The sequence below is a fragment of the Prinia subflava genome, chromosome Z, assembly GCF_021018805.1.
Source record: "Prinia subflava isolate CZ2003 ecotype Zambia chromosome Z, Cam_Psub_1.2, whole genome shotgun sequence".
Lineage (NCBI taxonomy): Eukaryota > Metazoa > Chordata > Aves > Passeriformes > Cisticolidae > Prinia > Prinia subflava.
The window spans coordinates 100,391,690-100,674,737 of NC_086283.1; the positions used below are offsets into that span (position 1 = coordinate 100,391,690).

The window sequence follows — 283,048 nt, forward strand, 5'->3', positions numbered from 1 at the left end:
AGTAGATATTTACACATGGGATCTGAAATGCCATTCTACAGATTTTGTTGGGGTAGATGCAAGGATGAGCCTTAGGGACTGAGAGGGAGCAAATCTCCTCCAATTATGGGAAGCCATGGATCAAAGGATGGAAAAATTAACCCCTTCATCCTGAGATTTACCACTCCACCCTTGGGGTGGCTGACTATGAAATTTTGCTTCTCCCCCTCGTTTTGCTTTTCCACCTACAGTTTTGTGCATGTGAGGGGGAAAAAAACAATGGTCCCCTGAAAACCCTCAGGAGCCCAGCTCTTTGCACTGATCCACGCTCAGCACTGCACCTGCACTGCTCACACCCACCAGTGGGTTACAAATGGTGCTCTCTGCTCTCAGAGGGATGCACAAGAGGGGTGGCAGAGCCTGTGTCAAAGTCCAGGACATCTCTCTGGCCACCCTGGAGGGTTTGGAGACCAGACAGGGGGATCTGGGATCTGTCCAAGGGGCTCAGCCAGCCTCCCACAGAGCCCAGGAGGACACTGCCTCTGATCCCTGGCCATGGGAGTGAATGCCCACATTGTATGAAGAATCACAAGCTGAGAGAATTCAAAATAAGTAGTAGTTAGTTTATCACAGAATGTAAATGTAGAATTTAGGATTTTTAGTATATGGGCTTGAAGAGACAAGATGGAGGAATTGGGGAGTGGTCCTGTCCTCCTTGTTCTTGTTCTTTTCCCCCATTTTCTGTTGAGTTGGATCACAAGGATTGGTTTAGAGTAGAAATGACATGTTAACATAGGTAGTAAGTATTGGTAAGATTTTGTAAATAAAAAGTTTGTTGTGGACAGTGACTGGATCAGAGAATGGTACAAAGGGTCTGGGACCCTCTGACCCGCCCCAGTCCTGCCGCGTGTCCTGCTCTGCTGGGGATGCCTGGCAGAGCTGAGAAAGAACTGAGAGATAATGAAGAATAAACAACCTTGGAAACACGGACTGGCAGACTCAGCTTGTTGTCTCTGGCTCCGGTGTGAGACCTTTTGGGCAAGGGAAGCTCAAAATCCTGATTACCTCAGGGAACAGCAACCCCGAGGAGAATCTCAGGGAACAGCAACCCTGAGAAGGCTGCACACCTCTTCAGCCTGCAAGCTGAGGATGCTGTTGAACACCACATGAGCTGCAACTGAGAGTGTGAAGAGAATGCCTGTCCCACAAAAGCCCAGAAGCTGTGTGCTCTCCTCCTTGGGCTGTCCTCGTGCACAAACACACTGCTGCTGCTTCATCTGAGACAACAGGCTCCACTTTTATCTTTATCACACAAATGGGCTCAACCTGGACCCAGCAGTATCCCACAGATAGTGAGAAGGATTGTGCAGGTCTGCAACTTAACAGCTCCATTCAAAAAATGCTAAGACTGTGCTTAACTAGCTGCTAGAATGCCCTCATGAGGACTGTGGCAATTAGGAATTAATCTCAGTTTGAAACACGAAAATGTTTTCCACCAATGCATCAAATCCTGAATGTAAACTAGTCAATAGGTAGAGAGATCTATTTTGATGGCCCCTCTGTTCCTGTTTGCCCTTCTCAAGATGTAGCTAGCACAGAAGAAAACCACGGATCCAGGAATCAGCCAAGTCATTCCTCTTACAGAAATTCAAATTTCTGTCCCTCCAGTGTAAAAAAATGAGAGGAGGAAGCACATAATCTTGGATCTTGATCCCAAATCACATAAGGATATTAGGAATTATACTGTAAAATCATTGGGACTGGAAACATATGAGCATTATCTGCTGTAGACCTGACTGACTAATAATCTTTCTTTACCTGAGATGACATATTATATTAATAATATAGCTTTGTTGATAAACAAAGTGATAAAAAAATATGTCCATGTACTGAAATAACAGGGAAAATTATGTTTGTGCATATAGAGTAAAGCAGACATACGTTGCAATTCATATCTCAACACTGTTACTGCCCAGAGAAATGTATTTAATCCAGCTCTGGTGCACATGACAGGCATTCTGCAGCTGTCAGTGATGTTATGTACTGTGAACTCCAAACAACCATTGTAGAACTTTGCTCATTAGAAGAAGTAAAATATGTACCTGAATCTTAACTGAAGTATTAATAATAAAAATGGATTACATGCTTCTTCTTTGCTGAGCAATTAATCCAGGGAGGAAACTGATTTCAGGTTTTGCCTTACTGACTGAGAGGCAGAACAGGTATTTGCATGCAGTGTCTCTGACCTGAGAGAAAATGTCAGAAACTTTATAAGTTTTATAAGGAGAAATAAAAGGTTTGGGGTTTTTTGTTTTGTTTTGGTTTTGCTTAAACTATAAAGAAAAACTCTATTGTCTGTGTAATTTCTTAGAAAAAGAAGAATCTTAGAAAAATTAAATATAATTTATTGAATTAGAAGTCTACATAATTATCAATTTCTCTACACTTGAACACGATCTATCTTTTGAACGTGTATCATTGAGGTTTTGTTGATGGGGCTGTTAATGAAAACCCTGACTCTGTGTAATGGGCATACATTTAGATGATGCAGTTTAATTTTAGATGATGGAGTTTAATTTTATGGCAAGCTTTGGATCTAGGCTGCTTGAACTGCTTAGCTGTTATGTGTGCAGAAAATGTATGAAACATTTCACTTTTCCCTGTGTGGAATTCTGGGCCTCTCTCTGCTTCTCAGCCACTGGCTACGTGTACCAGACAAGCTCTGTGCACATCCCAGTGCTGGCAGCCTGATTTCATAAAATCAAGGAATTATTTGGGGTAGCAGATCCAAAGAAAGATTAAAGACTGTCTGGTTCCAGTCCCCCTACCATACACAGGGACACCTTCCACCACCTCTGCCTTGAACATTTCCAAGGATGGGGCACCTGCAACCTTTCTGGGCAACTTGCCCTCACAGTAAGAAATTTTTTCCTAGTAATCTAATCTACATCCACCCTCTTTCAGCTTGAAGCCTTTTTCCTACCACTACATGCCTTTATAAAAAGCTCCTCTCCAGCTTTCTTCTACATGCATTTCTTCAGCCTCTCCTTTGAAGAGCCCTCTTGTCTAGGGAAAAGGTTTGAGACAGTGTGTTCTACCCAGGAATCGTGTTGAATCAGGACAAAGAGCATCCTAACTGTACAGTTTCAATGGGAATGCGCCCTCAAGCCTTGAAAGTCACCTTGGCAAAGCTTCAAAAGAGAGAAATACAAACCCCCAAAACTGGCATAACAAAAGCTGATTTAAAGGATTTCCTACTGCTCCCCATGAGATCTAAATTCTGCTGAATTCAGTAGTGACTCTTCCTGTTGTGAAAGGCATTTTGGATTTTTTGTAAGCTTAACCCCAAATGTGGTTCAAAACCTCAAATCAGAACCATTTTACCCAGGGTCAGGCTGTGTGTGGCAACTTTCCTTCTGTTCACAACTGAAGGAGCAAAACCACTGAAAGCAGGAGGGAAAAGCATATTTCCAGTGTTCACTGCCTCCCAAACAAGTGAGATGGAGCTGGCAGATTATGGTGGGGCCGTTCATCTAGTGGCCACTGCCTCACATGCCATCTGCAAGCTGGCTGCTGTATCCATGGCAATGGGCAGCTCAGCTCCTAACTTTTCAACATGCAGAAAAGGAAATCACTTTGTTTCATACCCGACGCAATGGCTGGCTGGTTGGACATTCACAGCTAATTAACAATAAGCTTTAGGTCAGGTGTTTCCTGGCAGCTAATGGCCACCTGTGCTAAAAGCTGTAGGTCGCTGCAGTGATTCATTAAGTGATAGAAAATGGTCTTTATATCAGCCATTGTGGCATCAATGCAAAAGTTTTTTTTCAAGTGCAGTCAGCTTTACGACACTAATGCCACTTCCAAGTGAAAACAGGAGTTGCCTGGCAAGTAGAGAAATGCAGGGTACAGGGCCAAAATGGTACTTGCAGAGAAAAGACCAACTTGTGTGAACTGCCAAATGCCAGTGAAAGGAACAAATAGCATTATTTTTCTCGACAGAATGCACTGCATGCTTTTCAATCTGGACTTTTCCTGAGGAGCCAGGGGAAGAGGAAAGCACAGTGCCCCACTATCATCATGTATTTGGGATGCCTGAAACAACGATGTGACTCTAAATCTCCTTGGAGGGCATATAGCAACGTTTGTTAGAAGACACACCCTTTTCATACACTGTTCCATTATAATTGGACATGATTGGTCATTCAGACCAACACCTTCTAAAAGATGTTTATACATCTTTGCAAGTAAACGAGCTGAAGGAACAGCAGGTGCAGAGATTAGAAATTGTTTTGAATATCTTCTCCCAGCTTGTCCTGGGTTGAAAAATGTAACCACAAATGTGTATTCTATTTTCATCTGTTGAAGTCGGTTGGGAGATATTGTTCTTTATCTCTTGTAACTCTAGGGGGGGAAGAGGGCGGATGCCTTCTGTTAATGGGACACCTGATAACACCAGATAAGGCAGGGCCTCCTTATCTCTTCCTCCACCCATCCTCCTCCCAGGGACATCCCCTGTGAATGGGCCATTGAAGGCTCTCACAGGACTGATAACATCACCTCATCCCATTGGGAGATGCTCCACCCAGCGGGAGGAGCCAAAGCCTTTCCGCCAGGATAAAACAGCAATCCCAGACACCAAGGGAGCTGTTCCCACTGGATTCCCAGAGGATGACTGGACCCTTTCTTGAGGATCATCTCTGCTCCAACAGAGCCACATCTGTCACTCTGGGAGGACTCACTGTGGGCTGCTTCCAACACCCTGAGCAACAGGGTGTCAGGTTTGCAGTCTGACTCTGTCAGTGGTCCTTTGTACTATTGCATTTGTCTTATTTTATTTTTATTTTATTTTTATTTTATTTTTATTTTATTTTTATCTTTCTTGTTGTTTATTGTCTTTCTATTAAATTGTATTTGTGACTTGGAGTCTCACTGGTTTTGCTTTCAAACCAGCACACAGCTCCTCAAGAGCAAATGCCTGGGAAAATCTATCTGACTTGCTTTCCCACAGGCTCTGCTGCTGCCAGATGCCAAAAAACTTCTCTTTGACCAGGCTGTCAGCATCCACACCCCACTTCAACACTTAATACATTGATTCCACTTCTACAAAACTATGGATAAAGTATGTTTCCTACCAGGATGTGAGAAGCCATAAATAAGCAAAAGCCCTCCCTACAGGCAGTGTATGATGTTGGTGAGAGCACACGTATGAATTTCTACTCAGATGACATTAAAATGACAAGGGTCACGTAAGTATTTACAGCTGCCTGAACCACGTTTCTGGCTGTACCACTTGCAGTGATAACATTTCATAAGAGTCCCAAGCTTGGTACACATCAAAAGGAATCTATTTTCAAGTTTTACTTCATGCCTCTTCGCTCTCCCATGCAATCTGTAAATAGCAATTGATTTTGATATGGATGAGAATTTGTAATAAAGAAGTGCAGCAAGATGTCCTTTCTTCTTCAAACACCTTTCTTCTGCCTTGGTGAGGAAAATGTTGCACTTAAACTGAGCTGTATACTTAACAGAGGCACAGAGTGGTGGAACTTCTAAGCTCTGACTAACCAGAAGGTTAGAAAAGAGGGTCATAACCACCTCTCCAGCAATTTTTAGATCTGTGCGTTGATGGTTGCTATTGAATTCAGAAGCTACTTATGCCTCAAGACCCATACAATGTGGACCAGATACTGGAAAGGACATACTTCCTGAGACCTCTACAGCTGTTTGTTTGACAATTAGCAGTTGCACAGCTGGCAGAACATCCAGGAGTAGCCACTGACTCTGGCTCGTGTCTGTGTCACCTGAGCTGAGTGCTGGAGGAGACTCCCTCAATTAGGACAGCCAATGATTTTCAGCTGCATCTTCCAAAGAGCCACCCAGGTTTTCATGTCCTTGTGTCTCCAGGAGGAGGCAGCAGGGCACAGCTGGGCAGATGTGCTGCACAAAAGAAATAGAAAGGCAATTCACTTATTTCTCGTTTGCCTGGTTCTGCTTCTCCTCAAAGAAAATCCACAGAGATTCTTTTCCACATTATTGTATTCCAAATAAGAGATAGTGTTGATTATTTACTAAGCTAATAAGTAGCTAGTGTCCTCAGGCAACCACTGAAGGGCACGGAATTCAATGGGAATTTTATCCCTAACACCATCAGCCTAGGATGCTACCACTGGGCCCTACCTGCATAGCATAATATTCATAATTTACATGCACATGTGAAAGGAAGAAGGACCAGCAAGAGTAAGAGTCATAAAGGATGGAGAAAACAATCATATCAGCACTACTACTTGACCTCAGGCCTCTTCTCTAGTTCTAATAACTACAGACTCTAATAACTTCTTTATAATTCGAATAAATGCATGAATTTTCACTTGAATTTGAACCAAAGGCAATATAGCAGGCAGAACTCTCCCTCCCTGAGAGTTTTTGGAGCAAAGGAGGGGTCTTTATTTTTGTATGCAGAATGGCAGGTTTGAAAAATGAAGAGGGATGGTCATGGGAGGAAAAAAGGGAACAGACTAATGAGGTAGCCACACTGGCTGATGGAAAACAGCAGGTAATTCGAGAAGAATTTCATTACACAGGGCAAACTAAAAGATTGAGCTTGAAAAGAGAAGCTAATAAAATGACAGTGATGAAAGAATTAGAAAATAAATAAATTAAAAGGCAGAGGTAGATGGAATTAAATATTGCTTTCATCACCTAGTGCAAAATGTGTATTAATGTTTCAATAAGGGGACAAAGGGTGAAAAACATCATACCACAATTTTAAATTAATCAGGGTTCTCTTGCAACAAATTCACATGCATATATATATGTATATAAACCTTGTGTATGTAACAAATACGTGGAAATTCACACCCACTGCAGAAATTCCTGTCAGATTTACCCACTTCTGCAGAATTGCTTCAGTCTGTCTTGTCCTTACTAACAGTGTCTCTAATGCTCTGTTTCTGAGGTGAAAATGGAAAGGTGAACAGCATGTGAATCATAATGTCTTTCAAAGTCTGCTGATGGCCTGAAGAAACACTGGAAAGGTACAAACCAGCTGAGTTCTGACATCTGAAGTTAACAGTCTGCATCTTATTAGAAATAAGTACAATATAAAATTAAATATAATACCCCATTATTATGAGATTTACTGAACGCATAATTAAAGTACCAAAGAATTTCTCTATCTGCCACAGTGCTTTGGAAACTCCAGAAGACTCTTTATGAGGACAGAACAGGCTGCAGGTGGAATGGATTTGATACCTGGCTGCTTACCAGACAAAGGCTGGCAATTTTTGTTATTGTGCAATGCAATGCCTCTGTGTAGACACACCCTCTGAAAACTGTGATCTTGAGAGGATGGAGACACACATTACTGCAAACTCACCCTCCTTGTGTCCTCCACAACACCAGACACTTTTTCAGGGAGACTTTAAAATACAGAGAAAACCTACTCTCACATGACATCTGGTTTTGTTTCCTTCACAAAAATAAGGGGTTTAAAAGGTCATCTAATGGAGGCATATGTCATCCCACTGACAAAATGATTGAAGCAAATTATAACAGTTATTATGAAAGTATGAGGTGAAGAAGTGCCAGTCTTGTGTAAAAGACTTATGTGCAAGTTATTCAAAGGGGAAATTTTGACTGAAAAAGGAACTATGGAAGGAACATAAATTCTCAGAAGTGTTTAGTGGTAACTGGATTTTATGTACCTCTTAACTAAACAAAGCTCAGGCTATGTAAAAGTTCTTCTCATGAACATCCTACAAATGAACTTATCCAAGCAGAAGAAAAGGAATGCACCCACAAAAAAGTAATTCTTGCAATTGAGACATTTGGGTTTATTCTATGTGAAGACAGATGTGGTTGGGCCATCTGTGCTGTACAAATAAAAATCAATCATAAAGTGCATGAATCCTACAGCACCTTTAAAAAATAAAGGATTTTTTTTTTTCCTTTGGAGAGTGAAACTGGCCTCAAGCTGTATTACCTAATGAGTATCATGCACTACCTAATGGGCAAGATTGTGAATGAAAATCTGAAAATCCTTCAAGTCACTGTGCAGTGCTTCTAGTAGTAAGAACATCCTTCTTTTCTCATGTCACTGATGATAGCATCAATTTCACAAAGAAAAGTAAGTAATGAGTCATTTTGAGCAGCAGGTAATGACAGCACTGGCCTTTATTCTCACTTGTGCCAAAACTCCCCTCACACCAGCCTGGGAGACTAGAGGGTCCTAAAAGCAGCACTTCACCAGGTGTTGAGCAACCTTGATGAACATGAAAATAAAACCCATTACTTGAGAGAGGGTATAATAAAGTGTCTGGATGCCAATAACCATCACAGAGGTGCCCCACTCACTGGGAGACAGAAAGAGACTCATCAAAGTAACTAGGAAGGAAAATTATTCCATTAGCTGCAGAAATCAGGGAAAACCACTTCCAAGAAAGGCAGCACTCTGTATTTGGAGGGAAGGAGAGCCTCTCTCCCTTTCTGCAGTTAGTTTTGCAGACAGTAAAAGGTTTAGGAAAAAAAAAAAAAAAGAAAGAATAAAGGAAAGAATAGGTCTTTCTGAAGCTTGAGCACTGGTCATCTGAAGGATCTACTAACTCTGCAAGATAGTGCATAGAGCAGAGAAGTGCAGCTAAAGATGACTGGAGAGACAGGAGAGGAGAAGATTAAAGAAGCAAGATAAAAGCTGAGAAAATATTACTAGAGTAAAGCTAGTGGGGAGAAGGAATCAAACGTGAAAGGGAGAAAAATGAAAAATAAAAAAGCCAAACCTGTAAATAAATAATCCTACAGACTTAAACCAGATGCCTCTAATAGGAGTTTGGGCTACAATGCAGTACAAATCTGAGCCTAAGAGAAAACAAAACAAGACAGATGGGAATACTTTCTCTTTCAATTCCTCCTTAGTTACATGTCCTGATTTTACTTCTAAAAAGGGAAAATCTCTGGCTGAGGAAAAGCCTTAAACGTTTCTTGATGTTGCCACTTATTTTCTCATCTCACATTCCCAATATCTGTTTTCACCTATTGTTATTTTCTCTATCATCAAGCAGCTGCATTGAGTGCATCACCTGGGTACAGCTGGATTTGGGGCGTGGCACTGGGGAGAAAAGGGTGGTAGTAACACCCAAAATCCACAGGGATCTCAGAAGAATATTTCCCATATTAAAGGCACACAGGCATCCTGCACCTCTTGCATTGAAACATTTTGGTTATACCTTATGCCCAGAGCACAAGGGCAGTAATCCTGGCCAATTTCAGGAATGCTTTACTAACCTGAAGCTCTGCTGTTCCCTGCAGTCTCCACTGAACCGAGTCTGGCTCTGGTGATGCCTCAGCACCCTGCTCCACTGCTTGGCTCTGCCTACAGAGGGGAAAGTTAGCTCAGTCCTGCGGGTTCCTCCAGGATGAATGTTCCCAGCCTCTCTCTGAGAAATGGTCCACATCTGACCTTGGAAAGTGCAGCACTCTTCTCTTCTCCTGTGCTGATTTCCTATCTCTGCGGGTGGCCCAAGGCCATGTGTTTTTATTCTGTGAGTGATATTCCTCACCCTTGCAAAGGACAAGCATTTAACATTCCATCTGCCTACGGTCTTCTCATGGTCCACCATGCTCCTGCAATACCACATCTCCCATCATGTTTTAGCTGCTTTTCCCTCACATTCAGTGAAGCACTGAATCTAAAAGTGATGTCGAAAATCTTGATACAAAATGGAGGGATAGAAAAGGCTGCAAGCTAAAGGGGAATTCTACATTTCTGAAATGGTAGAAGCTATTGTTTTGCATAATGCCTACCCAGTGGATGCAGCAGATGGAGGAAGGGAAAGCAGGTTACATGCCTACAGTGTAAGTGTACTGACAAGCTTTGCTCTGCCAGCTACCTAAATGACTTGCCATGCCTCTGTTGGAGTGGTGAAATTGCAGTTTAGACTGTGATTTATGAGTGCTTTTCATGTCAGAAGAGTGTGCTGAAGCACAAGTCTATCTGCAGGTACCAGCTCTTGGGTTATAAAATAATTATTTTGTAAAAGGCAGAATATTTACCATTTGGATACAGAAAACAAAAAGTAAGCCTTGATCGGAATGTCCTAGTAAGAAGCACCTTGAAAAATCACATTATTTGTATAATCATGTTATCTGCCACTCTGTGACTTTAAAACAAAGAAAATTCAAATAAAAATGTCTCTGCTTTATTTGCTTCCAAATTCATTTCACCAGTTGCTATTTCTCAGCTTTCACACCAGCACTTATGAGACTGGGGTGTCTTAATTTTGTTGATGCATACTTCAGATCAGATCTAGGAACTTAGGAAACTCAACTTAGGTGTTGAGTTACTGCAAACACATGCCCCTTAAGGAGAGTCCTGGGAGTGCTGAACCTGAACAGTCAGAAGTCAGTCCTGCTTTCAGTTCCACTAGGAATCCACGGCTGGATTTGAAGAAATAACATTTTTGAAATCTGTGGAGCTTACTACCAAAGCCAGATTTTTCTGTAAAATATGCATGATCCATGGATTTGTACCTGTTTCACTGCAGGCCATACATAAAGTTTGTACCTCAAATAATGCAGAAAAAATGTATATTGAAGTACAGCCTATTTGTAAAAGGAGCAAGACAGAGGTTGCTGCTGTGGTTCTACATTTTTACATAAATGGGGTCACATTAAAAAAAATACACAGTATTTCATAACAGAAATCAATAATTACTTTAACGAACTTCTTAATTTCAAAGACAGATAAAAGATTAGTGCGAGACAAAACTGTGTGAAATAGGCTGAGATTCAGAGTTTACAGTACAGTGGCCTAAAATACACTAATATACTAATATACACTAATATACTAAAATACTGTTGGTTTGTACCTGACAGAGTTTGTAGCTATGCATATAAAACAAACCCAGTTTAAAGCTGTGAAGCTCTAACTAGCCAAGAGCCAAAGCTGTTTTACAATGGTCTTGCTAAATATTTTCTAAAAAACACCCCGCCCATTCCAAATCTAGACAAGTCTATATATGGCTAACTTCAACAAGAAGAAAATTATTTTATCCCTGCTTCTCAGGAACCTCATGTTTTTTCCAGTGTCCTGTGCCATAACCAAACCTACCCTCTCTCCTAGGCTGTGCCCCCTATCCTTGCTGACCACCTATCTCGGTTTGGAAGGACAGGTATCTGTCAGGGAAAACTGGAGTTTCCCTTGGAATGGAGAATGTAAAACCCCCTCCCTCCAAATTATTATGATCTTGCAATTAGGAGCTTTCAGGCAAAAATATGGGAATAGGAATAACAGTTCTTTACTAGGAATATTAAAAATGCAAGTGCAGTAATAAAAAACAAACAAACAAACAAACAACAAGCAAGCAAAAAACCAAAAATCCTAGAAAACCCTGACAGAGTAGGAATACAACCTGACACCCTGTGGCCAGGGTGTTGGAAGCAGTCCAAATAAATCCTCCTGGAGTGACAGATGTGGTTCTGTTGGAGCAGAGATGATCCTGCAGACAGGTTCAGTGGTGGTGAGATGAGTCCGGTCTTCCTCTGAGGATCCAGTGGAAAAGAGGAATGTCTGGGGTCCCTGTGTCCCCATTTTTATCTGGTAGGGAATGGTTGGGTCCTCCCCACTGGGTGTTCCATCTCCCAATGGATGATGGAATGTGTCAGTCACTGGTGAGCCTCAATGGCCCATGAACAGAAGATATCCCCGAGGGTGGGCAGTGGTGACAGAGATCACAAACACTGCCCCACCTGGTTTAACAGCTGGGCTGTGATCAGAAGGCATCCACCCTCCTCCCCCTGGAGTTACAAGATATAAAGGAAAAAGAAACCATCCCCCAACTGCTTTGTACAGATGAAATAAAATACACATTATTTTTTGGTTACATAACCCACAACACCACCACAATGCACTAATACACAGGAGTGCCCCATCCCCATCCACATCATGGTAGTGCAGGCAGAGGGATGCAGCTGCAGGGCCTGGCTCCAACCTCTGCTGTCACATCTGCTGTTTATGGCCCAGAACAAGGACTTGCAAACTCCATGATAAGGCTCCTTGTCTGAATTGTTAAGATTTTTGTGCTTCCCATAGTGAAAACAGCTGAATAGGTAAATGGGCTTTTCATCCCATGCCAAAACATGCACATCAGCATGTTCATACAGGACCTGTGTGAAGGAGCAGGGAGAGGAAGGTTGCTGCAACTTGTCCCAGTAAATTTCAGTTGTTCTGGTGCATTTTGGACACAGCAAAAACACTTGTATGTCTTTCACCTGCACTTAAAGTAATCTGCTGTTCATTTCAGTTATACAGTGTTTTTGTGAGATTAGTTGAACAATTACAAAGAAATCTGTGCTTGCCTGGAGCCGAAATCACCCCCTAGCACTGAAATGGGGGTTTGGCAGGTGCCACTGCCTGCTCCACCACTGTGTGCCCACGAGGGCCTCCCCACAGCAGCATGACTCAAGGGCTCTGTGCCTTCCCACCTGCTTGCTCACAGCCACCATTTCCCCCCCTGTTTCCAGATCTCAGCTGCCAACCCACATTGCCTGACAGCAAACGTGACAAATTGCCACCACTGACAAGGGGCTCAGGCACTTCATCAAGGGTGGAAAGGCACAGTGGCCTCTCCCCTGCCTTTTGTATTTCCCTCACATTACCACTGCCTGCACTGATCCTTTCCATGTCTGCCCTTTCATCTGCATCACTGTCAGCCTTCGTTGACATGGCACCAGCCACATCCCTCGTGCAGCCAGCTCACCAGGTGAGTAACCTTTCCTCTCAAGCTGTCCCTGCCAGGCATTTTAAATTCTAATTAAGTGTGGCTTCAGCAGTTTTCCCACCTGTGAGGGAATGCTATCAAGTGCTGTGGCATCAGGAGGTAGGTAGACAGTTACAGAGAAGAAACTCATCCTAATTCTGATCTCTTAAAAACACTGCTCCTGTTTTCACTCTGAGTCACGTTTAGCTCCTAAGAGTGTGTTTTTAAGATGTCCCCATGAATAAAAAAACCCCAAACAAACAACCCAGAACCTCTGGGATGAAACCATCCTGATTTTGCAATCCTTCAGCTGCTGTACTGCCACTGCAAGTCAGTAGGTCACACTTCTTTATTTCCACACAGCAACTCAGCAGCAACAGCAGAGACAAAACAAGCTTTTCTCCTCACTTGATTTCTGAGGTCAAATACCTGCCAAGCACTTGACCACAGATCTTTAGCTTGTGTCTACAGCCTCCAGGACCCTGAGCTGACTTCCTCCAGCTTTTAGCTGGGACTGCAGCAGCTCAGCTGGCACAGGCAGCACAGGCAGTGTGCACCCATTTCACTGAGTCCACCTGCACAATAAACTCATGTTGGACCTCCAGCTCTTTATAGGCCTTGGGGCAAAAGTAATCCACTGAGAAACTGGTTTGTTTTTGCAGAAATATGTAACAGTTCTTTTCTCATTTTTGCTGCATTTCCTAAATAATGTGTTTTCATTTAGGGACACGTATAGAAACGCTACATATTGAAGGTACTTCTGGAAAACAGGAGACCTAGAAGAGACATTTTGAAAGGCACATCAGCCTGCCAAATGTATGAAGATGAACTGTGACAGAGTAAACATTTTAAAAGGGATTTTAAATAGTTTCAAAGTCAGTGGAGCATACTGCAAAAATCAGCTCTCTAGCTTTATAAGTACGCAGTTCTCCATCACCTGCACCCTGGCTTGCACAAAGCATGGGTCAGTTTTTCCCTGAATGAAGCTAAATTAGAAGTTGCACACCAAGAGCAACTAAGGCACTTCTGCCCCAAATCAGTCCAGGAGATCCGAGTAGAGAAAGTCCAAAGCAAGAACTCCACCACCCTGAAATGTACACACTGTGTATGTGCGTCCTTGGCACCAGCTGTTTCATTTTGTGGAACCTCTCTTGGAGCAGTAGAAGCAGTCTGCAGCATCATAGAATGCAAATGTAGCTTACTGCAACCTATTCCATTATTCTGGAAGCTGAGAGTACAAACTGAGCAGTGCAGGAGCAACCCTTGGCATCTGCTTTCCATGTGGGAAGATGCAGATTCCTCCCCATTAATATTGCTACTACATTTACTAGAATAGCATGTAGAGGCCCTTAATTTGGATTAGGCCACTATTATAGGTGCTGCTTGGACTTAATAAAGTAGTCCCTACCTCAAATAATGAAGAAAAAATGTATACTGAGGTACAGGCTATTTGTAAAAGGAGCAAGACAGAGGTTGCTGCTGTGGTTATACACTTTTACATAAATGGGGTCACAAGTGAAAAATTCCTTTGGTCTCATTCTCACCTAGATTCATGTTTACCACTAAACTGCAAATCTGGCAGAGTTAGCTGATCTCAGCTGAAGCCAGCCCTGAGAATGCAAAAATGCTGGAGGTCAGGAGCCAGGTGGGATGGAAAACTGGGCAGGGAAACCTCTTCCAGCCTCTCTCTGCCAGCTGCTGTTTCTGAAAGCCTCTGCCAGGAGACCTATGCCTTTCCTAGCTCTAAATCCACCCCTGACAGCAACTGAATGTCTTTGATTTGTATGAATAAATTGCAAAATGTCCTGTGATTACAGCTTCATAATATTCTGGAAGCAGATGGCAGGCACAGATGACACTGACAGTAGTTGTAAGTGCAAATTGGAGGTGGCAGAGAGGAGTGAGGAAAGACAGAGTTAGTTTAGGAAAACTATGAAAGAAGAAGAGCTATTACTTTGAAGATGCAACCAAATAATGAAAGCAGGCAGAGAGGATTCAATTGCCACTAGGAGAGAAATACAGAGCTCTGCTTCTTGAACTAGTACAGCATGTGCTTAAACGTCTTACTAAAAAGAGAAGAGAGGGAGAGAGAGAGAGAAAGACAATATATTTAACTTCCCTTGACAATTAGGACCAAAACTGTGCTCTCCCAGGAAATAAACAGCAGTATAGATTTTGGAAACTAGCACTCATCACCTGGATAAACACACACCATTAACCCTAGCTCCTCCCTTACTTCTGGACCAGATGAGAAAGCTCACTAGTCTGAGATAAAGCTCTTTTCCCAGTCATCTTAGGAAACAAAGTATTTATCTGCCAATCACAGCAAAGTTTTAAAAATCATTATACCCTCACTGAAAACCTTGAAGTGATTTTATTTTTATTAAGATGCAAGTGGGAATGAGAAACCAGCCACAGTACTAAATGAAGTTCTTACAGTGTCTCTTCAGAATACATTCACTCTCACTCCAGGCAGCAAGGACAGATTATTTTCTTCCTTCTACAGTCTAAAGAATTTAGCAATAGAGAGGAAATCTCCTGGAAGATACTCAGTGCATCTTCTTTCCTCTCCTCACCATCTCCTCTTCCAGTTTTTTTTTAAACATAGCGTGCATCAAAGTAAAAACTGACATGCGGTTTCCTGAAGCTCTCCTATGTTTTTTTGATTCTGGAAATTTCATTTTCTACCTTATGATGATTATATGAGTGAGGATAAAATGCTTGCTTTGAGGCTCACCTTAGACAGAGATGTAATAAACACTGTAACTTTCCCCTGCAATGGAACAAATTCTTCTGTAGATGGACAAGAAGGGACTGTGTGGATTAAATTCTATCTGAGCACCTAAATATACATAAAGATGCTATATGGTGAGTATATAGTGGAAAGGGAGAAAAAGAGAAGAGGCATTGGTGGCTTTTCAGCCAGTGAAATCCTCTCTTTTGCTTTAAATGCAGTCCATCCTAGTTTCTCAGTCCCCCTGAGCTGCAGCTGTCCATATGCACATGCACACACATAAAATCCCAATTATTAACAAATAATTCATCACATTTTGCAGTTTTTCCTTGGCTGATTGCCAAGTTTGAGTCAGCACAAAGACTGAATTACACCTGCCTTGTACCAAAGGGTTTGTTCTTCCAGGTGCACAAAACAAGACAGAGATGATTTCAACCATGCCATGCTGTGCTGGATTACTTGTTTGCCTTTCCTCTTTGCAGGATGCTGTTGTTCAGAAGGGACACCACTGAGGCTGATAAATTCACCTTACTTCCAGCTGCTAAGCAGGAAAAACACAGCTCTGTGTTGCCCTGATTTTCCTTTCAGGAGTTTATAAAATACCAAAGTGCATCTATACCTAAAAAGGAGGTGGTCATCTGCTCAACACCCCGGTCTTAGACACTAATCTTTCACACCAGGATTACACACCAACCTTGCACACCAATCCCTGAAAGATCCTGCTCAACTTTGTCTATCAACAACATCCAGTGCTTTGTCCGTTTTTTAAAAATGTCTTTTTAAAACATATTTTTAATTACTTTGGTGTCTTGACGTGCAGGTATATCCCCAGTGTATGAATGGCCTTCCTCTGCCCCATCAGAGGGGGGAGGAATTAATCCCAGAGATGCTGTGGCAGAGGCTGGGGGAGAGCACAGTGAGGTCTGGGAAGTGGCTGGGTCCAGCCCACTCCTCTCCTGGCTGTGGCTGGGACCAGGACATTCCTTTCCTGTGCAGAGCCACTCATCATCCTCTGTCATGCTTTTTCCTTGCTCTGTCTTGCCCAGTTAGCCCAAAACAAAAACATCACTGGGCCACTGACAGAGAGCAGACACCTGGAGAATGGTTCCTCCATACTGCAAATGTGCAGAAGATCAGAGCAGATCAACCCCTGAGAGCAGAGGGCAAGTTTAAGGACAGGGTAGAGCGAGGCTAGGCAGGGTGGTGTCATGGAAAAGTAAGCTTGGTAAGGTTCTCTTTCAAGGCTGTGTGAACTAGAATTCATGACAGGCTCATTCTTAGCACCAGGGGCTGAAGTGCACACTGCTGGATTCACTGCCACAGGTCTGAGGGGCATCTGTGCATGCATTATCTCAGTAACATGGGGACAATTACGGGCTATCTGCCCACATTGTCCATTTCACGTGATCTTTTGGGAATTTAGTGACACTACCTGAGCATCTTTGTAGGAGATATGTAGCACTTGCATGGTACAGGCTTGCTGGTCTGCAAGACTGGATCACCTCAAGGTGCTGTTCAGCTTGGCTGACATTCACTGCAACCTGTGCTTTGGCACTGTGTGTGACCCATCTTGGCATTTTGCCTGTATCTTTGAAGGATTTAGGTTATGGTGGATTGATTTTATTCCTGTAGTTTATACCCAAGCTTTGACCTTTGGCTGTTGGCAGACTGATCCCTTCCCAACAGCTTTGTTCATCCAGCATTTAGACTTACATCATGGCAGTGAAGGTTAAAGAACCTTTCTTACAGAGATGCCTACAAATAGCAATATCCTAAAAGAACGAAATATCCTGAAAGAACTTCAATCGACCCCAAATGCAGCCAAGTCTTCCACATAGCAAAACCTACTTCCATCAGAGATGACAACAGCCCTACCTGGTGAAAAAGCTCTTTGTTTCACCTACACTAGCTTTACTAGCTTCTCTAGCATACTCAGTCACATCTTGACAGTGGTGGGAAGGAAGAGATAAAGCCCATTTCAAAATGGGTGTATTTGTATGATTTTAGAAGCTGCAGAGCAGGCAGATTTAACAAATGTTGCCCCGCTGAAATGTTGGGAAAACACTGTCCAGACTGTCAGAGCCCAGGGTTTATTTGAATGTGGATCATCCCCTTTATCAACCACCCTAGGAATGCAGTATCACCTTGCAGAAACTGGCACTGTCACCTACACTGATTATTGCAGGGTATTGGAATTGGGGTTTCTATTTGGACAGTAGAAACACAGAGAAACTGAAACACAGAGAAAAAGAGATTGTTTCTGGGTGACCAAGAGCTGTTCAATGCAATTTAGAGAAAGCATTGAGTGTACTGGACCTTTGCCACAGAGGCTTAGGTTGCTTCTGAAACACCACAGTTCGATTTGTCTGGGAAATAAAAGGTTCTCATTTTACTTCAAAATAATTGGACTGCAACTGCTAGTGGTTCAGGAGCTGTTTTACACACAGCTCAGTGGTCTTTGACACAGCTGAGCTGTCCATGGGTGAAGAATAGGATGGTTAGTTACAGAAGGTCATCTTATTAGCCCTCCCATCAATAAATTCCACTGACACAAGTCATCCTTAGCCTGCGCACATTTAGATTTTCTACATCCTTATTTCAGTTAGGAGCATTATTTTCCTGCAGTACAAATACTATGTAAATGTGTTTTCCATAGCATATAGCCTGATAGCTAATTGGGCTGAAGCTGCTTAATGAAGTTTTAAATATAAGTGCTGCCTTTTTGTTGCCTAACAAAGCCTTGTGAATAGAAGAACTCTCCAAGCACGAACATGGCCATAGACCAGGCAGTCCTGAGGAGAGCTGTCAGCCTAACACTTAAGGGTATCCAGACCTCAGTCTAGTTCCTGTTTTAAAAGTGTGTCTCTCCATTTCCTGTTACACTGACTTCTGAATCTCTCTCAAGGTGTGGAAAGACATTCAAGAGTTTATAATTCAGCCAACATGAATTTTGTAATGTCCTCAGCTGCCTATTTCTTTGCTTTCAATGACAACTTCATCTGTGATCTCTAAAGCTCTTTGCTTTTCAGAACTGCATTTGTGCTCTTTCACAAACACTTTGTTTGCAGCCTGTTATGAGTAAACAAGGGGAGAAGAAGAGAAATTAACTGTGGAAAGTAATCTTCTGGCTTTTTCATCCTGCCTCAACGTGTGTCTCCTCTACCTACATGCAGCAGCCTGGATTTCTCACAGTTTATTTCAGGTATGTATGCTGGCCTTCTATTCATACCTAAATCAGCTTCATTGGTGTAGTGTTAGAACCTACATACTTGGTTTATTAGGAAAGTTTCTTTCTAAAAACTTCAGTATTAAAATCCCACACGACATTGCCCAGGTGACAGGGAAAAATCTCATGCTGGTTAGTCTAATTGTCCACTAATAACAGACATATCCTCTTTACTATAACATACTACTAGATTTATGATGGAAATTGTCTAAAAAGCCTCTTTCTCTCCATTTTTTCTCTTTATAACAGCATTACCACTTTTTTTTTTTTTTTTTTCATGTAAACCCTATATATTGTATAAGGCAATGGTAGACAAAGAGAAAGGAAATAATGACTATTTTGTACTTCATTCATTAGAAGAGTACTGCATTGAAAGTAGAATGGAAACTCTTATTTGAAGTTTAATTTTTGTCAGGAATAAATGAATAAACAAGACAAATTTTTAATGAGAAGAAGATGGCAGGTGGTTCACCATACACATATTTTGCTGTCTATCAAAACTGCATTCAGAGTCTTTATAAAAAGTTATGGAATTTTAGGGCTCCATCTAAGATATCAAATAATGTTTCTGCTTGTCAGCAAGATGAATCATTCAATGTATCTTCCTACCCTCAAGCATATTATATGTTCCCAATATGCATATGAGCACACACCCCTGTGTGCTTTGGACTGCTTGGTTTAGGTTAATTTCTTAATTTTCCAATTCTTAATAGAATACCAGCTTAGACTAATTTACTATGCTTTCTGGTGGCACCATATAATTTTATGACAGAAGGAGTTCTTACACATAATAATGCAGTTGTGAGGTTCTCAGCTGCTCTTCTTATGTAGTGCTCCTGTGTTTAACACTCAGAATAAATTCACAAGGTTCTACATCAAGACAAGAAAACCACAAAAATCTGGTCTAAGCTGAGCAGAGTCAGGTTCACCAATTTTAGCAAGTTCCTAGACAGACCAGACCTTAGCTTGGAACTAAATCACTTCAATGGCATAAGTATATTCCAAAAAACAGGTGGATAAAACAAGTATATTAACATATTCTGCATACAGATATGTGATTTTTGTGTTGTTATTTTGAGCCCCACAAAGCCAAACCCACACTAAAAAACATATTGGATGGAAATTACATAAATGCAAATCAATAGCATAGCCCTGATCTTTTTATATAGAAATCCAAGTTAATTTTTAAAAATAGGGGGAATCGATCATTAAGGATATTTTGCAGTGCCAATTTCTGTCTTGTCACAAGCTCTTGGTGAAGTCACTGCTAACAAATCTCTGAAAACACACCTTCTATACCCAAGAAGCCATGCCAACAAATTAGCACCCCTGAAGTATGGTCATTTCAGGAACTCTGTTTGGACTGTGCAGCTGCCCAAAATTATCAACAGGGACCATGGGAAAACAGAGAATGCTCTCAGCTTATTCATTTGAAAGTGAGCTGTATTCTGGTAAACCAAAAAATTAACAGTTCACTTCAGATGTCTGTCTGTGAAGAGAAATTTAATGTCAACACTTCAAAATGTCTGATTGAAGCCATATTAAAATTGGTCCTGAAGACAAAGTGACAGTAATTAAAAAAGAAGAAAAAGGGCAAGAGATGTCATTTGCTTGTTCCTTGCATGTTAGGAACTTCCATGCCTTTTTATTTCAAATTCAGAACAAATCATATCTTGGGCTGCAGGTTAGTTATTTCCACTGCCACCCTACTCCTAAAATGGCATGATCTCTCAGGGACACTCTACACAAACCAACTTTGTAGAAGTTTTCAAAACACTTTCACCGTTGTGGGTCCCTTCCAACTCACTCTATCCTATAATTCTCTGATTAACACCAGGCAAGGTGGCTCCACCCACACATGGTTCCTGAAATAAGTGAATAATCACCAGGTGATTATTCACCAGGTGAATCAAGGTGCTCCTTGCTAAAGTGTTCTTTATGAATTAAGTCCTTGTCTGTCATTGTGAATGTGAATGATGCTGTTTACAGTGATGGAAGAGAAAAAAGCCCTTATCCCAAACATTTTTGCCCTCTGACTCTCATTTTCTCATTTAGCAAAATCTCAATAGCTTGCCCAGGTAGCTTGGCACAGGGAAGGGCACTCAGCATACTCATTGCCATGCAAAGCATGATGAGCAGTGATGGTCACCACCAGATTGGCAATTATTTCTCTATTCTGTCATTTCAATATGCTTCTGAGGTTGCACAGAAAGCTCTGTGTCTCGGCCATATTTATGGGTATCTTCAGCTGTTTGCAGTTATTGTGTAGTTCTGATTAATACTTCCTCCTCTGTGACACAGAAGGAGCTGCATTCTAATACCATCTTCATTTTTTCTATACTCATACTTTTGTATTAAAAAAACCCAACTTATAAATCAAGGGAGTAGTGTTGGAGGTCCATAAAATGTGAGATCATGAAAATGTCATCACTATACATTTTATTTTCCTGTCTGTTCTTCCTGAATCTTCCAAATGTTGTTAGCTGATTTATGGCTGCATTATTCACTTGGGATACCTTATTCTTAAGAGGTATTCTGGCCAGGAGCTCCAGCTCCATTATCATGGTTTAGGTTGTGTTTGGAATGGTTATTTCAGCTTCTCTCTTCATAGGCAAGCTTATGTCCAATCCTTAGTGCCTGTGGTAGTCTTAGAGCAGGTATTGAGCATTGTCAATCATGTTTTTGCCATATCTGGCAAAATTACTGTATGTTAGTCACACTATTTCTAGGTACTTTATATTCTTCAATGACCTATGCTATTTTTCTTTGACCAGAGTAGGCATTATTAGACCTCATAGAAGATTTTGGCAATAAAGATCACATTGTGCAATTGATATCAATCTAGTTCTGTGTGAATGGAACTAGATGGCATGGATCAGCTTGTCCTGAAAAAGCTGGAGCAGTTATCACCTGGGTTTTTATTTTCTTTTATAATAAAACTTGTATCATTTAATTACAGCTAGTGAATTTCAGTCTCCCCTTAACGGCAAGTTAGGCCAGTCCTACATAGGCCCTCTCCTTTTGAATTAGAGCCTGCAATCCATACAAGCATCAGTTGTATTGTTATAACAGGTTTATAACCCATAAACCAGGCTGAATGCTCACTTCAGCCTGCAAGAAATAATGACATTTATAACTATGCATTTCAGGAATGAAGTAATTTATTTTTCTCTTGTTCTATGGCACTTATGTCAATAATAGCCTACAGGACTTAACACTGCCATCTGCATGTCCTTTATAGGCTGAATCCAGATCAATTCCAACAGTTCTGTGATACCTCTGTGGCTAAGATAAAGATCTTAGCCACAGAGGTGGCATCTTTTTAGATGTATGCTATTGTGTAGTTCAGTGTAGTAACTCACCTTCTTTAACAGGAATTGCCATGGGTTTATTACAATTTATCTGAAGGTTATAAAGTGGTAAATTGTTCTTTGTCCAGCAGTTGAGGAGTGTGTGTGTAATACAGAAATTTAGAAATTTCTAAATTTCTGTAACAACTGTTGGTGGAGGGGAGAATGAAGGGAACAATTGAATAAGACTGAAGGCCTCCGTCCACCTCTTGAAGAGCATTGCCAAAGCATGATGAGTGATTCTTCCAAATTGTGATAGCTGAGATAAATATTCCAGCTTACATCTAACATCTGAAATGGGGGGCCAAATAAATAGATGGATAAGTAAGGACATGGACACCATAGCAGAAAGGAACGGAAATATAATGGTGCCAGAGCCAACAGAGGTTGCAGACAATTAAGCCAGAATAGAAATAAGAAAACTATTAAAAGTCTCCAAATGGGGAAAAAAAGATTCATTCTGATGTTTAGTATAAGTGTAAGTGTTCTTTGTTTACAAATGCAGTGCTACCTAAGCTATTATCTTCAGACAATTTAAGCTTTCATTTGTAATCTGTACTGTAATAATGTATCTGTACTAATACTATCTTGTATTTTGGGATAACTCATGAAACAATTTATTATGCACCACTATAACAGAAGTATTTAGTATGCATGTATTTTCTTTTCTCATTGTGAATATGATAAAGTTAATCCAGTCCTTTCTTCATGAACTGCTGTAATGCTCAAATCAGAAGTACAATACATTCTCAAGCATAAGTGTGCTGATAGAAAATGTACCATTTCAAAGTTAGTTCAACAGAATATGTCACCTGGTGGGGGGTGCAAATGCATAAGAAACCATGACAAAGGCATTTGTCACATCATCAGATTCATGTTTGATCCAGTGCATGACATTCTGAAATGCAAGAAGTACACTGTAACAAAGAATCACCCTGTGTAATATGTAACAGAAAAGACACCTTAAGAAAATATTTGTATTATTACAATACAAAAGAAAAAGTATCTTATTATGCATATAAGGACTTCCAATCCTACCAACATTTCACAATGCATGGTGCAATAATGACTAAGAAGGGAAAAGCAGTGATTAAAACAAAAATCAAAAGACAGTGGCCAGGCAACATTCAAATGCAAAAGATGGGAGAAGAATGTGCAGAGAGAATGGGCTTCACCCACCCTGGAAGGAGATGGACAGCAGACATGAGGAGGGCTGGCTCACAGCAAACATTCACTTTCCAGGAAAAATACTGTTGGGCAACCTGAAAACCCTCAAGACTGCAAAACACTCACACCATTTTCTGGAAGACTAAAGCTTTGTACAGCTCTGTGTGGACTTAGCCTTGGTATGAACATGTCCAGCTCCCCAGAACATGTAAAGGAAACAGTTCACCTGAGTTAACTCATGATGCAGGCTCACATTTTTTCCCTTCAGTATTGTGGAGGTCAGTCTAATACAGGATCTTTGCACTGCCTTACTAAAGAACTGCATTTGCTGAACATGCCTGGGCAAAAAGCACAATGAGGTCTATGCTTAATTCATAGTATGGATGTAATTTAGCTCAAACTGCATGATGCTACATGCTTTTCAGTCACAGTCTTCAGTGCCTGAAACCAGTTATTCTTCAATTACACCTGAAGCAAAGATGAGAACAAGTGCATTTCATCTTGTTCTTTCAGTGGTACTATCTCTGCAGGGAGAAGGAAGGACCTTCTTCATATTGGTGCAATAGTCAAAAGTATACAACACTGCTTGGAAGCCCTCAAGAAATCCAACAGGCATTGGCCCCCTTTCCTAGTGATTCAAATTCCTTCACTAGACTCCCTCATACTCTTAAAAATCAGTCATCAGGCTAACCTTGTCCATAAACACCTGCTGAAATACCCAAACTCCATATAAAATACTGCCATTATCCACATCTGTTTCATGAACCCTAACAATAAACAAACAAACAAACAAATAGCCTGGAAAGCCATGTTTTCTTCTGTCATGACGTTCACAAACACAGCAAGGGGAAAAGTATTTATTTTTTAAGATGACGTATAGTTATTGCCACCTCAGCTCCTATTGCATCATTGGTTTAGCAGCTTTCTTCACAGTTATTAGAATCAGCAATAGAATATTCAGCTCAAATGAACTCAGGCTTTAAGCCTGAGAGTGCTTGGAAATGTAAGCACATACTTACAGTTAAACACATGCTTATGTCTTGTCACATTGCCACATTCATCACTTCTGTAAGCAGGTGTGCCTTCATTAAAATAAAATGGATTTGCTCTCAACAGAGTGGATTTGAAAGCTGCTCTTACGAGTTTTCATATCAGCATTGATTTCTAGCTCAAGCTGTTTTACCAAGAGTGACTGGTAAAAGCATATGTCAGCTGAGTGGGCGTGGACAAAAAGTATAAGCCAGTAAACAGAAAGATGTGATTTTATTGATGCACATGCCACTGTGACAGAGAAATGAGACCAAAGCTGAAAAGATCTTGCTAACATCTCCATATCTTGTAGATACTAGAGGAGATTGAACCTAAGTTTGGCAGTCGAGCTCAGCTGACACAGGAAGATATAGATGCATCTTTCAGGCTAGAGGCCATAGATAATTTTTTATTTTCATAAATCAAGACAGAAAACTCTAACTTTACCACAAGTTTGGGATGATGTTCAATTCTGAATCTATGATTAAAAATCAGAGCAGGATCTGCTGAACAACACCCAGCTCGGTTCTGATTGCTTTTGCATATTCTGATCTTGAATCCAATCAAAAACTCATGCAGCATCACTTGTTTATACTATAATTCATTTACATGTCATGTAACTACCCCAAGGCTATGTTTACCACTGTCTGGTAAGTGTCCAGGTAATCCTAATTCATCACACGAAGGTAATCACTCATACTAACAGATCTGTGTTTGTTGCTCCAAAAAGATATTTCCATGCCCACTATCTGTAGTGTTTAGTAAATGACTCATATTTATTGCTTCTTGATAGCACCAAAATGTTTATTTTACATACATACATATATGCCAATGTTATCTGCATTCAAATGTCAAAAGGCTTGACAGGATATTGGCTAGAGAACATTAAATCATGTTAAAAAGACTAAGGTGATGGCTCAGCTTTCCCAAGTTGGAAATCGTCACATTTTAGCATTTTCTGGGACAGTGCACCCAAGGTAATGTATTAGTGGCAGTGTAACACTAATGTTAGCAATTACTGAGATGTGCTTATTATACAGTGCTATACTCAGGCAGTGTTGCAATGCAGATGTCACTGGCTTCTCCACAGAACTGGAAATAAACAGATAAATTACAGCACTTGCTCAAGTTCAGCATTCAAGTTTTCCATTAAGCTATAAAGATTTTTTTTTCTTTCTTTAAAGCCAAACTAGTTTTTTCTATTGTTATTGGTACATGATTCTTCTGTCCAGGAGGTAGAAAATACTGAAAGCTTTAACAATGTTAATGACTTGGTACCTTTTCAAATGTAACTCCTTTTTCATACACTTGTGTTATGGACCCAGGGAGAGATTTGAACAAGCCCTGCCTTAGGCTCAGAATGTTCAGAGCAGCTCTGCTTAGGTGACCTGCACCTAAATTGCTCTGGCTCACAAGTTCTCATGAATGGCAGATAGGGTCAATTATAAAATGGTTCATTTATTATAGAGATAGGAGATTAACAGAAAATAAGGCCTTAAACAGAGTTACTTACTACACAGAATAAAACAAAATAACTACTAATAGATTACATAAAACATTACACATCATAAAGGTACCTATATAACAGCTAGCGAAGAAATATTATAGGTTAGAAGTCAATGTAACTTACCACTAAATGGATGATGGGTACACAGAGACCTTTCAGTGAACCTTCTAACTCAAGACAGGCATCCCAAACCTTGTAGAGATCCCCACAAATTTCCAGGGAAAGTGCAGAAGATGTCTGCTTTGTGAAAGTTTGGTGTAGCTTTTACAGTTTGTAAAGTGAAGTGTCTGTCAGTCAGAAATTCAAGCTTATCTTCCTACAATCTTGCTTTCAAGGCAAGATGTTTGTTGCCAGCTGGGAATGTCACCTCCGTGGTGCCGAAATAACTTGCTACAAGACAAGCTGTCCTGATTGAGTTATTTCAGCAATTAGCAAATGCATATGAGGGGGAAGATGCCCTGAGCTACTGCATTAGCTGGTAGGTGACAGATAGGTTCTCTTAGGGCAGGGGGGCATCCTGCCACCACCATGTGTTAAAAAATGTTGTCATTATGGAGATACCAGTCACAATTCAAATGAGACTCTCTTCTGGGGTGAACAGAGTGATGGCTACATGCAAACTGGATCAGGAAGCACCTGTATAAAAGCAGTTCTATAGGCACACAATGTAAAATTTGCCAGTTATTAAAATTGTTTTATCTAAATATTATAGGATTCATCTGTGTATTCTCCCTCTCAGAAGCCTCAATGCCTCTTTTCTGTTTTTGGGCCTTACACAACAAATATTTAAGCCATTAGCAACTTCATGCATATGAGTGAAAATCAGGTCCTGTGTGAGTTCTGCCTGGCATGTGCAGATGACTACTACTTTAGGATGTGTTGTGGGTTAACACTGGTCAACATGTCAGCCCCACACAGCCACTTTATCACTCCCCCATTGTCAGACAAGGAGAGAATAGCAAGAACAAAAGCAAGAAAATTCAGGGGTTGAGACAAAATTAGTTTTAAATGGGAAGGAACAAGAAAGAAGGAAGAAAGCAACATTAAACCAGAATAAAACAAAAGGAAGTGATGCCAAGAAGCCACTCACCTGCCACAGGCACACTGATACTGACACCTGGTTTAGTGCCCAAGCAATCTCTACATTCAAAGAAACCTCATTCAAAGAAACCCTCCCCACCCATGGTATTCTGTGGCATGGGATATCATTTTGGTCAGTTTGGGTCAACTGTCCTCATTACATCCTCTCCCAATATCTCATGCTCCCCCAACCTTGTTTTTGCTGAGGCAGAGTTGGGAAAAGAGAAAGCCCCAATGCCATACAAGCCATGCCACGACACTGTGCCATCTTTACTGCTTTAGTCACAAATCCAGAACAGAGCAGCCCCTGGAAGAAAATTAACTCCATCCCAGCCAGGCCCTGTATAATGTTTATCTTTGTGTCTGTGTTCCCTGTATTGAATCTCAACAAGTACAGCACTTGACCCTGCATTCAGATAATGCAGAGCAGAGATGCACTGGCTGCAAGGATAACACACTAGAGCTGCTCTTTATTGGAGGATCAATGGGAAGTGAACTTACAAATACATTTTCTAGTTCCTTAATCAGCTTTTTATGGGCATGGAACCTCTCTCTTGAGATTTACTTTTTCAGCAGCTAAACCAGGCAAGTATTTTGACTACTTGATATTCAAGGTCACGATTTTGCAGTTTTCCTCACAGTTCCAGCTTTCTCTTAGGAGAAAGAAATGCCAGCTTTCCATGAAACATGAAATCCACAAATCGGCAGTAAAACTTTCAGGCTGGAAAGAACACAATGTTTTGAAACAAGCAAGCAAAGTGCTATTAGCAGTCTTCATCTTTCTTGATAGGAGCCTTCTCATGGTGGCTGCTGTTTAAAGGCTGTCTCATCAGACACCACCACTGACAAAGAAGACAAAACAAGGACTGGAGTGACTCAGAGGCCCTGCCTCACTCCACATGGTGCTCTCTAGAAAATGTGAGGAGTTTCTCTGCCTGTTCAATGCTCCCTTCTTCCATGGACTTCAAAGTACAAAACTCTACAAAAAGCTTTAATTCTGTTAATTCATGGGTTTTAAACACACACCTAAGGAGTTGCCCTGAAAACTGATATTTATACGAGTTATGCTAAACTATTGTGGTCACCTAAGCATCACACAGACACTTGCTCCCTTCCTCACTCTCAGAAAATTCATGGGTCAAGGTAAGAACAGTTTAACAATGGAAAAGTGGAAGAAGATACAGAGGGAAAAAAACAAGAGCTCATGATACAGGGACAATCACTAACCACCTGCCATGCTAGACTGATGCCCCATCAGTTCCCAAGCAATAGATATCTAACCTACCTAACTCTACTCTTCCCTCTCTTTTATTTCTGAACATGTCAGTGCAGGGCATGGAAAAATATCTTTGGTCATGTGCCCAGATGTGTCCTCTCCCTCCCTCTCACACACTCAAATCTCTTCACTGGGGGTAAGAGTGAGCAGAGAATGCTTTCATGCTGCACAAACGCTGTTCAGCAGCATCTGAAATGTTCGTCTGTTATCAGCACCACAGGAGTTGTTATGGTGAAAATTACCTTCATCCCAGTCAGATCTAGTAGACCTAGACCTTCAGATCAGTAACTGGCAGACAATCCTAACTCTGACCTATCTGGCAAACCCATGAGTCCTTTCAGTCTAGCCTTTGGCATGCCCCTTGCTTTTCACTGTTACATTACATTTTCAGAAGAAAGACAAATGCCTCTCTAACTTTCTTGTAGTGGCTGCAAGACAAATTGCTTTTGCAATGAACAGAGGTAAATTGCTTGAAATTAATTTTTCTAATATACCCTGGTCCTGCTTCCCTGGACAGTATTTCATGTTTGCAATGGAAGCTCTCTATAGGAATTTACCTGTAGTGTAGCCATGTCCAACTTCTACATCTTAATAAAACAGTAAAATTAGATTGCCTTCCTGTCTTCAATTCACTGATCATAGCTATGACAAATAGGTTTAACTTGTACAGTTGAGTTCTATCCAAAAGCTTCTAAGTAATTTGTACTTGATGGGATTATTGCACTGTCACTGAAATAGTAATTTCAGTGAGGGTAACAGTGGGACAAATGCCTTTGGAGTCACTGGAGTTGCAGAAGATCGCATCAGGCTTAGTGCAGCCTCTAATGTTTACTGGAACCAGTAAAGGCTCAGTAGTTCTGGGCAATGGGATGGCTCGGGGGCTTGGGTTGCTATCTGTCTGCTTGTAAAGTGACAGTTGCCATGGTATCAGAGCATCTCTGGAAAGACAGCTTGATCCTGCAGGCCTACAAACAGCATCCAGCCTAACCGAGCTCTTAGAAGTACTACTATGCCAGAGCTGATCAACAGCATGTATGCACTGGCTCAAGAATAAAAAATGAGTTAATTTGAACTTGGGTTCTCTGGAAGTTGAGCTGTGATTTTGAACTTCCTGAAACTGCAGAAGACTAAGAAACCTGGTTCCTTGTTTGCTGAGCAAGTCCGAGTGCATTAAAAAAAAAAAAAAAGCTGGACTGGCAGCTGTATTTAAGAATGAAAATTATCACAAATGCTCTCTTTTGAGCAGTACACATTCAGGTGTGTGCTAAAAACACAGTCACAGCACTGGATCCCCTTTAGAGCTGCAGGCACAGGATAACTTATTGAAAAACCCCTGAGCAGGCTCAGGCATGACCTGAAAAGCAGTCCTCAGACCAGTCAAGCCAGCTGCAGCCTGGGCACAGACACACACCTAGAGCAGCTTACGATGAAAACTCAGGTGCCCACAGGCTTGAACAGGTCTGTGTACAAACTGGACATACACCAGTCTGCCACACAGTGGGGCTACACACAGGGGCTGGAGAGCAGCTTGTCAGAAAACGTGCTGGAGGTCTGAATGGAAACAAGCTCACACGAGCCAGATGTGTGCCCCGGAGGAAAAAAAAAAGGCAAGAGGTTTCCTGGGTTGCTTTAGGAAGAGCACCACCAGTAAACCAAATGATGGGGATCTTTTCTCCCTGCTCAGCACTGCTGATGCACGTGCAGATGCTGGGTGCAGGTCTGGGCACAAACACAGTGCACTGGAGCACCTTTTACAGAACGAGAGGCTGAGAGAGCTGGAACTGCTCCACCTGAAGAAGAGAAGTCCCAGGAGGGTCTTATAAATGTGTATAAACACCCAACAGAAGAGAATAAATAAAACTGAGTCAGACTCTTCCCAGTAATATCCAGTGAATGAAGAGGAAGCAGTAAGCACAAATCAAACTAAGACATTCCATTTAACTACAAGGAAAAAAAAATTACTGTGAGGGTGATCAAACACAAGAACAGGTTTTCCAGAGAGCATGGTAGTCTCTGTACCTAGATATTCAAACCCAGCAGACACAGCACTGAGCAACCTGCTGTACCTGACTCTGCTATAAATGTCCACCAGCCCCAGTGGCTAAAGTTCTGTTGTCCTCATGATTCCATGTCTCCACTTAGTTTCCTCTTAGTTTCCAGGCACCTAAATTCTTCCGTGTTAAATGACTTAACAATTCTGTCCTAACTGCCAGCCTGCAAAACAAGGGTGATAACTGCTCATTTTCCAAAAATTATAGAGAAAGCAAAAATGCTAGTTAATATCATGTTTACCCAAACCTGTGAGTAAAATTTTACAATGGAGTGAAATTAAAATTATTCAGGCATTTGCAAAAGTTAAGAAAATACCTGCTCAGCATACAAAACTAAGTGTAGTACACAGTTATACCATGTCCCATGAGAGAGATGCAGGAAGTTGGATATACTTTCTGAAAGGAAGGTTTGCAACAGAAAAAGTCGAGCAGTAGCTGAAGCAAATTCTCATTTTTCAGCATTACAAGAAAAAGAACATCTTGCAAATCTGAAGACTATGGAAAACATTGTTACAGCAGTAGCGAAGAACTTGTAGTGAAGGAAAAATGGGTGAGTTTCATCTAAATTTACCTAACACATTTCAATTAACCAAAACTAATGAACATATTTTCCCTATAGAGAGTAGGGAATTACTAGTTAGTACGTTAATTTCATTTTCAGTGGGTACAGGTTAAACTTTCAAAAAAGTTTAACAAGTCTGGCATCTGTATCACTTCTTCCAAAAATCTTAGACATCTTGTGAAACATCTCTGAGATAAACATCTACAAAGATTGTTTTTCTCTGTTGAGGAAGCTTCATTTCAGCATGATGCACACTCAATTTTCAGCACTTGCCAGTATTTTACCTTAGAGCTTGTTTATACATGCACCTGCCTCCAGGCACCACCCAATCTGTTATAAACAATGGAAATAAGATGGAAGTCTGCCTGTTTTCATCTACTCAGTTTGCCAGCTCACTTTAAATCACTCTGCAGGAGGGAAACCTTAAACAACAATGAAATTGGGAACACCTGAGTTTTGGTCAGCTTTGAATCTCCCCAAGAGCTTCTAAAGAAACTGTGCTTTTAAGTCCAAGTATCACCTTTGTGACTGAAGGTAAAATGAGTTATTTTTTGTCAGCATCTACGAATGGATCACTTATGGAAACATTATAAAAAATATAACTAGAGCTCCAACATAAGGACACAGACCAGTTGAAGCAGGTCCAGAAGGCTACAAATATGATCAGAGGGATGGAACACAGCTCCTATGAGGACATGTTGAGAGAGCTGGACTGACTCAGAATCTGGGAGACTTTAAAGCAGTCTTCCAGAGTGTGTAAGGGAACTCTAGAAGAAAGCTGGAGAGGGACTTCTTACAAGGGCTTCTAGTGGCAGGACAAGGGGGAATGGCTTCAAGCTAAGATATTAGAAATAAATTCTTTCCTGGGAGTGTGGTGAGACACAGAAACAGGTTCCACAGAGAAGCTGTAGATGCTCCATCTCTGGAAGTGTTCAAGGCCAGGCTGGATGGAGCTCTAAGCAGCCTTGGAGCTGGTCTAGTGGAAGGTGTCCCTGCCCATGGCAATGAGTCTAGAAGGATCTTTAAGGTCTCTTCTAACACAAATCGTTCTATGATTCCAATATTTACTGGTGAGCACTGTTAGTGTTGCCAAGAAAATTCTCCCTCTGAGAAAGACTGTAAGATTAGGCCCCATATTTCTGTAATTAGAAGTTTGCACTTTTAAAAATGTTGACCTTGAATTCCATTATTAAGAAGCTTGCCTTACTTGCTTATTTAAGCATTGTTTGTTGTTGAGTACATGGTCACACATTCAACAGCTTTCTCACAAAAAGAAAATGAGCCTCATTATACTCAGCACAATATTCCTTCCTTTCTTTTATTTCCAGATGGTTTTTCATGCTCTGGCCTCCAGGGTTCTGCAGAATTAGGAATACACTTTATAAATACAGCACATCTCTGTGCTGTGCTAAAGCAAGCCTTGGTACTGAAGCATTCAGACACTTGGGGAAACAAGCTGGCAAGACACACTAGAAGAGCTTTCAACTACATTTAGCAGAGAAAGAGGATGCTCTACTGGCTTATCAAAAAGGAACTGGGAACAATAGCACTTTAGGGGACAGCAGAGAAATATCTGGAAATCATCCCAAAAGAATTAGAGAGTGCTCTTCCCAGAAGATGAGGAGGTGGATAGCCCTGCTGAAGTGCCTCTACACCAATTCATGCATCACAGGTAACAGGCCAGATGAGTTGGAAACCATGGTGAAATTAGAAAACTAATTGCTTTCACAGAACGATGGGACATGAGTTACATGAGTGGAGCACTGCAGTTGAGGGCTACAAGCTTTTCAGAAGAGACAGGCAGGGGAGGAGGGGTGGGGGTGTTGTTCTCCATGTTAAGAAAAAGTCAGACTGATACAGGAAACATCATGCTCACAAGCTCTCCTCCTGATGGAGGATTTCAACCACCTGGTCATCTGCTGGGAAATGAACACAGCAAGCAATCCAGGACACCTCTGGTACAGGTATTAGACAAATTAACCAGAGGTCAGACATTACCTGGACCTGGTACTCAGCAATGCAGGGGATGAGCACATCAAAGGAGTTAAGGTCAGGGGCAGCCTTGGCTGTAACAACCTCCCTGGTTGAGTTCATCATCTCAAGGAGTTTGGGCCTGGCAAGGAGCAAAATCAAGACCCTGAACTTTGCAAGAGTGGAATTCTAGCTGTTGGAAAAAAATGGTGAATTAGGTCCACCAGGTCACCTGCCTTAAGGATAGAGGGACTGATCAGAGCTCTCTTAGAGCACAAAAGATCTTTATCTCAGTGTGCAGGAAATCACAGAAGGCAGGCTGGAAACTAGTATGGCTGAGCGAATATCTGCTCATCAAACTGAGGAGAAAGAAAGAATGTACAGCCCATGGAAGCAGGGACAGGTCACAAAAGAAAGGCCAAGTAGAGTGTATCCATCCTAGTGAGAAGGGTGAACTGGTGGTAACTGGAAGGCTGAGGTACTCATGGAGTTCTTTGTCTCAGTCTTCAATGGCAGTCAGGCTTCCCGCTTCTCTCAAGTCCCTGGTCCTTTCTGTGGGTGTTGACAGAGCAAAGTCCCTCACCCTGTAAGCAAAGAATAGGTCTGGAATTACTTAGCGAAGCTGAACAGCCACAAGTCCATGGGATCTGATGAGATGCACTTCTGGGTCCTGAGGAAAGTGGCTGATGTTGCTAAGCCATTCTCCATCATATTTGAAAAGTCCTGGCAGACAGGTGAAGAGACTGGGAAAAGGGAATCATCACTTCAATTTCTAAAAATGGGAGAAAGGAAGATCCATAGAACTACAGACCAGTGAGCCTCACTTACATGTTTGGGAAGATTATGGAGTAAATCTTCCTTGTAAATATACTGAGGCACAGACGAGACAAGGACGTGATCTGAGGCAGCCAGCAAATTTTACTGAGAGCAAATCATGCCTGACCAACCTGGTGGTCTTCTATGATGCAGTGACAGCAATGATTGAGAGGGAAGACCAACAGATGTCTCCTGTCTATCTCCTTCTGTAAGGCCTCTATGGTCCTTAACGATATAATTACCTCCCAACTGGGAAGACACGGATTTGACAGATACACTGTTCAGTGAATAAGGAATTTGCTGGATGGGCACAGCCACAGAGTTGTGGTCCATGGCTCTATGTCCATGTCTCCATGGCTCCATGTCCATGGCTCTATGTCCATGGTCCATGGCTCCATGTCTCCTCCAGGTGGAGGCTGGTGAGGAGTGGGGTTTCTCAGGGCAGACAGAGGTCTGGGGACTGGTGCTCTTCAAAATCTTCATCAATGACATCACCAGTGACATGGAGTGCACCCTCAGCAGGTTTAGAGATGAGACTAAGCTGAGACTTTGGAAGGGCAGGATCCTATCCAGAGGGACCTGGACAAGCTCAAACAGCAGCTCATGGCAATCTCATGAGGATCAACAAGTGCAGGTGTGAAGTGCTGCCCCATGGCCAGGGCAGTCCCAGAAGTGAGAACAGACTGGGAGAAGAACTCATTGAGAGCAGCCCTGTGGAGAAGGGCTGGGGTTCTCCTGGAAGAGAAGCTGGACTGACCCAGCAGTGTGTGCTCACGTCTAATCCTGTCCTGGGCTGCACCACAGGGGGGCAGCCAGCAGGGCCAGGGAGGGGATTCTGCCCTTTAAAAATGTGTCCTTGTGAGAACCCACCAGAGTGCTGTACGAGCTCAGAAAAGACAGGTGCCTGTTGGAGCAGATTCAGAGGAGAGCCATGAAGCTGATCAGACAGCTAGAGCACTTCTGTGAAGCCAAGCTGAAAGACCTGGGCTTGTTCATCCTGGAGAAAAGGCTCTGGGGAGACCTCATTGTAGTTTCCCAGTACTTTAAGGGGGCTTATAATAAAGAGGGAGAGAGACTTTTTATATGGGCAGATAGTGACAGGACAAGGGATAACCATTTTAAACTGAATGAGGGCATGTTTAGATTAGCTATTAGGAAGAGATTCTTTACTGGAAGAGTTTGTAAGTGATGCTACCACCAACTGTACTACTTAGACACAAAGTGCTCATTTTGTATCTTGTCAGATGTTAAGAATTGGTAGGGGATTTTTGCTCAGTTTTCATCCTCATTTTTAAACCAACAGCTGTTAAAGTAAAGTCTATTAATTTCTCAGAAAAGAAACTAACCCACAGAGGAATACTTTCTCTGTACCTCTGTAGGCAGTTGAAACTATGGGGGTGGAAGACTCAGTCTCATAAAATTGTTTTGTTGTCTTTTTTTTCACAGACTTCTTCAGAGCAACTTGTATTCAGATGGTGCTCAATGTCACTAACACCCAAAGCCTTTGCAAATCAGTGTTCCTTGCTGGAATCATACTAGGGTACATTTCCAGTCAGAAAACTAAGCAGGAAAAAAAGACATGCCCCAGCTAAGTAAACCTCCTTTTCCTTTGCAATGGCAGATGCATCAGAAAAAGCTAAAAGACACAGATGATCAAAAGATATTAAGAATGTTAAATTCTTCCCTTCTGTCGCAATGCCTAAGAAAATGTTAGAGCAAAAATGCTAAGAAATTACTGAAATTAGGGAAAATCAGCCCAATCACATTCTAATTATATCTGGAGGTGTAGTTATACCTGGAAGCTGAAAAATATTTTTCTCTAAAAACATCTTTGTTCTAAAAGCTTTCTAAAAATCTTTGAGAAGCACATGGCACAACACATACCCAGCCTTTTACAGGCTATATTTTTGCAGGAATAAAAATCCATCTTTTGGGAAAAAACAATGGAATTATAGTTTCTGGGCAAAATATGAAATTGCTATGGGCAAACCACTTGCACTAGCTGTGAAGCAATACCAGTATTTACATTAAAGAGCTACTTGCAAGCCATTGTGGAAAAGCAGCAATACACTTTCCACCCCTTCAATGGCACTCAGAGACCAGATCACCAAAACTCTGAAGGAATAACTTCCACCTGCAAGCAAAGCTGATGTAAGTTAAAGACAGAATACAAAAGGATACACAGCTAAGTATATATATTAAATATATAAATCCAGTTCCTGCAGGGTTCAAAAAGTTATACAAGCTCTTCCTAAATTTCAGATGCATCTTTGACTTTCACCTTGCATTTAAAGCATGCCTTTCATTTTTCTTACTTCAAACCATGGTGAAGGTTAAAACAAACAGATTTTGGTACTTCTTTTAAAGTCCACTTAGTCTCAATATTTGCAGCATATTATCTAGGAATCTCTGAACTACAGGAAGTTACAGGAATGACTAAGTGACTGGATTGAAAAACTATCAAAGGATTAAATAATTTAAACATGCAGGATAGAATAAAAACATTTAAAGTTGATTCTTTTGTGCTAATATTGTTATTGACATCATATCATAACAAGACTGATACAAATTCCTAAATGAGACTATAAAATATCTAGGCAACTTAAAGAATACTGTGTCCTGATCCAAGCTATATAGAGATGCTTTCTATATTAGCGTAATTTAAGAAAAAAATGAGAATGAAGCAGCTCTTCCAATAATTTTCCCAAGAAATCATGAGAACTTTCTCTAGCAATTTCACATGCATTGTCTGTGGTCTGTAAGCTAGAAAATGGAATGTTCTTACTTAGAAAGAGGATCTCACCTTCTCTGTCACTTCTATGAACTAGAAAGATGAGGCTGAAGTATCAATGTCTTTACTCTTATTCTTAGAGAAATTGTGGGACTGTACAAGCAATAAATGAAAGGAAAATCCTACTAACAACTAGGCTCTCCTTTCAGGGAACAGCAGGCATTGCCAAAAAAATATTTGTTCAGATGGTGCTAAATTCCATTTTTTCTAAGAGGTCAAGTACACTTTTATCCTTAGAGAAAAACAGACTTTTTTAATGCATTCCTGATATATACACTTCATATTCATCCACTATCATTCTGCACAGCAGAATTGAGAGAAACATTTTCATTAGGGGTTTCAGGATCTTTTATTACATACGATCCAAGGAACTTTTCTGCATGAGTGCACACATGTCATGTGTGATAAATCACTCTGCAAGAGATTAGAGAGACCCCACCACTACCATGTCAGTCACAAGCCCTGGTCATGGTCATGCCAAAGTGTCTTCTCATTTCCTAAGAGTTACAAATATGTCTTCATTACTCCTGGCTGCAATTCATGCACCAGGGGGATCTTCTCAATGAGCAGCATGTAAGAGGGATGTTAATAAGAGGCTAAAGGGTCTTTCTCAAAACACTTGCCTGAAATCAGACCATTTGAGAATTACAGTCCTATGTAATCAATACACATCTTCACAAGTGTGCTTTGTGTTAACAAATGTTGGCCATTTACTGCAGCCTCAACTTTGAAATTATTATTTTTATTCAGAAACAGCTGGAGTGGAATCTGGTTTGGACCAACCCAGTGCAGGACAGGGTTCACCTCCAACATAGCAGCTGCCAGATAGGAGAGCAGGGACTGCTGAGAGGGAAGCACAGATGTGTGCTGCACATGGTCATCTCATGACTCCTTCTCCCAGCCAAAAGGAGAAGGCTATAGTTGCAGGAGCAGATTTTTTCTTTAAGACGTGATAAAGAAAAGCTAATCAAGCTTGAAGGGAAAAAACCCCTTCACAATTACATCCTGGTTTTCACTCACATTTCCTAGTAATGCATACAACAATGAGCAGATCACTCTTCCAAGAAGGACCACTGTAGGGAGTGGACCAATAAAGAAGCTGCCATGGTAAGAAGTGGACTGGCTGCATTTATAGCATACTGAAGTTTATACTAGCAGCTTAATGCAAATTTCTGTCCCAAATGGTTGTACTAAAACAAATTTTACTAGGAAGGTATGAAGCATAACTGAGCTCCAGCTGCTGCTAAGGGAAACAAAATTTACTTCTACAAGAAATGCAAGTACAAGAATGAAAAACAAAGAATAATTATATTTATTTTTCCAAAAACAATAGCATTAAGGTATTTTATAAACTTATTACAGCAAGACATCTCACATTCTGAAATTTCTTCAACTTTGGAACTGAGTTGCAAAAACTTACAGATACTTCCTAATCTTAAACATAAGTATTTGCTGAATAACATGTTATTGACTTTCATTACAGAGTATCATACAAGCCTGTTGACTGCCTTAATAGAAATCTATTCCTACTGAAGCATCTTACAAATTAGGAGGGAATGACCTCATCCAGCAGTATTAAAAACTGGGATCTGAATGTAGTATATTTTATACTTAAATTAGTTTTTAAAAAGCTCAGCTGGCTGTGTGAATTAGCTAATCACACACCTGCTCTGTTTAGGTTTCAAGCTGGAAATCGGTAAACATGACTAGTTCTAAATTCAGCAGGCAAAACTGCTGAAGTACAGGGACAGTCCTGTGAGAGCAGCAGCTCAACAGGGGCTTGTCTGAGGCTGTAACACTGCTTCCACTTGCAAATTTGGATGGCTGGGGTAATACACAACAAAAGAAATCAAACTGCAACAGAAATACCTGGAAATAAGAATTTCAAGTATCTTATTGATGTAAACTGTTGATCTCAGATGACAGTTCTGTTTCTATGTTTTAATACACAGTATCTGTCTTAGTTATGTCTAAGACCATAACTAACTGGAAGGAGAATTTTCTTTGCTTTTTTTCTTTTTTGTGAGGTGATTTTTCAGACTTGACAATGCTTATCAGCCTCAAGTCAAAGACATCCTATAAATTCACACTTTAAAAAATTTAGCAAAATCCCCCAATACTTTCGAGTGCAACAGTCAGAAAACCAACATAGCACACCTTACTGTTAGATCAGGCCTCCAGGTATCTGCAAATGCAAATATGAGACATTGCTTCCTTTCCCTCAGTTCAGTGGGACTTCTCAAACACTTCCAAAAATCATACTGATATTCAAGTGGGCAAAGAATTTCAAGGCCTTATTCCTCTTTAGTGAAAGGCAGTAACTGCAATGTGTATTATTGTACTGATTCATATTAACTCTTGTGATACCTAGACACATGGAATTGGCTATTTGCCTTAGTTTTATGTTTGCTGGTCAGTCAACCAAAAAAATCAAAAAAAACCCCAAACCAAAACGAGCAGAAAAACCCAACCCACCAACCAACCAAAAACCAAAAAAACCCAACTTTCCATGGGGCAAATGTTCAAAAAATGAAACAATTTGGAACAGACTCACTATAAACAAATAATAAATTAAACACAACTTGAAAGCAGGTGAAGGGTTCTTCATGCATATTTTCTTTTCCTTTTTTCAGAAGAAAAACTACTTTCAGAATGAATAGTCTAGTGAAACAACTAAAAAAAATCTTTGCAGAAAACTTTTTTCTTTTTTTTTACTCACCAGAGTTTCACGACCATTTTCAAAAGAAAATATTTCAAGAAGGTAGTTTTCTGTAGGTTTGTTGCAATTTTTTACAAAAACATGTTCTAAAGCATAGTTAAAGCTTGTTGGTACTCACCAGCAAATTAAGCAACCTTGTAAACATGTAAAACACTACAAGAAAGAAGACTAAGTATAAGGATGTTTGTTACTATAGGCTTTCACTTGAAACATGAGGGGATTTAAACCTTTTTCTCTTCATTAGATCTGAAGAGCATGTTGCTTTTCAAATGGATCTGCAGATGAGTGCACCACCACTAAAAATTCCTGTCTGGGGATAGACAAGCTATGATAGACAAGCTGACTTAGAAAGATTGTGTTAATTTTATGCTCTTGGATGAGTAAGAGACATTTCAAGTGTTAAAGTAGAGTACCCATTAAGACCACAGCTAGGACATGATTAATTTTCCCCTTGCTGTCACCTGTGCTAGTCTGTCACCTTTCCCTCTGACCTGTTTCTCTTCTCATTTCCTCAGCACTCTGTGGACCAAATTTGTATTGGTGACATCAGTGATGCTGAGATCAGAAATTGGCTCCTTGCCTCTATTTTTCCCTTGCCATCCCTTTAATTTGCCTTTCCCTGTGCCTCTCTTCAAAGATGCTTTGCTGCAGCTCTCAGTGCTTTGCAGGTATCCTTGACTACAGCTGACATTCCCATTCTCTGGCCAGCTGGAGCAGGTCTGGATGTAATCCAGATCTAAAGCAGGTGGCTAATCAGCAAACGAGCAACTTGTTGGCACACAACAGAAGTGACTCAGTCACTACTGGGTCTCCTCTTTTCAGTCTTAAATTTGGCCAAAAAGTAGTTGTGGGTGATGCATCTTGAAGAAAGTGAATTGTGAGTCATATTGCAAAAAAATCCCGTAACTCCTCAAGCACAAAATGGCTCTTTTGGAAGTGAACAGTCACAGATACCCAGCCAGCATCCACCTACAAGGCAAACCAGCAAGGCCCAGTACTGCAGCACACTTACAGTGTGCTTTTTGGAGATGGCACCAAAATAACTTTGTAACGCAAAACTCTATCATTGGATGGATAGCCGAACTTCTATGGTATTAAAGAAAACTGCAAAGTATTTTAGCAAATCTTTAAAGATATTAATTGCACAACGATGTAACTGTTGTATGTGATTTGTAGTCTATAACCCATCTAGCTTAGGTTCTAGGAGCAAATAAAGCTCCCATGTGCACAGTGATTTGAATATGTTTACAAAGCCCTGCTTGTATTTGAAATCAAAGTACATCCTCCTACAAACACTTCCACTTTGTGAAGTTACTCAGCAAATTGTTTCAACAGTAAGTCACTATTTATTTTCACCATCTATTCTTGGATGACTTGTTTTCTAAAGAATTTTTTCTAAGAGAACCCAAATTTAAAACTGTAAGTATTTAAACCTACCTGTTAAAATTCTTGTTGACCATAGCTGTTTTACAGAATACCTTCAAAAATCCCTTTCCCTCCCATCAAATAATTAATGCTAATTATTGAGCTGAAAGAGGAAATTCACTCTGTCAACACAGATTCAACATCTTTGCCACCCAGACCACTGGTTAAAGAGTTGCCCTCTCTGTGCTGTCCTTATATCTGCCACTAATTTATTCTTTCTTTCAGGGAAATTGCATACTGTCTTTAAGCTTTCAAAGTGGGGATTATCTAGCTTGCAAGAATTTAGGTGTTTGGCCAAATTACATTTTCACCACAAGAATATAATTCCCCACAGCATAACTGTAGATGTAAGGAAACACTGGGGGAGAAAATACACCACCATGTCATATTTAGCTAGAAATTCTATCATCATGTGTTAACATGGCTCATATGCCAGGAGTACACAGTGAGAAGGTCAGTGTAAGGGATCTGAACAGGAGTATCAATACAGTCTACTCAGTTTTGCTTCCAATGCAATTTAATGCAGTTTTCTTTAAGCCAAGGTACAAAAAACCCCCAGTGAAAGCAGCATTTGTCATGAAAAGAAAATATGGTAGCTATGTGCAGCATAGTTCCATAATGTCTTGGCAGCAATTCACTTGCTGTTTTCTGAGTTAAAAATAAAAGAATTTCCAAAGAGGGACAAACTCAAATCACACATGTACATTTTCAGAAACAAAGTAGGAAAGGTTCCATCTATGACATTTCTAGTCCCATCTGCACTAACATCTTTGCCAATTCTTGAAACCAGTGCTTTGATTTTGAAGAGGGCTTCTGGCAAAGCATGACCATTAAATAAAAACTTTAATATAACTGCGCCTCCATTCTTAAACTGATGTGCAGGTTGTATGGTTTGTTGCACAGCTTGTGGTAACTATCACAATCACAGTCCTTTTAACAACAGATTTTCTACTCACAAGTGTCTACTAATAGCCAGGCTGTTTCTTGAATAAAATTACACAACAATGTAATCCTTGAAATGAATAAACTATGCCTGAAAAAAAGCACTTTCATAATGACTGAAATTTGAGGTCTCTGAAGGCGGATGGCCTTAACCCTCAATTCAGCCTCTCCACAATTGCAGAAGCATTAACCCACTTGTTTCTTAAATTGGTGTAACAATCCTTTAACCATAATGAAAAATAACAGCGTACATGAGCCATGGTAGCACGGCAAAAATGTTACTTGTTTACAATCTCTACTAAGTCTCCTTTATCCCTAAGATCATACTCTAACCAGCTACAATAATAATAGCTTCTGTGTGAAGTTGCTTATACAGGGTGTTCCAAGCACACCTATCAGATGAAACAAAGCACAGAAGTTAGTTTTGAAGTTATATGCCAGCTACCAGAAAAACCTGCAGCTGCCATGAGGAACTAACCACCAGGAACCTTCATTTCACATTCCTTGGTCTGGACTTTTTCCCATAAATTACTTTTAACTTGGTTTGTTTCTTATTCCATTATGAATTTTCTCTCACTCTTACCTTCTCGTGCTTTCTCAGTTCCTCTCTCATGTAAGAAAAAAGACATTTTTCTTCTAGGCAGACTATGTATTCCAGCAAGGAACACAGATGCAAGTAATCAGGTTGCATGTATAGTAAAAGGTAGATTTGCAAAAAACAAATAAACAAACAAAACCAGGGACAAAACCCCCACAAAACAAATAAAAACCCCAATCCACTCTAACGCACAGGAATTAGGTATAGAAATGGGTATGGAGAAGGAGCAATATTTTGGGGGGGATCCGCCATTCCTCACAGTGGCCAAAATTTTGCATGTTTAATGGGAAGCAAGGAACAGCAATGGAGGCATCACTGATGTTGATAATGGAACCTCATCTCTAGATTTGCCAGAGTAACACAGTTTCACATCCTGTCAATGTTATTCTCTGTGGATGCTGGCTATCTAGCAGTGAAACCCACAGTCTCCAGTGTATTTGGGTTACTCTTCAATAGTCCACAAGTCTCTGATAACTGGGTTGGAATGACAACTTGCTGCTATTGCCCTTACTCATGCATACGTTCCAACTCCTTCATTTAAAAACTGTATCTTGTGACAAAGACAGGTTTTGCAGTCAATGTCCCACGCAGCAAGACTAGTTAGAAGTCTGTCCAACTAGCCATTCAGTTTCTAAGTGGACAATTTCTATTTAACTTTTGGGATGGTTTGGTTGGGATGGTTTCTGAATTTAGCATTCTGTTAGTGCATTTAGGGTTAACCTTCCAGTTTGGATCTGCCCTGTGCAAGGATTTGTGCCACACCTTTCTCTGAGGGGTTCTTCTGGAAAGTCCTCCCTCTGTGCAGTGGCTTCAGAAACAGACATGCCTGAGCAATGTCTATTTACATTGCTCTGAACATAGCTCTTTCCTAGGTTCTAAAATTGGCCTGTTCAGAGTCTCACAAGTGAAAAAAAATTGCTTTTGGCCCCAGCAAAGTAGGAAGCAACTTAGAAGAGCAGACTACCTACTTTATTTGGGATAAGACAGCAATAATCAGTTGTTTCAGCAACCTATACAACCTGCAGAGTCAGTTTTACTCCCTACTTGCATAACTTTGGCTTCTGAGGAAAGGGTTAGAGGGATGCAGGGCAGCAGCAGAAGCAAACAGGATTAACAAAAGTAACAAGATTTTTTCTTCTCCTGGTTGCCCTAAGCCATGGCAGAAGTTGCAAGCTTAGTCTCTTGCAAGTCCTCCTGAACAGGCAGGGCAATGGCTGACTGCAGTGGGAGTGATGTGGGAAGAATTGCAGAAAGAGGGAAGAGACTCTCATCCATTCATTCTCTAATGATGAGAATAACTCTCATCATTACTTCAATTTTCCTGTTACAAGAACCATTATCACCTCTTGTACAAACAAGACTATTTATGATAATAAATTTCAATTAATTAATTAACAATAATGCTGCTAATAATTTTCTAATGAAAGAAAAATAGCTTGGTTGTGGTACCAGTGGTGCAGGATAATGAATGCTTTGCAAAAGACTTCTATGTGTTTCATACCTGTTTCAGTCCTTACACAACTGCATCTCCAAACCAAATTGTTGCTAGCTTGGGGGTTATTTTGTCATTATATCCCTTACATTTAGTGCTATATTAGCTTATTTTTATAACTGATTATATTTGTTTCCTTGTCCCTGGGGTTTTCCTACACAGCACTCCAGTACTTGTTTCCAGTTAACTTTTAAATGTCGCTTTATTTGGTTGCAGAGGGGGATGGTTGTCTTATTACTCTTCTCAGTCTGCTTCCATCTATCCACTCACAAATTTGTTTTCTTCCTTGTTAATTATTCTTAATGCATCCAGTCTGAGCAGAGGTTCAGTAGTTCACCAGCAGAATGCAGGTCCTCTGCATTTTTTGAAAAACTCCTGAGAAAGTTTAATACAATTATGCAGCTGTGCTGCTTACACCACACATACTAACAGTTATGAACCTAAATGTCATGAACTAAATGTACACTTGTACCCAGGCATACCACACTGATTGCCTGCTTTGCCTGACAATTTGTTCACAATACTGGGCCTGGTGAAAAGGCAGATAGCAATCAGGGGCAAAAGGTGCACAGCCATTGTCCTTAACATTATTGTTAGCACACATTAGCATGCATGAAGGCAATAGTGAAGCAGAGGATCGTACCCCTGACACACTCAAAAATCCATTTGCCCTGCTAAATAGGAAGTAAATACAATGGCCCGATAAATAATACAGGAAACAATTGACAGTATTATAAGCATTATGGACAATATAATAACAACAACATATCAACCTAGTTTCATCACTCAGAATATTAATATCAAGCCCTTTGTAACTAAGGACTGTATGTTTGCCTAGCTCATTGGCTTCCCTGGAGTAGAATCGCTCTGCTTTCCAAAGCTTCCAATCAGAGATGAGCCATTTAAATGCATCCCTTTACAATTACTGAAATTAGCAAGTGCACTAGAGTTCAACCCCTTTTAGAGAAACACCTCTCCAGTACAAATCCACAGTTGCAGTCTGGCTTATTTTCCTTGATATTTTCACTTTTTTATCCTGAACAAATTAACTCTGAGGTATTAAACTCATTTACTTTCTTCCAGATACTAATATGTTAAGAATTAGTTGCACCTTTCTCCTCATTGTTCAATATTAATATACTTCAAGTACTCTTATGTCATTTAAGACACTTTATAACACCTCTACCACTAGGTAGGTTACAAGTGATGACAACTTCTTGCCAGATTCCCACTCTCTGCTGCAGGGATTAACCTGACAGTTATTTTGCTCTATTTTGTTATTGCTCTGAGCAAGTCATTCTATACAAATTTTATGGTGGAAAAAGTCCTCATTAATTTTGCAGAAAAGTTCCAGATATTTTCAGTAATCTGTAAGTTTTCAGAAATTCAGAATGGCTGGTTAACTACGTGTGTTTTATACACTCTAGAGGAAGTAAAAAGAGGAAAATAATTTCTGTTTTGTGACAGTTGACAACAGAAATATGTGAAAACCATTGATAAGTTCTGTGTAACAGGCTTCTAACTTCTCTGAGTATCCTCTTATCAGAAACAGGTTATTGTAACACTGTTCAAAAGTAGTATCCAATTCTGCTTCTTTAGTTACAAAAAGCATTAAAATTAGAGTTTATAACCCTATTAAGAATTTTTCATTAAAATATAATTCTGATTATATTTTCTATTTTAGGAAAAGAATTGAAAAACATGAGGCTAGATACATCTATATTTGAGACAGAGGCTTTCAGACTGATAAAGGCTTTTAAAAATAAAATAAATTTTAAACAAAGGTGGACTGGAGCAGGAGCACGTCTCACATCTACACTGTATTTCACCTGAGTATTAAAGAGTGCATGGCAAAGGACACAGGACTGATAAGCATTGGAGCAAACTTCTGCAGCAGTTACACATTATTAACACACACAGACCATTCTGCCTTCTTCCAGCCAGGACAATGGAGTGTCCCATGATGAAAAGCCTCTTCAGCAGGCTGTATTTTCTCTTCATGGAAAGCACAGGGTGACTGCATGGTGGCTTCAGAAGCAGTGCCGTGCCCACACCTCAGCTATCACAGGTTAAGCTGGAACAGCACCATCTAACTTAGACCTGGTAGTTCAATCTCCACAAACATTTAAGAATCTAACAGGACAACTGCGGGAGCATGTTTTATGATTTATGGGAGAGGAAGCCTACCCAAGGGGTAGTGTCCCATTAAAATATTTTACTTCAAACTGCTAAAATTTCTGCCAGAGCTGTGGTAAGAGAAGCACTGTTTGAGCTTAGTAGACCCTTGAAGAGTTTAGTAATTTTTCAGAGGAGGTTTCTGGCATAGCTGTTGAAAATAATTTGTGCTGAGCCTTCTGCATTTATGCCCAAGTCTCCAAAAGTATAAAGAATTTCCAAGGTATGAAGACAGTATGTAATTACAGCAGTTCTGAGGACTTTCTTTGCCAGAGGCTATCTCCTAGCTGTCTCAGCTAACTTACCATTTATTCCACAAGACAAACTGGACAGTAAGGATCATTGTCACTATCCTACCCAGAGCTGTCAAGTACATGATTGCGAGTTAACTCAAGTACAGCTAGATTAAAACATCATATATTAAAGCAATGCTTTGTAACTATTCTTAAGTTTAACATATACGGGTCACTGAACAAGATGGCAAAGGCCAAACAGCCTCCAGCTCTCAGACAGCAGGCAAAGTTTCTGCAACAAAACTCTTGCAAGCTAAGCAGCAGAATTTACATGCAATAAAGTAGGAAACATGTAAAAAGGCTGAACAACTCATTGGGATTTCTAAAAGGAACACAGCTATCTTCTTAACACAGAAATGTTCATGGCTAAGCTAGACTATGTGAACTTACAATTTCATTTTTACAATTATTAATCTCTTGTATGATATCCTGTTTATGACTGGATGATTTTTGTCTGGAATCACCTGTTTTGTTGGATTAAAAGCTGCCTTCACCTATCACATTTCTTGTGAAGAATGAAGTTTTCTGTAGCATGTCAAAAATGCAGCCTGAAGCAGCATTACTTTGCTAAAATGCAATGGCTTGGCTCGTGTCACAGAATGATAGAATGGCCTGGGTTGAAACGAGACTTAAAAATTATCACCTTTCAACTCCTGCCATGGGCAGCATCACCCTTCACTACACTAGGTTGCTTAGAGTCCCATCCAAACTCACCTTGAACACTTCCATGGATGGAAAATTGACAGCTACTGTGGGCAACCTCTTCTAATGCCTCACTAGCCTCACAAGAAAGAATTTTTTCCTAGTATCTAATGTAAACCTCCTGCCTTTCAGTTGGAAACCATTCCCCCCTATCCTGTCACTACCTGTCCTGGTAAAAAGTCTCTCTACACTTTTCCTGGAGATTCCCTTCAGGTACTGGAAGGCTGCAATGAGGTCACTTCAAAGCCTTCTCTTCTCCAGGCTGAACAAACCCAATTCTCTCAGCCCTTCCTAACAGGAGAGGTAGAGCTCCATCCCCCCATCATTTTGGTGGCCTCCTCTGGAGAGCTCCAACAGTTCCCTGTCCTTCCCGTGCTGGACCCCAGAGCTGATGCAGCCCCCACTGCAGGTGGGGTCTCACCAGAGCAGAGGAGAAGAGCTTCTGCCTGCTGGCCACACTACTTTGCATACAGTCCAGGAAACCTTTGCCTTTCTGGCCTGTGTATACACATATCTGGGTCATGTCCAGCACACCCAATTTACCTTACCAGTCAAAATTAACCCAATTTATCTGAATCTCTGTGTTAAAAGTGGTGATATAAATTGCTGTGTCAGCAGATCGCTAGAAACAGTGACTAATGTAAACAACAGTTGCAGAAATTGAATGGCCTATCCTGTACACCATCCCATGATAAAGAATTTATTTTGACTTCAAGATCAGTTGTTCAAAGCTAAACAGAAGCAAACTATTCTTATACCCTAACCAGTGTGAGTACTAAATTAGAAAAAGTCTGCATATTGACAAGACCAGATGAAAACAAAACTCCACATCTTAAATTGCATACCTTCCTTCTTGAGTAGCTGTATTTCATGTTCGTGCACCTGATTTAGAAAGGAAGAAGTATAAATAGAAAATAAAAATATCTCCAGAGTCCTACTTACCTACAGCAGTTTGCAATGAGCTCATAGGGGAGCACAGACAGAACACCCTTAAGGCTTTATCTTGTCATTATTCTGCAAGCTGAGTAGCAGCAGAGATGGCTCCAATATATCCAGGTGTTTGATAGCCTCTAGAAAAACTTCCTGATCCCAAATCTGCTACTTGCCTTTGGTGCTCTGATCAAATTGAGTAACTGAGCAGATAGCAGTCACTCACCTGGGAAAACTCTGTTAGGGTACACAACAAAATTGCCCTTGCACACTGAGAACATATTTAACAAAATACTGAAACAATTCTCTCTTAGCAAACCATTTCCCTCCCCGTTTTACTGTTGTTTTTCCTTATCATCATACTCACCAGGTTGATTTTTGACAAAATACATTTTCAAGATAAGAAGGCTAATGAGACATTCCAGGGTTTGTCTCAAACGTTACACATTTCGGTAGGAGAGAATCTTAAAATATTCTGCTACTTCAAGCAGTGCACTGATTTATAAAATTTACCATTATGTTCTAATGTATTCAGCTGCTATGATCTGGAAACAGATACCAGGCTGAGAAGTTGCACACATATTCTACTGCTCAAAAATTAAAAAAAAAAAATTTAAAAAAAAAAAGTATATATATATATATAACTTGTGCCTTGCTTGTGGATTCACAATCTTGTAATCTGAAAATTAAGCACACATGAAACAGGACCCATAAAAATACTGTGAAAACAAACAGAAAAATCTCTACATTTTCTCTTCAGAGAATGAGAATTAGAGTTTCTTTTCCTGTCTGTGCCATTTTTTTTTTCCTGGTTTCCAGGACAAGAATATCCCCTTTCATATGACGAAGTTAAGTACGACAAAACCCAGATATTTAGAAAGGATGAAAGTCATGTTAACAGCAGTTAGAAACTTTTTGCCAAATTCAGCTTTACTTAGATTCAACTGTATCAAACATACTTGCATCCAGGCAAAACCAAAGTCTGAAGTTCAAGAAGAGAAGAAAGTCATAATTGGTTCTCAAACACTTAAACAGTGAGCAGTAGCCTATAAAATTAGTGGTTTTTACATAGTGTAATTCCACCTTGTAGTCATTTTGCATAACGCTGGCATAAAAAGTGCTGATGAAGGAAAAAAAATCTGGAAGAAAACATAAAGCAAATGAAAAAATAAGTAACTGTAAAAAAGGAAGGAGAAAAGTACAAAGATAAACACTTGTGAGAAAAAAGAGAGGAACACAATTCAAATTTTATTGGAGGAAAGAAAAGTGAAGGAGAAAAAGAACAAGTTATGGGAAATTCTACTAATCAAACCGTGTAGCTGTGTGTACCTGGTGTGTAGCTGTGACTTACACAGAATTTTCAGGGCAAGCCATGTTTTTCAAAGGTCCACAATATTCACTGCCTAAACTGATTTCCTTTCTAACCTAACAGCATATTCCAAATTAGAACATCTATTACATCTATGTAATATATGCCATTCTTTGAATAGTGGCTTGAGTTTTACTTGAATAAAAAACCCATTGTCCTCCATCCTTGTTCTTCTCTTGGATTAAACTGAATCATCTTAGTCCTTGTAACCATATAAGCAAAGAAATTATTTTTCCCAATGTAGTACATTCAAAGTACATTCTTTATCTATTCTGACACGGCCCTGTAATTAACATGACTCTAAAAAGGGACACCAGAATGAGTTAATAACAACAGATTTTACTTGCACCCTGTACTTAAGGGGCAAACTCACAGAATGTTTAAAGATGGGTAAATTCACATTTGCCATAGGAGCACTATTAACAACAGGAAAAACAGCAAAACAGATTCTCTAAAAATCAGGCTTCAGTTCAAAATTCTGGGTTTACTCCACTAAACAAAAGAAGTTTGACCACTTCCAGCAGGCTGTGTGACAGGCCAGGAAGAGCCAGAACTGGGAAACAAATCATCTTACTACAGGCACACAAGAAGATAAAGGGATGCCAGAACAACAACAGGTCAACACTCTGGAATGAATGCTTAATAACTAAGGACACTTCAGAGTACCAGAGAAATCCATTCTGGGCATGGTTATCTTCAACAGTCTTTTAAATTGCTTCACTAATGAGTATGTTTACAAAATCTGCAGCTGACACAAAGCCAGAGGGATTTGGTGAGCAACACAGAAGAGAGGACTGGAACTGAAATGGATGTTGAGAAATTGCAGAAGCTCAGAAACTATTAAGATAAAATTAAAAAAAATCAAGTGTATTGTGTTATTATTGTAAAAACATACACACAAAGCTGGGACTATTTTCTTGGGAAGTAAAATGGCAAAAAGAACAAAGGGAGAAAGACATAACACAGTGTGCTTGTCTTCTCCTGCAAAATATTGTATCAAACTAAACTCGTGAACTTTGGAGATTACGTAATAGGAACAGTAATGCATTATCTCTGCAAGCCAGCTCACCTTCCTCACACACCACCTTTATTCAGGAATGTATTCAGAAAGGCTCTTTCGACTGAAGATTGTCATTACACTCTATTTAGCCTTGAAAAGATCTCACTTGTATATTGTCTTTTCAACATCATGCTCACAAAAACACCTTAAGAGTATAGAGCAAGTGAAGCTACTTTGAAAGAGGCTCTATGTTTTAAATCTGTGAATATAGAGAGATGAGCATGTGTCCAGAAAAAAAAAGGCTAAAGGGAAAGGGGCATGAGTACCAAGTACATTCATAAAAACTGTATTTGAATGTAAGTTTTACTTCTAAATTAAATAGTAATTAACTTTTCCACAAGAGAAGGAAAAGCCTGAATCAGCTCCAGTTGACTTTGTTGTCATTCATACCAGGCTGAGCTACACTCCACATACAATGAAATATGGTACAGTCAGTACAGTCCTAATACCTGCCACAGAAAAACAGATGGTTAAAGAGTTAAATCCCTCCAGGATTCACCTGCTTCAGGGACAGTACTGTTCCCCTTCAGCTGACAGGCCAGCAGAAGACCACTGGATGTCACTGGCCTCCTCGCTCAAGCACGATCCCCTAGGACATGGTAGTCAGAATTTTGTCTAGACTGCTTTTGAGTACTGCAGGGAAGGAGACTCCACAACTGCTCTGGGCAGCCTGCTCCAGTGCTCAATTAGTAGAGTATTTCTGCCTCATCAGGTGGATGTTTCTATGTTCCAGTTACTGCCCATTACTCAGCATTACGAAGAAAGCTTGGCTCCATCCTTGTGACGTCCACCCATCAGATATCCAGATAGTTACACATACTGATGTGATCCTCAGTCTTCTCTTCTCCAGACAGAATAGGCCTTGTCCCTCAGCCTTTTCACATAACTGTGATGCTCTAGCCTTCACCTATGCTGCCCTACACTGGACATGCTCCAGGAACTACATGCCTCTCTTGTCCTGAGAAGCCTAGAATATATGACATATTGTTGAATTCCAGACAGCTCCTCTCTGCCCACCTCTTCAACCTGTTGAAGTCCTTCAGAAAGGCTGCACAGCTCTCTGGGGTATCAGCCACTCCTTCCAGCTTTGCTCTGTCAGTAAACTTGCTGAGGAGGCATCTGCCCCTTCATCCAGGTCACTGATGAACAAGTTAAACAATACTTGGACCAGTGCTGAACCCTTGGGGACACCACCAGAGACAGGCCTCCAATGAGACCCTGTGCCACGGATTACAACCCTCAGAGATGTGCAGTTCAAGCTCAGGAAATACGGGCTGCAGGAGTGGACAGTGAGGCTGTAGTGAGAACTGGCACCCCACTGTCCACTCATACGCCCCACACTTCCTGAGCTTGCATCTGAGAATAACACCAGAGACAATGTCAAAACCCTTGCTCCAGGTAAATATCCACTGCTCTTCCCTCTCATCTACCCAAGTACTTGTCTCAGCATGGAGGGCAATAGATTGGTTAAGCATGCTGACTACTCCTTACCATGTTTGTGTGTAGAGGTAGCCTCAGGATGAAATGTTTCATTACCTTTTCAGGGATTAAGATGAGACTGACTGGCCTGTAACTCCCTGGGATCTCCCTCTTGACTCCTTTAGAGACCAGGGCTTGCTTTCCTCCAGCATTGTGGCACCTCTCCTGACTGCCATGACCTTTCAAAGGTCTGAGAGGGCCTTGCAATGCCTGCTAGTTCCTCCAGCACTCAGAGGTGTGAAGGAACCCATCAGAGCCCATGGGCTTGTGGATGGCAAGTTCACTTCTTTATGATTTCCCTAGACACACGAAAGAACACTTTTCTCCTGTTTTGGTTTTTATCCAGAAGCCTGAGCATAAAGCCATCTTTTGGAATGTTCTGGCTTTAGCTCTTTTTCACTGGCCACCCAGGCTAAAGCAGATGGACTCTGCCAAGAACTGGCTGAAATACTAAAAAATAATCTTTTCTGCCATTCTGTTGCAGTGAGTACAGTTGTCTTGGGCAGACAATTAGTGGCAAACACAAAAATAGCACCACTAACTGTTACAGCAGGGGTTTCAAGGTGGTAATGATGAGGTTGCTGTAAACATCTGCAACTCCCTGATGGTAATGACCTCCTTTTGGTAGAAGTGTCCTTGCAAGAGTACCACTGAGTACCACATCAGTTTCTAAACAGACTTATTATGTTGGTAACATTCCTCAAATAAACAAGCTTTAGTTCCACAATAATATATCTAGCTTGTCAAAGACATACCTCTTTTTGTAGTTTTTGTAAACTTACCTAGTTTGAAAATTTTTCATGCTATTTTACAGTTAATGGTTGCATCCAAACCATTAACTCCAGTTAAGGACCCTCACCTTTTCTTCCTTTCTCTATGTTAGATAAATTAATAGGGGGAACACAAATTTATCCTATAGTGTGTGATTATTCATCATGTTAACATATTCATTATGCACAAAGCTTCGGCTACTTAAGTCTCACATAGGGAAGCCTTACTGACCCTCGCAATTAAGATTTTCATATCAGGCAGTCATAACATGAGTCCCTTGACAAAAAAAAACCCAAATAAACACGTCTCCCATCCCCTCAGTATAGATCACAATGAGATTCAATAGTACTTCATCAAAACACAAAAAAAAAAAGCCTTCAGCTTGACACCAGCAACAGACATGTTCACACTCTCGCAAAATGAAATTGACTGCTGCAACCTTACCAAATAAACATAATCATTACCTAAATATAGCTGCATCTATTCCAGAGTCAAGAGACTTTTTTCTTTTGCCTGAAAGATTAACTTTTTCTTTTTCTTCTCGGTATGCCTTCTAACAAAAAGAATGGCTTGACCTCATTTAGAATGGTTTGAGTGTTGCTGAATCCAGCAAACAGTTGAGCTGTCTTGAAAGAAAGCTTCCCCTCCATTATTTAATGTTTGTTTTCTCTTCTGCAGAGAGAAAAGGCAAACAGTCTTCAGATTTACACTGGGGAATGGAGGAGGAAAAACAAACCACAAATGCAAATGACTGCCTAATGAGAGTTTCAGTATTAAGAAAAAAAAGATAATAAAAAAGGATCTCTTTACCCCTTTCATTTCCATTAGCATAATTTTCCAAGAATGTTAACTACATTCTTTTATCTCTTAGACACCAGTTTGCAGCTTAAGACAACAGTAAAAACAAAGCTATAAATTACAAGTGGATCAAAAGATTTACATAATGACATAAGTTATTTTGTATATTAAGATTTGAATGATTCAATTTCTTTGATTTCGTTCCCAAGTAAATATTTTTCACTGACAATGGTGAACTGAAAATATAGCCTTTTAAACTTTTTTACCTTATTGATACTTAGTGTTGTCAAGGTAGCACCGATTCTTACACACTTATCTTTTGCCATTTTGGTCATTTACATAAAAAATAAGATTAAGCTAACGGTTAAACAGGAAAACTACAGGAACAGCAGTGATTAGCACTGTACTGCCAGCATCGCAGATTGGTGATTTGAACAATAAAAAGAGCTCTAAGCTAAACGCCATGTAAACAACACCTGTCACTTAAGGACCACAAGATCATTTGGTGCTCCCAGCACTGCTTCAGGTCTTTAACTAACACACCTGACCACAGCAGAGGAACCTCACGTAAACTCGGCCACCCGAGCCTCTGCAGTAGCTACTGATTTCACTTAAGTCCCTACGAACATTCTTACTCCACAGTACAAAGAGAAATTTTACTTTCAGAATGGCAAATACCGCCCACGTGACATGATCTTGAAAAACGTAACTGCTTGTGACACCAAGTACGGCAGTCTGGCTGTATTTTTTTTTTAATCTCTACAACCCGCGTTCAAGAAAAAACAAGAAGCCCTCAGACAGGCGGGCCCATTATTTTAATGAAGTACTTAGTCGCCTGTTACACGAACAGGTACAGCTTGTACAAAGCACATGAGAACTCTGCAAACCTAGGTAAACCACCTAAACCATTAAAAAAAAAAATCAACCAAAACCAAACCAAAACACCCCAAACTCGGCAACGGCACACGGAACTGGAAAGCGTACTTCCAAATCAGCTTTAAAAAACCTACTCGAACGGAAGCAAGCAAGACGAAACAAACATAAATGCTCTATTCCCCCCTCCCAATCTCGCAGAGCTCAGCCGCGGTTCTCCACCCGGGCTCGTTCTGTCCGCCGATGCCTCGGCCCTGCACCGTGAGGGGCTGCGGGCAGCCCCCGGGCGCCGCCGCTGGAGCCGGAGCCCGCCTGGCAGGCCGGTCCCGCCGGAACGTTCTCAGCAGCCTGCTCTCGTCCACGACAGCCCCCTCTGCTACCGGAGAGAAGGGACGGGGTCTCAGTTTGCCCCACCACGTTTGTTTTTGTTGTTTTTTAAAGGGAGGGAGACACCCGCCCTGGGCAAACACACACACACGGTCTCACTCCAACAGCCAGACACAGCTGATCCCAGGCCCGACAGGCTGGCTCCTCCCCGCCCCTCCAGCGGGGCAGAGGCACGGCGCAGTTCCAGCACCTTCTTCACCTCTTCCCCAAACTATTCCCGCGAGTGCCGCCCGCGCACTGCTGCCGCCTTCGTTACGGAAAGAGCTCCTGCCCCTCTCTCTCCCCGCCGCAGGGGCGAGCTGGGAGTGGCGCAGGAGCGCGGCGGCGGCCCCCGAGGGGAGCGCACGCCGCCCGCCGCCGCACGGCCGCCGCCGCCGCGGAGCGCTCGCCCTGCGCGCGGCGCCGCGGAGCGCAGCGCACCCCGCCCCGCGCGCGCCTCCACACCTCCACCCCCCCCCCCCCCCCCCACGGCCTCCCCGGTGAGCGACAGCCTCCCCGGCCAATAGAACCGCCCCTTCTACGTAAGGGGGCGGGCACTCCCCGCCCGGCGGACCAATGGCAGCAGCGCTGCCTGAGCAGTGGCGTCCGCGAAGGGGGGGCAGGAGGAGGGGCAGGAGTTTAGGAATAGGAGGGAATGGCTGTCATCAATGAAGTCATGTTCGTAATCTAGTCCGTCGCTCCGGTTCTGGACTCGGGTGACTCACTGACGGGGAAGAGGGGCGACAGTCAGCACGGCGCGCCGCCCGGGCGGAAGGTAAATACAACTTGCAACTCGGTCCAACCCCGCCGGCTCCCCGTGCCCTGCACGATCCTTTATTGTCAGCGGCTGTGCCGGCTCGCACCGTGCCCACCTTCCCTCTCTCCGTCGTCCCTCTCTCCGTCGTCCCCTTCCCCGCGCACGGCCCCGCCGGTCCCCGCCGTGCCACCTGCTTCTTCTCCCCACCTTCCCCGGCGCCCGGCCCTCCCGAATATTTATATCCCCCAGTGGGTGGAGAGAAGAAAGTTTTGATCCGGTATTATTCTGGAATAATCACGATGCGGATCTCCGGAGTGGCAGCGACAGAACCCCCACGGAGTCGCCGGTGGCTGACTCGTGAGTCAGCGGCACTCTCGGTCTTGCCGCCCAGCGAGCGTGTCACGGGCTACGGGCGAAGCGGCTGCGGGAGAAATACATCCTGGGCGAGCGACAGCCCACACGGACGGGCCGTGGGCGGCTCCGGCGCGGCTGCCGGGGGTCGCAGGGTGAAGTTCAGGCTGTCCGGAGGCGGCGGAGCGCGGTGCGGCGGGGCTGTTTCTCCGCTGTGGCACTCGCTGGCGCAGACCCAGCCGAGCGAGGGGAAGTGGGGAGGCATGGGGAGGGAGGAACATGGTGCATGGGGGAGCGGTCTCGCCTGCGAGCGGAGTAGCGGCATTCCCCGGCAGAGCCGGGGAGGCCATGATCCGGATCATCTGGCTGCCTGCCTGTCACAAACATTGCACACACCGGGGAGGGGGAAGAAGCGGGGGCTGGGACTTTAGCCCGACAGGGCTGCGGCTCCTGTTGCTTTTTGGTCTCTTGTTTATAACTGTGCAGTCACTCCTGTTGGAAAGGTGTCGCGGTTTACTTCCCAAAATAGCTTGCGTGTCGTCGCACCCCTCCCGTTTTCCCTGCAGAAATTCACCCCCCTCCTCCTCCCCACCTCCTAGCAGAGTAGCACAAAACATGCGCTTACAATTTTGGAATCGCCTGCCAAGCAAAAAAGCGTTTTATTTCCGGTGTGCGCGGAAATTTATTTTTTTTTAACCCGGCCGGGCGGGAGCGAGGATGCACACGCGCGCGGATGCTCAGGTAGCTGCGGCTCGCCTGCCCCTATGTCGAGAGAGGGGACGGCGGTGTTTGGCACCTGGAAAAGTTCTGTGCCCAGCCGGAGGCGGGGGTGGGCGGCAGAGCGCTGCTGCAGCCAGCTGCCGGGCGGGGCCGGAGGGCAGCGGAGCCCGTCCCCGGGCGGCTGCGGGGCAGAGGCGGGAGGCGGCGGCGGCGGGGGAAGAGGATAGGAGGGTGGGTGGCCTCGCTCGTCCCTCCGCCTGTGCGAGCGGCGGCGGATCAGGAAGTCACCGCCGCCACACACAGGCGCACAGACATGTTTGCTCGGTGTGACATGGTGGCGGAGGGAAGGAGAGGCGGGGAGACGGGCCCAGCCCAGTCCTGAGGCATGACCCGGCTGCTCGCCCGGCCGCCCGCCCGCCTGCCTGCGGCCGAGGTACGGGGGCCGTGCGCGGGCAGCTCCGTCAGCAGCGCACCCGCTGCTTCACGGAGGGGCGGGGGCAGGCGGCAAGCGGGGCCGCATTTCCAGGCAGGGACGTTTTTTTACAGCCTGTCGGCCGGCGAGAAAACTTTCCAGAAAGGCTGGGAGGAGAAAACAGGGCCCTGCTGGTTGTGCGCGCCCGCCCCGGCGCCTCGGCGGGGGAGGCGGCGGGCGGCCCGGCGCCGAGGCCTGCGCGCCGCCCGTCCTGCAGGGCCCGCGCAGCCGGGGCACAGCGGCGGTGCTGCCGCCGAGGCGGCGGGCGGCCCCCTCGCCCCAGGGCTCCTCGGGGCTGCCCGGGGCTCCCCGCTCTTCCGCGTGTCCGCGGTGCGTGCAGAAATGGAGTTTCTTGTGTTGTCTCCTCCCCTCTTAAATTTATAATGGTGGAACTGCAAACTGCGCACGGCTGGAAAAGTTGCAGTTCTTCTGAACTCGGTCTGAAGTTACTGTTTAACGATTGGCTTGGGTTGTTTGTTGTGTTTTGTTTTTCTACCCTGAGCGTGCGTTATGGTCAAGTACAGGGAGTAAAAGTGTCTGCAGATTACATACATCGTACCGAATTGTTTTTTTCTTAGTGTCTGCTTCTAATGTTTGCTATTCAGACTTACCGACCTTTACGTTAACGCTGTTCTTTTTAGGATGTATTTTTATGTATATTTATGTGAGTATGAATATGCAAGTAAATAACCAGCTGAAGAATTGAAGATGAAAATTTGTCGTTGATTTTTCGCTTTTTGGTTTGGTCGCGTTTTTTACTGCTTTAAGCATTCTGCATGCCTTCACAGAGGAATTGATCTGGGGTCTGTGACACTTGGCGTTGTTCCATTTGCATTCTCTCCTGTTTGGCTTTAACTTTCTGAAGTGTTAAGTGGTTTTAACCACAGCCCCTGAGACCCAAACGATAAACACTGTACCAGAATGTAATTCCTTTGGTAGTATACCAGTTGGTAGTGTACCAGCATTACTTGTTCGGGGTGGGGCAGTCTCCTCTGTGCAAGTTACTATTGTTGTGCAAATACGGGCACACTTTCTCTTTGGGAACCTAATTGCCCTATTATTGTCTCTGACTTTGTTTCTTTTGTTCTTTTGTGATTCTGAGGAAAAAGAAGTAGTGTACCAGAAGGACAGGCTTGCCTCAAGACAAGTTTTTATGTATATATATTTTTATATATATATGTATGTATCAGTAATAGAAAGCAAAAAGAATGTATGTATAGTGAGCTTTTAAATTTTAGAGTGGATCATACAGCATATGTGGACTTGCCAGAGATGAGGGTAAATCTTCATCTAAGACTTTATTTCTCTCATGACTTATATCTCAGCTGTAATACTGGTATTTCTGTGGTGTTGCATCGAACATGTGCCGAAAAAGTGTGTTCAAAGCAGTCTTAGATCTTTTTTTTTGTTCCTTTCTGAAGTAGCCTATGAACGTTTCTTGTCAATTTTGGAAAGTGCTTTCTCCAACACCTGAGGCTTGAAAATTGACAAGAGGAAAAAGTCCTTCAGCTGGCGTACTTACATTACATGTATTTGTGACAAAGGTGTGTTTGAAATTACTATCCCCGGATATATTTTCCTCAGTTTTTGTTGGAATTTTGAATTTAAGAATGTGCACAGTAGGAACTTAAAAAATGTCTACACTACCGCTCTACTGTTTTTTGTTGTTCTGATGTGTAATATTGCTGTGAACTACGAGTGAGCTTTTTCAGAAGGCAACTTCACATTCTTTGTATGATTTAGAACATTTTTGAAAATTACACATAAAAATGTCCATTACATTTCTGTGTGTTTCCTTCTGCAATCAAAGTTCTCTATGTGTAATAGGTGTTTTCTGGACCTCCATCACTTTTGGACTTTATCAGAATAGGTTGGGTTTTTTTTTCCATTCTCTAGTGGGATAGTGAGCACAACATTATGGCATAAAGATCACTTGTCATAAAATTAGCATTAGAGAAAAGCTCATGTCTTATTTCCAAGATAAAATAAAGAAGGATGAATAAGGGAAGGAATTAATTAAAGCTTTCCTAAACACACTTTGTTTGTAAATACAGTAGAATAAGAAGACTAACACTAAAAGTTGTTTTCTTTGTTTCTGACACATGTAAAGTCATTAGTTGTTAGGCATTCACGTTTTCCTGTTTGTCTCCAGTTGGCAGAGAATATTTCCTATTTATCACTTTGAGTCCCCAGTGAATCATTTAAAGGCGGGACATTGGAGAAAATGTTAAAAATAAGTTTGTTTTCTACAGAAAATAGACGTTTTTCATATATTTTTTCATTGATATTTTCCAACAAGTAACTTCTTTAATACAAGTAATTTTTAAATGTAATTTAAAACCATATTCTCCCTTCTTCCTCTTCTTCTTCCCTGTTTGATTAAAGCCAAGGCCTGCCAGTAATATGGTGCATTCCTTTCCTTCTGCTTGCATCTCTTATGTCTTTTTATTTAGAAACAAATGAGAAGACAATATTCAATAATGGTGATTAGTACCTGTAGTAAAGCTCACAGTATAAAAACTTACTCTTTAGTAGTGTCATATATTAGTTTTCTGTGGCTGAAATTTACAGTGGACTCTATATGCGTGTCAAACGTGGGATTGATCTTGGACATTGATGGCAATTAAACTTTTGACTGCAGCTATTTGCTCTCTTGTTTTCCTGAAGGCTACTGTCTTCTGCAGCAAAGCTTTCAGAAAGGATCATATGTCTGTGCTGTCGTGTCTTCACAGTAAAGTCTGGCAGCATAGCTTAGCCTAACTTGTGTGCACTCCGATTTGTGATTATGCCTTTTGACAGTCTGCAGTACTTTCAGCTCCCAGCTGTTAACAAGTCATTTTTTGCTGCTGATGTTCATTTTCCCTGAGAGGGTAGGCTGCTACCTGAGAGGGTAGCTAGAGCAGTTGAGAAAAGTAGAACTTTGTGTAAAGCTGAAACATCTATGCAGTAGGAGTAAGAATTTGTACCAGAATATTTCACGATGAGGAGTATTGACTATCATCCTAAAGTAAACTGTCTCTTCTACTACACGACTCCACAGTGAAGTTTCTGGTGTAAGCATTCCACTCGTTTTGCGAGCTCTGTGGGGATGCCTGCAACAGTTTCTGGTAGAGAGCTAGACGTGCCGCTGAAATAGTGTTGCAGAGGTTCTATTTTTCTGGCCTGGGTGTCTGAATAAGTAATTAAGGTTCAGTGTTTCTGTTCTGTGGTTTGTATTTGAAACTACAAATTCCCTTGCAGAAGGTTTTCAAGTTACACTAACATTGCATACATGTGTATGCAAAGGCAGAATCTCAGCTGTTAGTGTGTTCGGCTTCTGTTACGTGAACTAATAACTCTGGTATATCTTAATTGAAGATGTGAGTCTTCTCAGTGTTTTTTTTGTTTCATGGAAACCTGTTTATTGATAGAATTGTCATTTAATCAAATGGCAATAGTTAAATCATGATAAAAGATAATGCAGAGTGTCTTGTGAAGTTGTACAATTCAAAACACTGATTTGCTTGTAAGTATGATGTTATTTAGTGATGATGACCTGCTATCATTACTAATCAGCGCTTCTACTTTGATCATATTAATTTGATTATAGCTAGCAGATTATGCAGGATATACAAATCACTGACAGTATAATCTCGTGTTTTCTATGGTAGTATAATAGAGATAACTCCTTTAGCCTATAGTGTATCACAAGTTTACAGTTTATCTTTTCAAAGCCACCTGAATCATGACTGCAGTTGGAAATGTTTGGGGAGAAGTAGATTGTTAACTATTTCTCTGTGAAGACAAAGTTACAGTCAGTTTTTCAGTATCTCTGTGGCTGTTCTGTGGGTCCATATTTCATCAGCTCAAAGTGGTATAGCTTCCTTGCTTTCCACTACATATCCAAGGCAGGAGATGTGGCCAAACCATCCTGGCTGAGGTTCAATTTAGGTTGAGAGGAAAGGCAGAAGTTATATTGGATGCTGAAGGGAACTAGCTAGAAGAATTATAAATACTTACAGCTCCATCTGTTCTTAGACTCGGTGTGTGCCCTGTCAAAGCAGTCTGTAATCCCTGGATCTTTTTGGGTGTACAGCTGGTCTTGAATTCCAAAGTAATGCAAATGGTTTTTTACCTGCTGTGTTTTCCTTTGGGATCTGCTAATACTTCCTCATGTGAAAAAAATCCCTGCTTTTGTTACCTTTGGGTTTGTAGCAGGTTTTTACCAAAATGTGTGTAATAGAAACATTGAACTGATGGAGACCATATTGTACAGTGAATTAGTTGCATCTACAAAACTTTCTAGGTGGATATAAAATGATAGTGGAGAAACATTTACGCTTAGACTGTCATTTCAAATTGTCTACAGTGCAGATATTTACTGTCCTAAACTGTTTGATCTAGAAATAGTTGAGCAGAGATCCTGTGTCTCTCTTAATCTTCAGCTCCTGGTTTTGTGGCTCTTCTTTGTATTTGGATTTGGCTAAAGTTCCTCTGACCTACAATAAATGCCTTTTTGGTTTCTGTGTCTTAGCTCTCGTTGTGTCCAGCAGAGGTGGAGAAATTCTCTGAGACCAGAGGAAGCACCATGTGATTCACCACAACTAATTCAGTTGCCAGTAGTTCACTGGGGGCTGTTCACAAAAGAGAATTGGTCATGTTGATGAACACAGATATAAGAGGTGGTAAGGGAGTATGGTTCAGGGGAAAAAAACATCCTGTTTGAAGTCATGGGAATAGTACTACTCCAGTGAGTGTTTTGAGGAAATTGTAAGATTGAACACTTGAAAAACAGTTAAACAACGTGTAATGTGTTCAAGAATCAGGACTAAGAGCCTCATAATTTGGAACAATAAGTTGGTTTTTTTTTCATTTTACTGTAGTCTTGTAATTTGTTAGAAACATTTACTCTTTTTTTGGCTCTGCTTCTCCCTTGCTTTTTAATTCTAACAGGCACTACTCATTAAAAAGCAGTCCAAAGAAATAGGTCAACACTGACTTTTGGCAGGGAGCTGGCTTCATACTGCTTTTTTCATTGCAGGCACCAGAGTTTAGCCAAAATAATACCAATACTATCTGCATGGAACTTGGCCACCGTTGGACCTGTTGTGTTTTTGTAGATTTTTGCTTTGACTTTAATGAGACTTTCATAGGGGCCTAAATGAATTTGGTATCTAGCTTTTATGGAATTTTAATGAAAGCAGGGTGTCTAATTTCTATGGTTTTTTTTAGTACAATCTCAGACTTAATAAACTAAGCTTTTTTTGAAACATGTTAAACTATAAACTTTTTAACAGGTTTGTTCTGTGAACAGATACCTACTTGGAAGGGCCATACTGTGTTCCAGTTTAGGTCAGTGGCATTTTTTAAAATTTTGTGGACTACTGTTGCCAGAGAAAATTGCTTTGTCTCTTTATTTCCGTGACTGTCTTTAGACAGAAGTTACTTGCATTTAAGTAGTATTTTCCAATACGTTATGTTCCTTGCCATAGATTTTATAAGTTACTTTATTTTTTGTCTTGTTCTTTAGTATACAAAGTGTCTATGAATACAAATCTGATAATACCCAATTATGTGAGATGGGGTGATTGTATTTTTGGTCAAAGAAAGATGATGAATGGACTTGGTCTGGTATAAGTGATACAGACATTCAGCTCTGGTAGTTACTGTTTTTCATAGTTTGGACACTTGCTATCCTATCAAAAAGAATGCTAAATTTTTCAAATTTGCACACAGGATATGTTTAATGTATTTGTAAATGTCAGTGTAACTAATGAACCTGAGACTGGAGCTAGTTTTTATGTCAGCTGCGAGTTGAATTTGAAATAGGAGGAACAGGTGAATAGAGGGGAAGATTTTATTTTAGTGCATGGGTATAGGTAGATGTCTTCTGTGAAATAAGGTATTTTAGGATACTTATACTGATAGCACTTTTGTAATTGATTTTGTTATGGTTCTGTATACGTTTTTCTGGATGCGGGTGGTGGTGCTAGGTTTGTTTGTCTCCTTTGTTAAATGGGTTGAATTTTGCTTTTAATGCATATAGCAACTGAGCTGTGGGAGTGTCAGTCTTAGATTTTGCAATATCATGATTGATGCATGTAATGTTGTGTGGAAACGTGTTGTCCTTCATACAAAGCATAGGCCTCTTAGGGGAAGCTATGGTGTTTGCAGTTGTGAACATTTGATAACTTGATTCCTTTTGTGGTCATGTTGTGGGGTTGTAGAGGACTAATTAATGGCTTAGAGTTTTGAACTGGGAAGCTTCACAGGCTTTGTGTTTTACAAGGAAACAGAATCCCAAGGTATCAACTCACAGAATCACAGAATATCCTGAGCAGGAAGTCACCTAAAAGGATCATTGAGTCCAACTCCTGCCACTCCACAGGACACCCCAAGATGTGTCAGAGAACTCTGTCGGGCTTGGTGGCGTGACCACTTCCCTTGGGAGCCCATTCCAGTGCCCAAAAACCCTGTGGGAGAAGAACCTTTTCCTGATACCCAACTCTTGTTACAGAACTTCAGGTCACTGGCCACTGCAGAGAAGAGATACAGTGACGATGTCTGTAACTCCTCTTTACCTCATGAGGAAGTTGTAGACTGCAGTGAGGTCTTCCCTCAGTCTTGTCTTCTGGAGGCTGAACAAGCCAAATTATCTCTGCTGCTCCATGGTGCCTCTGGTTTGGGCCTTTCACCCTCTTTGTGGCTCTCCTTTGGACATTCCCCAGTAGTTTTATATCTCTCTTTCATTGTGGCACCCAGAGCTGCCCCAGCACTCGAGGTGAGGCTGCCCCAGAGCACACCCAGAGCCCTCCCTTGCCCTGCTGATGCTGTCCCTGCTGCCCGCAGGACACGGGTGGCCCTCCTGGCTGCCAGGGCACTGCTGACAAATGTTCAGCCTTCCTCTGACCAGGAGTTCCAAATCCCTTTCTGTGGCACTGCTTTCCAGCATCTCATTCCTCAGTCTGTCTGGGGGGGGATCCAGGGCTGCCCCATCCCAGGTGCAGAACTTGGTATTTGTCTTTGTTAAGCTTCATGTGGTTAGTAATCTCCCAGTATTCCCGTTTTTCGATGTTTCTCTGTAAGGCCTCTTTGCCTTTGAGTGAGTCAACAGCTCCTCCCACTTTTGTATCCTCTGCAAACTTAGTATCCCATCAAGTCCTTCATGCAAGTCTTTTGAGAAGGTAAGCCAGCAATGTGCACTTGCAGCCCAGAAAGCAAACTACATCCTGTGTTGCATCTGAAGAAATGTAGCCTGCAGAGTGAGGGAGGTGGTTCTCCCTCTCTGCTCTTCCCTCATGAGATCCTACCTGGAGCGCTGTGTCCAGGTATGGGGTCCCAGCACAAGAGAGACATGGACCTGTTGCATTGCATCTTGGAGGTGGCCTTGAAGTTGAAGAGGGTTAGATAAAATACCTCCCATGTGAAGAAAGGCTGAGAGAGCAGCAGTTTTCAGCGTGGATAACTGGGTATTTCAGGGAGACCTCATTGTGGCCTTCAGCTACCTGAAGGGGCCTTATGAAAATGCGGGAGAGGGACTTTTTTTATGGGCACACAGTGGCAGGACAAGAAGCAGTGGGTTTAAGCTTAAAGAAGGTATGTTAAGATTAGCTGTTGGGAAGAAATTCTTTAAGGTGTGGGTGATGAACCACTGGCACAGGCTGACAAGAGAGATTGAAGTGTTTAAGGCCAGGATGAACTGGGCTCTGAACAACCTGATCCAGTAGAACTGTGCATGGCAGGGGGGTTGGCACTAGATGAGCTTAAAAGTCCCTTGCCACCCAAACCCTTCTGCAATACAGTGTTTAAAAGCACTGACCCTAGAGAGGAGCCCCCAACAGGTCCCCAGCCTGATGCCACCCCAATTCACTGTAACCCTTTGTGCTCAACCCATCAGCCAGTTGGCCCATCATGTGATGTGTTGACCCAGCTGTGTGCTGGATGTTTTGTCCACAATAATACTGTGAGAGACAGTATTGAAAACTATACTGAAATCCTAAATCCAGGTTACATCAACTGGCTTCCCTTGATCAAGTAGGTAGGTTACTCTGTCACAAAAGTAAGTTAATTTTGACAAGCAGGACTTTCTATCATGAACCTATACTGGCTGTGACTGATGACTGCATTGTCCTTCAGGTGCTTTTCAATACCTCCCAGAACAGCATTCTCTATAATTTTGCCAGTCACTGAAGTGAGACTGCCAGGCCTGGAGTTTCCAGGCTCATTCTTCTTGCTCTTGTGCAGAGCTGGGATGCCCGCCAGCTTCCAGTCAGCTGGGACCTATCTGGGTTCCCAAGTCCATTTGAAAATCGTTGAGAGGTCTCCTGATGACATCAGCCAGCTCTTTGGAGTATTCTCAGATTAATTCCATTGGGCGCTACAGATTTACAAGGAACTGGGAATTGCTCCTTCTCACAGGCCCTGTCCTCCAGCTGAGGGCACTGGGACCCCTTCATTCATCTCTGGCATTGAGGACAGAGGCAAAGCAAGCATTAAACCTCTCTGCCGTGTGCATGTCCCTGCTTGTGAGGTGACCATCCTCATCCTGTACCAGCACAATGTTATTTCTCCACTGTCTTTTGCTGTTAAGGCATGAAACCTCCCTCTCTTTTTATTGTCCCTGTCAATTGTGGCCAGCTTTGACTCCAGTTGAGCTTCAGCATGGCAAATTTTTTCCCTGCAGTGGTGAACAGCATCTCTGTATTCCTCCCACATAGCTGACCTTCCTTCTGCTGAGCCTGCACCTTCTTTTTTTGCCTCTACCTCCCAAAGAAGATTCCTGCTCAGTCAGGCCATCTTCTGCCTCACCTGCTTGGCCTCTGGCACTCGGGAATTGCCTTGTCTTGTGCCCTTAGAAGATGGTGCTTAAGATGTGACCAGCACTGAGAGACCCCAGTACTTGCAAAGGCCTTTTCCCAGGGTACCCTACTCAGTGATTCCCTGAGCAGCCTGAAGTCTGCTCTCCTCATGTTCAGAGCTGTCGTTTTGCTGGTGCTTTTCCTTCTGTCAGAGATTTTCAGCTTGATTACTTTGTGGGCACTGAAGCCAGGAACGTCACCAGTCACCATGTTGCTCATGACATCCTTTCTGTTAAGAAGCATGGAATCAAGGAGAGCATCTTCCCTAGTCAGCTCTCTTAGTACTTGAACCATGAAGTAGCATCCAGATGTTTTAAGAATCTCCTGGACTTGATTGTGCCAGCTGTGTGGTGTCCCCAGTTAACATCTGGCAGGTTGAATTACCCCACAAGGAGAAATTTGAAGGTGTCCCTTGGTTACTTGAGAAATTGATGTCATTGTTATGCCTATATGATCCATAGCAGTGTCCCATGAGGACATCTTCATTATTTGTTTATACTTTAATCTTAACCCGGAGGGTCTCAATCCTGCTGTTGCCAGTTGTAAGCTCCATACATTCTTGTTTCTCTGTTATGAACAATGCTCCAGCCCTGCTTTTCTAGTCCTACCTATCCCTCCTGAAGAGCCTGCTAGCATCCAGCATGGTGCACCAGTCACTGGACTCATACCACTGAGTTTTGTTTATGCCAGTGATGACTTATTTCTGGCCATAGCTTCTCCTTGCTCCTTTCCCATGCTGTACTTCATTGTAGCCTACACCTCTGGAGGAGATTGAGCGATCTCAGTTCCTGAAGTTTTGGTGTGCCATCCCATTGCTTATCATTGGCAAGCCTGGTTTTATCCCTTTCTGCCTGCCAATCTAGTTTAAAGCTCTGTCAATGAGCCCTGCTAGCTCTTGTGGTAGAACCCTTTTTCCATTTTGCGAAAGGTACATCCCTTCAGATATCAGTAAACCAACTGTTGTATAGACCATGCCGTGATTTAAAAAAAAAAAAAAGGCAGAATCTACCAATAACACCCGGTTTTGTAACCATGTGCCCCCTGGGAAGCAGCAGACTTTATGTGGCTGAGGTCTGGTCTGCGTAGCAGGCCTTTGGTTCTCTTGAGAAGGGAGTCACCTGTATCAACCTCCCTTTTTCATGAACAGGGACAGTCTTGATGAGGGTGGCAGGCTGTCTTGGCCCAGATGGTTCCCCTATCCCAGAAGGGCCTTTGTCTACTTCATCAGTTTACTGTCCTGCCCGTTCCAGGGCATCATACTTTTTGTAAATGATTCCAGTCCTATTTATTGTCTTCAAGTTTTCAGGAGTAAGAGTGTTTTGCCTAGTGTGGCCAGTGACCAGCTTTCAGGTTTTGTGTTCAAGGTACTCTACCTTACTGCATGGTAGGGTTCTGAGTCCACCTGCACCTTCTCTTCAGTGGAGCTTTGAGATGTCTGAGACTCTTTGAGAGCAGCCTGTCAGTCTCTCACTCATTCTCAGGAGTACTGCACAGGCTGTTCACTTGATCCCATGGCTCCTTAACCTGGCAACTTACAATAACAAATCTTCTGTGACGGATTTAGGCACTCCTGGCAGCCTGAGTCCTGAAGAGCTGCATCTACCACTGGACAGTCTGACATGGCTGGTGCAGTGACTTCAGGGGGAGTGAGCTCTGTGGCGTGTCAAAAACATACCTGAGAGAGCATATACTAGTAAGATTATGCATGCCCTTCTTCTCCAAGTACTGGGTCCGTTCACTGCCTCTGTTGGCTGCTCCCAAATGGTCTCAGGGGAGCACTGCCACTGTGCCCTGGTTACGTTCGCTGGGACCATGTGAGAGAGTGGGGGCAGTGCCGTCCTCGCTGTTTAGTCAGCTGCTCTGGGGCACGCTGCTGGTTCCAGGTGGATGTCAGTGCTCCCCTGTGGTTCCCCTGGCTCCAGCCCTGCTCCCTGCAGTCCATGGCTCCACACAGGAGCTGTTTTTCCTCTGCAAGGGGTGGTTGGGGGCAGTCAGGCCGTGTTCCAACTTGTCGCTGTCACTACTGGCTCCGCCCGTGCCCAGTCAGCACTCCAGAGCAGACTGGTGGCTCTGTGTGTGTCTCTGGTCTCGGGCAAATGAAAAAAAAGTTCTGAAAATAGTCTTAATAATCCTTTTAATGCTTGTTTCACTGTATTACCGTGAACTTTACAAGTACAAATGTCAGGCTAGTCACAACTGTTCAGGGAAAGATTTTAACACATAGGTTACAGAGATGCCGGGCTCTCTTTCCTGCTTTTACTACTGCTGTGCTGGGCTTGGCCCACGTGACACATCTGGTGATGGCAAGTCAGTCCAACTGTTGTTTTTGGTAGATGTTTCTCATAGCACACCAGCAGCTTTGTTCTGTGAGTACTGCTCAAATGGACAGAATTATCAGGATCCTTATCTTTCTAGTGGGCTTTTAGAATGATGCTCAAGCTAATGGGCAACATTAAGGATCATGTAAGCATGTGTATGTAGATGTGTGTGCATATGTGTGTGTACGTGTGTAAAAACTGCCAGTAGATTTTACTGAATTTTTTTTCCATGCCCCTAACGTCACATAGAAATTGTGGTTTTGTTTTGTTTCTGTTACCAGAACTATTCTGCTAATTGAAAAGGAGACAGAAGATAGATGTCCACGCCTACAGACCCCGGCGCCATGCCTCATCCTGGTCCTTCCCCTGGACCAGGACCTTCACCTGGACCGATTCTGGGACCTAGCCCAGGACCAGGACCATCCCCTGGCTCCGTTCACAGCATGATGGGGCCAAGCCCTGGCCCGCCCAGTGTCCCACATCCAATGCCAACCATGGGGCCTACAGATTATCCACAGGAAGGCATGCATCAAATGCATAAGGTAATGGTTTATTACAAGTGAACCTTTCTTCTCTAGGGTTCTCTCCACTGCTGAAAAGAGCTACTTAAACTGTGTTTAGACCTGCTTAACTGCTGTTACACATCACCTGCAAAACTTCAGCTACACTCTTACTTCTTTCTTTATTGCTGAAGATTATTCGTGTGTCAGATTAAACACAGCTTCCATGTTCTTAGTAGTCTACTTTGAACTGTAGTTAGTAGTTTGGAACTGTTAATTTGTAAACTGTACTTTTCATTAAGTCCAATATTACTAGGGGAAAAAATGAATGATAGTATTAAAACTTTAAGGCATGCCATTCTAAGCGCCTCTTTTTTTCTTCTTTTTGTCTTTTTTGATGTCACGTGTGGTTTTTTTCTGGGGTGGTTTCTAATTTTGCATGAAATTGTTCTTTTTCTTAAAAAAAAACAAAGCAAACTTAATTCACCATAGAGGGTGTGTATTACAAATTTGTTTACTCTTCCATATTGAAAATGTGGTTGAAAAACGTGGTTTTCAAGTTATTATTTTATAAAGATTCCATCTTATGAAGGAATATAAAACGATGTCATGTAGCGTGTGCCAATAGTTGCACTTCAGTGGTTATTGTTATACACTTTAAATTAGACTATGTATGCTTAGACTATCATTACTGTTTTTTACTTTGAGGAAATACTTGCCCGTGTGGAAATCCCTTTGTGAGAAGGGTCTCTTTATGTACTGTCATTTTTGTTTGGTTTTATACCAGAGATTTAGAACCCAGAATAATTTTGATTGCTGATGTTCTACTCAGAAATATGTAGTAGCAGCTTACAGAGCCAAAATAATGAAAACATTTTGGCAGCTATTGTTGATTCCACTTGGAATTGTTATATGCACATAGAAAAAAAATTACAATAAAAACCTGATTTAAAGTTATAGAAATATGTTTTAATTTTCCTCTTGAAATGACATCTTCATCTTGACACTCTCACATATGGATCAGTTTCATTCATTAAAACAATATCCAGTCAGTAGGGGCATGACATTATCATCTTTTACATGAAGAACTAAGAAAATTTTAATAACACAAAGGCTAGCTGAAGTGAAGGAGGCTGTGATCCAGCTTTCCATTTCTACTGACCTGTTGTGATTTCTGAGAGGTCAGTATCTGCAGTAACTGTAACCTTTGCATTTGAATCTTGAGGTATCTCATTTAGCTGTTGGCCAGGTTAGAATTTGCAGTTGGCATTTTTTTGGTTTTGGGGTCCATTACAGCCCAGCTTTTCAGAACTCTGTCCCCAAGACTTCATAGCCAGGGTTCTAACATCTTTCATTCTTTTCAATTTTTCTCGTACCTGTAGAAGAAGAAGGTGGCACCAGGAATTTTCCATAGAATGGCTGAATGCTTCACATTATGTTTTTAACTGATAAATCCTATCAGGCAGTGAATCTTATGTTATAATTAGAAATAAACCAACAAATGTCATCCCACAACATTCTTTCAGAGACTTCAGAGAGCATCTCACAAGGTTCTGTGAGCCAGACTAGAAATTCTCCCATTGAGGTGGCATTGAAATACTTTGAAAAATACGCCACAAAGTCTGGACAGCCAATTCAAAGATGATCATTCAGTATAGTTACAGTTAAATTACTCTGCCTTTTCTATACCTTGATTCTGATAGTGGAATAAAGACAGTAATTTCACAAGTCTTTATTTTAGTAGCAACAGCCTTGCTATTTAGCTTTATGTTTCCACTTCAGAGGTTCCAGCATGTCTTCAAATGTGTTTGGTAAAGCTAGAAAATGTGTCTGTTGAACTGATACAGGTGAAAAAAAAGAAAACATTAAATAAAATCTTAGTTTCTTCGGTCTAGATGAGGTTTTGGGTCTGTTTTTCTGTGCACCTCTAGAAATAGCATATTGGGATAGCTGTTGGAACAGTCTAAGAAATATTGTGCCTCTAGATTATTTTGCAAATATTACTTGAGTGTTGTTCAGTGTAATTAAAAAACTGGTCAGCCACCTGCAGCTGGACCAAATAAACATTTCATTTTTGCTTGGTGCTATATGAAATATGTTGACTTTCAAGCCATGATCTATCATAACACTATATTTTTAATGAAATACACTAAAAATTCAGGATTGCACCAAAAGTGTCCCGTTTACACAATTTCTTTGTGGGGTAGCCATGTATGCAGTGGCATGGAGGTCTTCTTTTAAAATAGACATGCTTAAGTCAAATAACTTCATTCTGTGTTAGATGTTTATCTAGCTTACAAGTGATAATGTAATGCAAAAAGCTTTTAAAAATCTGAAGGATCAATCAATAGCTGAAACAGTGATTGAAACAAATTTATATTAATAAATGGTAATTCCTGAAGCCTGTTTACTTAAGAACTGTTATTATGAAAACTAAAGATTGTATATTCGCTTAGTAACCAGAAGACCTTTCCACAGGAAAATTTACTATTAGTTTACGTAACGCAGTTTTGACAGAAACAATAAATTAACAGCATTTCTTGCTAGTTTCTTAAGGACTATCAACCAAATTTCCAGGAAAATACAGGTCCAAATTTTACTGATGTGTGCCTTGGATGCATCACAGCTATGTTTAAGGAGGAATACTTAAGTCTGTCAGGGATACTGCTCAGATAACAGTCTCAGAGAGTCTTGTGAGAAAAAATACTTAGAAAAGAAAGCATTGCTGCCTTCCCTGCCCTAATCTCACTTTCCTTCTGCATCCACATGGAGGCTTCTCTGGAGGAAGAACGAGGTTACATGGTTTTAGTCTGAATTGATAAACGCCTTTGACACAGTCCCCCACAACAGTCCTCCAGAGTGGAGAGAGATGGTTTTGATGGACTGTTAGATGGATCAGAAAGTGGTTGGACAGTCACTTCCAGAGGGTAGTGGTCAGAGTCCCGATGGACACCAGTGCAGGTGGTGTCCCTCAGGGGTCAGTATTGGGACCACTGTTATTTAATGTCTTCGTTAATGACACTGGCAAAGGGACTGAGCAAGTTTGCAGGTGACACCAGCCTGAGTGGTGCAGACATGTCTGAAGGATGGGATGCCATCCAGAGAGACCTGGACAAGCTTGAGAAGTGGGTCCATGGGAATCTTAGGTGTTTTAACAAGGCCACGTGCAAGGTGCTGCACCTGGGTTGGGGCAGCTCCTGGTATCAGCCCAGGCTGGGGATGAAGATCAAGGGGGAGCCTGAGAAGGGCTTTGGGGTGCTGGGGGATGGACATGGCCCAGCCCAGAGAGCCAAACGTGTCCTGGGCTGCAGCCAAAGCCCCGTGGGCAGCAGGGCAGGGAGGGGATTCTGCCCCTCTGCTCTGCTCTGCTCAGACCCCACCTGCAGTGGGGGCTGCATCAGCTCTGAGGTCCCAGCCCAGGAAGGACAGGAAACTGTTGGAGCTCTCCAGAGGAGGCCACCAAAGTGATGGGGGGATGGAGCTCCTCTCCTGTTAGGAAGGGCTGAGAGAATTGGGTTTGTTCAGCCTGGAGAAGAGAAGGCTTTGAAGTGACCTCATTGCAGCCTTCCAGTACCTGAAGGGAATCTCCAGGAAAGGTGTAGAGAGACTTTTTACCAGGACAGGTAGTGACGGGGGAATGGTTTCCAACTGAAAGGCAGGAGGTTTACATTAGATACTAGGAAGAAATTCTTTCTTGTGGGGGTAGTGAGGCATTAGAAGAGATTGTCCACAGTAGCTGTCGATTTTGCATCCCTGGAAGTGTTCAAGGCGAGTTTGGATGGGCCTCAGAGCAACCTGGTCTAGAGGCTGCTACTGCAAGGGTTTGGATCTTGATGATCTTTGAGTTTCCTTCCATCCCAAGCCATCCTGTGATGCTGCGATACAGCCTTCTGTATCTTCTTATGCCCTAGGTGGACCACATGATTTTAACTGCTTAACTTTTGGTTATGACATTGTAGCTTGTTAATTTGCACGGTGCACACTTGAGGGATGGATGGAGTACCATAAGCTCTTAGTTTATTTTCTCTTCCATTTAATTGTAACCTGACACATAATCACTTCCTTTGTGAAATTGTAATGGGGTGTACTGCAAATGATTGCTGGCTGTGGAATAATTGCAATGATGTCATTTTACTGGTTTTGGTGAGTAAGATAAAAAATGAGGGAGAGAAAAATTCTTCAGAAATACAGTAATTTTTACTAAATATGCTTGTTGTTCACTCAGATGTTCCATTAAAATGGCAGGCAGATGGTTTCCCATTTCAGATATCATTGGGTAAACAGATCTATACACACTAGACATTCTGAGAATCAAAGCAGTTTTGTCAATGTCCTAGAAGTAACAGCTCACAACATCAGGAGACATTTTCTCTGTATTATTTTTGTTGTTTGTGTCTGCTTTAGGAAAAAAAGAAAGGAAGTATTGCCAACCTTGAAAAATCAACAGAGAACTTAATGTAAAGTGCTGATTCAGTGATCTTTTTAGAGATAAATGGAATTGGTGGCCAATTTCCTGCTGCAAAAACCACATTCAGACTGGTTGTTCATCAGAAATGCATTCAGTTATGCTGTGCAGTTATGTCAGTTACATGACAACACACTGGTGTTCAGTCTGTGTGATCCTGTGTTTTAGAGGATGTATGGTCTGCAAGAAAACTAATCTGGTACTCAGTCTTTGGTTTTAAGGCTGGGGTGCTTTTTTGCTTGATTGTTTTTCTAGGAAGGTGGATTGAAATAAAAAACCAAAAAAAACCCCAAAACAAAACAAAAAAAAACCCCAACACAAAACAAAAAAACCCCCACAAAAAACCAGAAAAACCCACAAAAACCAAAAAACAGAAAAAACAAACAAACAAAACAAACAAGCAAACAAAACCACAAAACCAAACCAAACCAAACAAACAAAAACAAAAAACCACAAAAACAAACAAACCAACAAACAAAAAAACCCCACCAAACCCCCCCCCAAAAAAAACCCACCCAAAACAAAACAAAAAAAAACCCCAGACACTGTAATGTCAAAGTTTACCTGAAAATAGGTCAAACTGTGATGTATCTCTGAGACGACCTTAGTTGCTAAATTTAGAGTAAAAGCACTGTAGGCAAAATGTTCCTTATGCATTGGACATTATGTAAGTCTGAAAGTCTGCCAAGTCTGTAGGCATGTGCTAGCCTACAGTTAAAGTTCATCCCTATTCTGTTTCTAGAAGAATTGTTTATTTGGCCTGTTCAGTACTTGTTTCCTTACTTAAGGGGACCAATCAAAATCGTAATTTCTGCTCGAAGTTGAATATGTCTCAGCTTCCTGTTTCCCTTCTGTTCTGTTCTATGAGAAGACTAAAAAAATGTAAAAAATAATAATAAAAAAAGGTACCCCATAGTACTTTTGATACTAGTGACAGTAGTACTTTATTGCTTATATAGGTTACTAATCCCATAGCTTTAGTAACTTACAGAGAACTGAAGAATTTACAAGAATTACACTGTGTGTAAGATACCCTCTGTAATTTTTAACCTTTTGCATAATACAGAGTTATCCTCTAGGCTTGTAACTATACAGATTTAGAAAAATTACCAAAAATAACTATTCCTCAGTTTTTGTGGTCCACAGCTGTCCTCTGCTGAATTGCCTTCCCTGTTGTACACATTTTTTTCGTAGCCAGTAGAGGTGCTTTTAGATTAAATATATTCTTGGAAGTAACAGTCTCTGCATACATTAGCAGTTGCATAATCATTAAAACTAATTTCAGCTTCACAGAAGTTTATGCCATCTTCATCTCTTGAATTTTTGCTAGTAAAAAGCTGATTTGTGAGTTCTGATGAAATTAGTTTTCAGTTTTTTTGCCACATAAGTTTTGCAAATACACAGATGCAAACCCTTTTTTTGCTATATATTTAGTCTCCTTTCCATTAGACTTGAAGCATTTCAGATTGCTACAGTTGTTTTTGTGTCTGTGTTTTTTTTTAATAATACTTTTTTTATACAAAAATCTGTTCTTTTGATTAATTCTCTCCACAGAAGCATGCCTTGAATTGAAGTTTTCTTGTATGACCATGTCACTACCTCTCTCTGTCCCTGTATGATTTTTCAAAAAATTCCCTCTACCAAAGGCTTTATCAAAACATTCTTGCTTTTCTCTTCTCTGCTGTTCTTTTTTAGCTGAGAACTTCTTTCCCCACCCTCTTTACTCATGATGTACCCATGCTGTGTGCCTTCTCACTCCCATGTGAGCTGTTTGCCTTCCCAGAGGTTTCATGGTTGGCACTTAGTAAACCCATCCCTGCCGTTCTGTACGCCACAAATATGTACAGCTAGAGTCTTCTCTGGAAATGGGATCAAGTTACCAGCAAGTCTCCTCCTCTTGGCAGCCATAAAGATACCATGGCAGCCAGCACGTACCATGACAAAACAAGAACACGTCCAGCTTTATGGGTGTTTTGGTTTCTGTAGTACTCAGCTCGTGCAGACAGAGTGAAGCAAGTGTTTTCCTCTTCTGCGTTGGCTGTCTTTGTTAGAAGGGACAAAGAGAGAGGGAGGGATCTTCATGCCTCAGGAAAGGACACTGGGATTTACTTTGTCAGCAAAGTGGAACTATTTTTAATGTGTCAGTCATCTGTGTCTGCATTTCTACTCCATATCCCAAGTCCTTGTGATCAAAAATAGCTTCTTGAGTAGTGTGTATTTTTCTGATATAATTCCTTTTCATGAGTATTTTTATACTGTCATGACAATTAAATGGTTTGGTGAAGTATGAAAAATCTATTTTATTTTTCCTTTTCTGTAACTTTCCTCCTTTTAACCCAAACTTCTGATTAGAAAGGAAAAATTATAGAGAAATCCTTCAAAAATGCTGAAGAACAACAACAAATTCTGCATGTTTCAAGGTGCTTTCAGTCAAATCTGATGATTGCAATGGAAAGGAGTAATTTTACATGAAGGGTTTACGTATGAATTGAAATTTAGACTTCTTTTCTGTTGTAGAAAGGGTGGCCTTTGTCTAGTTCTGTTGAAATTGAGTCATGTGCAACAAATTACTCAAAAATGAGAAATGTGACACTTCTTTTCTGTGAGCTATCTCCTTGCCCACTCATTTAATTAACTCCCTACATTTTCCATTGGAGTAAGCTATCATAAGTCTCCTTTTAAAAAGAATTCTCAATAAATAGATACACATTTAGATAAAACAGACCACGAGGTCTCCATTCACAGCAGAGTTTGCAAGAGCAGCATTTAGTGTGCATGCATGCATGTGTTAGGGGGGCAGAGCTGTGTGTTTCTGTAGAGAGAGGCTAAGTAAATGATGCCAGTTTCTTCCTTCCTAATACAAAACCTTACACAGGTCTGTTAGAAGTTAATTATCTTAATCCCTTCCATAGTTAGGGACATGGTATAAGTTTTGCTTTCATGGAAAACTTCACTGTTTCTTAGGATATCCTTCTTCCAATGTTACTTTTCCCTTTTTTTTTTTACTTTCAGAGCCCTTCAGTTTCGATTATGGAGCCTTTTTCAGTGCTCAGAATGCGTTCAGCTTGTTTTTCAGATTCCAAGCTATCTTTTCTTCACTCTCTAAAGAGAGCACTTGGAGCTGTTCTGCGTTTGAAGTACCCTGGGAGCTGTAGTTTCTGGGCAGTGTATGAGGTGACAGGAGCTGTAGGGAGCACTAGTATTGTTTTCCCTTCCTTAACTGCCTATCCTTGTTTTTGTCAACGAAGTAGAGGTTACCTCCTGCAGTGTCACCCTTGTTTTTGAAGAGAAACAGTGTTTGGGACATTCCAGTAGAGCAGTGACTGAAAGGGCAAAGTTTGGGTTAAAAATAGCTCAAGTTAAGCCACAGGCTCTATTTCATAAGTTAATATGTGTTACACTGCTTTGTAATATGAGGCCAAAACAGGTTATGTGTTTGTATTTGGACAGTTTGCCTCCCTGGCATTGTGAAACATTTCATAAGGAAAAAAAAATGGCAAAAAGGAAATGGGGGAAACAGTCTGAACAGTGGTTTTTTGCTTTCCTAAATGTGTGATTCCAGGGCAGAGGTTCCTGGTAGTTTTATTTTGAATGACTGCTGAAAGAAGTTTTTCCTCTTCATGTATTTGTTTAGAATTTGAGTTAGTTATTCATTTCTCGTAGTGGATTGGTATACTATCTCTCTCTAAATACCTATTTTGTTTTCACAGCCTGTTGATGGCTTGCATGAAAAAGGAATGGTTGAAGATGTTCACTGTGGCTCCATGAAGAGTATGCGACCTCCTCATCCTGGAATGGGTCCACCTCAGAGTCCAATGGACCAGCATAGCCAAGGTTTATCCATATGTGCATGCTCTGTGATTTTGGGGCCTCTTCTTCCACAAAGAGTCTGTAGTTCCATGTAGCAGATTCCCAGTTACTTCCTTTCAGCTCTGTTTGGAAAAGCTGAACAGGGCAGAGTGAATAACTGCATCCTTTTGCTTTCTGGAGTATCCATTAGACATGTATTGGGAAAAAAAAAAAGGTTCAGGTCTGTGGCTGGAGCAAGTCTGTCACAGATTTCAGTTTGCACCTTTAAAGAAAAAAACCCCACCAACTTCTTTTCTTTGGTGGCTACTGTAAATGTAAATGCATTTTAATATATTTTATTATCATCAAGTGCTGATCAAAGTTCTTTCCAATGTTCTTTTATGCCAGAAGATAGAAGCTCTTTTCTACACATTACTGTGTGCCTTCTTTGTGCCCTGTAGGTTGGAACATAAAAGGACATGCATTCTATGAGCAGCTTGGTATTTTGGAGATTTAACTGGAAACACCTGCTAGTATAAGCTCAACAGCAGATAAAGTTTTCTGTGTTGCATGATTATTTTACCACATCACCTGAAGAATCCCAAATAATATTAGGCTCTTGGTTACACACTTTGTACAGATCTATTAGGAAGTGGTACTGAACTTCTTTGTGCTTTTGAGTAGTGTGCAACTGAAACTCTAGCCTGTAACTTGCCAGCTGAATCCCAGTCTGGGACCAGAAAATTAGAAAGCGATGTTTTCCCGATAAACATTTCAATATCAATTAAGTAAAATAGAATTGACTTTGCAGAGACAAGTTCTTCATCAGGTAAAACTTTCTCTTTTGTTGATTTCAACAAAATGTAAACATAATCATCTGGGAGACAAATTTTGCTTGTCTTTGCATTTGGGGGACACTTTTGCTTGGGATGAAATGAACAGAGCATTTAGTCTAAACATGAAGATGGGACAATTCATACATTATGTACTGAAAATAGAGGAGCATAGGTTGCAAACGCTTCACATACAAGAAGCTTCTTATTTTCTTCTTTTCTGTGCTGCCTCAGGTCAGATTTCCAGGTTACTTCGCACTGCAAAAAGATGATTGATTTTATTAGTATCAACTTTGTCAGGCTAGAGACTATAGATTCCTATTCTCTTTTGTGTATGCCAGCCACTGTTACAAAGTAAATAGAGATTATAGAGTCCTGATGTGGGGCAGGCTTTTAAAAGAAGTGGTCAAAAAAATCCCCAGATGTTCTAATGTAACATGGGCTCCGTGAGAGGACACAGACCTCTTCCAAGTCCTGAGAAACAGCCAATAATCCCTTTATTGTTCCTTTTTATAGCCAGTTTGAATTTCCTGGGCTTGGGAAGCCTATTGGTTGGGAATCTCTGCACCACCCAGATCTCTGGCCAGTGATGTGTCTGCATCCAGGCCTTAGGTGGGGACACCGAGGTCTTTGTTCCCCCAGGGACTTCTAGAACAAGCCAGGTCAGCCAGATGAGGTCTGTTATGATCAGACTCATTATATCCAGCTGTAAACCAGCTCTATATTGCTACATTCTAATATTCCAGATACTTTTTTTGACATTATAGAGGACTATTTTAGCTTTCATTGCCTCTTTGTCTCCGTTTTTTTTTGTTGTTCTTACGCAATTTTGTTTTCCACAAAAAATTGGTGATGGCACTTGATGCTGTTCTGATGACTGCTGGTCAAAGTCTCATCTACTACACTTACAGGTTTTTACCATTGGTGTAAAGGTCCAGGGTAGAAAACCAGGTTCCTTAATAGCCTGTCAGCCTGTTGGATATTTTCTGTCTGATTTCCCACAACATTAGAGAAAGTAAAACACATGTGTTTTTACAAATTTTGTGGAAATATGCAGTGTGGCAAAAGAGAGTTTACCCAGGCCCACGTTCATGGCAAAAGGACAGTATGAAAATCCATGGAAAGATGCCTGGTAGGCTTGAAGTCCTGACAAAATCTTTGGCTGGGTATGGTGGAAACCAAGGCTTACTACTATAAGGTTCACTTCCTTGTAGATGTTTGATAGTTGAGCTTACAGTACACAGTTGTGTACAATTTTTAACAATATAAGTGTCAAATAGAAATTACACCTCATTAGTTCTAGGTCTGGGGTTTTTTATGCCTTATTGTTTGTAGTCCTCAAGTTGAAGTAGATAAATATGCACTAATTAATATTTTTGTGGGGCATTTGACAGAATGCCCCAGAAAGTAGCTGAATAATTCCAAAACCCCAGGAAATGGAGCACCCTAAATTTGCCCATTAATTTGAAAGCTTAGGGAGAATGGCCATACATCAATAAATATTATTGTAGGTAAAATAAAAATTGTCTGTAGTTTAATTCTTTGTGATGAGGTCTATAATTCAGATCATCAAGAATAGTTTTCTGGAAAAATCACAGAAACATAGTAGGTTTTGGGTTGGATTAGGACCTCTAGGAGTCCTTCTGTCCAACCCTTTTGCAGTGAAGAGGTACGTGTTCAACTAGATCAGAGCCCCGTTGGAAACTGACCGTGAATGTTTCCAGGGATCTACCAGCTCTTCTGAGCAACCTGGTCAGTGTTTTACCACCCTCATAAAAAAAAAAAGTCTCCCTTACATCTAGTCTGAATTTATTGTCTAAAACCATTCCCCCTTGTCCCGTGACTACAGTCCTTTTAAAAAGTCTCTTTCCAGCTTTCTTTTAAAAAGCCTCCTTCAAGTATTGAAAGGCAACAATAAAGTCTCCGTGGAACCTTCCCTTTTTCTGGGGAAACAATCTCTACTCTCTCAGCCTGTCCTCACAGGAGAGCTGGTCCATCCCTCTGATCATCTTTATGGATCATCTCCAAGTTCCCTGTCCCTCTGTGCTGTGACCCCAGAGCTGATGCAGCCCCCACTGCAGGTGGGCTCTGAGCAGAGCAGAGCAGAGGGGCAGAATCCCCTCTCTCCCCTGCTGCCCACGGGGCTTTGGCTGCAGCCCAGGACACGTTTGGCTCTCTGGGCTGTGACCAACACAACGATAAGTTATGTCATGTTTCTTGTCCACCTGTATCCCTAAACTCTTCTTGGCAGGGCTGCTCTCCACCCCTTCATTCAGCAGTTTGTATTAATGCTGGCATTTGCCTCAACCCTTGTGCAGAACCTTGCACTTCAACTTGTGAAACCTCGTGAAGTTCGCATAGTCACACTTCTTGAGCTTGTCCAAGTCCTTCTGAATTGCATAAAGTCAGCCTTTAGTCTGACAAATTTACTATTATATATTATGTTCATATGATACTCTTGTATTATTTTTATATACTAGTCAAACAAGTCTGTCATTTTTTTGTGGAGATCAGAAACTAAATTCCTTCGTTAAAATGCCAACAGCAGTGATATACTATTTGTACAGTGGTCAGGAAAAATGATCTTCGCCCATGTATGAGGCTTCTCTATGCATTGTTAAAGCCAGTAGCATGATAGAGACAACTTTGTCTGCCTAGTAGAGTTATAAAAATTCCTTGATTTGTTACTGTATGATACTATGATCCCAGACAGAGATATCACTGAGTAAAATCAATATAATCCCCATTAAATATATTAAGATAAGATAATTAAATGACAGATTATAAATTTAACTGTAACTCGAAGATGATCTTCCAATTGTGGATTTTTCTAGTTTTTAGAAATCTGTTTTGGTTCAGTGATGTTCAAGGTAATAGTGATCTGGAAAAAAGTTTGAAGTCAGTACAGATACAAATTATATGTAAGACAGAGGTTTTGCAGTGAATAATAAGCTAGTTACAAAGGCTGATCAGAATCTGAGAAGAATGTGCCTATTTTTCTAGCATAGATTTTAGCACAGCCAACAACAATGCATGTCTAGGAGCAAAATAATTTGCTGTGTAGTAGTATAAACTGTATCATAAAAAGCAGTCTGTACTGCTGAGAAGAGTATGTTTGTTTTATCCTGGAGAATGTTAAACTCCATTTTTTAATTTACCTGCTGAGAAAATCAAAAGAATACTTTATCAGTCTGTACAATCCCAGACAGTTAAAAGGTTTGTAATAAATGGAGCCTTTAAAGGAAAAAAAAGGAACCAATGTATTTTGGTACCTTCAAATTTACCTGCAAATTATTTGAATTCAGAATGTGTTAAATAGCTGTATCTTACTTAATGGAGATAATTAACCATTGCAACAAAGATTACCCAAGTATTTGTGGTAGGTTTTGTGTCATACAAAAGCTAAGTCAGCTGGATGTCTTTCTCATCTGTTCCATAGATGAAAGGGAGAAGTTTGTTTAGAGGTCAGGAGTTGCTTTGGAAAGAGTTGTTTTGGAAAAGTTAGGTAGACTGCTTTGGCTGTAGTGGTCTGTTATTGACAGGAATCTGCCTGTTCACAAGCTCCAAGATTCTGAAAAGGACTGGTAAGCTAGAGAGGAAACAATGTCCTTAAATTTTTTGACAGTAGCAGGGTGTATAGTCTTCATAAAATGCTTCAGTCCTCGGAAATATGAGTGGAACAGTTGTGATGAATCCATAGGCTGTACTCCTTCTGTATGCAGTTTACAATGAGAAGTGATCACTAAATGAGATTTCATTTAAATATCGGATGTTCCAGCAGCAGTCTTTTTAGTTCTTGTTAGTAATTTTGTAAAAGAAGAAAGTCTTGCAAAAGATTGTCTCCAAGTACAAAAGCAAGATTTTTTATAAAATACATGCTTACAAATGTGGGTGATAAATTAGAATTACATTGGCAAATGCACATGCAGTTGTAGATACACTTATGCAAATCAAACATATGGTTATGAATGAACAAGAGAAAGTTGATACAGAATTTTGGAAGTAATGGTTCTTACAGCCTATGTTAAGAAGTCATTAACTATCCTTTTCTGAGGTGAAATGAATGATGAGCAAGTCAGAAACATTTGCAAGAACTGTGTCATTTTACCTAAATGCCTGTTCACTGGTTGAATGGCAATTACCATTCTGAGATTTTTGCAGTTTTTAAACCAACAATAATTACAAAGTTAAGGTATGTAACTTTATTATTTAGTTTCTGGGTTTATTTTTTATTGGTGCTCAGTGAGATGCTAGTCATGCAGAAAGAATGTTTCACTAGCTCGGGCAGATCATCACATTTTTATTGCATACTGCAACGGGATGATTTTCAGAAGTCTGACACTGATTTATGGGGTAAAATACTATGAGTTGGTATCTTTCTCCTGAGCAGTTACTCCTTCCAGTCTTACTCCTAAATTGGAGAAAGGGTAACATTCCTGACTAGTTTTTGTGACAGATTCTCTTTTCTTGAACTTATGTACAACGATGTCCCTGTTTAGTCTTAATAGCTTTGTTTTGATGCTAGTAGGTTAAATGAATGGAAAATACATTGCTCCAACTTTATATTTGGGTGTTCAAATAGTAAACTTACTACATGTTACTGATTTTGAATTCAGTTAGAAACTGTCTTCCAGCTCTGTGAGTGAACTGTGGAATTTTTTCTGCAGTGTTTATATGAGGAGTATGAAATTTACTTATCCTTCTTAAATTTACTTACTTTAAATATGTAAATTGTTAAGCTCTTAAACAGTTATCCAACAGATTAAAATCATGATTAGAATTTACTGTTGAAGGAATTGAGGAGAAATTGGAAAGATACGCCAAATATTTATATAAAATAAAATATTTGTATTATAAAGACTTCATAAAAATATATAAATGGACTGGAATAAACAATTTATGTATTTTGCTGGGATTTATAAAAATTGGATTAGGTTTGTGAGAAACAGTAGTGAAATACAGGCCAATTTGAATTGTTTGGCTGTGTTTTCTTGCTGTTTGTAAGTGGAAATATAAGGGCTGAAGGAATTTAGGATTCTGGGACTTGATCTGTATTAATTTTTATTAACCGTGCATTTTATTTTGTCGAGCGTAGAAAGACACACTATTGTTTAATTTCTAGAATTCACTAATAAACTGCTACTTCACAGGCAATATTCATTGTCCCTGCTGTTCCTAAATTAGTTGCACTTCCTTTTCTGACTTATTTCAGACTTCTAAAGATGAGAAAAGGTCTGCCACTTTATTTCTCTGCCTGCCAGTGTAAGACCTCTCAACAATTTTATTTCTGCAGTCCTAGTTTTAAATTATTTGGCACACATGAACTTGCTTTCTTCTTTACTGGTGTTAACCCTGGCCACACTACAGAGAGGGAAATTTGATGCTTTGCTTGCTTTAGGAAAGTTTGTAGCCTCAGTCTCACATGGACATGCTTTCCACTGTGTTCCAAGACACCATGCTTTTGTACTGTGTCTTGAGGAGATGGACTTGATGTCTTTTCTTCATTTTTTTGAACTAATTTCAATGGATGATTGAAGTGATAGTTCAGTGAGTTACACAGCTATATTTCTTCAATCCTGTCTGTATCTTCCAAATGCAAAAATTTTCTTACAGTCACATTATTGAGTACAAATATATCCTTGCTGTTGGTGTTTGCATAAAGACGTGACACACATGTTCCTCAGACACTTTCATTGTTTAAGACTTACTAAATTTTAGTTGCAGTTTAAAACCTCTGTTGAGCATACCAATGTTAGGACTGCTAAAACTTGAATTCTTTCTGTATCTTTACTCAGTTTTTGAATTCATTTGTAGGTGTTCTTTCATTTTCATTATAGTATTAAAAGTGAAGAAGAAAGTGTCTAAATTTTTAGCGCTCTGATTTTTCAGCTTTAAAACAGAAAAGAAAGATGTTATTGTTTCTGTTAACTGAAGTGAAACAAAAAGCAATTAAAGCAGAAACTTCGTGCACACACTGCCCTCCAATAGTACTTGGAGAAGTGTTAGAACTAGGATTTCTTCCAGTGTTAATACTGTAAAGAATATACATTATTTACAACGTGCTGTGTTGTATTTTTGCTGAATAAGTTGATACCAAAGTGGGATTAAGTATGTTTCTGATTATGCATACAGTTAGGAAAACTTGAGAAGGATTTCTGATGCAGCCTCTTCTATGACCCATTGAAGGATTATGGAAAAGACAGACAAGACTCTGCTCAAAGATGCACAGTAAAAGCAGAGAAGTAACCTTTACAAATTGTATAAGTGAAATTCTGATGGGACATGAGGGAAAGGAAATCCAGTGTGAGAGTGACTAGGAATCACTCTCATTCAAGGTTTTCTGAAATCAGTTAGACAAGATCTGGAGAAACTTGATGAAGCTTAGAAGTTACTGCAGTTTTAAAGTATAGACAGTGATGTTTGGCCTGTCTTTCCTGGTAGTGGAAAAGAAAAAAACACTTGTATTTATTGTTCAAAACTGTAGGTTACTATTGTCCTTTTATGGTGATTAAACTCAATTTTAGGGGATCTTCTCTTGTGTATGTTTATCTGTGTTAGAGTGTATGTGTAGTAAGATAGGAAAAAGGCAAGTAGTATAAATACTCTATTAAGACTGGCTTTTGACTGTATTTTTTTTGTCACTGTCATCATATGAAAGTTTTACAAACTTTAAAGGAAAATTTTCATACAGCATGACAAAATTTACGTGTCTAAATGCCACATTTTAGCACCTTTACAAGAAGTTTGGAAGGATTTTATTCTTTCCTGACTTCGTGGGAATTTTATTTTCATTCTTCCTCTTGTCAAGCACACTTTTCCATTGTTAAGAATGCTAATGCAGAGGCCTTGGAGGAAGAGAGAAAATGTAAGTAATAAATACATATCTGGAAATACAAAAAAAAAAGCTGCTTCTGAAAACTCCTCTTTGCAAAACTTAGTCACAGACTTTGCAGCTTGAACTGTCAGGACTGAAAACAAATACTCAGTTTACACCACTGTTCTAAACTTTTGTAGTCAAGATGCCTTTCAAGATCTTGGGTCTGAAATCTATCAGTCATTAAGGAATTTATAAATTGTGCAGTATAATTTGAGGAGGTACAGAAACTATTTTTTCAAAAGCAGTTCAGAAAACAATGTAATTGCAGTTAGGGGCCATTTAAAGTAAATTCTGAGATTTAGAAATGCAATAATGGGTAAACGTTGCAATAAACCCCATTTTATAGTAAAAACCAATAACGCAGTTGTCTGTTTTTTGTTTCGTTGTGGTATGATGGGTGTTTTCTTAAGCAGAGTGCTCAGCAAGTGGGATTTGTAGCTTCCCCTCTTCTCATAAAATAATAGAGATAAAAAAGTAAGTTAGTAGAAGAAGATGGATAAGTAAACTAGAGCTATTTATCATACCTTTTATCACCAAGGGATGTATAGACAATTTCTATATTGACCTAGTATATAGCTCCAATAGTTCTAACTTTTAACATCTCTTTCTTCCTTTCCTTTGAACTTCTCACCTTGTTTTTTTCTCTTGAACTGTGTAACTTCTCTTATTCTCGCCAAAATCATCTTCCTTTCCTATTGTCATAATCTTTAGTTTCAGCTTAGTCTGTTTCTGTCTTGTCTGGTCTTTTCCTATCACAAATCTCCTTTTGCCCACTGTACTTCTGTCTCATTTTCCTTTTTTTAAGTGAACTGAAATCCTTCTTCTTTTTCTTCTGTCTCATACATTTACAGTCTTTATTTAAGTTGAGCACAAGTTTCAGTTCTTTGGCACTCTAATCTCTTCACTTGTTTAAGTTCTAGTGACTTACAGCTGCTGTCATCCCAGAAAAGTTGAGACTATTTTGAGGTTTTGCCTATGTTGCCTTCACTGAAGGGTCAGTAAAAGCAGCGAATCTAAAGAGCAAGCAAAACTTCTTCAATGGTCTGTACTACATACAGATGAAATTGATGTAGTTTCACTTTAAAGTGACAGGAAAATTGGGAGAAGAGTAGATTGGGTGTCACACAATTATCAGCTGTACTGTGATCTTTGGAGTCTCAGTCTGTGGCTTACAAACATGGAATATGGAAATGAACCAGAAGATTTTAGATTTTTATGAGGTTTTTTTTAGACTTTTCCAATTTGTGAGAAGATTATCTGTGTTCCACATTACCAGAGTGAAGTGGGTAAATATTGTTACCTCTTTTTAACTCTTGGTGGACAAAATCCCCCAAAACTACCTGTCTTTTGTGCTTTTTAGAGCTCAAGAAAATATGTACTAGGTGCAATTGATGTTCAGAATTAAAACCACTGCATTTTCAAGTGCTGTAATAAGATACAAGCACTGTTCATTTCAGATTGTGATTGTTCTTGCAGTAGTCTTCAGCAGCTTCTTCATAGGGTGATTTTTATGCTTGCAGTTGTTGTTCCAAGTTGTAGAGATGGCAAAAGGTATTGAACATTCTTTGTTTGTCTCAAACCTTTAATCTGTATGAATTAAAGAGTAATTGTATAGATTTGAATACCATTTATTTCTACTTCTGTATGTTGGTGAGCATTGGCAAGGGTAGCCTGTAGAAGTGAATGGATATTCCTTGATGTGTGTACCTCAAAATAAACTTAGATTATTAAGCTATAAACCAGGCAGACTTCACTGCATGTATTCCACAAATAAACATTTTTCCATAGTTCTAGTAAACAGCTAGAACACCAGGCTTCCATACTGTATTTCATGTTTTAGTTTGTCTTACTCCAAACATGCAGGTAATTATTATATTTAAGAATCATTGGACTAAATAACTGTGGTTCTTCTCACAGAAGAGCTCCTGAGGCTATCTTGATATCCCAGGGAACTTTGTATTGCACTTTTGTCTTTGCTGAAAATGCTACAGCTATCCTGACACGAGAGAGATGCTTTTATACTTTATGTACTGTTAAAAAATTGGATGAAAATGAGGTTTATTTAGCAGAGTGGTAAGGTTATGATTCTTCTGCCTGTTCTAGGTTATATGTCTCCACACCCATCTCCTCTAGGAGCACCAGAGCACGTGTCCAGTCCAATGTCTGGAGGAGGTCCAACACCACCTCAGATGACTCCCAGTCAGCCGGGACCCATTATAGCAGGAGACCCACAAGTTATGAATCAGCCCAACAGAGGACCTTCCCCTTTCAGCCCTGCACAGCTGCATCAGCTACGGGCTCAGATTCTGGCATACAAAATGCTGGCAAGGGGTCAGCCCTTGCCAGAGAACCTCCAGCTTGCTGTCCAGGGCAAGCGGACCCTGCCTGGCATCCAGCAGCAGCAGCCTCCCAGTGCCTTCAACAGACAGTCTGGTGAGTGAATCTTTGTCAGGAATCATTGCTCAGGTAATTCTTGAAGTTCTACCTGTGATAGATTAAGAAATGGATGCTATGAAGGGCTGTAACTGGAGATTGCGTTGAACCTGAGCAAGTGCATCAAACAGATCTGTTATTACAAGGATATTGTCCAAACAGAATACTAATAACTGAAATAGAAGTTATTTTACTGTGTCTGTCCTGATATGCTTGACAGTTTTTGAATGTTAATTGTACTTTACCGATAGCATTTCCCCTTGCTTTTCTTATGGTGAATTTTCCATCTCCTGTTGGAAAAGTAGATAAATAATCCTGCAGGACAGTAGATAAATAATCTGGATCAAGTTGACTGATTATTGAGGTTGTTGAAAATAAACCATGTATAGTGTGCTGTTAAGTACAAAACACAGGGGACAGGAAGTGTACTTACTTTTTTCTCACAATGATAATAGATGTTGCAGTGAGGTAAGCAAGCACATTTAGGTCCTAAGAAAATTGTTATATTAAACACCTGTTAAGTTTCTGAACACTCCATTATTGAGTTTGTGTTAGAATCAAAGGTTAAGAAAAAACTGTTTTCTTATGTTTTAATAATGTCACTGTTAAGTTCATTTTGGTGGATATGGCTTTGCTAGCAAGTAAGCTGGGTTTTCTCATGAAAAATGATTTTAAGTATATATATTGCCTTCATTATGTACATGCATTAACAGTAAAAACCACTTAAATCCTTACCTAATGAAGAAAAGTACTACTTTTCTGAATAGATTAGCATGCTGGAGAGCAATGATTTTTTGGATCTTGGAAATGCTTGTGTTTTAGCACATTTTTTTCCTCTGTCAAATTGCAGGTATTGGATTACATGCAATGAGTGGTGCTGCAACTGGGCCGGGGTCTGCACCGGGGATCCCTGGACATACAGCTGCCATTACCCCTAAAACTTGGACTGAAGGTATAGTGGGAAAAAGATGTGGGGAAAGTAAAAAGGAAAGGTAAAAAGCTGTGCAGGAAAAATAGTGTAAGCTTTATTGTGCCTAAGATTTTAATCAAGGAGAGTCTGACCTTTTATTCATTTGGAAAAGACCCACATGAAATTACTGTGGTTTTTAGACAGACTGAACATGAAGCACCTTTTTGTAATCAGAATGAAATGTGTAAGTTTTCTGAGGAACATAAGTAAAACTTAGTAAGTTATGTTCTGAGCATGCTTAATTGCAGCAAGCTTGTCTGTCACCTTTGCTACCATAAACAAAAGTTATCAAATCATGGTAGAATTACATTGTTTGAGTCCTTCAGTGTGTTTTGTTCTTTTGGAATCAAATTGCTTTAAAGGAGCAGTACAGTCTTTGAGATCAAATGAACACTGTAACTTTTTTCCCCCATGTCTTCAAATTTATTTGTCATTCATTATGCAGTTATTCAGCTTCCCAGATTCCCTGAGAACTGAGGTTGCACAGAGGGTTTTGATGGGCTTGCTTTTTTTCTTTTTATAAGCTGAAATGCAGTGTTGCTAAATACAGAGTCTACAGCTTGTGCTCAAGTTCCTTTTCTGGAGTTTTTTGCAGATGTGTGAATGACAAATGGTGATCTCTATAGTTTCCAGGATGTTGGTTTTGAATCAAGGTTGATTACAAGATTGCAGGTGTACTTTAGTTGTTTTCCCTAGCTCAAATGACTTCCATTTCTGAAGTCACTTCCATGGCTCTTCAGACAATTAAGTAGCATCTTATTTTAGCAATGCCTGTTGTTAGTGAATTCATGAACATCTGAGTGCATGAGTAACTTGAAATAATGAAATCATAATGAAATACTGAAGTCTATGGCTCTTAGTGACTGTAAATTACAGGTACTATTTCCATGTTAACTGGTGTGTTGCTTTTCAAGGTGGTTAGAATAAGTGAGTTCCTGATATTTGAAATAAATGCAACTGATAGGAGATAATAGTGAAACAAAAGATGTTTATATCTGGCAGGTATTTCTAATCTGTAAAAATTTCTACATTTGTAAAAATTTTCATATGGTTACCAAGTTCTGGTAGAGGCCTAAAATCAGACCTAGCTCTGCTTGTTGTCAGGTTGTGGTTAGATGCTTTCTTCTAATTGGTGCAAGGATAGTGAACAGGAGGCAGAATGAGATCTTGCATTTGCAGGAGGTCAGTTCTACAGCTGTTTCATTTCTTGTAACACTAGAATTAAAAGTCCGTAGGAATAGTAAAAGAAATAGCATTCATCGTGAAGTTTCATGTGTTTTGTTTTTCTTTTGGCCATTTCTTGCAATGTGTGGTGTACTTGCATTTTAGTATGTCTGTTTCAAAAAACAGAATGTAGTCTGAGTGTGCCTTTTCTGGTGTATTGGGGTTTCCAAAGTCTCTTAGGGTCCAGCCCTTGCAGAGAAATGGCTTAATAATAGCCATTATTCTATGGCAACTTCTTTGAACATGCTTTGTAAAATAAAAGGTTTTAATAATGACAAAAATAATAAACATTATAGAACAAAGAAATACAAGCCGAACACAGTGCAGAAAACACTCTCACACTGGTAAGGCAGTCCAGAGAAGCACAGAGCAGCTCTGTGCTGTCCCTTTAGTACTTGATTGTTTAGGTGGGCTATTTAGCACCTTGTTCAGTGAAATTTGCAACAGGCTTTGAGGTGCACTGAGCCAGTTACAGTGAGAAGGCTGTAGAAAATTCTAGTTTAACTTCCTTACATGTTCCTTATATGTAATCTGAAACTCTTTCCCTTACATAGCAACACCTGCTTGGGTGTGGAAGTGCACTGCTACACTGGTGAATTTGAATGTTTACCTTACCTTCAAGAAAGCCATTGTGATTTTCTCCCTGCTTTCCACATTTCATGTTATGAATCAGCCCTATTTATCTTCCAGGCCAAGCGCCAGATATGAGCGCCTCCAATGCACAACAAAAAATCCCAGCACCAGCTCCTAGTGGGAGACCTTCTCCAGCCCCTGCTGCTGCCCAGCCTGCTGCCACCCTGGCTGGGCCCTCTGTGCCACAGCCCCCTCCTGGACAGCCCTCCCCTATTGTGCAGCTGCAGCAAAAGCAGAACCGCATCAGCCCTATCCAGAAGCCGCAAGGGTTGGATCCTGTTGAAATACTCCAAGAACGTGAATACAGGTAAAAGGGAACAACAAGATGGAAGTGATTCTTGTTTTTCACATCCTTAGCATCCTTGCAATCAGGACCTGTAGTGGTAATAGCGTGAACAAATTTCCAGAGAAAGGCTGTGTTATCAGGAAGTACACAGACATCAAACCAAATTATTTAATTCTACCCCAAATTATGAACTAGTAAAGCTTACTGGCAGTATCACTGGAAAGCATTTACATTTAAAATAGGCTCAAGGGCCTTGCTGGGTTAGCGTATTACTTGGATCCTACAAACACTGAAAGTTAGGAAATCAAAATCCTTGTAGTTTACAGAGAAACCAATTTAGTGCACAAGGTTTTCAGTATTATAAACAAAAGGATGTTAAAAGAGAACAGAGAAGGTCAAAAGGATGAAGAGTTAGTAGCCACAGCAAAACCACATTTTATTAATGGATTTGTCTGGACAACCGAAGAGTGGAGAGAATAAGAAAGTCATGGGCAAGATTAAAAGACAGTGTACCAGGTAGCATGATTTTCAAAAATTGCCTTGTGAGTGTTCTGTTTAGACGATGAAGAATATTTTTTACAAATTATAAGGTTGAACATTTCTTTTTGAGTTACAGAAAGAGACTTCTTCCCTCTTCTCATCATCAAGTCTATTTAAGAACTGACCTGGAGAGTCTGCCAGGCAGAAGGATTTTGACCTGCACCTAACTTACGTTCCTGATCATTATCAGTCAGAAGAAAGTAATTGCACTCAGATTTTGGATTAATGATGCATCTTGCATTGTTACTTTGAGTTTGTAGGGCAAGGTAGCCAAGAGGGATGGTGATCTCACAGAAGACTGGTTTAAAAACTTTTCCATTAAGAAGGCAGAACACCATAATGCACTTTTGGGTGTGATGCCATGCCCAAAATCCAGCCTTGATTACAGAAAAGTTCTTACATTTTGTGTCAGGTATTGCTTAAGTCCATTCTTGTCATCATTCTGCCAGTCTTACCCATATACCCTAGGACTGAATGGCTATAACACTCAGCATGAGAAATCACTATTTTCCAGATCTTTTCCAGAAAGCTTGTAGAAAACACCATTTTAAGGTCTTATTCTGACAGAAGAATTGTAGCACTAACTTCAACCAAGAGTCATATGGCCAGTATGATGTAACGTTTTCTTCATCAATTAACTTCAAATTGTTATTCTTCCTGTGTTTTCAGCCCTGCTGTATTGCACTACTTGTGCCAAACTATTATGTCTTAATGTTCATAAACAGTGACAAGAAATAAAGCTGATGCTTTTACTTATTTAGGGAACCATTTACAGATACAGCTTATCTGCTAGGTTCTAAGTACACTGATGTTCTTAGCAGAGTGAGATGAATGTTTGATAGGAGTTCTCCAGGAGAAGGGTTTTAGATTTGATGGGTTTTTTATCCTAGATGTAACATAGATGTAAGTTCCTAGCTTTTTTAATGTTGAATATTACTGGTATTTAATTTTGCTTTGAGTTCTAGAATATGTAGAAATCCTGGAAATCTTTTAATTTGTTAAAACTGTGTAAGTAACGTTAGACAAAAAGTTTTGAAAAGAGCAGCTTGACAGCTTCTGTGCTTTGAATGGTGCTGGATTTAGCTTTAATATAGGCATGTTTAATTCACAAACTTGTCTTCACATTTTCTTAATAAAACGGAGCAGAAAAAAGCCAAAATAAACATCCTTATGCAGAAAACACTGAAGTTAGTGAAAGCTTTATGAAACAGTTGACTCTTGAGATCTCACACTAAACCTTTTTAATAAAAGGGCATTACACTTTGAAAACCATTTGAATTCCAGGTGGATCTCTGCATCCATGTGGTTCTCCATGAGCTGCAGGGGCACAGCTGCCTCAGCATGGCCTGCACTGTGGGCTCCAGGGGAATCTCAGCTCTGCTGCCTGTAGCCCACTGATCTTCATGTCTGCAGAGTTGTTCCTCTCGTGTTCTCACCCTGCTCTTCTGTAGCCACAGTTCCATCTGCCCAGGAACTCTTTCTTCCCCTTCTTAACTCTGCTGTCACAGAGCCATTACCACCATTTCTGGTTGGCTCAGCCTTGACCAGTGCAGGGACTGTCCTGGAGCTGGCTGGCATTGGCTCTGCTGGGCACAGGGAAAACTTCTGGCAGCTTCTCACATAAACCAATGCTGTAACCCCCCTGCTAGCAACACCTAGCCATGCAAATCCAATACACGTTTTTATAAAACTCTCCTTAATGCTTGCTTCAGAATAAAGTGCCGCTTTTTAATCTCACTGAATAGCTGTCTTAAAGATAATAATGCCTATAATTTAAAGTTGTTCTATTATGTTGAAAGGCGTTTTCCACCTTCTCATTCTCATTGCACATTAAAAAATAATACACTTGGTAATGCCCTGCAAATTGTACATGGTGTTTTTCTGTTACCTGCAAAATATCTCCGTAGGTATCTTCTTTACTGCATGGCATCCATGCCAGACAGGTTCGATTGTACAACCACAGCCTCTGCTGTTGACCCAAGTTCATGAGGAATGGGTGTGCATCACTTATTTTGCAAAGAGTGGCTGCATTCAGTGGCCCCTTTCTGCATCAAGCTAAGCTGCTGAACTGCAAAGATTAATTTATTATAATGGTGAGATTATATACATCAAATGATTGTAAAAGATCAGGAAGTCTCTTTCTATAACTCAGAAAGATCTAGGAAACTTTTCCTTTGGATTCTCTTTACCTACCATTTGTTAGCATTATTCCATGAAAATAGCAACAGTGCAACAATCTGTGGTCACTTCCTTTAAAGACTAGAAGGTGGTGAGAGATAGCTCATCAGTTCTTCCATCCACTTCAGTTGGAATTCTTTAAAAAATCCTGCTGACTGCTGAAGAAAACACCATTACCATTACTCTATTAGCACTATAGACATTATGTATAAACAGTACTTCTAGGAAAGTATGAAATTAAACTTCAAGATATGGTGGGGGTTTTTTTGGTTCATATGTAACTCATCTGGTAGTCATTTTCTTTATTCCGTATGTGTACTGTAGATTTTCATTAGTATTTCAACTTTTTTGGTTCTGGACTTTTTTTAAACACAGAACTGATCTGAGTTACAATAAGAGTTTTCTGAGGTAATCTCTACTGACTTAGAAATACTGGTGGTTTTGTTCCTATTCCTTCTTGTGACTGGGTTATTAAAGGAATGGCAATCACCTACCAAACCATTGAAATGGCATTGTTTGTAGCTCAGTGTATTTCAACATACGAAGGAAGAGAGTTAAAGGAAAAGTTATCCTGGATATACTAATCTGCTGTATAGTTTAATGATGAATTTTCATGCGCATTTAGTTCTGATCTGCTTTTTTAATAAATTCAAGTTGAAAAACAAATTATTAGCAGTGAAATGAGTTGTATATGGGAGTGGACTGCATAATATGATGATGGGACATAAAAAGCACAATCTGTGAGCTTTGATTGTGTTTAGACATATCTCAAGGAACATGTGTATTTGGATTTTTTTTTACAAATTTTGATGGTAGAAATGTAGAGCCCAATCCACCTTTGGCAATTGCTTGAACTGCAGTTGTGTAAACTCCTATGATAGCAAGTACTTTTATATGTTTTATACCAGAAGTTAAAGAAAAAAAAATCTGACAGAACTAAGAAGTCAGCTCAGCATTTCACTTAATGTTTGTTTGGAAGTGACTCTTTCAGTTAGTTATCTAAAACCATGAGGTATGTCAGGGAGAACTAACTTAACTAATCCTCATGTATAGTAAAAGAAAGTACACTCATTGCTAGCATGAATGTAAAAAAAAAATTGAAAATGTGTTCAATAGTTGGTTGCTTTAATAAATTCAGAGCTCAAAAGATTTGGAAATGTTGTGACTGCGCCCTTAAGGTTTTATTAAAGTCAGGGAAGCTGGATTTTGGCTGTAACTGCTTTGTAGGTGATAGTTTCAGGAGACAGACTGCAGCTTTTTGGGAAGGGAAAAAGAGAAATAAATAATTGTTGTAATGCAGGATTGCATCCATGTGTGGATAAGCGACAGGTAGAGCATGTGATTTAGAACAGCTTGGCTGCTTTTTGTATGAATGTACACTAGCTAGTACATTTCTCCAAGAAACCACCTAATTCTCAAGATTTAAATCCTTAGGTGAACTAAAATATCTTCCTACTAAGTGGAATGCCCAGTTGTGCAAAATGTGAACACTTTAGTGTAGTATATAAACTGGATACATCAAAATAAGGCAGTCATTTTCTGAATGAAGACTATGTCTGCAGGAATAATGAGCTTCTTTGGACCACAATTAATATTTTCAGCTTTTAATGAAACTTTTAATAGTTAAGAAATAAATCTTCTTGATTTGCTTTTTAGTCTGTACAACAAACATCACTTACCTAATTCTGCTTCAATTTTTTACTCTCTTAAAGACACTTATATTATCTTCTGCAGTAAGGCAGCATTATATCCTATTTGTTGTTCCAGGAACTTTAGAATTCTTCTGGTAGAATACTAAAATCAGAAAAAATCAAGTTCTATCTGTCTTGTCTAGTACTCCCTCTTTATCTCTTGAATTTGCAAATGAATGCAAAATGAACTTCTAAAGGAAGACTGAAGTAGAATTTGATTTACAGTAGCAGTCATATAGCTGTGAATACTTTATGACCAAACTTACTTTGTCAATAAAATAATGAAGTAGAATTCCAGATATTAAGGCAAGTATGGTCTATGTCATCACTAACTACATTGCATAAAAATAACATCCATCAAAGAAGTTTGAAAGCACAATCCTGAATAATATGTGTAAAATAGAATTCCCAAGTTTATTTTCACCTATCTACTTTTAGTTGAAAAGAAAGGTCAAGGGGCATTTTGATCACTTGACAATTTATTTTCAAAGTGGAAAAAGATACTCAGTGTCATCTTTGCAAAAGTCTGTTAGTTCACAAAAAACCAGGAAAAGACATGTAAATGCCTGAGTTAAACTGACTGTTTTTACTATATAGTTTTAATAATGCCTTACAGATTTCTCGTGGTGTCTTACCCAGTTTTCTGGTTTTGTAGGCTTCAGGCTCGAATTGCTCACAGAATCCAGGAACTGGAGAACTTACCTGGTTCTCTGCCCCCTGATCTGCGAACCAAAGCTACGGTGGAGCTGAAGGCACTGAGGTTACTGAATTTCCAACGCCAGGTAATGCCATTTACTTGAGGAAAATTTTCATAGCAAACATGTTCATGCAGCAAAGAGTCAACTGGGAAGAGATTTTGCATTAATGCAAAGTGTAAGCAGATCCTGCATGAGAGCTAACGTAACCAACACACAAATCACAGAAATGGTAGATTTTATTTTACTTTGGTAATAAAAATGCGCAGCTTTATCTTCTAGTCTGGAAAGTGACCATGTCTTTTGTAATGAACATGACATTGGTACAAAGACACAAAAAAAAAAAAGTGCTGGACAGACTGCAAGCTGATTTTCAGCACAGGTCTTCTCAACAGATACCTCCTTCTGGACATACTTAGTATTTCCACAATTCCTCTTGTGTTAATAAAAACTGTGTGTTGGTGTTTTGTATGTTTTTCCTCTGTGATTTGTGTTTGGGATTTCCACTGTGGCACAGACTTTGAAAATGAAATGTAAGAGAATCATGCCTAAGATTTGAGTATCTATACTATATACTTATATCTATTTGAGTGTCTATATCAGCAGATTAATTTCAGAAAAGGAATCACACTGCCAGACCGTTACGGGCCGCTTGCCATTGGCTTTTACAGCTAGTTTGGAGGAACAAAGATGCATTTTGGCAGGTCAAGCAAAACACTTCCTGACAAAAGCCTTGGCAGGAGTCATGCCATGGTGTCCAAATCTTCCTTCCTTTCTACCCTTGGCACTCCTTTGTAATGAGGTTTTGTTAGAGATTAGAGGAAAAGCAGCAGGCTCTCCCTGTCCCCCTGGTGGGGCTACAGGAGTGCTGTTCCAAGCTCTTAACATTTACCTCTCCCACCTGTCTTTTGTACAGCTGGCAATGAAACAAGTTGTGAGTTATGTTCAGGTCCAGCACTAGAAAATGTATTATGCATGTGGTTCATTTGCATTCTATTTTGATGGTGTAACATCTTGGCTGGCCCCTTTTCCTCCAGCAGGACAGTTGCTACCAGGATCTTGGGAAGAAATTATGATTAAATGTAATTAACACTTTTGAACATTCTGTGAAGGTTTAAGATTTGTTTAGGATAATATGTAGCTGTTACTACTGTATCAATGCTTTTTTATCAATGTATCTTTTCAGAACTATAAAGAAAAGAGGAGACCAGGATATGTTTTGAATAATTTACTTTTTTACTCTACTATAACAGTGTTTAAAGACGTTTTATTAAAAGCTATTACATTTTTTGAGTGTTTGTCTTTTCCCCCTCCCTCCACTGGTAGTTAAGACAGGAGGTAGTAGCCTGCATGCGTCGTGACACAACACTGGAGACAGCTCTGAACTCCAAAGCCTACAAACGGAGCAAGCGCCAGACCTTGAGAGAGGCTCGTATGACAGAGAAGCTTGAAAAACAGCAGAAGATAGAGCAGGAGAGGAAGCGTAGGCAGAAGCACCAGGTATTTTAAATTACTAGGTGTTTGCCCCGTGACAGAAATCCACCTTGCTTTGCTGTGCAGATCTTCTCTTTTACATATTTCGTTTACCTTTGGAGTTTTTCTGATTAAAAAACTCCAGGTGGTGTGGGAAGTAATTGGAAGACTTTTAACATTAGAACTCCTACATTCCTGATTTCAGATCCTTGCTATGTAAGAGTGCCTGCACTAACTTGATTCTCTTTCTAGGAATACCTGAACAGCATATTGCAGCATGCTAAAGATTTTAAAGAGTACCACCGGTCAGTGGCTGGGAAAATTCAGAAACTTTCTAAAGCTGTGGCAACTTGGCATGCCAACACTGAACGTGAGCAGAAAAAAGAAACTGAGAGAATTGAGAAAGAAAGAATGAGGAGACTAATGGTAAGGAGCAGAGGAAGGAATGTGGTTCTTTTAGTTAAAGTTATGTGTTGTATCCTTTTAGTATGCTTATGTAATATCTCAGCCACTTCCATGTGTTTCCTTTGTGACATACTTGGTAATGCAAGAAGTATAAATCCAAAAGTACTACATTTTGTTATGTATGTTTGTGTTAATTGTAGGGTGATACTGTTTAACCTGTAACTCCTTCTTTTGCAAGGTTTTTGTATAGGAAGATTTTTTTACTAGCATGAAAACTTAGCACAGCCACTTCTGAATAACAGCAACTTAATCTTACTAACTTCATATATTAACACTTCCGAGTAATTGCAGGGCTATTGGTCCATTTTAAAAATAATAGACTTTGGTTTATTTCTAGGTTTATAGTTCAAGATACCAGATGACTAACTTGTTCATGGCATTGCAACACAATTTTTACATACAGTTCATTCCACATATGAAAGTACCTAACCAATAGTAGTAATGCATGTATTTTGAGAATGAATAGCAGTCATTTAATTACCCATTTAATGCCTCATATCACACTCCTTACCATTTTGTGGTTTTTCCTTCCCTATACCCTCACAATATCAACTGTATCATTTAAGAACAGGGTAAAATAGGAGTTTGTATAATCATGTCTCTTCAGAATGCTGTAGAACCAGTCAGGGGGCTGCCTACATTTCAGGAGTTAGAATAATTCTGGAATTCAAATCATAGACAGATCAGTGTATATGTACAAATATGACAGTGACTTGGGTAGAAAAAACTCCTCAAGACGTCGGTTAGCTCTATCTTAACATTTTATTAACATTTCACTAACACAGAATGAACGGAAATTGACAAGCTTACTTTGTAACTTGCTGGCAAAGAGCAGTAAGTATCTAACAGAAGTGCAGATGTAAACACTAGTTTCTGTCCAGAATCCATCCCCACCACGAGAGTGGGCTGAACACTTTGATTTTAAAAATCACAAAATGAAATGCAGAAAAAATTGAATTTAACAATGGTAGAAACTTGGAAATGAAAGCTTGCGTAAAGTGTAAATTAAGGACTTGCATAAGAGAATAACAAATGTGTAGACCCCAAAACCTTTGCTTAAATTTATGTAGTAATCAGTATCAAAAATCAGAACTTTTCCGTAATTGGAGATAATCATCAGGAGTTTGTCTAACCTAGCTTGGAAAAATGTTAATTATTAGCAGAAAAGGAGGTGATTTTAAATAAAAGCAGTATTGACATTTGGGAAATACTTCTGTATGTTGTGAGGTTCAGCTTATGTCAAATTGAACATGCAGTGTGATAAGTAAGGAAGATGTCCACTGCTGAAAAGTACGAAGTAGATTTGAATATCCAGAAATGGAACAGGATGCCAGTGCTTCCAGATAATCAATGTTTTCTCCTAAAACACCCCACCAAGAGTGGAGTGAAGCTCTTACCATACATACAGAACTTCACAGGCATTTTCAGTTTGAGGTTTTGCACTTACTGCTCAATTAAATCCTTCTACAAAACCAATCTCTGTGTTTTGTTAATGGAGCTACTTTGCTTGTTTAGTTTTAGTCCAGTTGTGGTAAATTTGGAATTCGCAGATGTGTACTAGTGGTTTTTTGGAAAACATCATCTCCTCTCAGATGCTTGCCAATGCATGGTCTATGAAAATGTGCTGTGTCTAAAACTTTTTGCAGATCTTTTCAGTAATGCTGAATTCATTCCACAAATCTCCATTCATTTACTATGATTAGAAATGGTGATTGTGTCACAGCTCATTAGTTGCATTCTATATATATAGTTCAAAAATGGGTATTGGTGTGAGTTTAAAAGATACTGTCAAGACCAGCTTAAATGTATAAAAGAAGTACCTTGGCTAGATTACAGAGACTGTGTATTCAGTAATATTAGAAGCAATAGAAACAACAACAATTGTAACGATAATTTATTTTTCCTGAAAACTTGGGGTTTGAGCATTGTAATTTTGATAGCTTGAACATAACAACAGAATTTTGCAAGCAGTTTTGCAAGCTCAATTTGAATATTTTTTCTAACTGTATGTCGTTCTGGTGTTTTCAGAAAAGCAGGAGATCTCCCAGAGTTCTGTATTTTAAAGTAATCATCTTTAAAGTATTTCTTACTCCTGTTTGGTTTTTATAAGGCACTGTATACTTGCATAATTTGTTGTTTCAGGCAAAATTGAGAAAGGCACCTCTGCTGCTTTTCTTGTATTTTTCTGCCATTCTGTATTACATCATCACAGCACATGAAAATAATATTTGTTGTATGTCCAACACACGCAGTATGACAAGGATGCAGAAGTTGCAAGGATGACTCAGAGATAGGGTTTATCTGGTGAATCCTGTTTCTGATAGTGAACTCTATCAGAGATGAAACAAAACCAAAGTAAAAAAGTGATACATAAATAAAATAAAAAAATTCACATGACGTCCAGAAGAAAAGGATCTGTATTCATATTGGGAAAAGGACTAAATGCAATTTTATGTCCAGCTCCTATGTTCTTTGTCTTGGTGAACTGCCTGCACTTCATGTCTTTGAAAAGTCATCTCTGTAGGAGACTTACCATCTCTGTTTCAGGACATTCAATCTGCCTAATCACACAATTCACAGAAACACAAGGCTGGAAGAGACCTCCAAGATCACTGAGTCCAACCGAGCCCTAACACATCAACCAAACCATGGCACCCACTGCCACATCCAGTCTTTGTTTAAACACATCCAGGGATGGTGACTCCATCACCTCCCTGGGCAGACCATTCCAGTGTTTTATCTTTCCATATAAAACTCTTTCCCAATATCCAACCTATATTTCCCTTGGCACAGCTTGAGGCTGTGTCCTCTTGTTCTGTCAGTGCTGCCTGGAGAAGGAGACCAACCCCACCTGATACAGCCACCTTACAGGGAGTTGTAGAGAGTGATAAGGGCACCTCTGAGTCTCCTTTTCTCCAGGCTAAACATCCCCAGCTCCCTCAGTCATTCCTCACAGGGTTTGTGTTCCCAGCCCTTCACCAGCCTCACTGCCTCCTCTGGACTCACTCAAGAGTCTGAAAGTCCTTCCTAAACTGAGGGGACACAGCTGGACACAGCACTCAATGTCCTTCCTAAACTGAGGGGACAGAGCTGGACACAGCACTCACTGTCCTTCCTAAACTGAGGGGACACAGCTGGACACAGCACTCAATGTCCTTCCTAAACTGAGGGGACACAGCTGGACACAGCACTCAATGTCCTTCCTAAACTGAGGGGACACAGCTGGACACAGCACTCAATGTCCTTCCTAAACTGAGGGACACAGCTGGACACAGCACTCGAGGTGTGCCCTCACCAGTGCTGAGTACAGGGGCAGAATGACCTCCCTGCTCCTGCTGCCCACACCATTCCTGATCCAGGCCAGCAGCCCTTGGCCTTCTCTGCCCCCAGGGCACACCTGGCTCATGTCCAGCTGCTGTCACAGCACCCCCAGGTCCCTTTGTGCCTGGGCACTGTCCAGCCACACCGTCCCCAGCCCAGTGCATTTCAGGGGTTATTGTGGCCAAAATGCAGGACTCAGAACTGGGACTGATTAAACTTCATCCTATTGGACTCTGCTCATCCATCCAACCCTTCCAGGTATTTCTGCAGAGCCCTCCTCCCTTCCAACAGATTCCCAGCTTAGTGTCAATTACAAATGTACTAATGAAAGACTCAATCCCCTCATCCATGTCATCAATAAAACATTGAGCAGAGCTGCCCCCAGCACAGACCCCTGAAGAACACCCCTGGTGCCACCAGCTGGGTGCAGAACTTTCCCCACCACTCTGTGCCCGGCCATGCAGCCAGTTCCTGACCCAGCACAGAGGGCTCCTGTCCAAGCCATGGGCTGCCAGCTTTGCCAGGAGTGTGCTGAGGGAGACAAAGGCCCTGCTGAAGTCCAAACAGACAACATGCACAGCCTTTCCTGCATCCAGCAGGCATGGATGGGTCACCTGGTCATTAAAGGAGAGCAGGTTGGTCAAACATGACCTGCCCCTCCTAAACCCACGCAGGCTGGGTCTGACAGCCTGGCCATCCTGTAGGTGCTGTGTGATGACACTCAGCATAAACTGTTCAGTACCTTACTGGGTACTGAGGTCAGGCTCACTGGCCTATAACTACCAGAATCCTCCTTCCCACCCTTCTTGTGAATGGGCATCACACTGGCCAGCCCCCAGTCCTCTGGAACCTCAGCAGTGAGTCAGGACTGTTGGTAAATGATGGAGAGTGGCTTCACAAGCTCCCTCATCACCCTGGGTTGGATCCCATCTGAGCCCATAATGTAGCACTGATTTTTTTTTCTTCATTGCCAGTCATAACTACTGCAGATTTTTCCAGTCATTAGTCCATGAGAGTAGGAAATGTGTAGAATCATGGAATCTGTCTCAGAGTCACTCAGCCTGTCAGGGAGCTCTCTAGTTTAACCACCTTCCAGAAGTGTTTACAGTGAGTTCCAAACAGGTTGCTCATGGCTTTTTTAGTAGTGTCTTGAAAACCCCTAACAGAAATAGCACAGCTTCTCTGCCTGTTCAGGTCCTTCTGAAGTGCAGCCCAGTCCTTGAGCATATGGACTGATATCCCCTGGTTTCATGTCCTCTGCAAACTTGACTGAGGTGCCTTCCATCCCTTCCTCTGTGTCGCTGACTGACGTGTTAAACACAACATGACGCAGGATAGACTCCTGTTGTTTGGCTCTCAGATAAACTATGACTCTCTGACCATTCCAGTGAGGGATTTGAGTGTATTGGGGGATGGATGAGCAGGACCCAGCAATTTGCACTTGCAGACCAGGAAGCCAACCATATCATGGACTACATCAGAGGCCGAGGCCAATAGTATGGCAAAGTGCCATTATGAAAAGGCAAAGTGCTGGCCCTGCCCTTGGCTCACAACAACCTCCCTACAGGCTGGGGCAGAGGGGCTGGGAAGCTGTAGAGCAGGAATGACCTGGGGGTGAACATGAGCCAGCAGTGCCCAGGTGGCCAAGAAGGCCAAGGGCATCCTGGCCTGTGCCAGCAATGGTGTGGCCAGCAGGACACAGGGATTGTCCCCCTGTGCTCAGCACTGGTGGGGCCATGCCTTGAATCCTCTGCTTAGTTTTGCAACCCCACTCTAAGAAAGAGGTTAAGGTGCTGGAGCATGCCCAGAGAAGGACGATGGAGCTGGGGAAGAGTCTAGAGCACCAGTCCTATGAGGAGCAGCTGAGGAACTGGAGTTGTTTAGCCTGGAGGAAGGGAGCTCAGGGGGCCCTCCCTGCTCTGCACTGCCATCTGAAAGGAGATTGTATCAAGGTTGGTTTCTTTTTCCAGGTTGGTTTCTTTTCCCAGACAACAAGTGATAGGAGAAGCAGAAATGGTCTCAAGTTGTGCTGGAAAAGGTTTAGATCAGATTTTACATCAAAGAAAGATTTTGCTTCACTGGAAGGGTTGTCAAGCATTGAAACAGGCAGCCTGGGGAAGTTCAGAAAACATGTCTGTGTGGTGCTTGATGACATGGTTTACTGGGGGACCTGGCAGTTTCGAGGTGATGGTTGGACTTGATATCTTTGGGGTCTTCCAACCTTAATAATGATTCTGTGGTTCTATGAAAGTATGGTTAGAGTAGATATTAGGAAGAAATTCTCTACTGTGGGAGTGGTGAGGCACTAGAATGAGCTGTGGATGCCCCATGCCTAGAAGTGTTAAAGGCCAATTTGGATGTGGTTTTGGGCAGTGTGATCTAGTGGAAGATATCCCTACCATGGCAGGGGAATTTGAAGTAGATGATCTGTAAGGTCCCTGCCATGGTCCTATGGTGCTTTGACATCTTGATTCAAATATGTGATTCTCTGGGCCTGGTCATCCAGCAAGCTCTTCACCCATGTAGCTGCCCCTCTGTACAGATGAAAATGACGTAAAATAATGGTTTGTTACTGACACAGGAGATGGATGGCATGCACTCACCATCATTTCTGTCACGGCTGACATCTCTTTTGTGTTACCAGGCAGAAGATGAAGAGGGCTACCGTAAGCTGATTGATCAGAAGAAGGACAGACGCCTGGCCTACCTGTTGCAGCAGACAGATGAGTATGTGGCCAACTTGACTAACCTGGTATGGGAGCACAAGCAGGCACAAGCAGCCAAAGAGAAGAAGAAGCGAAGGAGAAGAAAGAAGGCAAGTAGTTAGAGCTGATATTTTTAAGCCATTTCTTCTTCATATCCAATTTAAATGTTGATAAATGTGGTGATGCCTGATAGTCATACACGTACCAGAGTGTCTAAAAGCATCTACATCACCAAATTCTCAATGCTGAGGGAACTCACCTCTCTTTATATTGAAATATATAGTTGTGCTTTTATTAACTCAAAAGAAGGTGATAAGGAGGCAGATTTATAAAATTCTCAGCTGTTAATATCCTCATAACTTGTTCATAAACTTTGTACAGGAAAAATCGGTATAGATGTGTAAGTTAGGATTAATGTACCCAAAAGGAGTAATGTATCAAATGCAATGTATCAAATATAACTCTGTGAAGAAAATGGCAAGAGTCTGGTTTGTGTAGCTATCTCACGGAGGGTACCTCTCGTAGACTTCGACATTATACACTTGGCCAGTTTGTAAGGAATGTTGAAAATGGCTAAGAAACTTGGCTAAGTTTGTGATAATAAATGGGTATTTTGCCAGTAATATTGTTCATTGTGCATTTTTAAACCTTTAATTGAAACTTTACAAGATTAGTTTTCTTCTTATGAAATATTTTACCCTGTTACCCTGCAAGAGAAAGTTGTTGAAATCGAACAGTGCAATTTTCCAAAAAAAAAAAAAAACAAAAAAAAAACAGGCACGTGTGAAATAGTGATTAAGGGATGATTTGTCATTTTTAGGACCTCAGAGTACCTTTCATCTCTTGCAGGATGTGTAAGAGGATTTTTATAATCCATTTCCATGCCTGGTTTGCTACTAATTACCGCTGCAAATTCAAGCATTATGTTTACAGGTTTTACTAACAGTACTGGAAATATGCTAAAAACAACCAGTATAGAAAAGATACTGATCCTGGACATTAATGGCCTAAAAAATAGTACATATTTTTTCCTGTTCTCAAAAAAATCTGTTCCTAGTATGTTCTTAACATAGGAACCTGTCTACAGAATGAAGATGTAATTTGGATAGGGTTCTTGGCTTGTATTACCAGTGAGAACAGGCCTGATTTAATGTATGCAATGCACAATAGAAATAATTATTATTGAGACAGCATGTGGAATGACTGGATCGTTTTAATAATGTAAATAAATACATATTCCTTTACCTGTCCACATATGTGATACATTTCTCTTTCTATGTCAGTTTAGCCTAAGTATATGTGAGGAATAGGGTTGTCTTCTGGCCATGTCAGTAAAGACATAATTTTCTGTCCCTGAAGTTGAAAGAAAATATGTCCTGTAAATATTCAGTGTTTATATATATATCATACCCTAAAACCTAAGGGTTTTTTGAAAAAAAAAATCTTTTGTCTGTCTTGATCATCTGCATCTTTTTTTTTTTTTTTTTTTTGTCATTAACTGCTTTCCAGCAATCTTTTTTGCTCATCTGTGAAGGAAGTAGGAGTTCACACAAATATTACCCTTTTTTAAATCCAGATTTTGATGAATTTGTCATAACATGGCTGTGGAACTCATTACAATTAGTGGGCACTGGGTCTTTTTTCCAAGTCATACACTTTAAGTTCTTAGGTTTTTATGTTTTGTAATCCATATTAAAGTTTAATCTACTAATAGCTGTAGTTAATATTTTGTACTTACAGAAAAACAAGAGAGTTCCTAAGATTTTCTCCGAGAAATGGCAGTGAGGAAGTAAATGGTGAAGAAATAATCTGTGCTGGACTTGTTACAGAATATGCCTTATGTTCTTGGTAGAATAGAATTTGAGATTAGTCTATTCTTCCTCTGGGATAGTTTCTGTAATCTTCACAACAGATTTTCCCTGTTTGTTTCTTTCACATTCCCCTATTTGTGTTTTCTGTCTCTAGCTCATAGATAAGGAAAAATATTCCATATGAAATTTTCATCTGATAGGCAAGTTCAACTTGCTGTGCAGCTTTTCACTTTATTTTTAGTAGGTTTTTTCTGTCATTATGCAGAGAATTAACAAAATGTGCCTTCCTGCTTTTAATATTGAGATTTCCCTAGTTCAAGGATTAAATTGTCAACATTAAAGATCTGTTTGCATGTCGAAAATAAAAATGCAAGATGTCTGTCATTATTTACATTTTCTATGTAATATATTCTTCTAATTTCCAAATTTGTTTCTAGCTGTAGGTTATAAATGTGCTCACAGCAGATTATGGTTCTTGCACAGTGAACAGCACTGATGCTTACTGCTTTTCTGTGATTAGAGTTGTAAGGTTCTTTTCCATTGCCTGTAGCTAAGCTATAACAATCTTTATGTACTGGACAGCATTCTGTAGTGTAAAAGAATGGATCCCAGCCCTGGTTCATCCAGGGAAAAAGCATCCTCAGTCAGTGTGGTGTCCAGCCAAGACTAGATACATGTTTGGTAACTTTTCCTGCCCTTGTGTTTATTTAAACTCTTCACTTCTGGTACAGTTCTTTTCATTGCCCAGAAATGCTGAAGCAGCCAGCCTTGAAGCTTGTATTGTTGTTGTTCCTACTAAGCATCAGCTGCTGCATGTTCATTTCAAGTCCATGCTTTAGATAAATGAATTTAATGGCAAAGAAAAAGGCTGAAGTATGATCTGAAGCAGAAATTGAGGATTATATCAATATGAGAAGTGCGGCTATTCCTCAAGCATACTTCTTAAACAAAAAAAAAGAATAACTTGGTGGTCTATATTTATCACACACTTCACTAATACTTGGAAGGCTTTTATCTCTAAAATACAATTTAAGAGATCACTTCTTGTTGTTAGTCTATTCTCTTTACGTTAGTATCCAAAATAATATTTTGCTGTAGTGCTACAAACTCAGCAGTGTGACATAAGGAGAAGCTGTAAAATGTCCTTTCTTGCTCAGAATTGCTTAGGAAAGTTTGAATGCAGAAGCAAACTATATGTCTTTCATCTTTTCTCATACTGTGTTGACATTTTTCAGTAAGGTAGGTGAAGATAAACCTTGAGGAACATGCTAGTCATTTCTCTGGTTGGTGCCTGAAGAGGAAAAAACCTAGCTTTCTCCAGTGAGGAACTCTAATGTTCTTTTTGTTTCTAATTTGAGTGAGGTCTGCACATGATTGGAATAGTACAAAGAACTCCAAAAATACTCCTTCTAGTTTGTTGTCAGACCAAAAACCCAAGATAAAAATGCTTTGCATGAATATGCATCATACATCTGTGATGCCTGCTGACACCTTTAAAATGGAGATTAAAGCAGTTTAGAGGAAATTAAGAGTAAATCACATGAAAATAATTTACTATTGTATTTGCATTGGAATAGCCTGTAAGCAACTAAGCTTTGGGTCTGAACCAGCAGTCAAATGGGCCAGCCACTTCTTATATGCAGATTTATATCCTTGACTGAGGTGAATAGGAACCCTCCTTAAATTAGTAAATGCTTTTTGTGTGTTAATTGCTCTGGGCCTATCTCTAGGTCTATAGGGTCTATATCCATCTACACCTTCAACTACTTGAATCTCAGGCTGTTCAGAAATAAGTGAAACATATTAATGATGCGAAATGTTTATGTCATATAAATTATCCTCTCTGTACTTGTAATCTGACCATAGTATTTATCACTTCTTCATTTGTTGTAGAAAGCTGAAGAAAATGCAGAAGGAATGGCATCTGGCCTTGGTCCTGATGGAGAGGTACGAATTCTTATAAGGTGTTGGTTTCTTTCTTCTTGTCAGTTTTTGGTTTAAAAAAACCCCCAACTTTCCAGTGATTATTCTGGATTGTGTGTCACGGCTGTAACTTTGAAAAGAGTTATGATGACAACTGTTCTAGGAGCTATTGTTTATAAACAGAAATAATAATTACCTGGGTAATTATTAACATTTATGCTAGCCTCTCACTATTCCTAAAATTGAAGACTGAAACAAAAAGTGTATAGAGTCTTATCACTGAAAGTTATGAAGTTTGCCTCTCAGTTTTGTAACGCGCTTACAAAGAATATTTTTGCAGTCTGTATATAGACAACTTACTTTCTATTTTGAGGTCGTAAACACCATATTGTCCATCTTCTCATCTTTATAAAAAAATACTTTATTGACATTGCATGTAATTACCTTTCAGTCACAGAGTATAGTGTTGTGATGGATTAAGATATCTGAAAGGTCTTTCTTCCTTAGAAGCAAATGGAAATGAGTAATTTTTCTGTGTCATTCTTCAGCTAATGTTGTTCATTCAGTAGCAGAGCATTTACTGCCTCATTCAGAGCTCTTCTGTTACTGCAAGTTTCCTATTCCACTTCGCTTTGATATAAATACCACACAGACATTTTACATGAAGATTTCCGAATTGTATTTACTGTTTTATTTCTACTCTGTTTTTGTACCTGAAAGTGATAGTTCTGCTAATGTAGTTAGAGGTATAGCAAAATTTATAAATTTGTATTTGCATAATAAAAATTTGTGTAATAAATTTGTATTTGGATAAGAAAAATGCACATAACATTTTTCTTAAATGTGCATTGGTACACATTTCCTGTGTAACTGCAGTATTAATGGAATACTGAAGTATTATTCCTGTAACTTCAGTATTAATGGAAATTGGCTGTGTTTTGTACTCCGTCAGTCACTGTATTTAGAACTGTTCAGAATTAGGTTTTTTTGCTCATATTATATCTATTTGGAAAATATTCATGGGTAGGAACAGTATTAGAAGGCCAAAAGTTTTTGAAGTGAAAAAATATGCGATTAAACAGGGCAAAGAAATAACATAACATATAAGTGATTATACTATTTTAGTTTCGTTACAACACAGATGAAGCACCTGTTGAAGCACCTGTTCTTACAGGTGCTTCAACAGCTTAGTTGAAGAAGTTACAACAGTAAATCTTTAGAAAAGGCCTTTACTTAGAAAGTTACTGAATTGTTTGATTCTTGTTTCTCAAAAAAAAAAAAGGCCATAAGGTCACTGTATGTTTTTTGTTATAGATGTCTGTTGGTATAAATAACAGGATTAAATACCAATAAGAATATATACCTTGTGTCTTGATTTGCAAAAAACAATAGTGTATTCTTTTTCATGCTGTTCTTGTTAATTTACTTGGGATACTGGATGTTACACACAGAAATACTCTGACTCAGTGTTTGCTTAGTGGGAAAGTATGGTGTCTAGTAAAAAACTTCAAGTAAAGTTCAGAAACTTCCACTTTGTTCAGAACTAGAGTTTTGATAGTGCTACTAATTTTTTTTTATTATGTATGAGAAGCATGAGGTTGAATTGCCTTGTGGTGTAAAATTTCACTTGAATTTTTAGCCCATAGATGAGAGCAGTCAGATGAGTGACCTTCCAGTCAAAGTGACTCACACTGAAACAGGCAAAGTTCTTCTTGGACCAGAAGCACCCAAAGCAAGTCAGCTGGATGCTTGGCTGGAAATGAACCCTGGGTAAGGGACTGTTTTTTCCATTTGCATTTATATTTTTCATATTATACTTTCTTTCTTGTTTACCAGTTCTATTCTTGTTTTTATTTATTGTATGTAAGCTGAGTAGATGTGTTAAACCTATTACTTCCTCTTTTTAACTGTAATTCACAAACTTTCTGTCATTTTTGTACAGCTATGAGGTTGCTCCCAGATCAGACAGTGAAGATGAAAGTGGCTCTGAATATGAGGAGGAGGTATGTATCTTTAAAAAGAAATACTGTGACAATACTGTAAAAAACAAATATTTATTTCATATTTCATTTCCCCCTTAATAATGAAGAAAGGGGAAGTGATGGCAGATGTGTAGGTGCTTTAAGACTAATACAAACAGGAAAATTAATTGATTCTGTAATTCTTGATTTATAGCAGTTGTTCTTTATATGCACTGTAAATGCCTAACTGGTAATTGTGGTTAGGAAGAGTAAATATTTTACTCTGATTATTAATAGTAATGAACCAGAGAATTAAGTAGGTTCCTGTTTTAAAATACATATCAGAAAATGCTGTATTGTGGCTTTGTGCTGAATGAAATTAATGTCTTCAAAGTTTATCGTTGAAGGTTTTATAGGCAATAAAATAACATGGTTACTATTTTTATATTATATTTAATAAAATGCTAGGGATTATGCCAGGGATTTATATTCAGACTTTTCAGGGTAGGCTTATTTGATTCAGTATTTGGATGGTGATTTAAATACTGTTATTACAAAAATTCTAAAAAGGATCTTAAAATTAACCCACACAAAGATCCCAGCCTTGCAGGGTCATTCTGGTATGTACTGTGAAAAACGAATAGTAATACTTGCCTAGCATTTTCAGATCAGTACTTTCTAAAGGAGAACAGAAGTGAGGAATAGAGAAGAACCATGTTCAATCAACAGCCTGGTAGCAGAACTAGGTATAGCACTCAGATCTCCTAAGTTTAGCAGTCTTGACATTACTAGACCAAACAGCCACTGAAACTGACTGGACTGTATGATGTTATGGTGTGTCTTTGCAGGAGTAATTTCTGGTAATGTAATTCTACTTGTCTGTTAGTAGTAAGGTAGGAGAGAAGGGCCTGATACCTCTCAGATTTTAGAATCGCACTTTGTGAGATTTTAAGTTGTCCACTATCTGCTGTGAATGTAGCCAAAAGACAAGTTACTTCAAGAAGAGTAAAAATAACTAGTTTTAAAAAATTTAGAAACTAGAGGCCTAAATAAGTAGTACTTTGCCTTTTAAGCCTTATTAATTTATCACACATCTAGAATACAGCATAAAAATAAACACGGTATTGGAATACTCTCCATGAATACAGTAGTCAGAGAAAGCCTTTGGAAAGTAAGATCATGAAAAGGTAAAATCATTTTTATTTCAAAGTACTATGACTTCCTGCTGGTAAATGTATGTAGAAAATTCATCATTTCGTTATGCTCTAGTGCAGTTTTATTGCAGAAAAAGTTGGACTTTATGATTCAGTTGTCTGTCATAAAGCAATTGGCCAATGAAAGCTACCACTATGAGAATGCCAATTGAAAGTGTGACTGAGGAACATTACACTTCACAGCACTTCTGGTTTTTTTCTGTATTCTGTAGGATGAGGAAGAAGAATCAAGCAAATTAGAAACAGATGAGAAGATACTCCTGGATCCTAACAGTGAGGAAGTTTCTGAAAAAGATGCAAAGCAGATCATTGAGTGAGTCTTCCTTAAGTGCTGTTTATTAGGAACTGTGATTTCTTACAGTGGCATTTCACAAGAGTAGCTTTCTCTGGATTCAGGTGATTTTTTGTACTCCAGTGGTATAAATATCTGCAGGAGAATGAACATGATCATTTAATTATATATTATATATATTAAGTTATATTATATATAATTTAATTATATACTCTATAATCTTGCACCCTTTGGTGTACTCACCTCACTTACAGCTGAGGACTTGAACTGTTTCTTTAGACATATGTGTGTAAGCCATGGTCAAAAGACATTTATTGGTATTCACTTGAGTTCCTTTTCTGCTTTCCAGGACAGCCAAACAAGATGTGGATGATGAATACAGCATGCAATACAGTGCTAGAGGGTCTCAGTCCTACTACACTGTTGCTCACGCAATCACCGAAAGGGTGGAAAAACAGTCTTCCCTTCTTATTAATGGCACATTAAAACACTATCAGGTGAGAAATCATTAAAACAATAAAATACCTAAAACTAGGAAATATGACCTGTGTTTCAGTGTGGTATTTCAAATGGCAAACTGAAAATTTGTTGAAAAATATGAAGGCTCTAGTAGGTTAGAATTTGGAAATATGGAGAAAGCAATGACACCTGTCACAGATAGTGCTACATACATACTGCTTGAATAATACAAACCTTCTGCAGCTACCTCTACCTTTTCTTCAGTGCAGGTGAATAGTATTTTTGTTTTGATAACCTTCTCAATGACATGTAATTTCATTTCCTACTGTTTTAGTTTTTGGTGGATTAAGAGTATTTTCCTTCTTCCAATAGTTACAAGTTTAGAATTTTATTTTTTAATTAAGGTCCTAATATTTCAGGGCAGTGATAAATAAGATTTGAAAATAAGAAAAGTATTTTACTATGGAGGTTTGTGTCACATGTTCTTCACAGATTTTGATATAAACTAGATTCACATAGGATTGAAAATGTCCTTGACACGTATTTTCTACACTTCAGCTATTGTACAACTCTCTAGTTAACTCCAACAACCTGCATCTTTTCTCTGACCTTGTTCGCATATATATTTATGTATTTCTGTTCACATAAAGAATAATGATGCAGACAAGATGGCTTTCCTCTTCTCAGTTCTGAAGTGACTTTCTAGGTGGGACATAAAGTGACACTACAGATTCCAGTCAGCTCTTGATAACTTTATAGTAAATATGAATCAGTCCACATGTAAAGCCAGTAAATTGGCAACAGTATTTCGGATACTGTCCTGCAGGGAGAACAGATGATTACTTCCAGAGTGTATTGTGGAGTTTTCCCTCTGAACTTTCTCAGGCCACCTAATTTCCTGCTCTCTCCATGCACAAGACACACCAAAACTGTGGATATGAGAAGCAGAAACTTCACACATCCATCAGTAATGAGATACACACACGTGGAAATCTGTCTGACAAAGGAGTAGTGCTTTCTAGCACTTGGAGTGTGAAATTCTGTTAGGTAGACATTGCTAAGCTACAGGACTCTGGCTTCCTTCCAGCTCTGGTATTTTATACACCAGGCATGTTTGGACAAAGGTGGCCTGACATGGAATTTTGCACAGCAAACACTGAGTGGAGATGTGCTACAAGATGTAGCATACCAGTGATACAGTTGGCAAGTGTGAGGCTTACGTGTTTCGTGTGGTTTTGACAAGTTTGGTTTTGAAAGATTTTAACTGACACAGGCAAATGTGATGAAATACACACAGGAAGTTTTAGCATTTGAGAGTGTTGAAATTGAGGAACAAATCCCTGCAGTGGTGTTTATCAGCCTTACTATGAGTTCCTCTGTTGCTTTGTGTGCAGTAAAAAAACCTTTCTACATGAAATCTGACTTCATCTTACGTAGTGTTTTAAACAGGAATGATGATTTCTATGTAAAGAGAGATAGGGCTCCCCATGCAAATAGTATTACTCAAGGAAATATTCTTATAAGTAGACAGGGACATCAGAACATTAGTTCCATACTGCTGCTTTATTAGTAAATTTTTTTATGGGTTTTAAATAACTGAAACTCTTACTCTTCATTTCAGCTCCAGGGACTGGAATGGATGGTTTCTCTCTACAATAACAATCTGAATGGAATTTTAGCAGATGAAATGGGACTAGGAAAGACAATACAGACTATTGCTCTCATCACTTACCTGATGGAGCACAAAAGACTCAATGGCCCCTATCTCATCATTGTTCCCTTGTCGTAAGTAACAGGTCTCATTCTGGCATTATTGTCCTAAGCAGTGCAGATTGGTTTATTTAGAGCATGACACACTGACAAAACCAGAAAGGTGATAAAAGACTTGATTCTATTAATTTTGGCAAGCTGTATTGAATTCACTGCAATTCACTCATAAGCCAAAAGAGGGGGATGTTTTTTCTTTCTTATTACATGCATGCACTTCACCTTTCAGCTTTTAACTGTGATATTAAAAATCTGTTGCTTAATTCTTTAAGCAGCTGGTGCCTCATCTGATACCATGCGAGCATACTTTAATGAGGTTGATATTTTAAGTACTGTATAAGAGAGCCCTGAGTATAAGTAGCCTTGATTGATACACACACTTTTGTCATGTGTGCAGATTATGCTGCCCCCCTTTTGCTTTTCCTTAGCTTTCCAAAATGTTGCTTGTTTTATAAATTTCTTCTAATGCATTTTCCCTTCTCCAAGGATCAGATGGGGATTTTAGTGATTTGAATAAAAAATATCAGTCATTGTTGAACTCTTACAGAATGTTGAGGAGGTTTTTTTTTTTTTATTTTTATGTGTGATTGACTTGATTGATGTTGAGAGGTTCCCTGGTAATTTCACTAGCTTATGTGTCCACCGATTGTGCTGAGCATACAAATCTGTTCTAGAATTAGGGTAAATTTGATTTGTGGTCATCTCTTGATTTTTTTGGAGGTCCTGTCTTCTGGCTGTGGTGCAGTAGTAACTGGTTAACTAAGATAAACGCCACAGGTGTGTCTAATTATATGAATACAAATAATAAGCTTAGTTTGAAAGAAACACCTGAGAGAAGATCTATAAAACAAAAATAGGGAGAGTGTTATTAATGTCAATTTTCATATGGGCACAGTAAAATACCTGATTTCTTTTAAGTACTCTAGTGTTCTTTTTAAAAAGTGAGAGGAGCTGAAAGTTCTTTCTTGAATAAGTGTTAAAAGCTGCCGTTCTCTGCCTTTTCTACATCACTGGTATTGCTGCCATCATTGGTCCACTAAGAAGGAAAAAATAAAAGCAAGCAGCTTAAAAACCTCAAGTTTATTTTTTGCTGTTGTCTCGTGATAGCAACTATGTACACTTTAGCAACTTTTTCTTGTAATTTGATCAAGTAGAGCACAGATGAAGTCTGTTATCAATTTCACTGGGCTGTACTTGAAAAGTTGTAATGTCCATTTTTGGATAATAAGTCTAATACAGAAGAACTTGCAAATCTATTTTTTGTCCAGACGTACTATTCTTATTGTTAATACGTTCCAAAGTGTAAAAGTACATGTAAAACACTGCTTTCACTGGTTTCAAAAAGGGCCCTGAATATAAGCTGAATAAGTGTTTCATACATTTTTTTCTGGTTACTTCCCTCTGAGATGCCTGTATTTTATTGTAGTATATAAGGTGCATTTTTAAAATGTTATTATTTATGAGGACTGATTACATAAAATGTGTTGAAAAGCTGCCAACCACTTCGAAACATTTATGAAGTTTGATCTGCAGAAGATGTAACATGTTACTTTTTCTCTCTAATCTCTACGATAGGACTTTATCCAATTGGACATACGAATTTGATAAATGGGCTCCTTCTGTGGTGAAGATCTCCTACAAGGTTTGATTTGCTTTTTATATGATTGTAGAATTGAAAGAATGAGAACTAGAGACAGTTTTTCCTCTCTCTCTACAAGCTATTAAACTATCTGTTCATCAGGTTTTGTCATGTATATCAGCTACTAAGCAGTGTGAGTTAATCACACTAAGAGGGCTATAATAATCTGTGAAAGACTGTAAAAGTAAAACATCTGTAAATCGCTTTACAAAATGCAGAATAAAATTGTTAATTACCACATTTTCAAGGCTTCTGCTGAGAGGTATGAATGGTAACTACCTAGCATTTTATTCCTACCTAAATACTTTCTTGTGTGGCTACTGTAGTAGTGATATAGCCAAGGAATTTGTAGGGAGACCAGACCTGGCTTTACACTTCCATGAGCCCCATAAGCAGCTTTACAGTCTAGCAGCAGTTTAGGGAAAGCACTCTGAGAAAGTCTGGAATTATATCAATGTATTATTCACAGCATGGTAGGATTGCAGGTTCATCTGATTGCTTAGTGTCTTCTCATTCATAAAAACAATGTTTCTTCTTCATCAAAGTAAAGAATAACAACTCACATTTCTCTCTCCCCTAGGGTACGCCTGCGATGCGCCGCTCACTTGTTCCTCAGCTTCGAAGCGGAAAATTTAACGTTCTTTTAACTACTTATGAGTACATCATAAAGGACAAGCATATCCTTGCTAAGGTAATTTTAACTGTTATTCTCTGCAGGAAGACCCAGACACCTTAAAGTGGTGCACACCACAAAACACGTTTTTGTTTCATAGGGAAATTCTCAGTTGTTCTGTCCTTCAATAAAAGTTAACCATTTCATTTATCTTCCTGTTCCTCAGATTATGATAGAACTTCTCAGTCAAAGCTCTCCCTTATGTAAATACTAGGATTTTCCTGGTTGTGGCCAGGAGACTAATTCCTTTGTGCAGCTCTGTCATTTTGTCTGTTCTGTAAACCTGCCTGTCCTTGAAAGAACATGACTTTTTTCACCCCTGCAAAATACTCAGCCTGTAATAATCTGCATCAGTGACTTTTAACTCTTTCTGTTATTTCAGTCCTGAAGCTCAGTATTATTAGGGCCCTTCCAGCTATGGTGTCACTTTTCCTCACATGACTAAATAGTTAGTTATCTCATGAATTTTGTATCTATCTGGTAGACTGAAGAGTCTACATGGTGCAGTTCTTAGGGGCTCACTGTCTCTCTACAGGCAGGTGTCAAATATAATGAATTTAAAAAACCTGACTGTACTGTGAGGCTCTTTCATGTGCGCACAAAGCAGAGGTATTTTGCTATACAGAGAAACCACATTGGTCCTCCTGTAGTTTCATTGTTCATTTTCACTTCATTTGTTACATACTGCATATTTACTGCATTTTCCCGTTTATTCTCTCTAGTACAAAGGTAGTCATTTTCTTAGCATCACTCTGAATGCTTGGAAGCAGCTTGAGACTACATAGTGTTCCTTTTCCTTCATTTTTTTGCACTCTTTCTGAAAGATAGGAAGGACAGCACTATGCTACTTCATCCTGTCCTGGGAAATGGAATTAGGTAGCACCTGTGAAAGTACAAACTGAGGCCTTCCTAGTCACTATGGTCAGTTTGGCACTTGTGTTGACTGTTTATGTTGTAGCACAGGTAGTAACAGAGAGCTTGAACAACAGCTTTCAACATCTTCTGTGTCTGCATTTAAGATTTCATATTAAGAAATAGAAACTTTACTTGAAAATGCAGTAACTGAGATGATTTAAATTATGCTGCTTTCTTCTCGAGTAAAAACATAGGATTAACTGAAACAAAGTTCAGGCTTGCTGTTGTTCATGAGCATGCTTAACTTTATCTGAAAATGCCTTTGTCTCCTGTCAAGATTCTTGTTACAGACAGATTTATTTGCAGTTTATGTGGATTATTTTCCACTGTGAACCTTATTCTGGCCTTGAAGAGCCAGTCATTCTAATCTTTTTCCCAGAAGTGGAAGGAGTCTGCTGTTAGCTGTTTTCAGTTCCAATCAGAATTCAACATCAGACTGAGCATACCTAGTGTTTGTCTCTATGTTTGTTGCTACAAGGACACTGATAGTTGCATAATGCCTGATTTGGCTTTCCTTGAGGTTGAGACTGGTGGGTGTCTCAAGCTTTAAGTATTTCTGTTCTGTACTTGTTGGGAGGAACTTGACAAAGTCTGTCCTGTTCTAACTTCACCACCTTTTCATTTTCTTCCAGATTCGGTGGAAGTACATGATTGTGGATGAGGGCCATCGAATGAAGAACCATCACTGCAAGCTGACTCAGGTCTTGAACACTCACTATGTGGCCCCTCGGAGAATCCTGCTGACTGGGACTCCTTTGCAGAACAAACTGCCTGAACTCTGGGCTCTGCTCAATTTCCTGCTTCCAACCATTTTCAAGAGCTGCAGCACATTTGAACAGTGGTTCAATGCTCCGTTTGCCATGACTGGAGAAAGGGTACTGTGGCAGTGTTTTTTTAAAAGATCAGAAATAAACCACTTTGATGAAAACAGAAAAGAGCTTATGCAGAAAGATTAGTGTTTGAACTTGCACTGGTACTTAGGGATTTAACATAACTAAAAGATCCGGGTTTTATAGTACCAAAATTTTAATGTTTGAAGTGTACTTTTTAACTCAGAGTCAGTTTGGTTATAAGATGAAAATAATAACTGCACATTCTTAACTTTTCATGTGAGGGAAGACATTACCTAATATGTTTAAGTTGCCTTGTAGTGACTTTTATAAATTTCTCTAGGTGGACTTAAATGAGGAAGAAACTATTCTGATCATCCGTCGTCTCCATAAAGTGCTTCGGCCCTTCTTGCTGAGAAGGCTGAAGAAGGAGGTTGAGTCTCAACTGCCTGAAAAGGTTTGCAATGAGAGGAGTTTTAGAAGGGGTTTAATATTCTGTCTAAGCATTAAGTAATGTCCTGTTTTCAGATTTATTTTGTTTGTTTATACCTCTTCAGAGAAAACTGGCCACTGAGGGAGCCTGATTACCTAAAGTATCTGCATTCTCAGGGTTCCTCACCAACCTTAAATGTGTTTGTTGTAACCACTGTAAGACAGGCAAATTGTTTACATTAGAGTCAGGTTTCAATTTATGAGTCAGCCACAGACTGAGGATAAAGTTCTCTCCTGTACCATCCTCCTTGCACTGTGTTGAAGCTAGTTTACTGAACTTTCTGAAGGACTACTGCACTTTATAAAGCAGGCACAATTTGGTCCTGTATTATCATTCCAGGAGCTGTGCAAAGTGCCTTGTTGAAATTGAAATAATTGCAATTATTTTTAACTAGTGGCATTTTAATTCAGAACATTCGTTTTCTGATTTCAAACGTAATTGTTTTTATTTCTGGGTAGCTCATCTTGTCCCACTCTGTCCTCCTCAGCAATTTTACATCCCTCTTCCCAGAATAACAACAGCAACTAAAATAAAAAACAGTAAATTTGAAGGTGTGGTAAGGAAAAGTTTGTTTTAAGGTAAAGTGGATTAAAAACATACCAAACTGAAATATTTGTGAGGTGTGTTATGACCTGACTGGCTAAGTGAAGAACTCTGTAGAGATGCATAGAGGCAATACAAGGAAAGTAAATTTGAAATAATTTTTCATCTTTATAATTATGTCAACACTACTAGTGTTACAAATTTCTGTTCCTTTAAATGTCAAACTCTCAATACCCTCAGAAACATTTATTTAAGAATAAAAGATGCTTGTATTTGAAAACAATACTGACATAAAGGCACTGTATTTGAGAAATCCAATAACAGGCACTGGAGAGGCAAAATTTTCAAGTTGCATACACACTCATACTCAGACCATGGGTTTTTTATTGCCGTTATCTGGAAAAAAGGAGTTTATCCAACCATGAGGATTGAACCTGGGGACTGAAGCCTGCTAATCAGGTGCATTTGCTCTTGCAAATATTGGTAAAGAAGCCACTGAAGAAAGTCACTTCTCTTCCAGGAGTTTAAACTCCTGTCTTTCTGAGAAGAAAATAAGCTGATAATTTTCTTCCTGTTTATTTTTTCAATATTAGGAATCTTACACATTGTCTTTTCTTCACAGCTTGAAAGATTTCTAGTCACTAGCGTGGTTATGTTACAGTTTTTATTTGACATAACTTACTAAAAACATAGTGACTATTATCTGGACATTGGGCAGTAGAAAAATCACACAAAATTAGTGTGTGAAGTCTTTCTGTTACTTTTCTAAATCTAGTATGCAGTTAAAAACTAAATACAGTTTTACAAAGCTGAACTAGTCAGGCTGAATGTAGGGAACATGCAGTACTGTATTAATTCCCTGTGTTTTAGTGGATGCTGATGAAATGGTGTATTCCTATGACAGCCTAGATAAACATGCCAGTTAGACTCTATGAAGGATTCTTAATTGCTAGATATGCAGTGATGATATTTTTATAATGCTTCGCTTTATATTTTTATAATACTTGACAGACACAGTAAATTCCATTGGTTATTAAACAAAATACTTTCTTAGATGCATGTTAAATATAAAATTAATTTTAAATTATTTTTTAGGTTTTAAAAATTACAGAGTGAGAAATAAGTATGTTTGGTAGTCCTGCAATTGCATCCTTAGGATTCAGTTGTCACATTGCAGCTGTGACTCATGGAGAATCTTTTGAGATACTCTTGTCTGTGCTTGCAGTTGGACTGCTGGTCATTAAAATTTTATGTGGTGTTATGGTATGGATAAAAGATTACTAGGGTTTTTTTTGTTTTGTTCTAGAATGACAAGAACCTGCAATTAGATCCTACTAACATTATTATGTTAGGTGTTCATGGTTTTTTGGGTTTTTCTCACCAGGTGGAATATGTGATCAAATGTGATATGTCAGCTCTTCAAAAGATCCTGTACCGTCACATGCAAGCCAAGGGGATCCTTCTTACAGATGGCTCTGAAAAAGACAAGAAGGTACGAAAGAAAGACTAAAATATGAAGGAAATTGCATATTTTCAGTTAACATGTTGACAATATGATTTCTGTTTTATAAAATTAATATGTAGACTCTTACTGCAGGTGTCTCTCATGGGAGGAGAAATTTCAGGCATGCCTTTCAGTTACAAGACTGCAGCTATTCACAGGGAGAAGATACTGCTTGTTGTAGTCAGTGTAGTTGCAGTTGCCTTTCTGCAAACAGGCACTGTTTGAGAAGAAAATGCATTTCCCTTGGCTGAGTTTAATTCAGTAATATATCTGAATAATTGTGATTGTGGCAGCAATGGCTGCAGAAGGTCATGTATGTTGTCTTTCAGAGCTATTAGTTAAGTATTGTTTCAGTCAGCTAGGACTGCATTCTTATATTCATCCTTACAAGGTCTGTTGGTGACAAAATTCTTTGAGAGATCAGTAAGATTCAGTCACATAGACAGATTCAGAATTTGTGTTAGTAAATATTGGTTATGCTGTCATGGAGTTCGATCCGGTTAATACAGAGTAAAGCAATTGCCATTCCTCAGCTTTTCACCTAATAACAAATTTGAAATACTGTAGTAAATGTGAAATACTTCTAGACTGTAAGAGTTTCAGTTTGCACCCTCTTGTGTGTGTATTGCTCATGCAGTGCACATACAGTCTTTCCGTAATCCTTTTTCATGTTGCATTGGTACAGTAGGTGATTGTTCTGTTCAGTATCTTACTTTACTTTTCTAGTTCTTTGCAAATTGTTTTCTTTACTGGTGCTTAATTAAACTCCAGTAAGAGGGTTCTTTTTCAGTAGACATTGAGATGCATCTTCATAGTTTGAACACTTTTCAGACTTAAATTTATGTTCCTCAGTTGTATTTTTAATGCAGTTTTGCAGTTTGGTGTCTGTATATTTGTCCTAAAAATTTCATTTTGTATCATGGTCTTCTACTACCTTTCCTGATCTTTTTCTTTCATCTGCTCAGACGCTTTTGTGTATTTTGTCCTACCTAACTAATTTTTTTCTTTAAATGTTAAATGTAAAATTAAGCTCTGGTACCACTGCTGCCTGTTGGCAGCAGAGGGAGATGGTTGTTAAGACTGCTTGGTTTCAGTGAGCAAACCATGGTGTTAGGAAAAAAATCTTGTCTTTCTGCAGCTCTGGCCTGGACGCAGCTGAGATTAGGAACGATTCTCTCAGATGGAAAGCTCTAGGAAATTATTTTTATAACAAATAGGATCTGCATTTTGGAGCAAATTTGAGATGATCCTGGAAAGAACAAAACCAGTTTTAAATATGTGGAGTGCCCCCTTCAAATGGATAATCTCTGCTCTAGATCAGAGTTATGATTTCAGTGTACTTCCCAGAGAACATTAGAATATTGCTAATATATATTATAATCAGGGATTTTCCCCTGGTTTACAACTCAAAATTGGTAAATTGTTTTGGCTGAGATATTTAAAATTAAACTGAATTAGTCATATAGTAAGCTTTGAATATTGATGCCACACTGATTACATTTTTATAAAATGGAAACAAAACAAAATGACATTTGAAAGCAACAAGTTTTTGGCAATGTTAATGTGATACAGTATTCTCAAACTTACATTGACTAGCTGCAGTTATTTTTTAACCCTACTGTTTGGTCTAGGACACCTGATTGTCTGATGAATGTCCTGATTCTACAAGATTAACTGTAGTGTATGTTTTGAGAATATACTTCCTTAAATCATATGACCCATCAATTTGGGGAGCTTTAACATTTTAGTACCTGTGGCATGATATTTTACTCAGACTGGAGTGAGAAACCCATATATTGAGTTGACAGACTGGAGAAGTTGGTATGGAATTGGAAAGAATCCAGCTAGAATTACTCCTGTTAGAGGGTTCAGACACTATGGAGTTTGTATGGTTTCATAATGAACAGTGTAAATAATCAGGACAGAAGATGCTCTGCTTCCCACCAAGAATACTGCAGGCAGAAATGTAGTGCACTTCATGGATTACTTCCAGGTCTTCCTTTTTCATTACAGAGCATCCTTATGAGAGGTGAATTTACACAGCAAGACAACTGTACAATAGTTTTTTGATTTTTGCTGTTTTGGTTTGGCCTGATATGTTTTTTCATATGGGGGAGTTTTGTTGTTGTTGTTTCCTTTCAGGGTTTTTTATTAGTGATGTGGTGTTTGGGTTTGGGATAAAAATATTTTTAAAATGTACATTCATAAGCTAAGAAATTAATCATTTGGTTTGTATTGTTTGTACCCGTAGGGAAAAGGTGGAGCAAAAACTCTTATGAACACTATCATGCAATTGAGGAAGATATGCAATCACCCATACATGTTCCAGCACATTGAGGTAAGACTGATGAGTTTGATTTTGGGAGTTGTTTTTATTCAGATGGCTAGGATCATAGAAAACTGCTAAAGCTTATGTGTGTGGAGAGGGCATGTCTGTCCACATAATTTATACTGGAAAGAACAGATTCAAAAAAAACCATGTATTATAGTCCACAAGTGTCACATTTTTATTTGTAATCCAAGGTTTTTAAAGTAATTTTATGGAGCAGTATCTTCAAAAAGTATAGGGTTTTTTGTTCATTTAAGACAACCCAGAGCAATTCGGTGTTCACACATACCAAATTTTATTACATATAGACACTGGTTGAAAATGTCATGTGTAGAATCTTTTTAGTAGTTAGCAGACTGCTAATCTTCTACATTGTCAACTACAATTGTTCTATTCCATCCATCTCGATTTTTCAGCAAAAATGTACTATCTGTATAGCATCTCTCAGTAGGACCTAAGTATATGAATGTAATAGATCTGAAAAGATAGGAAGTGTCATAAATATCTGGAATAAAGCCAAATTTATGAAAATATAATCAATTACCTACTGTGATTTATTATTATTATTGTTGTTTTAGTTTTCACTCTTCGTGATCTTGTATGCTGATTAATTAAACTGAGTAATTTGCAGATGTATCTCCTGCTGATTAGTATAAATTAATTAGTATTCTACCATATTTGTAATCTGGTAGAATGTATGCTGCAGAAGTCACTTCTGCAAATGATGAATTTCAAATAATAGTACAGGAAAACATGAAGCAGAGCATTGTTGTCACAGGGTGGTTTCCAAGAGTATGAACATAACTGAACTCAAATCACAATACTCATATATTTAATTTGATTTCTGTAAGAATGCACAGTTTTTAGTTACTCTCTAGTTTTTAATATGTTTACTGCTTTTAACTTTGCAGGAGTCCTTTGCTGAACATCTGGGCTACTCAAATGGTGTCATTAACGGGTAACTCTGTTTTTCCTGCTGTCCATAGTGTTGTATTAATAATTATTAATTAATTAATAATCACATTCCTTTTCTGGAAGCTACATGTTAGGAAACACAAGCATTTTATACAGAGGTAGAGGAAGTACAGGGCACATATGTAAAGCAAAACCTAATAGTACTGTAGCAGTACTATAGTAGAATATTAGAAGGTCTTTTAACATCTTCTGATGACTGTCCATCTGTTTCAGGATGGCAGACAGAAAAGACTTATGTCTTCCTGTCCCCTCATTTGGAAATTATATATCATCTGAAATTCATTGGGATGACTCTTTAGAGATATCTGTTAGGATTTTCTTCTCTTTTTGGTTACTTTTGCCTTTTACTTTTTCTCCTTTACTATATCTTTTCCAAATTAAAGTAGCATTTCTTCCATTATGTGAAATGAAAAAGATTTGCTTTATTTTTCTTGACACTGTGCAACTGTCAAGTTAGTGGGTGCTTTCTAAACAAAAAGTGTGTATCATCTATCTAATTTTCTTCCTCTTTAGGTTTTAATGATAATATTTTTTTCCTTATCTAGTACACCAGACTGTTTGTGTCCTTAGCTAATTTACCAGAATACTTCTCTCTGAAACAGTTTAGTCTTTGGCTGATTACAGGTTTATATCAGAAGGCTGTGTATCTTCTGGATTTTGTGCCATTGCTAATGATAAATTGTATTTTAAGATTGTCATTCAAGGTTAGAGAAAAGTTTCATGAAGTTTATTCCTGTAAGGTGTATCACTGTGGTGCTGATTTAGACATTCTGTTTACTTCTATTCATTTCTGGGTTATGGGTGGAATTTCAGTGCTAGGACTCACTTTTGCAGTTCTTTGCCTAGAAGACAAAAGAGTAGCTAATCAAAGCAGGTAAACACTGTTCAGGATGGCTAAGGTTGTATGACTAAAAGGCATTTCCTATATCAGACTCCTGGCACTGTCTCTATATATTAGTTCAGTTTGCAATATTTCACTTCCATGTGCATGTTAGTTGAGTGGAAAGGGAGTTGGTGTCCAGCAAATGCCCGATGAATACAATTTGAAACTGCAATTTCAATTGAAAGTTGTTTTTAATTCCAGTTGAAAACAAAATAGTAGAATAGAATGTCTTAGCTTATAGAGTGTTTAGCTGAGAGATCATGTTTGTTTTAATAAATAATGAAAAAGAACTGAGTGATTGAAAGTCAGCAGTTTTTGTAATTGATGAAAAATCAGGAAAACAGGACTTCACTTGTGTTTATTTTAATCAATGTGCAACTTAAAGAAAAGTGCAATGAGTCTTGTTTAGATTAAGTAAATTAGTCTTTTTGTTATATTGTTTGTATACTATATACTTATATATTTTGTTTTATGAGTATACATATATACTCATAAACTATATTTTGTTACATCATGTAGACATGTTAATGACTCCAGACTTTTAAATGTGGGCTTATTCTGGCATTTTCTGTGCTGCTTCTCTCCAACAGAGCTGAGCTTTATCGGGCCTCAGGGAAGTTTGAGCTCCTCGATCGTATTCTGCCAAAGTTGAGAGCCACCAACCATCGTGTGCTTCTCTTCTGCCAAATGACATCTCTCATGACCATTATGGAGGACTACTTTGCATTTCGAAACTTCCTTTACCTGCGTCTCGATGGTAAGCTAAATCAAACAAAAAAAAAGATAAATACTAAGATAAGAGGTGGTATTCTTCAGTAGTCTGGGCATGGGAGCCCTGGGTTCTCCTCCCAGTGTTTTTGTAACAGTGCTGTGTTGTTACTATACAAAAGTGAAAACAGGTTCAAAATACTGTTTCATAATCCTGCAACTGTGTTTACCATGAAATTATACCAGTAGATCCTTCAGTGGCATTTTATTAGAATTTCCCATATTCTTTCAGCCAAGGTACACAGAAGGACATCCTTTTGCTTCTGTTGGTAGAAGTAATTTTCTCTATCTTTTTCAGTGTTTTCTTTTATCTGTTTAACTGGCAGACCATTTGGTCAATGGATTATTTTGGTAAATGCTCAGGTCTATTCCAGGAATGCAGATTATGTATAAATTTGCTGCTTAGAGGCTGATTTCTTTCCCACACAGGGTTTAAAATCCAGGGTCCCAGTCGGTCATCACTGCCTGAAAATAGTCTCATGATAAGAGATGATAATGTCAGTGTTAGGCCTATATTCCAATGGAATAAATTCTTTCTTTTTTCTGTTTAAAATTCAACTGCTATCCTTCATAGGATAGCTGAATTGCAGTGTGATGCCTGAATATCACAGAAAGATCAAAAGCCTCAATTTCTTCGTGTGTAGATATGTTTTATTACTTCGAACAAAAAGATGGTTTAGAAACATTTTAGATACTAGTATCTTTATTCTGTTCAGTATCTCTGTTGAGTGTTCAGTATCTTTGTGGATGATCTGGATGAGGGGATTGAATGTTCCCTCAGCTGGTTCACAGACAACACCAGTCTGGGTGTGGGTGTTGATGTGCTGGAGGGCAGGGAGGCTCTGCAGAGGGCTCTGCACAGGCTGGATCATGGCCCAAGGCCAGCGGGGTGAGGTTCAACAAGGCCCAGGGCTGGCTCCTGCCCTTGGCTCACAACAGCCCCAGGCAGCTCCACAGGCTGGGCCAGAGGGGCTGCAAAGCTGCCACAGGAAAAGGCCCTGGGGGCTGTGACAGTGACTGAACAGGAGCCAGCAGTGCCCAGGTGGCCAAGAAGGCCAAGGGCACCCTGGGCTGTGCCAGCAATGGTGTGGCCAGCAGGACACAGGGATTGTCCCCCTGTGCTCAGCACTGGTGGGGCTGCACCTCAAACCCTGTGTGCAGTTCTGGGCCCCTCACTCCAAGAAAGACACTGAGGTGCCAGAGCATGTCCAGAGAAGGGCAGCAGTGCCGGTGAAGGGTCTGGAGCACAAGTCCCCATGAAAGGAGGGTTGGGCTCTTTTCTGGGCAACTGGCAACTCTTGCCCTGTCACTGGGCAAACAGTGACAGGGCAAGAGGACACAGCATGTCCTAAGCTGCGTGGGAGGTTCAGGTTGGACATTAGGAGGCATTTCTTCACAGGAAGGGTGATTGGGCATTGGGATGGCCTTCCCAGGAACATGGGGAGGTCACCATCCCTGGAGGTGTTCAGGGAAAGATTGGATGTAGCTTAGTGCCATGGTCAAACTGACAAGGTGGAGTTTGATCAAAGGTTGGACTCGATCTCAGAGGTCTTTTCCAATCTATTTGATTGTAAATGATTCCCCCAATTTTATGGAAGAAAAATCAAAAATAACATCCCACCTGAGTTTTAAACCTGTTTGAAAGAAGTTTCCATTTTGGTTGTCTTTTATGTTGGTGATCTCTGCCTCATACTGAGCTTCTTAAATAGTGATCATTTTTACTTAATGTTTTATCTCACACAGTATAGTATTAAACAGTCTCAGCAGCATTTATCAGAACACTTTTTTAGTAGAGAAGCAACAATTTAAGATAAACATAGAGAACAGTATAAGTGAGACTTGAAGTTACTTCTGAATATTTTTAACAATGTTTTAAATTGACTCTTATCTTCATTCTTTATTCACAAGAAAACGTAGTACCAAGAAACACTTTTGTTCTTTACAAAGATTAGTGAACATGAAATTGAATCACTATTATCCTTGAATGTAAAATGGGGTAATGAAATGGACACAAAAATGAGCTATATCACTGTGCCACAGAATGCCAAAACCATCTGAAGAATATACTGACATGCTAACAAAGACCTCTTCACACTTCTGGCCTGCATGTGTTTTAATACTTCTGTTAAAGAAGGATAAATTACATTGCATTTTAAATGTGTTAGATTAATTTACCTCATGCATTTTTAAATTAATCCTTTTTCATGCCAGAATGTTTATGGCAAGACACTTCATTGTCCTTTTCAGTTAATTCATTAAATTAGATAAACCCTTTTTCTTCTTTTCATGTTTCATAATGACAGATATCTTCCATACTGGGATGCAATCTATCCAGGTTCTGTCCATGGAGTATTTTCTCTCCAATTCAAGTTCCTATTGTGGGGTTCACTGTGTCAGCAGTGGGCCAGCAGTTTGGCTGTGTGACTGTGGTGACTAGAGTTGGGATGGAGTTAATTCTCCTCCTGGTGGCCCATGTAATGCTGTGCTTTGCATTTGTGGTTCAGCAGGGTTTGTAAAACCAGCAGTGCCATCACCCAGGGTCTTGCTCTTGCTGAGCAGCACTTGCAGTGTCAAGGCTTTCTCTCCAAACACCCCTCACCCCCAAGGCAAGCAGGCTGCATTGGACTGGGACCCAGATGAGACAGCTGACCAGGCTGACCAAAGGGTTGTGAACAGCAATAAAACCTGAGGGAAAAGAGGAGGATGCTGGGACATTGCTTTTTATGGCATTTGTCTTTCCAATTAGTCATTACAGGCACTGAGGCCCTACTTCCCAGGAAGCAGCTGGTCCTCTGGTTGCTGCTGGGAAGCAGTAAATAAATTCCTCTTCTTGTCCTTACATACACACACCTTTCACTTTCATCAAGCTTCCTTTATCTTGGCACAGGAGCTTTTCTGTCTTACTTCCTCCCCATGTGCAATTGAGTTTGGGGAGGCAGGGGGGTGTATCTGGAAGCCAGCTGGGGAACCCACCATAATAATTTTTAAAAAATCATTTTCTCTTCATAAATCACCCTCAAGATGGGACATTTTAAGAATTTGCAGTCTTGTGGTATTAACTATGACTCCAAAGGCAAATAGTGACATTTTGATAAATCTCTATAAAAGTGGCTTTTAAAAATATTTAATGCTGCTGTAGCCAGAAGGCATTAATCAAAACTAGAGCTCTGTTCTGTTTGTGTGTAGTAGCTTCAATTGAAATTTATATGAGTTATAAAAAGTTATAACAGTGTTAGTCAACATTTTAAGATCTACTTTAGAAATGTCAAAACAAATGCATTTAAAGAGACCTTTAGAAGTCCATGTTGTAGGTGTGATAGGCAGTTGACCTAAACATTCATGGCCAGTGTTATGGAAAATGTGTCAGAGATATCAAAAAGCAGCTCACTAAAATAACCCTTTCACGTGTACTTTGGCAGCAGACATTGTATTTATGTTACTTCAGTTCACATCTTTATTGTATGATATTTTAAATGTTTTTTTTCAGGCACAACAAAATCAGAGGATCGAGCTGCTCTGTTGAAGAAGTTCAACGAACCTGGGTCACAGTACTTCATCTTCTTGCTGAGTACAAGGGCTGGAGGGCTAGGCTTAAATCTCCAGGCTGCTGACACCGTTATAATCTTTGATAGTGACTGGAATCCTCATCAGGTTATTTTTATTTTCTTATCTTCATGAAACGTGTAAAGAATCGCTGGTGCTTTTTTGAGTTGCTTCTTCAAATAGACGTTATAGTCTGGGATGAAATGAAAAAAAAATCTGAGTAAGAGATAAAATGCTGCTTTGAGAGGAATTAGTGAGGCAAACTGCCATAATCAGGAAATGTGTTGGTTTGAATCAGTGAGGTAATTCTGTGCCTGCATATTTATTTTATCTGAGTCATGGAGTATCCTCACTGCTAGGAGTGTTATAAACCTGCTTCATTTGTATAACTGTACTCATTCTTTAGCCCTTAGGATATAATAACCAGCTCCCTAGCCTTTGGTAGTTTGCAATACTTCAGTAAAGGCTGTGCTGAATGCTGCCTGTATCACAAAATTAGGTGACCATGTGAGTGCAATAGCCTTGGCCTGAGGCACTGACCTTACTCTGTGGTAGTTAGTAGTAAGTACAAATAACCAGAAAAAGAGAGTATCATGCCACTTCGGCTTTTTTAAAAAAAAAACAGAAGGGGTACTAATTATGAATTATGTCTTTGCCATATTTTTTTCCTTATTTTTAAGAAAGTAAGTTCAACATCCCTGGAAGTACATGGTTACACGTGTGTTTTCAGCTATTGTGCAAATGCACGCAAATCATGTAATACTCAATGGCCACATGCAAAAAGTAAGGGAAGAGAGACTTCCAGGAAGAGTTTTAATACCTGTGTTCATTCTCTCTGTTTAATTTCTTTCTGTGTTCTTTGCCTAACAGGACTTGCAGGCCCAGGACAGAGCTCACAGAATTGGTCAGCAGAATGAAGTTAGAGTCCTGCGGCTGTGCACGGTGAACAGTGTGGAGGAGAAGATACTTGCTGCGGCAAAGTATAAGCTGAATGTAGATCAAAAGGTTATTCAGGCAGGAATGTTTGATCAGAAATCTTCAAGCCATGAAAGGAGAGCATTCCTACAAGCTATCCTGGAGCATGAGGAAGAAAATGAGGTAAGGTAGTTAAAAGTAATTAATCAAGTAGTACTGTCTTTTTTTATTCATCATTTACAAAGATTTTTATAACTCTTGAAATTAAAAAATTAATTATAATTTCTTACCATCCATTCAGAGAACTAACATAATTTTTATCTTTTTTTATGGTCACAGTAATAGGTTGTAACCTCTTATGGTTACGATGTAATGATTGTGTTTAAATCTTAGTGTAGAATTAGGCATTGCAACTTTAAACCGATTCTACCCTTTATAATTTTGGCAAATAATTGCATAAAAGCAAAGACTTTTTCCAGAACAGATTATAAACCATTTCCTAAGTCCAATATATATGTTCAACTAGGCAGTTTGATTTTCAGACATGCTGAACAGCTAGTTCTATCTAGGTTCAGTTTTGAAGGACCCTGCTTATTGTGCATCCTTTGAAACCTATTTAAGAGTTAAGATCTGCTTTGATGTGCTTAGGGCAAGCCAGAAAATAACTGTTTCTTTCTGGTACTGTGCCCAGTCCTGATTTCCCATACCACTTTCTCTTTGAGAAAAAAATTAACTGTTTTAAAAAGAGCTGCCAAGTCTTTCAATAGTGGGAAGTAAGGTTATAGTCACTGTGTGTCCCTCTCTTTTCACTGTGTTCTTCTCTTGAGTTGTGAATGTGGAATGGTGAACTTGTTCTTTCACCTGTCGCTGCAGACTCTGCTCTTAATTTGAACAAAATTTAGTATTTGGACAAAAGCCACATTTGAGAGAAATTAAATAAATGTGTCAGTTATATTGGCACACACAGAGAAATTTTTGATGAGCACTGACTTTTTCCCACCTTGAAAATAACTTGTAGTGGGTAAAGACAGAGCTTTTGAGACCAATCTTGCCTCTGAGTGGGGCTGGTGTGTCTGCATAAGGTGCACACTGATAGAAGATTCTACAGCCTGTGTTTCACTGGCACCCTTCACTTTATGGAGTACAGTTTCAAAGACCAAAGAGTTTACTTCTTCAGTCATTAATCCTTTTGTTTAAACTCTGCATTGAGCATTTACAAGAGCATGATTAATGTGAAATTCTGTATTGTTTTGGTATTTTTCATTGATATTAAAGAAGAGTGACAAACATTTTTATCAGTAACTGTCTTTTATTTGTGGTGTTAATGCAGAAATTTGGTGATATACATATGTACTATTTTTGATTAATTAAATTTGCACTTCTAAAGTGACCACACTTTCTGTATGAGTAGATAGATTAACTTGAAACCAGCTGACATTTTCAGTAATCCTGTGAATTTTTAACAAATTAGGATTACATCTGTTTCTGAAATATTCATCTGACAGTTTCAGAAGTCAGGGCTGTAGCTCAGGCCTGTGTGACATGCTGTATTTTGTATGACTGTACTCTGTAGATGACTGCAGAGCAATTTATTTCTTTTGTGTTCTTCAAAATATACTTAGTCTGCCATCCTGACGCAAGCAGATTTTAAAAAAGGTTTATTTGCCATAGCTCAGTATCAGTCTTTAAGTCATTGATACTGCAGTCTGACTTCCTAGCTGAGGCTTTCAAATAATACTTCTTTATGAAGAGAGACTGTGCAAAACTCTGCTCAAACACTCTGCCTCTTGAGGACTAAGAAGAATTGAATTTTGCACTGTCCTGCACTGCCCAGCCATTCCTCCGTCATTGCACCAGCACTGAGTATCAAGCAGGAGATTGATGGGAAACAAGTAAATCTCTCAGTTAAAAGTTGAATTATCAACAATATCGACACAGCTTTGACTTGCAAATATGGACTGGCATGTCTAACAAAGATACTGTTTACTCATCATCAGTTAAATATTCCCATGCTAAGCATGCTTTAAACTTTTCACACTTGTATGTAGAGTACTATGTTCTGTTCATCCTTTTTAGTAGGTTTTTTTCCTAAGTTCAGCATGAAGGCTCCTCTTATTTTTATTTCTTCTTTTTGCAGTACTAGATAAAGCAGAGAGGTAATTTCTGTGCATTTAGAAAGACTCAGATTAATAGCAATTACTGTTAGAAGTTACTTGTTCATAGTGTAATTTTTTGTTGGCACTTGAGTTTGTTTATAATTTTTTCTTCCACCAAGCCTACCTGTTTGGCAATAGGATTATTCGGCCTAACTACTGATAATGTGGACAGTGTTGTTACAGCTTCTACTGTGAGATCACTTATTTTTTTTCAGATCAGATGTTACTCTGAGATAATAAGGAAGTATGTGGACTTTTCATGGTTATAAAATAATCTTTTTTTCTCTGTGTGTGTAACCTGTGTGATTTCCTTTTCGTGAACAGTATAGGAGCAGTGACTAGAAGTGAGAAGAAGTGACTTCTTCTCACTTCTTAAGTGAGAAGAACGCAGCTCTCTTAATTGTTTTCACAATTACCTGATTCATGTTAAAATTTATATTATGTGTTCATTGAGGTACAAAGGTGTTCCTTGTGAATTGTGTTATTGAGAACAGGTTTGGACTTTTTTCAAGGTGTAGAAATCCAGACACTGGAGGGAAGATGTGTAGATATATAAATGACTTATTTCTGAAAAAAAAAAGCAACAGGATGTTAGCTTTTTGGATGCTACATGCAGCATTCTATACTCCCATCAAACTGGGTTCAAAACTTGAGTTTTTAGGAAGATTTATAGGTCTGTAGCATAAGGCAACATAGGTTTAGAAAGCCCTGTGTGGAGTGACCTGTTGTCTGTGGTTTCAGAATAATTCATACTGAACATTTTGGGCTTTGTTTTAAAGTGGGTATCATAATGGTTTCAGCTTTAACCTTTTCAATTGAACACTACAGTTCTAAATTGTTTTTATAGTGTCTGTTTCTGTTTTTATGAAATAAGCAATTTGTCTTCAGTAAAATGTTCACATCGCAATTTGTAAGCAGAAAGTGGTCAAGAGAAAGTGACTCAGCAGGGTTATTTTCCAGGATAAATACATGTTTTGTTCTTTTCATTTAATCAGGGATTTTTCAGTCTCCTTGCTTTGATGGGAAAGACCTCAAAATCTAGGATGGTGTTTCTGAAGGAGTATTGTAGAATAGCAGAACAGCAGGAAAGACATCAATTTTAACCAAAGCACTAACTGTGCTTCTTACCCAGGAAAACCACAACCCAAAATTTCCTGGGTTTGTATTTGGTCGTTTCCTCATTCTCAAATGTTGAAGGCAGTAATAAGTCTCATTTGTCATTCTGTGTTATTTTGTTACTTCTGAATAACTGAACGCTTTAAAGGTTTAGTTTCAGTTTAAGTGCTTCATACATGTCAGGGCTAGTGGAGCTCTGAACTGATGGAGTTAGTGTTAATTCAAGGTGCATGTGTGCACTTCCTAATAATTTTATTTATCTTTCTAACCAGGAAGAAGATGAAGTTCCTGATGATGAGACACTGAATCAGATGATTGCTCGACGTGAGGAGGAATTTGATCTCTTTATGGTAAGGATGGTGTAATCATAAAAGATCATCTTCTCTGGTGTTTTTAATAAAGGCCTTAACCTTTCTGTCACTCAGGTTTTTCAAAACTTTACTGGAGGAATAGGTTTTATTTACTTGTACTGTTCATCTGAGGAAAGGAGTGTAGTCCACTTAAATACAGAGTTCCTCAAATGACAGAAAGACTTGAGAGATGCTTGCTGTCAGTGAAACAGTGACAGTCTGGAGGAAGAGTTTGACACAGCCTGAGAAATTAATAGTGCAAAAATGTTAGTCACAGTTTGGCTTACTAGTTCTACAGCATACTTTCACTATTCAACATTTCTTCTTACTTTTGGACTTAGATATTGGCAAGGATAACTACAAGAACTTAACAAGCTAATAAATTAGTAGACTAACAGTGCTCTTCTCTGGTGGGTTAACTGGGGTATTGTTGATGTTTTCGTCAAGGATCCAGTTCGCTGCATCTCTGCTGCTAAAACTATTTGGAACAGTTACCAAAACAGTGGTTCAAATGTGAGCCACTTCTTTTTATTACTAACTCTCCTTTTTGTTTATGGTACTGCAGCAGTGGTGGAATAATTACTCAAAAGCCTTTGCAGGCATGGCTCTTGCCTTTTAGTATTTGTACAGTCTGAGGATTGCTAGAAGACCTCTGGGCTTCACTGACACCAGTACAGAGCAATGTACTTAATTTACTTAATGGTAAAACAGCATGTCTTCTAATTCTACAGAGGATGCTTTCTTCTGCAAGGTGGAAAACAACAGACACACCTGAGTGCATAAATGGAAGTGCATCTGGTGGTATCCACAGAAACAGCTGCTGATAGGACCAAGGCAAAACCTGTGTACCCAGCACAGGTTTTTAGTCCCTCATTGTCTTCTGCTCAAGAGTTCATCTGTAAAATTTGCTGTTTCCCAAGCATGCAGAGGCCTTTTTTACTTAAGTTAAAATTGCCCACATACTCTGTTGGAAAAGGCCTTATTTCCTCATATGACTATTTTGTCATTGCTGACTTGCCAGTTCAGTGCTTTTGTGCTAAGATTCATTAAGTGTTCATCACCACTAAAGCCAGGTTGCATAGAAAAGAAGTGCTTACAGACACCTGTCTTTTTAAACTTTCCATTGGTGATTTGAGTGTAAGATCTACGTGACAGAAACCAAGAGGTGGTCATTTGATCCAAAACTCAAATAATTTAATCTGAATGACTGACTGCACATATCCTGAGTTCTGTGAAAGTGGATTCGCTGCTAGAAAAGAGCTTCTGATTTCTCCTTCAGACCCAAAAGGAAAGAGCTAATCCATGACTGGAAGCAGCTGATGAGTTATGTCTGTTTGCTTCCACTTTTAGTATTAAATGAGAAGGTTGTTTAATGTAAAACAGTTGATGAACCTAGAGTAAAGACAGTTTTCACAGAATCACAATATGCTAAGCTGGAAGTGACCCACAAGTTTCGATTCCAACTCCTGGCTCTGCACAGGACACTCCAAGAATCACACCATATGACTGAGAGCACTATCTTAACACTTTTTGAACTCTGTCAGTCTGACAGTGACAGTTTCTCTGGGGAGCATGTTCAAATGCTGAGCAGCTCTCTGGGTGAGGAACCTTTCCCTGATATCCAACCTGAACCTCCCCTGGCACAACCTCAGGCCTTTCCCTCGGGTCCTGTCACCTGAGGGTGACCCCAGAGCAGAGACCAGTGCCTGCCCCTGCTCTTCTCCCCACAGGGAAGCTGTAGCTGCAGTGAGGTCTCCCCTCAGTGTCCTGCAGGCTGAACAGAGCCAGTGAGCTCAGCTGCTCTCACACAGCTTCCCCTGCAGCCCTTCTCCATCCTCATGGCCACTCTGGACACTCTGTAGCCCTGCATTGGGCTGTTGTGGCACCAGAGCTGCCCCAGCACTGGAGCTGAGGCTGCCCCAGAGCAGAGCAGAGCAGGACAATGCCCTCCCTTGCCCTGCTGATGCTGTCCCTGATGTCCCCAGGACACGGGTGGCCCTCCTGGCTGTCAGGGCACTGCTGGCTCATGGTGACCTTGGCACTGAGCAGGACCCACTGTCCCCTTTCTGTGGCTCTGCTTTCCAGCGTGTCATTCCCCAGTCTGTCTGCACAGCCAGTGCAGAATCTGGCTCTTGTCCCTGTTACACTTCATATGGTTGGTAATTTTCTAGTCCTCTCATTTGTTGAGGTCCCTCTGCAGTCCCTCCCTGCTTTTGAGGGAGTCACCAGCTCCTCACAGTTTTTTATCATCCGTGAACTTGCTTAGTATCCCTTCAAGCCCTGCATCCAAGTAATTTATGAAGCTATATGGGCTGAATTTATGTTTTTCATGTAAATATACATGGACATTTTTAAGGGAAAGAAAAGAGTTTTTTGTGGTAAAAATTTTAAGAGTTTTAAAAATTTTAAGTGAAGCTACATACTTTGAAAGCTAGGGGTTTAAATACAGTAAGACAGAAGGATTGCAGTTAAATATTAATGGCTAAGAAATAATTTAAATTGTTAATACAAAAATTAGTTTTAATTTTTGTAAACTGTTTCCTTATAAAAGAAAAATCTGAAAAGCAAGTTTGCCACTCAGAGCTATTTGTCTTTCTATCAATATTTCAAGTCTTGCATAGTCAGATAAAAGGCAAAAGGTAGTCTGTATTTTCCTTACTGTAGTGAAACCTATGCCACCTCATTCCCTTTTAAAGTTGTACATACGTAATCAGAATTCAGAAGACTGCAATACTTAACAAAAAATGTGGTTGGGTTTGTTAATTTAACTAGTCCTGGTCCTAGTAAAAGCATGTATTTTACTAATTGAAGTGAGCAGTTCCAAAACAATCTGCAGTAGAGGTCAGTTCCGTGAGCATCTCTTCTGTAGTCACTTTGCTGGTTAGAAGAGTTATTTGGCAAAGTTATTGACAAAGTTATTTGACCTGAAATACAGCTGTAGAGCTGAATATACTGTTTAGAGAGAAGGTATGAGTGGACTTTCCTCCTGTGGCTTTTAGAGGCTTCACATAGTAAAAAAAATTAGAAAATACTCAGAGAAAAATTTGGGGGTTTTGTGATCTGTACAACTCTCATCATTTCATATGAATCCTTCAATAAATTACTTTTCTGGAAAATGTTCCTTTTAGTGCTAATTTGCTTAAATAAAGAAAACATTTTAAAAATCATGATTTTTGATGTAAAAATTGCCTTTCAAGTGTAAGGCTAAATGGGTACCAAAACTCCAGTTATGCTAATACTCTTAATCTCCTTGAAGCGAAAATGGCAATCTAGTAGAACTGGGTGTATAAATTACTGGTTTCTGTCTGAGTGGCTTGAATTGTTTTTTTCAAGGACTCTCTTAGTTACAATTTGGAAGGTTTTACACTGAGTGGCTTCGATTTTTTTTTTCAAGGACTCCTTTAGTTATAATTCGATACGTTTTAGATAACCATTCACAGTTCACAGGATGGCAGTGCTCTGTGGTTTTTCTAAACTGGAAGTTTTAGGCCTTGAGTATGCCAACACTGAAGTTCTTTGCTTAGATTTAAGTATTGGTAGCATATTACTTTCAGCAGTCAGGCCTTACTGAGGACAGTGATCATATAGTTATTCTATTATTTTAGTTATATAAAATAATGTAGATATCTCTTCAAAACATAGGTTTTGGAAAGATATGGGATGATAGAATCAGAGGTTTCCCAGATATAAGTATGGTTTTGTCTAGTATCTTCAGAAAAAAAGTCAGTTTGTATCTCTGATATCTCAGATTAACTGAAATTGTCTTTAATTTTCCTTCCCAAATGCTTTTATGCCAGAAAACAGTTATTATAATATATTTCTATAACAGTCTTTGTGTTAGACAAAGAAACATGGTCATTGGGGAAAAAGTATGAAGTTTCAGTATTGACTTCATGTTCTTAATGTCATTAGAATATGATGTCTCTTGACTTCACTCACGTTCTCTACTGAGCAGAAGTAGAGAAATCTATTTAATTTATCCCATTTGAGCTCTCTCTTGGTGCAGCTTTCTGGTTGTCATGTTAGCAATAGACTGAGCCACATGTTTGGCTTGAATGAGACACATTTTGAAATCAATTCAAATTGAATAAGATGTTCTTTAAAAGGTGAAATGTGGAAGTCTGCTGTAAAAAACTGCAGGCTGAGCAGCCCATTCACTGTTTTCTGAAGTAATGGGGAACAGGGAAAACATCCATGTATTTATAGTTGCTTCTTGAACATTGTTGGACTTCCACACTCAAGACACACATCTTGCTTTCTGCTTTTCACTCAGTTAAGGAATCACACAGTGCATAAGTCAAGATGATGAAAACAAGTTGTAAGATGCACTTTCTGAGGTAGTATTGTAGAAATGCTCATGTGTGAAAAGTGGCAAAATGAGAGGAGATTCAGCATATTCAGTGGTGCCATCACTAAGCCTCAGTTTTTAAATTTGGCTGGGTTTGAGCTGTCCCTCTGGAGAGATAATACCTCTGAATTCCTGCATGTCTGTGTTTTGGCTAAGGTTGTAAAAGGATGATATGTCTAGTTGCCATCATGTGCTAATTGCAGCATCATGTACACATGAGGAGACATTTGCACATAATTGAGAACAGTTTTTTATGAAGGTTAAGTGGCCAAAGCAGTAGCCTCTTATGATGCTACAGCCAATTCTGATGCCCATCTATTTACCTAATTTTTTTCAAATACAAAAATGAAATGTTGGTGGCCATCTGTTTGTTTTCTCTGCTTAGCAGCTGATTATTGAGTATTGAGTACTGTATGACTATTCAAATGGCCTGTTTGAAATGCCTATTTATATTATCCAATTATGGTACTTCAGACAATGCAGGTGAAATTCACAAGACCACAGCAAGCCAGGCCAGCATATAGTCAATAGAGGTGGATGCTTCCCCAGGAGGATTATAAAACACCTCACTGATGAGTCTACAGTAGATCATGGGAAGGTATCCTGTCTCCATGCCTGAGCTGTCATTCACCACACTTGAAACGAATGATTATTGAATTATTGAATTTCAGCTGAAAGTCTTAACTTCTAACGTTCTTAACACTTCAGCTAAGCTTATCTGATATTTTTGTGTTTTCATTTTTGTCTGGTACAGCAGTAAGATCAGAAAAAAATTCAGGCTTCAAACATGTTGGCATTCTGGCTCTGTGTAAACAAGCTTTTCTCTGAATTTATTAATTCCTCTTTGATTCTTTGTTTTTTATACCAGCTTTTAAATTTTCTTCTGATACTCAGGGTAACAAAACTAGTCTATTTTAGTTACTCTTTTTAGTGACGTAGTAGCAAAACCTTATGGTGACAGCAGTTCTTGTGATCTGCTTTGTGTCACTTGGCTATGTGTTGTCTTAGTTGAAAGCTAGTTATGAAGTAGCGAATATGACTGGAAAGTCAGCATTTGAGTGTAGCTTTCTGTAACATTCAGGAATGTTATAAAAGGGAGATACCTGGGAAGGACTTTGAAGTGTTATTAGAGAGGTGGGCATTGGCATGGTTCACCTGATAATTGCTTTTAAATCTTTTTCATCCTTTGCCAATCGCCGTTGCAGCGCATGGACATGGATCGTCGCAGGGAGGATGCCAGGAACCCTAAACGCAAACCTCGCTTGATGGAGGAGGATGAGCTGCCATCCTGGATTATTAAGGATGATGCTGAAGTGGAAAGGCTTACATGTGAGGAGGAGGAAGAGAAAATATTTGGAAGAGGATCCCGTCAGCGCAGGGATGTGGACTACAGCGATGCTCTCACAGAGAAGCAGTGGCTGCGGGTAGGTTGTTGGTTGGTTGTTTTTTACATTTGAAGTTTACTCATTTGTGGTGGGTTTTTCTTTTCATTTTGGGGACTGCACCAGGGAGAGCACAATTTTAGGCCTAAAATACCCTCATTATCCAGCTTCTGCTGCTATGTTGAAGATGTAAGTAAGTTTTGAACTGCACTGCATAAATCTAATTCACTGTTACTGAGTCAGGACTGTGGTAGCGTTCTATTGGAACTATTCTTATTTCCATGGGTCTTACATCTTCAGGTACTTTTGTAAGTGTCATCTTTCAGATACATGAAAAATTCTTCAATATTCATGAAAACTGTTAGTCAGTGTATATTAAAACTTTCTGTGCCACACAAGCTTATTATATTTTTAAATACCTGTGTTTAATCCTTTTAAGAATTCAGAAATTTTCACTTAAATTTTCTTTCTCTGAGGCTATTTAATTTCCAGATCTTGAGCATTTATTGGCTCCACTGAGATCAAAACATTTGATAAATGATTTAAGAATTTCAGACCTGAAAGTAAAGATTCTGCACTTAACTAAGACCAGATCTGGGATTTTGTCTCTTGCTGTTCTTTGAAATCTACATTCAATGAATAATAATGCATGTGTCTTTTCGTTGTGGTACCAAGTGCGTGGTAAAGAGGTGAGGAATGATTGTTGGAAAGACTTTTCAGAAATCTGATAATAGTATGATTTCCAAAACTTAAAAATTAAGTATTGTACGTGCAAAACTAATTTACATGGTTCAACAGAGTAAGTTTTGTTATAGAATGATTACAGACAATAGCAACAAGAATATACAGTGTAGGTTTTGTGTATAATTCACTCAAGATAAGTAAAAATCTTACATATTTAGTTTAAAATGGGATGTTTGGGAGACTGCATTGTGAAGTACTGTACTATGAGCTAAACCAGACCTGTTTCTTAGGGGAGAAAAAGCCTGAATTATTCAACAGCTGTAAATTTAAGCAAGTCTGTGAAACTACAGAGGTTTGATACCTGACATTTTCAAGCAGCCAGTGGAGAGGAAAGATCTAGAAACATAAACTCCTGTTTGGATTCTTGAGGATTTACCTTATCCTACAGTGGAAGTGCTTGCAGTATAGTGTACATCTACTCAGGGTCATAGTAAGCTACTTTTCTTACTGGTGGAGCACTCTGGCTATGGCAGCATGGAAGCTAGCTTTAGCTTTCATATCTTGTGACTTGCAATTGCTGTAATATTTATTTTGAGTGTTTTATTGTCAAAAATGGCAGGCCTAAAAGAAATCATCTGATCTCTGACATACTACAGGCAGAATTATTTAGTCCTGTGTCATTTATATGAGAAGTTCAGGACCTGATCTTTTCTAGGCGTTTCTGAGTAGTGAACTTAGAAGTCCACAGAGGATTGTTTTTACCTGTTTGGCTTTTTATTATATTTTATTTGAATTTTCCTGTTGTATTGTCAGCTAATTACATTATCTGAATAACTCTATTCATGCAGAGGGGCCTGATACCACTCTTTTTTTAACATTTCTTTGTGTCATAGAAGAGTTGTCTCCCAGTTGAGTAAATTCAAAAGGTTAACAACCATGCTTAGGAAGTCTTTTCCCATAGTTCCTGTTTTCTAGACCTCTGGATTGTTTTCACTGACTTCCAGCAGTTGTTCTACATGTGACTGACATCTTTCTAGAAGTTTGATCAAAAGCTAGACATCAGAATTCCAGATGCAGCATCATTTGAATAAATATGTCTTTTACATAACTTCGTGGTACTTACACCTCGCAGTCCAGTAGTTCATTTTCTAACATGGAAGGCATTGTCTCATGTTAAATTTTTGATACAGAGTAAGACCTTAATCCTTTTCTGTGGCTCTACTTCCTTGCCAGCTTTTCAAAATCATATTTCATTTAGTCAATATTTCTTTCCTAAGAGGATTTACCATATGCTCTTGTTGAATAATTTTCAAGTTTTTTTCACCAAAATTACTGCAAATTTTAAGCCTGTCCTTGGGTGAACTTCTGGTCAGCTTGGTGTTCTCTTAAGATTTAGTAGGCATAACTTCTATTTTGTCTTTCTGAAGATACTAAAAACACTGAAGTGCTGGACCATTTGATAAAAAGCTATAAAGGGCTACTCTAAAAACAACATTTTAGCAGGTCCCCATATGCTTGACAGTAATTGTTTTGATTGTTTGCTTCTGAGACTGTTGTGTGAGGCCAAGTTAGAAACTTTGCTAGGCAAGATGGTACATATATTACCCCTTTTTCACCATGGCTTGTTATTCTGTTGAGAGAAATTATTCTCCCTTATCTCTATTGAGTAATTAAGCATGTTTTCAAATCAGCTAAGTATTCTTAGAACAGACTGCTTCATGGTGCATTGCAATTACTACTATAACTCTACTGTATACAAAGTTTAAGATGCTTTCAGGTGCACTTGAAGGTGTGATGAACCAATGGAAGCATGAGAACTACTAATACTTTTTAGTTTCTCCAGTGGAATTACACTTAAAATGTAATGTTGCCTGTGTACATTCAGAATAAAACTACAACAGGTAGATAATGAAATATAAGTAAAGTTTTCTGAGGTTTTATTAATTATCTTATTTTTCATGTGTTTGAAACAGAGTTTTTTGTCACACCCATTACATTCTCAGTAGCATCACTTTTATGTCTTTGAGAATATGTTTGATTTTTCTGTAATGATGTCTCTACAAGATACCATAACAATAGTGTACAACGTATTTAAGGGAATACTTAACTATATAAACATAAAAAAGGTGGTAGATAGTTTATAAGCATAAACTTCTATCTACTTTATAAGCCACTGGTATCTTGTGGTTTTCTCACTGTAACCTATAATAGTGTCATGCATAACACGTGAAAACTGTGAATTCATTGTTTCATAGTAACTTGGGTGCAGTGAACTACTTCAGAGCAGTGGGACTGAAAATAAAAGACAGGTTCTGAATCAAAATCGATACTTTAATAGGCACCCTTGTAGCTATGTTCTGTGTCATGCCATTTTCCAAAGGTAATAACCATGGGCCTATTTTTATTGCAGTATTACAAAAGGAGATTTATTTACCATCAGCAAGGGACACCCCTCACTTTTTTCCTCTTGCTGTGGCTGCTGTTGCAGCTCTATAGCTGTCTTCTCATGGGGTTTTCTGAATGAAACTTTGCATTTCTGATCAGTAAGTTGGTTTCATAATATTGGTGTATAGTCCTGAGCTGTCTCTTCTATGTCTTGGAGAGTTGACTAGATCTGTTCTTTTCCGAGTAGTTTTGCCTCATTCAGCAGCCACAGCTCTGATTGTGGAATAGGTGCTGGCTCCTTTTAAGTTAGACCCTGAACTCTCTGCTTATACACACAGCACTGGAGAGTGTAGTTCTGGTCCTGGCAGATCACAACAGGACCACAAGGGTGGTGTGCATGCCTCTACACTGGCCAAGTGTGCCAAGCTCCCTTCTTGCTAGGAGGTCAAGTAGCTGAGTTTGGAAGCAAGGGATAAAATAATTACAGAAACCAAACCTGTGATCATAGGCAGCATTTAGTGAGATTGTGCTGCTGCCCAGAACAGCCTGTAATCCACTGACAGTCTCCCAGGAAAACTCTTAAGACAGAAACAGGCTTCATCACTAGCTGTCGCTGCAGCCCGCTGTTCTCTAACTGTTGGCATGACAACCATATTTCCTTAAAAAAAAAATCTGGAAGGAGGAGTTTGCTTCCTGATCCTACAAGGCATTTATATTCTGGAAGTATCTCATGCTGTAGCAGATTCTGTCCATGCACCACTTCTAACAGAGCTGCAAAATACTTTGCTGGTTACCATGGCATATTATTTTTGGGAGGGGTCATCTGGTAAGAATTCGATTGCCTGAGACAGGCTTCAAGAAACAGAGGATTTGTTTGAGTAGGTACAAGACCCTTGAGACAGTTGCATCTGGTTTGAGCTTCTCATGTAATTTAATTGCTGGCTAGGTGACATACGTAAAGTCTTAGTCTCTAGTTGTGCTTTTTAATTTGAAATAGCCTTACATGTTGGCCAGGGAAACATATCTGAGTACAAAATCAGTACCGTCTCATCTATGTTGTGCAGACATATAAAAGTCATGATTGTTTGGCTCATCTAAAAATTTTAAGTGAAATTCATGTCTTTGGTTTGTAATTAGTCAATCTTACTTAAAGAAAAACATCTTAAAACTTAAAGAAAAATATTACTTAAAGAAAAAACTGCTGGCTTTCACTCATGCAGAATGTCTGGTGAATACTGTTTACCATAGCCACAATGTAAATTTTATTTGCTTATGTTTACTAAAGTTATGTGATATACTAAATGAAACTACCTAGCAGGAAAATTTTGGGGCATGTTTTTAACTGTTTCCTCATCAATTGGAATTTCAGCTTTTTGATTTACACACTCTCCAATAGTCTGTTTACAGGTTTGATAGCAGAGGTAATAAATTTGGGGATAACTTGTTGGTACAACTTGGTATAAATTACTAAAAGTTTTCAAGTAGGTTTGTGTTTTCTGAGAAAGCATCACTTCTCTATATAGAACTTCAGAATCAATACTAGGAAGGTATTTAAAGACTTATTTTTGTAAACTGGGATGGTGGTATTTGATTTTAGAGTAGTGTTTTGCTGATGAGTAGGGTCAGAGACGGACACCAGCTTAAAGAATAGTGTAATTTACTATAATGCAAAACTGCAAGGAATCACAAAACGATAAGCTAGGCAAGGCACCTAATCACAACTACAAAGAAAATGCTGTAGTGATTAAGAAAGATTAAGTTACCCTACTTTAACCTATCAGTCCAGGAAGGGTGTCACAGTGAAGGACTGGAGAACCATGCCTGGCACCTGGGAAATCCTGAGGTGCATCCACCTTTGCAGGCAGTGAGGATTCTGACTTTGCTGTGAGAGTAGCCCAGCTTCTGTAATAGGCAAGCTCCCATTACTTCTAAAGCAGGAACATCAGTTTTTATCCTGCTCTTGGGTTTCTCCCAAAGCCTGGCCAGGGCTCAAGGAGAGGAACCAGGAGAGTTGTCTTTGATCCTCCGCCCACAAACAAGGCCATATGTGGCCTTATCTGGTTTCTAAATACAGAAAGGTAAATATGTGTTTCACCAATGAGCAGATACATATATCATATTGCTAATAACACTTCACTAATTAGTGGATACATAAAACATTTGGTTGGGGGATTCATGTAGAGGTCAGCTTTGGCACAGGGCCTGTTGTTCAGGCTTACTTGTTCATACTTAGTGCATGAAGTACTGAACCACTTGAGTGTAAAATTAGCATTACAGTCCGTAGTTGTTTCAGTCTTTATTGGAGGCTGAAATTCTTAGAAGCAGGGAAAAAAATTGTTTTTACCCAGTAGATAGTTTATCTGCATAGTTCATGTACATAATACCCCTGCACCCCTGATTTTCTCTCTTGCTTTCTACTCCATAACATTTTTGGTTACAGTTGCAAAGTTTCCTGAGTTGCTGCTAAACCTGTTTCACAATCAGGTTAGTGAGTATTTGTGCAGGATATTTGAAGAAAATTGCGTTCTGATCTAAACCCTACTCTGTATTAAATTGCAGATGCAACTGAATTTGTTAAGCTGTATGGGAAAACAAGTCACATTTAAAAGATGTTACTGGAAGATTAAAACGGTCCACCATCCTAGGGTGTTGTATATTTTGTGACCACTGATTGTCAGAATGCCCCAGGTACTATTTTCTAATGTTCACTGTGAGGCTGATAAGTTTTATGCATGTAGAAGCTGCTTTTTGAAAGGTTAGAAAGTTGGACATGACTTCAAGGCCTGATTGAACCAAGCCATTTTTATATTCAGTACACTTATTGTCTATCTTTCATGTCCTTTTTATGAAATTCAATTCAGAATCTACTTAAGGAAAGGAAAAAAGGGTACTTTCACATTGGAGGAAAATTAAAACTAGTGAAGCAGAAAGGGCATTTTCTTGGTTTCTTCATGGATGAGAGGGAATTTAAATGCATCTCTCTGATAGCTTTGGTTCGCTATTTTGGCAGGATGGCTTTGTTAGTTTATAAGGGAGAGAGGCTGATTCTTTCCCAGACTTTTTCAGAAATTCTCTTGTGTTTTCTCAGAGGGTTGAGTGTTGAGAATATTAATTTTGAAAACTAAAAAAGTACTTTGAAATGCCTCCTCCGTATTTCAGAGATATTCTCCATGAAGAAATTTTTAGTGTTTGATAAATATTTTTCTTTTGTGGGAAACACTTCCAGTCAGGAAATCTGAACAGCTGTTTACAAGGACTACTTATCAGTAAAACAGTGCCATGTTTTTATAGGAGTCTTTTTTTTTAGTCTGTGATTTTGACTATACAACATTTCGTGGGAAGTACCATAACACGTATTAACATGCCTTCAAGTGGAATTGTACATCTGTTCTCCTCTAGAGAACATAATGCCAAATAAGTACTTACTTTTAAAAAATGTGGGGAGTACTGTTAGCATTAGAATAAAATAAACTTCATTTTCTTTGAATTAGCTGTATCCTCTGACATACCAAATTTATATAGCCTGGAAGCTGTGAGTTTAAAATTTGGTTTTGTAATATCATTACCATTTCAAGTGCAAAATTTTTCATGAGAAGAATTAGGCCCTGTGGTTAAGATGCCAGAAATACTCTCTGTGTGGAGGGTCAGAATTCAGATCAGCTGTCTGGAGGACCTCATTGCAGTCCAAAATTTCCTCGTGAGGAGGAGGAGCAAGCGCTGATCTCTGCTCTGTGGTGACCAGTGACAGGACTTGAGGGAATGGCCTAATTCACAGAATTCACAGAACCCACAAAACTGAAAGTCTGTATTAAAAGTCTAAAACATTCTTGTTGCTAGGGGCCTATGAGTGGAACAAGAAGCAGCAAACATTTTAATGTTTGGGTCCACTGCATTGTTATGTTCTCTGGCATGACTTGACAGTAACAATGATAGGTGATAGGCAGTAGCTAACCTTCTGTCACCTATCAGGTTTTTAATAAAGGCATTACATTTTCACATGTTGTTTTGCATTTGCAAAATGGGTAAGTTACTCATAGCTTTCCAAGTGTATATTGTGGCCAAAGTATTTATTCACTCTGTAAAAAGGGAATCATTTAATATTTTGCCTCGTCATCAGAGACAAATTGGGAGACCCTTTATTGTAAAAGACTGTCTTCTGAAAGCAGACCTGAACAGGTGATGGAAGGCTTTATGCTGACATTTTTTATGCAGTACACATACAGGCAAAAATAATTCTTCTGATGGATTAGTGTATGTGTGCAGAGCTGTGCTTCTTCTATAGAACATGAACGATAGTAATTTTTCTTTTCTTGTACATAAGCAAGTGTGGAAGTACTAACCTAACAGATTAGAAAGAACACAGATGTTTCAGACTGAGTTTCTCAAAAACTATTTAGCCAATGCGTAGGCATGTTGTGGCTGGCAGTAAGTTTCCTGAGTCATCCTGAAGTACCCTGCTTGATGAGTACAGTAGTGTACTTCCTTATTCTAGCAGTAAAATTTTAACCTTTAAAAAAAATCCTACAAAAACTTTAGAGTAACCACAACCATGTAATTTTGTCCTGTACCCTGTAACTGGCATGTTTAGCAAGTTAGAAACCATGGTTCCATGGATATTCATTATGTATTCTTTTCATCTGACATTTTTAGCTGAGTTTCATATGCAGTACCAAGGACTTTGTTGTTTCTTACAGCACCTATACTATATATACTCTACTCTACTCTACTCTACTCTACTCTACTTTATTTTGTTGAGAAACTTCATGTGCTCTTAAGTCATTGGCATTTCAAGAATCTTGGTACTATTTGTAGGTAATAGTTTGTTCTCTTCAGACTGTGATTTGCATTGCAACTTATCCCTGAACAAAAAAGCTTTCTAGACTGGTCACGTTAGATTTTTACTTGTAGTTGTAATGTGCAAATTAAAGGGTCAGGCTTTACTGTGAGTCTTGGCATAGTCAGCTGCACCTTCAGGAGCATCCTGAACACATGGAACTCACATGCACTGGCTCAGTGCTCAAAGTTAGCATCACAACATACTGTTTTGGTGTAAAATATGCAAAAGATACATGCAATTTAGCTTTCCTCAGCAAGTTTTCCAAAGTTTGACTTAGTTTCATTACATACAGTCTTCCTCCAAATTCTTCTAAGTTATTAAAAAACTATATTGAAATTGTCATAAAGTGCTATCTCCTACTATTTATTATTTAAACATAGTCCATGTCTATAGGCATTTTTTTCCTCTTTTGGCACAGGAGTTGAGTATTCTAACCTCTTGCCATATATTTCTGTCATATCATGCTCTCTTGGCACTGTGTGCTTCCCATGCTTAATTGCCTCAGAGTACTTACATTAATAATGATAGATATTTAAACCAAATTTCCCATGTTATTGCAAAAATCTTTAAGCTGCTCTCCGTGAATAAATAGATACAAGAGATCTGTAAACATCCACTGAAGAATAATTAAATTACAATTATTTCTGAAAGATGTTACTTTTTTTTCCCTCATATATTTATTTTTTGCAAGATAATTTATCTATTTTGTTTTGAGTTTATTTTCACAATTTTGCTCCCATTTAGTTATGTTCCACATTTTAAACTTGGAATAAAAGATTACTGCTTAAGAATATGTGAATATATCTAAATATAAGAAGAAGAACATAGGAAAGAAAATACTTGATGGTATGACTGTTGGTAGTAGCTGAGTTTACTTTGACATACGTAAAAAATACCAGTTTAAGCTTTGTACTATAGGCTTCTGTTACATTATTAAGAGCCTTAGGTTTCAGGTCACAAAAACTTTATGCTCATCTTTAAGTTAGAAGCCTTGTGTTAGTCTATTAGTCTGTTCATCAAAAAGAGAGAAAGTTTCTATTGTTTTTCTGAGCAAATTAGAAGGCAGTACTTGAATATCTATTAACTTGGGAGACAAATAGTTCACTTAATTCTAACACTACTGATTTGTCTCAAAATTAGTAATTCCACACTGGAAATCTGCTAATCATCCCTTTGGTTTTAGTCCTCACCTGTGTTGTTTCCATAATGGAAGAAGAGGCATCCTGTTCTTTATAGGAAACACTCTACTGAGATATGGTATCCTGCTGTTGAGTAGGTTGCAGATTAAGAGTTTGTGATACCTTTTTCCACTGCTTAGAATTCTGTCTTTACCATAGAGCAGATGCCTGTTGCTGCAAATATTTGCAACTTTCAGTGGAAGCAAATGTCCTGGAAAGAGCCAAGACTAAAGTTTCTTTACAAAGAGTTGGTCTGATGAGGGTATAAACCCTGTCTTTATACCAGATATTTTTCTGATTTAATTAGTAGGGTCTTAGAAGATAAGGGCAACAAATTTTTTTGAATGAAAAAGGGCTAAATACCTGGAAATTTTTTATTTAATATTTTTTAAAAATCCATTCATTCCCATTCTTAAATTGAATTTTAATTTTTTTTAATAAGGAATAAAACCAAACAGAAGTCTATCTTTAGTTGTTAACATTAAGAGCTTCAAAACATCATCCACACTGCTAGTCTGCCAGTAAGTGACATTACAAAGTAAAGATTTCCTACTTTCTCCACAACAGAAGAATGTCATGTCTACAAAATGTAAATGTCAAGGGAAAAAAGATAAATTAACATTGCTTAGAATTACTCAGAAACCTGCAACAGTAACAGTGTTTTGTGAAATGTAAGGTAGAACACAGCTGTAAATACTTGCCTCAGAACTTGGAAAAGAAGCCACCCTATGTAACTATTTAGTAGTAGTCAGATATATGGTGTTTCTGATTGGTTTTGTATGTGTGATCTCCCTTGTAGAAGAAATATTGTCTTAACCTTGTGGGAGATGATAAATCCTTGGAATGTTGAATTCCTCTTTGTTCTTGGTTTTGGATCTGGTTATTATTGATGAGTATTTCCATGATTTCATTGCAGCATGTTTCCTCCTCTTCTGTGACATTTGTCTGTGAGCCTGAATGGAATGCAGGTGTTAACAGAAATACTACTAAATTAAACTTTGTTCGTAAATTCTAAACTAATTCATTAACTATTTAATTATTTTAGCAAATAATTAAAAATGAAATTTAAAAATTACCTCAGAAGCACAACAGGACAATACATCCACTCAGTAAAAGATTTATTTTAGACCAAAGAAGGAAGTTCTGGAAGCAAAACCTTCAGTACAAACTAAGCTGTTACAACCCTGATACTATTTTCCTTCTAAACTCTTGAGACACCAGGGAAATAAAGAACATCTGTTCTTGGACAGAAACATGTTTAGTGTTTATTAAATTCCAAGTTTATTATTTTAAAGGAATATAGGAAAACATGAGAAAAGTAATCCCCACCACCACCCTCTGGCACCCACCTCCTCCTGATATCTGTCAGAAAAGATCATTTTCTCATACAATTAACTTTCCTTGCACCTTGTGAAGGGAAGATAAGGTATTTGTTCAAGAAAAGACATAACTCTAGTATCAATTATCTCACAATGCCTATGTCAGTACAGAGTCCTCTACACTACTGCAGTAGGTTTTCCTCTCAGTAATGAAGAAAAATGCTGATAAAAATTTGAAAAGGGAGAAACCTTCCCCATTCTCACTTCCTCACTGAGAAACTCCAGTCACTAAATGCTCCAGAATCTTGCCCATGCAACAAGCATCTGTGTCCCTGACACAGTGAATAAGATAAAGGGAAAAAGGAGGCATCTCTATCATGGCAGATTTTACTTCAGGATAGATTTCCTGTGAATCCAACACCAGGAAACATGCCCTGCAGTATTTTCATTACAGTCTTCCAGTGTCTTTCCTTAGTTACATCTCATTCAGTCTCTCAATTTTACTTCCAGTCATACTTCCCAAGGATACCTGTAACTGTTCCAATAGCAGTCTGTTAACAATACTTAGTCTTTGAGTTACCAATATGCTGTAAGGTTCTGAGCAATATGAAGGCAGTCTGAAGTACTCAGGATATCTTGTACTTGAGAAACACTACTGTAAGATTCATTTGCTTATTATCTGGAAATTTTCCTCAGTGATTTCACAACTCCATTATAAATTGTCCCCCAGTCATGAAGGAGAGAGGTTTTTTTCCCTGTGTTCAGAAACAGGCTATTATTCTAAGTGACAGGAATTCTTCAGCAGAATATCCAGCTTTCTAAGATGAAGGGAAGAAGATTTGGGAAGTACAAACAAAATACCCCACCACAACAGAACAGTTCAGTCATAGAGAGTAAGAGGATGATACCAATCGTGTCTGGCAGAGAATTGTTTTGGATTCCTCTCCCATCTTTCTGTTGCTTCTAGGTGAGGCTGACTTGGTCAAGAGGTTTTTAAAATTAAGTCTTCTTAGCAAGACATTTTGAGAACTTTAGAAGACAATTACAGACCTTTAGTTCTTCTCAGAGCGTGGATAAGTAAATGTAGACAGAACTGCGATGATTTTTGGGTGATTTTACATTCAGAGTGTTGTATCTTCAGTCTTTCTGTCCCCAAAGTTTTTGAAAATCTCTGGTGCAAAATCAGCTTGAGGAGTTCCATTTAAAAATCACTGTTTGCCTTTTGGGGGAAGAGACAAATGAGACTAATTACTTTTTTTTTTTTTTTTCTTCTTTTTAGCAAGATTTCACTTTTGAACAGATGAAAATTTATGTGCTTGTCAGCAGGATTTGTCGTAACTTAGAGTTTATCAATGCTGGCTTTGCTTTGCATGATGCTTTGCTTAATAATTAGGATTTTATAAAATTATGATTTATAATCATAATTTAATAATTATACTTTATAATATATGAATATTAGATATTAAGCTTCAGCATTAACATACTTTATATCAGGATTAAATATTGGGATATTTTACCTGAAAAAATTTTCTTAGACCTGAAAGAAAACATTGACAATAAAAGCTTTGATCTTACTAATATTTTAAGTCAATACCTTTTTTTTTTTTTAATATATTATGCTTTGTTGCTTTGGTTGAGACCATTTCTCTTTAAAAATAACTCATATTTTTGCATGGCTATGTCAGAGCATTTTGGCTTCAGCCTTTGAATCAAAATTTAGGAAAAAACTATAATTTACATTATTGTTCTCCTTAATGTCTAATTAAGTATAGGCAGCTGGAGTTTCAGTGCAAATAATTAGACAGCTATTAATAATTTTCAAATGCAAAACAGAAAACAGTGTATCTTCTCTCACTGCTTAAAAAGATTCTAGTTTCAGTGATGTGACAACACAGACTCTTGATTGATGAACATATGGCTGAAGAACTAATTTACCATGTTTGGTGGAATTTCAGCCTATCTAAGATGACCATGGATTACAAGTTGATGTGTATTTGCAGTAATTGCATTCTGAGTTTTTAGAAAAGCGATACTTTTATGAAAGCAAGTTAAAACTGGATGTGGTCACTAATTCTTTGCCTTTGACAGGTTCTGGTCTATATTCTGTTTTAGTTTAGTCTCAGAAAAACTAGACTGGTGAATCTGTTGTGCAGTAATATCCAACAAGGAGAGGAAATTGAATTAAAATAACTCTTCATCAACCTTCTATAGTTATTTTTAGGTATTTATTGGTTGCACTGTTGATAGAATATCTTAAGCCCTTTCATCTAATTGTCAAGTGTTAACAGCATTTTTCTTCACATTGTTTATCTGGTATACTGACCTTTGTGGTGTTGCATAGCAAGATACAATTACAATGTAAGCAAACTCGCTCTACAGAGCCAAGAAACAATTCTAATGTGAATTAGAATTAGTCCCAGATGTCAGGCATGTTAATGGTAAAAAAAAATAAGTAAGAGAACTGGATTTTGAAGAGATTTATTTAAGAATGAGAACTGCAGTGTGAAAAGGTGAAGTCTTCATTGGTTGTCAGATTTAATCTGAGAACAAATGTAAAATAAAGAATGGTAGGATTTCAAACAGAGCAAGACAGCAAAAAAAAAACCAACAAAACAAGAGAACTTCTCTTGGAATATCAGTAGAATATTTCAAGAAGGATCATGTTGAAGAGAGGAATAGGTAGATGTCATTTTAGGGCTTTTGATGTTTATTGTCAGCTGTCCATAGGGTTTTTTTCTTCCTTTCTTCTCTTCTAATGTGGTAAAATGAACTTCATTTTGCAAAGCACTCATCTGCTGTTCCTTTCTGCACCACTGACATGTTTTTTGGTTTTAGATGCTTAACAACCCCTTAACCTTGGAGCCTTTTGGCTAGTATTCAGTAAAATGCCCTGTTATTTTTGTTCCCAAAAAAGCTTGTTCTTTTGGAAATTCTGTATGATTGGGTTAGTGTTTATGTTGAGGGAGTTGGTAAGGTGGTGAGTTTTTTTCTGTTCACCTATGTTTATGTGCTTTCTCTTGAAATACTGAGTTTAATTAGCATGCTAAGGTATTTCTTCACATGATAATGTTAGTTACAGTAGCTCTCTTTCAACTTTGCAAGTTGGAGAGAAGGGCTGCAGCAAATTCTCTGAATGTTCATCTCATTAAGGTAAAATTGGAGAGGGACACAGGAGAAGTTTGCATGTCCTGTGCTCGTGTCCCATTTAATCTGAACAGCATCAAGCAGACTTACCATGTGGCTCCCTGCCACTTCTGCTCTCTGTGCCCAGTTTCTTAGACTATAAGTAGTACCATTAGCTTTCACTATGTCTCAATTTTCTAGCTACCTGGTTATCTCTAATCAAAGAAAAAATAATTACGTACTGCAATGTTTTACCATCTAAGTGAGACAGCAAAGCTGATTTTATGATGAGCTCCTCCACTGGTTCACTCTGCCACCACACTTGAGTTACCTGAGTCCTGTAAAATTGTTTTAAAATATTTACATATTAGTTGTGTAAGGCCTGCACAACTTGCCGAACACAGTTGTGAAACAAAACTGAGCTGGTAGTACTTAGTCTTTATTTGTATCAGTAATTCTGAATAAAAAAGGTGTTGAGTCACATGTCATACTCAACAGAAGAATACATGTGTAATACCGTGTCCTTCAAATGGAGAAAAGAAACAGTTTGCATTTTATCATTACTTCCTTTCTGTTTGGAGCTCATGTATCAGTGTTGCATTGATGTTCCCTAAGAACACTGTCACCTCAAAACAACCCTTTTCCTTTAGGAAAGGGGAAAATCTAATTGCAAGCAGCAATAGGAAGACAGACTGTCCCAGAAGTTAGCTTCTGCTTGCCTCCTGAAAAATACATTTTTGTTCTTGGGGGGTTAAAAGCTTCTTTTTGGAGGAAGACAGTTTAATTTCTTTAATCCATTATAAGTGTGCTCTTATCTCTTTAGAAATGAAATTTGTTTGTGTACGTGGACTTGATTACAGCAACATGAGTTAGAAAAGCAGGAACACTTTGTCAGTACAGAACTTAACACAGGGTCCTCATATTTCAGTGGCATATTTGCCTTTCATGAGGTGCCTGACAACTTGCCAAATCTGACATTAAATTTTTGCAGCTGTGTTTGTAAAAATGAGGTGTCCAAATTTCTTTTGCTGCTGTTTTGTCCAGTTTCCTTAAGGGCAGGAAAGTGTTAAATTTTTATTAGTATACCATTTTCCTCGACTCCCTTGCTGTTCACCTCACTAATCCAGAGGCATTTGGACATGGGAGATGTCTGTGTTACTTTGCACTCTCACACAGCCCATCATCTGTCAGGAGCTGGAGATTTGTGCCTGAGATTTGTATCATTATCATACTGGTAAAGGTTTGGAAGGGCATTCTCTTCAGTGTGGGACTTAGGGCCTAGAATAGTGAGCTTTTCTAACAAAGCTCAGTCAGATGAATTCGCTTAAATATGCTGTTGCTAATACCCACATGCTTGGATCATACGTGTAGATATATGCACAGAGCATTAACCTCTCTGCTGATAATTGATTCGTGTGGTGCAGATTTGAGCCATCATTTGAGACAGAATAAAGCATACAGGTTTAGTTTTAAATGTTATTTTTTATGTACAAAATACAGATCTGTCTCTTGAGAACGAATGTTAAGAGTCATAATATAATAGCAACATTTTTTGTACTGCTTGTATTGTAAGTCTGGTTTTCCAGTGGGGTCACTAGGGTCTTAAAGAAAGCTGAGTTTTGAAAATTTGAAAGCTTAATATAGTAATTGATATATTACTGGTCAAACAGAAAGTTTAACATTTGGTGGTATATTTGTAATTTGCTAAGAATTCCTTTGCTACCTGCTAGTCACTAATTTTAAGGGTGCAGGAGTATATGTTGCTGTACTTGCATTTTATTTTTATTACTTGTCTTTACTACATTGTTATTTGTAATATATTTTAAAAAATCCCTACCTTCCACTTTTATCTTTTCTTTTTGTTAATATTTATTTCCTGAAATACTGCCTACTCTAAGCAAGAATTTTATGCAAATTCTAAACTGAGATGTTATAAACTCTGTGATGACAGGACCACTGTGATTTCTTTTTGGTGGTAGAAAGTCAGTCAAGCAAGCAAAAAATATAAATATATTGTAGTTAAGTGAAGTTTGCTGAAGGACTGCAAAATGTTACCAAAGTTAACAGAACGATGACTTCATTTTATTTCTTTTTTTAAGTATCTTGTAAATTAGAATAGATTATTGTATCAGTTTCAGTAACCAAAACTTAATCTGTTTGCTGTGGAGCAATAGGAATACATTTTCTGTAATGAATGCATTTTTAAAATGCATGCAACCAGTTTCAGTTTTAAAATCATACGTGAAATAGTGTAATTGTGCTATTATTATTAAAACTATAACAAGAATCTGTAACTGCTCAGCTAAAAATCTAATTTGAATGCCTGGAATAATAAGGGTAGAAATATGATAAGTAGATGTCAATATTAAAACCGGCTGAAGGAGGAAGGCTTCAGGCCTTGTAGTAGGTAGAATGAAACAGCAGATTTCAGTATCCACAATCCTTTCAGTATTAAATTTTCAGTAAAATAAAATTACTTGTATATGAAAACATAGCCTTTCCCCAGCTCTCTTTTTTTTCCTGATCAGCTGATGAAGAGACTAGCAGCTCGCTGCTTTGCTGGCTTGTTAATTTTATCCCCACTAACTGTGATTTCCGATAGCCGGCCTGCTGATAGTGGTAAGGTAAATATCCTTTTTCATTGCCGTCTTGAAGATTCAGTAGAACTACATCACTGGCATGTGTAGGTGTGTAACACATCAAAAGTCGGTGTTCTCCGTGTTTCAATGTACAACTGAGTGCTGGAGGAGAGCAGTGACATTAACTGTTGACAGCCTTGCATGCTGTATTTATTATTAGCTTTTCTAGCTTCCAAGATATGCAGAGAAATTTCCTTTTCTTAATCTTCATTAGCCTCAGTGGTTTATAGCGCGTGTCCTGCTTTAGCCAGATGAATATTAATGAATTTGTGTGCAGATTTTTTTTTTTCCCTTCTTCTTTCTTCCTAACTCATCAGATCTCGAGCCTCCTTCATAGTGAATATCTGAGTGCTGTGGAAGCATGATGTAAATTGTCTTTTGATTATTAAGGCCTAGTTTCAGGCTGTCTCTCAGGATTCTGCTTTTGTGTTTGTCTTGGATTTGCACATCGGAGGATGCTTAGGAAACAGATTTTAAAATCCCACTGTTTTTTAAACATGTCAGGTTATTTTGTGTTGTGCATCAGGTTTTGTTCACAAAACGTTTTTGGAGAGACATTTTACACAATTGAGAAAAATAATGTCTAGGCTGTAATCACTTTTTTATATTGATTGTTATGCTCACATGATCATAAATATTAGCCATGTTTGGTGCTGTGGAGAAATGAAGGTAATTGCCTTAGGATTAGAGCTCTTTCAGCTACGAGAAAGGATTGATTAGCATTTGCATGCACTCAAGGCAATATTGAGAAGCAAAAGCGACAAATATCAACATCAGTTATGTTCTGAGAAAGCATTAATCAGAAAGCCTTAGTTTTAAGATTTTCTGGTTTGTTTTTATTTTTTTTTTTTTAATTTCAGTTTGCTTATGACCTGGTATTTTTGTGTCTTTTCTTTTGTTGGCTTTCTCAAATCATGAAAAGTTCAGCTTCCTGCTTTATGACGTGGATCTGATAGCGTGTGTGAACAGGTTGCTTTTATTCCTAGTTTGTTTTTTTGTACCAATTTTTTATCCCTCTGCATAGAGCTGCTGGGTCTGGTTAAAAGCGTACATCCAGGTAATTGAAAGAATTAAAATTAGTGTTAATTGTCTGTGACTGTGTGTATGGTTTGGTTTTGGGATGGGCTTTTTGCATCCCATGTTCTGAGTCCTATTTACAACAGTGCTTCTGCCTGCCTCATCGTTACTGTTCTAGAAGAAAATTATACATTTTGAGATTATTTTAATACTTGGGTGGTTTAAAGTTGCTTAAAAGTCTTGGAAGAGGAGTTGTTACTGCCTAAAGCATCTCTGTTTGTGTGTGAACTGACTTTGGGAGCTGAGCACAATTTAGAGTGTCCTGTTTGAAAACATATGGCATCAAAGTCTGTTTTGCATGGAACCATGTAACCCAGAACTGACACTGATGTGAAAAAAATTAATGTTTTCTGTACACTTGCTGGGACAATACCCCAGGCCATTATGTGGGAAACTGTGATTTGGTGTAGATTTGAAGGTTCAGGTAAACAACCTATTTAGATTATAGCGGGATCCATAGAAAAGTTAATATTTAGTGTCTCTTTGGTTGCTAGTAAGTTAGTTTCTTGTACTCTTGTTCATAGATAAACCGAACATCTGAAGTTGAATTATCTGCATCCTGTGGAATTCCATGGGTTTTTATTGTTGTTTTTAAATATTGTTTGTTATTTTCCTTTGCAATCTCTCTTGTGTTTAAAAACCATACTTTTTGAATCCATGGTTGTCAGGCAATCGAAGACGGCAATTTGGAAGAAATGGAAGAGGAGGTCCGGCTTAAAAAGCGGAAGAGACGAAGAAACGTGGATAAGGATTCTGGGAAGGAGGATGGAGAGAAAGCAAAGAAAAGAAGAGGCAGACCTCCTGCAGAGAAGTTGTCTCCCAATCCACCCAAACTGACGAAGCAAATGAATGCTATCATTGATACTGTGATAAACTACAAGGATAGGTGAGCTTGGAGAACGTCTGTCTCTATTGCATGTGCCCTCTCCCTCCTTACTGATCTCACTTCCTATATTTTATAGCAGCTTCATTCTTTTCAGTCTTTAGAAAGGCATGTTGACACTGCTTTTCTGAAGAGGAATCCCTCTTAGGGCCTCACACTTTATAGAGTTTTTTTTTTTTAAATACCCATCTGATAGAAAGTTGTTGAAATGCAGTTTAAGAAAATAGGAATGAAGTCATTCTGCTCAAGGTGTGTACTTAAGAGCATTCAGCTTCAGCAGGATTTTCCTCCAATTTAGTGAGCATGTATTGAAATTAATCTTTTCAAGGACATGGCTACGGATGTACTAATTCAAGTTTACATGGGTCTCACGATGAGAGGCTGAAAGGCTGCTCAAATTGCTCATATATCATGAGCATCAGAGCTGCCAAAAGAAAAAATACAGAAATACTGAACAATCAGAGATGAAAGCCTGTTTGTCAAGAAGTCCCTATTTTCAGCATAAAAATATGCTAAATAGTTGGACTTTAGGATAAAACTGTTCCTTCTAATGTGAATGTCATCTGAAGACTTCTGTTTTGCTAATTTTTGAACTGCAAATCACCTATGCTTCATGAGCAAGAAATTGAGAATTAGTTCATAAAGTCTTTGACACCGACTTGATTGCAGAAGTCGTATTTAAACTGTTTGTATCTGCCAAAAACCAGTAAAGCCTTCTTGTGTGCTTACCCTTCTTTGCTGTACATTGAATTACTTAGATCATATAGCACCTATTATAAACTTAAGTTAATATTACATGCATTCAGAGAAAGTCAAGAAGTATTGGCATTAGGTGACCTGCACTTACATGTAGCAATGTATTTTCTGCCTGTAAACAACTTTAAGTTGTTGACTTTAAATGGCAACTTGCACTCTGCCCTTTTTTACAGTTCTGTTCTATTCTAGCTCTGCCTGTACAAGGGTAATTTGGGTGGTACTTGGTAAAGCACATACTGCTGTGATCTGTGGTTTTTTTTTTGGACGTAACTGTTAAAATGAACCATTCTGTGATTTGTGGGCTCTTTCTAGAATACATCAAAAAGTATTTTATTGTATTGTAACAGCATTCATAGCAACAAACACGATGAGCAACAAGCTGACTACAATCTCAGTTGTATTTAGCTTGCTGGGACTCTCAACTAAGAATAGCTGAGAAGAGAAAAGTATTCAAGTTCAGGTGTTTCAGTCAAGACTGCAAGAAAGCATCTCTGCGATTCAGATCCTTGGCCTTGGACCTTCTCTTGAAGCCAAGCATTTCTGATCAGGATATGTACTTCTCACTTCTAAAATAGCAAATAAAGTTGCTTCCCCTAGCAGGGGATAGCTACTGATAGTAACTGGTAGCTTCTGGGGAGATTAAAGATTTTCACCTGATGTTTGTGCCCCAGGAAGTTCCTGTCTGATTTCTGTCAAAAAAAGTTATTAACTGTTCTATTTTGTATGGACAAGGCCTACTGTATCCTCTCCCAGAACCCCAACATTTATGCAAGACAGAATTGCTTCCCAGTTTAAAAAGTGTACAGAGCTCTATTCTGTAAGGAATTAAAAGTACCTCTTAAACTGAGCTCTTCAGTGCTGTAAATTATAAGGAGGAGTTCCAGGTTTCTGCATTTTCATTTTTTTGTGAGCTAGCATCAAACCACCCAATACGATGAAAGAACAGAATTAAAAATTTAGGCAGCAGGGAACTTCAGTATCTTAATATATTTGGGGTTAACTTGCTGTAGAGTTCAGTTAATATTTTCAGAATTTGCAGCTTTAGAGTTAACTGGGTTTTAGGCATTTGGAACCCCTCAGTTTTGTTGGGGGTTCAATGTTTGTTCAGCTCTGGGCTTTTGTGAGTGTGAAGGCAATTGGGGCAAGTATAGAGGGACAGGTTAATTGGAAGAAAAGTAGGCCATGAGTTTTATCTGGGGAAAAAAATGGGTTTTCACATATTTAGTATTTGAATGCTTGAAATCCTCTTTGTCTTTTGCTTAAATTTTCAGTGCTAAAAGATGTTTCATCTTTTTTTTTATGGTAAGTCCAGAGGTCTTATCTGGACTATGGAGAACTGATTGTGTCCCAAAAGGTGGTCAGGTATACCCATCCAAAATCTTACTGACTTAGGCCTGAGTTACTTTGTCAAGGCCAATTCTACAATCTTTAGTCAGTTTTGTGCAGTTTAAAGGGTAGCATAAAAAAAAGTAAAAAGATTATGTTACCAAGCTAGTAAGTCTCTGCGTGCTTTCTCTCATGTTTTCTGTTGCTTTTGAGAAGAGTTACCTGTAAATACAGAAGCGCTTTTCTGTTCTTAGTAAGGCCTATAAAAAAAAAAAAAAGAAGTAAAATTTGTAGTGCTCACAAAAATCTGAAATGCTAGTTGGCTTCTTTTCTGTGGTGACACTGTCTAATGTTGATGCAGGGAAAGGTTCTCCAAGTGGTTTCCTAACTGTCTAGAACTTGACTTTAGTTGTAAGCATCTGGGAATAGGTACCACCCTTTCGTCCCTTACTTAAAAAACATCCAGCAAAATTGGCTGTCTATGTCAAGGAGAGCTAAAGATTTCAGTAATACAAACAAAAACTCTAGTAAATAATAATTGCACAGTCAAACTTAAATGTGGAGATTAAAACTTGTATAAACAGACATATTAGCAATATTTTAGGTACATTTTTGGTGTGGATAAATGCAGCATATGATTCTGAAAAAAAGGAAACACAGAGGTAGTTACCCCTGTGGTTGTAAACCTCAGATAAAGAACTCCATGCAAGAAAATGGAAGTCAGCATTGAGGTCAATTTGCTCTTCCTGTCATGTCCTAAGTGCAATTTCAACCTTTTAATTTAGATTTTTCTCTTTTATGAACTACAGTTTAGCATTCCTCCAATTTCCCTTTATTCCCATCATTAATCCTAGCGTGATGTTGATTTTAATGAAACATTCCTTTGACAATAGGTTTAGTAGTTCTTGGAGAGCAATTTACAAGTAAAACCTGATTTTCTTTGGATATTTCTAGAGAGCCAGAGACACACTGAAGGAGGAAAAACTGCAGTGAGATTTGACTAGACTTGCAGCCAGCATTAGTTTCCTGAAATTACAATGTCTAGAGTGTGTCCCATATAATAAAGAAAATAGTTTTAAAAAGAGAAAAAAGACAAAGATGGAAGACACTGACAATGTTTAGCTTGGACTACTTGAATGCCTTTCATGTGAGAGTTGTTGAGATCTTTGACAAGCTGGCAGTACTTGATTCATAGAGTCTCTTTTGCATTGGATACCAGTTCTGACTGAAGTGTTTCAAGATTTTTTTCATATTGATAGGCATTTCTTTATCTTATCTTTATATTTATCTTTGTTAAACTGGAAACAGGGAAAAAGCTGATATGTCAGTCTGAAGAACTGTGGAGTACATGCTCCAAATCATTAAGTAAAAATCACTACTGAAGTCACTGCTACCTTTTTAAACTGCAGCTGTGATCTCATTACTCAGCTTTCAGTATCAAACCATAAAACATGTATGTAGTACTACTGATGCAGATCCTTTTTTACTCTTCTACACTGCTTTGCCACTGTAGGCAAAGCTGAATCAGGTTTTATTTACACTCGTTTAAAATGGAGAATGGATCTGTAATGAAACAAAAGTAGGAGAGAAAAGATGGTCAGAATCCTCTGATTTCTAGTCATCCAACCTAGTGAAAGATGTCTCTGCCCACCCACAGCAGAGAAGTTGATCTAGTTTATCTTAGAGATCTTTTCTCACCCAAACCATTCTATGATTCTGTGGTTTTGCCAAAGTATATTTTTAGGGTACCACAGGAACATCATATGCTGGTATGAAAGAAAGAGGAAATACAATGAGTAAACTCATTAATCTGAGTGAAGAGAAGTAAAAACACTTAGCTGAAGGCACTGTTAAAAAAGTAACTTGTAAATTGGAAAGAAGTTCTTGGAGAAATGGTGTTGGCATAGATTACAATGTATTTATGATATGTATTAAAAATGAGGAATGTCCTGGCCAAAATTAAGATATCAGTAGTGGTGTGTTAATCACAGCAGACTGGACAGAATTAGTTCTGGAGTAAAAGAAATGGCACGCAGTACATTATCTCACAGTGCATTATATGGTACTCACAGACCAAAACCAAGAAACTTTTCTTCTGAGTCAAGTGCCAGTTCAAGTGGAAGTGACAGAAGAAGAATTACATGGGATGGGAAATAATTGATCAGAGCCAACTATGATCCCTCAGTATTGTCCAGACATCAGAAAAGAGGAGCCTTACCATGACACTACTGCCTGTGTGGATGTGGAAATACTCATTATGGGTGTGATACTGTTAAAGCTTGAGTTGCTATATACAGTACCTGAATGCTTTTCCATTCAAGAAAGATCAGTTTACACTGAGACAAATGTAAATAATTACTTCAGTGATAAAGTAGCATGGGAGAGCCTTACAAGAGGAAACAGGTTGGTTTGTTTATCCAGTCTTGAGAGGGGAAGATGATTGCTGTCAGTAAATTCACCTGGGAAAGAAAGGAAGCAGAAACACAGGAAGTGTAGAAATATGTAAAAGTACAAGATGGTGGTCACAAGGTTATATGACTGGAAGCATTTATTAATTCATACAAGTTATTGATTAAGGGTTCTGTAATCTTTCCATATGGAATAGTGGGACAGAAATAGCTAGATATGTTTGGCCTTTGTTCCCTGGTTTAAAAAGTTCTATATGATTATTTACAGTACCAAGATCCTAGATTCAGGGACCTGGAAACATTTCCAGTTACACATTGATCCTGGCTCTCCCAAGCGAAATATATGCATCATCTTTGCAGACTCCATTTGCAATACGTATTAATCTGAGATTTTGTTGCAATTACTTCTTAAACTAAGATTTAGGTGCCTTTACACCCTTGTACCTTGTTCTAACCTTGCAGTGTGAAACACCTGTTTAGAAGAGAGCAAGTTGCAGTGCATCAGTCCAACATTATTGTCACATGTTTTTCCAGTTCCCTGCTTTTAATTTGTCTTCCTTTCCCTATAAAATTAGGAATGCCCATAGAAATGAATGTCGTAGAATCATGTGTTACGTTTTCCCAACACAAAATCAAAGAACCACAGAATGAGTTAGTTTGGGTGGGACTGTAGCAGGATCTGGTCCAGCCTCCCTGCTCAAACAGAGTTATCCCAGGGCACATGACACAGGGTTGCTGCAGAGATTTCTTGAATATCTCCGGTGAGGGAGACTCCACAGTCTCTCTGGATGATCTGTTTCAGTGCATGGAGTCACAATAAAGTAGTTCATCCCCATGTTAGGGTGAAACTTTCCTCTGCATCCATATCTGCACATTCCCATTCATCCTATTGCTTGGTACCACCAAATCAGTTTCACCAAATCACACAAAAAGTAGTTGTATGTTCATTTAAAATGCTGTAGTCTTTTGAAGGCAAGGACAGTTTTACTGCCAATGGCTTTTCTTTCAGAATAAGAAATTTTTAGGCCACATTTGAGCCCCAGCTGCTGCTCTGCATCATACACATCCAGACTTAGTTTCCTAAACTATATTTTTCCCCTTGTGATGGTTTTCCTCTTTATGGTTTATTTCAGAGGAAGACAAGCTGTAAGTGTAGCTTTCTTTTCCTGATTAAATAAATAAACTAGAGAAAATAGAGAAGATGAATGATACTTCATCCTGGCAGGATTAGAGAAATGCTTGTGCCTCTGTAATAATTGACATTAGTGAGGCCACACTTGAAATCCCTGTGTTTTTGGGCCCCTTGAAATCCAGTGTTTTTGGAGCACAAGTCCTGTGATGAGCAGCTCAGAAAGCTGGGGGCTCTTAGCCTGGAGAAAAGGAGGCCCAGGGGATGTGTTACTGCCTCTACAGCTGCCCAAAAGAGGTTCAGCCTCCTCTTCATGATGACAAGTAACACAACAAGAGGAAATGGCCTCAAGTTGCCCCAGGGGAGATTTCGACTGGATATTGGGAAAAACTTCATTGGAACAGTTCTCAGTCTTTGGACTAGGCTGCTCAGGGAAATGGTAGAATCACTGTCCTCAAGGTGTTGAAAGGTGTGAGGATGTGGCACTTAGTGGTAGACTGGGTGCTGGGTTAATGGTTGGACTGGGTGATATTACAGGTCTTCTCCAATGTTAATAATTCTATGATTCTGTCTTCATACCTTGCAATCCTTCAGCTTCCTTAAAAACCCACAGTTTTCTTCTGCCATGCATCAGAATTTAATGTTTCCTGTCTGGGTACCAGTTTGATACCACCACTAGTTTGCATTAACTTTTCATAAATAGCAACAGCTGAGTTCAAGATGGGATGCTGATAACTCTGTTCCATACAGTGATTTCATTTGTCCCCTACCTGCCATCTGAGCTATTCATGGGTTTAAAATAAGGACTTGCATGATGTACAAATTAACTCCACAAAGTCTCCTCCTGGTATCAGGTATCTGTTGACCACATTCAAGTAAGGACAGAAAAGAAAATGAAGGGTGAAGTTTGTGTGCCTTTTGCCTGCTTGGCCAGAGACTACTCCTGTCTGTGGTGCTCAGCATTTTGATGACACAGCTCAGGGAGAGGATATTTTCTCTGTACGTGAAATGGATTTTATTCATAATCTTTCCAGCTGTTTTCTTAGGTAGCCAGTTTTTAACTGGTTTAAAATGGAGAGGAGCACAGTTAGCCATTACTGATCTAACTAGTAATTAATTATGACAGCTCGTACTCTTGGGTATTCACACAAAGTAAATAATTTTTACTTATATCCAAGCCCAGGTTATGGAGTAAATAGCCATATGTCAAACCCAGGAATTACATATTTAACTATTTTACCCATTTCCATTTCAATGATGGGGACAGGTTTACCATGTACTACTGTAGTTAGTTCCAAAAATGGACCATTAAACACTAATGAAAATTAATCATATCCCTACATAGGTGGGTTACTGATGGAAATCACTGTGTCAGCTCTCATAATTCTCCTCCCCCACATTCACTTTTCTTTTAAATAGCATCTTTGTGAGTTGCATTTGATTCAAAGTTGTAGTTTTCAAGCCATGGTTCTGTTTGTGAGCACTGTGACTTGGGCAAGCATGCAGGACTCTGCATTCTACCCACTCTAAATTGAATTTCATTATTTGTTAAAAGTTTGAAATTAGCCAGAAATACAAGACCATATTGCAGTTTCAGCTTCACAGTTACCTCTCCTTTTGATTCCACAGGAGAAAGAATTTTGGTAGTAGTATACTTCTAACAGGCTTGTTTCTGGCCAAATACTGCCAGGGAAAACTAACAGAGAAGGAGCCTCATACAAATGAGGTTCCTGCATTTCATTTCACTGAAGACAATACTGACTAAAAGGGTGGAATTATATGCTTGTATGCACCTTGTAAGCAGTTTGACAGAAATGAGAGAAAATTGGAAACATTGCACACAAATATTTTCCTAAGCAGAAATATTTTCTAAATAAGCAGTATTTCTTTATGCTTTTTTCACTTGTGCAGTATGCAAGTGTTTTTAATGTGAGCACACATGGGAGTAGCATGTTGAGCTGATGCAGGAGCAATGAACTGTCACAGTTCTTTTGCAGTCAGATCTTTTAATTTATTCTGGTCCTTCCTTTCAGCACGTAGCCTGCTAGTTGCTAGGCAACCATAAGTGTTTTTTTTTTTACTGCACATGATTTTTATGTGGTAGTTGTTGTGGTTATTATTTTGTAATTACATAAGTGGGAAAAAGGATTAAAATCAGAGTTGCATTAATAATTACTTATTTTTGCCTACTGTGTCCACAACACAGCAATTTGAGGTTGTTAGAAAAGATTGCATTTGTTTGTAATGTGGATGAACATATACAATGGGAGTGCAAGATGGTACTTCTTTGTGAGAGTAGGTTCTATGAAAATGGTAGAACAGAATATGCTGTTACTGATCTGAGTAGACAAAATCGGGCTGTAGACTTCTGTCATGCCCTTAATGCTTTTTGTTTCATGGCCTTAAATGATTTTCAGTAATTAATTACATCAAGCAAAAGCTTAAGGGTTTTCTGTGGCACTCTTAGTTTAATAGAATGAGTGAACAAATCACAGTTGGCTGTTTTTGCACCTGGAAAATAGAATATTGCTGTTTAATAATTGATGAGTTGTATTTTTAATATAAAATACCATATAAGGGTGGGTGTGTGGATGTAAAAAGAGAAAATAATATAGCCATGAGATTAAAAGCTATAATCTCAGGAGCTATTTCAGTAGGACAAATAGGCTAAACACGTTTTAAATTTTGATCAGAATTAGTTTATTAGTGGCTGTTTCCTTTTCACTGGAGTCTCTCTGTTCAGTATTAGACTCTAAAGCACAGTTGAAGAAAGCCATCATCAGTGGTGCAGTAATTTTTCTCAAATAGAAATTTCTGTTAAGGCTGCTGAAATAGAACACAGCAGTGATAGTCCTTCTGTATAGCTAGTGCACACTCATATTGTACCAAGGTGCAGGCAGGTAAGTTCCAGTGAGCTGTGCAGTGGTGCAACAGAATACTGCTTTGTTTTGCTTTGCTTTCCTTGTGTGTATGAGGTGGGCACTGATCACATAATGAATAGCTGAATTCCCCCTGGGCTTCTGTGTAATGCTCTTAAGGACTCTGAGTGTTTTGCAGATATAGTGCTTCTCTCACAGCATTTTATTCTCATTTTATAAATGGGGATTAGAAACTTAAAATTCTAAGATAACCATTTGGGCACCAGAGATGCAGTTGCTGGTTTTCATGGTGTTGTATGTGTTCAGAAGTTCCATTGATCTCAGTTGCAGCTGTTACTGCTCATCACTTCTCTCTACAAACAAAAAAGAATCAAATAAAAATGCAGTCTTCGATTTTCAAAGGAATAGAAACACACCTTAATTTAGTCAGTTGTGTAGAATGTATATGTAATGCAATGTTTTTCCTTGTATTGCTTCCAGTTTCACTTTGAGAGGGCAGTCTGTGATGAAGATAGGTTCTTTCTTGACACAGACACCCACACAGGTCAAAAACAGGATTGGTGCTTTTAAATCCATTGTATAAATGCTTGGACAGGGGAAGTATGAAAGTAATGAATTTGTGAGTCCATACCAAAGGAGATGGCAGGTACAGTGGCCAGAATTTCACTATTATTTGCTGGCAGGAGAGAAACAAGTAAGACTTGGCTGTGACAGTTACCTGGCCATTTTATGCTTTCGTCTATTTCAGTGACAGAGTTATTCCCAAATAAATTAGATCTGTTGAGTGAAGTTGCCAGTAGCTTGTACTGGAGTGGTCTCCATGAGTATCTGTCCCAACAGCTGTGTGGAGTAGATGGACATCACTGTCCTCTCCTGGGACAGGGATGCTCTGTATGCCCACTGCCTTGTCTCACCTGCAGCAGCTCAGGTGTGTGCCAGAACCTGGCTGAGGCCCAGGAGGAGGATTGGCAGCTGCTGCTGAGCAGGAAGGAGCTGCTGCTGCTGCTGCTGCTGCTGCTGCTGCTGCTGCTGCAAGTCAGACACAACTGTACAGAATGAGACAGAGGCTTCTGGTTTCTAGTTCTGCGTTGAATGAAAAAATACTCCAGCTTCCTCTCAGAGCCAAGATTTTGGTAGAACAATGCTGATTAGCAATCTGCAATTAAGAGTATGTACATTATTGTCCTCTGTGATGGAAGGAGCTGGCGTTGTTGCGAGACTAAACTGAGAACAATAGAAAATCGTGGATTGGGTGAGCATCAGATAGTTAGGAAATGAGGAAAATCTGCTTATTCCTTCTTGTTCATTATTCTATCAGGGCCATAAGATAAACAGTATCTTCTCAAATTCTGATGTTACCTCAGGCATTAAGAAATGCATACTGTATAGTAAACATGCATTACTTCCATAAAGGACAGAGATGTTGCCAGCTTTGTGTTTTTTACTATCCTTATTCTCCATTGCAGAATTGCTTCAGTAACCTTCAATTCAGGTTTAGTTTAATAGCTGATAAAATCCTACATCACCCTGGAGGGTGGTTGCAAGACAAAGCCCCGGGGAAACCAGTGCTTGGTAGCCTTCTAGCCCAGCTCCTGTGGAGTTTGGTGTTCCTGGGATACTGTCTGAAAATTCAGCTGGGAAAACAGGGCCTCTCTGGAGTAGCTGGGAGAGAAGGAAGCGTGTCAATGTGAACTGGAAGATGCTGGTGAATGCTGTGTGCAGTTCTTCACAGGACTTCTTTCTGCTACTGTGTGCAAAGTACATACACCTGGGGGAGAAACCCCAACCAAAAAAAACCTCAAAACCAACTAAACCCGTGAATGTCATCAGCACATTTCCTGTCAAGGTAACATGAAGCCATGTATTAGTTGGAAAACAACAAGTAAGAACATTTTTAGAAGATCTCAATATGAAAGTGGTATAATAGCTATTAAAAGAGGATAAACAGTGGGAATTATGGGAATCTTGGAGAATTTGGACACCTCTGAGTTACAGAGAATGATACAACAGTACAAAAGTTTTATAGATAATCTATCACTTTATTTCAAATGGATGAAGAAGTACAAATAGCAGTAGTGATTTTCAATATAGTTGAAATTATCTTCCCAGAAACCCAACAGTCATTAATAGAAGTTCCTAATGTTTTGTTGTTGCAACATTGTTAGTCTAATAGCAATCACCATATAGTATCATGAAAATCAGTATGGTTTGCTATAAAGAGGAATTACAAGAATAACTATATAGTGAACAAGAAGAAGACAAAGTTAAGAGTGACAGAAGGGATAATTGCTAAAAATTACTGAACAAAACCAAGGAAACAATAAGATTGCACTCAGCAAAAGACTGTGGAATTCAGATGCAAATCCTGATTCTTCTTTCATAAAGCCTCTTATACATATTCATCTCTAATGCTGTTATATGTCAATGACGTATTAATGATACGTTAGGACAACAGTTTCAAATTTCAAATTGTTATCTAATTATCTGTACCAAATTTAAAAATCAGGGTTCAGTTTCTAATTCTTTGAAAGAAGAACTGTGATTTTATTCCATTGTTTTAATTATTTTCTTACTATTAGATAGTGTGTATGTGTGTTTTGTGAGGAAGTTGTAGTAATTCCTTTCAGTATGGCTTTGTTTTTCTCAACAGTTCAGGACGGCAGCTAAGTGAAGTTTTCATTCAGCTCCCATCCAGGAAAGAACTACCAGAGTATTATGAATTGATTAGGAAGCCAGTGGACTTCAAAAAGATAAAGGTAAGAATGCATGAATTTTGGAAGTGGAGATTCCTCTATCTCTTTTTGTTTTGCAGAACGGTGAACATAAAGTTGTTTTTAAAATAACAATATCAATATTTCATGCCACCTGTATTGGTGGATTAGATTTTAGACATTGTCATACACACCTTGTTAGTAATTTTGTTTAGTGTATACTGCAGTGTATCACTGTAATTTCAAGGTTAAATCAAACTATAGTAGTGTGACATGGATGACATCTCAGTGCCTTTTTTGCAAAGACCTAATTGTGAATTCGTCAACAGATCTGGTGAAAACACACTGTTGACAAGGATTTAATAGTTCTAGGGGAATATTCCTATCCCTAAATTTAAAATCACAAAACCATAAATACCCTGAGGTGGAAGGGATGGACACATATCATCAAGTCTAACTCCTGGCCCTGCACAGGATGCCCCAAGAGTCACACCAAGTGCCTGAGAGCGTTGTCCAAACACTTCTGGAGCTCTGTCAGGCTGGTGCTGTGACCACTTCCCTGGGGAGCTGTTCCAGTGCTCAGCCACCCTCTGGGTGAAGAACTTTCCCTGATATCCAACATAAACCTCCCTGACACAACTCCAGGCCATTCCCTCGGGTCCTGTCACCTGAGGGTCACCCAGAGCAGAGATCAGTGCCTGCCCCTGCTCTTCTCCCCTCACGAGGAAAACGTAGACCACAATGAGGTCTCTCCTCAGTGTCCTCCAGGCTAAACACACCAAATTATCTCAGCTGCTCCTCATAAGGCTTCCCCTTCTGTATCCTAGCCCCATATCTGGGAAGAGCCGTGTCAGATCCAAACAGTTTGGTAGATGGGGTCTAGGCAGGATGTTGCACCTTGGGTGATAGCATAATTCTTTTACTTGTGTTAGAGTTACTGGGTTTCTTTGCTAGAAAGACAAAACTGGAACTCTTTTAACAAAAGAGCTCCATTTCTCTTGCTTTTAACCCTTACAATTCACAAAGAAATTGCTTAATTTTTGCTCTTTTACCTTGATGGATTTTTTGAGTACTGTGTTAACAACATGGTTGTTTTAAACAGATACTTATCATGAGGCTTAGGTAAATTTCTTTAAGAGAAAGCTTCTAATGTGTTATATCAATTACTAATTCAGTTTCCTCTCCACTGTTCTTCTTTCTGCACCGCTTCCCATCAATACTTGTCTTCACTTCCTCAACAAATGCAACAGGAAAGAATTCGCAACCATAAATATCGGAGTCTTGGGGATTTAGAAAAAGATGTCATGCTGCTGTGTCACAACGCACAGACATTCAACTTGGAGGGATCTCAGGTCTGAAGCAGTTAACTCCTGTTAAACATACGTGTTTCCCCTATCTAATGTTTTTAGTGCTTGTTGGTTATTATTTTTGTATATAAACTCTCTGTTTCAATTCTTACTTAAAGCAGAGAAAAATGTCCACCTTTTCAGAATCCAGAATTCACTGGACACTGCTGCACTGTGTGAATTTTCACAAAATTTGTTTTTAGGACTACTTCTGAGATTAGATTTTTCTGATCTGTGTATACTTCAAAGCTGCAGTAAGACTATTTGAATATAGTGTGTGGAATGATGCATCAGTTTAGGTTTTCCACAGTGGCACACAGAAGCAGCAGATAGAACAGTACAGTTCCAGGACAGGATGTTGAGGAAATACATCACAGAAAGCTTTTCATTTCTGCAAGTGGAAGATAGAAATTCAAGATTATCAAAGATGTATATATGAAGCTTTTCACCCTCTGAAACCTCTGTTTTTTAAATTTTTTTGTTGTTGTTGAAAGGTCAGTGTCCACTTTAAGAAACAGTAGGAATAAATCCCAGATGAGTCTCAGTTTTGGAAGGCAAACTCATCTCAAACATCTTTCACACACATGATTGGGCTCAGGATTTGGAACAGGGTGCTGATACAAAAGGAAAGACTATGAAACCTCAGTGGCAGGTACAAAAGATAAGACAAGCATAAGAAAGTTGTCTCACAATACAGTGAAAAAGTCTTTGATGATTATTTTTATAGATGAGATCCAAAAAGTGTGATGAAAACACAATATTCAGTTGAAGCAGAGACCATGGAGACTGCTTCCATAACATACAAGAGATAAAAAAAGATGTTTTATGAAGCCTAAGTAAAAGTAAGCTGAAGGATGATGCTGCCAATAATGAATTTTTTCTTAAAATTTCTAAACATTGGTGATAACATTTAGCTGAATTGGGGAGTTTATGTTAAATTTTGAGAATTAAAAATGAGCATGAAATTTATTATGAAGAATTACTGGATTCAGTTCATCATTTAGTGATTATTTTTGATATCAAGAGATAGAAAAAATTATTTCTGTAATACGTACATTGTTTTATTGCTGTCCTCAGTGAAATGGAAACAACTACAAATAAATCAACTGAAAATATTTTTTAAAGTAAATTAATTATGATAGAATGCTTGGGACAAAATTTTGCTACATGTCCCGATGTACATTTTCAGTTTACTGCTTATTCATAGAGCGGTAAAATGGCTGTAAGTATCTAATTATAGCAAGAGGAGGGAAAAAGTGGAAGAAAGTTAATAACAAAAAGTGTAACTGAGACTTCAGAAAATGGTAAAAGTTGGTAGAGGAGATAAAAAGAGGTAACAAAAAAACAGTAGTGAAATGGAAAAAATAAGAAAATTATTCACATCAGAACAACTCAAGCTGTTTATGGAAAACTGGTCTCTTGTTAGGCAGAGATGGTAGAATTGGCAGAAGTAATCCTGAGTGGATAGAAGTGTTAGTAGATATGGCTGCTCTGTTTGGATTTAACCTAACATTTTCTGTTCCCATGAAGCAACATTAATTACCAGACCTAATATTACTTTTTGTACTATGAAGCCCAAATAATGTGTATCTAAGATTTTTTTCTTTTTTTTTTCTGTTAAGTTCTCACGCCGTTTATTTTGATTTCCCCTGAGTTGCAGGACACTTCTTCAGTAGTTTTCCAGGCTTCCTTAATACCTTGTGTTCTTTGTTACAGTTCTGGTCTACCTTTGCTCTGACATACCAATTGGCTTCAGTAAATTAGATTATTTGTGTGTGCACTCAGAGCAAAAAGGGCTAATTCAGGCAGTTGTTTAAGCACACAGTGAACTTCAAGTATTCTGCTGGTGTGGTGTCTGCTGCTTTTCCTTGGAGCAAAGCAGTTCCATCTGAGATGGAAGCTTTTTCTGGGTTTTCAGGAATGACTTCATGTGTTAAGGCTTTTGTCCTCAATGAAACCTCAGTGTTTTGAAAAGCTTTTCAAGTTGTAATAGTCCAGTGACACACAGATGTGTACAGGGTTAAAAATGCACTTCAAGAAGAAGACTTCTTGTGATTGTTTGTAATTTGTCGCGAAGTTCTTCTGTCATTGCTTCTCCCTTTTTGAAGGGATTGTCATTGTTGCTTGATTTTTTGAAACCTGGTGGAATTGGGTTTCTGTCAGAATTCTATTTGCGCAGCTTTTCATGAAGCAGCCCCTTGGGTTTTTTGTGTATCAAAATAAATAGGAATGTTACATGTAATTCCTTAAAGAAGGTTAAAATAATTTTTGAAACGCCTGTATTTCACTGGGAAACTGTTTGAAAGTCTGGGTCACATTGATGCCCTAAATATGTAGTGGTCAGCATTAAAAAATAAAATGTTGTACAGGTCTTCAATTCTTCTTGACTTAAAAAAGTGGTTTTGTGAGAAAAAACAGAAGGTTAGTTGAAAGAATCATTCCTAAGAACAATTGAATATGCTAGGCTTATGTATATGAAAAACAAATAGTTCTCGAGAGGAATTTGGCAGGTTCTATCAATAGCTGACTTAAAAAGAGGTAGGTATAAGAGAAAGTCAATTGTTATTTGACTTCAAGGAAGAAACTTCTGGAGTCTCACAGCTCACTAATGTCATAAGAAAAGAGAGCAGCCTTCCCAAAACATTTATGTTTTTTTATAGATAATAGATATATAAAATTTTTACCATGATTGAGAGCAGTCAAACATCTCAAAAAGCACAGAGGAGCTTACAGAACGGGGATCAATCCCCAGTGAAAAGCAGTTTTTCAAGGAAAGCACTTGGTGGTCAAGTGAAAAAACCAGGAATTAGATATTTCATGTTAAGTATTCTGAACAAGCTTTTTCTGATTCAGTTTGTTGAACCCACAAAGTGTTGGAGCACTTCTGTCATGTTTAGCATACAGACTGCATAATGGCAGCCAAAACTCCTTCCATTATCTTTTTCACAAATTCCTAATGTCCCTTTATACAAGTGTGTCACTTAGCCAGAGAAGTAGAATGACAGCCAAGGTAGATGATGATGATGATGGTGATTGTGATGATGATGATCATGATAAAATCAAATGCAGTCTGTGACTCTGTACCCTTCTAGTAATTATTCTTAACTGTTCAATGCTGAGTTGTGGAGTGCTTCTGACATTTCACCAAACAAACTGCAGAAGGTCATTTGTTCAGGTGATGGCAAAGAATCGGATACTCAGCCACACAACAAGATTTTTACTGTGTTAATCTAAAAAATATGTCACAAGCCAAAAGTAGTCAACTCTTGAGAGTCCACTCATGCTGGAGGTTAAAGAGAAAATCTGATGAACCCAAGATACTTTGGATACCACAGAATGTTTGAGAACACATGTTCAATTTACAGCAAGCCCTAGTCTTTTTAGATCTGAGAGGAAGGGAGGGATGAGCTGCTTGGGATAAATTATTTTCCTTGTAGCCTCTTTAGATATCAGAAAAAGCCTAAAGATAATTAAATGAGGGTTAGCCATTTGTCATTATTAACTGTATTGCCAGACAATAACCCATGTTTTAATTAAGGTGCTTAGTGCTGAAGTCTGTTCCTTTGGCAGGTTTTCAAGGGTGTTATGATTTGATGAAAATGCATAATAGTTTCTATGGTAGTAGAAATAATAAGAAAAACATTAACTAGACATTTTAAATGTAATAGTTGTTTCACTGTTGCAGCTCACTGCTGAAAAATTTCTTCATTTAGAGCATGAAGAATTAATGTTGGCATTTCATGTACAATTCATGCAACAGACATTACTACTTGGTATTTGAAAAGGCCATGTACCCTTTAGACTTAAACTGGAAATTTAGGTCTATGCTGTGAATTTCTGATTCTGGTTAACTTCATAGTTCTGACAGAGATTTGTGCCTGTACTGCAGATCTATGAGGACTCCATTGTTCTTCAGTCTGTGTTCAAAAGTGCACGGCAGAAGATAGCCAAAGAAGAAGAAAGCGAGGATGAAAGCAATGATGATGAAGAAGAAGAAGAAGAGGAGGAATCGGAATCAGAATGTGAGTCCCCTGCTAGATACTGACAAGAAAACACCTCTGGGGAGGGAAGAGCAGGTTTTGCTGCTTCTGCATGGAATCTGGTTATAAGGTTCTATTTTCCATTAGTGGAAGTAGTCTCTTACTAAGGTTTTTGGGTGTAACATTGTTTTGGTCTTTCAACTGGGCGTTCTGGCTTACTTCTATTCAAACTATTCTTAAGCCAGAAACAAATCACAGAGGTGCTTTGTGGGCATAGTTGTTTAGGAGCCCTTCAGGGCCTGTTCATGCTGTTTGTAAATGGAAGTGGCTGGAAAGGCTAGAGGCTGTCTTTGTCAGCAAGTGGGCAATCTTCAGGCATGATGTAACATACAGAGTTCATCACATGGGTAAGAACCAGATGGTGCTGAAAACACTCTTCAGTGTGACAGAGAGTAAGTGAAACTCTGATTGTTTCAGAATGTTCATCAAATCCCTGCGGATTTGGAAACACGATGAAGTGGAAAAGGATGGATTCCTTCACTGCCATCCAGTACATCTATCCAAATTCCAGCTACCCCTTTTCTCTGGTTACAGAAGCTGTAGTACTTGGCCCTGAGCTGCCCTTCCAAGTGTGTCACACGTGTGTGCTAAGCATGCAACTTCAATGGCTCATTTGGAAATGAGTGAATATTGTAGAATCAGAATAACATGTTCTTTAGAAGGGTGTCAACTCAAAATTTTCACCAGTAACCTCCATGTACCATTTCTGTACTTTAAAATACAAAAAAAAGTCTGTTTATGCAAAGGCTAAACATTTCTGTGGTAAGGAGGAAAATATTTTTAAATGTCTCTCTTCTCACAGGACCCTATATTATCTGTATACACCATACATTCTGAGAATGAAAAGAAGCTGGATATGCTTAACCTAAAGTTAGTCTTCATAGTTTAATATATATTATTGTTGAAACTATTTGAAATGAGAGAAACAAAAGCAAATACCTCTTGCTTTGGTGTTCCACAGCCCATTTAAAGTCAGAGGGGAGTGCCTTTTCAGACTGCTACCAGAGGTGAATGTCTGTGAACGAGAGACAGCATTTAAAGTTGATAAGTGAATGTTACATTAATGTGCGCTGTTAAACTTCTTGCAGCAAAATCAGTGAAAGTCAAAATCAAGTTAAATAAGAAGGATGAAAAGAGTCGGGAGAAAGGAAAAGGCAAGAAGAGGCAAAGCAGAGCAAAAGCCAAGCCTGTCGTGAGTGATGATGATAGTGATGAGGATCAAGATGAAAATGTAAGTTTTGTTCAGTGAGACTGTGGAAGTGGTTGCAGTGATTGCATCTCTGCCCTGTCCTGCTTGCTGTCAGAATTCTCAACTATTCATGCTTAAGCACATACTTAACTTGTAGTGATCATCCTGAGAGAATTGGGTGGGGGTGTTAACTTATGAGATCTGGTCCCAGTGCTGCAAGACAAGAAGTCTGAGAAGTTTGGATCTCATTTCTTCGAGCTGTTCCTACATTCACTGAACCTTTAAGTCTCATGGTCTGTTCGCTTTTGTCCACAGATGAAAAACTTACAGCTTGGTTATTTTTTACCTTTTTTTTAGTGGGTGCTTCTGTTATTGCAACAAAAGAAAATAGATGTCTTCCCAGTTGTTTTTAAATATCTGGATAGAAAGAAAGAGCTGGTGTTTCCTGACTCTCTGTCTTCCTCTCTAAAGAAGTCTACAGCAATTAGATGAAATTTCGTGAAAGAGAAATTATTAGATAACACAGTACCTTTCTTCAAGCTGTCTTGATTTGTCATATATCTTTAATTGTCATATTTCTTCCTCGTACTTCCTTTTATTTTTCCTTCTTTAACAAATTCCACAGAATAGCTGGAAAGAATTTCTGAACTTGTCTTGTGTCTCTTACCTCTAGGACCAGTCGGAAGCAAGCGGAAGTGATGATGAGTGATCCATAGGGTTTATTTTCTTGGCAGAACTGACCCCTTCCCCTTCTCTTCTCTTTTCTCCTATTTTACACCCAGTGAATTCTTTTTGTCAAATAGACATCGGGTTGTTTCTGTATTCTCATTCTCTATAAATTAGCTTTAGGATAGTGCCAGACAAAGATATGATATCATGGTGTAAAAAAGGCAAGAAAATGTAACATATTGTGACCAAATGGGCCTCAAAAAACAACAAAGAAACCTTTTGAGTGAAAATGTGGGTTGATAGTATATTTCTGTGGGCTGGTTTTGACTTGGTAATGGTTTGATTGTGCCTGGTTTTATGATTTGATAAGGTTTTTCTTCAGTGGCATCAGAAAGGCAACAAAAAAAAAGAAGTCTTTTGTAGCATTGATAACCAGGAGAAGTCACTAAAAACCACTGGTTATTTTATTTTTCATCAGGCAGTTTTCAAATTTTTTATTTGTCCTGCATTGGTTTTTTACACTGTGGTACATATATGCGACTTTGTTTAATAGCTTATAAATGTTCAGTAGTTAGCTTTCATACATCTTGCCCCATATACGTTTTTCCACTTTACGCTTGATAATCTTCAGAAAAAAAGCTTTTTGAATTGTATCAAATTTACGTCTACTGTAAACTTTGCTTAACTTTTTTTTTCTCTATTAAAAAGTTGGTTTTAAAATGCTATTGAATATTGCAATCTATATAGTGTAACGTATGGCTTCTTTCATCAGACTGATCTTCTATGTTACCAATGTGGATTATCACCTTTTCCCTAAAGTGTACTTAATCTTTGCTTTCTTTGCACAATGTCTTTGGTTGCAAGTCATAAGCCTGAGGCAAATAAAATTCCAGTAATTTTGAAGAATGTGGTGTTGGTGTTTTTCTAATAAAGAGATAATCGAGTTCAATAAATGCAGCTTTCTGTTACGAGTACCACAAAAATAATTTTATAGTGGCAACGAGAGGGCAGGAGTGTCCACTTTAGAGAGCTCTACTGCTATATCAGCTTCATATCCTTCCTGAATATAAAATTCAAATACCATAGAAGTATCTTCTGAGATGGAGAGAAGATATGAAATACATATTAAAGAATAATAAAATTGAAGTAGTAGACTGATACCTTGAAATAAAAGTATAATTCATTACTTAATTACAATTGAAGTGAGAAAGCAATAAAATAAACTTTTTTTTCTTTCAGGAAAAGTATGTTCATATGCCTTAGTGGGCATGAATACAATTAGTTATGCAGGTAGTCAGCCCACCCATAAGTCAGTTTATTTAAAGTCTTACCTTGAGGTGTCACAGTAGTGATGCAATACGATGTGGTACTGTAAACATTAGAACTATATATTTGCAGCTAACATTGCTGCTCTGCAAAATCAAACCTTAAATCTGAACATACATTGTGTAAAAAATGTACAGGCCCAGAAGCCTGCTTGTAAACAGAACATTTCTTTGTTATATGAACTTCTGAGAGTGTGTCTGCAATAAATTTCTTCACACTGCCTTGCAGTATGTTCACTGATTCAGATTTTTGTAGCTTATTTGAAAAGTGATCAGTAAGTTGGACTGGTGCCCATTTGTTTAGATTAGCCCTGCACTGAGAGAAGCCAGCTTTGCTTAGTTTCAGCAGTCTCAAACATTTTATTCCTACTGTGTGTCCCATCTGAATGGAAGACCCAGCATTTCACAGAGAGGTATCTTTGATCTCAGGGCTCACACTGATGGTTCCTGTGTCCAAAGCAGCACGGCAAGGAGCAAAGTCGTGGTGGACACCAACCTGAACGTGAGCCAGCAGTGTCTCATTTTGGCTAAGAAGGTATCCTGGAGTGCTGCCAGCAGGTGCAGAGAGCTGATCCTTGCCCTCACCTCAGCACTGGTGGGATTGTGTGGAGTGCTGTGTCCAGCAGTGGACTCCAGCTGGGCAGAAGACATGGACAAACTGGAGAAAGTCCAGCAAAAAGGGCCCCTGACACAGTTAAAGGACTGGAGCATGACATACACAGGGAGGCTGAGAAAGCTGGCACTGTTCAGCACGAGGAAGAGTGGGCTCAAAGGCACCTCGTTGATGTGAATTAGTGTTGGGAAAGGGAAGGTGCAAAGGAGGCAAAGCCAGGATCTTTTCAGGACAGGACCAAGAGGCAGTGGACACACACTGAAACACAGGTGGTCCCTGAGAATATCATGAAACTTTTGCTATGAAAGTGACTGAGCCTGGAACAAATTCCTTAGACAGCTTTTGAAGTCTCCCTTGGAGATACTTGAAAGCCACCTGGCCCTGGCCCTACTTGAGCAGAGGGATTGGACCAGATGACCTCCAGAGGTGCCTGCCAGTGGTCCTTCTGTGATTCTGTGATGCAGGATGGTTCAGTTTTCAGTGACAGTTTCACAAGACCATAGAGAGATGTCATTTTTTCACTGCAAAATGAACCAAGTCTACTAACCTGTTACACAGGACAAAAAGCATGTGGCAGTGGTCTCCAGTCACTGCTGGCCTAGACTGGATTTAAACTGACAGCTTGGATGTAAAAGGCACAGTATCACATTGCCCATCCCCAGAGTCCCTGATGACTTTCTAGTGACCCAGTTTCATTTATTTTTCAAGAACTCACTATTTGCAGATGAGCATTTACCTGGATAATAAAAATCGACTAAGAAGATACAGCATTTCTGTTGAAATTAAAAGTAGCTTTGGGTTTGGTCAGTAACGGTAAGTCATATGATGGTTTCAGTTTGCATGAAGAAATACAGTTGAATTCTTAGTTACGTTTTCTTTTATCAAGTTTTAGTAATTTCAAAATATTTTCAGTTTCCTCTCTGAGTTCTAGAAAACCCCCCAAAGACCAATTATTTGCAATTATATGCAAGTATTTTTTAGCATTAAAATAGAATACACTTAGGATGTAAGACATACTTAGGCCTCCACTGCAGTTGGTCCTGTTATTTTGCTTAGGGTTTGAGTTCATTTCTACCAGAGTAGAATTTTAATTGTTATCTCGCTGTTTCTCTGTAATTTACTGTATTTTTCAAAATGAGTTGTTTTCCTGGCAATCTTAGCACATTACTATGTGAAAAAAAAAAAGGTACTGGGAAAATGGTGTAACTTTCCAAATTGCTTACCAAAAAAAGGAGAAAATCTTTACTTAAGGTATTGTAAATCTGTGTTTAAGATGAAACTATTTTCTCTTCTACAGAATTCCCTCTCTAGTGCAAAGTGATGAGCAAAACATATGAAATACCTTTTGGACTTCACCCAAAAAAAGCACAGTGCTACAGTCCATATTGAGGAAAGCTCATTTCCTGCCTTAATTTCAAAAATAGTGTAATAAAATTGGAAGTACTGTAGTTTGGGCTCTGATGAAGACAAGCAAAGTGAAGTAAATAGCAAGATGTTTTCTTTGATGCATCAGTTTCTCCTGGGAAGTAGGCAGCAGTGTAAGTGGGCCAGATGGAAAACATTTAACATCTTTTATACATTTCAGATGCTATTAATAATAATTCTTTTCTCCTCACATCTTCTGAAAGAAACGATGAAAATACTGAAACTTTTACTTGTTGATATAAATGTCTTCCTCCTTAAATGTGTCTGGTCCCCAGTGCAAAGTATTTTTCACTCCCTCAGCTCATGAATGAAGCTGGTGACTCTGTGGAGGCATAAAGACACAGCAAATGCTGCCACAGCCTCTGTGCACACTGAGATAAAGGCACTGCTGAGGCAGTGGTGAGCCTCAAAGTTGTGTGCAGTTATTGAGCTGTTGATATAAGCTCAGTCCTCTCAACTGTCTAAGCATTTATAGCTCTGGTAATAATGCCCAACCTACTGTCAATTTTTCATGAATTCTTGGATGATCAGGTTTACCAAACACATAGTCTAACCTAGGAAACAGGACACAGAATAATAAAAACAAAATTAGTTTTTTATAAAGAGATTTTTAAGCTGGTGTCTTGCTTTCCCCTGTTTATCCCCTGAAGAACCTCTGATATTTTAAAGTCCCTGCAGTTTTTGAATAGCTGCTTCAACTCTATGCTGAAACATAGGTTCACAAAAGGAGCTAGCAAAAGTAGTTTATGTGGTTATTTGACCTTAAATAAGAAGGGGAGGTAGGTTCAGGGTAGGCAAAGAGGTGAGTGATGCACAATTTTGACTCCTTTGCTGTTAACTTGGATATCATTTGAGGAGTCTCTCATCCCTATTCTTTCTGTGCTGATAAAAGGTGTAGAAGGTAGGTAAGAAAAAAGCAATAAGCAAAGGGTGTGAAACAAGTCACAAGGCAACATTTACCTAATTCTGTTTTGATGAAACTGAACATTCTGTTTGGTGGGAACAGAACTTTGGGGCTCTGTACTCATATGACTGTTTAAACAGCAAGGGCCATGTTTGCACAGGGGGTAACTTCGTTAATTACATCGAAATGAAAATGCCATGAAGGATTATCCAGAGGCAGAGCCTGCCTATTCTCTCTGAGGAAAAGCAGAAAGTATATTTTATTCAACAGATATTTAAACATGATATAAATCAAAAGTTAACTGGAAGTTGGTGCATCCCTCCTGCTTCTCCTTAACAGCCAAGAGCTCAGGTGAGAGCAGGTTGGTGCAGACACACCAGTACTTCTTTCTCATGCAGAAGTCACATCTGCTTTCCAAATGCCAGTCCTTGTCTCTCCATCAGCATGATGAAGATTGTCAGTGTGGCAGTGTTTACCATATTTTTGGCTCTGTGTTCACACAGAGATGGGTATGCTGAAGAACATGTTGAAATCTGCACCTTGATCAGACACTGCTATGTATCCTCCTGTCTGTATTATAAGGAGCTTGTATTTCTAGTGTTTTTCCTTCCTTGTTATATTTGTGACCACAGCAGACACAGTAAGAACAAAACTCTTCTCCTGTTAGATGGTGACAGCTTCTGTTTTCTGCCTTTGTATGCCAAGTTGCTGTCAAAAAGGCTGAATCACAACAAATTACTGCAACATGAAGTTATTATGTTTTCAGAGGGACCAGAAAACTTGTATTGGAGATTCATATGCAAGGACCATTTTCATGACAACTTCCAATTTAGGTCGGTAGCTGCTTGCTGGGTTTGTTCTTGGTATTCAGTGTCATGTTTTCTTGCACAATCCATTGTTGTGATGACATGTACTGATGTTTCATTACATTTCTTGCTTTTGGTGATATAAAGGGTTTAAGCTGTGTACTGCATCATCTGCCACCTGCAAATACAAACTTTAAGTCAGCTATTCTCACACCAAGAGATAAAATCCAGAGAGGACCCCAATACTAAGATATGAATTCATTGGAAATGAAAGAGAACTAATTATATGCCAAATGTATTTTTTTTTTCTCTGAAACAGATATGGCTTCTGGTGGAGGTGAATTTGTATCCACATGTATTATTTCTATTATGATTTATACTCCATTTTACAGTATTAGTATCTCTTATGTGCATTCTGCCCTTGGGCTTCCAGCATAGCTTCTCTCCATCACCTTCCACTGAAATAAATTTTGTATGTATTTGAGTGCCTTACAGACCAAAAGAATTTACTGCTTAATTGTGCAGCATTACTTCCCATCTCCTTTGTCATTCTAACATGAAATGAGAAAGAGGAGGAGGACAAAGGCATTATTCACTTAGAATTTTGCTTTTTCTGAGACCAGGACACCTTGTTTCTATTAATGCTGTTGTCTGCTGGCCTAACCCTAGGGACATGCCAGTGCTCCTGCACTTTTAGAAGTTTATTTGAGCCATTCTTATTGTCGAGGAAGAAAGCAGTGAGGCTGAGCATGTCTGACATTCTGCAGATGCACAAAAGATGGTAAGTGTTCCATGCCAGTGCACTTAAGCACTCAGAAGAAATAAATAGGTCTTAAAACTTTCTAGTTAATTTCAACTGCATAAGGGGCAGTCTCCCCAAAACAAACATGAACATTTTACTTCTGCTTTAGAAAATCTTATTAGACCAATTTCCACTGCTGTATCACTTCACTGGATGTAACTTCTAGTTTGGATTCTTTGTGCCATCTTCTATCCTCCTGTTTCTGTGTGATAGTAAAGATTTAAGTCACGGTCATTTTGAGTCATTACAGGAAAGTGATTCATTCTGGAGATTGGCCAGTGTGATGCCCATCTTGGAGAAAGGTCAGAGAAAGGTCTGGGGAGCTGCAGGCCTGTCAGTGTGACCTCAGAGCAGTGGGGAGGGTTATGGAGCAGATTGTCTTGAGTGCCATCACTCGGCATGTACAGGACAACCAGGGGATCAGGCTCCATCAGCAGAGATTTCTGAAAGGCACGTCCAGCTTGAACAACTTCATATCCTTCTTTGACAGGGTGACCCACCTAGGGGATAAGGGAAGGGCTGGGGATGTCATCTACCTGGGCTTCAAAGCCTTTGATGGTGACTCCCACAGCATTCTCCAGGTGAAGCTGTCAGCCCGTGGCTCACACAGGTGTGTTCTGTGCTGGGTAAAACCTGGCTGTGTGGCTGGGCCCAGGGGTTGGTGGGGCATGGGGTTACATCCAGCTGGTGTTCCCCAGGGCTCAGAACTGGAGCCAGTTCTGTTTAATATCTTCATCCATGACCTGGATGAGAGATTGAGTGCAGCCTCAGTCATTTTGCAGTGACACCAGTCTGGGTGTGAGTGTTGATGTGCTGGAGGGCAGGCAGGCTCTGCAGAGGGATCTGCACAGGCTGGATCATGGCCCAAGGCCAGCGGGGTGAGGTTCAACAAGGCCCAGGGCTGGCTCCTGCCCTTGGCTCACAACAGCCCCAGGCAGCTCCACAGGCTGGGCCAGAGGGGCTGCAAAGCTGCCACAGGAAAAGGCCCTGGGGGCTGTGACAGTGACTGAACAGGAGCCAGCAGTGCCCAGGTGGCCAAGAAGGAACTGGATGTGGCACTTGGTGCTGTGGTCTAGTTGATAAGGTGGTGTTTGGTCAAGGTTGGACTCAATGATCTTAGAAGTCTTTTCCAATCTTAATGATTGTATGATTCTGTTAATTTTTTCACTATTTCTAGGAAATCTGGAGAATACATAGATGCTGTTTAGCAGGGTCCATACCAGAATCAAAGTACGTTGCAGTAGTGATTTCTCTGAGATGGCTAGATTAAACAAAAACAAAAGAAAAAAAAAATAAAGAGGTGGTTTGTCCTAAGTCTGGTGAATTGATTATTTCTGCTTCTGGACAACCAAATTGAAAAGGCAATTATTGTCTCTTTTCCCAGACTCAATTCAAAGCATCCCGCCTGTTCCCAGAACATAAATGCCAGGTTTAGCTGACTTGAGACTCAGCCACCAAGCTGTAGGTTAAAGGGAGAAGCTTGAATTTATTCTTTACAACCACTCAAATGATGGATTTTTTTCTTTCTGCCATGCAGTGATTCTGTCATTCTGAGTACCTGTGGGGCTCATGCTCTTTGTCTTGTCCAACTGTGCTATGTTGAAAGTTCTCACCTGAGAAACATTGCTGGAAAGATAAACATGAAACTTCAGTGCACTTTTTCTAACCTTAGTAGTACAGAGAGCTACAGAAAAAAACCCTTCTGCAAAAGCTGCTTTCACCACAGGTGTAAACATTTCCAGGAAGGTCACACATGTGTTATCTCTTTGCCCACAGAGGACTGGAATGTGTGGAGCTCACAGTTGTCAATGCCATGGTTGCAGGTTTCTGGGTAAGGAGGGGCAAACAATGCAGATGTCATCACGGGAGTCTGCTACAGACCACCCAGCCAGGACAGTGGTGCTGATGAATTCCTCTTTGAGGAACCAAGAGACACCTCCAAACCAGCTGCTCTTGTTCTTATGGGGGATTTCAGCGTGGCAGACGTTCTCTGGGGACACCACACAGCTGGCACAGACAGGTCCAGAGGATTTGTAGAACACCTGGATGCTGCTTCATGGTACAGGTACTAAGAGAGCTGGCTGGGAAAGATGCTCTCCTTGACTTGTTGCTTGCCAAAGGAGGTTGGTAAAGTGGAGATTGGTGGCCATCTCTGCCACAGGGACCGTGAAGAAACCAGGCTTAAATCTCTGACAGAAGGAAAAGCACCAGCAAAACGCCAGCTCTGGACATGAGGAGAGCAGACTTCAGGCTGCTCAGGGAATCACTGAGTAGGGTACCCTGGGAAAGGCCTTTGCAAGTGCTGGGGTCTCTCAGTGCTGGTCACATCTTAAGCACCATCTTCTAAGGGCACAGGAGGAGGCAATTCCCAAGTGCCAGAGGCCAAGCAGGTGAGGCAGAAGATGGCCTGACTGAGCAGGAATCTTCTTTGGGAGGAAGTACAGGCAAAAAAAAGAAGGTGCAGGCTCAGCAGAAGGAAGGTCAGGTATGTGGGAGGAATACAGAGATGCTGCTCACCACTGCAGGGAAAAAATTTGTCATGCTGAAGCTCAACTGGAGTCAAAGCTGGCCACAGTTGACAGGGACAATAAAAAGAGAGGGAGGTTTCATGCATTAACAGCAAAAGACAGTGGAGAAATAACATTGTGCTGGTACAGGAGGAGGATGGTCACCTCACAAGCAGGGACATGCACACGGCAGAGATGTTCAGTGCTTGCTTTGCCTCTGCCCTCAATGTCAATGATGAATGAAGGGGTCCCAGTGCCCTCAGCTGGAGGACAGGGCCTGTGAGAAGGAGCAATTCCCAGTTCCTTGTAAATCTGTAGCGCCCAGTGGAATTAATCTGAGAATACTCCAAAGAGCTGGCTGATGTCATCAGGAGACCTCTCAACGATTTTCAAATGGACTTGGGAACCCAGATAGGTCCCAGCTGACTGGAAGCTGGCGGGCATCCCAGCTCTGCACAAGAGCAAGAAGAATGAGCCTGGAAACTCCAGGCCTGGCAGTCTCACTTCAGTGACTGGCAAAATTATAGAGAATGCTGTTCTGGGAGGTATTGAAAAGCACCTGAAGGACAATGCAGTCATCAGTCACAGCCAGTATAGGTTCATGATAGAAAGTCCTGCTTGTCAAAATTAACTTACTTTTGTGACAGAGTAACCTACCTACTTGATCAAGGGAAGCCAGTTGGTGTGACCCTTTATGATTTCAGTAAAGTTTTCAATACTTACTCTCACAGTATTCTTGTGGACAAAACATCCAGCCCACAGCTGGGTAAACACGTCAAGCATTGGGTGAGCAAGTGACTCATGGGTCAGCACAAGGGGTTACAGTGAATGGGGTGACATCAGACTGGGGACCTGCCACTAGTAGGGTTCCACAGGGCTCCATCTTAGGCTCTGTGTCCCTCAACACCTTCACTAAGGATTTAAATGCAGGATTGGAAGGGATACTAGGCAAGTTTGCAGACGATGCAAAACTAGGAGACACTGTTGACTGTCTCAAAGGCAGAGAGGTCCTGCAGAAAAACTAAACTAATTGAAGGGTTGGACAATCACCAGCTGTATGAAGGTGAAGAAGATTCTGCACTGGGATGGGACAGCCCTGGCTGTGCAGACAGACTGGGGAATGACACACTGGAAAGCAGAGCCACAGAAAGGGGACAGTGGGTCCTGCTCAGTGCCAAGGTCACCATGAGCCAGCAGTGCCCTGGCAGCCAGGAGGGCCACCCGTGTCCTGGGGACATCAGGGACAGCACCAGCAGGGCAAGGGAGGGCATTGTCCTGCTCTGCTCTGCTCTGGGGCAGCTCTGGTGCCACAGTATAAGAGAGATAGATATAAAGTTTTTGGAGAGTAACAAGAAAGGCCACAAAGATGGTGAGAGGCCTAAATGGGAAGCCCCATGGAGCAGCTGAGCTCACTGGGTCTGTTCAGCCTGCAGGACACTGAGGGGAGACCTCACTGCAGCTACAGCTTCCCTGTGGGGAGAAGAGCAGGGGCAGGCACTGATCTCTGCTCTGTTACTGGACCTGAGGGAACAGCATAAAGCTGTGACAGGGAGGTTTAGGTTGGATATCAGGGAAAGGTTCCTCACCCAGAGGGTTTTTGGGCACTGGAACAGGCTGCCCAGAGAAGTGGTCATCAAGCCTGACAAAGTTCAAGCAGCATTTGCACAATGATCTCAGGCACACCATGTGATTCTTGGGTTGAGCTGGACTTGATGATCCCTGTGGGTCTCTCCCAACTCAGCATATTCTGTGATTCTGGGATACAGTCCCTGGAGTTAAATCTAATTTAAAGCAGCTTCTCTAGGTGAACATGCTTCCCTGTCTGAGGCATGAGGATTAATAAAGGGGTCACCCTGTGGGTAAGCCCAGCTGTGTGGGTGGGCAGCCCATCCCCTTTCAGAGCTCAGGTGAGTGCAACCATCTCATCCCCACCTGTGACATCCCTGCTGCATTTAGGAAGAGGCTTACTGGCTGTTCTGCCTGTGTCACTATTCCTTAGATAGGAGTGCTGCCTGTGTCCTCCAGACTAGTTTTTTAATAGCCTAATATCTGCCTGATAAAGAGATTTCTGGCCCTTTGGAGCAGTCCTTACCTTACTGGTAACAGACAGGTTTTGGGAAAGATGAAACAGAGAAATGTTACAAATGTGATTGCTTGGCAAAAGATTTTGAGAATATGAAACCTAGAAGTGAAGTAGAAATGAAAGTGAGCTTTGAGATGCAGGATGCCAAACCTTTAGTTTCTGAACAACCAGAAAAGAATGGTTTAGCCAGCTGAAGGAGAATCTCTTTGGATTGAACAATGTCCTTGGCAAACAGAAGAGATGCTTCTGCAAGCTGAAGAGTCCAAAGGTCAGGGAGACCCTGCCAATTTGGCAGAGAAGGAAAAAAGGGGTCTAGAAAGGAGCTTTTAGGGTTCAAAATGTGACACAGTATGGTAATGTAGTGCTTCTAATAGGCTGTAGGTAGATTCTATAAGATTTGTGTCTTTTACTGGTTGGATGTCGTAAATTAGCATATTCAGCCCAGAAAAAGATATAATATACTGTAACCAGAACTTAAGTGTATCTCAAGCATGCTTTCAGTTGTGACTGGCAACTTTAGGCTGGCTCTTCTTACCCAGGACCCAAGATTGCTCTAATTTCATTTAGGCAATAAACAGCAGGTTTATTAAGAGCCACCTGGGAGTCCCACATCTCTCATCTGGGCTCTTACAGACAGTCACAACTGCCTTCCTCACTGCTTTCCAGGAATTCCAGGAGAAGTCCATGTCATGCTTTCCTTTTCTATTCCTTGCTGCTGTAGATCCTTTAATGTGACTGTGTGATCAGAGTCACATCAGGTGAATCACAGACACTAAATAACAAAGGCACAGCTGTGCTGTGTAATGGTATCTATCATCTCCAGCCACCTCACCTTTCTGAAGTCCATCAGGTATTCAGCTAGGGGTAGTTCAGCCTTTGGAGTCACTGAGCAAAAAGCAGTCTCTAGTTATTTTTAAACTAAATGAGCTTGCACAGTAAAATGTTTTTTAACTCACCCCAGAATTGTTTCTGTCCAGACAATGGATGAACAAATAATGTGCCAGACAGTGACAGCATCATGAAAAGATAACTTCAAACTCAGAGAAATACCTACCATACAGAATTCAGTTATCTTTTCAAAGATAAAAGATTATTCATGTAAGACCACTCTGCACTTTGCTGTTCAAAAAGAGAGCAAGCAGTCCTCTGAGAACTTGCCAAGAGAGCGTCTCCAGCACATCATGCATCCTAACCTCTCAAACACCAGCCCCCACATCAGGCCTGGGGTATACTGTGGTGTAAAGCACTGGAATCCATCACTTGGGAGGCCTGTTTGAGTCTAAAAAGGTCTAGCAGTGCCTGTACTCACATGTGATGTGACTACAGCATCCAGTCTTGAAAAATGTTGCCAAGATAAACATGAAATTTCAGTACACTTCTTTAAACCTTAGTGTTACAGAAACATAAGGAAATAATCCGCTGTGAAAAGTGTAAACATTTCCAGGAAGGTCACACATGCATTATCTTTTTGTATGTTCACTAGTGGGGCTATTTTTCCTCCAAGCTTTGCCTGACAATACTCTCTGTCTCACATAAATGTGCCAATTGCCTTCTGAAAGCTTGAACACCCAGTAGTCAGTGCCAGGGTTTGGCCTCAGTTCAGAATCCAGTGTCACAGAATCAGAGTATCCTGGGCTGGAAGGGACCCACAGGGATCACCAGTCCAGCTCTGAAGTGCATGTCCTGTACAGGGGTCAAACCTGTGACCGTGGCACCAACTGTGTCCTAAATTATCCCTCTTTGCAGAGGATTGAGTTTTTTCTTTGAGATGTTAGATAGCAAGGAAAAATTGGCTTTCCTAAGGGCAAATCTGGGGAGACTTCAAAAGGAAAATGAAACTCAGTAAGCGAGGAATGAGAAAAAAAATTCAAAACCACCTGTTTTCACAACCAAGAAAGTAATTTTTGAGATCTCTGCTGAAGGATCTCTTGCTCTGTGACACAGAAATTAATTTCAGCCTTGCAGGCACACCTTTGGAGGGCAGTGAGGAGCTATGGCAGTCTGTGAAGCCTCTGAAAGCCACCTCTGGCCAACACGGTCTTTCCATTCTAGCAGGGAACTTCTCCCTCACTGAAGACAGCACAGGGAAATTTCCCTTCTCAAGCCGCTGATCTTGACCAAATCAAGCAACCTTTGCCAGGGGGCTCCAGCCTGGCAAACAGGCAAGTAGGAGTAATACTAAATTAAACCCCTGGCCCTATTTATGTAAGTCTCAATGCTTGCACAGGTTATGGCAAATTGCAGACAGAATGTTTGTTGTGGGAGATGCAGAGCTGAATTTTCATCTTTTGCTTGTAAATGGATGGGTATCCATGAAAATACTTCCAAATCTGAATGGGAGAAGCCAGTGTTACAGGCTGTGGGAATATGCAGCTCTTCAGTCAGGCATCTTTTTAGATGTCTAATGCATCTCAGTCACTGTCAGATTTGAACAAGGTACAGAAATTCTATAGGAATTTGAGTTATGCTGTCCATACCTAATGTAAACAGCAAGCAGATGACAAAATGATAGTAATCCTTGTCTGAATAAATCCAGGCTCAACTTCTGTTTCCTCCAGCTTGAGCTGAAGCTACCATTAAGCTACCAGGTTCCAGATCTTATTATTGTTACATGGAACCTTGTAGTAACCTGTTTTTATTTTTATTGAACAGTACTTTCTTCTAATTCACATTAACATGACTGCTCCTACTTTGATATGAATATTACATATGTGGTCCTTCACTTTTGCCTTTCCCCTGTGTTATTTGCAGACTTGTATAACAGCTTTGGAAGGCACCTGTGGCAAGGGTTAAAGTTTTTTGGGGATTGGGATATGTGCTGTCCAAGGATGAGTGCTGTGCTCTTGCCAGCTCACCTGCTGCTGCAAAGTTTCACTGGATCCCAAAAGTCCTGTCCCAAAAGTAACCCAAGGTTTGAAAACTAATATTTCAAAGATATAGGACAAATGAGAAAAATAAGTCAAATTAAAAAAAAAAACAACCTCACAATCCAAAACCACTAGAAAAAATCACTCTCCTAGTTACTGAAAGGTATTTAAAAACTATTACAATTGGAAATTGGAATATTTATATGCACGTATAAGCCCTATTAGTTAATCATCTTGCTCCACCCTGGATGCCAGATTTATATCCTTTCCTTCCCTCTGTTTGTAGTTTTTCACTAAATACCATGCAATTTGTTTTCCCCTCTCAGGCTCCCATGAGCTTTTACAGAGTTAATTTTGACTGATTCTTCTCATTGACCTTCTTTCCTCCCAAATCATCAGAAGGTGTTTGTAACATGTGATGCTGGGTCCTTTTGTCAGGCATTCCTAAGTGGCCAGAAATCCTTTGCTGCTACAACTCCAGATATTCTGACACAACCCTGAATTAAAAGAAATAATAAAAAAAAAAATTTAAAAAATTACAGCAGAACTGCCCCTGACATTTATGCATTTATGTAGTCAACATGAGCACATGCAAACTGTGACACAGGTGGAATTGTTCGATGCTAGAAAAGATACTTAGAAGAACTTCACTGAGAGTTTTAAAAGCAGTTTAGAAGTCTTCTTGCTCAGTTGTTGACAAACCATCTTGTTCAATGTTTTGCTTAGGTTTCACTGCTTCCCATGGAATGGAATGGAATGGAATGGAATGGAATGGCATGGCATGGAATGGAATGGAATGGAATGGAATGGAATGGAATGGAATGGAATGGCATGGCATGGCATGGCATGGCATGGCATGGCATGGCATGGCATGGCATGGCATGGCATGGCATGGCATGGCATGGCATGGCATGGCATGGCATGGCATGGCATGGCATGGCATGGAATAGAATAGAATAGAATAGAATAGAATAGAATAGAATAGAATAGAATAGAATAGAATAGAATAGAATAGAATAGAATAGAATAGAATAGAATAGAATAGAATAGAATAGAATAGAATAGAATAGAATAGTTTCAGCTGTAAGGGGACCTACAATGCTCATCTCACCCAGCTGCCTAAGCACTTCAGGGCTGATTAAAAATTAAAGCATCTTGTTAAGGATGTCATCCAAATGCTCCTTAAACATTGACAGGGTCAATGCATCAACCACACCTTCTAGGAAGCCCATTCCAGGGTATTATTCTGGTAAAAAATGCATCTCCTCTCTAAGCTTTAAAAGACCAGAGGAGAGGAAACCTCCCAGGAGTCCTTGTAGAGCCTGGGTGTATCTCAAGCCTGATGGGAATGTCTGAGATATATCAAAATGCAAACAGTACCAAAAATATTGACTAAAGCAACAAACAAAAAACCAATACCTTTAGGCATGTAAGTACTTCACTTTTGGCTTCCAGTGGGAGAAATATGATTTGCATTAATATTTTCTTAGATAATCCACCAGCTTCTTGGTTTTATGAGGGTGATCCTGAGTCCAAGCACACACACAGCAAAGGGGTACATTTGTGCCATTTCAGGACATTGGAAACACGACCCAGATTTTTGTACGTTACCACACCATTATGAAAACATTTAAAAACTGAAAAGGAGGTTGTCTAAAACAAAGACTACTGCATGAGGGTGATATTTCATTAACAGCCATGAGCATCAGACTCCTGGGTTTTTTTCTCCTTGTAAATTAATGCAACTGGAACATATTTCAGGCAGACGTTAAGTCATAATTTGAAGTCTCTGAGACACTCAGTGTTCCTGGAGCAAAGGAATAAACCTTGAAAGAAGGGGAAATGAAGATCAGGTGAAAGGGCAGGGGAGCTGGGAGCCGCAGGTGACAGCAGGGCAGGCTGAGACAGGGCTGGGTCAGGGGCTGGATCATGCTCAGACCCTGTCCCAGGCTGTGGAGGATGAGTGGGGACATGGCCAGGCAGGGCTCACTGCTGGCACAGCTCAGGCAAAGAGCAGAAACCAGAGCCCAGCTTAAAAGCAGCTTCCAGGGCAGCTGGAGATGATCTCTCCTGCTGAGGCTTCAACAGCTCAGGGTCTGGTTTACCAAACTTTCAGGTTTTGGGTTTTTTGTTTTTTGGTGGGTTTTTTGGGAATATTCTATTCTATTTGTTTGGGTTGGTTTTTTGGTTTTTGTTTTGTTTTGTTTTGTTTTTGTGTGTGTTTTGTTTTGGTTTTTGTTCTTGTTGTTGTTTTTTTGTTTTGTTTTGTTTTTTCGGGGAATTTGGTGGGTTTTTTGAGTTTTTTTGGTGTTTTGTTTGTTTGTTTTTTGGGGTTTTTTTTTTGTTTGGTTTTGATTTTGGTTTTTTTTGTTTTTTCTTGGTTTTGTTTGTTTGTTTGTTTTTTGTTTTATTTTGTTTTTTCCTTTGAAAATAGAAACAAAGCAATTGCTGCTATTTTTTCACCTTGTCCAGCAGACCTGAGAAGATGCCAGCAAGGTTTCTCTGAGTGAAGAGCAAACTCTGGTGGATGCCCTCTTTCCCCACAGAGCTCTGGCACAGGGTTGGAGCAGTTTGAGGGTGCATGGAGTTCTTGAGTTCCTGGCTGCTGTGAGACCATGAGGTTTCCCAGAGCTCAGAGGGAGCCCCACCTGCACTGAAATGTTCATGGTTTGGTTCCAGCCCCAGGCAGCAGAAAGGAGAAGTCAACTCCAAGGTTGCCTTCTCTGTTTACACCTTCCATGCTTTGTCACTAACAAAATATTTTGTTGGTACAGAACCTTTCATAATGGTTACACCTGAACCCTCTCACACACAGCGCCAGCCTGGCCTGATCCTAGACCCCTGGATGTTTATACTTAGAAGCCTAAAGTGAAGTGAGACAACGGAGTTTAGTGAACTAATCTGTACCACTGAATTTGGGTGCAAGAATTCTATACCACTGAATTTCTGAAGAGCTCTGTCCTGCAAAATCAAGCACAGAGCAGTCAATGTGCATAATTTGTACAGATAAAGCAGTGAAGTGAGACATGACCATGCATTCCCTGAATGATCCCTCACTGTCAGCAGCCCAGTATTCTGAGGTGTGATACCACACAGGCACCAAGGCCCTAACAGCCAGCCAAAAAAAGTCTTTTTACAGCACATCCTCCTCTGGAAGGCAGCTTGCTGTATCAACAGGCTGATTACTTCAATCCAGAGTTTTACATCTCTGTGGGCAGGCGGACTGCATGGATGAAAATTGCTGCTCAACAGGTAGGAAGAGAGCTGGGTTTTCTCTCATCATCGGTTTTTAGAGCTTGCTTCCTTTCTTTTTGTGACATATAGTGTCTATTCCCAGGGAAATAAATCCTAAGCATAGAGCAAAAGCCAAATGTGTCAACACCCTGATCAGAAGGGAAGTGCAGAAGTCCCCAAGGTGAGTGTATGGATAGAAATTGCATTTAGGGGATTTTAGTTACAAATTCTTCAGCTTGCATTAGTCCTGGGCTGTTCCTTTCTCTCTTCTCTCTGTTGCTTGTGCTGGAGTCCAGAAGGAAAAGCTTTCCACCTTATGGTTGTTTCTTTCACTGGCAAGGCAGCAACAGCTGTCATAATGAAAAAGCCAGACTGTGAAATATATTTAATTCTTAACTCAGTCAGTAACTTCAGATGACCACGACTTGTTATTGATGCAGTCTTCTACCTTTACACTTGTAGAATACAGAACACAAGCCTTGACTTTCTTTCCAAGAAACTCGAAGCCACCTTACTGTACCAACACAAAAATTTTAAAAAACGTTTCTTTGCTTACTTGCAGGTCAAAACAAGCTGAAATATTCCTTCTCTGACAGAATTCCAGCTGGTGGTTGACCAAGGAATAGCACAGCAAAGCTGAGCATTGTAACCTAGAGAGTTTTCAGATCTTGTAATGATACAGAAATCTGAAATCTCAGACAAGAAAGGGATGGAGAAAGTTTTTCTGCTTTTTCTTTTTTTCGGCTCACAGTCTCTAACAAGAAGATAAAATTCCTCCAGACATCCCTGCCCAGAACCAGCAGCCTGCACGTGGATATGGGTCACCACCAGCCCTGGAGTCTCTCCCCATGTGACCTGGTACAGTCTGAATCCTGTGATGGGATCCTGCTGTGTTCAGCAGGATCTCCATTCTGCCTGTGTCTTAATTAGCTGGCATAATGCAGTTAGCTGACATTCAGATCTTGGAAGAGCCTGTCCAGGCTGAAAGAAGTTCCTTCCTGTCCAACTGACCTGAAGGCTGGAAAGAAGCAGATCAGCTGTTTTCTTTTCTGGCTGCAGCAAGTCATTCAAGCAAAGTGCTTTGTTTGGTGTCCCCTAGTGCCAGCTAAAGCCTTCCCGGGAGGTCTCTAAGTTTTCTCCTGTATAACGTTGGCTTTCTTGAATGTTTATGCTTAGAGCTGTATACATAAACTAATTAAGAAAATAAATTAAGTTTACAAAAACTTGCTCTGTTAGGAGCCACAATAGACCTGAATTTTCACTATGAATTTCTGCCTGAGTTTGGTCAGAGGGTCTGGTTTCCTATTTTTGTATGAGTTCAGCTGAATTGTTTAATCAGGCAGGACATGCAGGTGTCTTTTCTCTCTCTCCTTTTGTCCCACTCAGGCTTTCTTGCAGCCCACTGTTCCTCCTGCTCTGTCCTCCTCTCACAGTTTCCCATGAGGTGGCTTTGGGAATTAACTCATCCATTTTGGCATCTCTGGTCAGCGTGGCAGGCTCAGGGCTGATCCCTGCTGAGCTGAACATCACCACTGGACTGTGACTCACTGAAAGGCACCCTCGTGCCAGGGCCCCTTGTTGGCCCTGCAAGAGGGAGTTACACCTCAGACAGCCTTGCTTTTGCCATATCTCCATATTTAGGCTTTTTTGGTCTTAGAACAGGTCTTAAAATTTTCTTTCTTTTCTGTATAGTGGAACTGGCAGTGTCTGAAAGAGTGGGGGGTTTTAGCAGTCAAAGAATTAAATGGCAGGAATATCCAGTCCATGCTTCCTTCTGGAACTTCACCCAATTTTCTGTGCCTTATTCAATTCAGTTTAACAAAGAATTGCATTCCCACTAGAGCTGAATATGAAGTTCCAGTAACCTACAGAACTGTGTTGAACTTCTGGTGTCAGTGTCCAATAAGGCTTTATCTAAGGAAGCTGCAGCTCTTTTTTGATGATGCAGACATACCAGCCAGAGCAAGGATAACTGTTACAGGAATTTCATCCTCAAGTAGTGCTTCTGGTCAGTGGAAAAAAGTGAAACTCAGATTTAGCCCCTGTGTCAGAGTGTCCAGCTGATGGGATGTCGTGCTCTGTGTGCAGAGGTGCCTCTGTCCTGGAGCCCAGCCCATGGATTAAGGATGGATGCCTTAATTGTTCCAGCTGCTCTGTATCTGTAATCCATTTCTGTATGAGATCTATTGTTCTTTCCAGCTTGCAGTCAACCAGATTTAATAAAATAATAATAAAAATGGTGAGTTTCTTGTGGAATGTGATCTCAGGAGAAACCCTACATGGTCTCTATGGCAAAGTTAAGCCAAATAAATCCTAGAGTTGTTTGCAACACAGATGCCAAAGAAGTGCAGGAATGTAGCTGTTGTGAACATTGCACGACTGGCATGAAAAGACTGAGAGATTTCTAGGCTTACCTTAGAGATTTCTAAGGAAGATGGGTGACTGAATGTCATTCTGCAGCCAGTGAAGAGCTTGGGTGGTGATAAAAGCAACAGAGGGAGCCAGCAGGGAGCAGTGGTTTGTGTAGAAGGACACAGGAAGGCCCAAGAGCTTTTCAAGAGCAGCAAGTCAGAGCCTGACTTGAGCCTGTGTCTGTGAAGTAACACTGTTCTCTCCAAGAGGAAGTGTTTCACCCACCGTGGTTTTGCAGCAATAAACACAATTTTCAGGAAATTTCCAGAAAATTCCAGGAATAAACAACCCTGATCTTCCCTACATGGATCAATAAAACATGGAGCAGAGGGGCTTGGCTGGACCTGACACTTGCAAACCAGAAGGAACTGATCCAGAATCTGAAGATCAGAGACAGGCCTGGTTGCAGGAACCATGAGATGGTGGAGATTGGAACCCTTACAAGAGGGAATAAGGCAACCAGCAAGACCACCTTGGACTTCTGGAGAGAAAAATTTGTCCAGAGATCTGCCTGGAAGTCTTCCATGGGATATGGCCCTGGAGAGAGGAGGAGTCCAGGAAAGCTAGTGGATGTTTTATGTTAATCTCCTCCAAGCTCAAAAATGGTCCATGCCAACAAGCAGAAACCAAGCAAAGAAGGGAGATGATGAGCAAGGAGCTCCCCTCATAAAAAGGACATAAAAAGGAAGTGTACTGGAGGTGGAAGCAGGGACAGGTGTCAGGAGAGCTGCAGAGGTGCTGTCTGGTTGTAGAAATTGTCAGGAAGGCCAAAGCTCATCTGGAAGTGCATATGGCAACACGTGTGAACACCACAAGGACAACTGCAGCAAAAGGAAAAAAAAAAAAACAGTGAAAACGTGGCCCTGCTGCTCAGGTGGGCAAGGAGCCCTGTGACAAAAGACACAGAAACCCTCAGTGTCTTCTTCACCTTTCTGTTTACTGAGCTTGATCCCAGTAACATCAGGGACCAGTGGGAAAATCCAGGGCAGAGTACCTTTAATCCCAGTGGAGGATGGTCAGGTCAGGGAATATATGTAGATAAACTGTACCTACAGAATCCATGGACCCACAAGTGCTGGGGCTGCTGCCCTCTGTCATTACAGCCTGTTTGCAACCAAAAGGGTGTGGGGAAATGAGCTGGGAGCACTGGGAAGAAGGGGAATCTGAGGAACTAGAGCCTGTGAAGTCTCACCTCAGACACTGGGAAGGTGATGAAGCAGCTAATCCTAGAAATCATTTCAGGGATGTCTGCAAGAAGGCATCTGCAAGCAGTTGCCATGGACTTATGAAGGGGAAAACCTGCCCAGCTAACCCTCCACAGAGAGGTGACAGGCATGGTGTATGTTCCATAGGAAAGAGAGACTGGGAAATAGTTACTCAGAACAATGGCCAGAGAAAAACTAGGTTCCTGCTGAGTGTAATAGATTCAAGAAATGTTTACTTAGCATAAATTTGGATGCCTGCTGGATAATTTTTATATTAGTGCTGACAGCTGCTTGCTGTAGCAGATGAAAGTACAGTGCTGCTGCCCTCTTTGTGTTCCTTTCTTATTCTGGTTCTGGGTCTCCATTAGCATTTCTGGAGGAGTAAATACAGTGATTGGGAGAAGACGACTTTCTTCTAAGTATTTGACATGGGTGTGTTTTTGAGACATCAAGAGAAAGATGCAAAGATAAAGGAGATGCTGTTTGTCACTGTCTGCGTCTTCAGACACCCACCACTACAAAAAATGTGCTTTATTTTTAGGAAGAACCCTATTAGAGCTGACTCTCACTAAGTGACATCTCTTTTATGAGTGGACTATGTTCAGCAGCTAAGGTGAATTTTGCTGTTAGTGTTGAGGAAATTCTCCTCACCTTTGACCACCTCCTTTTCTGCTTGGGTCACTCCCTGGCAAATGAAGGCAAGAACATGAGCAAAAACTGCTAAACCAGCCACAAATATCCAGAGTGGGACCTGTCCTGCTTCTGTCTCTTAACAGAAGCTAGTATTAGATATATTAGAAGAACATGCAAGAAAAGCTGTCACTAATAATTCAGTACAAAAAAGAAGCCTTTTATTATTTTTAGCATTCTCATGGCGATGGCACAATGACTTTTTTTTTTTAATAGTAATTAGTCTTTGACAGCTTTCTGTAGCAGGATACCATGCTGCCAGTATCTGTTATCCAGTCCTTCCATAATCCTCCAAATCTTTTGACAATAGATTCCATACGGGCTTATCTGCATGAAACCATTTCCTAATATTAATATGAAATGCTTTTCCTTTACATTTGTTCTGTTCCACTGTTATAAAGGCCAAATAAAGAAGGCACTTTCCCCAGACTTATCTCTCATATTCTACCTTTGTGTGGATCCCTCTCTTTCATCGTGGGTCACATCCTGCCCAGGGAGAATGACTACACTGATTTCTTTGAGTCAAAACCATGTATCTTTTTCCCTTGATTCTTGAGCTACTGACTTTCTCTTTTGAAAGAGACTTTGTTTAACAGCTCAGTGCTCTGTCATAACTTTTGTTTTTCTGTAACTGTTACATCTATCTTGAGCTACAGTGAGCAAAATCAAATGTTTTTTATAGACTGCACCATCACCGTGGTTATCTGTATTATTTGCTTGGAATAGAAAAAGATGAGTGTGCCTGAGTGGGAGGTAAAAAAAGACTATCAGGAGAGATATATTAGGAGGTATCTAAAAAGCCTCATATTGCCAAGTTAAATGTTTGATTTTCAGTGGATTTCTGTGTATTAAATTTATATGCACCCAATTATGCAGAGGAACACTTTCTGTGATTTCTTTCAAAAATTCGATTTGTGTGAAAGCTGAGCATGTTTAGATGCTTCTGACAAATTTCTGTGACAAATTTCACAGGACTTTGAGTGCAAGATGCCCAAGTAATATTGGCATTTCTGGCTTAGTGATGAAACCAAAGGCATGAATGTTTCTCTGGAGCTGCAGGTGCCTCACACTTTGAGAAGTTACACCCCAGCCTCCCCAGGAAACATTGTGGGAAACAAGAATCAGCAAACCAGCAGCCTTTACCTGGAACTGATGTGTTAAAAGATGTTTTCAAGAGTTGCTTGGGGTTTTCTGCATGATGTTACCTTTATGTAGAAACCTGTTCCTTGTGGGCACACCAGACTCCCAGATGACCCTTCTCTCACCTGTGCTGCCACGGGGAAGAGAGGATAACTTGAAATGTTTTATCTTTGTAGGTGGTTTCAGTCCAATTAACAAAGTAGGCTAATTCTGGTGAATGTGTTTGTCTGTGTGACACATCCAGGCAATCTAAGTAGGACAAGGAATCTGATGTACCTCTGTGTCGCTGATCCTGAAGTGATACTTTAGGCATTGCACTGTCTATGCAAACAGTAACTATATCCTTGCCCTTAGCTGACATCAAAAAAAACCACCACTACTTGTGCTGTGACTAGCTTTAAGTCTTCAAAACAGACACAAAATTCATTAAGACCTAAGAAAATTTTTCTGCAATTTTTCCATGCAGCTCCTTCTCCCCCTCTTAAACAGCACAGTGAGAGAGAAGTATTTGGCAGACAGAGAACCACAGCCATGAGAGAAGTGAAGTTCAGTAAACATTTGAGAGCCTGACAGTGTTCCAGGGTTTGGAGGACAACCATTTTCTGAGAGGCAGGATTTTTAATGAGGATCCACTGTGTTCCTCAAGCTAGAAGTTTAAAAAAAAAAAAAAAAGAAAGAAAGAAAGAAAGCAAGAAAGCAGGAGGAAGCATCTCTCTGTGTGCTACTTGAGAAGCCCCTGTCCTGTCTGATGTGTGTGGTCTCCCTTTGCTCTCACGATGACAATCTAACCAGGAAGGGTCAGGGGCACACTGTTCTAGGGTTAGAAGGTTGTGTTGTAGCAGGGACATTGGGGGAAGGTTGTACAGCTGTCATTTTAAGTGTGTGGAAGATACAGGGCAGTAAAAGAGGAAACAGGCAGTGCAGGTCATGCAGTATTTTGGTGAGAACTGGATTCACTTCTGGCTCTAATGTTGTCATGTAAGTAGTGGTCTACTACTGTAAGTAAAAGTCTGAATAAAACAAAATGAAAGTGATTGCCCGAAGCGTATCTTTATTTACAGCTTTGTCTTCTAGACTACTTCCTTTCTTGGGAATTTATCCCATATACTGCACTTAGACACAGATTCCTCTTGGAATTTTTGTTTTGTTGATCAGATACAAAACAGTAAGAGGTTTAGGTTTAGTGGTTGTTTTTTGATTTTTTTTTTTTTTTCATTTAAGGGGAATACCACTCCAAATGGATTTCATCCCATGCAGTGTAATACAGCTGTGTTTTTGTTACCTGCTTCTGTCAAATCCTAAGCTCAAAATGCTCTGCTATGTCACTTGCAGTGAGTTCTTGCTTGATGCACTCCCTACAGTTCTGCCCAGCTACTCTGTGTGGAGTCTTGCAATTTGTCTCTAATGAAGGCATTGCCTTCAGAAAGAAAAAAAAAATCAATTCTTGACCAGGAGAGAGCAACAAATAAAGAACCCACTGGTTTTAATAGTCAGTTCTGGGATTTAACCTTGGCACTAATTGCAGCAATGTTTCTTTTGTGTTCATATCACAAGCAAAAAGAAATCCCGTGTCAGTGATCATCTAAATTCCATGTGAAATGAAGCTTCAAGCAGCACCATTCCAGGGTAAAGGTGTAGGATCTGAAATCACTGGACTGGATTCACTCCTGGAGTACAGTTCTGCTGAGCCCTGCTGAGCAGTGCTGGTAATGTAATAACCTCACAGGCACACGGTGCCTCATCTCTTGTCAGAACAAGTTATATCCCAGACTTTAATTCACACTAACCCAGTTAAAGTTTGGCACAGCTGTACAACAGCCCTTGGCTGTTTCCCAGTCAATCAGACTGTCATTTGCTTTGTTTCTGCAGCGTAACCTGATGGATTAAATCCCCAGTTTGTGGGGTAAACATCTAGTGATTTTGCCTTTAGAGAAATTGATCTGCTGGTGCATCTCCACCAGTTGAAATCTCTCCCTTCCAATGCTTGGAGGTGAGAAGGGAAAGAAAGTATAATAGTGCTAACATGCCTCAGAAAAATGATTAACATGTACTCAGACAATTGTGAAGAAATAAAGTTCAACAAAACACAGCATTATAAGAAGCCTCAAATCTTGTTCATTGCAAATAATTATATCTTTCCTTTTGCACTAATCTAACAGATAATTATTATTCTATGCTAACAGCCAGTTGTATTAACATTCTCCCCAGTTATGTCCACAGACATTCATAACAACCTGCAGAGTACTGTTGTTACAAAAGGAAAGATTTGCAAATCTGAGTTCTGACTTAATTTTATCTGCTTAGTGTTGGACTCGCTTTTCTAATTCAGACAGGTAGACCAGTCCTGCTCTTGTTAAGCTAAATGATATTTTGAATACTGATTTCAAAGGAAACAGCACTGGACTCCTGTCAAACATGAAATTTAAGATAAAAGTGGTGATGAAGGAGGGCTCTCATTCTGACCTGCCAGTCCGTGCAGTGTGTGTATGAATAGAAGGTGGATTACATAATAAGCTTGTCACTAAGGAGATGCACATCCATTTCCTGGTTTGATTTCACACCCATCCTTTGTAGCATTGTTTGATAATACATGAAAAATTTCTGGACCACATCCTCTGCCTCTGTAATAGGTGTGAAACCTGTAACTTAACCAAGAACTGGTGTAGCATGGTGCTCTATAGGCGAGCACACAGGCTGTGAGGTGTGCTGCACTGCACACAGATAAGCACTGCTGTCCTCACAAGTAACCAGCTGTAAGATTTTCAAAATACAGGACTCATTTTGTTGCAAGCAATACCACTGATCACAGAGCCACAGAATGGCTGAGGCTGGCAGGGACCTCCAGAGGTCTCCTGGTCCAGCTTTGCTCAGGCAGGGCTGCCTGGAGCTGGCTGCCCCAGACTGTTCACAGGTTTTGATGCCTTTAGGTGTTTGTGCACTCTGACAGGAGGAACCCTTTAGGTGTGTGTGCTTCTCTGAACAGCTTCCTGTGGGGATCACGTGTGATCTTTTTGTTGTTTTATATTTCTCAGCAAGGGAGATCTAATACTGATATGGACTGAATAAATAGGTTAGAAAAAAAAATTGAAATGCTGTGGATTTGAACTTTGAACATTTCACATGCAAATGTTTTGGCACTGCAGTGTAAATAAAAAGATTTACAGGATGTCTTTCACAGACAATTTCTGAAGTCCTACCATCTTTTATGAAGAATTATTTCTAAATTTTGATTTTGTTACTGTAAACTCAAAATAATCAAACTGATCAACTCCTTGCTTTTCTCATAGCAATTCTGTTTAAGAAGCAAAGCACTCATGTAAGAGCCAAGACTTGGTTTGTGTGCTAATTGCTATCAGGACAAAGAGATAGGCACTATTTAAGAGTCCTGTCCTACCTTCAAACACATGAATGAAATTTTTGTTTGAAGTCAAGATACTGCTTCTTGGATGCCTGCCTGTGAGCAGGCTCAGAGATACTGCCTTTTCCAAGGGTGTCTTAGTTTGGAAAGACAGGTGTCTGCCAGGGAAAGCTGGAGCCTCCCCTGGAACGGAAAATGGAAACCCCCTCCCTCGGAATTATTATAAACTTGAAATTAAGGGGCTTTCAGGCAATGATATGGGAATAGGAATCGCAGTTCTTTGCTAGGAATACTCAAAATAAAAATGTAGTAGTAGGAAAAAACAAAAAAAGAAAACAAAAAAAGAAAACACTGACAGAGTCAGAACACAGCCTGACACCCTGTTGGTCAGGGTGTTGGTAGCAGTCCAGTTAAATCTTTCTGGAGTGACAGATGTGATTCTGTTGGAGCAGAGATGATCCTGTAGAAGGGTGTAGGTCCCCTCTGAAGGTCCAGCGGTGGTGAGATGGGTCCAGTCTTCCTCTGGGAATGCAGTGCACACAGGCTGTCCTGGTGTTCTGAATCTCAGGTTTTATCCAGGTGGGAATGCTGGGCTCCTCCCCTGGGTGGGGCATCTCCCAATGGATGATGGAATTTTATCTGCCATGCAGTGAACCTCGATGGCCCATGGACAGCAGAGATCCCCTGGAGGGAGGATGGGTCCTGGAAGAGATAAAGAACACTGCCCCAACTGGTTTTAACAGCTGGGCCATTAACAGAGCACACCTGTCCCCTCCTCCTGGAGTTACGAGAAATGGGTCACAGAAGAGATAAAGAAAACACTTCCCCAGCTGGTTTCAACAGATGGAAATAGAATACATCTTGCATTCTTGTCCCCCCAAGACGAAGGGGCTCTTCTGAAGGCTCTGCAAGTGACATGGATGTTCTAGAGCAGTTTTCCAAGACACCTCAGGTAGGTGGCTGCAGCTCCATCCTACTCCTAGGACAGCATTGCAAACTTGGCTTGTACTCAGGTTCTCACAGCAGAGTGAACCAAGGCCAAGTGGGGTGAGGTGCTCCCATGATGTCTTTCCTGGCCTCTGTCCCTTCTGCCAGTCCCCTTAGGCTGGATTGCCTGGAAATGTTTCAGTGATGCAGTCCTGGCAGCACCCCCACCTTGGCAAGCCACATCTCCAGTTGCTGTGAGAGCCCTCAGAGGTCCCCTCTTCAGGAGCAGGTGTGCAATTAATTACACAGAGAAATTTAAATACAGGATGAGACTTCCTGAAAGGGGGAAGACCACGGGAGAGTCCCCAGGGTGGGCACAGCTTGCAAACAAAGCACAGGTGATCCAGCTCTTCAGGGCAACCAGTGCTGTGGTTTAACCCTGGCTTGTGTGGATGGACAGAGAAGTGTTCCCAAGGCTTTAATGTGCAGATAGCTAATGTTAAACTGGGCAGATAAATCCTTCTTTCTCAAGCCATGCAGCTGTTGCACAGACCCTGCATGGTTCCAGCCTCCTGTCTCAGTCTGTCTCCTAACCCTCTGTCAATCCATCTGTCCACCACTCACTCCAGTGTCTCCAGGGACTTCTTAGAGCCCCAAAGAACACAGCACTTGGAGGCTCCCAGGTCTGCTCACCCAGGCCCCCAACATAAATGGCATTTTAGCAGAAAAGTTAGCTGTTATGGGTGGCTGGTGTTCAAAGCACAGGCACAGGGACTCGAAAAGAGGAAACAAAAACCCTGAATTGCTGAAGCCTGCAGGTAGTGTGTCTTCAACACCAGGCAGCAAACTTTGTAAGGAGCCTTTGAGAGCCAGGGGTTTATCCATGGAGACAGCTAATTGTCATAAGAAGAAAGGAAGGGAGGCTTTTCCTGAAACAACAGTGGGACAGGGGATGCATAGGCACACAGTAAGTGCCACCTTCTAGATGAGAGTGAAAGGTGGATCCTGGAATCACTGCTAATTTCCAGCACACGGCAATGTTTGTGGTTTGCTGTCCCAGTTTGCCCATCCAGCCCCTTCTGTTTTGGTGGTCCCTGGCAGGATGCTGTTTGAAACCCTCCTTCAGTTATTGTCCATAAATGTGGTACATTTCTGTCAACTGCTGTCATGTTTTGCTCCCTGAGGTGGTGGAATTATGTTGTGAATTATGATATTAAATTCTGATTTTTACCCCAGGTCTGTCATAAGGTATTGTTTTGCTGGCTAACCAGTGTCAGTGTATGAGGTAATGCCCTTGATATGGCAACATTTTTGCTACCAGAGCTGAAAACTGCTGTGTGCTCTTATTACATTACACATCCAATGGAGGCTGCAATAAGCATAATCTATATTAAAATACAATACTTTCCTTCCTAAATTACTAGATAGAGAGTGATTGAATGAAGGATGCTGGTGAGTACCTTAGGTAATCAATTAATACTGTTTCAATAACTGCTGTTTTGCAGTTATTGAAACAATATTTGCAGAAGTGATATTCTATGCCTTTTCTTCAGTCTATTTCCATTTGTGGCATAAGCCCCTGTATTTGTGTCCAAACTCTTTAATGATATTATTGTGATGGGCAGGAAAGAAATTACCATCATGTGTAGAGAATGTTGAAAATGTTGAAGATCACAAATGGAAGGCAAAATCTAAAAATTTGAGATAAATCAACATAATTCTGTACCATTAAGATTTCTTCAGAATAACTTGCATCAAAGGCTAGAAGAACTCTCATGTGTAGGTATAAAAAACTGTAAATACCTGTGTGGAGAAAATGTTCTTTTTTTCTTCCCAAATGTCATCTAAATTCCAGTTGTACTGCGGTCTTGTGCCACTGCTAACTAGCAGGTCTTTCTGCATTTCACTTTAAATCAAATGAAAAATAAATGATGTGGCCTCTAACACACATCAAAGAAGGAAGCAGAGTTGCTTCAGTGGATATTCTATTCAAAAAGAAGAATGGATCCAATATCTAGAATTTACTTATCCTATGCCTGGGGCTTACACCTGGGGAAGCTTTCTCTTTGCTGTCACAGGGACCTGTAAATATCCTAATCAAAACAAACCCAAATCAGATCAATTTCCCCTGCTCTCGTTAGCAGGGTCGCTTTGTCGTGCTGTGAGAACAAAAAGAGAGCAGCACAACAAAAAAAACGTGTTACTGCTTGATTTTTGGGGTGTGAGGATGCTGACAGGTCTGCCTGGGACCCGGTGATGTGACTGTAACACAAACTGCTCCTGCTGGGTTTGGAAATCTGTGCAGGATAAACGCTCCATCATCACCTTCCACTAGCAACACGTTTCTCAGGGATGCTGAAGAAGTGAGCCCTGCTGAGCAGCTATTCAGGTGCCACTGCAGTCCCCCGGGCAGGGAGGGGGTCCTGGCTGCCTTCCTGCCAGGGTATCTCTGCTGCCCGGAGCATCTCTGCCCTTCTCAGTGTCTGCAGGAGCCTGGGCGACCTGACACACCCACTGCCTCACACATACCAGGCAGAATAATGTTAATTACATTAATCAGGGAGTCCTCCCGGGGCATAAAATGATGTTTTGACATTGAGGAGATGATGAAGCTGTTTAACATTCAGGCTGTAATCCCACAGTCCTTCCCTGCCCACAGAAATCCTTGGGTTTGAGCACACACTGCGTTGCACGGACTCAGTGTCCTGCCTCACAGACAATTCAGGTTATGTTTAAACAGGATGGGTATGGAGTGTGTTTGATCTCCCCTGTTTACTCTCACTAGCCTCTGAAGTTGAAGACCTGCTTATGCAAGCAATCTGCAGGGAGCAAGAGGAGGCTGAGCTCCTGTAGCCCCCTCAGTTTGTTGACAACAGGGCAGTTTTTACAACCCCCCAGATGCAGATTTCTTACACCCCTCTCCTGAACTCTGGTGCTGTGACAGCCATGGTTTCCTGGGGAAAGCTAAAGCACAGCCAAGTCTGATCTAGCTGTCTCTGCATCTAGACACGACTGACCTAATTATTCCAGGCGTTTGTGCATCTTGAAGCCCTGCTGGTCACAAGTGGTTAGTAACAGTGTGCAAACGAAACTGGCTCCCTACCCCCTTTCTGTTTTTGCAGGCAGCTCTTACCAGGGTACCTCTGCTGTCTCAGTCTCTTCCCCAGCATGCACAGTGCTCTGTGGTTTGGATACCCACTGTCATTCTGTATTTTGGTGCTTTCTTATTGCATGGCTACTTTTTAGACTGCTTAGAAGCACAGCACATCTTCTCCTCCATTTTAGCTTCACAGCCTTCTGCACTGTCTGCTGCTATGGCTGTTAAGAGAGCTGTGTTCTGGAAGTTATTCCCCTGAGCTGTGGGATTTGAGAAAATGGTTTCTTCATTGAATAATGTATTTTTGTACATGGCAATACTGCTTGCAAAAGGGGGTCAGATGGAGGATGGTGGGCAACAGGCAGGTCACCAATGAAACACATTTTGTCAGCAGGGCCTGCTACTCCCTACTTACATAGGGAGTATGAGATGCAAGGTCAGTGTCTTCTTTTGATCCAGGAGATTGCTGCAGAAATTCTGTGGCAAAATCACTGAGATGTTGGTGGAGCTGGGACGTGAACCCTCATGCTCTGTCCCTGTGCCTGGTGTCCCACCCATTTACGTGCTGCTGACTGATGTGTAGTTAAAGGTGCCACACAAAGTGTGGCAGACTCACAATAGAGAACAACCCTGGCAAGAGCCCTGCCTCCAGACCAGAAATGTAGACAAAGGTGTGTGAAACGTGAGTTCCTTGTCGTCTGTGGTTGAAAAGAAGCAAGACCTTCCCTCTCTGCTTTTCTGCTCACCCTTGAGCAAAGTTTCGTGCTGTTTCCTCTACTTTTGTTACATAGGCTGCAAATTCAAACTTTTTTTTATTGTTTGGAACGCTGGATTTATTTGTTCAAAAGGGAAATGCTCAGGTTTTCAGTTAACTGGTAAGAATAAATGATCAAGTGAAGAGTGAAATGGTGGGATACCACAACAAGGATGAGCAAAGGCTGCTCAGACTCCCTCTTGCCCTGAGCTCCACTGCTGGGCCACCCTCCAGACCCCAGTGGCCAGCTGTCCCCTTTTCCTTGCCAGCACAGCTGCCCCTCCTCTGCCCCCGTCTGGCTCTCATCTCCTGCTCTGCCGTGCTTTTACTCTCCAAGCCCTTTCAGATCTCATTTGTCTTGCCAGAGATGTTTATTGCTGGACCTCCTTGCAGGTGAGCAAAATGAGGGGTACAGGACAAGTCAGTCACCCTGTGCACTCACTTGCACCTCCATAAGAAACAAATGTGAGGCAGCTATGCACCAAAGCTAGGAACCGTATTTCTGCTTTTTGATTATTCTTTTTTATGATTGCTCTGTGATCAGCAATTGCTTCGCGATTTCATTTTTTGTTTTGGTGTCATTTCCTAACACCAACAGTTGCTTCACCTTGTATATGACTGACAGGATAAAGAATCTTCTGGGAAAAAAGAAAAAGAGCATTCACAGAAACACTGAGCTACCTGCTTCATAGATTTCACTCCTCATAATTTTTGTCCTCCAATTTTTTTTTTACTGTTTTTGTTTTACTATCACTTCTTTCTCTCCCAACACACAGCACTTGTGACCACCCTCCTACACATTGCAGGTGCCTGTTTATCACCACACCATGCCTGCAAGCTCCAGATTCCCAGAACTGAGCAATTCCAGGAGTATTTCAGGGGGGGTTGCTCATTTATGCAAATACTAGGTTTCTCGCACACGTGCTGCAGGGAAAATACTGAATTCCTCACTCTGGGTATGGTTCAAGACAAAACAAAAAAAACCACAGTAGTTTAAAATAACAGAAGACAGCCATCTGTCCTTTTTTTAATCTGCTGAAAAATGTGTTTGTCTAGGTCCTGATGTAAGTTTTGTCCCTGGACCCATCGGTATTATAAAAAACAAGCAGATACCTTTTTCTTCCCAATCAGTATATTGTCCCTTTCTTTGTTTAGGCACTTTGAACTGAAACTGAAGTAAAATAATATGAACATTGTCCTAGAACATCATTAATAAATGACAGGTAGTCACAATATAAATATGAAAAGTTTCTGGTTTCATTCTCTCCTTCTTCTTATTCTCTCTTCATTTCTTGTGTCCAAGAGGCAGATAACTGCAAATGGAGATTTGCAAAGCCGTGAAGAGGATTGAATTTAATGGCAGGTGCATGGCTAATCCCATGCAATGCTTTCAGATTTCAACCCCCTCTTCATAGTCAGTGGCTGGGAAAGGCTGCAGAGTTAAGCTGTGAGCTGAAGCACAGGTCTGCTCAGCATTCCTTTTCAGCACAGGCATGTGGGCACCCTGCAATGTGGCCCAGGAGGGCTGGGGATGTTAGAGGGGCTGCTGCAGGTCTGGCTGCAGCATCACTGCCACCCTCTTCAAAGTGGTTTGGCTTGGCCTGGGGACAGCCCTCATCTCTGAGCTCCCAGGGTTTAGGGCTGGGAGGGTGTGCACCCCAAAACCACGTGTGTACCTCAGTGCAGTCACACTCCCTGCACTAAACCACAGGTGCTATTAGAGGAGGGGTTGTGATGGGCCCCAGTGGGGTCCCACATCAATCTGAGTCCTCAAAGAGATCCTCTTTTGCCACCACAGGGCTCTGCACTTGTGCTCCTTCCCCAGCACAGGCTGCAGCAAGCCTGCTCATGCAGCAGTCCCTGCACCCATTCAGCTCATGGCCCCTCTGCTGCCACAGTTTTGGCAGCAGGGCCTTTAGCTGGCACATGTAGCTCCCACTGTAACCTGCCCCTATTGCACTTCCTGTGTCCACCAGAGCCCCTCTTCAAATGAGGTTTTGCTGCATTTCCCTTGGAGGGTGTTGGGGGTGATGAATCCCCCCTGGCTGATGGGGATCCCTCACTTAGCTGCGTGCCCTGGCATTTAAATCATGGTGATTTAAAGCTGCAAGGTAAAGCCACTGTCAACAGCAGGAGCAGGAGGGCAGTCTTGTGATGAAATAGGAGTAATGTTGCCTGTTTTCAAGTATGGCATATAACTTTAACTAATAGTGCCATTATTATGTCTGTCCTAGAGAGGTTTTCCTCTGACACAAGCCAGCAACAAACGGTGCTACCCCTGTGGTCCACCACGGTATCCACACAAGCTGTGGGCATGCCACAGTGGGGATGAACCTTGCCTTTGTATCTGGCTGGTGTGCAGGGGATGAGGGGTGCAAGCAGAGGCTGGAGCCCCAGGGAGGGTGCCCCAATCCCAAGGGAAGGGTCAGGAGAGGCTGCGGAGGGTGGTGCTGCCCTGTGCTGCCAAGGGGCAGCCCTGCCTGCTTTCCTCCTCTGCAGCTGTGTCCTTCAGCCCCCAGGGTGAGCAGGGTGCTGAGGGGGTGGCACTGCAGGCACTGGGTGGGCACACAAACCTGTTTCTGGGTGAGCTTTCCCAGGAAACAGCCTGCAAGGAGAGCCAGGTGAAGGGAAATGAGGGTGACTGCAGCAGCAGCTGGATCCGTGTCCCCAGGATGTTCTCACCTCTTGCTGTGGGCAGAAGACCCCATTCTTGTGGGCCTGCGTGCAGGGCCAGAAGAAAGAGTCCTCAGGGTCTTGAGGACTGGGATCTTGAGGCTGGGATCACCACCTGGCAACCTGCAGGGATGCACAGAGCCAGCAGACAGAGCTGGAGCAGGAGGGAAACCAGGGAAGCCTGACATCTGCTTCCCACCCAGCTCCCAATGCTCAGGTGCCTATAACAGCATCAGCGTCCTTCAGGTTTCCATGTCCTCACTCAGATTCATTTGAGTTCTGCCAGAAGGCTCAGAGTTACTGCAGAAGAGGGATTATTCACAATCAGAAACAGCTGGCTCCCCCTTAGGACTTGTTTCCTTTGGATCTGGGCTTAAAATATGCAGTTTTTAGCATCTGCACCTTGTTTCCAGATGAAAGGAAGCAACTACAAAGCTGTGATGGGGAGAGTATAGCTAAATGCCTCAGCAACTTCCTTTCCTGTGAAATGAGGTTCCACACACCTCAGAGATGATCCTGAAGCAGGTATGGAGGATTTTCCACATCTTTTTTGCACATTTTTTCCCCAGTGAGGGGCCGCAAGGAATGGATGGTGTGGTGCACAGACAAACCAGCTGCCACCACATCTTTATTTTTTAAGTAGGTTTAGGTTGTCTTGTTGTATTTGGGTTTGTGTTTGATGTTCAAGGTTTTTTGGCAGATGATTTTGAGTTGTATGGATGTATGAGAGACATTTGTCTTCCCTCAGATGCCCAGGTGATGGGAGGTTTTGTATGGATGAAGCACAAGATATATGAAGTGCTGCAGGCAGAATCATACAGACTGATCATCTGAAAAAAGGATGACTTGGCCTTTATCACTTTAAAATATATTTAAGAACAGGAAAATGACTGTGTCAGTGATTCCCAAAAGGCTCAAGAAAAGCCTCAGTATAATCTTAGAATGTTTGTTCCTGATTGTTGTCAGATGCTGATTAGGGAAACACACAGGCATTCACCAAAGAGGTCTGTATTTATTTCAGACTTAATTATGATAACCTAGAAACAGGATCAGACAATCATCCAGGGGCTACTCTTCAGCTTGTTGTTCAGCTGGCAGTAGATAACCATGTTGCATCACATATTTTAAGACACAGTGATTCAGAACAATCAACTCAGGCTTGATCTTCAGCAATTTCTGCTCTTCTTTGGGGAGAGATTTTTTTTTTTACCTCAGAGTTCAGAGAAGATATATAATCACTCACTGCAAGACAAGAAATTATTTCATGAGAACAAACGCTGGTTGCCATGGTTTCCAAGAGGGAGGAAATCCAAGGTCATTCACTGAAAATACTCCACAACAGCCAGCAGCCAGGATACTCCCTCATCCCCCCTTGTCTGTAGAAACATTCCTCCCATCTCCATCGGTATGCAGCTTCCTGCTTAAGCCACAACAGCACTGATAAGAACACTGATGTGAAAAGCCTGCAGCATGTCTGGGAATAAACAGGCAAACCTGGGTTTGCAAACCTGTGGGATTTCACAGCTGGCTCCTCAGTGCATCTCCTGGAAAACCTGAGTTTGCCAGCCAGGCACTCACAGGTGCAGCTGTGGATCTCTCACCTGAAGGAAAGGCCAGGGTAACCCCACGTGGATGGGCTGGCAAGTGGTCAGGCAAATGGGAAAAAAAACCCAACAAAAACAAACAAACAAAAAAAACCCCACACAAGGATAGGACCCTGCGTTTACAGTTACAACAGGAAAAAAAATAACAAAAGCCACATTTAATGGGTTAATCATTTGAATCTCAAGTACAAGAAAAATTGTGTGTCTTTCACTGACTGAGGTTTATGGCACCCCAAAAGCTCCTGAATGTCTCAGTGCTGACCTGTGTGCTGGTGAGAGTAACAAAGAGGGCCTCAAATGAGCAACACCCAGTGACCCTTCAGCATCCCAACCAAGATGCCAGGAGTTTCTCCCTAAATTGGAACTGCCAGGGCAAGTTAATTAATAGATAACACTGTTCAGCTATTTGAAATGACAGATTTTCATTCTATGGTGACTGTACAGGGGCAGGCCAAACCGAGCCTTTTGCTCGTGTTTTTATAAATGCAAAATCTGTGTGCACATTATGCCGTGGCAAACCACAGCTCACTAAACTCGACTCATGAAAAGTAAATGCAAACATCTAAGGTGTGTCCGAAGCCTTATTAGTGTGGTTAGCATATTTCTTGCATGAGGGGATGTGTATGTGGTGCCTCAGTTACCAGTGCCATAAAACCAGTCACTCTTGAGTACTTGCTAATTTCCATTTCTGTCAGTTTAAAAACAACAACAACGTATTAGATTAGAAGTGACAAGGGAAATGGCTACACTGAAGTGATAAAAATAACATTTTGCAATGTGGACCGTTGGTTGCACTGTGTGTACACATGCAATTCAAATTGCAAAGACACCATTTCAGCAACAGAACACCTTGCACAGGGGGGAAAATCTTCATTATTAGGGCACTGAGACTGTGTAGGTGCCAATGCAACCAAATCCTTTTTTGATGAAGTCTCTGGATCCAGATAGGCAAGAATTCTAGGAGTGGGGCTAGACCTCCTGCTGCTAGCTTGTTATTCAAATCAGAAGCAATCAACACACAAGTTAATTATAGAGAGAGAAGGCAGATGGAGATTCAAGGGCTGATTTTCACAAAGAATTTAAGGACCCAAGCATTGTTCAAGTCCTGCTTTTAGCATCTAAATTCCCAACCATCTCCCTAACCCTTCAACATCACTGTCACCTCCTTGGAAAGCCTGTTACTCTCACAGCCCCATGGTTTTGCCATAAAGCTGCCCAAAAGCACAGAGCTGTTTCTGAATTTTTGTGCTCTTGCCCCAGTGTAAAGAGCTCTTTAATTCACTAACACTTCACTCCCCTTGAGTATTGACGTGTGTGAGCCTGACTCCCAGTCTTCAGAGGCTTTTATCAGAAGTACAAGTAGAAATTCCACAACTGGTAAATAACTAGAAGTGCTCCTCATCTGGTACTGGCAAGCAAGTCCGTGCACCCAATAGCTGTGACCCTGGCCTGGAAATCTGAATAACACCACTCTCTGTTGGTCTACCTCTGACTCATTATCTGTCCTTGAAGGAATCATGTTGACCCCTCCATGTCCTGACTTTCCCAGCTTTTAGATAACAATGATCTGTTCCCACACTGAAGCTACTGGGTTGGAAAGTGCTTACAATTATTTCTCTGTGACCCCTTTGTGAAAGTCAGAGGGACCTTTTCTATAAGAGTTCAGATGCTGACCTCTCTTAATTTCCTCACATAAGTGTCTTTTGATCTGTATTGTCTATGTTTTCAGCCTCAGGTGTAAATTTTTGAGTGAGTCAGATATATGGGGTTTGACTTGTCATACCCCCAAAAATGGTATTTGGTCATGAAGTCTAATTTATGTAGATATAGGTACTTCAACTGAATGTACATATTCATAATACTGGCATAAGTTGGGGTTTTTTTAAAGAAAAAATAGGAAAGAGAAGGAAGGAAAATGAAAAGGAAAAAGAAAAAAAAAGGAAAAAGAAAAAAGAGAAACCGTAAATATATGAAAAATATTTTACCAATATATTTATAGTTTTAAATGCACTACATGTGCCTGTGGAAGTGAAATATTGAAAAATATGCCCCTCTGTTTAAAACCAAACTGTTCAATATAGAAGACTAGACTGTGTTGTTTTCAGTACCAGAGCAGTCACATGGCTTAGAAATCCTTACAAACAAAGAGGAACACATTTCAGGCTGTCTGTGTAATACACCAACAAACTATTTTGATCATATATATATATAGAAATAACAATTTCAGCATAAACTTTCCGTTCTGAACTTTAAAAGAAACGAGTTTGATTTCCTTAAGGAGTCTGCAGGGAATCTGTGTTAGGCATTGCAATGGCACCTGCTATGCCAGCAGAGCTGGTAATTTCCTTCCCTCTCCTAGCACACATCTCTAAGGTGAAATGCCTGCAGTTTTCCCTTGGTACATTTAAGATTTCTATCAGTTTTCTGCTCACTAAATCACATCTTTTTCTGTGTCAGGCTGTACCACAGTCTGAGACAAGCTGAGCTGAGGAGGGGAGGGGCACATGTAGAGACCATCATCACAATATAATGTTCTTACTTAATGTTTAAAATACCATTTAGGTTGTCTCTGTCTTTCCCTTCCACATTGTTCCTATAGAAGTTCCCATTTTCAAAGTTTTCATTTTCTCTTTTTCTTTCATCTTTGTCCTTTCCTTGTATTTTTGTTTGGTTGGGCTTTTCAAAATTCTTTTTCAAAGCCTTCCATCTCACCACTTGTCTCTTGATTCAGTCTCTCTGGTGGAATTTTCTCATTGCAAAATTCCCCTTTCCCAGCATGTACATGTGCACAATCTGTGCCTTTCTCCCTGCATATTTTCTCTCTGTAACTCCAATTTCCCCTCTCCTTGTCCTCAAGGCCCCTCCATTCCCCCTGCCTGCCCAGCAGCACCTCTCATCTCTCCTGCAAACCCCAGCCTCCCTGCTGATGCTCACCCACACACAAGAAGAGAGCTTGTAAGAAAAAAATAAACAAATTTTCCAAAGAGATACATAGGTGTATGCACAGTTTTAGTTTCTGTCCTCTGACTAGTCATCATTTGCTGACTATCTGTACAGGTTACAGCTGTTTGCCAAAACTGCTCCACTACCAAGAAAACAACCCTCAGTGTGATTAAGGACAAATTGTCTCCCACAGTTTCACAGTAAAAGCAACAGACTACATCTCCCAGCACAGTCTATGGGCATTAAACAAATTCCCACTTTCCAGCCACCCTCTCAGCATGAACTACAGAAACAAAAGTGTTTTTCTTCATCCCACTAACTTACTCTTGGTCTCCATGATGGAATTGATGCTGTCATTTTCATCCTTTAGATTTTAGTAGATGTCAGTGTAATTTATGCCTTCTCTGATGCTACTTTTCTTCCCTGGTGGTGGCTTGGGAGAGGAGTTTGCTGTTCCTGAATTTGCACAATGCACGTGCATGGAAGATGGTTTTGTGAATTTATCTGTGTTGCATCTAAGAGTGAAATAAAAAGACATGAGAGACCAGCTGGGTCTGACAATTTTATTGTACTGATGGCTCACCTATTCTTGTAGGTGAAGGCTGGCACAATGCCATGAAACAGTCTTGAACTAATAAATATCCTCTGATGTAATAAAAAGGGAAATGTGTTTTCAGTTCCTGCTTCCTACATCAGAAAGACACGTCATGTGGACTAAATCTAATTATATATAAAAATAAGGAAGGAGGAAAGAGCCAGGTATATCTGCTTTATGTCATCTCATAATAAAATAAAAATCATCCCATTTCTGATCAGCAAGTCGATTCAGAGGAGTGTATCATATTAATAAAATCATAAATCCCCAATATTAGTGTAATCTTTTCGTATTTGTTTCTCAGCTAGGTTTTTGTTCAAATGAACTCAAGCTGATTTTAGAGCCTGAAGACAAAATGCTTTTGTGCTTCACACAGAAACATTTTGGGAGTACCAAAAAGGAAAAAGATCAAGCTACCTGGGCATAAAGCATGAGCAAAAGGAGAACCCATTTGTAAACATCTCCTGTCACATCTCATGTGAATTGTAGCCTGGTAAAGGAAGGCTGTTTCTGTGATCCACGCCCTGAGAACTCCTGTAGAGGTATGGAAACATCATCTCTTTAGCTGACTTGATGATCTTATATCAGACCTCAAAACCTTATTGCATCATTTTATCCTAGATGGTGAATTTGTGGGATGTTTTCAAGATTCACTCTTCCACTGTTATTTCAACCAACCACTGCTGCTTCCTCTAGCAGCTGGTCTTTTAAAAACTGTCCTTCTTGCCCTGTTGGCCAAGAATACAGGTGCTTCTCCAAGAATCCAGGGGGACTGTGGAAAGGGAAAGGAGTGAATCCCAATCACTGCTACCCCAGTATGATCCCAGTTGGCTGGAAATGTCTGATGTGGGAACTTGGCTGTGCTTGCCAGTGTTGAGTTCATTGCTCTGAGATGTCAACAGCATCTATAAAAGGCTAGAAGGTCAAGATGCTGTGAGAGAACATTGGCAGAAAGAACAGGAGGAAGCTGTGGAGCAGTTAAGAGCCACTGGAAGAGGTAAGAACAAGGAGCAAGGACATGGGGGAAAAAATGGTTTAAACATATATTTAAACGATGTTTTAAACAGTGTTTTTATACTGTTTTTATGCCTATGGATATGTGAAGCCTTCTGCAGGTGGTGCAGATCAGCAGAGCCCAGGAAGTCACCAGGTTTTCCTAAGCAGGAAGCCCAGCCCTGTTGTGGGTGGATGCACTGCCATCAGCAACAAATGAAATAAAGGGTCAGGAGGCTGCCTAGGAGCTGTTTGGGAGCAGCTCTTTGGGTGATGGGGGGGTTTGGGTCAGAGGCTTGTCAGGGTTTTAGTGGGTTGGAGCTAGCAGGGGTGAAGGCATCAACCAGCACTCATAATCTGTGTGTTGTGAGAAGGGCTCTGAGCTGCTCCTCTGAGATGGGACAGCAGCAGGGTCCCTGCAGAAGCCAGGGATCAAGGTCTGCTGTCTGGTGCCCCTCTTTCCTGGTGTGCCCTTTTATGCTGAATATGCAAAGAAAGGCTGCTAAGAGCAGCCCTTTGGGTGCCTCACGGGAATCCCACCCCACTGCCACATTTCACTGCCCTGTGGCCTACTGCCTATGGGTACAAAGCAGAACTCATGGCCCAGACAATCTCCTTTTGTCTCATCCTTCCACAGGCAGCTGTTTTCCCCTTGGCTTGCAAAGGGCTGAAGCTGGCATTTATGCTCTGTAATAAAACAAGAAATGCGTCCACCTTGGCCCCTGTCCAGCATTTTGTCCAGGGGCAGTGGAGAGATCTGTGGTGGGTACAGCTGAAGGTCAGGCACTGGGGATGGGGAGAAAGGCTGCTCATAGGACATTAATTGCACTCTATGCAGCTCTCTCATGTCTTTCCTCTCTCTTTCATGCCCATATTTCTGAAAGGCCAATAACCACCTTATTGTTTCCGTCTCTACAGCAATTCCATTCTTTCTGTTGCTCTTTCTTTAGTGCATAACTGAGCCACGAGCTAGAAGCTATTTGGCCTCCAGTGCTCCCTTGGAAGCACTATTTGGTTAATGCTTCAACAGAAACAGAGACACTTGTGCTTGATTTTATACAGTTTGAGATTTCTCTCTGTCTGACCCGCTTTCTTCTGGAACAGAGCCTCAGCCTGAAATGCTGAACTGGAAGGACACAAAGACCTGATGCAAATGGAGATATTATAAGTCTGATGAAGCTGAAAAGAACCAAACACAGACCCTGGTTGTCTGGGTGGTTACCCCTTCCTTCTTCTTGCAAATAATAAATGTGCCTCCTGTAGTTTTCCTGCTTTTCTGCTGTCTTTATTCTGGCCAGTTCCTAGGACATCTGCCTGTCACTGGGGGAAACAATGTTATGCACTCCTCGCTGACACTGTATGAAACTTTCTGTTTTAGGGAGAAACCAGAGAGAAGGTTTACGTGGCATCAATCTCACATCTACCTCTTTGCTGCCCATACTTTCTCTGCTCTGCCTGCAGCCTGCCACTCTTCTCCACTCAGCTGGAGCTAAGTGACTGTTCACTCCCCTCACACCACTAAGGTTTGAAATGAGTTTTTTTCAAGATGATGTAGGATTCCTCAAGATGCTCCATCCTGGCTTGAAACCAAAAGCAAAGGGGGTTGAATGATTAGTGTTAGCCTGTATATCCATGTGAGGCTGAGCATGGAAAATCTCGTCACTCTCTGTAAACATGAACAGCCTCCTCATATCTGTTGGAACACGTTCACTGAGGTCATGGATTAACTCACAACATTTTCCTATTCCATATTGAAATTCTGTTTTTAAAAAATGTTAAATAAACATACATGCAAGTGTATTTCCAAGCTAAAAAAAATACATGATCTCCAGGTGAAGAAACTGGAGAGCTGGGAAAGGAGAACCTTTGTCCCTGGACCTTTCTGACCATATCAAAGAGATGATTTCTTCTACTCTCAATTGACAGGACTTCTTGTGAGATCTTGACTCATCTCTAATTAAATGCTTTGTTTGTACCTCTTACTCTCTCTGCTGTCTAGAAAATGAACTAAATTTTCAGGAAATCTATGTATCATATCATGAACATCCTTGGCAAATGAGCCAGAAACTGACACTTGATAGGTTGAATGTTGCTCCGAGGCTGAGTGAAAATACCAAACACTCCTGTGCATTTTTACTGGCTCATATAAACAAAATTAGCACTTGCATCCATATTGCCATTCCAGGCAAGCTTTCAATTAATATGGATGCCCTCTTACATTAAAATCCCAAAGGCGACTCTCCAGGAAGGGGTCTGTTCCTACATTCCAACTCCCTCCTAGTTACTGTAATGACACTAGATTAAGATGTTATCAACCTGAAATGCCAACAACACTGGCAAGCAGCCAATTTGGGATACACGAGTGAATTCGGGTATGAATAAAACTATTTAACTTAAAATCCCCCATGCTGGGAAGAGAGGGAAAACAAATAGCAAGCCTGCTGTGCAATAAATCCGTTCCACTGAGTTACTGCACAGAGAGAACTGGGTGCATATTTATCATTTACCCTCTGTGCATTAGGTTTGTTTCATTTCGTATTTTTTCTGGGTCCTAATCTTCTCTTAGAAGCCCCCCCATATTGTTCTGTTCAATAAACTATTAATGAAATATGACTCTTGCAGTGATTTGGAGCAAGGCATGAAGCTACCAACACGACTGGAGGACAGGGACATGATTGGAATGATCAACTGCAAAAAAGAAGGGTCTGTAAAAAAGAAGCTCTGTCACAGCCCTCCAAGGTGGACAGGAGAGGTGGTCATTCAAAGGGCCCTACCACAGTGCCCTGTAAGTTGACACTGGTTTGTGTGAAGTACTTCACCTACAGTTGCAACACTGAAGTGGAACATGGTGAAATATCTCAGCATTGTGCAAGAAGGATCCCACTGCCCCTAGGACAGCAACTCAGCACTCAAAGTGTAACTGAGTTCCCCTCCAGCACTGTGGAGTAGCTGTCCTTGTGAAGTGAACAGGACCATTTTTTTCAGGGATTAATCTCAGTGAGTACTTCACCTTTAGCCAAAACCATCAGTGTAAAAATCAGGAGTTGTTAAAAAAATCCACATAAAGATGAAAATGCAACTATCTTGTAATGAGCCTGGCATACTGCTCTTGCATCTCCTGCAGTTAGCAGGAAGCAAAAGGGTTTGTGAAGTATAAATTACAATTTAATCTTCGCTTCAACAAAGATCACGTGCGCTTGCTTTGTATGAAATACATATGATTTATGCCACCTTTTTTATCTTATAATAAAAGCTGAAGGGTAAGTGCTGAGTTGGGCACTTAGAAATACCCACTCAGACTTCAGCATCAAATTCATCACTGACATAAAGGGCATGTCACTCCATGATTCTAGGATGCTGCTGGTTTTGTGTCCAGTTCCAGAGGTGCCCCTGCCCTCCCTGTTGTTGAACTCCTGGAAGCTGAGCAGACACTGGAGAGTGTGCATGGGTTTGGGACAAGTCTTGCTAGACCCATGCCTGAGAACAGTTTTATCTGCATTATGAGTAGAGGAGGAGGCAAAAAAACAGCCTGCCAATTTGATGCAGCTGTGCTGTGTAGGAGTCTGATTTTCCTTTGTGCAGATAAATTATACAGCCAAGGAATTTCCAACTCTTGGCACAGGCTGCTGAAGCATGGATAAAGTTAGTATTTCTTTGCTTCCAGCAAGGACTATCCCTGTGAGCCGGAAAAATGCAATCTAGAGGGGAGTCCAAAGACTGCCTCTAAGTCTGACTCACAGATTGGAACTGATTCTCCCTGAAAAAGAGGTAGAGAGGTCCTTTCAACACCAAACAATTAGCTCTCCTCCCAGAGCAGTGCCCATTGCAGTTGACTAGCCTTTACGCCTTGGGCAGAAGAGGTGAAGTCTGCCTCACACTGATTTTCTGGTTCACCTGTGACTTGAATTGGCATAAATCCTTTTAAGCACCTTCAGTAAACCTGTGTTTTGCTAAATACTTGAGGGCAGTGACTATCTCAAAGTAGAAGCTTCATTAAAATCTACCTGTCAAAGACTACTTGTTTTGTCTGTGTTTCTTTTAGAATATACTGGCTCTGTGTCCAATAAGCAGTGAAGCCTTCAGGTTCAGGGTCTCATTTAGTGGAGGGAAAAGGCAACTCAGTCTTGCTTCTCATGCTTCTCATGCTTCAGACAAAGAAAATATTAGAGCTAACTAAAACCTTAAGGGTTGTGGAAAAATAGCTGTAGATAAATACAGAAGAATCCAGCCAGTCTTGGAACTTACTATCCTCAATTTGATCTATTTGTTTCTATTTGTTGAGGATAGATTATGTGTGAAGTTAAGTATGTGTCATTTGTGCTAATCTCTAGTTTGAAAGGAAAAAATTAATTACAGCATATTCAGAGAACAAAAACTCTCTGCACGTTGATGTCAGCAACAACTTGAATCTTGTTTGTTCTAGATACTGGGATTTTTTTTCCTTTTTTCTTTCCTTTCTTAGGAAATGTTGAATAGCATCTTCTGATGATGATGTAGATAAAGCAAAGATTCTTGTAGATTAACTCAGAGACTGAATTCCCAGGAAGTATTTAGATCTTGGAAGACTAGGATGTTTTGTTGAACATGTCACACTAACACACTAATGCATGCTAACAATCCATTGAGTTCATAAAGTTTGAAAAAGCACTAACAAAGGACAGATGATGTAAGAGAGGAAAAAAAAGGAGCAATTTGTTTTCTCAATACAGTTGATGGATGCTTGGAAATTAAACATGACATACTTGCTGGAAGCCAAAATCTTCCATTGTCCTGCTGATCTCCCTCTCTATTTGCTTTCTTTTCCCTATTACAAATGAAATGTTGGACGAACTGGTATATTTAATAACTTACTGTTGTGTCACTGCTCTACTCAAATCCTGCAAGAGTTTCAATTTATTTTCTTTGTCTGCTTAGGATCAAGCCATTATATTAATGTGAAAGCTGGGATATAAGGGGAAAAAAATCAGAACCAGTCAATAAGGACAGAAGCAATGCCCAAGTCCTTCTCTTCCATACAAGACTACTGAAGCCTCCATGGGAGCATTCCTAGGGAAGGGAAGAACCTTGACCCCACGAAGGGATTGGTTCTGCACAACACAGCTTTAGTCCATATCAGGAAGAAAATTAATTTAGCAATAGTGCTTAGGACAGCTGATTAGCTTACAGATGCCTTCTCCGTTCCATTCTATTACTTATGGCTGCAACTGTTACCCATTTGGAGACTTAAGTTGGTAGAATGTCAGCAGCTGGAGTTTGCCAAGCAAATGCTGACTGTGAAGCAATTGTGGATTTGGTTTTTGTTTTGCTGTTTGTTTGTTAGTTTTTGTGTGTGTGTGTTTTTCATCAGAAGTAGTGGAGAGTTCAAATTAAACAGAGCCAGAATTGAGAATTTGCTTAACTAGATGGAAATAATGACTGAGTTAGAAATGTTACCCTAAAGCAACTCAGTCATTTTTGTTCAAAAATCTAGCTGCATTGTGAAATAGAGAAAGTCGTCCCAATCTACCTGAAGAAATACAGCATGCATAGACTTAGACCACTTTAGGGCCTCAGCTAGTTCTGACAGTGTTTAGTGATAAACAGCTTTATTGAAAACTACTGGCAAGTACAAATGTTGCAAGCTGCTTATCTACGTCCTGTTCATTTAAAATATTTCTCCATGATTCTACATTGGTGAATAGAAATCCATCCTGTTCTTTCCAAAACTTTTGTATTTGATGCCTTAGTGTAAAACCTGCAAAAAAGGCTGCATGCTTCAGAGGCAGCACCCACAGCTGCCTGATTGTGGGGCAGCACTTTGCAGGTGACCTTCAAAGGTGTGACATTTTTGACTATTTGCTGAATCTACATTCCCTTATTTAAGGCAGCTGGCTGAGGCATCCCACCCTTAAGGGGAAGGAACACCCAAAACTCACAGATTCTCATGGTTAAAAGGAACAACGAAAATCAGAGGGTCCACAAAAGCCCACAGATTTCATTAGCAAATTATACAACAGTCATGGAAATTGGTACGTTAGTTTCTGGGTTTAGGATAAAGGGGGAGGGAGGGAGGGAGGAAGGAAGGAAGGGAAGGAGGGAAGGAAGGAGATAAGGAGGGAAGGAGGGAAGGAAGGAGGGAAGGATTCAGCAATTCTGCTGAGTCCAGCATTGATCCAGCTGATCCAGGCTCCTGGAGGTATCACTCAGGCTAGTTGGGGGTACCCTTTTATAGACAGGTTTTTCCCACCCTGGAGCTAAGTTTCTTGCTTTCTATTCAAATGAGTCATCATGCACGGTTCACTCTTTCAGACCTTTCTGGAATTCTTTATTCCCCTGCAATAGTCCATTCCCATTTCTCTGTCTCATTCCTGGACTTGAGTTGTACCTGTACTCGTGCTTATCTGTAGTAGCCATAACAAGGATGTTTATCCCAGAAATGTGCTGCCCTACCTCCACATATCCCCTTCTCTAGCCACATATTGTTCTTTCTTGCAGTTTGTTATTACCAATAATTCTTGGCTGGCTCCACAGTCTGTTGGTGTTTGAGACATACCCATCAGTCTCCTTATCTTCTAAGGCTTCTGCTGGGACCAGACCTCTGTTTATTCCTTGCTTTACTCTTTTCTTGCTGATTATTTAAACCATACACAGAACAGTAATCAGTGAAGAGCTAAACTAGGCACCTAGCTGAGCTGCAGCCTAATCCCATCTGCTCTGCTGAGGCTTGCAGTGCATCTGGGTGAGATCAGGGAAGGAGATTCAACAGTCTTGCATCCCAGTCCCATGGCTGCACAATGCAGTCCTTCTTTTCAACTCTCTAAACCTCCTTGGTTACTTACTGGGATCTGAGAGCTTTGACTTACACATTCTTAAAACATCAGCACGGGAACACTCTGGGAGGTTCCTTGAATGGCTGCTCACAAAACTTGGCAGCAGACTTTCTCTATGGAAGGACTTTCTCTATGGCACAGCATAAAAAGCTATGAATCGAGATCTTCGAACCCCTTATCCTTTCCACAAGTCCTCCCCTGTGCCCTCTCTTCCCTTTGCACCCTTAGCAAGATTATTTCTTTGTCATAATTCAAGTGGTTACTTGTTAGTAGGTTATAAATCCCCGCTGAGTATCTTTGCTCAAATACATGAATATACATGTGGATGTACACAGGCAGCAGATGCTTAACTTCTTTTTTCACTTCATGAACCTCTGTCTGGAAACACAATGCAAAACATTCAGGGCAACAAAACTATGCCTCCAGTGTGGAGCAAATCCAGTAAAGTCAAACTGGATAGAACTGCTCTTCTTCTGATATTATTTAAGTATGCTGTGCATTTCTTTTCTTCAGCTGCTAACCTGTGTACAGGAGTAGATTATTTCGTTTATTGATCATTAACATGGAAAACAGTTTGTCCTTCTCAGAGAAGGGACTTAGTGGTCATGGTCAAGTTTTCCACTTTTCCTTGCAGTTACCAAAAATAATGACAAAATAGCACAGTTCTCTCTCTGTGACTCTGGTCATTGAGTGAATGATGAAGGACATACACTGACTTAAAGGGATGCTCAGATTGCCATATTATATGGGAAAATAGAAGTCATGAGTGCTAACTGAAGTTAATGAAGTTACAGTGACTAAACTATGGAGCTGAAAACTATGGCAATAAGGGAATGGCTCTATCTTTAGCAGCAAGTAACATGCAACATAAATATCATGCATGCTACCAGTCAAATATTTAGAGTTCCTACACAGAGAGGACCAGCATATCATGTCCTCTCTTTTTCTGGCAGAAAGCACTGAGTCCATGCAAAACAACACCTGTGCCAGTGAAATAAGCACCAGCATTTCACATAGCTCTATCTCTGAGACCTTTCTTCTTTTCTCTGAAGTTGTGGGAGAGTATCCAAGAGTACAGAGAAGCAGAGTTAAAAGGTCAGTACACAACAGAAGCTGCTGTAGGGGCTGAACCTGTCAAGGTCTGTGCAAACAGCCACAGAGCCTTTGGAGAAGGACAAAGGTCTCCCAAGCCCTTTGGGTGACCCTTCTGTTTTCTGTGGCTTTTCTTCTCCATATTACTTGGAGGAAGTATATTTTAATCACTTATAAAGCCACGGATCTGATGCTTCTTACAAATGACATAAAACCATGTTTTCTTCTACCACTTGCATACTTTACTTCATGCAATCCTCACTTAATTCATCAGGTGCAAATTGTATAAATTGTACAGCAGTTTCTGTGCATGTTGTTTGACTCATGCTTGGAGTCAAACCAACTACCTTTCAGTAACAAGACCAATACCTATGGCCAAGTTTACAGGTTACAAATTCTCCCTGGAAAGTTAAAAACATCTTGAAAATGAGACTCAGATTCATAATAATAGACAAGTATGTCTGTCAGTGCTAAGAACCACCAAAATACTTTTGAAAGGCGGACTTTCTGCTCTTTTTTTATAAGAATTTCATTAAAACACATTTTTCCCATGCTAGTCTAATGCTTTATACTCTGGGTTTTTTCACAGAGCAGAAAAACAATCTATAGGATTTTTATTGTGAATATCACTGCAACTTTAGCCAAAATGTCAAGACTGAACTTTTCTGTAGGACAAAACTGGCAAGATCCAAAGTATAATTATGGATTAATATTAAATTTGACTAGTTTTAAGTATCCTTTAACTATTAAATAACTTGGCAAGTTGATGTCATATTTCAAAATAGTTAGGAAGGCTAGAAAAAAATCCAGGGTTCCTGATTTCGGCATAAAAAGCTGAAAGAGGTCACTGGAGTAAACGATCCTCTTATTATGTTGCCAAAATTATTTCAGGAATTGTTTTATTGAAAAATTTGGCCTAGATTCATTCATGTGAAAGATTTTCTGTCCAGCTCTATACAATTGCAGGTAGTGAGATATCAAAGATGGAAAAAATACAGTCTTTCATGAATTTGCTACTAAACTTCAATCATCCACTCACTTTGCAAGCTGTTGATAACCTAGATGAAATGTATAGTGATTTTGTCTCTACTTCTGGAAAGGTTAATGCACAAAAAAAAAAAAAATCTGGAGAAACTTAGCTCGATCAGCCAAAAAGTGTCTGTTAAGCAAACAAAGTCACTTAAAGTAAGGCTACAGTGAATAGGATATTGGATATTATACTGTTTTACCAAGGCTACTGCTAAGCAACAAAAATTTGGCCTTCTGGACTGCAAACAAAGTCTAAGAATGACCATGTAGCTTGCTCTCCACACTATCATTGTATTTTAGTGCTCTCTCTTCCTTTCCTACTGTTGATGATTTTTCTCTTAAAATGAAGTTGATGGGACTTATTACTCTCTTCTTTTGAGTCCTGGTTTTACAATGTGTAAGTCAAGGCAAACTAATCTTGGGACCTACCCGACTTGATCTTTGCTTGCACTAGTACTAGTCTGAAAGGCATTCCTTCACTTCATTATAAATTTATCACAGATTTCTTTTTTCTCTGTAGTGTGAACCTTTATTTTTTAGAGATTGTCTGAACATATTTTGCAGATCTTACCTTGTTTGGCAGAGATGGTTTGGTTTGGGTTTATACTCTTCCTAGTAGTTCAGCACTTCTGTGTAGTACTAAGCTGTAAACAACCTCCAGTGAACAGATAATACAGAATGGTTTACTTTACTTACTTGTCATCTTTAAAGCAATTCCTGTTACAGTGATGTGCTCAGGTTCTTCCTGAATAGCATATATATATATTTGTCTGTGTCCTCATGATCACAATGAACTTAACTTCCCTTATGTTTGGAGGCAGAAAGTACTTAAACAAATCTCCAACATACTGCAGCTATCTGCTAGTTCTGCTCAAGGGAACAATATTTATGGCATGAAGCCAGACCAAGCAGCCTTTTCATAGTCCATGCAACAGTAAACCTAAAAGGTCAGTGCTGTCTGTTCAGAGAAGTTAACAATCTGAAAATCTCCATCCACAGACGTTGTGTTCTGACAGTTTTCTTCCAGGACAGAAATACGCCTGGAAGGCACCCAGGTGCCTTCCAAGGTAAGGTGTAACTTTCTTGTTGAAGCACCAGCCAGGCCAGATGTGGATTTGGCTGTGTCCAGAACAATTCCAAATGTGGAGGAGACCAAAGGGATCCCTTGCAATAATTTTGCACAGCCTATAGTGATAGTGCACAGGTTGATGGTAATGAGAAAAATGCAAATGTAGTTGCAACAGCACTTTGGTATCATAGGCACCACCATTTCTCTTCAATGTTTGCCTCACAGATGTATTTAAAACAATAAAGTTACCTCTCATGGTTCAGTCACACCTAAATTAAACCAGCATTGTTTTGTCTTGAAGTTCTTTAAGCCTAGTAGAAAAAGCAGGGAAAGCTCAGCCTGCTCCAGTTTGGTGTGGATATCCAACCTGAAACATTATGGGTGCTGCTCTGTCTGGGGTATGTGGAAGACAGCAAAACCAAAAGAATAAATGGGACTGTAAGGGGTTGAAAATTAGTTGGAGGAGTAATGAGTGACAAGACAAAGTCTGCACAAGCTTTGTTAAAATCTGGGTAATTTGCTAACACGCAAAGCAGCTATGCAGTGTGTGCTTGTGATCAGACAACAAGGTTACAGAACTATCTTAATGGATTCTATCTTTTGTCTTGAATGTATTTTTTCAACTTTTTATTGCTACATCTGAAAAGACTAGAACCAAAATGACTGAGGGATCTCATGCTTCATTGGGAGCACAAATATGAATGTCAAATGGATGAAGCAGGATGATTACTTGAGATGAAGAACAGTTTTAGTACTAGGGCTACATACACTATACCCATATTTTTGGGGATTTATATTATCTATTGATGGAAAAAACCCTGAAACATAAATTTAGGCCCCATAGCTCTCTTTTTCAAGACAGAATAACTGTACCTTTCTTCTCTGAAACACTGACATGTTGGAGGTTATAATTAAAGAATAGCCAGCAGAAAAGCTTCATCTAAGCTGGCTTGCACAACACTCCCAGCTGACCTTAGCAGAAAGTGCAGAGACCCTTTGCACTCATGGAGGACAACACAAGGTGTGCAATGTGGTCAGAGAAATGGAAAATTTTAATCCAGAAAATGTCTACATTTGATTACATTTCATAAAAACGCCTATAATTCACAGAAGTACTTTGGTTAAGACAAAAAAAATAAGATCATCTGTTCAAGCTGATGCATCTTTGGTGAAAACACCTGATTGTGCAAAACTGAACTGAACAGCCTCAAACACCCCATACATTATCTGCATGTTAAGTTCAAGCTAAGAATTCTGAAACTTCCATTCCTCTTCTGTTTGGTCATCTGGTTTGAAACTAATCTGAAGAATACAAAGGCAAAATGCAAATCCTTCTGTGCTGCCTTCCAGATCCAAAGTACTCCAAGAGGAAATTCTATGCTCTAGGAAAATGTTTTCCAATGGCTTGGATCAGAAGTTATCTAGAAACAAGCACAAAGCTGTTTAAAGTACAGACCAAGGAAAACAGCACTGCAAAATAATCTCTGTGCTTTATTTCCTGAATGCAATTGTTCTACAATGAAATTTCCTTCCTTTTGTTTGTATTTGGAATCACAGAAAATCTCAAGTTGAAAGAGATTCATAAGGATCCTCAAGTCCATATTGAGACCAGCTCCATCATGTCCAACTCCAAGTTCCAAAAACTAAGGTTTTCAGGGATCAAATGGACTTTATCTTAATGTAAAGTAGATTTTAATCTACTTTTTAGGTATCTATCAGTTCTTAGTTCTGCCTGCTACAAAATGCAGTGCAAATAAGTACTAAAACTCATTAAATACTTTTGTTTGACTTTTACAGAGCAATAAGATGCTTCTCCAATGCAGGACTTTGTACTAAAACTGTCCTTTAAAAAACTGTATCAAAAAGGTTTTTAACAATATTAGCTATTAAACTTAACCACTGTCTAGAAATTTCTTCTAGAAACTGGCACACCTGTCCATATTCACAGCAGGGCTAATTCTGCACTTCTTGTTTTACAAGATGTAAAGATGTTTTCAGGCAGTGCTCATCCATGCCTGCTTTCCCTGACCTTTAAACTCCTCTTGCTGAAACTTGTTCAGCACTAAGGTCATATTAAATGTCAGTAGATGGGGATACTTGCATCGAGGCATTGAAGATACCCATCTCTAAGAGGTGGAAAGTATTTTATTGAACACTTGGTCATGCTCCATGGCAGTGAGTCTCATTGCTATGTAGATGGTACCATTTAGGAGAGGTGGAGGACAGAGCTTCTGTCAGAACATGGGGAAGTATTTAGGTTAGTGACTGCAGCTGTCTGGCTGCTTTCAACTGCATTCTTGGCTATAGAATTTAATATGTCAGAGGAGAAGGCTGAGACTGGGTGAATCTTGAACTTGAATAATGTGTTAACAGCATGTATGAAATGTACCTTCTCCTCAGCTCTGACACCACTGATAAACCTGTGGCTCTGTGAAACCAAGTGATGAGGCAGTCTTAAGAGCTTTATCATGGGATATCTCTGTCATACAGAGAAAGACAGCACAGATTTTAACCTATACACAGACAGAACCTCGCCAGTGATGAGGAATATCAGTTTCTCATCTGTACACACTGTAGCCTGCACATAGATTTTATTTCCAGAAGTCTTGAAGAAATTGGCTGTATGCTTTGATTTCTATGCATTTCCCATCTCCATACAAATTCTGTAATGTAAACCAAGAGTTGACTGAAAGCACAACAAACAAGGAAACAAGAGACACACTTTAGCATGGTGATGGCTGAATTATATTCCCATGAGGTCTTACGTGTAAAACCAACTTCTGAAGGGTTTCCTATAGCTGACACTTTCAGCCTCAACACTGCAGCAGGCAACGAGTTAATGCAGGTAAACAATCAATTCCCTGACATTGTAAGTTTATCCAGGAACAGTGACATTTTGTTTTATTTTCATACTATCCTTGAACAGTAAAGACTTAACATATAAGTCACCCTTACATTCCATCTGTTCTTTACTCACTGCTTTCCACTTACTTTCTTCAGTATGAAAACACAAAAACATTATTTAAATCACAAAATCATCAGGACCGGAAGGGACCTTCAAGATCATCCAGTCCAGTTGTCCACCTAGCACCATCCCTGAACACCCCTAAACCACTAAACCACATCACCAGATCCAGATGCCTGTTAAACACCTGGAGGGATGGTTACTTTACCACTTCCCTGGGTGACCTATTGTGACGCTTGACCACCCTAACAGTGAAAATTTTTTTTCTAATATCAGAATTTCCCCTATCTCAGCTTCATTTTCTCTTGTCCTCTCACTGCAAGCACAGTAGAAGACATCAACTCTCACCTTCCTTCAGGCAATTGTAGAGAGGAAGGAGGTCCACCCTGAGCTCCCTTTTCTCTATAGACTAAAGAAAAACAGCTCCCTCAGAGGTTCCTCACATGAGATGTTCTAAAGATTTCACAAGTTATGTTGCCCTTCTCTGGACACACTCCAGGAACTCAGTGTCTCTTTTATAGTGAGAGGCCCAGAACTGCACACAGGATTGGAGGTGCAGCCCCACCAGTGCCCAGCACAGGGGGACAATCCCTGTGTCCTGCTGGTCACACCATTGCTGGCACAGGCCAGGGTGCCCTTGGCCTTCTTGGCCACCTGGGCACTGCTGGCTCCTGTTCAGTCACTGTCACAGCCCCCAGGGCCTTTTCCTGTGGCAGCTTTGCAGCCCCTCTGGCCCAGCCTGTGGAGCTGCCTGGGGCTGTTGTGAGCCAAGGGCAGGAGCCAGCCCTGGGCCTTGTTGAACCTCACCCCGCTGGCCTTGGGCCATGATCCAGCCTGTGCAGAGCCCTCTGCAGAGCCTCCCTGCCCTCCAGCAGATAAAACACTCACACCCTGGTGGTATCACTTGCAAAATGACTGAGGGACACTCGACTGCAAAGCCCACATAACTGATAAAGATGTTAAACGTGGCCATCCCCAAAAAGAGCCCTGGAGAACACCGCTGCTGACTGCCCACCAGCTTGGTTTAGTTCCAATCACCACCACTCTCTGGGCCTGGCCATCCTGGTAGGTTTTCACCCGTGGAAGAGTCCATTCATCCAAGCCACAAGCAGTTTTTCTAGGAGGATTCTTTGGGAGATGGTGCCAAATGTTTACTGAAGCCTAGACAGACAACACAATACACACGTCAAGATACTAATTCTAGATTTTTACCTTATTAACCAATCATTTACTGATAAAGTTTTTGCTAAAATATTTTAGGTTGTCAAACTATTCCACAAGTTGAATAGGTTTATCAATCAATAGACTTTGCTCCAAGTTTTAATACAATGGACGTAACTGTAGCTAAGGAAATGGAAAGTGTGATTAATTTTTCTATTCTAAAAAACTTACTTGGTTGAAAAATGGATTTTGCACTCTTGTTGCACATATGTAGTACTACAAATGCACTTGGAATTTATATAGTTCTTTAAACTCAGTAAGTGACACCTTCTCTGCAAGACCAAGCACAATACTGATCGTACTTTGAGCAGAAGCTGCCAACAGAGCAAGAAGACTGGAAAACTGGTAAAATGAAAACCAAAATACTCCTTGAAGTCTTACTCAGCAGTAAAAGCTGCATTGTCCCCTGAAACCCCTATGATTCAGGTGATTTCAGCCATGATTTCATGATTTCAGGATGAGAGATTTTTTGTAAGAACACCACACTAGCAAGGACTGTTCCCCAAGCAACTGCTCCTAGTGTCACAGGGCTGGATTTATTTTATAGCATTAAGACCACTCTCTGAGCCCACGGCATTGCTGTCTCCTCTTTTCTTCAGTCATGTTCCTTTCTCCATTTCCTTCTCCAGCCAAGGACTTGGAAGAGACCTAGTGACCCTTACAGTAAGTCAAGAAGGCAGAGCTAAAACATGGTAAAAGGGTATTGGGTAATGCCCCATCCCACCATTCCCAAAATGGAATTTTGCATTCCATTTTATTGAATTAAAAAGGCCTCCCTGCCTCTTCCAGACAAATTCAGTTATTAAATACACATAGGCAGAAAAATCATTCCTCCATTTTGGATTATATACAAAACAGAACATTGTTCCCTCCACCTCTCTCAAAAAGTCACAAACCCAACCAAATCTCTTAAACTACTACTGCAAGTTAAATATTAAGTAAGGAGTAGAGCAAAAATTAATTCTATTTTAGAGAGCATCACTGCATAATAACATCTTCATGGATGTACTAGAAAATTTTTCCTCACAGCAAAGCTATTAGCAGAAAAAGCAAATGAACCTAGTGCAAACAGAGAATTAACTACAGTATAATGAGATGGCAAATTAATATAGTAAAACTATAAGTTTAAAGTCAATGTAATTTGGTACAGATTCACAAATCTGTGCAGCAAAAATCATTCAGAAATTCAAAACTATGTTCCTGTTTTTCTGTAAGTCACAGACCAGCAGAATCTATGCCTTGCTCTTAAAATAGAGAAGTTGCTGACAATCTGAACTGTCATTCCACTGCTTGATGAGGTGGAAAAGCTGACATCTGTGCCAATTTCATTTGAGGAATAAGTCACTGTAATCTGCAGTCCTGTGTCCAAGCCTATATACTCCTCATTTGTGCATTAAGCAAACATTACCAATGAGTGTTTCAGGTTTTTCATTTAGAAAAATACCAACATCTATGAAGATACGTGATGCTATCTCAAATATGAAGTATGGTTTAGTTCTTTTTTCTTACCAATAGACCTGATATTCAAGACAATTCCAATGAAATTGTAAAAACAGCTTCCTGACACAGGTGATTCAGGAGCCAAGGAAAAAGATGCTCAGGTGGACCAGATACTTACAAACCAGAAGGGATTAGTTGAGAATATAAGGTTTGGTGGCACCCTTGACTGCAGTGACCATGCATGATATCAGGATCCTGAAAAAGAGCAGCAGAGCAAATACACAGAATCACAGCCTTGTACTTCTGGAGGGAAGAATGTAAACCCTTCAGAGATCTGCTTGGAAAAATTCCCACCATCCCAGGGAGACTGACCTGGAGGGAGGAGGAGTCCAGGACAGCTCCTGGCCTCCAAGCTCAACAATGGTCCCTGCCAAAATGCAGAACCAGAGAGGGCAGCAGGCCATGTGGTTGAGCAAGGAGCTCCCAACTTGACACAGACGTAAAAAGAAGGTGTACAGGAGGTGGAAGGAGGGGCAGGTGGCCCAGGAGAACCACAGAATTCTGTGTGGCTGTGGAAGGATGGGTTCATGAAAGCCAAAGCTTGTCTGGGGTTGAATATGGCAACACATGTTAACACCAACCTGGAAGGTATTGACAGGGACATCAGCAGCAAAGCAAAGACCAGAGAAAATGTGGCCCCACTCCTGAAGTGGGCAGGGAGCCTTGGTGAAAAAAGGTGTGGAGAAGCCTGGTGTTCTCAAAGCCCTGCTCCTTTCTTTCTTTATAATCTCAGTATTCCAGGTTTCTAAGACCAGTGGTAAAGTCCAGAGTGATGTATGATCACCTTCAGTGGACATCAAGCAGGTTAGAAGTAATTTTAAAAGAGAGAACCTACCCTTCATCTATGATTTGACAGAGCAAGTAATCCTAGAAACCATTTACAGACCAGAAGGTGACTGGGAGTAGTTGGAATGGAATTGTGGAGGGGAAATCAAGTCAGATCAACCTGATGGCTTTCTAAAAAGGGGTGACTTTCTTGATGAACATGAACAGAGAAGTGGATAGTGTTCTTCTGCACCTCAGCAAGATGTCCAGCTGCCCACCCCCTATCACCCATGCTAAGACTGGGATGGTGGGTAGAGAATAAAGATAAATGGTGCTAAACTCCTCTTGGTCACATCCCTTGAAGGAATAAGAGGAAAATGACAAAAATTAAAATGCATGAAACTTCACTGAAACATGAGAAAAACCTTTGGGATTTTTTCCATGAGTGTGGTCATACACTGGAAAAGGTTGCCCAGGAAGGTTGTGGAGTCTCCACCCTTGGAGATATTCCAGTGTTGCTTGACACACCCCTCAAAAAGCTGCCATGGCTGACCTGCTTCAAGGAGGGGCTTGGACAAGGAAATCTGCACCAATACCTCCAAACCCCAACAGTTCTAGGTTTCTTCAATCAGGATAACATGTTTTTAAACTTGCAACAAGATCTAAACTCAGTGAAGGTTATTCTTTCAAGAAGACCTTGCTTCAAGCAGTAAAATGTAAGCACTACCTACTTCCCTAGAGGCTTTCTCTTTGTCTCAGAGAAAAGTGACCATGGCAACATTTTAAGAAATGTAGTGGAGGACAGTGGGTTGAGACAGAGGTCCCAGATTCAGATGCTTCTACTGTTCCAATTTCCAATGGCATTTTTGACTTAAATCTTCCAAAGATGCATTTGAGTGCTTAATGAAAAGCCATGTAAGCAGCTGCTACTAATCACAGTGAATAAAGTAAAAAATGTAAGTCTTGCAGAATCAGGGCTATGCAATATTACTTGAGTCTGTAATATAGCTACTTGTCTCCTTGCAAGATGGAAATTATTTCTGACTTGGCAAAGATGGCCTGTACTCCACAGATGAAAACTGTCATGAGTACAAAGCAATGTTGTGCTCTGGCAGGTTTCCTAGGGGTTTTTTTGGGTTTTTTAAAGTGTTGTGGATATCATGTCAACAGAATTTCATACAGAGGTCACTTTCTGGTTTATCAAATGGTTTTCCATTCTCCTCAATTGCAATATTTAACTTTACTTTTTTTCTAAATCTTAGATTAAAAAGGCCTGAGTTCTTTTTGCAATCTGTAGCTTAGAGGACAAAGAACTTGTTGGTCAAGATACACATAGTCTTCACTTTATTTTGTCTGTCACTCTGCCGTGTGGCCTTGGGCAAGTTATTTCATCATCTGAACTGTCTTTGTAAAATGGGGACAGCGATACTAGAACACTTTTAAAAGATCTTTCAGATGTACTCCATGTAGAACCCAGCAAGTAAGAACTGAACATGCTGTGCATTAGTGCCAAAGATGCAGCTCCTCTGTACCTGGGAAGATCAAACACACTCTGTCTGACACGTTCATCAATTCCAGTAGAGATAAGAACATATTAATGTCATTGTACAAGCCATTGGCAACGTTTCCTCAGCACATCATGCAAAGAAAGATTCTAAATTAAAAAAGGTATACGACTGGAAATATTATTAGGAAGAGGGAACATACATTACTCCAACTTGTTTAGTGTAGTAAAAAATCTTTGTTTTTTTAGAAAAAAACCAAAGTTTTGACTTCTCAAGAGAAATACACAAGAAGTGAGGAGATCTGAAAAAAAAAAAAAACCAACTAGAGAGAAGAAATCAATTAACCAATGTTGGCATGGGAACAAATGGCCAGTGCCCAGAGAGCTAAATCAGAAATGAAAGGTTTCTCCTTTCCAGACAACTGAGGTTCTGTGTGCTTAGGTTAATAGCATAACGAGATCACAGAGAAGCGCCTGGTTGATTTATAAACAGTATTGCATGTTGTGATCACTGGTGATGCCTGGTGCAGGTCTCAGTTACAGGAGAATATGTGTTATGGATCTATGGTTTTCTGTCCCCTTGCATCTCCTGTTTGCTATTCCTTCTCACTCTCCACATCCACACCAGTCTCCTACCTTTGTCAGTAGTGACACTGACCTGAGCAAAGGTAAATCAGGGGCATCCAAACCCATGCTGTATTTAAATCAAGGTGTGGTAACATTTTTCAAAACCCTATTACAAAAATAATGGGCAATAGAGACACAGAACTACTTGAATGAGGTTTGTAGGCACTGAATAATGTCCTGAAATAAATGGTGAAAGCTTTTAACTGTAATTAAATCCACTGGAAAATTAATTTTTAAATGTGTTGTCAAGAAGGAAAAACTTTTATACCTATGTTTTGTCAGTGCCAAACTATGTGCACTAATCCATATAAAACAGGCTTGTGTGATGACTAGGATTTACTTTCCAAGTTGATAAAATAAAAAGCAGATGGGATAAATGTAGTTGACACAGATGTGGCTTCTATTTCTTCATAATCTGCCTGCCTTTGAGCAAACTGTAACATAGATGGTGAGATGCTGGATCCTGTCCAATAATGAAAAACTGTCCTCAAAGCTACAGTCTGCTTTCAAGCTGAAAGCTAGTCTGTGCTCTGAAAAACCTGCTTTCACAGTCTGGGTTAACTCTGTCATTGCTGGCCTTACAGCAGTCAAGGCCTAGGACTTCTGTGTAAGGGAACATGCATTCCCCTCTCCTCTCACCCCAGCTGGGGCATTCTATCACAGCAGATGAGGGAGGCAGTGTCTGAGGAGCCAGCTCATGCAACCCATGGGCTGTGGGACGCCCAGAAGGGCACAATTCCATCCCCACACAAAAAATGGAACAGGGAACAGTGAGGAGAAAATGGGAGGCTGGAGAGCAAAACCACAGAGGGCATCTAGTCCAGCCTCCCTACTCACAGAAGGGTCAGCTCAAGCAGGTTGCTTAGAGTTGTGTTCAGGAGAACTTTGCATTCCTTCACTCCACAGACAACAACATCAGGTAACTCCCTCAGCACTCAGTGCCTCCCATCAGAATCCATGGATTTCATAGGGTCACAGAATATTCTGAGTTAAAAGGGACCCACAAGGATCATCCAGTCCAAATCTTATGTGAGCAACCCATATAGGAATCAAACCCACAGCCTTGGCAGTATCAGCACCATTATTTGTGTAAGCCTAGTTTGTTAAATGTTTCCTAACCTGACTGTCCTCCATCAACAGGGAGTCTACACTGCTCTGGCTTTCCCCTTTGTCTCAGGGACCAGAGTCATGAAGGCTGAGGCAGAGAAGGCACAGAGCAACTTTGCCTTTTCTGTGTTCTTTTCAATCAAATCCCTGGTCCATATACTCAGATCCACAGTTGGTATAGGATGCCCCTTATTCCTGAGGATTTGTTTGAGAAATCTTTCTTTTTTACCTTCATATCCTCTGCCATATTCAACCCTAGACAAGCTTTGGCTTTCCTGAACCCATCCTTCCAGAGCCACACAGAATTCTGTGGTTCTCCTGGGCCACCTGTCCCTACTTCCACCTCCTGTACACCTTCTTTTTATGTCTATGTCAAGTTAGGAGCTCCTTGCTCAACCACATGGCCTGCTGCCCTCTCTGGTTCTGCATTTTGGCAGGGACCATTGTTGAGCTTGGAGGCCAGGAGCTGTCCTGGACTCCTCCTCCCTCCAGGTCAGTCTCCCTGGGATGGTGGGAATTTTTCCAAGTAGATCTCTGAAGGGTTCACATTCTTCCCTCCAGAAGTACAAGGCTGTGATTCTGTGTATTTGCTCTGCTGCTCTCTTTCAGGACCCTGACATCTGCCATTTTAGTGTGTCTCAGAGGATATGTGATAGGAGGTATCAAAAGGATAGAATATTTTATGACCTATACAATGAGGACTTTTGATTGTCTGTAAAACTAAACCAGCTCTTAAACATGCATCAACACGAAACACCAAATTAATGACTTCTGTTTACAGCAGTATTTTCAGTGCCTGTGTTACTGCACCCTGAAAGCAAATGTAGAAAATCCTCAATTCCTTTGCTTGCTGTATTTGAACTGCTTCTTTTTGTCCCTTCTTTGCACAGACATTTCTAAGCCACAGCCAAGACCCTCTCACCTGCAAATAGCTGCACCAGGTTTACAACAACTTGTAAATGAAGGCACCTTTCTCACCTGTGATTCACTGCACTGCTTTGCTGAAGGGGACAATGCTTGTTGCAAGAATCTTCACTCTCCAGGACTTATCTTTTTTACTGTGCCAATATCCAGTCCTCCAAAAGGCCTGAAATAAGTGCATATCTGCCTGGCTTCTTGCCACAAGCCATGTCATCACATGGCTTTGCAGCTGGTCAGGTGAGATAGGAGAAGATGTATAGCTACAAAACACATGTAATTCATCCCACTGCATTGCTTTGTTTCTCTGTTCATGTGGGATGTGGATTAACAACCATAGCGATTGAATTTCTGTTGAAAAATCTCCTGCATAGCAGAAGGCTTTAAAAAATCATGTCCATATTTGTGCTCTTGCAGAATGAGGGGACAGAAAGGATCTCTCCCTACTATGTCAGCTGCCAGCACTCTTCATCCTACTGTCACTGATTTTTAGGACATTTTCATGTCCTCTTTCAGGTGTGGCCATGGAGTTTGGCCCTACTGGCACTTAATATGCTGTTTGTAAACAGGAAACTTTGCAGTCTCAGCCATATTTCTGGGTGTCCCTATCTCATGTCACTGACTTTGTGTGCTTCACTTGGATTGCATCGTGTCAGCCCTGGGCTTTCCCCTTCTCCCAGCCAGTATGCACTGAAGCTGTGGTACAAGCCAGAGGCTAGGATATGGTTTAGTCCTGCCTGCCACCCTGCAACAGCACCAGTGATAGGCTCTCTGTCCGAAGAATTTCAGGTTGTTGTGGATGAGAGTGTCACCAGCATTTGTAGTCCTGTAGTTCAACAGCAGAAATAATCTGAAGACAGACCTAATTTAGTTTATCTCTGATATTTTAAAGTTTAATTTCCAAATTCGTTCTTTTTCCTCACAGTCTCAAAGCCCCTGTAAATCTACATACAAGCTAGTTCAGAATAGAAATGGTGGAACCAAATTCACAAAAGCTTTTTTTTTTTTTTAACAGATAGTTGGCACTATTCAGTCAATGTCAAAGTCAGAGGAACCCTCACCTTTGCACTCAGACCCAAGCAAGACACACATAATCAAAGCACAGAAAAACCTAGTGGGAGGGATGGATTGCCAGGTCCACAGATTCATTGGTGAAAAGAATTTTTCTGGATAATGGTTGGTATTCAGTGCTATTCACTGGCTTAAAAAAAAAAAAAAAGAAAAAAGAAAGTGTCTTTGAAGAGTTGAAGAGTCTGCTTTAGGCATAATAATCTCTCTACTAGTACATCTTTAGGAATAAAAAGAAAGAAGGACAATTTTGACATCTTTCTCTTGTAAAGGAGCTGCAGCTAAAGGTTAGTGTTTAAAAAACACACTTTATCAGCAGCCAGCTGACAGTAGCTAGAAGACCAAGATGTTTAATTCTGGGTTTTGCAGTTGCTGTGCAGTGCAGTAGATTCCAGTCACACACAGGAATCAGCACTGTTGATTTGCAGGCAGCTCTGGGGGTAACACATGGGCTCTGCCACAACCAGCATGTTGCCAGCACCAGGCTTATGTCTCCTGCAAAGTCAGAGACCTGCCCCAAGCTCCATCACTATTTGGTGAAAGCTGTTCCAAGGAAAGCCCTTTTTAAATTAAAGTGCTTTTTGGTCTGCTGGGGATGTTAATACAAGGGATAGACAGAGCCAGGGATCAAATTAATCCCAGACAAGGTTGGTTTAACATGCCAGAGAAGTGATGAAAGCAAGGAGTTTTCTCTCCCTCTCTCACTGTGATCCCACAGAGACGTGTTACACACATAAAATATCATCTGCTGCATTACCTGAGAAGTCCAGCCCTCTTTACTCAGAAACAAGGACAGAGGTGTTAGTGTTTGCATAATAGTAAAGCACCCTGTGCATTTAAATAACTGAGGTTTTCCCCTTTCTGCTGGTCTAGGGATGGGGAGAGTGGCAGGTGTGTTAGTTTTCACCTGGTTTTGCTCAGTGCTACTCAAAACACTCCCAACTCAGATGGGGTGAGAAAAGGAGTGCAAAAAGGCTGCCCTTGTCTTCATGGAGAGAGTTTTTAGCAAACACATATCAACACAGATATACCCTTAAAGCCTCACAGCGTAGATGAGTAAGGCCAAAGTGAAATCTCCTGGAAAGGCAGATTAAATTTACTCTTCTTCGTGAAGGCAGATATTTTCAAAGCATTTCTTCTATACAACAACTGTTGCTTCCCACAAGTTGTCTTGGGTTGAAAATGTAACCAAAAATGTGTATTCTATTTTCATCTGTTGAAACTGGTTGGGAGATACTGTTCTTTATCTCTTGTAACTCTAGGGGTGGAAAGAGGGCAGATGCCTTCTGTTAATGGGACACCTGATAACACCAGATAAGGCAGGGCCTCCTTATCTCTTCCTCCACCCATCCTCCTCCCAGGGACATCCCCTGTGAATGGGCCATTGAAGGCTCTCACAGGACTGATAACATCACCTCATCCCATTGGGAGATGCTCCACCCAGCGGGAGGAGACAAAGCCTTTCCATGGGATAAAAAGAGCAATCCCAAACACCAAGGGAGCTGTTCCCACTGGATTCCCAGAGGATGACTGGACCCTTTCTTGAGGATCATCTCTGCTCCAACAGAGCCACATCTGTCACTGTGGGAGGACTCACTGCGGGCTGCTTCCAACACCCTGAGCAACAGGGTGTCAGGTTTGCATTCTGACTCTGGCAGTGCTCCTTTGTACTATTGCATTCATCTTACTTTATTTTTACCCTTTTTTTGTTGTTTGTTTCTTCTCTCTCTATAAATTGTATTTCTGACTTGGAGTCCCAGTGGTTTTCCTTTCAAACCAGTACACAAGTTTAGGCCCCACATCCTTCCATTAGTATGAAAGTTAGAGCCTTTCCCAAGTTCCTGCAAGAAGAATGATTCTTTATGGGAGTTTGTTGTGCACTTTGAACCTGCTTCTCCTGTTTCACTCTCCTCTACAGCAGATGCAGCTCTGCAAGGACTGAAGCCATCATCAGCTTGGCTTCAAAGCAGGGTTAAACTCAGTGTCCTGGAAAATCATGTTTGCTGGCATATCTTCCTATCTATGAGGATCATGCATAATCACATCCTTCACAGTGGATGATGCTCTAAAACTGAAAGAGTACGTGTGGTGCAATAAACCTACTTTATTCTCCTACTTGTCTGACCGACTTTCCAGGCCAGCTTCTTTCTCAACATAAAGGATTGCAGCCTGCAAGTGTCAAAAAGTTTCCACAGAGTCTACAGCCTCCTGTTGAGTATCTGCTGGGAGTAAAATCCTTACTCCCACCTTTAAGGGGAGGAGAGGGCACAACATTCATAGATTCTCGTGGTTCAAAAGGAATGACAAAAGTCAGGATCCTACCAAGTGGTGCTTGCAGTCCTGTTGAAGTGAACAGTTGCAGTCTTGTCAAAAGTAGTGGTCCTGTGGAACTTCTGGTCCTCCTCCTGACCCACTGAGTGGTGGTGTCCCAAATCCCCAAACCCAAAGATTATATAAGCACAGGTGCAGGTGGGAATGCTCAGCAGGGCCCACAGGATGGGGAGCTTTCACAATGGATGATGTAACACTGCCACAGGATATTTGGAAGTCCTTGGTGATCTAAGTCATTGAAGCTGCCTATTCTGCTGGTGCCATCAAGTCCCTTAGCAGAGATGATCCCCTCAGGGATGGATGTGACTGTGCTGGTGCCTTCCCCCAGCCTCAGACAGAGTTTTCACAGCTGAGTCATTTGTGAAGACAAAGAAAACCTGCCTCACAGGGTTTGCCTTTTGTCCCTCACCTCATTTAACACCCAGCTTGTAGCCTCAGGTGTCAGATGTGCAGCTTCCATGAATGACCCATCATTAACAGTTTGTCAGAAAATGACAGAAATATACACAGTTTGGTTACATCCACACATTTCTAAACTGGCACTCTTCTCCTGTAACCAGGACAAGCACGGCTCCTTCTCCAGCCATATCTTGCTCTTTCTCTCAGTGTGTTATTAGCACCAATCCTTAGCTGTTATTAGCAACAGTCCTTGGTTTGCTCCATAACTATCTAGCTACTCATGCTTCAGATATACACATCACCGCCTTATCTTCTGGGATTCTACACCTAGATTTCCAGAAGTGTCTATAAGCCTGGGTACAGCAACTGTTTTTTCTTTGATATCCTAACAATTGCGAAATGAACAATAGCACTGCAGTACAAATGAAATCCATTCTAGCAACATTTTTAATGTCTTTATTTTCGTCTGCTTGCTTCTAATACACATTATTTCATGGCAGGTAGTAATTAATAATCTTCAAATTCCTCTCAAAAATCAGGAGACCTTTCTTATTTAACAATAGAGAAATGTGATAGGAGATGGAGCAAGTTCTTAGAAGACAGTCTGTCCAGCAATGAAAAAAGAAAGAATCCAGACCTCTAAAATCTTAATCCAAATCATGAATCAGACTCATCCTTTGTTTCTGCTCACAACAGACAACTGGTGCAATCCTCTGGATTGCCATTGCATGACAATGAAAAGAAAAAATAAATCTTCTAAGAGATGGAGGTTACAGGATCGTCACTGATAAAGAAGTGTAGACTCAGTGAAGTATTAACTAATTAGGCATCCTGTCTACCTTCATGATTTTCCTACCACCGCTGGACACTGCATTAAAAATTTCCTGGCATGCATTTTCTCTGCATTTCTCATGCATTTATGTCACACATAAATTTTCTGCAACCAGTAGACGTTAAACGCGACACGTTTTCCTACACACTGCCTGCCGAAGGTGGGAGCTGTACCAGACAGTCACTCCACCAGAGAAAGGAGTTGCAGCCTTATTTTTGCTATGATACAGAGACAGCTCAGCCTGCAGTGGCTGCAGGGCATGCTGTGATTTGCTGGATAACCACTCAGCACAGCCAGCAGCACAAAACCAGCCTGTGCATAACCACGCCAACTGCAGCCGCGCCTCTGTCTGTGGCACACATGGACTTTGCTGCTAATAAACTGCAGACTGCAACCAATCTAAGGTTTGCTGTGTCAGCAATCCCTTCCAGCTCGCAAACTTGTTCACCAGAATGATTTATCAGAAAGGTAAACAAAGGGGAAAAATACTGTTGACGATAATCCGTTTAAAAATGTGAATAAATACTGCAGAACAGTTTGCTCCTGTGTTTACCCTGTGCTGAGCAGGACCATCACATTAATTTGGAGATTAAACATTCTGGAAAGCTTTGCCAATCAGGCATAATCCTTAATGTAGCTGCAGGCCATGGAGCAGTTTCAGTGTTTTCCAGCTCCTCTGAGAAATAAACACTTATTTTTCATGGTCTGCCTAAGTAATTTCTGACAGCAAAACACCATCTTTAAGGCTCTGATTCAAAAGCTATTGAAAGTGATTGGGAACCTCTCCATTGACCTCAATGAGTTTTGGATCCCAGCCTGAATTGTTTCAGTGCAACCCAATCTGGTCTGAAGCACCCCAAGCTGTATGCTTTTCCAGAGATTTTTGTTATTCTAGGATGATAAAGTGTGACAGTGAAGATCCTAAGATATTTCTTGCTCTGGACTGATCACATCCTCGCTGAAAAGTAGAGACTGACACATCACGTAGGAAAGCTGTTTAATTTGCCATCTCTATAAGAGCTCTTAAGACATTTAATTGCCTTCCAGTCACTAGCCACATTGAGCACATCTCAAAACCAGATCACTAAGATACTTTCCCTAAAGCTGGTAAATTGACAGTGCAAGGATTTCTTGGGGAAGGAGATCTATGTGGGAAATTTATGATTACTGCTTGATTTGTCCTCAGCCATCGTAATGGATTTGCTGTTTTGCCAACATAAAAAATAATGATGACAATTTAACTCATCCATAGATCTAAACTAAAAAACTGTGCACCCCTCTCTTTCCAAATATTTCCAGGGAACTTCATAACTACAAGTTTCTCCTCTATAAATTTGGCTTTATTTCTACTTTTCCTAATTGTTGCACTGTGCAAGGCATATTAATGCATGAAAGAATTTGTCAAAATACCTTTAAAAAAAGTGTTTAGCTGCAAATTGCTCTGAAAACTTCTAGACCTTTTACCAAAAGCAATTAGCTTTATCTTAATATCTCTGACAGCATATGGATTCAATGCCTCCACAGCAGAAATTTTCCCTTATCTTACCACTTCAGCTTTGCTTTATACAGTGAGAAGATCCCTTCACTCTAAATGTCTGTGACAAGACTGTCACTTTCTACTCACCTCACAGCACATGCTGTTTGAGGAAGTTGTGTCCCAAATAAAATCCAGCAACAGCAAGGAAACAACAGATCCAGAAAAACTCAGTTGTAAATATTACATCATGTCCTTCCACTGGATCACCTTGTGTCATCATTCAGTGAACATCTTTCATACTGCCACTTCATAAAGCAGAAAATGTTGTTGCTGTTGTCTGTCCTAAACTCCAAGCAGCTTGCATGTAATTTTAGAATAATTATAGTTATTTCTTTTAAATATCAAGGTATTTTAGAATATAAGTTATTGGCACATAACAGTGTTTGAAAAGAGATTGAATCACAGTCTAAAAGTTTTTATTGTGGGCTATATAGCAATGGGAAATAAATAAAAAAACAAGAGCACATGTTGGATTGCAGATTTTTGTATCACACATCCAAAACAATGGAAAGATCAAGAAGAAGGCAAAAGAGACATCTCTGGGTAGACTGAGGAAAAGCCAAGTGAAGATTTAAACTGAAGGCTGGATTTTTTTAGATAAAAGATTTCTTGTGGATGGAAGCAAGAAAATGATCCCCTGTAATTTAATGATTGTGGCTCCAAAATGGTAAATGACATGCGCTTCTCACTTAAGTAAACAGGGTTCCAGCATTGATTCCTCCTCCACCTCTAGGAAAAGTAATGAAGAGTGCTGAACTTTGAACTCAATTCAAAAATGGTATGGAGAAAAAGAAGTTGGTTTCCTTCTGAGTTCCACAAAAATAGGCTCCATGTCTTCCCGTTTTCCATATCTGTGTTTAGCACTGATATACTTCCAGTGTCTAGAAGTGTCATTAAAACCAGGCACAGACCATCTTCAAAACTGATTTGAATAGTTCACAAAGCATGAAGGACTTCATTTTACAGAACCTAATAAAATCGTACTTTTTGCCTGTTGTTTCATATATCCTCAGAAATACACTCATTCTAACATAACTGAGATACTAGTGTGCTCTGCTTCTAGAAAAATCAACTATTTAGCTGAATGGTGGAGCTGTTTTTCAAGGAAGGAACAGGGAAAATTAAGTCATTAAATATTCAAAGCTAGGAAAAAACTTTAAGGAAACATACATTTTGACAGCATCCTTTTAAGTAATTGTTCTGCTTTTCCTTGAACTACGTCATCAATTATTTATAAGCCATATCACAAAAATCATAAACCATATGAAAGAACAATTTACAAGCAACAAAATCTGTATTAACATCTGAAAAAGTATGTTTTCTAAAATATCAAGACAAAATAATACGCACTGCATTCTTTTCAGACTTCCTGCTCTTCCTCTGCCTTCCCCACTATCTTCATTGATACAAGGAAAGAAACATTCCCAGAAAATTTTCATTACGAGTCTAGTTGTTCAAAGTGCTGGTTGTCCTCTGATTTTTAGATTGATTCTCTGTGTTGTCCCCACCACACAAAAGAGCAGATGTTTCTTATGCATAGAAGGAGAAAACCCATTTTCTTGTGGGTTTTTTTTTAGATTTAAGGGACCTGCAACCTCTTGCACCTTCTGAAGTCAATGCAGCCCTACTGATGTATGTCTGCCTGCAGAATCAGAGAGAAATCCATCTGCATTAAGAGACACATATGACAACAGCTATGAATCCTCCACAGAATTAATCTGTGATAACATGGAGTGATTGTGTTTTGAGCCTGGAGGATGCTTCATCATCTTTAACTACTCATTTACTACTGCCTGTGTTGTCAGAAGACATAACACTGTGTTTCAGTGTGTATTGCACCCTGCTCAGAGATGCTGATTATTACTGCATTTGTTCTGCTATAAATGAATCAAAGCATTAGATGGTATTTTTTTACAGACCTTCAGCCTCAGCCAGAAAATTTTTTAAGAAATATTTTACTGGGCCAGAATAGTTGAAGTGAAACTTTGCTTCCTTTGTCTTTCCAGTAGTAAAAAAAAAAAAAAAAAAGGAACTTGTTATTTGTCTTTTTGTGAGACTGGCATTGCAAACCCCTGAGTCTTGTTCCTGCTACTTTGACAGTTTGTTTTATGCCAGAAGTCTGGTGCCTAGCTCTGTTGTAGGCCTGTGAATCTCATGATCAAGCACAAAGCTGACAATGTGAGTCAGAAGATAAAGCCCACTGCTCGGCTGGTTGCAGAAAGTGTTTGAAGCAGAGCAGTGCCTTGGCAGGCTGTGAGTCATGTAGTAACCCCCTGCTACACAGCTACCAGAGTAACAAAAGCTGTGTGGAAGCAGGTCCCAGGTTTAGAAACACAAAGTATTCAACATCATCTATCTGCTGAGCTACTGCTAATACCAAGTTTGCAGGATAATGTTGTTTTTTGCACCAAGAAAATCCCTAAGGGGTCATATTTTAGGAGCACAAAATACTTAGATGGATTGTCTCATAAAGAGAGCACTTGTTACATTGCAGCATGTGTCTATCTAGTGCGAGGACATGAAATAGAAATGGCCTTTACCTTTCTGGATTGCAGTGAGTAATATTTTTCCATTAGACGCTGAAGAATTGCTGTCATGCTTCTAATTATCCAAGGCATAATTACAGCTGACAAATGAAGAATTATTTTTTCTGGACTTGTCCGTAATTGTTAAAGGGGTGCCATAGGATGAGGAACACTGTGTTGGGGGTTTTGCATGGATGAGATGGGGCCACTGTGAGATGTTCCTCAAGCCTTTATTACAACACCAGCCTCACAACAGGGTTTGAGACAATTGAAAGGTGGCAACATCTCAACATCTGCCAGCATCAGCCAAAGATTTCTTTGTTACAGGGCATTTTAAAAACTTTCTAGCCAATAGCATATGGCTAAAAGACGGTTGTTCCAGCCAATCACTGAAAGCACACGTACACCTGCTTCAAACAATGTTTGCTTGTATTGTATTGTATTAACAATACACAGCTGACTGAAGTTTGGCAAATATGCCACCTATCTGTGATGGGTCGTCAAAAACAGATGCCTTAGGAAGGCTGACCTGAAACAGAGACTGGGCAGAGCTAGAGAATAAAGTAGGGATTTATTGAAAGGCCTTTAGGGTACCCCTTGGGCAGGACAGGGTCTGGCCAGGGCTGCACCCAAGGTGGACTAAGAATGGCCACAAAAATGGACAAATGGTCACGAGGTCTTATATTTCAGTAAGTTTTGGTCCATTTGCCTATTGGGGTTTAATTATCCAATCACAGCTTCAGGTTGTGAGGTCCCATCCTTCTTGTTCCCCCCTTCAGCCACCCTAGTTTGTGCTTTTGGGCCTGAACATTGTCCTTGGTCCTCAGCAGGAAAAGGATTTGTTTTGTGTCCCTGCTGTGTGAAGAGAACTCACCAGCACTGAATATGAGCTCAGAACTGCACCCCTGGGCAGCACAGAGTCTGAAAAACAGGAAAGCCAAAACTTGCAGCATTGGAACTGGTGGAAACACTCATTGAACTACTTTCCACCATAATTCCAGCCAACCAGGGAGGGAGCTCCCAGTTGACTAGAGTCTGACAAATGTGTCACCCACCTACAAGAAGGGCTAGAAAGAGGATCTAGAGCCACCAAGATGATCAGAGGACTGGAGGACAGGCTTACGAGGGCAGGCTGAAAGAATGGAGGTTGTTTAGCCTGGAGAAGAGAAGGCTCTGTGGAGGCCTTATTGCAGCCTGTCAGCCCAGAGGGGCCCTATGCAAGAGAGCTGGAGAGGGACTTTTCACCAGAGCAGTGACAGGACAAGGGGGAACGGATTCAAACTGAAAGATAATAGGTTTAGATTAGAAGAAGTTCTTTGTTGTGAGGGTGGTGAGACACTGCAGCAGGTTTACCAGAGAAGCTGGGGATACCCCAGCTGTGGTAGGGTTTTAAGGCCAGGCTGGATGGGGTTCTGAGTGATCTGCTCTAGTGAAAGCTGTCCCAGTCCATGGCAGGGGGGTTGGACTAGAGGATATTTAATGTCCCTTCCAACCCAAAGCATTCTGTGATTCTATGACTCTGATCTTGGGAACTACAGAGGTCTGCCAACCCGACCTTGATGCCAGGGAAGGTCATAGAGCAGCTCATCCTGAGTGCCATCACACAGCACATGCACATTTAACCAAGTAATCAGGCCCAGACAGCAGGGGTTTGTTAAAGGCAGGTCCTGCTTGACCAATAGCTTCTCTTTCTACGTTAGGATGGACAACCTACATGGATGAAGAAAAGGCTACAAATGTTTCTACCTGGACTTTATTAATGTGTATGACATTGTTTCCCATGGGATTTTCCTGGCTGGCTGCTCCTGGTTTTGATAGATGCCCTGTTCACTGGGTATAAAACCATTTGTGTAGTTGGGCCCAGAGATTGGTGGGGCATGGAGTTACATCCACCTGGTGGCCAGTGGTGTTCCCCAGGGCTCGGTACTGGGGCCAGATGTTTTTAATATCTTCATCAATGACCTGGATGGGGTGGTGGAGAGCTGCCTCAGTCATTTTGCAAGTGATACCACCAGGGTGTGAGTGTTTTATCTGCTGGAGGGCAGGGAGGCTCTGCAGAGGGCTCTGCACAGGCTGGATCATGGCCCAAGGCCAGCGGGGTGAGGTTCAACAAGGCCCAGGGCTGGCTCCTGCCCTTGGCTCACAACAGCCCCAGGCAGCTCCACAGGCTGGGCCAGAGGGGCTGCAAAGCTGCCACAGGAAAAGGCCCTGGGGGCTGTGACAGTGACTGAACAGGAGCCAGCAGTGCCCAGGTGGCCAAGAAGGCCAAGGGCACCCTGGCCTGTGGCAGCAGTGGTGTGGCCAGCAGGACACAGGGATTGTCCCCCTGTGCTCAGCACTGGTGGGGCTGCACCTCCAATCCTGTGTCCAATTTTGAGCCTCTCTCTCACACCAGGGCATTGAGCTGCTGGAGCTGGTGAAGGGTCTGGACCACAAGTCTTATGAGGAGAACCTGAGGGAGTTTAGCCTGGAGAAAAGGAGGTTAATGGGGGGTCTTATCGATCTCTGAAAGGAGGTTGTCGTGAGGTGAGTCTCTTCCACCAAGGAATATGCAATAGGACAAGACGAAACAGCCTCATGTGGTAGCAGGGGAGGTTTAGATTGGAAATTGGGAAATTTTCTTCACTGAAAGGACTGATGAGCACTACATAAGACTTTCCAAAGAAGTCATCACCTCTTGAAGTGTTTAAAAGATGTGGATATGGTTTAGTGGTGCAGAGTTAATAGCTGAACTCTATGATCTTAAGGGTCTTTTATGACTTAAGTTATTCCATGAATTTATGATTTTAGGATTCTATCTATTAAAATACAAAAGACAAAGCTCTAACAAGGGACAGCTGACGTCAAACTAAAACTACTTTTCTAGGAAAGTCAAAAGGCAAAGTTGGGTCAACACTAGAAAACATTAAATTCTTTTTTCCCTGTGTCCACTACTTTATATATGTATATCTGTGAGATATACCATGCTGAGCAACACATAGTGTGTATAAAATTTATTTTTAATTAAGTGTGTTTCTGATAGGTGTGGAAACATTTTGAAACAACATATTAAAAGCATCAGTGTTTGAGGGTACAATGCCACAAAAAAATGCATATTTGCAACTAGTGAAATTATTTCACTATCTTGTTGTATTTCAAGCAGTCAGCTGTATTGAAAAGATGAATTTTTTACTTGGCTGAATATGGCACTATGTTCTCAAAACTCTTTCATTATATCTCACATCTAATGTGCATGGAGGCACAGCTGTATTGCAGCAATTCTTTCTGTGGAACTATTCATAAACTGCTTGAATCCATTTAGCTTTAATACGATAGCTTAGTTGCCATTAGACAAAACATTGGGATAGGAGTGGAATGGCAGCATTACCCTTCACAGACACCTTTGGGCTGAGCAGTTGAGCACTACTAAAATATTTCCAGTTCAAAGATCTGATAGACCAGTTCCTGATAGCCTAAAATATTTTGGGGGAATATCTGTTCTCAGGGATTAGAAGTTGTCTGGCTTCATATTACTTTGCAATGAATGGTGGGAAAGGGAGGATGACCCTACAAAAAATTTGGTTTAAATCACACTTGACATAAAGCCCTGCAATACAAGGCCAGAACAGTAGTACCTGCAAAATACTCTATGACCACACTAACAAGAGAAAGTTATGCTGTCAAGACACAGCTGTGCTTTGCCCCTTTCACATTCCTTTCACTTTTCTGTTTATCTTTGAATTCAGAAATTGTGCTTCAAAGCACATCAACAGCACATACTAGCTTTCATAAGTAGCCTCTTCTTCCCATGGCACTTTATGTTACAATCATTTCTATCCTTTCTTCTCACACAGCAAATCTCAGTAAAAAATCAGCTGCATTAGTTGCAGGTATAACAATGCACTTTTAGGGTATTGAAACTAAACTAATCTAAGTATGACAGAAGAAACAAATCCACTGATACTTTAAGAAGATGTTTAACAAGGGATAAGAAAGAGGGATAAAGTTATGACCTCATCTTTGAGCTTGTCTTCAAATAATCTTGTTTCCCTAGCTTGTCTATGCAAGATAGTCACTTTGGAATGATGGAGCAAACTCAGCCATGACTACTGCAATTCCAGGGGGAGTCAGATGAACAGTTTCTATTAGTAACAACTAGATAGCTTAAAGGAAAAGTGATAGTCCCTCACCCTGCCTCAAATAGTCCAGAAAACATAGATTTATTAAGAGCTCCAAGCAAACAGGAAGAAACTATGTAAAGCCAATATTTTAAATCATCACTGTTCTGGGAAATACATTCTTCTCTGGTAGGAATAGATCTTCTTATCAGAATAAACTGTATTGTTGTAAAATTAAACATTGGTCCTCCAAGCCAGACTCACCAGGAGGGCTAGCAGGTTGCTGCTCAGTCAACAGAAAGTTGTGCCAATTTATTCACATAATCTTGGGCAGACTGGTAACTCTTGAATAGAGGATAATATAAAACTTCCAAATGACAGAGTTAATATATGAGGAGAAATTCTGTGCTTAAAATAGTGGAGAAACCGAAGACCTCAACTGACTATAAAATGAGCATTTGTTTGTAGGCTTTTAGTACAGGACAATTTAACACCAAATCCCATCTTTCATTCATGGGCTTCAAGGAGTCCAGCTGAAAGAAGGGGAATATTCATCACTATATCACCATTTAGGTTAGAATCTACCAACCACCATCACCAAGACCACTTCCAGTTCCATATTTCACAGCGCAAAAAGAAAGATCTTCTGAAGGCATGCTGCCATGAAGAGATGTTCTCTGCTTCCACTTAAGCTGACAGCAGGATTTCCACTCTGATTGTGAGTATGTTGAGGTACTACCCAGGAAACCTCCCTGACCAAAGGGAGTAACTGGTGGGTGCTGAGCAGCTACTTTTCCCCACACCAGTACTGCACTGTGTAACTTTTCATAAACCAAAAGTTTAAAACAATTCACTGGCTTATGTAGTTTCCAAACACAGAACTATTTTAAAATATGGCACGTGCCTCTGCCAAAAGGTCAACTCACTAATTCAAACATCACGCTCACTTTCAGACTATTAGCAGTGTCAGGTAATTTTATGGCTGAAAGTCATGCATAAGTTTCACAATCAGATATTCCCAGGTAGCTCTAGGTTTTAGGTTGTTGCTTAGCTTGTTCTCTAGCTTGTTCACCAGTTCCTGGTACAAGCTCACTTGCTCTCAAAAACAAACCTGTTATTCTTCATACATAACCCAGGAAAAGAGTGTTTGAACTTCTTGTAACACCTGTTTTTACAAAAAGCATGCTCAATATTTGAAGACTGTTAGTAAATATAGCTTGATTGCTAGGAAACCACATTGCATAAACAACACCCCCAGGCTGCTTTTAGTGTCTAATCTGCAATTTCTATTATTTAATGTCTGTGTTGCCATACTCATCAGGCACTGATCTCATCCATTGTCAAAAACAGTGCAAAGCTTATCTTGTTCTTGGGTGAGTGGTTCTACAGAAGAACGAAATACAAAACTTCACAAGACAGCAAACTCTCAGGAGACAGCATTCTATTATGAGAAGTTATTCTATATCAAATATATTAAGTCTATGGCTACTGAAGCCCTTGCCATGAGAAAATAGGAAAGCATCCAGTTTATGAACAAGATAACCTGATAACTGATAATTAAATTACACACTTAAGAATTACATAGCCACCTTAAGAACAAAAACTGAGTAAGGTTCATAGAATGGAACCTGATATGGTCCTAATAATTGTACATTTATTATTTAGAGAAGAAATCCTCAAGGTTTGAACTATGCAATAATAATCTTGCTCAGGAGACTGAAGGCAGATGCACAGAAAGCAGAAGCATTCTGCTGACTGGAATTTCTTCTGCTTCATTATCACCCTCTTATTTCAGGTTAGCTGAACTATAGCTAATCTAAGACAGTCTTCATCAGAGACTGAGATGTTAAAGAAAAAACATCTCGACCAGGACAGAGACTGAAGACCAAACAACTCTGGTTCTTCTCTTTCTCTGTTTCCAGGTGCCATGACACAACCTTTGGTCCAATCACTACTTTCTGTAGCTTGCTCTGAAGAGAGGCTATTTGTGTCTGCTGCAGCAAAATGAAGCTCAGATGGATTAAAAAGTGTAAATTTATTTATGTTAGTGGTTTAAGTGTTGTATTTATAAAGCATTAGTCCTTTAATATGAGAATTCACATCCTATGGGGAATAGTACAAGTCCTGGTAAAGAAGTTGTGATAAGGTAGAGTCATGCTGTTTAAGGTAAGGTCAGGACTATTACTAACATTTTTGAAGACAGTTGAAGTTCAAAGGTCCTTATGAAATTAAATCCTACTGTATACATCTTTTTCACTGCCTTGGGTCTGATTACCTCTTTCCCTTTTAACAGTTCTCTTCAAAGCAGCTATGGATCCAAATATTAGTTTTGCTTTGCATTGCATGTGCAGGGTGCATCCTTCTGGGCTTAATATGCTAAGAAAATTATTTATGCAAACCTGAAGCAAAAAGCAGCAGAGCACTGATTTAGTTGTGTGCTCAGCTTCTCAGCAGTGCTCAGGGTCTGTGTCCTGTATTTTCCTTTCAGTCTGACTTTATGAAATGTTTCCAAAGTTTTAAGAAATCAGTTAGGTTTCTACTCAATAAAAGTTAGCTTTGTTCCAGGCTTTGGCACTTTAAAACAGCACACAACAATCTAAGTGAAAAACATAAGGTTTCAAAACTAGGCATGTGGCATGAATACTAACATCAGTTTCATGGCTGGCCCTTACTATATTTATAGAAAACAGCATCACGTCCTTGAGATGTTTTAGGAGCACAAGAGAAGGGCTTCACTCCCCACATTCCTCTTCAAAAGCAGAAAGATTACAAGGTTTAGATTCAATGTGTAAAGCCAGCTTTTATTCTGCAAGAAGACAACAGCAGGGCTAGAAGCTGTACACAGCAGCCAGCCCGCTATTCCTGTTGCTACAGAAAATTCTGTACCAAGCAGCCTAACCTGAAAAGAGAGGGAGTAACAAGCAGGTCCTGTTTTCTGTGTGCAAGGGAGAGACATGGCAGTTTGTCAAAATTCCCAGTCAGACAGTGTCAAAGCTGACCACACACTCAGGAAGTCCTAGCCCACTACATAGCCACAAGATTCTTTCTTTGCATGAAAGGAAGAGTCACTAGGAAAATGCCTTCTTTCAGATCAGGATATTTAGTAGGGAAGTCTTCACTGAAACATAATATTTGTATTTACATGCTATCTGCTTCAAAGGCAGTCCAAAAAGCCCCACAAAATTAGAAATTGGGTAATTTTCCCACCTGTCTTTAAATACTGATTTTGTTAATTGCTTTTATTTGAATGCGTAGAGCCTTTTAGCCAGTAACCACCTCCACAGCTATTATTTGGACAGCAAGTGAACATGACATTGCTTATTTGTCGAGTGTTCTTGTAGTGAAGGTCATTCTACAGCTGGGAATAACGTGCAAAAAAGGGCCAAAAGAATGTTCATCCTCCTGCTTCCCTCAATGTAGAAAATTTTATGATGGTATAAAGCAGCAGTTCCCATCTAAGACAGCAGTTGCTTGCAACAGGTTAGACAAAGGGATAACAGTTTTCCTGAATCAGTGTTATTAAAAAAGAACTTGTTATCAAAATCTATCATAGCTAACTTACTGTGATTCCCAGTTGCCAATCAATGCACAATAATGACACATTTAAAAAACCATGATTAAATCAAAGGCAGACTCTTGCCATGTCCTATACTTTGTTAGTTCAAGACTTGGCAGTATGCCTGCTCTTCAACCCACCACTCTGAGAGTCATCTCTGCCCTGGATATGAAAAACAGAGTTAAATCTTGATACTAGCAATCATCTGCATGTTTAATGCCTGAGCTATCAAACAGCACAGATGAGTTTAGACCATGGAGGGCTGAGTCATGATGCAATTCTTTCAGTGTAGTAGCATTCTACTGGGGGATTAAGTGTTTAAGGAGAAAGGGATAAGATGCTGAATTTTTCAGCATTTTCCCCCACCTCAGAGGTACCCTAATGTTATGGGTTGCCAATATACCTAATGGTTAGGATTGCATACAAAACAAGATTAAATTATTGAATTTAGATGTTTGTAAAACCACTAAGGTGTACTCTGCTGGCAGATAACATGTGTACTTCCTATGACTTTGAGTTGTTCAGCCTGGAGAAAAGGAGATTCAGGGTTGAGGTCATCACTCTCTACAATTCCCTGGAAGGTGGCTGTATCAGGTGGGGTTGGTCTCCTTCTCTAGGCAGCAACAGACAGAACAAGAGGACACAGCCCCAAGCTGTGCCAAGGGAAAAATAGGTTGGATATTAGGAAAAAGTTTTTTACAGAAAGAATAATAAAGTACTGGAATGGTCTGCCCAGGGAGGTGGTGGAGTCACCATCCCTGGATGTGTTTAAACAAAGACTGGATGTAGCAGTGTGTGCCACGGTTTAGTTGAGGTGTTAGGGCTGGGTTGGACTCGATCTTGGAGGTCTCTTCCAACCTGCTGATTCTGTGATCCTGTGGTTCTATGTTCAGAAAACCACATTGATCTGGACCATTATAGCTCCCTGTAAGTGACATTTACAAAACAGTTGCTGCTTTATCTGTTGCACAGGCTACATTTGAATGGCTGTTAGAGCAAGTAGCTTTTCCAGATAAAGTACATTACAAGTCCCATGGCTTATTTCTAGTCTTGATCTAATAACTTGAATTGCTTGGTTACATTTAAGGATTGTGTCGGTATCATGTTAAAGTAAATACTTATTCTGTTCCTGCTAAGAATCTAGACATATTTGCGTATTCTAGGGCTGACTATAGTTCCATAAAAGAGGAGCAATTTTTGCAGAGTTTTTTTAGTTATGTCACCTTCCAGTTTTTGCTTTCAGATACCTTTTTCTTTTCAGGCCTGTGTGTTATTGTATATATCGCTATACATCTGACAAGATGTGTCAAGGACAATGCAGGATCTTGTAATATCTTGTCACTGGAGCATGGTTGTGACAGGAGGTTTTAAGCCTACCTCCTTTTACTGCATCTGTGTTGAGTCCATTCCAAAAACAAAAGAGTTCCTATAGTCTCTGCACACTTTTGTTATTTGTTCTTTTGGCTGTCAGACTAACGACTGTGAACTATCTTTTAACTCTTGTCACAGGAGGCTGGCCAGAGGACAGATCCCTAAGAGGAATTCTGGGATTTGCCTGGAGCAGGGAGGTTTAGAGTTCAGGACCCACAAAGCTATTTTAAAAGCAACAGAAGTGCCGCAGGACAAGCGAGGCATTTGTATGCAGCATAGTATCTTCTTTTTATCTGAAAAAAAAACCCAACTCTTACCCAAACTCTTGTGGGCTTTGCATCAAAGCATGCAAGATTCTCTCTTACTGTGGACATGTATGATCTTACAGATAGATCTGAGAAACTGGGTGGTAAAACTGATTTATTATGAGAAGCTAAAATGGGAAGAGGGGAGAATACCCATAGCAATGAAGTCAAGTGAATTTTAGTGGGATTTCTGAACATGGGGAATATGTTAACAATACTGTCTGGTTCTGAAGGACAGTGGTTGATATAGGTACAAATAAAGCCCATTTAGACTACAGGGATTTTATTCTGGGTACCAGAAGAAAGTATTAAAAACTATCTTCTCTCAAAACAAGCAAACAAACACAACAAAAACCCCAGACCAATAATTCCTTCATCTTAAAAAGAGCCCACAAAGCAGTGTGTTTGCAAGGCTAGAAATTATCCCTGAGCACAGCATTGACCTGATGATTATAAAGGCAGGCAAGAGAGGGCATCTGCTTTTCCCCTGGCATTTCATCTCCAGGCATTTCCAGGCCAGAGCTGTACAAGCACCACAGTTTTTCACAACAAGGTTAGACAGGTTGGACCTTGACAGAAGTGAACAGTGCAAAGTGTAAGGACACACAGAGTTTTTATCTGTGCACAAAGGCTTTCTAATGTCCAGAGTGAGCAGAAAATCCTTGTGCCCTGTGCAACATTTCAGCTGAGGCAGAGGAAATACCTGAGACCTGATTTGGAGACCTCACCCTCACTTCCTAAAAGAAAACATAAATTGTTGAGGAGAAGCAAACTCAGCCAAAGCCGTTCAAAGCTAGAGCTGAACCTGCATCCTTCCACATCTGCAACACTATTCTGAAAGTGGGAAAAGCATATGGGTACCTGTTCTTCCACAGACTCTGCTTTACTGCATAAATGGCATGGGTCAATGAACTTACAGGTCAGCTCAGCATGGTCATGACTCCTTGCCCACCCAAGGGCCCTTGTCAAAGCTGAAATAACCAGGCTGAACGTAAAAAGATGCAGTATAAATGCAAAGTGTATGTGTGGGGAATGGGTAGTATAGATGGGAACAAAAGATATTTATCTAGAAATCTTTTTACAGATAAGTTGCTGTTTCTTGGAATTACTATTTTTGTATTACAATTTACCTACCACAGCAGACCCCCAGAAATATCACTGCAATAATACTTGTAGATGAAATGTTCTATACATTATTATCGTTGTTATTGTTGTAATTGTTGTTGTTGTATTTATCTTGGAAAAGGTTATTACACCAAAGATTGCTTTTGGCCCAGATGCAGGGAAACATTATTCTTTCCCCTGTAAATAATGCAGCATTTAATTTGCCTGTGGGACAAAGCAAGTGCAACACTGCCAACCCATAGAAGCCCAGTTCTGCCACTGAGGAGCTGATCAGTTCTAATAATACAGTATTTCCCAAGACAAATTTTTAAACAAGCCATCCTGAACAAGCAGCTGCCTAGAAGCCAGGGTGCAAATACCCTGATGAGACTTATTTTGTCTTTAAAGTACTATTGAAAGAGATGAAGAAAGGAATAAATCTCAGTCCTTTTGGTAATGAAACCTTGTCAAATGAAGAGCAAATTGCTTTGGAAGAAAACAACCAGACTAGACAAGGTGCTTTTGTATCAAAGATCACTCCCCAGATTTGTCTCTAATAAAGTCATAACAGAATTTCAAATGCTTCACACTTCATTTTTGACCTCAATGAGCAATTCTCAGAGCATCAAGGCAGTATTGATGTTCTCTGCACCCAGGCCTTGAATTCTGCCCACGGGTTAATCTCCATGGTGGTCATCTTACTCACAAGGAATAGTCTAACAGTACTTGATAATTTCTCTCTGGCTACTGAAAATCTGTCATCAGGAATGACATTCTACCACTGTCAACAGAGGCTGAAGATGAACCACTGGATGGTGAGGCTATGCCAAGTGCAATCCCATTGCTCACTAGCTCCCATTAAGGACAAGTCAGAGCTCACCAGAGATCTGTAAGCATCTGCACCTCACTGGCTTTCACCCACCCACCTTCAGGTGCAGAAAGAACAGAGGAAGCAGAGAGAGGAACAGGAAACAAGCACAGAAAAATGTTTAAAAATCTGGTTTGGTTTTTTCTTTTTTTTTTTTTTTTCAGGATGTCTAATGTATTAAAACATCCAATACTATTCTGTATCCCTGAATTTTTACTGCATTAGAGCAGTTACGTTGACTCAGATGCTTATTCCAGAATTAGTATCCCAGGGAAGCTCTCAACAGGTAACTTCAATTTCATAAAATTATATTGAGTTATGCTGTCAAAATATCACCATACCACTGAAAAATTGATAAGTACCAGAACCACAGTGCTTAAGCCTCAGAGGATAACTGGGAACTGGAATGGGAAATTGAATATTTGCTGACCCATCATTTTGTTGAATGTCTCTACCTTAATGTGAATTATATTTATAGCTCCATATTAGGTATTTACTGCAGTGCACCAACACAAGAATGCTGCTTTTATGCAGCCAGAAATGCTGAGAATCTTCCTTTTGCTTTGTTCTACCTAGAATTGTTCACAAATGTTCAGACTTTGATTAGCATTTGCATTTAGGAGACTCTGTAGCTTTGTTGAAGTGCCACAGCCCCTATTTAACCTTCTAAGAAAAAGGTCTAGCTTGTATCTGCATGAACAAGTGGATACAAAAAACAGATGTGAAGAAAGAGTGATGAATATTGCACAAAAGCATTGACATGGTTTGTTTATCCTCTTTTCAATATCTGGGGGCATAGCCTACTTGAGGGTATGACAATTAACTATTGGAAGATCTGAACAAAAGCTATTGAAGTGCCCTTATATGAATATGCATAAAAAGCATATTCAATGTATCAGTATAAGGTATGGAGATTCTGCAAAACTTATTTTTAGATACCCTAAACTGCAGACTTTTCATTACAAACTTGTAAAGATACATGAATTGCACCTAATATGAGAATTGAATTTGTTTCCAAAGTTATCCAAATGTATTTTCACATGCAAATATGACTCCACATACAATCTTCAGTACAGAGATACCCCAAATCCTCTCTAATTATGTAATTGTTATCATAATGTTGATATGTTGACAATATTTGCATAAAAGAATGATAAAAATCATAGTTTAGGAAAAAAACTGAGTCATGTCATCCTATATTCAGAGCTGCTTCCATAATGTTTTGTCATAGAGATTTGTTTAATTTTTTCTGTATTTCATTATATTATTCACATTATTTAACAGAAAATTGTCTGGGCTAGTAAAGACTTTCTCATTTTAACCTGCAAAAACCATTTTTTAAATCAACTTAAACTGCTGTATAGAGCTGTCATTGGTCCATTTATTTAAGATCCATAAAATCAATACTTTATAAAAATTTTTTAAAGAAAGAACACTTTGTGTTTTCTCAGGTATTTGAGGGTCAATTTCTCATGAATGCCAAAGTGTCCTTACACTGCTTGGTACAATTCAGGAATCCTGCAAAGACACTGGAATTTGATACATGGATATTTTATTTTTTCCTGCTACACCAATACAGAATTTCTGGGTGTTTCTGTGGTGAAGTGATCAGGCAGTGCAACTGAAGCACAGCAGATCCTTCCACACATTTGCTACACTCTTGACAAGCCTACTGAAAACTGAAAAACAGTTGGTTTTGAGTGATCTTTTCCATCACTGCCTACTCTGCCAATGTCTTTGGATACCTATTAGCAGCAAGAACCAGATTCAGCCCATTTTATAGTAATCATCCACAGAATCTGACAACATGCTTGCACAGTGGAAATTGCTGGTGATGGATTTTTCTGTTCTTGTCCCATTCAATTGAATTAAACTCAGCCTAAACAAGAATCAATAGAGTATTTGACTTAATTGATCTCTCTTGATAAATATGCACACAAGGGGTACAGTGTGCTTTTAATAGCTCTGGTTCCACTTCCAAATTGTGTCAGAAATGCATCTGTGTCCAATAACACCATTTTTACAGTTCAGAACACAAAGAAATTGGAAGCTAAACAGCTGAATCAATGCCAGTCTTTGCCAAGATGCTCAGAGGTTGCATAACTGCAATGACAAAATATCTCCCAGCGTGGTTTCAAATTATAAAATTCACATTCTATGCTGTTGGGTGCTAAGCTGTCTAAATTTCCCCTGCCTAAGCACTTGAATAAAATAGTTTCACTGTGTTTTGATGAGGGGCTGTACTTACACCTGCCCTCAGGTGTAAAGAGAAAAGCAACACCACATAGCATAAGCACAGTACACATGAATTGTTCCTTCTTTAGCTTCAGTTTTCACCCTGGGCTATTGTCAAGGTCCTGTTTTTCTCTCACAAATGTTTTTGACACTGTTAATGTGGCCAACTTTTTCTAAAAGGAATATTATTGAAAGGGATGAGTCCTAATATATTTATAGCCAAGAGCTGGTCTTTTGAAGGAATCTCCTGTGGAGTGCTTTAGAGCATCTTGGGGTAGGGATAGTAATGGAGATCAGATAGAAAAATCCAATGCCACCTTATCATCCAATATTTTTTGTGCTGATTTTATAATCCACTTTATGGCAATGTTAGAGTAAGTTTAAAAAAGGAACTGAGCCTTCTCATTATATTTTGCCTTCCTGGAGACGATTCAATAAGCATATCCTTTCTATTAATTTGTAGGAACATAAGTGACATCCATTGACTTGATACTTAACCAACATCATTCAAAATTTGGAGGTTGTAATAACTTCCTGAGAAGTGAGGCATCCTTGTCTTGGCTACAGCAATGATCTCATTAAGTAAGCAAAGACCTGGCCAAAAGGATAAACTCTGCACAAGCATTCAAGGCAGCTCCAGCTTCGTGGCAACCCTGACGACTTAGATCAGGTGAGGGAACACACTCTTGTGCCAAAACCCAGCTTTAAAATTCATGCTTCTCTCCAACACAAAGCTACACCTTAAGGCTAAATTATGCCTGTGTGCACAGATCCAGTACAAACCAGTTACATCTTCAAAGTGACTTAAGAAGAGCACTGGCTGTGGAGTCTCTCTCTGCAGAGGAGACTGTGGTAAACAATGAACAGTGCTTCCCAAATGATGGTCTGAAAGTCACTTTAATGATTTGCTTCCTCTCTTACATATTCCCATGAGGTTTTCCTATAAAGTCTATCTCCCTCCAACAAACTATTTTGGGTTCACCAAAAATTGTGTTGTTACAATAGGAAGCATACTCGACTGAACAATTGCATGCAAAAATTGTATTTCTTTATCACAGCAGCAGGATGTAGCGAGGAACTAACAGAACACTTCTTAGTTAAACAGTACTTTCACATAACTTCCCAGTAATAGATTTTGGCTGGTGTTCCTAGACTTGAAGATGACAGACACTGGGACATATATTCCTCTCTTCTTTACCATGCCAAGTTCATTCACTCTTCCCAAATCATCTCTTCCAAATATTAGAATTCCCTTTTCTCTGGTTTTTCTTGCTTCTCCTAACTCACTCTCTTCCCTCCCATCCATTTTTCTACACCAAAGATAACCCTATAGACATTCAGCTCAGCACAGTCCTCTTTCCATTTCTCATCCCATCCACCATTTACACCTGTCACTCTCAAAGGTTTCCTTTGCCCTCCTGAAACATACTCTGAGGGTACAGATGTAGCATACAAAAAAAATAAAATAAAATAAAAAATAAAGACACACTCCTTTGGAACAAATCACACACAGTGACAAATGGCCTTATTCCTAGGGGAGATACATTAGAAAAGACAAACAAAATATGGGAAATATTTAGAACAAGACATGGGGAACATTCAGGCTGTTTCAGAGACCATCCTATTGGGATCTATGAGGGATCTCCAGTTAAACCTGTGGAGGGTTCAAGAACAGGTTTTAATCAATGGGTATGTGAGAAACTGTGTGCAATATGGTTGTAGGTATGCTAGACACCACTAAAACAGGAAAAGAAATAATCCCACTAAACTTTTTGGCTGATATTCCATTACTTCAAAAAGCAAATAAACCATGCTCAAGAACAGTGTTCTGGTCAAACACCAGCTCATAAATACACAAAGTGTAAAAAGTTGAGCATGAAGATTTATTTGAACTTCAAAAGAATTTTTTGACTCTCAGTTACTGATCACAGATTTCTCTTCTGTGTGAAGCACAGTGTACTTCTGCAGGTCTCCCCAGAATGCAGATGTAGACATTTCTGAGAATCTGATGTCTGATTTATAAAATCAGCAAATGGTCCTTTCACTTCTCTGAAATGGATTCCAATGCCTTATCAGTTTCTGCAGGGTGAACCTGCAAGGTGATGTGAGAAGATGTTAATGTACCAAAACACCCAGCCACTAAAACCAAATAACTGCTACCCTGCACACTGTCTGCTGTCTAGGACACACTCCCACCAGCCATAACAGATCTCATCTAAGTTTTCATTCTTCCTGTGTCAGAAATTACAGAGTGCTCTACACAAACACAGGTTTGGAAGTGAGTACTGTCAGATGGATTGCAATCTGAAAAAAGAAGTGCAAGCCCAAGATAATGACCTGTGTAGGTGCATTTGTCTCATGAGAACCTACACAGACAGTGTAGCAGGAAGTATGAGTCCCTGAACTTGGTGGCATGTTTGCATACAGGCTGAGAAAGAGATGAAAGACCATGCACAGATGATACCAGTGGTCATCACTTCTATCAGTTCATAGGAAATTAAATAGAAAAGAAAAAAAGAAAAGCGGAAAATACAGCAAGACCTTGTTTGAATAAAATGCACATTCAGAAGCATGTTGTAAAATCTTTCAGAGAAACTCCTTGAGGATGACCATGGTGCTGTGAAATACAAAGTTGTGTTTCGTGTCAGGTAAATAAAGGTAACCTGTGTAATTGTAAATGTGAAATGTGTGATAAAGATGAGTTCTAATAAACAACCAAGGAAGGCATGGAAGAAGGCTTTTGAACAAATCTTTTGCTTAACTATTATAAGTCTTAAGCTATTTCCTAATAAGAGCTTTTGAATTACAACTTTAGAATATTGCTTTGCATTAAAGATTTTAACTATGGCTTTAAAAGTGTATAAGGAATTTAAACAAAAGAAGGAAGTAAACCTATGCCAAGCTTCCTAATGAAATGGTGAAAATATTCTGAAGAAAGAAGATGGACTTCAGCATTGCTGATTAATGATTTTGAAAAAGAGAAGCTGGACATCACTATCACAGATTAATGGTCCCGGAAAGTAGAAGCTGGACCCCACCATGTGGGATACATATCCTGGAATGTGGATCCTGAGATATTGAGACCTGGAATAGATTACAATAGAGTATAGAAATTGGAGAGGAACCAAACTTCACCATCATGGATTTATGATAGTGAAGTATGGAATTGTGATGGTAAAATTTAGAAATACAACTTTCTGGGAGAAGCTTGTGAATATGCATGAATATGGTCAATAAATACCAGCTAGCAGTGTGCAGTCGGAGGAGAAAACCCCCACCACTGTATCCAGCATGCTGTCTTTGCTCAAACATTACCATGCTAATTAATCAATTAATAAATTGAATTGCTGCTTGGTATATTGGCTGAGTCAAGCTCCTTATTTCTAACAGTGCCTTAAGAACAGGTGTACTGCCAGAGAGAAGTGAGAAAAATACAAGGCAATTTGGCAAGGTGTTGCCTGCTACCACAGTACCTCCACAGGGCTAGGAGCTCAGTTCTCCTGGGTTCCAGTCGAGGCACACATCTTCCTGCTGCCAGGAGAGAGCGCCAGCAGGTTTGGTCTGGCACCAGGAGGGAAGAAGACACCCTCAGCCTTCCCTGCTGTGACCAGCTGTACCGCTGTGCATGTTATGAAAAGAAAATCATGACACTTGGGAAGGGTTCTAGGGCAAGTGCGTTGGTCCTCTATTTGCTGTGCAGGCTGTTAGGCCGTCCAGTGAAGCTGGCTCCAAGCAGAGATGGAGAGGATTTAAAATACCCATCCATACTGATGCCTTAAGTTTTAACTTTCATGTTTTTCAGTTTCTGTGCTGTCCAGGGGAGCAGTTCTGAGCCTCATATTTAGTGCTGGTCAGCTCTCTTCACAGAGCAGGGAGAGAAAACAAATCCTTTTCCTGCTGAAGACCAAAGACAACTTTCAGGCCCAAAGGCACAAACAAGGATGGACTGAAGGGAGGAGCAAGAAGGATGGGACCTTACAACCTGGAGCTGTAACTGGACAATGAAACCCCAATATGCAAATGGACCAAACGTTATTAAAATGTAAGACCTCGTGACCATTTGTCCATTTTTGTGACCATTCTTGGGTGCAGTCCTGACGAGGCCCTGTCCTGCCTAAGGTGTACCCTAAAGGCCTTTCAATAAATACCTGCTTTATTCTCCAGCTCTGCCCAGTCTCTGTTCCAGCTCAGCCCTCCCAAGGCACCCATACTATGTCCTATCTGCTATTTTTCTGAGCAAGCACCACTGTTCCTCTACACCCTTTGCAAGGCTGGAGACCACAAACACCTCACTGTGGTCCCAGACTGCAGGGTCTCAGATCAGCCAAAGGCTCTGGGACCCTGGCAGAGGGCTTTAGATCTTGTTTCCTCAATCATAGACATGTTCAGAGCCTCACTGACCTCCACTCTGGGATGAGATGAAAAGCCTCCATCTTTTGACTTCTTTAAGTATGAGCTAGGGAAAAAAAAAGAACTGACAAATAAAAAGATATAAGATGAAACAATCCTGCATAATTCAGCTGGAAGTGGTATCCATTTTCAACCCACTAGGTAGCTTGTAATTCCAGACCTTTCACTCTTCCATGGCAGGAGATACACTCCTTTGGAACAAAGTGAAAAAATGGGATTTTTTTTGTTTCAGAAAAACCCACTTACCTTCCTATAAACCTTCCCTGAGTACCATGAGAGCCCTCAAGATTACTCTGACTGGAAGAAAGAAAGGAACATTCAAGGCTTACAATAATCCTTTTCCTCAAGAGTGAAGAAAACATCAGATGTGTCTGCAGCTTTCAATGCATTATTAATACCAAGCACTTGGCAGCATTTGTTTCAGTGAGATAAATTTGATCTGTGAACACAAAAGAAAGAGAAGGAAGACAGCTGGTCAGACTGGTCACAGGAATACCTGCTGAGCCAAATCAAAACCTAATATTTTCTCACAAGGACTCATGAAACATGGACATAAAACAAAGCACAAAGAGTAGTGATACTTCAAGAAAATGTATTTGGTTACCAGTCTCAAAGAATAATTGTAATGCAAATTATATCAGCAGTTAAGCAACAATGCAGACTAATTAGAGATATTAAACCATGTAAACAAACCTTTTATCAAATAAAGCAGGCACTAAAGCAGGTTGTGAGGTATTTATGATGCCACCGGGTTTTCTGCGGGGGTTTTGAATCTGTGAATGTATAAATGTTTCCCAGAAAAGCTGCATACCTTGCACGGTAATACTGATCCTTCTGCTAGCAGGCTCTCTTTACTCAACTGCCTTATGTGGAATGTGTGAGTCTAATTTCCAGCCTTACAGGACTGGGATCCAGAAAGAAAAAAACAAACAAACAAAACAAAACAAAAACCAGCTACAACAAAAAGCGTGAAGATGAGAAACTGCTGTTTTGGTGGCTCAAGTCAGCAGAATAGACAATAATCACTCACACACAAAAAAAAGGTGCAATTGCATGTCTGTGATCTGCACACTGCTATAGCTCCATTAGTCTGCTGGGGGCTTAAGTCAAGTGAACAGTCAATTTATGACATGATATGAACAGCAGCTGGGCAGAACAGTAAAATGACCCAGACAAGAAGGTCATACAAAGCTCTTCATTCAAAATGTGTGCTTTCATGTAAAAAAAAAAAAAAAAAAAAAAAAAAAGCCCCTGTGCCAGCTCAGAACTGACTTATTTCCAGACTCCTGATTAATGATTTGAAGTGGGAAGAGGGATTAAAGGTGAAACTGAGATAAGACTAAGTGCCCACCACAGGCACTCAAATTAAGCAGGTGACACAGGGGTTTTTGTTTGTCTTTTAAAAATGCATCACTACCAATAGTAATAATCAAAAAACCCAACCCAAATTCTTTGTGGCATTTAGTGTAGGCTTGCCCACACAAGGACTGGAGCACTACATCAATTCAGGGTATAAATTAGGTTCATTAACCCTTCACCCTTTATGAGGACTCCCATTCACTCCCACACAGTTTTCTTCAATCACAGTAAATTAATCTCCCCTGGAGTAGGAGAAAGCTGCTGCAATCTATTAATGTTACACCTGAATGGGAGCTTCCTGGGCAGTATAACATGGTTCAATTCAACACTACATCTTCACAACCTTGGCTGATTTGTCTCTATTTTCTTGAAAACCAGTTTAGGAGAGAATTGGTCAGTGCAGTAGTCTGCTTTTCCAGATAAAATAGGCAATGCCTGGATATCTGTGGAGGGAATAAAGATGGTGGCTAGGAAAATAAGTGGACTACAGCCTGAAAGCAGGTGTGCAGCTTTCCCCCAGCCTCGTGGAGAGGCCCCATAAGGAGATATGAATGCCCTGGGCTCTGCTATCTCATGGCAGAGCACGCTGTCCATCCCAAGGCAGGCTCAGGGAGCAGCACTGCTGGTGCAGTGATAGGGGATTCTGTTTGGCTCACTAGGTCAGGGTGAACTCCATGAGGGTAACAGGAGTATCTTCAAAGGCTGAGGAGAACTGGCATTTTGTAGTGTGCTTCTCACACTCCAAAACCAACTCCATAGCTTCACAGGGCAGTAGGGAGGGAGGAAATTACCCTACAAACTCCATACTCAAGGACTTACTCTGTATTTTCCTTTCCCTTACAGAAGGAGATCTACTTGATACTGAGCAATTTTTTAGTAGCTGCAACTAAACTTATGTTACTCAGCTTGATCATTTAGCAGCTCTTCATGAAAGGTCATATATTTTATGCAGCTGACATCTCCCTTTACTTTTCCTCCTCTCCCATCTCAAATTTCTGGGAGAATCCATCACTCTGATACACCATGCTACTCACAGAAAACTTCTGCAAGCATCATTTATATAATCACCAAGTGACCTATTCATCCCTGATAGACCTAGGTCTTTCTTTAATAAATTCTGTTGTCCTTCCATCATGTCATATTTTTAAGTAGGCCAGTCTTATCTTGAGATGTCAAGAGCCACTGTGACTAATTAATTATTCTATATTATCAGTCTTTTGAAAAGTACTTAAAAAGTCACTAAAGATTCTACTTCAAAACTATACTGTCAACTAAGAAAGTTAGCACAAAAAGTAATTGCAATAAGAAAACTTTTTATTCAGTGCACAAAGTTCACTCAGCCCAAGAAATGGCATTCAGTACCATACCACCAGCTTCACAAACTTTAAAGGGCTTTACTCACAAAGTATCTTGGTTTGTTTTTTGTGGTTTGCCATGTCCTATCTTGCCAAGCATAAATGCACACTTACATAAGCTCTCTGAACAGAGAACAACCTTCAAGAACAGCTGGCAGAGTTCCTTTCTCTCTGAAAGGAGGCATCCTTTTCTACATCCCACAAAATCTTTTTCAGACCCACACAGGGGTTTTTTTCCACCTTCCTTTTTCCAGCTTGGGAAACATGTCACAATGCCAATGTGCTTTGATCATCAGTACAAAAACCTCTTTATAATCTCAGTGTAATTAAGAGCAATCAGACTCTGAATGGAATAAAAATAAACAATGCAACAGGTTTGGGGTTTTTTAAACTAGTGTAATCCACTAACACATCCAAAAAGATGCATTAATTCCATCATAATAGAGGAAGATAACCCATTCCTATGCCTATCTCAAGGATTGGGCAGATGCAAAGACTGTCACAAATTAGAGTTTATGCTTACTAATATTTATTAAATATTTTCAGCCAGAGAGTATTTTACAAAAGAAACAATTGAAGAAAACAGTCTCCTAACTGATTTCCACATATATGCCAGACCATATCTTGGCTTGACATGAATGTCTTACCAAACACACTCAGAGCCATTCAAGATGCTTTTAAAATATGCTTTTAACAGATTTTAAAGTATCTACATTAACTTTTATACATCTTAATTACTGTGCAATGGGGTTTTTGTATCTAATATCTTCTGTTGGCTGGGAGGAGCATTGGTATTGTGGAGAATTAAAAATAACTCATCTTTTCTGCAAAATACAGCAAGAGGAACTAACGCAAGAATGTCAAAAACCTAACTATTTGCTCGTCAAAGAGGGATACCCCTCTGGCATTCCAGTTGTTTTGTGCTGAGATTATTGTCCTTTGTACACACAATAAATCTTACAGAACATGCACTATCTTCCATACAGGGAGATTCCATATATTTTTAGTGGAACTTAACTGAAAAAATACTACCTTAAGTATATACTTACAGCTAACTGTAACATCAAATGGAAAACATTCTGTCTGATTTCCTCCTCTTCTCTTCCCATCACTTTTAAGGTGAGATTTGGCCCTTGTTACTTTTTCCACACCTGCAAAATGCAAAAGCCTGGTTTTAGAACCCCTGGAGATTTCCCTGCTGAAAAATCCCCCTGTGCTGTTAGGATGTTTCTGCTGCCTGCTGTAGGAAGTATTGATATGCAGCATAAAAATATGCCCCTTTCCCAAGCATATTGGAACTGCACAAATCAGTACACTATGTCAACAGGAACAGATTTGTTTCATATCTTCAGTTCACTATTAGCACCTAGAGGAAGACGAGCAAATCCTGTGCTCTCAGAAAGAATAGAGATTTTTCCATCAAAATACACTGATTGGGATTTTATATGTATTTAAATTAGATATATTAAGTTGAAAAGGTATTCACCTTATATATTGCTTAGCTGCATGAGGTTATAATTTTTTTTTTGGTGCAAACCTTCAGCAACCCAATTTTGTTACAGAAATATCTCTAATTTCTACAATTAAGCCTGTTCTCTTTGTCCAGCTGCAAAGGGTGGCTAATAAAGCTCTGACTACTTAGAGATGAGGTAAGGTACCCTGGCTCTATCCTCCCAAATCCTCTATGAGAAAAGGGGAACTGCTACATAAGAGAGCTGATTATTTTCTTTCCCAGGGCTTCAAGTGAGGACAGAAAATGATTCTTCTCAGAGCAGAGAAAAGGTTGTTCAGTAAATACACAGTGTAAAACAACATACTGTCATAGAGACACCATACACATTGCAGCAATAGCAGTGTAACAGTGGTCTGGATATGCACAGGACTCCCCCAGGACCCCCACAGCTTGACCAAGGAGAGAGAAGATATTCGAGGACCGAAAAATAATGATGAGTGACAAGCACTTATGGAAGAAGATGCCTTAGAGGAGTTGTGAGGGAGCCCGCACCCTCCTGACAGCCTGGAAATTTATCTTACAGCCTGCAATACTGGATTTACTAGTAGTTTTTCACAATCTGTGTCAGGACAGGAACAGAGATGCTCATCCCCTGAAGGAGCCACAACAGGAGTGAGTCAGGCCTTAATAGCCTTAGTTCTCCTGCTTTCCTCAGGGGATCATCAATTTGCTGCTGGCTGTGACTATCTTCTCAGCTCTGTGCAGATGACCAACAGCTTGCCTGGGAACATAACCCAGATTTCGACAGTGTAAACTGTCATGTAGGCAGACACTGTCCGTGTGCACTAAGACCAAAAGATGGGTCCCAGAGGAAGCACAGCCAACACTGCTTCAGGCTTTTCAATAATGGAGTTCAACAGGACCCATGGATACTGCCAGCAAACGCTAAAAGCCTGTTGGTGACCCGTGATGTCCCTCAGGGCATCAGCATGCCTCCGAGGAGGATCCAGAGAGGAGCCAGTGTGGCTGAGTTAGTGCTGATTAGGGAGCTGAAATCCTTTGAAGAACTAGCTGAACAACTGGCCTTATCCTCCACACAGCATCTCACAGAATGCATCAAATTAAGGCCTCAGGATATTTGTAACAAGCCTGGAAGAAGGTTTTTTATCACCTCCAGCTGAGCAGGAGTCATCCTTTCTCTCTAGATAAGCAATGGTCACAATGACCCAGGCACGATCACTTCTGAGCTGGATTACCCTAATTCTCTCTATCAAAGGCTGGATGCAGACTGCACCAAACTTCTGTTTCTCAGGCTGTGGTGAAAGTGAGGGAAGGCTCTGCTCAGTTTTATCCACTGAACTCCAGGAATGTTCAGAAGATAGGTTATAGCCTTGGTCCTTGTACTCCACACAGATAATGGCCAAACAATTTGTCAACAGCCAATATGCCTAAAAAGCCAGTTTTCAGCCCACCAACTATCTAGAGATTTTCCTGGAGCAATGAGCAATGCAACTCCATGCAGACACATGGCAGCCAAAACAAAGACCAGCTCAAGTAAGAGGATCCAGGTCTAGAATAAGGCACTATAAAAATGTAGCTAAATTAGAAGTTCACTGTTTCAAGGAACTTTTTAGAAATTCAGAAGAAAACTTCTCTGCTCTCATGGTGTTGGAGTTACTCTGTAAAAAGGAGTAGCATCTCATCCTCAGAGACTGCATAGCCTTTTCCAAAGTTTGTGTGGATTTGTCTACACACTGGCAGACACCTCTGAACTTGGAAAGGGAATTATTCTGCACTAGGGGCACAAGAGAACTCCAGTGGAAATTTTCCCAGGTAGGCAAGCAGCAGCCTGAAGTGGGGCCAGAGCTCTTCTCTCATATAACCCAGTGCCAGCTGATGGGTGCTGAGATGTGCCAGGTAAGGACACTCAGCATCTCAGAACCTGCCTAAGGCTAGTCCAAAGCTGTTAGATTCCACAGATTTCCTGGTTTCTTTGGAAGAATCTACAGGATCTCCACTAGCTTTACAATGGGGCCAGAAGTTTATGCACAAAAATCATCTACCTTGGCTGGCATGCCCAGAGGACACCTTCTTGTTTGCAAGGGTGAAACCGTGCATCATAAGGGCATGAGGCAGTGTGATACATAAGCTTGTTGAAGTAAAGTACTATGAGAGAGTTACAAATTTACTGAAGTATAGTGCAGGATAAATAAAAGAGGTTATTCCCTCATTTTATTGAAAGAGAAGTAGGAACCAAGCCTGTAGGAATAAAGAGCCATGACTGAAGAGGTAGGAACATGACACTGTAAGTCAAATTATTGAAAAAGCCAAACTGTTGATAAAGCTAAACAATAACTTTGACTGAACTTTGAATTTTAGTCACTAACACAGTAAAATATCTGCCCATAAGTTATGTTTGCCCCTTACTCACACAGGCCCCTTCCTTGTAGAGCATGTGCCATGTGTGCACAAGTGTGCACCGTGTCAAACAGAGACAGGAGAATGCAAAGGCTTAGGTTGTCACATATATGGGAAATGCCAATTTTTCATTTTAAAAGTTATACTGGAAGTGTGCTAGCTTTGTGGATTTACCACCCAACACCCATCTCTGCACAGACATGGAATTATTAAATCTCTCAACTCTGTGTGAATTGGCTTCATGCCACACTGAAGTACATGCTTTTCACTGGGTGAAAGAACCCATAATTGTGACCACATGCTGAGAATATCATCTTTAAAGATGTTGTGGATGGTTTCCAGGTAGATAACCTATATCTCTTCAGGTCCAGAAAGCCAGTTAAGTTTCAAAACAGATCTTATGCTTCAGATGAAATGAACAAATTGCAAAATAACCTCTTACGTCTCATTCTTGCCAAAGGTATCACTTATATAGATTTAATGTAACATTTCCAGCAACATAGCGTTTGCTACCCAAATATGTTATCTGACGTAATTACTTCTTCTTCTCAATTTTCTTTTTAAATTTACCTGAATACTTTCTCCTGTTGCCTTCAAAATTCCCATTTATGTAAGTAACCTATGGTCTTTCCTGATTTTCCTCTTCATATCTCTTGCTATTTCAATTGTTTTAGACGTCTGTCCTGTGAATGTTCTTTGCACGTTTCAGAAGCAAAAACCCTGCAGCAAGTCAACAGCAGATACTACTAAATGGAGATACTTGTTCCACACCATGACATACCACAAGTGAGCAGCAAAGCCTTTCCCTGTACCCAGGCCCCTACGTGGTCTATGTGGAGGATTTCAGGGGCCTGAAGCAAGGGGTGCAATGCCATATGTTGTGAAGATGGATTTGTGCTGATGGGAGGGAAAGAGATCAGAACAGGCAGCAGTTATGGGATATTTTAAGTTAAAGGGTACTATAAGAAAACAATTGTGCTGTTTGGGTTCAACAAGAATCATGAAATGCACTGAGTCTACTGTTTCCTCTACCACATGCTTTGGAGTTCAGTATAGATAATTTTAATCCTTCAATTTAATTAAAGAGGAAGTGGACTTTAGGGTATATTTGTAGTCACAAATACCCAACAAACAATAGCATTTCGACAAATTGTCTGCCTCACAAATTAATTTAGCTAAACGAGAGACAAAGCAGAGCCTGCTAGATGTAGCTGAGTAGTACTCCCTCCACAAGGACATTTAAATCTCATATATGCTGTTATCCGAGTCCCAAAGGAAATTAAAAACATTTAGAACTGCTTACACAGTTAACAAGCAACTCAACGGGCTTGAAGAGAATGCACAGCCCAGTTCTCTGAACAGCTGAAGTCCAAGTTGCTGGTTCACAGGAGAGTGTGAGCCACTGGGTGTGCCCTGGTTTCTGTTCTATCTATGCTATCTTAAACTATCTGGCAGAGATAAACCAGCACCAAATGGTAACAGCACTTTCATTTAAGCTGTGGGGAGACACCCTTCACTATGTGGTAAGCACCACCTCTCTGCCTTTCCAGAAGTAAAAAAGCAAAGTGACAGCAGAGGCTATTCCTAGGCTTCTGTTTATTTTGACACTCTTTTTGTCTATATTTCTTCTGTTACTGAAATCAGAAAGGTTCTTTCCTAAGCAGAATGAAATCCCTCTACAATTTCTCTCAACGAAGCAGTTGTAGCTACCATTGTCACTTCTCTTAAGCAAACAAGCCTCACCAGTCAGCTGTACTTTAAATCCAAAGTGGCTGGGGAGGTCTCAGCAATATTATAAACTAGTGGGCTTAGAATCCTGGCTGCTCAAAGAGTTGGAAACAACACTGCTTCTGTTTGCAGCAGTGCAGGAAGGAAAATTAAGTCTGGAGACAGAAATTCACTGAGTTGCTTCTCCTATCAATATGGCCCTTGAAGCCTGTCTGACTCAGATCCAGAAAAACTGCTGTCTCCAGAATTCCTGGAATCCCTAAGGTCTGTAGGTAGATAATTGTACACAAAGTCCCTAAAAGTGCTAGAATCTAGTAAGGTTCATCAGTCATTCCTGACAGCATTCTCAGCAGCTTTTTTAGATATCCACTGCAGATAGCTATCAGGGAAAGCTGTACAGTGTGGGCACTGAGCCATGCCCTGATTGATTGGAAGTTCCAGCACACGAGGTAAATGCAGACACTCTGATTTGATCAGCACTCTCATTTGTAACATATGTTTTGGGAATAGCTGTAAGTCCACTTGTACCAGAGAGGAGCTTAATTAATTACTGATTTAATTTTTCCTATCAGTTAGAATTACATTACATGCTACCTGTGTAACGTAAACCTTACAGAATGGAAAACAGATAACTGCACTTTGGCTTTACACTAGCACTACTCATTTTCTGTGACTGCTTTAACAGACTGGCCCATCACAAAACACATTGTATATCACATCAAAAGTGCCCCAGATGAAGACTTGATGGTACAAGGTGTCTTTTCAAAGCATTTCAATAAATTTAATTGCTGTCTTAGCCTCCTCTCAAGTACACTAATCAATCTGTAACTCAGCTGTTGGTACACTTGAGCAGAAAGGACCCATAGGCAACTGTGATTTCCTTGGCATACCCAGGAGGACAGGAGAAGCAGGATAAATGCCCTCTTACTTTAGTCCTCCACCTAATGTGCTGGTGGAGTTATCCTTAGCTCTTGGCAAAGTTTAGAGAAGCCCTAATGCTTTCTCACTTTCAGGAGCATCATCTGCCAGCTCTGCATCATTCAGGTGCATCCTTGTATCCTGACCTGATGATGCTACCTCGTGGCCTTTGGCTACAGGACTGTTCAGTTTCTGTCTTGGCATTGTCCTTTTCCACCACACGCTTTAAATAATCTTCCCAGAAGTTAATAATTTGTGGCTCCTAACACTGAAGGCTTGGAGTTCATCATCTTAGAAGATGAAAATTTTATAGTCAAAAGACAAAGATGTTTTTATAATCAGTCCCTGGCTAATTCCATATCACCATGACTAGAACTGAAAATGTATGATGGTTTTCGCTAAGTACAGTGCAAGAGACAGGCTCTGTAATCTATATTTCAAAGATTTGGTGAAGATTATAATAAACCCTAAATGTTTGTTTTACACTGCTTTTAGACTCTGCTGTTAGCTCTCTGCTTTTCTTTGAGCAGTCCTCACAGCTCATTAAGAGCCATTAAGCATGAGAGCAATGGTTGCTCTCCTGATTTTGGAGTTTTCTCTCAGGTTAAGGAATTCCAGGACCTGATCTGAGAATCTAGGAGTGAATAGTTTGGAGTAGCTTGAAGACAGTATTATTTTATAGCTTACCCACTGAGAAACACACAATCTGTATCTTATGCCACACTTTTCTACAGTGCTGAAAGTGATCCTGTCATGAGCACTGTTTCCTTAGAGGCTTACAGCTGGCAACTGCTTTTCAGAGTCTCCAGTGCCTATCCAAATACCCCTCCAAATATCCAAATGCAAAACACAGAGGTCGTCTTTGACTTTGTTCTACTACCATTGGCACCTTTGTTAAGTGGTCCACAAAAAAGGACATTTGAAACACCACTTGGAGATGAAGCCTGCAGCACATTGCACATAACATCTGTCTCAAAGTCCTCATGAAAATAGCCATAAATAGCCCATCTACGTGATGGAGTTTTGTTTGCTAGTGATGATGATGGTGGTGGTGGCAGTAGTAATAATAGAAACAACAGCTGATGTGACATAGGCTCAATTCTCTTTGAGCCAAGAGAAAAGGATTTGTCAGAAGTTCTGCCTTGGAAAAAGATATGGAGAAGTCAACTCTCCTTTTTTTCTTTTTTAAGCTGAGACTGGCAATGTTAGACATAGTGTTAGACACATTGTAATGATGAATATCTTGAGACTATTGATTAAATAGTTTGTTTTTAGTCTTGGCTCATGATTCCCATTGAGACATTAGTGGCTACTAAAGTACATTACCATTCCTTGATGAATTTTATAACACACTGGTTTCTGGAATTGCATGAAAAAATACCCCAGAAATGGATAAATAAAGTGTGTTCACTCATGCCTTCTCTTATGAAAAGAACAAGAGCCCTTCCTCAAGAAACCTGTAGAAAAACCCTTCAAGAGTACATATATAGTTATATAATTAGTCTAATCTGGTGGCCCCAAAATGCTGTATTCACTAAGGGTTGTCTGTAAAGGGTCTTTAATATCTCAGTTAATGGATGTTTGAACCAGACATTGCTTGCTTGGCATGTCCTGCTCAGTTCCTGCAGGCACTTCTCAATTCATTCAAAACAGCCCAACTGGAGTATCCCTGAGTTTAGCACAAACCAAATTTATTTTGACAGACATCTGGTTTTCTAGCTCTTCATCCTCTTCATATACGAAAGAGAGGGTTTTAGTATTCATAAGAGTAAAAAAAAAAAAAAATATTCCACTATAAATAAATATACTAAGGTACGTAGAAATGGTGCTCTGAAGCTTACTGCCACCATTAATTACAGTGAGGAATGTAATCCCTCTTCTTTATTTTTACTATCACCACACAGTCTACTCTTTCATCTGCAAAACCCAGTAGCCCAAAATTTTGAAGTCCACTGTTAGATGGTACCCAAAACTCTTTACCAGAGCATGCTGGCTGACAAAAGTAAATGGTGGAATTCCTTCATCCCTGTAAAGGGTGTCTGCACAATCCTGTTTTATGTAGTAGAATCAGCCAGAAGTGGAAGATACAGAGAGAGTAGGAATTTAAGGAGCTCAATATTAAGAAAAAGAAGAGGCAATATGTAGGGAATTAACATGGAGAGGAAGGACACTTGGGAAGTGCTGTAAGGAAATACACAAATCACTGGCAACTCAGTCAGTGGAGAAGGACTTGGAAATAGAGAAGGAGCAGAGAGCAACAGCATGCCCTAATAACCTTAGGCCATTTATGTACCCTTCTGACTGATTTACTTTTGGCTGGTCCTCTTTTCCCCTGCAGAACAAGGATGAAAGGGACTGTAAATATGGGCTCACAGTACTGACAGACACTTCCTTTTTTCCTCACCATCCCACTGACAGTGGGGTTCACAACCAGTATAACCAAAGCAATGTGGAATGCTCACTTATGTTGCATAACATTTATCCCACTAATAACAGAAAAGCTTCATTTCCTCAACACAGCCAGGGTAGCTGCTAATGCCAGCACAAAAGAGGCAGCAGGAATGTATGGTCTGGTAGCTGAGACCATTATGAGCTTGCACACTGCTTAAGGACAGGGCCATTGTACCCTCACTCCAGGAATACTCTGTAAACAGAGAAATGCATGACTGGCTTTTGAGAAGCCATGGTTTATCATTTGCCAAACACTGCTTTGTTCTGATGCAGTGCTCCTCCTTGCTTCTTCAAGAACACATCAAAGTAGTGTAAATCATAAGACACGCAAAAGGGGTGCATATCTGTGGAAATCACTGGTGGTTACATAAATCTCTTCACAATCTCTGACACAACCTGGAGGAAATTGCAGCTTCTGAGCATTTTATGGTTCTTTTTTTTCATGGTTCTTCCGCTCAGTTCTTTCCAACTGAATGGATAAGAAGATGCAAGTGTTTGACAAAGACATGTCAGAATTTTCCCATACAAGTATTTTATTTAGTAGATAATCTACAAAAAGCCAGTCTTAAAGCTCCTGCTGTGTCAGTGTCAAAGGTTAGTTATTAAATTAATCATGTTGTCAGTACACAGACCTGCAAAAACCTAAGTTTAAGCTTAAAAGCAGTGGCAAAAGCACAGCTTAAAAGCTATGGCAAAAATCATTAATTTGGCAGATGCAAAAATGGACTATTTCAGGTAGTGTTTAACTTCCTTCCACTAAGATGTTCCAAAAGCATCAGCAAACTTTGATAAACAAGGCTTAGGAAGGAGAAATTTTGAGCCTCACTTCATTCAGCATTCCAGTTAACCACAGATTTTTGATGTGGAAATCATAAGCAAGGACTGCAATGGAAGCTGGTTTATAATTTAACTAAAATATATACACGTGTGTGTGCATAAATACATACATATATATGGCTATATATACATATAGAGATAGAGAAATAAATCCAGTGGTGGATCAAACACGTGGTGATTACAGGCAATTCATTCTCTTAGGCTAAGACCAGAAATGAGACAGGAAGAGTAAGAACCCACATTTGTTGTGGGTTGCTAAAATATCTTTAATGACCATGGAAACAGCTGATGAAGGTGTCATGTGCCATCTGTTCATAATAAAGCAGAAAGATAAGATAGCACATTTCCCTAGTTTTTGTCACCTCGATGTGACAAAATTTCTTTGGATCACCAGAGCCGAAGCAGCAGCTTTGCTAACTAACTCTGGAGTGCTGGCTCAGCATTCCCAATGAAGGATAAGCAGAAAAAAAAAAATCCCACAGCTTCCTGGGCAAGCCTCCTGTCCAAAAGTTGGAAGGTACAATCATTCACAAGCTGTACTTACACACAGACTAGCCCTGGACAAAGTCACAGATAGCTCCATTTGTGGGGAAACTCTCAAACTGAACGCCTTTGCTTGGTGTTCACACTTTGGAGGTCTGGATTAAGGTGCAGGCTGTGCCATAATTTTAAATATTTGAAAAACTGGTCTCCTTGAACCTCAGCATATCAAGACAGTGTGATACACCTGGATGTGGAGATGGTTACAGGCTGTGGCAGAAAGCATCTGTTGGGCCATGCTTTAAGGACAGAGCTTTCTGTCCTTTTACATTTACAGCCTCGGGGGAACAACTACTAGCAACTGCTCCCAGAACTGTGTGAACTTTCAGTGCAAATACAAACTGGGGGAAAAGAAAACAAACTTTTGAAACTACATCTTAGACTTCAGTTTTCCATTTTAAAAAATGTATAAATTCAAAAATATTTTAATGAGATCCAGAAGCTGTGCATTTTAAGCAGTATTTGTCAGGAAATGTCTCACTGACCAAAAATCTGAAAGAGTACTTGATCTGGCTTCACAAGAAGTTGCTCTGGTAGTATGACTGTGTATGATTATTTCAGTTTTATTTTTTCAAAAACTGATTTAGAGCTTTTGTGTTGTTCACTGCTAAACTAATGTGGAAGATACCTCACAAGATCAAGTCTTTGCTGCATAGAAACAAACCAGCTGTTTGCTTATCTTTTCTATTGAGGGGTTTTTTTAATTATTTTTGACAACAGAAATAATGTTATTGCTGAGAGGAAAATTTGTCTTGTAATAAAAACAACTTCTCACCTATTCCATCTATAATTTTTTTTCATTCTTACAGTAAATTCTTCTCAGGGAGCTAATTAGAAAGTTCTTTAATTGATGAGCATTCTGACCATTAGGGCATTTTCAATTTCTCACAGCATCCCAGATGACACTGTTAGAGAAAGGCGTAACTGAAAAGAGACTAATTGGAACAATTAACTGAAACAACATACAGTTAATTTCAATTATAAGGATCATCCTGACTGCTCCCTTGTCCCTTGTTGTGTGGCCTGCTGCACTGGGATGATGTTCCTACAGACTCCTCAGCAAAAGCTGTGTGAAAATCCCATCTGCTGCTGATTATTCCTGTATTTACTATTTGTATTATCATAACACACATCAGCTCTGTTGCTGCACACAGTGCCCAGTGTAAGGTGTTCTACAAAAGCAGAACAGGGAGATTCGTGACTGTAGACAGGAGAATGCCTTTGCATGCTTGAATTACACATTCAGTCAGGAAAAAAGTTAAGCCACTCGCTTGAATGCTTTGGTTCTTAAATGTTCCCATCACAAATTTCCTCAAGAAATGCCAAAGAACATTTCTAAGTAAGAAGTCTGTTTGCAGCTAAATATCCAGCTCTGATACGTAATAAGCGCTGGGAAAACGTTCCAAGATGTGCTTTTTTCACAGGCAAAGGTTTCATGCTCCAATTTGGAGGCTCACAGACATTGAGTTACAAAGCCTTACCACCTGTTCATCCTAAAGCAGGAGGCTTCTTGCTGTCATTTTTACAAGAAACAGCTGTGTATCACTGTCTGTGGCACCCTGCAAAAGGGTGTGTGCTCATATTTCTGTGGCTGATCCCAAAGTCATCACACTGCCTTGCTCCACCTGTTTCTGCCAGCCACAGTGATCAATAAAGTTGTGATTCTGTCAAATGCATGCCCTGGCCTCCTCTGATTTCCATGGGGTTAGGATTTCCTGCTGCATCATGCAGTGGATGCAGTGGATGCAGTGGCTGCTGTGCAGTGTGCACAAACACCATGTTCACCAGTAGAAATTCTCCAGGTTGTAGCTTCAAACAGCACATGACTCTCATCTTTTTGGAGCTGGTTTTGACTCCAAGACACAAGCAGTGCTGCAGCTTCTTACAGGAAAATCTGTTTGGGTTTTTTATATGAGCATTCATTTCCTATGCCATGAAAGTCTGCTACAGGGATCTTATATAAACAGCCTATTCAGCAAGCTGTGCTGAGTTAGGGACATGACTAATTATAATTTTATATGCTTGAGAGGATCAGGACTGTACTGTCAAAGAAAGGGCTGTCTGGAGAGTTACATTTATTCATAACATTCACCAATATTTTACTTCACTTTCTCACATGTTGTCCTCCCTGCAACAAACTAGAGAAACCATTCTTACATCAAATTAATTTTTCCTTCTGTATGATTCCCCATGCCCTTCTCTTAGACTTTCACAGTTCCCTATAGGAAAAAACATCATTTCACAGTTCCTTTTGCAGGAAATATCATCTGAAGCTGCGTTTCACACACAGGCATAATCTCTTCTGCTGGTAGCAGAGTGAGCAACCATCCTGATTATCTACTGTATTAACAGCTCCTGGGCCTTTGAATCACTGTGAAGACATGACCTATGGAAAGCCTGAACAGTACTGTCTTAAATGTATGTCAAATCCTTAACATTTTATTTTGCAAACCACAGACCACTCTCTGTTGAAAAAGTAACATTTCTTTGTAAATGCAGGCTATGCAGATGGGCTTTACATTGAAAAAAACCCAGTCATATAATGACTTTCTGTGTGAATCAAGGTAACCCTGGATGCCTGAGAACCTACATCAGGACTACGATCTTGTATAATGAAGAGTGACAAACCTGTTTATCGAGATTGGTCATTTTGGTCTCATTTTAAAATAGAGTCTTAGATAAGAAAATGGTGCACTGACCATTTGGCTGGCTGCCAGACATCCACCCAATTGTTTCCTCAGTCCCCCTGCTCAGCAGGAGATAGGACAAAAAGAAGTTGAAATGGCACCTGGGTTGAGATAAAATCAGTTAAGTAAGAAAAGCAAAAACTGCATCTGGAAGCAAGGCTAAAAATGGAATTTACTCACTACTCCCCATCACCAGGCACATGTCCAGTGCAGGGCCTTGGTGCCTGTAATGATTGTTTAGGATGACAAATGCCATGAGTGGAAGTGGCTCTGCATCCTCCTCTTTTCCCTCAGTTTTTGTTGCTAACCACGCCACGTGGTACGATGGAACATCCCTGCAATCAGTTTGTGTCTGGTGTCCCAGCACTCCCAACCTCCCCATTCCCAGCTCACTGACCTCAGCAGTGGTTTGGAGGGAAAGCCTTGACACTGCAAGGCCTTGACACTCAGACAGTGCTCCCAGATCAACAGAAGTTATGTAACTGCCATGAGAACACGACCTATATCCTCTGTGGGCAAAGAGAAAACAAACATTGCAGTGAACTCTGCAAAGTGCCACTAGTCAGGGCTTAGCAAAATCAAAAAGTACAGGGAATTGGAAAATGGGATACAGGAGGTTTCAGAGTTTAATTAAGCTAACATCAGGTAACAGGCTACACACTGCCAAGCAGGTAGCACACTGCATCTTCAAACACAAAGGAGAGCTTCCTTTGACTTGTTTCCATCATTACTTTTCCACATTTTCACCTAGTCTACCACGTTTCTGTGGCTAGAGAAACCAACTGGAATGTCTGGTACAACTGGCCTATGAATGAGCTTTGCTAAAATAGCCACAGCTTCTGAGCCTTTAAAAATCACTAGGAAACTGACTGCAGCAAAGGAAACACATTGTGAACTGGAAAATCTGAATGAGAGAATATTTCATAGTTTTGTGCTCATTAATGCTTTCAAGGGTTGATGAGAGGGTCAGTGTTCTGCAAGCCTCTTGGCTCCCCTGTTGAATACAGCCTAAAGCTCAAGATCTGGGTGAGAGATTTAACAAATTGCTAAAATTCTGCCAGTGGCATCAGGTATGACTGAAACAGACTTCACATACTTGTCATATGTTTATGTTCTTCTATAGATACAACAGCACTCCAGATAGGTTGCTTTACATTTATTTTTCTCCTACCAATGCACTTCACATCATCATTTGTCTGCTGTTCAGTAGAGATAAAAGAGAATTGTTCACACAAGAAGTAAGACAAGGACAATAAAATCTCATTTACTGGCATAAACTGATTGCTCACTCATAGAAGGAATTTGCTCTGTGGTGTGGTCCTGTTGCACAGTTGGTTAGATGCAAACAAGAGCAGCTGTCTTTTAAAATTATAGTAACTATTATAACTGATGATGATGACTGGAATCAATAAACTGATATGCAATGCCAAGCCATATGATCTTACACTTTCAAGGCAGTATTTAATGTTGCTCTTGTCTTTATGTTTACAATATTATAACCCAGGCACTATTTCAGAAATACATATTTTTCTTTTGAGGCCTTTTGGCAATCTGAAATTTTAGGCAAATATTACTTCGATTATAAATAGCCCTTTTCAACTACACTACCAGAGCAGTCACATCTGTATGTGATCACCAGTACTGTGTAAGTTTAAAAAATTCTATAGAAGCTAGAGTGTTTTCAGATTTTATAACAGGCTTTCATGATTTCTAATAGTCTTAATTAAAATAGGATGTTCTTAGAGAGTGGAGAATATGTCACTGTTTCAGACCTCAATCCATTTTAGTGTGCTTGTGGGCTATATGTACAAGAAAGAGAATCCATGCTTCTGGCTGCAACACCAAATGATTTATGGGTGATTCATTGATTCATTGATCCAGATGTAAGGATAAAAAGTCACCTCAGTGAGCAGCAAAACCAGACTCTGTACAAAACTGGACATCAAGTTTTGCTTTGTAAAAGATGTCTCTAACAGAGTGTAATCCATGAAAAGTGATGGAAATCTGGTGTTGGTGTGTGTCAACATCTGGCCCTGTTTTTTCAGTACCTTAGTTACTGTGGCCAGCTGCTAATCCATTTCCCCTCCACTGATGCAGGTGTAGGCACAAGTCCTCCATCTCTTGGCGCTCCCACACCTCAATGGCAACAAAAAGAACCTTGATAACTCAAAAGCTGTAAACACAATTTGACAGAACTCAAGTGTGTCTCTTGCCACCTTCACTATGCCACAGTGACATAAGGCAACCTTCTTGTCAGTGAGGTTGGTTACTGTGCAACTTCTGTGCTTGTGGGTAAGACATAAATAATAAGAGCTGAAAAAGGTCACCCCCAGAGACAAGCCAATATCCAGAACACAAGGCTAATCATATCTTTCGGTTGAAACACATTATAAATACGAACACCAGTAGATCCAGCGTCACTGCAGGAACTCAAATCTGTGTGGAAAAAGAACACTACAAAACCTGACAAAGAATCTGGGACATGGTGCAGGCACTTCCGTGCATAACATTTCATTATTTTTTTGAGTTTCTATTGCAGACCTAAGACCCACTTCAGTTCCCTCTGAAATCCATGGCAGATTTAATAGGTGCTCTATTTTTTCATTTTAATAGGCACTCTATTTATAGAAAAATGTGTAACTTAAAATTATGTGAATTCTAGTCTTGCTTCACCTCTGTACCTCAAGGGATACTTCCTACTGAAGAACTAAATAGTATTCCAAGCATAATTGTGACAGTAACCATACACAGTGCCTAAAATTCCTGTCATAGTATGTGCAGTATATTATCTTACAATGGAGAATAAACTTTATTTCCTAGCTACTAAGATACCACGATCATATTTTGTCATTAAGGCTGTGCCTGCTTTTGACAGATCATCCATCAAAATAAAATCAAATTATTTTATACTTCCTCATCTTCAACTTCTACCAATCAGTATTTGCCAAAGCACAGGATTTTCAGAAAAGGCACTGATGATGCATGAAAGCAGCAAAATGTGGAGCTTCTTCCCCTTGGCGAGTCTTCTCTCTTCTGCAAAACCATGCCTTGAAAGTTGATTCTCTGATACACTCTGCTTTATAATTTTTTTTAAGATGATCTGATAAAAAACCCAAACCTTTCCTGCTACTACATCTGGGAAATACCAAGGTCATTTCCCTACAAAAGATTTCACTCCCAATACCATGTTACTCAAAGTTCAGTTCCTATGATGGGCCTAATACAGCTTTCGCGACTTCAGAAAAAGCAACACCAGGCAAGAAACCCCCCAACACATCTGTTTAATAAAACTAAGTATTTATACAAGAGAAAAATAACACAAAACAAAAAACCACCATGCAGATATTGTCAGGATAAGCTGTAGTGGCACTTCAGCTTTGATTCCAGTTATTCCTATTTCTTGCAAAGCAGTGCCCAGATCCATTGCAAGCCAGATTGGAACCAAGAAAGAGAACCCACAGCACCTGGGCTATGACGTGCCTCAGGAGGGCTGGAATTTGATGTTGAGCCATACAGGCACACTCCAGGAGTGGTGGGTAGTGTGCAGGGATGGCTGTCCAGGCAGTTTCACCCCATTCTCCCTGCACACATCCACTTTTCCTCTCGTGCCTGTGCCACTGCTCTCGTGGCCGCGCAGAGGGGCTGGAACTGGGAAGCTGCTCAGCTGAATGCCAGCAACAGGGAAATGACTGGGGTTGAGCCAGGTGCTCCACCAGCCCAGTTCTCCATGTGGCTGCACCAAACTCATGCTTGCAACAGAAAGCCAAGGGGAGGTGTTGCTTTTACCTTCTTTTTGCCAGAGCCGGGATTAAATGCGCAAGACGGCGTTTCGTGTTCGGATTCAGATGTTTATTAATTCTTATCTACATTACAGTCTCACAAGCCATGAGTGCTACAGCACTTATAGCTAACAAAGTAAAAATGGAGCTGTTTCTATGTCTCTACAAGGCCTTTTAAAGATAAACTGTCCAATTAAGAAATGACACCTAGATTATTTTGCTTTTAACCCAATAACCAACCACCCATGGCCCGCAATGCAGAATTTTCTACCCAATTACAAAATATCTCCCAAACCCATGAAGAAGAAGATGAAAAAGGACTGACCTACACCCTAAAATTTCCATCTTGCTTTGCTTATATATTACTATATTCTAAAACCCTAAACTCTAAGTTTTCCACTATGTGATATTGCACACTTCTATTCGAACTACACACCCACAATCGCAGTTCTATAGTTCAATTTTGGAAGCTTGTTCCAAGGCTTCAGGTCAAGGCAGTGTTTTCTTGGGGTACAGTGCCTGTCAGCACAGGAAGCCCAAAATTCTCAGTGCCCAGGGTTCCACCAGGGAGGAGCAGTCAGGCACAGTGACATCTGCAGGAGCAGCCAGCAGCCTGCGGGCAGGTAAAGCCATCCTGCAGGTCAGGTGTGCTTGCCAGCCCCACACAGGACAAGGCTGGCATTGCAGTACTCTACCTGTGTGCTAACCTGCCTTTAAGTAAAAGCCTTTAATGTTCCATTCTGTGGCCTTTAAAAGTGTATGACTGCCCCACTCTATAAGGAATAGACAAGCTTGCTTAATAAATATATTTTTGCCCGAAAGAACTGCAGAGCATTCTACTCATTTTTCTTAACCTCTGTGTTACTGCTTATCCTCGTAAGCTCTTATGGGATGTGGACAAATGAGCTACAAAAAGTACACAGGAGCTGGCACACCAATCTAATGGGCCTTCAGCCAGCACTGAAGTGAAAACCCTTGTGACCTTGCTAAGGTGACACTGCGCTATATGCAGAGGCTGAGTGATTTGGGCTGGGCTTCACAAACATGCTTTTGAGCTGCAGCTGGCTGGTGCCCAGGGAGCTGAGCACACACATGCAGAGGGCATTTGTGCACGAGCCCAGCCAGCCACAGACACACATCCATCAGACTGCAGGCTACAGCTCCTCTCCACGAGATCTCAGTACCTGCAGAGCCTCTATTCCACATTTCAACATGTGTGACATGTATTTCACTTCCCTTCTGACACAATGGGAACCTCCTGCATTATACAAGCTACCCAGTCATCTTCTGGCGTTGCTTACTCCTAATAAATCATAGGATAGACTTGGCTGTTCCTTGCTGGAGGGACCACCCATTTCCATGTGCATTGAGGAATATTCCTGTAATTACAATTGTTTTGCAACTCATACGGCGCACCATGATGTGTCTTCCAGCTTGTAACTGCTATGTCTCACATAGCAAACCTAAACATTGGCCATAAAACAAACCTAAAACCTGACCACATTTTTCTTTGAGAAACCATGCATTATGAAAGTTCTGTTCAACTAAGCTTTTTTTTTTAAAGACATCAATAAACTGATACAATTTATGACCATGTAATACAGTAAATGAGTTCACATTACTTCAATCACAGTTCAACATAAATAAATGTTATTATGTTTCCTAACTTGGCCATCATTGGTTTTACCCAGTTCTTACTGCACACTTCAGCAAAGATATTGCAATTATTTACCATGCCACCACTGACACAAAAGCAAGTATTTTTACTACTTGCATTATTTTATTAACACAAATGGAACTTAACTCAGTTCTTTCACTCCCTCCCCTCCTGTTTTTCTCTCTTCTCTAAGACCTGTTGAAAAAGCTGCATGCCTAAAGCTCTATATACCTGAAAACATGTAAGCTTATGCAAACATAAGACAAAATAAGTGTAGAAAAATAAACTGAAAAGCAATACTATTCTTTGTCTATGCATAAGAGCAATAGACTGTACAAAGTATAGAGAGAAAATGGCAGCTGTAATTAAATGTTAGAGAGTACTTCCAGCAGGAACAAGTAATCTAAAAGTCAGAACAGGAACGAGAGGGAAAAACAGGCCCACTGTTGTGCAAGTTGGGTAGAAATCAAAATGCGGTATTTCAAGTGGGGAATAGGCAAACCATGTATGTTAGGCAGCTATTCTGACAACTTAGGTGTGTCTGGCAAATATCTGCATGCTAGATGAATGTTGAAATTGCCTTTGAGAAGTAACCCTGTACAACTAGCACATGTAATACCTCAAAAAGAATTCAGAGATTTTTTCTGACTAAGTTATAATTCTGTTCCCGTACTGTGCAACAGCTATCTGATGTTAAGAAAGGCCAGTTAGGACTTATTTAATTTGCCAGATACTTGGTCACAAGCAGTTGCTTCATTTTTTTACGAATTGTCTGTATTATTTGCCATTATGTATTATATATATTATTATTTGCCATTATTGGCCATATGGCAGCCCTCTCCTTATTCATAATACCTTTTTAAAACTGGAATTAAGATGCATGATTCACAAGCTTGACACTCAAAACAAACTTCTATTTAAAAAGGTAGCATTATTTATGTGTTATTAAACAGCTGCAAAAACTCTATTGGCAACAAAAAAATGTATTTAAGCCTACCAACTAGCACAGTGAAAGCAGAAACTTTAAAATTATTTATTTAATTAAATGTGGTTAATTGCTGAATACAGTTTGCCTGCACCAAAGGAAACAGCTCAGTTAAACAAAATCCAATAGCAAAAAAATACACAATCAATATTTTTCCCCTCTGGGAATGGGAGCAAGTACCAGCTGCCACACTGTATACATACCTGAGGTCTGGCTGGAGGATCAGTATTCAGATTTGCATAAGAATGAGCAAGGAGTGTTTTTAAACTGCCTACGTGACCCAGGAACACAAGTGCTGGAAGTGAGAGTTACAACAAGCAAGCTGAACTTGGTACTTCAAACTCCCCTTAGGTCCCTTTACCCTGACTTGCTTAATTATGCCTTTAGGAGATGTCTTCAGCAGAAACAGAGGGAAATATAAGAATAGTGAGGAACCCACTGTATAAATGGAGGGATTTCCATCACCTCCAAGGAGGGCAAGAGCTGGGCTTAAA

The 283,048-nt window shown here is 40.1% G+C and overlaps 1 protein-coding gene across 7 annotated transcripts; it reads left to right on the forward strand.

The window, feature by feature from the left end:
* Positions 1-54,913: 54,913 nt before the first annotated feature.
* On the forward strand, positions 54,914-175,092 carry SMARCA2 (SWI/SNF related, matrix associated, actin dependent regulator of chromatin, subfamily a, member 2). 7 transcript variants are annotated; one of them, XM_063423777.1, is made up of 34 exons: positions 54,914-55,061; positions 68,023-68,283; positions 76,417-76,540; positions 86,309-86,638; positions 87,489-87,590; positions 89,523-89,772; positions 94,816-94,942; positions 96,182-96,355; positions 96,581-96,754; positions 102,759-102,933; positions 106,528-106,577; positions 108,193-108,323; positions 108,496-108,556; positions 109,941-110,041; positions 110,370-110,517; positions 112,101-112,264; positions 113,822-113,888; positions 114,466-114,576; positions 116,106-116,348; positions 116,647-116,760; positions 118,724-118,831; positions 121,095-121,181; positions 122,084-122,130; positions 123,621-123,787; positions 127,286-127,449; positions 128,212-128,439; positions 131,801-131,878; positions 137,432-137,650; positions 155,519-155,736; positions 166,882-166,987; positions 168,193-168,294; positions 172,178-172,310; positions 173,417-173,559; positions 174,191-175,092. In XM_063423777.1, exons 2-34 carry the CDS (start codon positions 68,059-68,061, stop codon positions 174,224-174,226), a joined length of 4,707 nt encoding a protein of 1,568 aa, XP_063279847.1. In that variant the 5' UTR covers positions 54,914-55,061; positions 68,023-68,058; the 3' UTR covers positions 174,227-175,092. The 7 variants fall into 7 exon arrangements, with proteins under 7 accessions (XP_063279847.1, XP_063279853.1, XP_063279851.1 ...); XM_063423781.1 differs by lacking the exon at positions 54,914-55,061 and adding an exon at positions 55,284-55,400; XM_063423782.1 differs by lacking the exon at positions 54,914-55,061 and adding an exon at positions 55,560-55,584.
* The last annotated feature ends 107,956 nt before the right edge of the window (positions 175,093-283,048 follow it).

What these genes read in the sequence shown, in the direction of transcription:
- SMARCA2 (XM_063423777.1), top strand. Translation starts at nt 68,059, where the DNA reads ATGTCCACGCCTACAGACCCCGGCGCCATGCCTCATCCTGGTCCTTCC. An exon ending in AGCGTAGGCAGAAGCACCAG is followed by an intron (nt 96,356 to 96,580) that starts GTATTTTAAATT and finishes TTCTCTTTCTAG; the next exon opens with GAATACCTGAACAGCATATT. An exon ending in GGAGGAATCGGAATCAGAAT is followed by an intron (nt 172,311 to 173,416) that starts GTGAGTCCCCTG and finishes AACTTCTTGCAG; the next exon opens with CAAAATCAGTGAAAGTCAAA.